Genomic DNA, 266,880 nt, shown 5'->3' on the forward strand with positions numbered 1-266,880 from the left:
TCTGCTGTCACATGCTGACAAGCATTCTTAGTGCTGGATTTACGAAGCACAAGGATAATATTATTAATCATGGCTTATTGTCAGTGTAGGGGAAAGATTCACACATATTACTTATGCTGAAACTGATTTCAAGATAAATAGTGGATCTCAGACCCAGGGAATTTCATCTTTGTGCTTATCTTTCACCCTAACACCAATTACATTAAAACCTGTATTCCTTTTGTTCACACAGATAAAGTGCACCTGTGCACGTGTTGCTTGGGAAGATACCATCTCTTCTTCACACAGGTTATAGTCAAGTTCCATAGCTGCTAGCTGCTCTCCTTGACTCTCACCTATTCAAGTTAGTTGTCCTTGAGGAAGAAGGAAGGGTGGAGAGCACTTTTGTCTTATAGTTACAATAACAAGGGTTGAGGGTGCAGCTGGAAACAGGCATCTCTTTGCAGTTTTCATAAGGAGGTCTAGCACTTATAAGATTTCTCGAGGCATGTCACCAAGTCTAAGTATTTGCGTATCAGTTCATGTCTTGGTGAGTATATATGCTAATGTTTTCATTAACAAAATAATGTTTTGTCATCATATCAGCATGAATTATAAATCAAGACCAGGAGAACAGGAAAAAATTAAGAAGTAAGCAAAGAATAAGAAGACAATAAAGAGCACTTCCCTCTCCAAGAAGGATATCTTTAACAAAGAATCCACCTCTTACATCATCTCACTAAGATAAACGTGAAAGACTAAGGAGCTACACTGAAATGCATCTCATCGATATACTGCAGAAGCACCATGGAAGGATGCAATCCCTGGATCTCAACATAGGGAAATCAGACTTTTCCTACTGCTAGAATGGACACCAGCAAAAGCAACAGAAATGCAGTTCTCATACAATACTTTGATGTGTCATTTTCTGTTGTGGGGCTGTATGCCTTTTCTGTCTCAGCCCCTAAGGGCAGAGACAGCTTTGCTTGCTAAGACCCAGAATACTTCCAGACAAAAAGGCACATTGTACCAACAGGTCTGGGCAAGGTGAGGCTAACTTGGCCAGCACACCAGCATGCATTATTTAGTACTGTGCTATTTTCAAATACAGAGTGCCACACAGGGTGGTGGCTCCTTAAATTTTCTGCCCTGTCTGGCCAGCTATGCTGCCCCCACGCTACCAAGAATGCTTATTGACACTTACATGTGGTTCACAGCAGAAAAGGATTACAGGTGGCTTTCAGAACAGGCAGACCTTTCACTAAGCATATCCTTCTCCAGCACTACAGCCACAAAATTAACATGATTTTGGTCACCACACAATTCTAGGTGGCAGACAAAACATGAAAACCTCTATAATTAGAAGTTAGAAGTATTCACAGTATAGCAGAAGTGTCAGTGCAGATTCCCAGAATTAATTTAATGAAAGCCATCAAGCATCAAGGAAATTATCTAAATCTTCCTAGATTCTTAATTTGGTGTCTATTCCTGTAGTGTCTGACACTTGATGAAAAGAGAGAATAGATGAATGGTAATTCCTACTTTTCCATTTAGTATTAATCACTGCTCCATTTGTTAAATTCCAGTGGAATATCAAGAGGAGAGTGTAACAAGCTGCTGTGTAGGTTAGACATGCCTAGCAATCAGAAACAGGGTATGATGGTCCTTCCTTTATTCTGCTGCAGTAAAATCATAAGTGATTCATACAGTGTGCTGTAAGATAATATACTTTCTGTAAAAACATCTCTAGAGAAGCCAGAGGACGAAGATAGATGATTTTCCAAACTGTTCAATGTTATAGGCAAGCAAGTTATTAAGGTTGCCCATTACTTAGGTTTTCAAGATCTGGTAATCTCCACCCCCCAACCCCCAGTTTGCTGACTTCTAGCCCTCAGCTGTTTGGCTAAATTGAAGTTTTCCGTCATGGAAACTTGCTTTGCAACTAGATTTTAAATAATTGTCATCCATAAAAGTATATGTTTTCAGACAGAAAAAAAGCAGAGGAAAAAAATGCTGTTCTTTATATTCATAGCAAAAAAATATTCCTGCTTTTTCTTTGGAAAGTTCAGGAACATTTACCTTTGAAGCAAGAACTGATTACAATTAAGGGTGCATTATTCAGCATTCCCAATAAAATCTAACAAAAATTAGCCAGTTCAAAGCTTATTGATAAATTATAGTCCACATGATTCTATGATGAAGAGCCACATTCCCTACAGCTTTCTTCTGCGCCATGTGTTCTCCACTTAGAGTCTTCACAAGGTCTTCCCAGTGGCTAACAAAGGCTATTCCTGTGTCCACCCTGCTGAAAAGGCAAATATTCAAGTGAGCTCCCCATTTGGCCCAACAACTTCTCTTATTACAGCTGGAAGAGGTCTGTACAGGGGATGTAACGGTTTCATTTGTGGGCTTAACCCATGGGATATCTAATGCCAAAACACCTATCTTTGCACATCACTTATTCAAAACCTAGAAACTGTACACGAGAAACAGAATTAGAATATTGTGGGCCTAAAGATTCCAGTATTGCGAGTATGCTCGGGCAAGCGGCTGATGCCTTGGTGTACCTGCAATATTAGCGGCAAGCACAGAACAAACGGCTGATGTTCCCATGCTTGCTAGCTTGTTGAGACCTTGGAGTCTTTATTAACACCCGTGGGTTAATAGGAAAGGAATGCACTAGGCGGAAAACATGAAGATAAGGGGCACATCTATGGAAAACAGGGTGTTGCACTCTGTCACTGTACTGCGGGATTCTCATGGGTGGAAATTCACTGGGATAGCTGTTACTGGATACAGAGGCACCCTCTCAATAAAGTTGATCTCGCTTGTTGCCTCATCAACGGGGTCCGTGCCTTAATCGCTACAGAACATTATCAGTATTGTGACAAGTCAGAATATACTATAGAATCATAGAATAGTTTGGGTTGGAAGGGACCTTAACGATCATCTGCTTCCTACCCACCCTGCCATGCACAGGAACACAACCCACTAGATCAGGATGCCCAAGGCTCAATCCAGCCTGGCCTTGAACACTTCCAGGGATGCGGCATCCACAACTTCCTTGGGCAACCTGTTCCAGTGCCTCATCACCCTCATAGTGAAGAAATTCTTCCTTATATCTAGCCTAAATCTGCCGTGCTCCAGTTTATATCCATTCCCCCTTGTCCTATCACTACAAGCCTTTGTGAACAGTCCCTCCCCAGCTTTCTCGTAGGCCTCTTTCAGGTACAGGAAGGCTGCTATAGGATCTGATCGGAGCCTTCTCTTCTCCAGGCTGAACAAGCCCAACTGTTTCAGCCTGTCCTCGTGTGGGAGGTGCTCCAGCCCTCTGATGATCTTTGTACTCCTCTCCTGGACCAATTCCAACAGTTCCATGTCCTTCTTACGTCAAGGATTCCAGAACTGGACACAGTACTATAGATGAGGTCTCACAAGAGAGGAATAGAGGGGCAGAATCACCTCTCTTGACCTGCTGGCCACGCTTCTTTTGATGCAGCCCAGGATACAGTTGGCCTTCTGGGCTGCAAGTGTACATTGCCAGCTCATGCCAAGATTCTCATTAACCAGCAACCCCAAGTCCTTGTCTGCAGCGTTGCTCTCAATCACATCATCCCCCATCCTGTATTGAAATCGAGGATTGCCCCAACCCAGGTGTAGGACCTTGCACATGGCTTTGTTAAACCTCATGAGGTTCGCACAGGCCCACTTCTCCAGGTTATCCAGGTCCCTCAGGATGACATCCCATCCTTCTGGTGTGGCAAGTGCATCACTCAGCTTGGTGTCATCTGCAAACCTGCTGAGAGTGCACTCAGTCTCGCTGTCTGTATCATTGATGAAGATATTAAACAGCACTGGTCCCAGTACAGACCCCTGAGGCACACCACTTGTCATAGATCTCCATCTGGACTTCAAGCCATTGACCACTACTCTCTGAATAGGACCATCCAAGGTACTTTAGACACAGACAAGATGGTACTCATTCAAACAGAATCTAGTCAATATTATGCATTCAGGGAGCTGGCTTTGCTATACACAAATCAAACTTGCTCTGAAAGCTTCTATTCATTTCCTCATGGCTTTTATTATAGTGTTCATCCTCATGGTATTTCAGGTATTATAGTAGCACATTGATTTATAATGAAAATAAGTGTTTAACATATGTACATTAATCTATTACTTTATATTAATGCATTAGCACTAATATTACATTATTAACACCAACACACTTATTTATTTTTATGCCTCTCTAGTGAGGTGAGAAGTTAATTTATTACCCCTATTTCAAAATGGAATCATAAAAAGATCAAGATTAAAGTGTTTAAAAATTCAAGTTTTCCATTCTGAGCTACTTAAGCACCTTGTGTTTAGCATTCTATAATTATGTAAAGCACAGAAAGCACATTTACTTCCATTTCAGATCTTAGCACTCAGCAGTTCTGTGAATCAGATTCCTCTTCTCCTATTAAAAAAAAAAATTTTTTTTTTTTAAAAAATATTAAGAAATGGTGACATTACTCTAGAAAATAGACTAAGCATTTTGTCTGGCTTTTTCCAGACATTCTGTTCTATGAAGGTTCAATTTCTAAAGCAACAGAGCTATGTATATTAATATTTCTTCAGCTTCTTCACATATATCTCAGTCATCCAACAGACCCTAACTTGCTGTAAATTGGAACTGATGAACTTGGAGTAATTGAGCAACAAAGACCCTTCGTTCTATATGCTCTCCTGATGAAAAAGACATGCCCTGCAAATTCAGCTGTTCCTCAAAGGGGTACAGGACATCATGGAGAACAAAGGGATAAAACTAAATCCCCTCAAATACCAGTGAAAGCCAGCTGCCACTTAGAAAATACCACCTAAGCACTACTTCTCTTGTTTCAGGGGAGGAGATCCTCCACTGCCATCTTGATTCCTTTGTCTCCCTTTTCCGTATATCACAGCTTAAGGAATAGACATTTTCTTTTAAATGCCACAGTGGTTTCTCTTATCATGACAGTCTAACTATAAAGAAAAGGCAAAATACTGCATGCATCTGCTAATTTAAGGACTTGCAGGAAAAAATATGCAAAAATCTTTGCAAGGATCACTGCAAAACTGTCCATGCTCTGAGGCAGATATTCACAGAAAAAAAACAGACACTTACACTGAGAAAAAGAATGGGCCTAGGGCAGAAATCAAATAATATTATAAATTGCAAGTTAAGTTTTCCATGGAAAAGATAAGGGTAACAAAAGGCTAGAATAAACCACCAGGGCAAACACAAATTGCTTACACAAACACTGAAAGAAAAATAAAATGCACATTCCAGAGAGAATATAGCCTTATTGTTAGTTACGTGTTTGGTTTGGCCTCCTCAGTGTGCAGGTCAAGCCAACTGTATGTAGTAGCACAGTGGCATCCAGCCACTCCTTTCTGCAAGAGCTTCCATTGTTGCTCAATCTGTTTGTTGGGAGTCAACTTGTATGAGAAATGGGGAGAGAGAGAGATAAATATTAAGAAATAATGTCTCTAACAACTAGAAATGCATGTAGCACTAAGGACATCATTAAATCCTGTGCAGAATCCATCAAATTTTGTTTCTCATTTGAAATAAAAATGTGAAAAAAATGTAAGGAGTCAACAAAACCTATTGATAAGAAGCTGTTTATAAGACTATTTTCTGTCCATATGAACTGATGCAGTTCCATGGATTTCTGTGAGGTTTTAGCAATGTATATCTAATAGAATTTTTTTAATGCTGTTGTTTACATTGCCTTTTCAGGAGTCAAAAAAATTATTATGAGGCTATATTGCATACACAATGATCTTTCAGAGAAAAACGTTTGTAATTAAGCAATAGTAGATGTCAAACAACAGGCAAGGCAAAATGACTTAAAGTATTTTCTCTGTCTGTTGCGGTTTGAATCTTTTAGCAGACACCTTGATGCATTCAGGACCAAAGGAAACCAAAACCTTTGATTTTTCAGAAAATGAAACTATCTTTCACTGAAAGCAAACACAAAGTAGTGCACAAAGATAAGCAACGGAGAACAAACATGACAAGATAAGCTTTTAGCAGGGCTCAAATACATTTCTTGTTGTATCAATAAACCAGGACATGAGAAAACCACAGGGGCTAGGAAAGGCACAACTGTTCCTGAGTGTTGCACCTCTCACTCTCAAAATGTGGTGAACAGAGAAGTATGTTTGTGCTAGGACTATTTGTAACTACAAACCATTGTGCAGTACCTCAGGTGCCATTGATTAAACAGAGGTAGGAACTGCAGCATAGCCACAGAGCTTAGAAGAGGTCTTGTGTCATATGGATACCTTGTTATTGAGCTGCAAACATATGAAAAATTGAGGATAAGCACTGTAGGTTGGGTGGATGAGCATTGAAGTTTATTCCAGCACTCAGGTCATCATCATTGACTCTGTATCTGTATTTCAGTATGGCATTTCATATAAAGTATATAGTGCCAAATTTTTAGGAAACCTACAAATGTGTAACTGTCTCCCAGCTGCAGAATGCTGATTCTAACAGTATTTCTTATCAAATTAAACTTTTCTGAGTTTAAGGGTTTTGGATTCTCTAGGAGACTACAGGAGTCTTTGTAAATCTAAATGGTTTGAATATTTCCAAACTTAAAAGCTGTTCAGGGGAGATGATTTGATTTGAGATAATTTCCAGCTGTTCAGAGTAGAAGATTTGATTTGACATAATTTCCATCAGAGACCTAAAACGAACATATACGGCTTTTTTTCATGTGATGAGAAAGCAGGAAATTAAAAAGTAAGGGCAACAGGATGCCAAAAGACCGGTTACATGACATAGGGACAGATCAAGGAGCCAATAAAACAGGAATGAATAGGGATGGCAGGGCTAGTTGAATGAAAATTGTTTATACTGCAATCAGCTACTTTTCAAGGCAGCCACCCTTATAATCTATGCAGTGAAGCAAAATGAAATAAAGATGAGGAGACAAGAGCATCCCTGGTCACAAATACCCGTGTCCAGATTTAGATCAAAAGCAGTTAAAGGACAGGACAGCACAACACAGGTTCTAATTGAAAATAAAGAGACATCCAGGCTGGGGTGTAGATTGTCTGATGGGGACATCAAGGTTTTGATTAGTTATAAGGAATCTATGGCACCAGCACTGCTCCCCTGGATTGCTCAAGTAGGAACACACCCAACAGAGATCCATGGCAGCATGAATAAGCGGGTAATTAATATCTTCAATGTGAGTTTCTCACTTTTCATAACACTGAAGAAAAATAAGATTCTGTATGAGTACATTTTCACACGTCTGTGTGCATGTGGGGTGAGCATTGTATGACTGAGGAGGGGATGAAGTAAGAAACTCATTATGCATATACCTGCCTTGGTGCGTAAGTATTAGCTGAGTGCATTCAAATGCATACATTCATGTATTTGGGAAAGGCTATTACAGAAGCCTCCAAGATTTCAGCATTTAGAGTCAGGGAGCAGATGCATCTGCCATAAGGCAAAGTTGGAATAGCTTCATAGAGATGAGTGAATAGGTCTAAGAACTGCATAGGTACAAAGGACAATAAAACTCCAATCCTTCATGGTTCAAGTTATCCTTAGGACTCATACCAGAACAGATCTTTTGGGGAGAGTTCAAAACTGAAAGATATCATGAGGCGTGACTAATTCATTGGCTAACTCTCAATCTTTGTGATTCTGACAGGATTTGCTTTGCCAGCATCTGAGTAGGAGTGCGAGGGTTAATCCTTGAACATAGCTATAGCAGGTAAACCTTTCCAAACCAATTTAACCCAACTCCAACATCCGCACAATGCTCACTGCCCATGAGAAGCAAATATCAGGTTTATGATTAACTGTATTAAAATTCCATGGAACTAGAAGTACTTTTATTTGTTTGTATAATGAATTTGAACCAATGTACCCTTTCCTTAACGTACTTTCACTTTGCTATCAGTTAAAAATAAATCTTTCAGTTAGATATATGTGACATATGCTTCTATGTCCCAAGATACTCCTTCACATCCCTTAGCTGCACATACCAGTACACTACCTGCCAGAGAACAGGCATGCTTAACGCATGCATGATCAGGGGAAATATTGTTCTGCTGTAGATGAAGGATAGACTAAGCAAATATTTCACATCAACCTCACTGAAACCCAGTGGGATCCCACTACAAAACTTGCACCAAGGAGAAGATGCTTTTGATAAGCAGGACACAGACAGGGCTTCAGAGGCCTGAGTTATTCTCTCTGATTTCTGGAGTCTACAGAGTTAAGTAGGGACCCAATAAGCAAAGGTGTTGCATATACCAAACTATTGTACAAGTGCCTATCATGGTAGTTAAACTTGAAGGGCAAAGAAGATCATTCTTTGTCCTCAGAGTTCTGCTTGTTATTCCTTGAGATGGGCTACCCATGCCTAACAGCTATAATATTATTCAGATGCCTTTTATTCTGCAAAGATTTCGTTTTTCAAATCCTCACATTCGGCATATCGTTCCCAAGTGAAAGTATGTGCATGTATATCCTTTTTTGCCAGGAGAAGGGGCCAATTTTATCCAGCTACGTGGACTGATCAGTCAGCTGTCCCTTCATTGCCTCTGTACAGGGTCACTACGCAGCATTGCATGACTCAGAATTAATTACTTGATTTATTTGGAAAGAAAAACCGTCTCCCAGGTTTCTCCCATGCCCTTTCTGAAACAGCTTTTAGCAGCTGGCATAGTATATCTGTGGGAGGAAAGAATGAGAAAAATTGTATTGACTTTACTAGGACTCAGTTCTGTGGCTTGCAAACTAGACTCTGACCCACAGCAACATAACCTGAATTTCAAAGAAGTGAGTCTGTCCTTGAGTTTCTCCCTATTCTTCTAGTAAGCCAGAAAAAGCCTTGGAGCCAGAGTTGTGATCTTTAGGAAATTCCATCACTGGTCTCATACTCTGCAAGCGATCCTTCTACTCACATGCAATTTGCACAGAACACTACAAGCTTATTTTGTGTGAAAGCAAGTGCCAGGACACATTAACAGGCAGCAACACCTGCTGCAATCACCCTAGTAGTGGGAGTCAATCCCCCCAAAAGAGTCAAGTGAGCTGCTAATTAACCAGACAGGTGGCTTTACCATGCACCTCCACACCTACACACACATTACAGAAATGCCTCTCGAGTATACCAGAAAGGAGCACCTATGGGGCAGCCACATCTGGAGGGAAGAATGGACACAGCCTTTAAGTAAACTTCTGTATTAGGAGATCGTACACTTGCAATTAAAATGAATTAGATACTCTGTCACTAGTGTCAGTTACATAATTTAATTACTGGTCTTGATGATCTAGTCTAATCTAAATGGTGACTGGCACAACATGGTTACATTTGAGCATTCTTGAATACAGACAGAAAGTGCACAAAAAGCATATTCTTAGTTCACAACACAGCCACATAGGAAAGCATGTTCCTGTGCCCAGGACTAATAAAAGAAGAAAAGTGGAGGAGAAGAAAAGGAAAGAATTTTAAAAAAGGGGGGGAATGGAGAGTTTCAACTTATGGACTGTACAGGAAATGGTAGAGTTGTTTTCTGAATTTCGTTTCTTCACCGTACACTTAGATGTACCTATTTCATAGGATAATTCAAGTTGGAAGGGACCTCAAGAGGTCTCTAGTTTTACCTCCTCTCAAACCACAATCAAATAGGTGATCAGACCAGTTGCTATAGGCTTTGGGTCTTTATTTGTCCTTCTAAATCAGTTCCTTGTTTCATGTATTCCATGAATTGAAAATCCTATTATAACTACCATTGTAAATAGTCTATCATCTAGACTCATTTTAAGTGTTCCTAAGGATGATACTTGCATCTCTTCCTTTATAAAATTACCTAATAATTTATAACATTCTGGCAAGTATTTGTTTCAAATTTTTTCCTGCTCAATGTTCAGTGGTATGCTCCAATTATAATCCACTGTCATATTTCTCTTGCCAAATCACTTAATCTTCTAAACAGTACATCCTTTTTCACATCTCATTAATGGTATAGGTAAAGGCACTGAGGCACTATGAAATCCAGAGTCCATAAGTGTATAAGATAAAAGAAATTAGCCACCTATTCATGTGTAACTATGTATAGTAAGAAAATACCATTGAAAATGATGGTTAATCATACACGAGTCTGACCACTGTAAAATATTATCTTCAATATTTTTCTGCATATAGTGCAGTTGCATAGAATAAGCTCCATTCCCAGAACCAGCTTTTATCCCTGGAAAACAAGTGGCAGTCTAGACATGTAAGCCATGATATATTCCTACATGGATTCATCTCTCATTGAAAGATACAATGAAAAAAAAATTATAGTAGGACTTGCAGGCATATCAGCAATATTACCATTCCAAGCATTCATCAACTTAATAGAGTAACATATGTTTTAATATGAGTTTCTAATGACAATTCAAGAAATCTGTTTTCATTACAGTAACAAGAAACACAGGATGGATGTCCTGGCATCCTAGCTAATATTTGGTGTGCAAGTTCCAAGTCAGAAACTTAATCTTCCTAGTTACTGACATTGAATTATTATTACTATTGTTATTAAAGTAACTTAAAAGATGGGTGGGTAGAGAGACTGGCAATCATCTCTTCAATACCATTTGGTAGCTATTCTTTGAGATGTAAGGTGAAAATGACAATCCGTGTGCAAAACAAAGACTACACTTTCAAATCTTCATCCAGATCAGATATCATTCATTTAGAATTGAGAATGAATATTATATATATAAAATTTTGACTGAAATTGATCTGAATGAAAGTGGCCATTTGCAGTGTTCGGAAGCAAATAAAAGATTTGAACCATACATTTTTCTTATGTGTAGATCCTAAAGCTAATAGGAAGTTTTAAACTGATACAAAGATTTCCAAGAGAAAATTATTTGCTGATAACTTATGACAGAGTGAACTCTAATATTTAGGGTAGCAGACCCAAGAATCCAACTTCATTGGTTTTTTAAATACCTTCTTAACATAAAATCTTATTCATAGTCATAAGCTTCATGTCCTGATCAGGAGCAGAAGTTCAAAGAGCATGGCAGTGCTCTGATGAGTTCAACCCTGCATTTGGTTGAACTCAAATACTGCATTTACCTTTTTAAAATCAGTTCCTCCTATCTACTATCCAATGGTGGCACTGAATATGGCTACATCACATGATATTTTTCAAATTGTTTCAATTTTAGACTTTAGACAGATGAGTACCTTTGATAGAGTTGTGAAAATAACAAATCTTTTATACAAAAGGGAAATAAATCATAACTGTGGTGACTCACTCAAGTGTAGAGGACGGAAAATGAAAGGGTATGTCCTTGAATAAGAACTAACTGAGACCAGCCACTGAGATAATTAGCCAATGAATGCAAGATGAAAGCTAAAGTATTTTCATTTATACATTAATGCACCAGAAGATCAAAGACCTTGGCTAGGCCTATAACCACGACTGCAAAATTGGCTTGCTATGCAATAATGAACTCATTATTAGTTGCTTTCATAAACTACCTGTGGTAAACTATTTTATTTTTAATACTCTACATAAAGCACAAAACTAGTATTTTTTTTCCAGAATATTTTAATTGCTAAGCATGTACTTCTGTGTAATAACCACATTCATCCTTTTAGCCGATTGCTGCTACCAACTCTGTTCTTCCTTTGGAGATTTCCTGACAGGTAGCAAACCTCTGTATATTTTGTGGAAGAAAGGGAAGATATGGACATAAAGACCAACGTGAACTTGAAATGCAATGCTCCATTTAAAAAAAACTCACCTCAGAAGGAGGAAAACCAGATCAACATACAAGGATTTTGTAAAACTGTGGAAAGAAAATATTCTAACACTCAACCTTAGCCCAACATTTTGTTCTGGTATATTTCTGCCATTTATCATATTAGAGATATATATGCCTGAACTCATGATCGCAAAGTTGATGTTTAGCTTGGGTGATTGTGTATTTAAAGCTCTGGGGTTTAGCTCAGGAAATCTGGAGTTTATTTTTCTTTCTACCACAGACTTTCCACAAGACTATAGGCAAGTCATATGATACATTTCTTTTAGGTTCAGACCTGTAAACTATTATATCATTTTGTGCAGATGCTGAGAGAATAAATGTATAGATGTTCACAATCTATACTTGAGAAAAGCTTATAAACACACATCTGATTAAACCTTCCAGATAAAATCCCAGCAGTTCATGAAGGAAGTTGTGAATCAACTCCAAGACTTTATATGGAGAAAAGCTTGTCACAAATGGACAAGCCATTTGTGTAGGCATGTTTGTATATGATCTCATTCAAAGGGCATAGGAAAGAGAGGTACTTTATCTGATGGCAAAATTACAGATGCAAAGAATATATATTCACATTTATTTATGACCCACTCAGAAGATCTGATGCTGCTAGTGAGAAGTATAGGGGATTAAGCCATCAGTTGCTACAGCAACACAAAGCAATTATTCACTGCTCTGGAACATAGGGTAAACCTGCCACATAGATTTCACCCTGCTAATTTTTTTACTTAATGATTTACTTTCAAGACTGTGACCGGATGATTCACAGCTCAGATGAAAATAAGAGTGAGTGAAATCCCCATATCAACCAGTTTATTAAGAAACTCAGTTATCCATAAGCTAACATTTTTCCATGTTCTTCATTATTTTGAACTGCTCTGCAAACTTTTGTCAGCCTCCACAGTTCTCACTGAGTATCCACCGAAGCTTTTGTTTCCAGTATGAGTATTCATAATGTCTTATTCATTCTGTGATGTCAGTAATGTTATGTTTCTTTTTCTCCCTAACTGGATGACTCCAGAACCCACAAAGATTTAAGATGGCTGCCGGAATACTTCTACTGAAAATACCTGTGCATGTCAAAGCATGTCATTGCAGAGGTGCAGCTAGATGGATATTTATGGCTTGTCCCTATTTCACAAACATTATAGTAAACAACATATCAAGCCAAATGCAAAGACCAGCAAGTATAGTCCAGGGTTGTTATTAAAATCTACATTACTAAAGCTCTTTGAATCACTCTTCCAGGTTCCCTTGAGAAAGACAGAGAGAGAGAGAGAGAACTCATAGGTAGGACCTATGCAGTACAGTTTTGTTGGCTTTTCTGCCCTAGAGAGAAAAAGGGTTGTGGTTGAGAGGCCTTCAACTAGATGCATTTCTTCAGGAAATGTTCATAGCTTCTGAAAAGGGTGCATCAGCCACAGAAACTATGTGGTGCCAAGGAGCACTATTGCCAGTGCCACAAACTGCTGCCATATACTCCTCCTCTCCCCAATACTGAAAACCATTCCTGAGGACTTTAGGGATGGTTGAGATCTTGGCCTAGACATTAAGTTCATTTTGGTAATTAGACAGAGTATTTACAATAGAGTATGTGGAAAAAATGGGAAAAAAAAAGAGAGCCCTCTAACATCCAGCAACTACATCTAAATGCAGAGGGCAAAGTCATAACACATGGGCCATCAGCTTCCAGGACACCTGATATAGTGCTAGCCTGGCAACCAATACCATGACTCCATGCCAAGATTAGTGCCCGTCTGAGTTGTATAGCTGGAAGCTTTCTGGAAAGTGCCTTCTTGTTTTGTCATCAGCTCTGATAAGCTCTGAATCACAACAGTTCCTTGGTAACCTTTGGGAGGAAGAGTTTGCTCCTTCCTCAGGGTCCTGTTAATTTTGGAGTTGAGATAAAACTAAGGCTTTAGATCAACCTACCACTCCCTTTGTCAGTGCAAGACTATCTGTCTTCTTAATTATATTATGTGAGTCTATGATTTGACAAAAGCAGTTTCTCTCTAGCTTTTGGCCTACTGACTGTCACTAGTGCAATGGCTAAACATCAGAAGTCCAAATAGACTGCACTAGGCCTAGCAATGACTCTATCCTACCACTGCCCCCAGTTGGCTGATGTAGGGAGGAAGCAGGATCTCTAGACCCTCTTCAAATTTTAACTTTACCTTTTCTGTTGCCTGTCCATGCCTGAGATTGGTAATGAGAAAGCTATTCATTTCTTTGGTCTCAATGCAAAGTATTATATCAGCTTGCTATCATTTTATGTAACAGTGGGTCTATCCATGAAGGTTATAGCATCTAGCCATTTGAACAAGTAGGGTGGACAGACCTCACGATGGATAACATGATCTAATGTGTCACTAAAACATCAAAGATGATGTCCAATTTAAAAATTTTTGAAGGAAGATAAAGCTCAGAACAGTTCCCAAGGTCAATTCAACTGGTCCCCCATTCCTGCATATGGACAGCCTGAGAAGTAGTCATTTGTAGGACTCAGCTGCTTGACAGTAAGGAAAACAGAATGCTTTCTGCTGTTTAACTAGAGTAAATATTCACAACAGCATATAAATAAGGCAAACAGCGCATGAAAACCATTTAAACTGACTCAGACTTGTTTACAGTGATACAGATCTAGTCTGGAGGAATGGATACATGATTTCCAAAGATCTAACACATTCTATTGCAAGTCATAATCTCAGACTTGATTAATATGTTGTAACCTCTAACAATCATGGTGGTGCTTCAAATTGCAGAGAGGATAGCCTATTTCTTGGTTTTCTTGTCTCGGACAGCGCCATAAAGGCGAACATGTATGGTGGTAATAAAGCATTGAGATGTATTGACAAAATGTCACTGGACTCAGTTGCAATATCACAGTTTCACAATGAAGCATAAGGTTTTGAAGAACTAGACTCCAAACATCCTGTAAAGCAGGTATGCACAACGACAGGTCAGGCCTAAGAAAGCAGGGTTGGTCAAACGCGGTCACCCAGTGCAACGCATGCAGGTGCACAGAGTGGGCGAAGACAGAGAGATGCGGAAGTGCTAATATGGCTGGGGACGGGTTGGGATTGACCAACCTCTCTGGCTAAGAGAACGAGCACCACCTAGTGGATAACAAGACAAAATTAAAAGCAGTGATTCTGATCTTTATCATAATCACCTTGCAAAGAACGAAAGAGTTACTGTTGCCTCTAACTCACTTCGCACAGCGCTGGGAATCCTTGACTTACTTGTCACAGAAGGTCAGATCTGTCTCACGTGATTTATGCAATCTGTGCAGCTCACCATGTAACACAAAAATGGGTCCATGAGTCTGAGGAACTTGGAATTCAAGGCTGGTTTTGATTTAAATTCCCTAGCAGAATCAGATTCAGGTATGCCTTAAAAAAAACCTGATTATGTTTTTTTTTTTTTAAGGCATACCTGAATCTGATTCTGCTAGGGAATTTAAATCAAAACCACCTTGAATTCAAGTTCCTCAGACTCATAGACCCAGTTTTGTGTTACATGTGAACTGCATCTACATTGCATAAATCACGTGAGACAGATCTGACCTTCTGTGACAAGTAGTCAAGGGAGTCCCTCATCTCTGTGCTAAGTGAGGTTAGAAGGCAACAGTAAGTCTTTCGTTCTTGCAAGAGTGAGACAAAGACAAATCACTGCTTTTCTGTGATTTGGTCTTTTGAAGTTATCAACCTGTGTGGGGCAATGCCCGAGAGATTCCCACAGCAGTATTGTTAGCTATAGATGCAGCTCATCTGGATTCGCCTGTCTAGTAGACACTGCAGCACTTCCTAGTAGTTGTCTTTTACTGAGTTCCCCTCTTTTTCCTCATCTGACCACTACCATTGAATCTGTAGTGTCCTTGGAATTGCTACTTATGTGTGAAACTTGCCAATAGCTTCAAAAGGTACAAAGAGCAGACAATAAAGATGCAAATGAAGCACAAGCTTTCTTAGGAAACAAGACTGCAAAAATAGAGGCCAAATGTGAGCCATTAGTTCATTTGATTTTTTTGCAATGATTGGATCTCAGTCTAATAATTGCAGTGTATTTCTGCAACAACAACATAGCAACAAAAATATGCCAATCATAGAATAATAGAATCACCAGGTTGGAAAAGACCCACTGGATCATCGAGTCCAACCATTCCTATCAAATACTAAACCATACCCCTCAGCACCTCATCCACCCGTCCCTTAAATACCTCCAGGGAAGGTCACTCAACCACTTCCCTGGGCAGCCTGTTCCAGTGGCCAATGACCCTTTCCATAAAAATTCTTTTCCTAATGTCCAGCCTAAACCTCCCCTAATGGAGCTTGAGGCCATTCCCTCTTGTCCTGTCCCCTGTCACTCTGGAGAAGAGGCCAGAACTACCTAAAAGGAAGTTGTGGAGAGGAATGAGGTTTCCCCTCAGCCTCCTCTTCTCCAGGCTAAACAACCCCAGCTCCCTCAGCTACTCCTCATAAGACTTGTTCTCCAGCCCCTTCACCAGCTTCATCTCTCTTCTCTGGACTCGCTCCAGAGCCTCAACATCCTTCTTGTGGTGAGGGGCCCAGAACTGAACACAGGATTCAAGCTGCACTCTCACCAGTGCCAAATACAGAGGGAGAATAACCTCCCTGGACTGGCTGGCCACCCGTTTCTGATACAAGCCAAGATGACATTGGCCTTCTTGGCCACCTGGGCACACTGCTGGCTCATGTTCAGATGGCTGTCAAACAACACCCCCAGGTCCTTCTCTTCTAGGCAGCTTTCTAGCCGCTCTTCCCCTCGTCTGTAGCACTGCATAGGGTTGTTAGCATACATGCAGGACAGCAGTTCCCCATTGAGCCCTTCTTCTGCCCACCCAGGGCACCTCTTTTACAGCTTCCTTCACATAGATGTACAAAGCCATATTACCAGCAAATGTTCTCAAATCCATCAACTGATTATTATCTGACTTGGCCTTGGTACAGCCTGAGCATGTTAAGACCTGATAGTACTTCAATGTTGTAAAAGGAACTGGATACGCAGGAAGGACCTGCCTTCTTAAACATCTTCACTAAAAGCTGACTTGGGAGAGATTTGTAAGACAGCATAATAAAAAAATAATAAACGTGGTAATAGGAGGTGTACAATATGTTGTAATCTTAGCTCACCCCAAAAAAACCAAAAAAACAACAAAACATAGCAGTGCTTGCAGGGACTAACATTATATTAGTTAGCTCTTAGCTCCTCACTGACCTTTGACTGTCATTTATCTCTAGGAAAATGGACATGAGTTAAAGTGAGTGAAATTGATATGCATATGCTAAATCATGGTAATACTCCAACTCAGTGCTTTCATGTAGCCTTAAATCACTATAGCTTAATCTTTGAGGGTAAGATGATAAAACTAAACTTTCCTTTTAGGAAGGATAATTTATTCTTGCAAAACTTTCAATCTATCTTCCATCAAACTTTTGCATAGCTATAGTCATATACTCTTCCATTCTAAGCCTTTCAGAGCTCTTACTGGCCAGGTCACATATGATGACATGAGATAGCAAAAGAGCGCTTGCTGTTGGCACACTTTGATCAAGCAAGTGGAACAGCGGTGTCCCAGAGCACAATGGATGATGCACTGTTCTCCTGTTTCATGTGAATGAAAAACTTGTATTGTTTGCAGAAGTTAAAGTCTGAACAGCACTTTTAACAGGAGTGAAGGTGCTCCTGGTCTTCTGGCCACCATCTTCCTGGAATCACCTAGGGAAGCCGAGGGACCTTCTCCACTGGTGTTTTAAGAAGAGGTTGGATGAAAAATTCTCAGGTGTTACCTAGATGCTGGTTCTGCCTCAGAACAGAAGAATGGACTGAGTCAGTGATTCCCAGGATTTCTAGGTAAGTCTTGCTCGGTGTGCTATCACTTTTTTCTCCATCTCCTCATAGGCTTCTATATCTATACTCCACAGACCTTGCATCTTTGCTTGTCCTCTTCCTCTCCTTTTCATCCAGAGACATAGTTCCCAGGCTTCACTTACAATGCTGATATGCCTTTTTAATGAGACATTTTCTTTTCTTTCTGGAAGCCATCTAGTTAAGGATTAGTTTCATTTGTCTGCTGCACCAACAGCTTACAAGCTCATTTGCAGGAGAAATTCAACTTAATAGAAGACTAAAATAGACTAAGTGAGTTTTCCAGATAGTGATCATCTCTCACTGCTCTTCTGTACAGCACAAATTACTGCTAACCTTATTTTCAGGATTAAACTGAAGCAAAAGCACTAATGTGTACATTACTCCACAGAAATGCATAGCAAGGCAAGAAGTCAAGCATAGGTGTCCCTGTTGCTAGCTGCTTTCCATGATCTGCAGACTGTACTTTGAGCTGCTCTTAATTGTGTCTCACAAGGTTGACATAGGCCACTGAGCTTCCATAGTTTGAAAGAACTTTCGAAGTAATATTTTCTGCCAAGAATTAGTGTACAATTTTAATGGCATACTGGTTTAGAAAGAAGTCTTCCAATTGAAAGAGGCTTTCCTATTTGACCCATCATCTAAAAAGCATTTGTGCAGAAAAAGAAACATTGCTCTTTTCCTATCTCTATCCTCCAGCTGAATTTCAATCAGGATTAGTGAACATTTTGTCCTTCTATGTTGCAGCACTGAAGGCTGCAACAGTTTTCTAGCAATCCAACTAGTTAGTCCCATTTATTTCAGTTTCCAGGAAAACAAGTGGTCTTACAGGATTTAATGACTCTCATAATTAGATTTTCCATCTAAGACTGTCATGGATATTTTTGCTTTCTGATTCTTGTGCTTCAAGTCACAAACATTGCCTTAAGAAGCTATATAGAGTATCAAGGCAAAAGCATAAAAGAGACTTTGTGCTTGCATGTTTCTCATACATGGACACAGAGTTCCCAGTTTATTTAACTGAAAGTGTGCACAGCTTCTGTTCATGAAGACAGCCTTTGAGCAACCTTTGCACTCAGTGGTGAAGGCATGCACAGGTATGTAACAATTAAGAGGTTACTTTTCTCTGACTTTGAATTTCAAAGTTTAAGAAACAGGTTCAAACACTTTTTGAAGTTTCATCTTTCATTGAGTCTCTTAATCTCTCGAAGCTTGGCACTCATCTCTCAGTCATTTGTTTATATTTTTATCTAAAATTTCTCACTTGAAAACTACATTGACCTTTTCTTTCACCCAAGGCTATGAGTGATGGTGCAACTGGGAGTTTTCTTACAGCTCTTCCAGCTGCTTCTCAGAATTATTTTTTTTTCACGGGGAGGATGCACACGAACACTATGTGAGGTTTATCACATCCAGAGTAGCTGATTTTAGCTTTGCAGCCTTTGTCACTGGGCCCGAATGTCAATGACCTAACAGACAGTCATAGAAAGCAAAGGAACTAATGATGAAGGATCAATGCTTGAACAAATGTTATTAGTTCCTATGTGTTAGATGAACTTTACATTTTGAATACATATAAATTATACATATAAATTAGAATTGTTAACATAGGTCAGAATTTATACAGTGCTAGCAAAGGGCCAGATCTCATGTTTCACCCATTTTCAGAAAGCTTGGCTTCTTGGTTCATTACAGAATCGCAAGGAAGACAACTGTCTTGAATGAACAGAAAGTATGTGGAGGAAAGAGAGCTCAAAACATGTCAGTGAGCAATACGCAAAAAATGCTCCCACACCAGCATAACCTGTTAGGTACTGGGGCCTTGCTCTAATCATCTTCTACAGGAGCAGCAAGGCTGCCCTCTCTTAGATTCCTTGCCTTGAGTAGCACCGTGAATTTGCTGGCTGCTTATGTGTCCCCCTTTGTTTTTGCTGGGTATGACAGAAAGATCCATGCCAATTCTTCTCAGAGCTCCAATACCCCAGATGCAGTACTGCACCCAGAGGCTATGTGCAGAGCACAATGTCCTCTGGCTGGAATGGGAACTCACTGCCATGCTGCACCTTTAGCTTTGTTGAGTCAGTCTGCGCTCAGGCTTCACTCTGGACCGGTTATCAGGAAGCAGTAAGAGATGAGAGGTCAGGTCCCTCCATGCCCCACATGCTGCAACATGCTGTGGAAAATCTGCTAAGCATGGGCTCCAGTTGCTTTGTCCACTTTCAAAATACATCAGCAGAAATGTTTTTTCCACATCTTTTTTCCTTGCCTTCACCAGTCTTCAGTTAAATTCTCTAACTTCCTTTTGTCTTACTCTTTTCTCCTTCGTGCTTCCTCTCATTCCTTTGCTTTTTTTTTTTTTTTTTTAGCTCTGACAGGAGGGTCTTCTTCAAAATCAAGGAGACGAAGGAGTGCAGCTCTGGTTTGAATGGCAGTACTTGGAGGCAATAGTGGTAGGTCAGGGCTTGAGCCGCATGAGCTCTTTTAGACATGACTTCAACAGTTTTTCACAATACTAGGCTGAAAATGTACAGAAGGGAGAAAGTGTCTATTTCCTTGCTGCTGTGAATTCTTGAATGTGTGTCTTCAGAATGAGAATGATCAACAGTGATCAATATTTTCTACAACAGAAGCTGCCTCTAGAATTTGCTGTTGCAGGTAGTTATGAAAGCAAAGAGGGTAGCTGGGCAGTATGATTATTCATACTGCATACAACTCTAGCAGTATGATTATTCACTGCAGTTATGCAAACAAAGATGGCAATAAATTGTTTTGAACCTCATGGCATGAGTTAAAGACTTGAGAGTGAAGAGGGGATCCCCCACCCCACACCAGCTTTCAGAATTGGCTGCATGCATTCTACAGGGTTTCTTTGCCCTAGGATATATTTACTGCCCTTCTCTGTGCTTTGTTCTGGATTGGTAGGTATGGGATAAAAGATACCACCTGCATCAGGCTCAGATTTGTGCCAAGGTAGATAGTACACAACATGTATCTCTGTACTTCTCTATAAAAACTAATAATTATTTGTTCACATAGCACCTTCCACTCAGAAATTTCACAGGCTGACTACAATAAAATCACATGGTTGTCATGATGCCCAAAAGAGAAGAATCGGACCCACAGATTGTGCACAATAAATATTCAAAATCTTTGTTTCTGCTGGTTGTATTTTTCAGTCACAAAAATGTCAAGTTCCAAGCACACAGGCTAGCCTCATTAGGACACACAGAGTCAACTCTCCTCACTTACCATGCTGGAGGCCTCCAAATCTACTAATGTCTCCAAAACTTTCCTAGAAGAGAGAGTGCATGAACAAGCACCTACTTCAGCCAAACGTGCCACAGAGCAAACTGCCTTTAAGTCCAGGATGCTGAATGCAGGATTTGACATTCAAATTCTCCCTCTGCCTAAAGATCTCATGTCCTTTATTGCATACTAGACAGCCACGCTGTTCTTTTAATTAGTCTTATTGAGGCGATTTCACACTGCAGGAACTCAATTATTAAGCTGCAACAATTCTCTGGGCTGAAATACGAGGAGGATTGCTTTTACAGCCCAAGAGTTATGGCACTGACCTAAAATAAAGGGGACTCAAGCTTACAAACCTACAGAACCTACAAGGTGTGAAGAAAGGTGTAGCTTTATTTAGACTTAGATAAAGCACCATTCTCATGAATGAGGTATTTCTAGGTCCCAAGTAGGATAGAAAAATTGTCCTCAACTTAGAAAATGATTAAATGTATTGTCCCAAGACACAGAGAAATTTGTTAAGACAAGAACTCTTCTGTACATATTCATGTCTTTAAATAAACATTCCTTATTGTTCCACAGTTTTGAAACACAAAGTTGAAAACATTTTCAGTGGTCACCAAATAATAAGTAGTACCAAATGCTTTCAGATGATAGTTCCCAGGTCTAAAGAAATTTAAGATTTTTTACCTTCAGATCCTTGCTTTTACTTGATTTTACCTGAGATCCTTATTTTCAGGTAAGTCTAAACATCTCCTGTGTAGACCTCTACATGAGTATAAGACATCTAGACTTTTGAGACAAATAGGCACTTTTGGTTTGCCTGTTATTTTACAGGCTTTGTTAATTAACAGAAGAAAGTTATTTTTAAAGTGTGATATTTTTTATCTATGCTGTCTTAGATTGACTAACATTATTGTTTTCTAACCTCTCTGAGCTTAGTCTGTAGAGGAATATCCATTGCACATCAAAGGTGAAAGAAGCACTTTTGAATTTTCTTCCCTTTAAAAAAAAGTAACAGAAAGGTTTGTAAAGAATTTTGACCGTCATTTCTGTGGACATGAGAAAAAATTGGCTTTCACTCCAACTGGCATTCCTTAACAGGGATACATCCACATACTATTTTTGTAGGAACAGCTACCCATTCATAATGTCAAAAAATGGGAGGTGGCTAACATAGTTAGAAGACCAAGGGATAAAAGTAGAACTCTTTCACCATCCTGGTGGTATGGATTGCAGTGTAAGATGCCAATGCCTGTGTTAAGTCTATAGTCCTGCTTCCTTTCTGTCAAGCAGAAGGCAAGAGAGAAAGCAACAAGTTCTCCTGTAACAAAGTAAATCCCATTGCTGGAATTAAAAAGTTCACACAGTCTTTTCTGTGTCAGAGTGAACCCACCAAAGCAGCCTTCCCTATAGAGAAGTCAAAGACCTGCTGCTAGTCTGGCTGGAAAGCCAATGTTTCCATTCCACCCCATCTCCAGCTACAAATGCAAGCACATGTTGTCAAATAAACTCAAAAAATGCTCAAAAGCACCATGAAGGCTCTAGTAAGGTTTTAGTTTCTCCGTTGGTCAGGTCCATGAGGTTTAGCTCCTTCTGGAATTATGCGAAGATTCTGTGCAAGTTCCCCTCTCTTATGCAAGACAATTTCATCGATGGCCCCAGGGTTGCCATCCTGGACCAATCTCCCACTTGCTGAAAAAGAGCTGGGAGAAAGCCCTGTTTCTTGCTAGGAATTGCCCTCCCCACTGGCTGCTACGGAACAAGTTCACAGAGTCATGTAGTCATTTCTGTGAGCATATGTGCCAGCCCAAGTGCCTGAGAAATCCAAAAGAAAATCGCATCACAGTAATGTCAGACTAATGTTTCAGTCTACTTAATGACCTGGAATTTTGGAGTATTATTACTTTCTCTCACTGCAAATATCTGGGTGAGGTTCCTGATGGTGACCCATGGGTGATGTACAGACAACAAGGGAGCAATGGAATATTTAGCGTATTTCACGCATTTTGCTAGACCATATTGTTTCTCATTGTCATAATTTAGCCCTACCCGGATAAACTCGGCACCTAAATCCATGCAAAAAATCCCACCCCCATCCCCACCCTTACATGATACGAACAGAGGGCAATGAGAGGAAAAAAACACAATTTACTGGCTGGTAACAAGAACTACACCTTTAATGAAATGCCAATCATATTTATAACAATGAAAATAATTAGAAAGCAATAAAATACATACAAATACATGAGATCATGCCCCCAGCCCACCCCTTAATGACTATGCAGCTACTTTTCCACCTGCTTGAGGATGGCCTTTGTAAAAGTACTCACCTTTTTGCATACCAATGCCCTGTGTTACCACTTTAAAGAAGAACACTGTCTCAAATACATGCAGTTAGTTTTCAGAGAAATGAAGTTACAGACAGCAACTCAGTCACAAAACTGGCTCTAATTTACCTCAAACTACAGCATTCCACCTGTTATTCCATACCATTTATGTCTTGCTCAGCTAATTACTACTTACATCTTCAAATATACATATATACGTATAGCCAGTTCATAATTTATCCACACAAAAGTTCACTGAGTTCTTGATTATGGATGTCCATTATAGCAGTCTCAGTGTAAGAAGAATAATATAAAGTTTCTTCATGGTATGTGCCCGCAGGCTGCAGGTTAGAGATATCAACCTTGAGAAGGTCGGTAGATGCCACATGATGAAGCTAGCTCATTATCTTGAAGAAACACTCATTAAAGACTCTTAATAATACAGCTTAAGATCAAACATTCTCACCCAGGAATTTTCTGGGTATTTCCTTTTGGTACACATTGAACTTCACCATCTAGTAACATTATTCACCAAGTATGTCCAGGCCCTTGAGTGAAAGCAACTCCACAAATGGGGAGAAGGAGAAACCCAGTTTTTCATGCACCACAGGAACTTTATCCCCTATTATGTAGAAGGTCCAATTGAGCAAGACCAGCTTAATTGATAGATCCTCTGATATTAACTAACCAGGTGGCTTCTGCCAAATGCTTATCCCAATTTTTAATTATACCACTCCCCACTCTTTTCAGGGTAATCTTTAATAATCCATTATATCACTTCATTTTTCCTGAAGGAATGACAGGGAATTTTTCCATGACAGGGAATATGATATATCCATTCAATACCATATTCTTTGGCCCAGGTATCTGTAAGATTGTTTTTGAAATGACTACCATTGTCTGACTCAGTTCTTTCTGGAGTATCATGCTTCCATAAAACTTGCTTTTCAAGGCCCAGGATAGCGTTACCAGCAGTAGCATGGGGTACCGGGTATCATTCCACCCATCCAGTGGCTGTTTCCACCATTGTAAGCATGTAATGCATATCCTGGTGTGTTTGAGTTAGTGCAATACAGTCAGTTTGCCAGGCCTCCCCATACTTATACTTCAAACATCACCCACCATGCCATAAAGGCTTTAACCTTTTATCTTGCTTTATTGCGGTGCATGCTTCACAGTCAGAGATAACCTGCAGAACAGCATCTATGGTTAAATCCACCCTTCGTTTGCATGCCCATTTGTATGTTGCATCCCTTCCCTGGTGGTCATGGGCCCACAAACACAGAAATAATTCATCTTTCTCAAAAACTTCCTCTGTTTTATTACCCCGTATGATGATGTCATCAATGCATTGCAGATGCTATGGAGCTCCAGCCTTCTCCAGTGCTGTCTGTATTAGTCCATGGCAAATGATAGGGGTATTTCTACCCCTGCAGCAGTCAATTCTGGACAGGCGCACACTCTCCTCAGTGGAAAACTGGTTGGATGGCCAGGCCCAAAGATTTGTGGTAAATGGAGTTAATTCCAGTTGGAGGCTGGTCACAAGTGGTGTCCCCCAGGGCTCATTGCTGCGTCTAGTCCTGTTCAATATCTTTATCAATGATGTAGATGAAGGCATTGAATGTACCCTTGGCAAGATCACAGACAACACTAAGGAAGTGTCGATCTGGTTGAGGCTCTGCAAAGGCATCTGAACAGGCTGAGCTGCTGGGCTGAGACCAATGGCATGAGGTTTAACAAGGCCAAATGCTGGGTCCTGCACTTGGGGCACAACAATCCTATGCAGTACTACAGACTAGAAGTCTGGCTAGAAAGCTGCCCAGAGGAGAAGGACCTGGGGGTGTTGGTTGACAGCCATCTGAACCAGCAGTGGGTCCAGGTAGCGAAGAAGGCCAATGGCATCTTGGCTTGTACCAGAAATGGTGTGGTCAGCAGGTCCAGGGAGGTTATTCTCCCTCTGTATTTGGCACTGGTGCGACCACACCTCGAATCCTGTGTTCATTTCTGGGCCCCTCACCACAAGAAGGATGTTGAGGCCCTGGAGCGCATCCAGAGAAGGGTGACAAAGCTGGTGAAGGCGCTGGAGAACAAGTCTTATGAGGAGTAGCTGAGGGAGCTGGGGTTGTTTAGTCTTGAGAAGAAGAGGCTGAGGGGAGAACTTATTGCTCTCTATAACTGCCTGAAAGGAGGTTGTAGAGAGGTGGGTGCTGGCCTCTACTCTCAAATGACAAGGGGGAATGGCTTCAAGCTGCACCAGGGGAGGTTCAAGCTGGACATCAGGAAAAAAATTTTCACAGAAAGGGTCCTTAGGCCCTGGCACAGGCTGCCCAGGGAGGTGGTTGAGTCACCATACCTGGAGGTATTTAAAAGACAGGTAGATGAGTTACTCAAGGAGATGGTTTAGTGGCAGATAGGAATCGTTGCACTCGATAGTCTAAGAGGTCTTTTCCAACTTATTGATTCTATGATTCTATAATTCTATAAAGCAGTAGAGAAAACTGCATTAACAATATCAGTTGTGCCTTTAATTCCAGTTCATTTTTCAATTCTAATGTATCTGGTATGGCAGCACTAAATGGTGGCATAACCTCATTTAGACCACGATAGTCCACTGTTAATTTCTCTTCATTATTAGCCTTTCACACAGGCTATACAGGACTGTTAAAGCACAAACAGATTTTGCTGATCCCTCCTTGACTTCCCCGTTATTGGATCAAATTATATGTAGGAATCACAGAGCCTCAGGATGATATTTGTAATGGATGAAACATGGTGTTAGTACTTAGCAACTGCTTGTCGTCAGCCTTCAGCAATCCCACAACAGGAGCACCTCTATTTTGGAACATGGTATCCATGAAGGAAGGAGTTTGTTTGGATCACAGGAGATTGAGACAAATCCTGTGTACTTATATGTTCTAAATGGTATTTATGTTCCCCTCCACTGGAAACTGAAGCAATGTTTGAGATATGGGCCAGTGTTCCCATGAGACAATTTATCAAGCAGTTTTTTGAATCCTTCAGACATTTTTTCAGATAACTTCTTGGACAATTTCTCTAAAGCTGAGACATAGGTCTGTGAAGACTGAAAGAGACTGTCTTCATATTGTTGGAGTTTGTCAATTACTTAACCAGCAATTTCTCTCCAAATCACTGTTGACAATATGCAAGAATACGCTGGTGGGGCAGTTTGCACAAACTTCCATAACAAATATAGTGACATAGCATTTTGTTAGGATCTATATTTGAATGCCATGTGCCATAGAACAACTGGCAAAGCCAGTTCTCTCTGGTGTTTAATACCTCTGCCAGTGATGTTCCATTCGATATTATCTCTATGGGGTAACCATCTCCTATATCTGTCAAGAGTTATCTCCACAGGCTAAGGATCTCTGTCTTTTACCAAAGTCCTTTGTTAATTCCTTCATCCGCAGCTAGGGGTCCAATCCGCTTGGCTTCTTTATCATCCCTCTATGGTATCTGCTCCCAGCACCAGAGCAACCAGGGAACAATTGGCTCACCTTGACAACAGCTGAAGTCTTTTCTTAGAATTAGCAGTTCCTTCACAGATAAGGATGATTGCATCTGGTTTTGATTGTCCTGAATTATTCTTCTGCTGATGCTATGATGGCACTGATTTCAAAGGATCTCTTTGTGGTGGAGGATTTAACGGTAGTACAGAACTCGGTAATGGTAAAATACTTGGCAATTGTGAAGTACTTGGAAATGGCAAAGGACTTGACGGTTGTGATGGACCTTGCAATGGTGTAGCACTCAATGGCTGTGATGAAGTTGGCAATGGTGGAGCACTCGATGGTCATGGTGAAGTTCCTGATCGCTGTGAAGGACCCTCTCCTGGGTATCCCTCTTGCTCCAGAATAGAGTCTGTTTCTTCTTCACCCTCATCACCATTCTCATCCTTGCTAACTTCCTGTTCAAGTTGTTTCTCCTCCTCTCCTGAGGTTTGTTCGTACTTCTTCACAGGAACAACTAACACCAGTGTGGAGTCAGTAGGTATCCATAGTAGATATCCAAGCACTTGGCTCAAATAGATCAGGTTCATACTGAGTGGCTAATTCTCTTATACCCTTCAGCACAGCTATGCTGTTTATGGCCGCTGACACAGGTTTAAGTCTAGTACTGCATGGCTGCTGTACTTGAGAAGGCTGGTGTTGTCTGCATAGTTGTGGCATTTATTGAGACTGGTGCTCTGCTTAGTTGCGGCACTCGTACAAAATCGTGGTGTCTGCGTGGCTACTGTGCTTGAGGATGCCAGTGCTATCTGTGCTGTTACAGCACTCCTTAAGGCTGGTGCTCTTTGCATAGCTATGGTTCTCACTTTCTGAGACAGGGTAGCATCTCTCTTAGATTTGAGTTTTTTAGGGCCTTTTATCGAAGCATTACACTTGTTGGAAGTGTAAATGGTGATCATGTAAATATTCAGTAATAAACTCAGAAGCATTATTAATGACATAAATCTATTTATCTTAAAATCTATTGGAATCAGCTCAGTACAGTATGAGAACGTATAATGTCTGCAATTTACCTCCTCAGGTTGGTAGCTGAACTGAATGCCTTTTTGCATACCAATGCCTTGTGTTAACACTTCAGAGTCTCAAAAACATGCAGTTAGTTTACAGATAAATGAAGTTACAGACAGCAACTCAGTCACAAAACTGACTCTAATTTACCTCGAACTACCACACTCATAGTTCTTCAGGTGTATATTGGCATTTGTAGGGGACAGTTTTCTGACAAAGAGTTAATTATTTCATCTGTCCATCATTTGCTTAAGTATGATGTCTGTTCCTAGTATTTTTCCCAAGAGATCTCAAAAAACCCTGCTATTCTGAAGAAAGTGGCATGATTCTTGTCTAGAGCATGTATGTGCAGAGATAAAAATGTGACACGCTGTTCAACACACTGTCTGCTATGACAGGAGAGATGACCTTAAGCTCTTTTGCATTGTTCACTGCTGAACGGAGGAAAAACTTTCATCGAGTTTTCTGCCACTGTTACTAAAAGGAAAATCTAGATTAGCATATATGACAAGTATTGCCCTTTGAATACAGGCCTACAACTTCTTCCAAGAAATCTTATCCATTATGTGTATTAGTTATAAATATGAACTTAATGACTACCTTTCATTTTAGGGACTGGTGTAGTCTATTCCATTGTCATGTAATATTAATGCTGCCTGCCTTTGAAAAGGCAATTATAAATGTCCTTTGATAATCATTCAGATTAGTTTTATTTAAGGATGGAAAAAAATCAGGTCATTATGATCTCAGATATGCTGAGGAAAGTTCACTGATAAGAGCTTTTTTCACTGACATTTGGTAGTTCATTGGTACTTGATGTTTTTACTAGCATTTTTACTGGGGCTTTGAAAGGAAACCACTGGCTATTTGCTACAGGCAATTCAGAGTTCACTGGGCTGACACATGTATTGCCCAACATGCATACACTTTGGTCATGCTGTACAGAAACATGTTAATTGCACACTCCATTACGACTGGGCAGCTGATCCTGTGGTTTTTGATGTGGGTCAGTTCAGAGTGATTGGAGGAAAAAAAGAGTTAATCAAGTCTCTGGTGCTACAGCTGAAAAAAAAAAACTAGATTAGTGTTTATAGTATTATTACTACCACAATTTCTATACTATTGTTACTACCACAATTTCTCTACCATATAATGTAACCCCAAGCCTCTTTAGAATCACTCCTGTCTTTCTGAGAGATAAAAAATAAGTCAGCCAGAAACTGAGGAAATATCATATAAACCCAGTTTAATACACTATGAACAAATTTCATTTTAGTCAGTTGAAACATGAGCTGCATTTAAATCAGAAACTGGAAATAGTCTTTCTCCATTTGCACTCATCAACAATACTTCCCTAATCAGTCTGCAAAACTCTATGATTGGCACTTTTATTAAAAAAATATGAAAGATGATGTCATGGGCTAATCCAATAATAAATTCTTCCTGCTGCTACTGAGAATTCAGTAAATATTATTTAAACCTGCAAGTTCATGATCTGAGCACCAAGGCTCAGGCATTTCTGTGCAAGGCAAAAGTACACAGCAGAAACTGATGTTGTCTTGTGAATTCACAAATGTAGAAGCATGTCTACAAGACTGCATCAAAACTGAATTCTTTTTCCATGTCCTTGAGAACTGAGAAGTTTTTAAAGTGTCTTCACAGCATGAGAAAGAAAGGAGAGGATTTTTTTGTGTGCATAATTTCTTGGGGCTATACCTATCATTATGTTCACATAGCCTTTGGCATGCCTTCTGTACAGAACATCAACTGTTACTTCTTACGTCGATGGTCTCACATTCTCTATGCTGCTTTATCAGTGCAAATTAGCTGGGGTTGTTTAGCCTGGAGAAGAGGAGGCTGAGGGGAGACCTCATTGCTCTCTACAACTACCCGAAAGAAGGTTGTAGAGAGGAGGGTGCCGGCCCCTTCTCCCAAGTGACAGGGGACAGGACAAGAGGGAATGGCCTCAACCTCCGCCAGGGGAGGTTTAGGCTGGACATTAGGAAAAAATTTTTCACAGAAAGGGTCATTGGGCACTGGAACAGGCTGCCCAGGGAGGTGGTTGAGTCACCTTCCCTGGAGGTGTTTAAGGCATGGGTAGACGAGGTGCTAAGGGGCATGGTTTAGTGTTTGATAGGAATGGTTGGACTCGATGATCCAGTGGGTCTCTTCCAACCTGGTTATTCTGTGATTCTATGATTCTAAGTCACATTGTGGTAAATCAGACTGCTGCTTTGGACAAAGTGATAAGCTATTGCACAAACTCATTTGTTTAGCCTCACACAGGGTAGACTAGCTTTCTGACAAGAACTCTGTGCAATGGAGCTGCCACAACAGATATGCATTTTTCCTCTTGGCAAAGGCAAACTCCATGATTTTGCCATTTTGAAACAAATGTGGAGAGAGAAAGATACAAGCAAGGTAGGCAGAGAAGGAAACAAAAAAAAAAAAGAAAACAAACAAGGGCAAGAGAGAGAACTTAATTAGTTAAAGGAGAGTGAGGAGAGTGTAGTGTGGAGAAGGAAGGAAGGTCATCTATGAGTAGTAAGGCCTTGCCACGTGGGAGTCCACAGACAAAGCCTCAGTTGCGTGTCAGATATCATCTTGTGTAACTGAAGGTAAGTTTCCTGGTACAATGTGCAGCTCTGAAACGGCTAGCCAGGACACTACACCTGGATGGCTCCCTACTAGCTTCGTTAGCAGTGTGTCTTGCCCATATTGCACTGGGGAGATAAAATGTGGCTCTCCCTCTGAGTCACTTCTTTTATTCATGCCTTCTCCTCTACTTACACTATACAGGAACATTGCCCTTGCATCAGAGTCGCTTCTCCCTACAAAGTCCAGCACCACTCGAGTGCGATTCACACAAGAGCAGCATGGTGAAGCTCATGCATGAGGCACTCTGACACCACAGTGACAGAGCAAATAAATGCCTTCACTTGAAGTGAGAGCATAAAAAAAAAAGCAGAAGACTAAATGAAAGGGATCCTGCAAGCTTCTGCCTCTGTCACTTGTCTCTTAATCACTCCTCCCTTCCCTCCACCCCTCATCTTGAATGACAATTCTGTTTGAGAAATTTTTGTAGGCATGAAAATTTTGTTACAAAACCCACCTAGCTAACTAAAGACTAGATATTTTCAGCCTTAGCAATCTAGTGTAGAAAATACTGACACCTCAGGAGAATTGAGGTGTCATATTTGTCTGAATTTTTAACTCCTGCTTTTTATGCAGGTATTCTCAATAGACCATTAATTAACATAGACCTCTGGGACAGAAAAATATTTTTATCTAGGCTGATCAAGCTCTTTCTAATTTATGCTAATAAGAAGTATAATTTTGTGTTAGATGTACTAGTTTCTTTCTCCAGTTCACCACAGGCGTCTCTGATCTGTTGCTTCAAAAAATGCCAAATGTCCTGTCCATGAACATTCAAATCACTTTACAGTCATTTCAGACCTAAAGGCAGCTGCATCTGGGCTAGAACCCAGCAGATTTTTGTGGATCTTGGAGGCATTGTGTGAAGCGAAGTTGTTACCTGACATCAGGTGAGTGCTGTCCTTTCTTCCAACACTCACAATGGCTTGTTATAGGGATTTAAGCCAGTCACTCTCCTGCACCCTGGTCTTTGCCAGACGCAAATGGTGAAAATGCCACTTCCTGGGCTTTGAGAGCTCTGAACAAAATGTGATAGCCCTTCTTATATGGTAAGATCATGAAAGAAGGAGTGAGAGTTCCCTTAGTTCAAGTGCTTAAATATACCAGATTTACTTAAGGTGGTCCAAGAGTTATTCTTATGTAAATCAATATTTTTTTAAGAGAAAAAAATCACAACACAAGATAAGAGTAGACTTTTGCCACCTGAAAATGTTTCTCCACCAGTTCCTGGGCTGTGTTATACTACATATTATCACTATCATGAGTAGGTGTGTGTATAGGAACTAGAAAAACAAAACAAATATGTCTGTAAGTTGTTCCATATATCACAGTCCTGCAGGGGGCTGTATCCAAAGTGTCAGCCTGTGCTGCTGTAAAAATCTTCAGCCCCCTTTCTCCTAAGACCTACCTGTGAGCTTAACTGCTACATCTGCCTACAGGTAAACCATTTCTTTATTGAACTGATTGTTTTTAAAAGAGCTGTAAGCCATCAAAATGGTTTTGCTGGGATGATTTTATCAGGCAAATAACTGTAATGTTGACTGTCATTCTCATTTATGCATAACCAGTTTTCTTAATGATAAACAATTGACTTTGGTTTAGTGAATTAATGATGGAGACAAACATGAATCTCAACAAATATTTTGCAATAAATTAATATTCTAGGCCTGTCTCACTATATCAAAAGAGATCATTTGTAACATGACAGCTAATTAATAGTTTCTTTGAACCCTGCACCAGCTGAGCTAAAAACAAGAGCTGTAAAGCTCTCCTGTGTATTAAAAATCCTGTCTGCCTCTTACTCCTTCTATGTTTCTGAAGTATATTCAAGTAGTTATGTGTATGTATATATAAGCAGCACCAGCTACTCATGAAATAGTTTAACGTGACCCAAGGCAATATCCTGTTAGCACAAAATATTCAAAATCAGATTGTCTCTGCTAATGACATCAATAATTAGCATTATTTTTCTGGAACATTCATAGGCCTACATGGGAGCAGTAATATAAACTGCCTATGGCTAACCAGCATTTCTTCTTCCCAAATAGCCTTTACTTCCTGTCATAGCATGTGATCAAGCCTACTGGTAGGATTTGATGGCGGCATCTTTGCCCCCACAGCTGTGAGTCTAGTATTCAGCAGGGGCTGAGGCTGCTATTCTACTTCACAAAATTAGTTTCCCAGCTTGTAGAAATAAGTTTTCCTCACAATTAACTACAAAATCAAGCATGTGCCTAGTTATGAATCTTTCAAAATCCAGTGGCTTTGGCTTCATATAACACCCCTCTTTGCCTTGTAACACTTCATCAGTCTTCAAATCTCCTTTCCATGTTCAAGAAATCATCCTGAAATTCACAAGGAAGACACTAAATCTACTACTCAGTCATTACCATTTGGATAGCAATAATGCAAATACTAATGACTTCTTACATTTCTAGCTAAATTTTACCCTGATGGAGGAAGGATTATAATCTTGCAAGGGTAACATATTCTTATCTCTAGGCTGTAAGTAATTCCATATAATTTTCATGCACTTAAAGTACATGCTAAAAAAACTCAAAAGAAGATATCTCTTTACTGTAAAGAGAATGTGAATTCACATTTGTCTCACTTTTTCATTTGCATTTCTAGTGAGAAGTAACTCTTAAATTTGACAAACTGTCAGATAAAAATTATATTCTGCTGACAGCTAGTAGAAACAAACTGTGAAATTCTGTCCTCGATTTCTGTGATGGGAAAAATTTGTCTGTCTTGAGTACAACCAGGATTTCATCCCAGGCACTTGTTTGTGTGAAATCTTACATATAGGGAGACAGATGTAGAAAGTGGGGGAGGTACTTTGAACAGGTTATCTTCACAATAATTATCAATATGTCTCTCCAGTGGTCTGCATGTATATTCTAATCTCTCCCAAACAGCAGTTGGCTTTCAGCAGCTCATTTCTGCTCACTGAACTGGTATTAAGGTATACTCACAGTTTGCTGCTCATTCTGCAGAACAGGGGAGGATTCTTACGGGAACAGGAATAGACACACTGCACGTCACAGCCCACTTTAAAAAAGGTGGGCTCTTTATCCCAGCATGATGCCAGTGATCCAAAATCACTCAGGAGGAAGGTGTAAATGATAATAAAGAAGGTGCATGCCCTGAAAACATTGGATTCAAACAAATAAGCAACCCCTACATGATGACCAATACAGAAAAACCACAGTAGTGGAAGTTCAGGAACAGCAGCGATTGGCAGCTTTTTAAAAATATGCTTAACCGGGAAAGGAGAGCCCTAATGCTATAGGAGTTAAAACCAAAATCAACACAAAACCACCAACTACAGACTGCAGCAGACACACGTGTGTCAAAGAGACACACTTTCAGTGCAAAGCACGACTTATAGAACATTCAGTATAGGCTTGTGAACTAAAACTTCACCATGGCTATTAAGGTGTCACTTCAAAATTTTAGAGCGTTCAACCCAAGTACCACAGGGAAGATTCAAGGATCAAATTGTGGCTCTTGTTAGAGTCTTCTCTGGCAGAGCAATCACTGCAAGCTGCATAGCATGACTAACAGGACGTTTTAGTACAGGCTAGTGAATTCTGACTTAACTGTGCCTTTTAAAGCGCTTTAGGAAAACTGAATAAATCCCACAGGGAAGACGCTAGCATGGAATGCTGCTGCTTTTGAATGTCTTCTCTTATAGCATTTTCACTGCAAAGCATGACTTTTAGAAATTTCAGTCTAGGTTTGTGTACTGTAACATCACCTTGGCTATTAAGACGTCACTTCAAAATTTTAGAGTGTTCAGCAAAAGTACCGAAGGGAACTGTTGGTATGATCAAATGCTGGCTCTTGTTAGAGTCTTCTCTGGCAGCGCTGTCACTGCAAGCTGCAAAGCACGACTGACAGAATGGTTTAGTATAGGCTTATGAAATCTGACGTAACTGTGCATTTTAAGGCGCTTTAGGAAAATTGAATAACTCATGCAGGGAAGAGGCTAGCATGGAATGCTGCTGCTTCTGAATATCTTCTCTTACACCGCTTTCACTGCAAAGCATTATTGTAGAACTTTGAGTCTAGGCTTGTGAACGGTAACATCACCATGTCTATTAAGGCGTCACTTCAAAACTTTAGAGCATTAAGCACAAGTACCGAAGGGAACCTGCTGCTGCGATCAGATGCTGCCTCTTGTAAGAGTCTTCTCTGGCAGCGCTGTCACTGCAAGATGCAAATCACAACTAACAGAACGTTTTAGTACATGCTAGTGAATTCTGACTTAACTGTATCTACTAAGGGTCTTTAGGAAAATTTAATAACTCTTGCAGGGAAGATGCTAGCATGGAATGCTGCTGCTTCTGAATATGTTCTCTTAATGCAATATCATGGCAAGGCATGTCTAATAGAACTTTCTGTATAAGTCTGAGAACTGTAACATCAAAATGCCTCTTAAGGTGTCACTTCAACATTTTAGAGCGTTAAGCATAAGTACTGAAGGGAAGCTGCTACGATCAAATGCTGCCTCTTGGTAGAGTCTTCACCTGAGGAGCTTTCACTGCAAGCTGCAAAGCACGACTAACAGAACGGTTTAGTATAGGCTAGTGAATTCTTACTTAATTGTGCCTTTTAAGGTGCTTTAGTAAAACTGAATAACTCCCGCAGGGAAGATGCTCACATGGAATTCTGCTGCTTCTGAATATCTTCTCTTATACCGCTTTCACTGCAAAGCATCATTGTAGAACTTTGAGTCTAGGCTTGTGAACTGTAACATCACCATGGCTATTAAGGCGTCACTTCCAAATTTCACCGCGTTCAGCACAAGTACCGAAGGGAACCTGCTGCTACAATCAAATGCTGGCTTTTTTTAGCATCTTCTTTTGAAGAGCTTTTACTGTAAGCTGCAAAGCACGAGTGACAGAACATTTTAATATAGGCTAGTGAATTTTTACTTAACTGTGCCTATTAAGGTGATTTAGGAAAATTGAATAGCTGCCGCAGGATAGATGCTAGCATGGAATGCTGCTGTTTCAGAATGTCTTCTATTATACCGTTTTCACTGCAAAACACGACTTGTAGAACTTTCAGTATAGGCTTGTGAACTGTAACATCACCATGGCTATTATGGCATCACTTCCAAATTTCACCACATTCAGCACAAGTACCTCAGGGAAGCTCCTATGATCAAATGCTGCCTCTTGGTAGACTCTTCTCCTGAAGAGCTTCTACTGCAAGCTGCAAAGCACAACTGACAGAACGGTTTAGTATAGGCTTATGAAATCTGACGTAACTGTGCATTTTAAGGCGCTTTAGGAAAATTGAATAACTCATGCAGGGAAGAGGCTAGCATGGAATGCTGCTGCTTCTGAATTTCTTCTCTTATACTGCTTTCACTGTGAAGTATGAATTATAAAACTTTTAGTCTAGGCTCATGAACTGTAACATCACAATGGCTGCTAAGGCGTCACTTCAAAATTTTAGAGCATTAAACATAAGTACCGAATGGAAGTTGCTATGATCAAATGCTGCCTCTTGTAAGAGTCTTCTCTGGCAGCGCTGTTACTGCAAGCTGCAAAGCACGACTGACAGAACGGTTTAGTATAGGCTAGTGAATTCTGACTTAACAGTGCCTTTTAATGCACTTTAGGAAAATAGAATAACTCCCGCAGGTAAGATGCTAGCATGGAATGCTGCCACTTCTGAAAGTCTTCACTTATAACACTTTCACTGCTAAACACAACTTGTAGAACTTTCAGTATAAACTTGTGAACTCAAACATCACCATGGCTCTTAAGGTTTCACTTCAAAATTTTAGAGCATTAAGCACAAGCACTGAAGGTAACCTGCTGCTACGATCAAATGCTGCCTCTTGTAGAGTCTTCACCTGAGGAGTTTTCACTGCAAGCTGCAAAGGACAACTAACAGAACGGTTTAGTATAGGCTAGGGAATTCTGACTTAACTGTGCGTATTAAGGCGCTTTAGGAAAACAGAATACCTCTTGCAGGGAAGATGGTAACAGGGAATGCTGCTGGTTTTGAATGTCTTCTCTTTTACCGCTTTCACTGCAAAACACGACTTGTAGAATTTTCAGTATAGGCTTGTGAACTGTAACATCACCATGGCTATTAAGGCGTCACTTCAAAAATTTAGAGTGTTAAGCACAAGTACCGCAGGGAGGCTGCTACGATCAAATGCTGCCTCTTGTAGAGTCTTCACCCAAAGAGCTTTCACTGCAAGCTGCAAAGCACGACTAACAGAATGGTTTAGTATAGGCTAGTGAATTCTTACTTAACTGTGCCTATTAAGGCGCCTTAGGAAAATTTAATAACTCCAGCAGGGAAGATGCTAGCATGGAATGCTGCTGTTTCAGAATGTCTTCTATTATACCGTTTTCACTGCAAAACACGACTTGTAGAATGTTCAGCATAGGCTTGTGAACTGTAACATCACCATGGCTATTATGGCGTAACTTCCAAAATTCACCGCATTCAGCACATGTACCAAAGGGAACGTGTTGCTACGATCAAGTGCTGGCTCTTGTTAGAGTCTTCTCTGGCAGCACTGTCACTGCAAGCTGCTAAGTATGACTGATAGAACATTTTAGTATAGGCTAATGAATTCTGACTTAACTGTGCCTTTTAAGGCGCTTTAGGAAAATTGAATAACTCCCACAGGGAGGACACTAGCATGGAATGCTGCTGCTTCAGAATGCCTTCTCTTATAGCGCTTTCACTGCAAAAAATGACTTATAAAACTTTTAGTCTAGGCTTGCTAACTGTAACATCACTATGGCTATTAGGGCATCACTTCTAAATTTATAAGCGTTAAGCACAAGAACCGCAGGGAACCTCCTACTATCAAATGCTGGGTGTTTTAGCATGTTCTCTGGCAGCACTGTCACTGCAAGTTGCAAAGCACAACTAACAGAAATTTCTAGTAGTGAATTATGACTTAACTGTGCCTATTAAGGCGCTTTAGGAAAACTGAATATCTCCCGCAGGGAAGATGCTAGCATGGAATGCAACTGCTTCTGAATGTCTTCTCATATAACACTTTCACTGCAAAGCACGACTTGTAGAACTTTAAGTATAGGCTTGTGAACTGTAACATCACCATGGCTATTAAGGTGTCACTTCAAAATTTATAAGTGTTAAGCACAAGAACCTCCAGGAGGTTGCTACGATCAAATACTGACTCTTATTCGAGTCTTCTCTGGCAGCATCATCAGTGCAAGCCACAAACCTCAACTGACAGAACGGTTTAGTATAGCATAATGAATTCTGACTTAACTGTGCCTTTTAAGGTGCTTTAGCAAAATTGAATAACTCTTGCAGGGAAGATGCTAGCATGGAATGCTGCTGTTTCTGAATTTCTTCTCATATACCCTTTTCACTGCAAAACATCATTGTAGAACTTTCAGTCTAGGCTTGTGAACCGTAACATCACCATTGTTATTAAGGCGTCACTTCAAAATTTCTGAGCGTTCAGCACAAGTACTGCAGGAAAGCTGCTACCATCAAATGCTGGCTCTTGTTAGAGTCTTCTCTGGAAGTGCTTTCACTGCAAGCTGCAAAGCACGACTAACACTACATTTTAGTATAAGGTACTGAATTGTCAATTAACTGCGCCTATTAAGGCGCTTTAGGAAAATTGAATAACTACACCAGTGTCCCTTCCCAAGCTGTGTTCCTTCTCAGGTGTAGATAATGTCTTCCCTGTTCAGGCCATTGATGGGATCCTGTATGATAGAATCATAGAATAGATGATTCTAGATGAGCCTGCCCAAGGCTCCGTCCAACCTGGCCTTGAACGCCTCCAGGGATGGGGCAGCCACAGCTTCCCTGAGCAGCCTGTGCCAGTGCCTCACCGCGGAATCACTAGGTGTGGGCATAAAGATTCCAGTATGGCGTGTATGCTGGGGCAAACGGCTGATGCCTTGGTATATCTGCAATATTAGCAGCAAGCAGGGAGCAAATCACCGATGTTCTCATGCTTGATAGCTTGTTGCAACCTTGGAATCTTTATTAAGACACATGGGTTAATAGGAAAGGAATGCACTAGGTGGAAAACATGAAGATAAGGGGTACATCTGCGGGAAACAGGGGGGGTTGCACTCTGTCGCTGTACTGCGGGATTCTCATGGGTGGAAATTCACTGGGAAAACTGTTACTGGATACAGAGGCACTATATAAGGTTTGCAATCGAGGAGGTCCGTGCCTTAATTGCTACAAATAGGTTGGAAAAGACCTCCAGGATCATCGAGTCCAAGCATTCCTATAAAACACTGAAGCATGTCCCTCAGCACCTCATCCACCTGTCTTTTAAATACCTCCAGGGATGGGGACTCAACCACCTCCTTTGGCAGCCCAATGACCCTTTCTGTGAAAATTTTTTTCCTGATGTCCAGCGTGAATCTCCCCTGGTGGAGCTTGGGGCCATTCCCTCTTGTCCTGTCCCCCGTCACTTGGGAGAAGGGGCCAGCTCCCTTCTCTCTACAACCTCCTTTCAGGCACTTGTAGAGAGCAATTAAGGTCTCCCCTCAGCCTCCTCTTCTCCAGGCTAAACCCAATTCCCTCAACGACTCTCATAGTGAAGAAATTCCTCCTTATGTCTAGTCTAAATCTGCCCCTCTCTAGTTTATACCCACTGCCCCTAGTCCTGTCACTACAACCCTTTGTAAACAGTCCCTCCCCAGCTTTCTTAGAGCCCTGCGCCCCCTCCCCCCGGACTACATTTCCCGTCAGGCTCCGGGGGACGGGAGAGGGGAAGGAGGAGGCGGAGCTGTCGCACCTCCCGGCGTGCAGCGCGGCCGCTTTCCCGCACGCTGATTGGCTGTGGTGGGCGGTGGCCCCGCCTCGCCGTGCGCCGCGGGCCCTTGCGGCGGCCGCCCCCGCGCTGCTGCTGGTGCTTTGAGGGCGGCGGGCCCCGCGGCGGGCGGGCCGGCTCGGTCCCGGCGGGGGGATGGGTTCCCGGGCCGCTGCCCTGGCGAGGGGTGCGATGGGGGAGCGATGGGGGAGCGATGGGGGAGCGGAGGGCCGGGGGGGAGCTCTCTGGTGGTGGGCGGCTGCTTTGGCTGAGGGGGCGGCCTAGAGGGGCTGTAGAGGGGGGGGTCTTGCCGGTGATTTGCTTCGCGTCCTTTATTGCTGTAGCGAGCCCCGAACTTTGTTATCCGCTTAAATACGAGATTTAATAGGGAAGCTTACAGACGCGTGGCTACAGTGCACTCTATGCATGCCTGCCAGAAGCGTTTCCAATGTGGAAGCGTGGCTTTGGCTACAGAGTTGCTCACGTTATCTTTTGATAACGCTAAAACACGTGTCCTGGTGAAACCGCGTATGAGTGTTTGGTAACCTAAAAAGAGTGGGTCTGGTAGTGTGAAACAAATCTTAATAGTACAGTGAAACATGAGGTGTTTAAGCATTCACCATTGCAAGCATGGTAGTTCACAGGCAAACTTAAATCAAGTTTAGAACTCTTCAGGAGTGCTTATGCACATGGACTTCAAGAACTTTAGGAACATTGGACAGAAGGAGCATTGATGATGAACGTTTATACTTCAGTATACTTTATTGATAGTGATTTGGTAACAGTGGTCTCATGCAAATAAGAAATTTTCCTTTTCACCTACCATTCTACCTCTTCTGAAGTGCAGCTTTAAAGAGATTTGTAGAACAGAAGAATTCTGAGGAGTGACCTGAGAAAGAAGAGGATTGAGGTTTGATGGACGTTGTTTTCAGTGTGAGTTCCTGGGGATGCATTTCCTACGTCTCTGATGGTTATTTGTGTTCTTTTATTGTTTGCCACTTCTTTACTCAAGCTTCAATTGCTCTACTAAACTAATTGACTGTTTTGCTGAACTGATAGATCTTAGTCTAAAAAACAACTAAATATTCAAAGAAATCTGTTAACAGTTTTGCAGAACTTAGTCACCATTAGGACTGCAGTATTTGAGATGAATATAACAGATTCTATGGGCCAATGCAATGTGGTTTTGCAACTTCTTACCTTGAAATATATTCTTCTAGTCTGAAGTCTTGTCTCTTCAAGGTAACTGTATTATCTTTTTTTTGTAGTCCTTACTTGACTTTCGTTTAAGTAGCAGTGACAGGCAACTGCATTTGCATCGCTGCATATGTTCACCTATTGGCTGATGCTATTTTTTTTGGTACGTAGAGTTTGTTAATTAGGTGCTGTGTTCTAGTGTTTTCAGTTTGGAACAAATAACTGCTTTTAGCCAAACTACATTAGTCTGTTATCTGAGTCACTGTGACCAAACTTCTGCTAACTTCTAGCCCGTATGTCCAATAATGTTACCTGTTTGAAGAGATGTCAGCTAAATGCCTCCTAATTTATGCAAGGCTCTTAATATCCATTACAAGGAATAACAGCCACTATCCTATAAATACGTATCCAAATTGTGTACAGGAGTGCTAAGACTTGTGAATGTCATCTAGGAGAAATTAAGGTATTTTTCCACTTTTATATTGTAAAGGCAAAATGCATAACATGCCTGGAATAAAATTTAAATCGATAACATTCCTTTTAACTTCTCTTAATCGTCTTTTGTGATCTCTGCCACCAGATGGTGTAATAAGATTGGAGATGTTATCTGACTGAAGTATATTATAGGAAAATAAGAGGATACTATGCATTACAAATAATGTTTTTGTTTTTATAAAGAACTTTTTTGTGTGTTTGTAGTATAAAGGATTTTTCTTATCTACTCCTAGACTATTTTACATTTTAATCCCAAGTTGATGGGAGCCCCTAATATTCAGCCCGGGGACAAACTGCCTGTCTTACTGAGGTGTAAGAAGTCACACTCACTCCTGTATTTCTGTTGTCTGGTCGTTTTATGACTGGTGCCTTAATGTCTGGCATTCTTAACTTGAATTTACTTGGCACCAAAGTTCCATACACTGATGTGTGACCTGACTGCCTTGCTTTGAGTGCATTAAATCACGCTCCAAGTGTTCTTAATACTCGTGTAGTGACTGTATAAGTAGAAGAAGCCTGATGACTAACTGAATGCTCTCCTACATTCTGTCTCTCTTGGATCTATGTATGTCCCTCTTAAGGGACCTGTGTTGTTTTGCCAAGGCCAAGTATCTGCTTCTGTGGAACTACAGTAGATGGGTTGTATGCAGTAGTCTATTTTCATTTGGTTACGGAGTCCTTGTTTTTAACTTGCAATTGGTAAAAGAGACATAGTGTGCAAACCTGTGAAGGGTATTATGAGCTTAAATACCCTAGGAAGGGAAAAAATAGATAGCCTAATAATAAATAAGCATAAAATTAAGTGGTGGGTGTTTCTATCATTCTTCTGTCTATTTGTTGAAAACCTTTTATACGGTCACAAAGTTATTAGAATAAGCTGACAGGAATTCTTTTGAAAGTCAGAACTGTCTAAATCGGGTAGGTTATTTGTCCCACGTATTGTGGAACACTGCTACTTCTTAGTAAGTCTCGTCTCAGGTGTTAGCAGTTGTGCTCGAGACTGTATTCTCCAGAGTGTGCAGATAGGGGGTCTTAGTTGTAGCACTATGTCCTGTTTTGGATGCTTCCTTAAGAGTGTTAAGGGCAATTTGGAAAGAGGAACAGGATTTTGAATAGTCTCTGGAAATGTGGTGTTTGAGGAAAACATCTGAACAAAAAGACTTTGTATATGTCTAAAAATGAACTGGGAGTAGAGGGAAAATCAGAAGGTTTCCAGATGTGTGGATTTTAGATGTCTTAAATGACAGCATCTAGCAACGATGCTGTGCAGCTCTCCATTCCAATTAGGACAGTGTATATCCCCGAGTCTTCTGGTGAGTAAAAAGCTATCACAAGAAAGACAATTATAAGGTATTTACTTTTACTAGGGAGGAATTATCATCTCAGTTTACAGCAAGGAAAACTTAGCTTGAATATTAGGAAGTTATTAGCATTGCTTGTATATAGGGAATTAGAAGATGCAGTTCAGTTGTGACTTAAGGAGTATATATTCTTCTGGTCTGTACCCCATTCTTACATTTCAAGTAGAAGTAGATATCGGGGAAAACTCTTGTGTGCATGCCAGGTGTTCCTGTGCCTACAGTGGCCTGTTTGTTTAAGGTATTTCTCCAAAGTCCCCTTAGCTCCAGTATACATACCTTCATTGTAAAAAGCCAACTGTAGTCACGGGATAGCATGCAAACAGTTTCTGCTAGATGTCTTCTAGGCTACTTTGTGGAGTCAACTTTACTGCTTTTAACAGGGACTTGGATCTGTCAAATACCTCTTCCCCTGGCTCAGTGTCAAGATAGTTGAGCTCTTGGCAGCCCAGTTATAACGTTTGCTGTACAGTGTTGCTCTGTCAGTGGGGAGGGGTCTAGAATACCCTCAGTCTGTCATGAGGATGAAGTACATCTTGGAAAGCAGGGAGGCATTTACCTTAAAAATCTTGCTTCTGGTACAAGTATTTTAGATACTAGGCTGTGATACAGTTATCTCCTTTGCCACATGAAAGAAACCCCCTGTGACGGAAGTTTTTTACAGTGTGTGAAAGCAATCATTATTGCTTTGTAGCATTTGTTTATCACAGCTGTGAGTTGGATACAGCTTTCCAAAAGCTTATGCAGAGTTCTCTGGGTTTTCCTGCGGAAAAAACCAGGTTCCTTGGCAGATTAGCAAAATAAGTTATGCTGGTAATCAAACTGCATAAGGTCTAGCCTAGCAGTGGTTGTTTAAGTGCTTTCCATGGCCTACATACACTTCCATTCCTAGTTCTTCTGAGCAAGAGTCTTACCCAGCGTCGCAATGAACTTGTGTCCACCACTTCCTCCCATCAACCGACTAAAGAATTAATGAATGCTCTTTGTGGTGATTTGCTGCTTTCCTCTCTGCTGTCCTTTCCTTTCGCTTGTCTGTGGCAACTGTATTTCTGTTTTACAGCTTAATTAGGATGTATGCAGTCAGTTGCTGCAGGAGAGAAGTCACTAAAGGAAAGGGAATGACATCCCTATGAGGAGCTGGGGACTGTGATGCTGTAGAGCATTCTGCAGTGGGGAACTTCTAGACTCCCGTTATTGTCAAGTGTGGAGTTTCCACTGCTGACTGTAGGCGCATGTAGTGTTTAGGCAGGCCTTTAGACAGGCCAGCACTGCTGATCTCTTTGAGCTCTCCTGAGGATTTCTAGGCAGCTGCAATGCTGGTCTGCCTGCCCGCCCCAATTCATGGCACTTGTGGCTTTATATAGTCAGTGTTCAGCCACTGATCTGCAACAGTTCAACTTTGATGTGCATTTTTAATGTATGTTATGCGGTATGGTTGAGTAACTGTGGACAAATGGATGTTCCATCAGGAAGTAGTCTAATGACTTATTTTCTTTGTGGGCTGTTTTTACTAGTGAGAAGTGTTCTCCAACATCTCTGTAGCAGACTTGCTGAAGTTAATTAAAACTGTTTCTGAGCTCTAGGCAGGTGCAGGCGATGGGCAAGTTACATTTACATCATAGTTGTAAAATGCATCTCTTCACTTTAAATGAACATTAAAAAAATCACCCACTGAACAGTAACATTTCCTCAAAATAGAAGGTTGTCGTGACATCTCATTTGTTTTGAAGACTTTACGTTTTGCTGTTGACATGTCTTTCTCTTTAATACGGTGGTGGGGTCTTTTTGGCAAAACCTTGTCTTTGCTTGCAGTTTGCTCATTTTTTTGGTGTAGCTCATTTTCCCATTAATGTCCTGTAAGAACTAATTTCCTATGCTTTGCAGCAAGTTGTGTTTTCAAAAGCACAAACAGTTAAATCTGATAGAAACTTGAAGGGTTTTCCGTGTTTAAAGTGTGAGATTATTTTATGTTAAGAATTCAAATATGCCTGCATTTATGTAGAGAAAGCTCTGTTTCTGAAGTTTCTCAGCATGGAAGTTTTGTAATTAAGCAGTCTGGTGTATGATGAGAGGAAATGCCATTACTGACTACATGGCTCAGAAGCTGTCTGGTTCTTGCTGCTATTACATAGTGAATAAGGGAATGCCTTGAATTTATGTTTTTCAGAGTACTTCATGAAAGTTCTCTTACAGTGAAATTGAAGTACTTCATTAAAGTGAGCCTTGGGTTTCATAGCAGGACTTTGAGAAAGTTAAGGATCAAGGGAGGTGGTTTATCTCTATGTTGATAGTAACTCAAAAGGCGATCTGGAAATAGAATGAGTGTCTGTCTTCTCCTGGCCCCTGCAGCATCTACTCAATCTCTGTGCTTCTGAGCCCTTGATTCTAAGGGCTTCTCTCTGTGGAGGTGAAAGTTTCACTTTTCATAGTGACATCCAATAGCATTTGAATTCCATCAGTATTTTTAGTACTCTGTCATAAGGAATGCCTAGTTGATTGGACAGTTAGCCTAAAACTCTTCCTGTAATTGTGTATAGCTGCTATATGTTTTAATTAGCCAAATCAGGTGTAATATTAGCTTTACTTATGAAAGCTCTTTAATGTACTGCTGGTGTCAGACAGTCAGCATGCTTTACTGGCCTGCTTTTCCTCATTTAAGTCCCACGCTGCCATTTCACCCATGTGCAGAATGAATTCTGTAAATACTTGAGTAATCTTGAACAAGATCCTGAACACATGTAGGGAATTATTCTGCTAAACTACAAAGTAGCGTTAGTGAAGAATGCAGGGGGAGTAGAGAATATTTTAATGCAAAAGGAAATATCTGAAATTGGTGCAAGGATGAGCACCCTTGCTTTTCAGGAGTAACTTGACAGTAATCATACTAAAACAGCTCTCCTGTACTGGGGAGGCAGCTAAGCTTTTGTCACTTCTGTATAATCATAAATAGTTCTCTTACATCTGTTGTGTGGCAGCTACACAGACCTGTGAATAAACAGTATGTTGGTCATGTGCTTCTGTTTTCACCTAATAACCTACTGGTAAACTGTGAGGATGAAATATTTAATTTTCTATCTCTATTCGTATTAGCTTAAATTTTCCTGAGCTGTTGTTTCAGTTTAAACACGTTATACTTTTTATATGTGGTTTCAAATTATTGCAAAATACTCAGTTCTCTAACTTCTCTGTTCTAACCTTCCATGAAGACAGATGCTTGACAGGCAGGTTGCTGATACATGGATTTATATGCATGTGCTATATGACCTAGGCCAGCGTGAAATTCTGAATGATCTTGTAACTTTTGGGGGTGATTTGTTCAAAATAAATAGCTGTACATGAGGTGCCCATATGATAAAGCTAGAGAATGCATGTTTAAATACTATCAGGTATTTTGGTGAGATTCAGAATGGCACCCTAGGTGTGCTGGATGGGGAACATAAAAAGATGATTGGATCTCCTATTGTGTTTTAAATGTGTTTGTTTTGGTATGGTGTGGATTTTTTTTCTTGTTAGGGAAGAAACTGCTTTCTCTGTTGTCTAAAAGGGCTGTTGCAACTCTCATGTACTGGTGCATACATTAATTGTAGATAGATATGCAAATCTGGAGGAAAAGAGTTATTTGTCTAAGAACCGCATTTAGGAAATAGAGTAGGTGTGGTTTTACTTGCTTTTTTTTTTTCCATTTATTTACAGTTGGACGGTACCACTGAATGTCAGAGCTGCTTAATGCCAGGTGGCTAAATCTGGATCTGATAAGAATCCAGTTCTTGCCCTTTGCTCACAGCTTCTAATCGGTATCAGATTCAGAGAATCTGGTGCCCCGATGCATGAGTGGGATGGTAAATAATTAGAATTAACTTTCTAGGGTAAACTGAAGAGATGAGCTGTTGAAGAAGGCCCTTGTAGATTAAGTTTGATGGTATTAGCTGAGCTATTGTTGAAGTTGACTAATGTAGGATAGCAAAGCTTGGAAGGATTTGCCTTTTTGCGTGGATGTATGCAGATGCCTAGTAGCAAAAAGATTTATATCTTTCCACTTTAGGGTGAGGAACTGCCTCTACCAAGTCAATAAAATATTACTATAATGCGTGATCATTCTGCCTTTTGATGTCTTTTAGGGGAAAGAAAAAGGCAGAGACTATACCCTGCTGCTTATGCAGATGTCTGTCTTTGTATTATGACCTAGACTGTTATGTTCCTCTAATGTAATTGTTCTCCTTATGAATTAAACAATATGGTAAAATACAAACAGCGTTTAATTTGATCTGTTGCCTTCATTTGCATAGGCAAGTTTTAAGTAGATCAGTGTTGGAATATTTAATGTTCTGGTGCAAAGTATTGAATAGTCATCTACCTTTCAGAATAATTAATCAAAATCAGTAGCTTTTATTAATGATTCAAATAGATAAGGTGCCCAGGTATTGTATTAGAGAATGTATCTTAAAATGCTGTCTAAATTGAGTATTTCAGTACATGCATATGTTTGGTTCTTAGGGAGGTTAATGAGGAAAATACTGAATTTTAATTAATTTAGACTTTATTTTATGGTGAATAAATGGACTAATAAACCTCAAAGACTGACAGTCTTTGTCATGAAAGACATAACGAAGACATTTCCCTCGCCTGCTGCGCGAGGGAAAGGCTGTGGATGTGGTCTTCTTTGACTTCAGTAAAGCCTTTGAAACTGTTTCTCACAGCATACTGCTTAGGAAACTGTCGGCTTCTGGCCTGGACAGGCGCGCACTCTCCTGGGTGGAAAACCGGTTGGATGGCCGAGCCCAGAGAGTGGTAGTAAATGTAGTTAACTCCAGCTGGAGGCCAGTTACAAGAGGGCTTCCCCAGGGCTCAGTGCTGGGTCCAGCCCTGTTCAACATCTTTATCAACGACCTGGATGAAGGCATTGAATGTACCCTTAGCAAGTTTGCAGATGACACTAAGCTAAGAGAAAATGTCGATCTGCTGGAGGGTAGGGAGGCTCTGCAAAGGGATCTGAACAGGCTGGACTGCTGGGCAGAGTCAAATGGCATGAGGTTTAACAAGGACAAATGCCGGGACCTGCGCTTGGGGCACAAGAAACCCTATGCAGTGCAACAGACTAGGGGAAGAGTGGCTGGAAAGCTGCCTGGAGGAGAAGGACCTGGGGGTGTTGGTTGACAGCGACTGAACATGAACCAGCAGTGTGCCCAGGTGGCCAAGAAGGCCAATGGCATCTTGGCTTGTGTGACCAGCCAGTCCAGGGAGGTTATCCTCCCTCTGTACTTGGCACTGGTGAGACCGCTCCTTGAATGCTGTGTTCAGTTCTGGGCCCCTCACCACAAGAAGGATGTTGAGGCTCTGGAGCGAGTCCAGAGAAAAGCAACAAAGCTGGTGAAGGGGCTGGAGAACAAGTCTTATGAGGAGTGGCTGAGGGAACTGGGGTTGTTTAGCCTGGAGAAGAGGAGGCTGAGGGGAGACCTCATTGCTCTCTACAACTACCTGAAAGGAGGTTGTAGAGAGGAGAGAGCTGGCCTCTTCTCCCAAGTGACATGGGACGGGACAAGAGGGAATGGCCTCAAGCTCTGCCAGGGGAGGTTCAGGCTGGACATCAGAAAAAAAATTATTATGGAAAGGGTCATTGGGCACTGGCAGAGGCTGCCCAGGGAGGTGGTTGAGTCACCTTCCCTGGAGGTATTTAAAAGATGGGTGGATGAGGTGCTGAGGGGCATAGTTTAGTGATTGACAGGAATGGTTGGACTGATGATCCTGGAGGTCTTTTCCCACCTAGTGATTCTGTGAATGGACTTTATTTTATTTTCCTAGGGCCTTATTAATCTCTTACTTGAGCTGGCTTGTGTACCAGAACAAAGATCTGAGTTTACCCTGCTTGGTTTCCCCAAATACTTATCTCCATTTCAGCATCCTAGTTGAAGAATGTTTCATTAATCTGTTTTGAGTAGCTGAGAACATTCTATCTGTTTGCAAGTAGAATGAGTGCCATGTCTTGGAGGACAAGGAACAAAATGAAAGAAAGGCAAGGCTACTTTTTATAACTGCTTTAGGTGACTACTGAAAAATACTTCTGTTTTGAGGAATATTGATTATGACAAGAGCTAAGTATTCTCTTAAAGAAGCTGAGCGCGGTTGTTTGCCTTAATAGTAACTTATATTTTAGCAAGGAAAGTAAAGACATTAATGGAAAAAAATAATCCTGAATACTGCTTCTTAATAAAATATTTTTATTTGCAGGTATGGGATAAGATCTATCTAGAGTAATAAGCATGGTTCAAGAACGAAAATGCATATTATGTCACATTGTGTACAACTCAAAGAAGGTAAATAATTAAGGCTTTACCTCTATTGGTAGATATTAGTACAAAGATACTAATATTAAATGTGTGTAAGAAATGCTTTCCTTTCTAAAATTGTGTGAAGTACGAGGACTTTTCCCTCTAACAGGGATATTATTGATCTACGTCAGTCAATATATATACATGTGCTTTAGCTTGTCTTTCTTGAAGTGAGCTATGTGGTATGCTTGATCCTGAGGGTTAAAAATATTGAGGGTTTTGAGGTTTTTATGTTGTATAGAGATAATAAAGTGAGAAGTGCTCATAATCGTTTGGCTATGAATTGTGATATTTGGAGTACTGTAATACACAAAATTTTTTATTCCTTTTGGGAGTTCTGTGTTTCTGTGTGTAAGGAGAGTGTGGAATCTGGTAGCACAGGATGCTTTTTCAGTAACGTGTCAGTTTGGTATCTATCTCCTGTGTACTGCATGTCATGCAAAGCCTGCACTGAAACTGCATTTCTTACTGGACTTCTGTATATTGCTTAGCCACATGGCATGTGGATATCTTGCAAGTACCTATTTATTAATTCACACAACTCTTAAAGGTTGAAGGTATTGCTTTCCCTTTTCAGATGGGATTTCAAGGGCTGGAGAGGATACTGATTAGTAGCTGTTCTTTGGAGATTTATAAACACTTTGGCTCGAACACCAAGAGAAACTTAGATCTTCTGAATTGCTTCCTTTTGCTGAATTATGAACAATCTTTCTTTTCCAGCAGTTCAATTTCATTAGCAATCAATTATGCTACTGCTAGGTAGCTTGGATCAGGGACCAAGACTGCTGTAAACAACAAACTGACATGTATGTACAAACTGACTGTTATTTACAGGTCGGTTTCTGAAGTGCATCTAGCAGAGTAAAATGTGATGATGGAATTACAGCTGTGTCATAGTACAGAAACAGAGACTGCTCAGATTGCATAGGAAACAAGTGTTAAAGTATTATGATTCTGAGGATGATATCATTTAGAGTTAAAAACTATGATCAACAGTAACTTGTCAAAAATCAGTCCAATAAGCCTTGTTACTTGCACCCCGTTTGTTTTTTTTTTTCCTCCCTTCTGTTGAATTCTAATGACTCCTGTGTGTCCTTCCTCAGGAAATGTAACGTTATATGACTTCCTGAGAGTGTGATTGTCTGTGCTTTCATGGTCATAGAAATGGGAATGGTAACTGCTACAGCCCTGCAGGAATAGAATGCATCTTCCTGCAAGGCAGGAGAGTTCTCAAAAGTGAGCTTTTCAAATATGATACATCATTTTGTTTTGTTTTGACCAATTTTACCTTTTTCCCCACGTTGAAGGAGATGGAAGAACACATGAGAAGCATGCTTCACCACAGAGAACTTGAAAACCTGAAGGGAAGGTATGAGAACAATCTTGCGTCCTTCTCTGTGCGGTTTGTATGTCACTCTTCGGAAGAACTCATGTCCTGTTTCCCATAAAAGCTGAATTGGAAAACTTTATTTTTATGCATCACTTAGTTGCATGCCTTGTGATAAAACTGGCAATTAATGTGTTCTCTTAATGTTGAAAACTCAAGAAGCAAGCAGTTATATGGAAAAAAGCTCTCCATTATTTCTTGACTAGAGTGAAATAAAATTAAAAACCATGGTTTTTTAGGTCTTAGCAGTTTTATCTTGGAAGGAATTATGAACACTGTTATTTTCCTTTTTAAAATGTTTTATTAAGACTTTCAGTGTTGTAGAAACAATTGTTGATCTTTTAAACCACTGTGAGAAGACTGGTATCTTGGATGTAAGGTCTGCATCTGCTTGAGTGACTGCCTTGTCCTCTTCTACCGTGGTCCAGGGTCCAGTTGTTTGATTAAGGAGCCTAACCATGGTGGATGGTGTGTTCCTTCTGTTTTCCTTGGCTTTATTTACAGTTTTTGGAAGGAGGAAATAATATGAAAATATGAAATTAGGGTGTGATCAGTGCATTTAGAAGTGCTTTCAGGTGTATGGGTTTTGAGGTAGTCAAAGCGATCAGATAGTCTGTATTTAAGTAGTGCAGACTAATTTTTAATCCTCTTGAAGCACAAACTCTATTTGGAAATGGCACGTCTCTTTTAAACTCCTTTGAGAGGACTAATAAGTGATCCTTTCAACTCTTAGACGTAGTGGAGTACTAATGGCAATGTAGGTATGTTGGGCCAGGTTGAAGTCTAGTAAAAATCTGGTTTTGTTTTATAATGTTTCAAAACTAGAGGGGCTTTGCAATTTATTTCTCTTCAGTAACTTTTTGTATGCAAAGCATGCTTACAGCTGCAGGAAAGTGTCCATGTTTGGAGTACAAGATTGTATTACGTGTGTGCCACAGCTGAAGGCATTTGTTTGAGCCCATTATATAGTATTTTATACTACTATTGTGTATAATTGCTTAGTATAGCTGTAGTTCATCTAAATCAGCAACCTAATATGTTTTTAGCTTAAGGCTTCCAGAAAATCTGTAGCATATGTCTATGCCTGTTTATGTTTGCTGGCATTTCAAATTATCTCTATAAAATATAAAATAACCCTTCTGGCTGGACAATAAGTAAAAACATACTGCTTACTTCAAAGTGCATGTTAACTGTCAGTAAATAACCTCTGTCTGATTTATTTCCATTTTAATAGCAGTATTGGTGTAAATGAAATTAATATTTATTTGTCTGGGTTGGTAAACTGGGAAAAGAACTAATGTCTTCAGAATATCTGTCATCAGCCTGTCTTTAGGCAGGGGAGATGTGGATTATTGAAGTGTTAAAATATATTGGAAAGAGATTTAAATAATCTTTCCCTCTTGAAATTGTTTGCTTTAGTGGGAGTCAGAAAATCTTAAACTTGTCCAGATTAAGAAAGCTGTCATCATGTCACACAGAAAACATACAAAAGCAGCTTCTTGGAAGCTATTTCATTTTCTCAAATAAAAATTGCTTTGTAATAAAGATGGAGGGCATAAAAATGACTAATTCCTCACATTCCCCATCCTCTTTTTTTCCCCTTGCCATCACTCCTATTATGAAAATGTGCCTGGGATCAAGCCCATCATAGAGTATCTACACTGTATGGTGTGAAAAAGTTTTGATCTATTAGTGAACTGCTGAGAAGGTGTTCCTCAGAAACTAGGCCATCCTCAGCACTAGATGCCTATTTGGGGCTTCTGGTCAGCTAGCTTGTTCTGTGTTCTGGATTTTCTTCTGACAGTGGTTTTGAGATCCTCGCCTGATAAGATGATGACATCTTAAAATGTCATATATTTTGGCATCTTATTTCTGGCCTTCTAAGTTAATATTTAAATTTTTTTTTTAGTTTGACTGCTTAAGGTAACAGTAAGTTCTAGAAGTTGTATATTGTGTCCACAGCGGCTTACAAGTGATCTGACAATTCTTGGTTTTCCATTTTGATAAGCCTGAAATTAAGGTAAATTTGTTTAATCAGCATTGCATTTTCTATTAAAGTAACTTCTTTCGTAAGGATGAAGGAAGATGATTTTTTTTTTTCACTGTGAATCAGTACCCTTGTTCTCTTCCCCTGTGTCTGTGTCTGTCTTCCTCCCATTTAAGTTCAGTAGAAGTCTTTTAGGAGTTTTACAGCCTTGTAAAGCAAGGAACACCTTTGCATTCCGAGTAGAAAAAGTGATGCCCAAGCAGAAGCCTCTATTTAACAGAGGAGAATACTGATGAATTGTGTAGTATCTGCATCTCATTACTTTCAAGTTTGACATCCAACTGGAAGTTGCTTTTTAAGCTTCCTGTAGAGAAGAGGTAAAAGACACGTTGATTCACACTTTTCTACTTTTAAAGTACTCTTAAGGGCTAGAATAATTTTTGGAAACATTTTAAGGCTCTGCTCTTGAAGTCTTACTCCATGTGATAAGAGTCAAGTACAAAGCTTTAGTGTTTAGGTATTTTTTAAATTCAAAGTGAAATATTGGTCTTGTACAAAGGACATGGAGTTTGCTATCTGAAGTACACATCCAGTAAATAAAGTTCTTGGATGTTTTCATACTGAGAATACTTCTGTCCTGCTTATTTCAAACTGCTTTTGGCCTTCTTGTTGAGCAACTGAGATTGTGTGGTGGAGAAATGTATAGTTGTGATCAGTGTGTGTCCTGGAGTGTGCCCAGTTCTGGCTGATATTAGTGGGGCAAGGGGAGGAAAGAAGTGGACGAAATAAAACTTCCCTTAACTGTAACTAATCTGAGCTCCTAGTCAATTAATCATTGATTAAAGCAATTATTTATATAGGAGAGTGCTGTTTTTTTTCTTTTTAGGTTCATGTAGATTACAAGCAGGACAGAGAATTCTAGTTGCTGTCCCCTTGAATCTTTTTCTTTCCAGACTGTCAGTTGGTACAAGAACCACAGTTTAGTAACTAGTAGCTCACAAGTTATAAGTGATAGAAACAAGTTCTTTGTCCTTTTGCCAGTTACTAATTTACCAGCTTTGTCCAAAGTAAGGCTTTGTATTTATTTCGTTAGTCTATAAGTGAGGATGATGAAAGTTTTATGAAAGAATTGAGACATGGGTCTTATGAAGCATTTGATTGTTCTCTAAAACCTAATTAGTACCACAGAGGTATGCTTCTTGAGTTGTAAGGACGCTTCAAGTGGCAAATTTATGTGTAAAGAGCACCTTTTCCAGTGAGAAGCTAGCTTTGTATTTGCCATTTGCCTTGTGTGATGACCTAAGTTAAAAATAAGTCTCACTGGCAGCGCGTAGCTGTGCCACTTATGAGTGTGGAGAGGAATCTCCTGATAGCATTAGGAAGATTTGCTGATTGTATTTGGTTATGTTTATTGGGTTAATGGGACAGCCAATATATGTAGTATCTGAGCTTAGAATTATTAATTTCCCTCTCTGGAAAACACAGGCTAAATTTGTAAGCTACTGACTTTGTAAATGAAATTTATTAAAATGTTTAATCTGAAATTAATTTTTATGAATTACTCTGTTTCAAATAAAACTCTCTAGCTATGCCTGAATGACTGTTGGTTAAATGTCTCAACTGTGTTTGTAGGAAAACCACAGATTTCTACAATAAATAAAGCGTAGCTACTGACGCTCTGTTAAGCAGTCCAATAAGGACGTTGATGCGATATTTTGAGTGAAGGTGCATCTTTTGATCTTTTCTCATTTTATTTTTTAACTTTTTTTAAAGAGAAGGGATTCATGTTTGCCTTTTTCCTTTATGAATCTAATTTTTTTGACCTCAATCATGAACTGTGTATAACTGTAGGGTTACAAGACTTAAGTCTCAAGTGCACAATGGGGAAATGCTGATCTGCTTTTATGAATTAAATGGTAAAATTGAAGAAAGCATTGTGAAAGCAGGCAGTGAGTCCTGGCTTGGTCCTGCTGGGTTATTTGTGTTTTTCTCACTTTTTTTAAACTAGTGAACATATTTTCCTGGTTTAGGTTTGTCATTAACAATGTATTCCTTTAACAGTGGAGTATTGAAAGGATTTGCAGAACAAATAAGGTATTTTTAGAAATCTGAACTTCTTTTAAGAAAAAAAAAAGTGGTGAAAAAAATGTAATCTTAATCCAGCATTCACTGAAACATGAGTAAAGCCATTTGCCTGACACAGCTGTCAACTTTCTCCAGCTGAAATAATTTCTGTATTTTTTAAGATAAGTCCTCTAAAGTAGAAAGCAGACCTCATGCACACTTGAACCAAATAAAGTGCAGTGAACTGAAGACACACTCCTGTCACTTGCTGTGCTGTGGAGTCTTTAGATTCCAGGTGGCAGTCTCAGCTGTCCCAGTTTAGGTTATGTTGTGTCAGGATTGGCTGTATCCATGTACTGCCTCCTCCCTTTTCTAAATTTTGCTGGGGGAAGGCCTAAGGCAAGGATTAAATGTAGAAGCTGTCACCAGGCTTCCTCAGTGCAGCTGGCAGGATGGATGGGCTGTAAGCCTTCCATCTGCCTCCTCGCTCACTATGTTTCCTCTGAAAAGATTTTGAGTACAACAATTCAAGAAGAATTCCTCGCCTCAGTTAACGCAGCTTTATTACCAAGTCTTTTACCTCTTGATTGTTGGAAAAAAATCTTTTAAAAACTGACCATCAGAAAACTAGACCTTAAAAGAAAGAGCCAGAGAATCCAAGTAACTTAAATATATACTGAGCAAAACCTAGTTGCCTTGAACACAAGCTCATTCAGAGGAAACAAAAGTAAGACCAGAGATACCTGCCATGCCTGTTGGCAGAGTTGAAAGTCCACCCTCTGCCTCTCTTCCTAGGGACAGCAACCATGAATGCCGGGTGTGCAGGGTGACCCTGGTGGGTTTGTCAGCATATGCCAAGCACATCTCCAGCCAGCTGCACAAAGACAATGTTGATGCCCATGATAGGAAAGAGGAAGAGAAGGAAGAGGCAGAAGAAGAATACCTTGACAAAGAACTCATTCAACTAATCAAGCAAAGGAAGGAACAGAACCGGTAAGTTTCCCTTTCTCCTCTTAGATCACAGAGTTGCTTTTAACACACTTGGATATGCTAGGGCTTAGGTGCTTAAGAAATGTAACCTGCCTCTAGCCGGTGTACTTGTTATGAGAGCAATACAAGATACATTTGTGGGTATTGTAATTACAAAATGTGAATATGGTTCTGCTGAATGTTCTTGTTCTGTTGATCTGCTACTAGTAAGGAAGTAAAACTAGTTGCTGTTGTGGATAAAAGTAGTCCCCAGTGTGTAATCTTGTGTTTTCAGAACCCTAATGTTTTTGGTTTGGTATCTGATACGCATTTAACTAAAAGGCTTAATAAATGCAATGATAGTGCTAATATTGTTTGGGGCAGGGGGTGTCTATAGGAACCTGGCCCTTTAGAAACTGTTGCTGAACTTGCTTTGTTATAAAACGTTAATCTATCTGCTTTTTAGAATTAATTGTATTGTTCCGTGAATGTCACACTGAAATCCTCTAATCCCGAAAGAAATTTCTTGCCTGTTTTATTTTATTGCTTACCGTTGGCTAAATATAATTTGAGTGGGTCACCATGAAATAGAAGGCTGCAGAGAGTAATAAGTATTGCTTTTTATCTTCCATGTGATTCTGCAAATGTGTATTGCTAATATCATATTTTAGTTTGTAATACATTGTTTGAATAGATTCATGGCATAGCAATGGTTTTAGAGGCATATGATTTTTTGAAGGAAACTTTTGCCTACTGTGGCTACAAATTTCAATTAGCATCTTCAGGTGCACAAATCTGTGGAAATTAGTTGGTTTTGACATCATTTTGTCATACCAGGGTGTTCCTGTACTGCATGATGGTCATACTGCCATAAGACCACTTTTTCTGGTTTTGTGGTAAAGTAGTAATGCTGTCAGTACAGTGATGTTCTGAGGCAACTTTAGTTGCCTTAGAAAATCTTAGTCTTAGGAAACCTCTCTGCTGGGTGCCATTGGGGGCGGGCGGGGTTGGGGGGGGAAATGAAAGTGGATGGATTAAGTTACTAATACAGCAAAATCGTTTCCATTAGATCATAATCTAGTTGAGTTGGTTCTAGAATTTACGGTATCATTTAGACATGATTTCTTTGAATTTTTGTCTTAGAGCTCACATTATCTTATGCAGTAGGCAATTTCCCATTGGAAAGTAATTGTTTGTGCTTCTTTTAGCAAAACTGAAATGTTAAAAACTTAGAGTGGTGCAATATAAATTTTCTGTTTACTCAAATCAATTGCTTTTGAGCAGTACTGTGAAAGTGTCCTGTCTTGCTTGTCCAGGAGCCTAGAATGAAAATAGTCCTGTAATGTCAGAAAGAAACTTTTCTTTGGAAGAACTTTTAGGAAAAACTCGTTTGGTAGAATAAATACTTAAAGCATTTCAGCTGTTGACCCTGAGAGTAGCTGTCAGTATTAAGGTAGCATTTATCTTTAAATATAAACATGATAATTTACCACATGTTTGCGATAAGTTGCCAAGCATGAGTAGTATCCAAAGGGCAGCAGAAAGTGCTGCTGGGAAGCTCAGACAGACTTAGCGTTGCATGCTAACTGCTGAAGGCAGTTGGTTAAAACGTGACAAAACATTCTTGTATCTAAGGAACAACTTCTGTGAATGTTTTACATCTGTGTTTTAATTCAAGCTTTATGAGCTGAGACATAATCTCAGTTGTTTTCTGCAATGAGTAGAATAACTGCTTCTCCCAGCCTAAAATTCCTCCTATTTTGTATCAATTCAATGTAGCTATGCCATCTATCACTAACACAATAGTCTTTGGAAAAAATAGTGAATTTTTTGTCAATCAGAAGTGCTCAAATTACAAAGATTATACTACAGAAAGAAGCTTTCTTGTTTGCTTGTTAGTAATCTAGTGACTAATAGATAGAAAGGAATATTGTTTTCTGAATTAAACTGAAGTATTTAAGAATGAGTCTATTGAACTATGCCTGCGCCAAATCAATTGTTAGAACAATTTTGAAATGTCATAATTAAGTAAAGGTGTAACATTAATTTTGAAAGACATGTACTACAGAAGCCTGAACAGTAGCTGCATAAGTTATCTGTTTCTTTTTATATACAAAAAAAAGTTTTCTAACGAGTGCCAATAAAATATATTTGGCTTATGTGCTGTAAGATTTCAATGAATTTTGGGTTTTTTTCAGAATTTTGTTTTTTTCTCAATTGTTTCATAGGCAAGCTGAACCAAACTCTGCAAACCAAGAATTAGAATGTGATGATAGGAGATCACAGAGAAGGCGAGAAGAAAGAGGTACTTACAAAGAAAGAGAAGCTTATGATCAGTCATCATGGCATCATCATAATGCATCACAAAGGGACTGGAAGTGGGAAAAGGATGACTATGTTAGTCCTAGACAAGGCAAATTTTCACACTCTCAGAGGAATTCAAATATAAACAGACATTCAGGTGTCCCAAGGGGACGCTCTGGGTGGCACCAAAATGTTTCAGGAGGCTCTTCAAATCGACATAACTATGGGAATTCTGGAAATGTTTGGCATCCAAGTGGGCGAGGAGGAGGAGCATCAAATTGGCATCACAGTGCCAGGGAGAGAAATTCTGCTTGGCATTCAGAAGGAACAGGTCATTTTTCTAGCTGGAATTCCAGGAGTTATGGAGGAAGCTGGAAATCTGGTCCTCATGGTGGAAATGGCTGGAGTTTTGGAAGCTCAGGGGATACGTATTCATTAGAGCCAAATAAATATAAGGAAAGATATGGGTGGCAGCGGCAGAAGAAAGACATTGATGTTCTGCCATACCAAGATCAAAAGAATAGAAGTGACTTGCTTGATTTTACTAGTGATAAACTTCCTTCTGAGGGGGCATTGGATTTTGGTATGTCGAAGCAACCAGAAAGCAAAACTTCAAGAGCCAGTGGAAAAAGTGGCAGTCCTTCCAGAGACAAAATGTATCGCTGGGCTCCCTACCCATTGCAGAAAGCTGCAGAGCAGCAACCATGGTCTGAAGGTAATGTTTGTAAAACTCCAGATAAAAAGGATTCTGTATTTATACCTCTTGCCGATTTATCAATGAAAGGAAAAACTTGTGAAGCCAACGACAGCTTTTCAAAATTTAAAAAAGGGGAAGTATTCTCCCCTTCTAATGTAACCTCAGATCCCCTTGATTCATGCAAGGTGATGAAAGACTGTTCCAGTAGTGAAAAGTGTGACAAAGATGGTGGCAAAAGTAATAGGATGCCGTCACTGAAATCCCCTCTTCTTAGTATCACAGATATCAAGTTATCTTCCCCAAAGCAAGACACAAACAATCTCTTAAAAAATGTCAAGCTTCTGTTATCCTCGACTAGTGGTGAAGAGCAGAATCATTTGAATGCACTGAACTTGGAAACAAACAGTTCCTCTTCTTTTTCACCAAAGCTGCATGGTGAATGTGCTGGTAGCTTACAAGACCACAAAAATGTGCTTGGTAGCAGTCTTAGAGAGCCTGCTAAAAACTTAGGTGAAGTGGAGCAAAACCCCAAAAATGATCAGTCCAACTGTTCCTTGCAAAACGCTCCCTTAAGATCTTGCAAGGATAGGAGTGACCAGAGTAAGGAAGAAACTAGGAAAGCATCGCCAAAGGACAAGTTCAGATTACATTCATTAGAATATGGGAGTGACAATGATTTGATGGGAAGTGAGAAGTCAGAAGAAAGAGTTGAAAAGTTGGATTCTTCTGGTAGCTCTTGTTTACGCTGTGACACTCCAGAAGGTAAACCTGCCACCTCTGAAAAGGAAGATGATGAAAAGCTGGCTGCTTCAACTGTTGCTTCTGCTGATCTAAAAGATTCTACATTTCAGATGGAATCCAGAGTTTCTCCATCAAGCGGTCAGGAACATTTGCATGGGGATTTGAAAACCTCCCCACAGGATGACGAAGGGGCTGATGAGAATGTCAAGTCACACGATCATTTTGAAATGGAAAGTTTTGAAAATCCTTCAGATCATGAACTGCAAAAAGGAGGAAGCCAGTCACTAGGCCTCCTTCTTCCTGATTTGAGCAAACTTGGCCTTCCTGCCTCTCTGCAAAGAGACCTGACACGACATATTAGTCTGAAGAGCAAAGTTGGGACACATCTTCCAGAGCCCAATCTCAATAATGCACGGCGCATTCGGAATGTGAGCGGCCATCGGAAAAGTGAGACTGAGAAAGAGTCAGGGCTTAAACCCACTCTTAGGCAGATTCTTAGTGCTTCACAGAGAAATGTAAACTGGGATCAAGTCATCCAGCAAGTAACCAAGAAGAAACAGGAACTCAGCAAAGGTTTGCCAAGGTTGGTAGCTTTCTGATCTAACTGTGCCTCTGTGTGTGTGTCTTGAGGGGGAAGGGATTGTTTTTCTCCAAATCTGAAATGAATTCTAGAATCCTAAAACTAGGACTTCAAGTGAAGCTTGCTGTGCCATGATATTTTGTATATACAAGTAATTTTGAGTTTTTATGATTGCTTGCTGCTGTGGATATCTATCCTTAGATACATAATCGTAGTCTACTGCTTAGAAAAGTTACTGATCAGTTCATAGTGGTTGCTTAATGTCTTAAGTGGTTGCTTAATACCACCAATAATGTAACTTTTCAAGTTCTATTAAGTGGAAGAATGTAAAAATGCAATCAGGGTGTGAACAGTGCTGTGACAGTTGCTTATTTCTTCATTTATTGAAGACATAACCAATGCTTGCATTGCTGCATGCAGAATAAACGCTCCCTCTTTATTTGTTAATCTTTTGATCTAATACACAATTTTGTTTTGTGTTTAGAGGAAGAAATTGTAAAATACTTCACTTTTGAAACTTTCTTTAAATCTGAGGTTTTTTAAGCATCTTGAAAAGATGTCATATTTGCTTATTCCAAACCTGGTTTGGAATATTTATAGTAATATGATTTCTGACTTGGAAGTTGTGCTGTCAGTTCTTAGACACTAAATCTAGTTTTGTGATACACAGAAGCTATGGTCCATTGCCAGACGAGAAAAAAAGTATAGAATACCAGTGTAATGAGTTGACAGATCTCTTAAAGCAGTAATGTGCATTTGGGGAGGGGTGAGGTTTTTTCTTGACTTAGCTGACCTGCTACATATGTACTTATTTTTCTTTTTTTATCTTGTTAAAGGTTTGGCATAGAAATGGTACCTCTTGTTCAAAATGAACAAGAGGGTCTAGAACTCGGTGAAGAATCTGATCTGTCTGCTCTGGAAGGATTCCAGTGGGAAGGGATTTCCTTAGCAGTGCCTGGCTCCGCCAGAAAACGTAGCTTTTCTGAAAGCAGTGTCATTACAGACAGAAATCCTTCTGCTTACAGCTTATTCAGTGAACAAGCCAAAACAAAAGAAAGTGGGCAAAGGCAAATAATTGCCGCTAGCCACTCACATCACATAACATCTGGGTATGAGGCAAGTGCTGACATTGAGGTTGACTTGAAACGGGAGACGTCTTCTCTTCCTTTGTCACCTTTTATGCCTGAAAAAACTGAGACTAGTGGAAGGAGACACAGTCTACAGACCACTTCTGAGTTCACAAGCCTTGCAAAACAAAACCTGGAGAGCCCAGAGAAGAGAACACCTCTTCTTGAAAAACAGAATGTGCTAGAAATCTCAGAAGCAAATCGTCCAGCTTCAGATCATGCTTCAGTTCTTGCAGTGTCCAATAGCATAGATGCAGCTACGGATAGTAGCTGCACATCTGGTACTGAGCAGAATGACAGCCAAGGAATTGGAAAGAAACGGAGAGCAACTGGAGTAAGTGTGCATTTTGTCCTTGTCAATTATCATTCAACCTTGGAATGAACTTTGCAAAGAGGGCTTTCTCAGTTTGGTTGTCTTGTACCTATAGCTTCAAACTAATTTGCTTGTTTGACTTAATTTTCTTTAAGAATCGTTTCCATTTTAGCTTGCCTAGTGCAGGATTTCTATTTAATCTTTTTAAGTTAGTAGGAATGGCAAATGCTTTTTAATTTGGATTTGGTAACTGGCATTCTATGTTTGTAGATGAGAGCTATTAAAAATTTTCCATGAAAGTACTTTGTGCTGTAGCAAGGATCTTTGTGTTTCAAAACCTAAATGGAAGCTAGGCTGTAGCAAAAATTTGTTTTGCTTTGATGTTCCTGTTTTTATGGTCAAGCAAGGAAAGACAACCCTTTTTACAAAATTATATGCTTAAAATTATATACTTAAATCTGATTTTTTTTCACTGTCTTGTCTTGGACTTTCCAAAGGGAAAAAAATTGTTTCTGATCAAAAACTTCAAAATGGTGTTATTACACGCAGAAAGTGATGATTTTAATTCCTCACTGATTTAATCCTCTAGACCTTCAACTAAAACTGTAGAGCAGAAAATATGGCCCAGGAGTGGTCTTAAAGATTTGAGGAAGTAGAAGGCTGTAGGCTTATTTAACATTTCTTCCTAGTTGGAATGAAAACATGGCACTTAGTTGCCCTCCCTCTTTTAAGGAAATGTATATTCTGCCCTGAGGGTACAAGTAGTGCTTGAAAAGACAGTGTATGTTTCACTCCTTGATTTAGGCAAAATTGCTCTTGTAACTTTTGTTAATAAATTATTTCACTTGCAGGAGGGATCTTCTCCTGAGATCCCTAGTCTAGAAAGAAAGAATAAGAGAAGAAAACTCAAAGGTAAAAAAGGTGAGTGAATATTATACATAAGTATACCTGGTATAGAGGTTATAAATATGTGGTAGTGTTTTGTTTTGGCTAAAAGTGTACTTAACATTACTTCCGTGCTTCTTGGGCTCTTACTGAAGGTCATGGAGTGAACTGCTCTCAGACCTATAACACATTCTCTGAAGAGCGCCACTTTAATTTTTCAGAGGTTATTTGTAAGAGAAGACTTAGTGCTTCCTTTCTGCTTGCAGTTCATATTCCCAGTTGCAGAGATGAGGCTTTTGCTTTCCCCTGCTCGAGGAAGAGAGGTTTGTTGCCACTTTGTGTGGAAGTGCTAAAGGGAGATGCACTTGTTGTGCCCTTTAATTCAGCCATGTGTCATTCTCTTTCTGCTTCTGAGTGATCTTACCACAGAACTTGTACTCTGCATAGCTTGGGCTGTGTTCTGGATTTGACATCTCTGGCAAGACTTTTTTTTGGTTTTTGGCTCTTCCCTGTCCTGAATGGAAATGAATTTGAAATGCCTCACTTCTTCCTGCTCCTGACCAAAGAAAATTCTTATTTTGGCATTACACAGGTCTTTCTGAAACATGCCTAACACATCCACATCACCACATATCAAAATGAACCATCTGTGTTTTAGATACGATGTTTTCTTTGGTAGCAATGATGGCATCACCATCTGGGAGCTCTAGGGTCAAGAAGATGGCTCTTACATGTTCGCTTTCTCTTTTTTTTGTTTATTTATATAAAGAGTTGTTTGAAATGCAGGGCAATTAATATGGATCTTCTCGTGGGAACTAATATTGCACTACTTGTGAGGGTGGGTTTTTATCAGCCTTTGTCTTCAATGACTAGTGTCTATTATGGAGACTAATAATACGTTTGACTTAGTAAAATCTGTTTACCATTGCCTTACTTCAGCATCGTCATTATTGTAGTAAATCTACTAAGCACTGCTCAAATTGAAACTTAATTTGCTTCGACGGTCTCTGTAATGCTGGAAGATTTTAGAAAGGAGTGTAGGAGGAACTTTTTATGAGTACGGTGCTCAAGACACTTTCTCAGGAGGCTGCAAATGTGAGTCTTGCAGCCCAAAAACTATCCCGGATAGGAAATTAATTTTTATCATTGGGTTCTTTTTCTCTTAAGCTGCCTTTGCTTTAACTGAAAAATTTAATTCTTAAAGCTTAAATTTGCCTCTGCCTTTTACTTTAGTGGAAAGTGTGTGTCTGTACTTCATGTACACACGTGCTTCAATGAAAGATCTTTGTGGGAGAGAACAACTTTGTTAAATCAGTGCTGGCAAAGCTATAATGGAAATGAAGTTATCGAAGTCAAGGTTGAGATCCTGTGAAGTGGAATACTTTGCTCTTCTTTCATGCAGATGTTCCTGTGCATAGATACTCCTTTTCAGCTTCTTGTATGACTATTGGTGATTCACCTAATGTATTTTTACGTTCTGAGGTGGTAGCGTTTATTGAGATATTATGTGTGATGTATTTTTATGTATTGGCAAGTATAACTATATTCTACATTTTCTTTCTTTTTTCAGAACGTTCTCAGGTAGACCAGTTGTTGGCTATTTCGCTGAGAGAAGAAGAGTTAAGCAAGTCCCTGCATAGTGTGGACAGCAGTCTCTTGCAGGCTAGGGCTGCCCTGCAGGCTGCATATGTTGAGGTTCAGCAGTTCCTTGTATTAAAGCAACAGGTAACAGTGGGCTTTTGAGACTGTCTGAAATATAAGTTAGAAGCCTGAAAAACTACCTTAAGTAGGGTTAACTTACACCACAACTCTTTTGCAGATAACCATGGAAATGAGTACACTGAGAAGTCAGAGAATCCAGATCTTGCAGGGCCTACAAGGTACATAAAAACTACAAGAGTAGAATGCTGACTCGTAGTCTTTAAATGCAGTGTCTTGTAAAATTTGCATTTAATGAATTCACTCATTTAAAATGTGCAACTGTAGGCTTTCAGTATTGAAATCTTCATTGTTCAAGTGTGATCTGTGGTCTTTGCTAGTGCCATCTAGTGGCTTTTTTTTTTACACATTTTTCTCCCTTGATTCTGTGTGCACAAAAAATGAGCTCCTGGTGCCACTAAATTTTATTGCAAAATATGAACATTTTTTACTTATTTTTTTTTCTCTCCTTTTGCCATTAGAAACATATGAACCTTCTGAACTGTCAGAGCAACTTTCCTGCAGTGTCTTAAATGAGAGAAGAAATAGTAAATCTCAGATTGCAGCTGACTTAATGCCTGCAGGCTCCTTCCTGCCTCTTTTGGACGCTGTATCTTCTTCTCTACCTGCCCTGGGAGCTTCTGCTCATGTAAACATGTCGTCACCATTCCAGTCTTCTGGCATCACACCTACCACTCCTCCTGACTCCTCAGTACAAGTTAAACAAGAACCTGTCTCTCCAAAAGGCTTAGAAGGAAATGAGAATTCTGTGCTCCAGAGTGCTCTGTGTGCTTCACGAGCAGAAGAGGTGAAGCAGAAGGATGGTATGTGGGGCTTCTCTTTGTTTAAAGAGAACTAACTTAAAGAAAATAAAGATTATTTTTTTCTCCCCCAGAAGAATGTAAGCAGTCTCAAACCTGCAGCCTGTTGTGCAGGGCTGAGCTCCCATTAACTTGTGTAGGACTTTGTCACCTTAATAGTCTTGGAAAGTAGGACTTCTTTTATGTTATACACCAGTGTATTCCACATTTTTTAAATTAATCACATGCAAATCGTAGTCATATGTACCTACAGGTTTATAGTTTTCTTTAAAAATGGAACAAACAAGATATGTGTGTGCACATAACTTGCAACATGTAGGAATATATAGCTGATATGCACAACTAAGTTTAAACAGAAAAATGCAGGAAAGCAATTTTGCATAAATATTTATTGTTGTACAGTTTTAATATAACACTAGTCTGTTTTCTTCAGAAGAGACCAAGCAGAAAACTTCAGTGTATCCAGTTATCTCTGCAACTATATCCCTACCAGAGCTGACCACTTGTTTACAACACACTAATCAAGATGTTCTCAAGCCTGCTGGGGATGGAAGAAAGGCTGAACTTCCTGAGAATCCATGTGCTCATTCACTGTCTGTTTTCAGCAAGAGAGAAGCAAGTGATACGGTGACTGAAAACTTTTTATTGGATCAGTGCAGCACGTGTCTTCCAAAGCATTCAGTCCTTCTAGAAATGCCAATGGATAAAACCCCCAAATTGTCAGCAGAACCATCCAAGCAACAAGCAGTAACCACTGTAGTCCCAGCAGAGAAAGGGAACAGGAGGAGAAGAAAATTAAGGAAGAAGAAAACTCTGAGGGCAGCCCATGTGCCAGAGAACAGTGATACAGAACAGGATATAATCAACTCTAAACCTGTCCGGAAAGTCAAGGGTGGAAAGGTCCCTAAAGGAGAAAAAGTTACTACATCCATTCCTCCAAGACAGGAGGATGGAGCTACTGCTCAAACAGCACGAAACAAAGATGAGAATGACAGTGATGCTTCTCTGCAACTCCTGGAAGTTCCGGCGTCCCAGTGTGAGGTGGTTGATGTTGGCTCATCAGAGTCAGGAGATGAGAAACCATGCAGTCCATCAAAGAAGGATTCACGCAACTCTGTGGATCAGGCAGTCCTGTTGGCATCTTGCTCTGGTTATGATGAAGTGAGCTCTACTAGCGAGATTGGCACAAATTATATGGATGATGGAAAAAGAAGGTGAGATTATTGTAGGTCTCTCAAAAGTAAAAGCATTATAAAGTATTCAGTATTTTTTTTTCCAATTCATAAAATTCTATAAAACAGCTTTTAATTTCATTCAGGAATGAAAATGAAAATAGAGTTTGCTTTTTTGGTCTAACAAATAAATTTGTCTTGTTCCATATCAATTTCTCTAATACAAGAACAAGACTGGTCTGTGTGGAAAGTTTGCTTTTGAGCCTATCTATCACAGCCTGTTTTCTACTAAATGCAGAGTGTTGTATTGTATTGTCCTGTATTACTTACACTAATATTTCATCAGAGAATGAACGTGCAAAGTCCAATCTCACTACTCCTTATTTCTGTGTTACAGTGTGGCTGGGACACAGACTTCCATATCATCCCTAAGAGGGTCAAAGAACTCATCAGGTATATCTTTTAAGCTTCTCTTCTGATACTTTGTGTATAGTATGTTGCAGGACTTCCAGCTAAGGTTTGATGGCTGCTTCTGGAGGAGAATTTTGCCCTGAAGATTAGAACTTGTGCTAAAAACTGAAGTGGGAAGTGCTGTGTACTCACTTATGTCATCTCACACTGAATACTTTGTGTTGACCCCTCCACATCACCTCTGTTCCCTCCCACACGAACACGTCTGCTTTACAGTCTCTGTAGAGCTGTAAGACAAACTAATACAATCATTTTGCTATTTTAAAGATCATTTTGGACTTTATTATAAAAGTCTTTCTGGCATTTTATATTAACTTTTGCCAGTTATAGGCTCCAGCTGGGACCCACAATGAAATTTTACTTTAATAGTTTCTCTATTCGGTAATACAAACAACAGTAGCATTTTCCTGAGTGTGTTCCCACAATCTGAGTGCATGTGTCTCTGTCCTACAGAAGTGTCTTCAGAGCCAGGTGAGGATGAAGAACCTACAGAGGGAAGCTTTGAAGGCCACCAGGCAGCAGTGAACGCTATTCAGATTTTTGGGAATTTGTTGTATACCTGTTCAGCCGACAAAACTGTTTGTGCTTACAATCTGGTTGTAAGTAAGGTTGTGGGAATAGTGTTACATTAATTGCAGGCAGGAGGTTGCAATTTTGCTTTTGTGAAGTCTTACTGAGTAGTTAAGGAAAAAGTTGCTTTTTCAAGCACTTTTTTTTTTCTTCTATTATTTTCTTCAAACCTATCTTCTTCCTCTCCCCCGCCCCACCTCCCTGTGAGAGGGGTAAGAAGAGATTGCTTACTGCATGTATTCTGCTTTTGCTAGCTGCCCTACCCTACAGTTGGACACAAATCCCAAGAGGCATTATGGGCCTGTATGTTGATAGGCTGTATGCTTTCCTTTTTAGAGCAGGAAGTGCGTGGCCATCTTCGGAGGACATACTTCAAAAGTCAACTGCCTCCTGGTCACTCAGACAAATGGGAAGAATGCTGCACTCTACACTGGTTCAAGTGACCACACTATCAACTGTTACAATATCAAGGTACTCAAACTATGTGGCGTTAACGTGAACTACATTTTTTATGTGAATGGTTCTTTGCAAAAACAAGTGGGAAAAAAAAAGCCTTTTAAAATCCCTATGAACTGGACATGAACCCCACTTTGTATTTCATTAGAGTGGAACCTGTGGGGCGACACCAACCAAAATCAACAAACTGTTGAGTGATTTACCACTCTAATCTTTTGGCTAGCTCATCAGCAGAGTTTTTGCCGGAACAGCATGATGGGATTTGAAATACTGGGAACAATGAAGTACGTGGTGGTTGTCTGGCCATGAATATTTAGTTGTCTTGCTGTATTGCTCACTGAAGGCACCTCTTTCTTTGTGGAGCAGCTATAGAGAAAACAGGTGTCTATTATTCTTAGGGCAAGTGGTAGAGCAGACTAAGGATAGTTGATAGGAAGGCAGATCTGACCTTACTGGACTACAAAGTGATCTGCTTCAAGGGGCAAAATGCTGGAAGCTTTTGACTATTAAGCTGATGATACATGGCACTTCCCTTTGAGGAATCCCCATGATGTTCCCCAGTCTCAAGCATGTTATATATATGTAGTCCATAGTCTATATATATTAGAGGGTGTGACTTTAATAAAGCTTTTAGGATTATAACTAGTTGCTGAAGTACAGTCAATTCTCAAAGATGGGATTGAGTTGATTAAAGTCAGTGTCAAACTGCCACGTAACACCAGACTTGCAGATGTTTTTCTCTAGCTCTGTTGATTCAAAAAAAAATGCAGCTTGTAGGTGAAAATCATTCACTTCAGGCTATTTTCCTTGAACTGTTTTTCAGTTAATGAAAAACTTCAAATACTATTTTCTGTTGCCAGACCAGAGTGTGCATGGAGCAGTTTAAATTGGAAGATCGAGTGCTCTGTTTACACAGTAGATGGCGGATCCTTTATGCAGGCCTTGCAAATGGCAGTGTGGTTACTTTCAGTATAAAGGTTAGTTTGTTTAAATATTGAGACCTAACAGCCTGTTGTGATGCTGTTTCTTTCCTTTATGTGTTTCTTTCCATTCATTCTCTTGAGTAGTGAGTGTATTTGTAATTAAAGTGTTTTGGTATAAATCGTCACTGTTGGCTCCCTTTGCTTTGTTATTTTGTCAGTGCCCAAAGCTATCCCATCTCCCCTTCTCTCCAGTTGCTTGTCTCTTAACTGCTGTATTGTTGCATATTTCCACCTGGTCTACTAGTTATGTGTCAAGAATGATTTCTAACACAGTTCCTTATTTGTGAATCCTCCTTTCTTGCCTATAGAAGCAGTGAGAAACACCTTAATGTGTTGCTGGTTTTGCCTTCTCCATGTGCAGTTATAGAAGAGACTCATTCACATGGTTTCCTGGCAAAGTGGTTTAATCAGTGGTTCCCATGATATATAAAAGTGAATAAAAATAATTATTGAAATAAATTATTTTTCTGATTATTCTAGACTAATTTCTCAAATTTATCCTTAATGTATTGATTTGCGTTTTTGTCATAACGCTATTTCCTTTCATTATTCTAACTCAAAAAGAGGACTTACTGGACCTTTGCCAAATAATGAAATGGGTTTTTTTTAAAGACAGACAATCAAAACCCAGCACAAGGAGTTATTTCCCTGATTTTGAAACTTAGTTAAGATGAAGATGCTGTAACAAGTGCTTCACAAAAAAGGACTCAGTAGTGCAGTTAAGTGTCATAGCAAAGTTCTTTTTCTAAAATACCAGTTTTTCTTCCCCCAACAGAACAACAAGCAGCTAGATACCTTTGAATGCCATGGCCCTAGAGCAGTGAGCTGTCTGGCCACAGCTCAGGAAGGAGCACGGAAGTTATTAGTAGTGGGCTCCTACGATTGCACTATCAGCGTGCGAGATGCACGGAATGGGCTGCTTCTCAGAACCCTGGAAGGTCACAGCAAGACTATACTTTGCATGAAGGCAAGTGTCTCTGAAAATACGTTTTTTACAAAGACTGCTTAAAATGGTGTGTTTTTTCTTTTTCTTCCTTATCTGCTAGTGAGTGGGTTGTGGTAGGAAAGAAAGGATTTCTCTATTTTAAATGATAAAAACTTGAGTAATTTGGTAGGAAAGTTGTCTCTGGCTGCCGTCTCATGTTCCCAACAAAACTATTGTAAATCTCTATGTAGGAAGCATATTTATTTCCTGTTAGGGGATCCAGGAAATCTCGAAATTAGAGTTTGCCAACAGAGGGAAAGCTGGGGGAAAAAAGACGAAGCTAATTTTCACGTAACTTGATTGTACAAACCTCAGAGGAAACTGGAAATGTAACTCTAGCAAAGCATTCTTCTTTTTTAATAAAAGAATCACTGTCACTTATTTATAGTTTTCTTGGCTCCTGAGATTACAAGCTGAAATATGTGCTTGTCTGACTGCTTTACTGTGACCACTATGTTGTAACAGATTAGGGGATGGCTTCCGTGCATTGTGTTTGTTACTTTAGATAATATGGTGCCGTGGCACAGCCTTTCTTTCCTGTGTGGACTATCCTAGTTCTGCTTGTGTGGCAGCATACTCTTGTCCCTTCTTCATCCGTGATGAATCTATTAAGCTTCCTTTCCAGATTAGTACTTGTGAAGAGCACTGTCTTTTTTACCTGACCAGAAAATAAGTGCAGAGCACATCCAGTGTTTCCATTCTGCATCCAGTTTGCTTGGTCCTTGATCTGCTGCTGAGCTGTCCCTGAGAATAGACTGTAGGTAGGATGAGTTAGCCTGGAAGTTAACAGCTACTAGTGTCAATTGTGAAGTGTCAAAAGTCATTAGACTAGCATAGTACATTTTCTACCTCTCATATAAACAACTCGGTGCATGGGTTTTTTTCATATTGTCTGTTGATTTTAGACTGTCAACTTTTGGAAACACTGCAGTGCAACTTTAAATTGATTGATGTCTTAATGTTTTGCTTGCCCATTTCTGTATTTGATAGAAAAATAAAACTACTCCTTTTTTTTTTCTTTTTGTAAGGTTGTGAATGATCTGGTATTCAGTGGCTCCAGTGATCAGTCTGTCCATGCCCATAACATTCACGTAAGTCTCATACATAAAATTGGGATGACTTTTGCTATTAAGGTGATGAATTAATGTGTCATGAAGCATTTCCAGAATTTTCAACTAACTGATGGGGCAGCTTCCAGAAAAGGAAGTCGCATGATTTTGTCAACGTGACTATGCACTATAGCTAACTAAGGAGGGTTGTAGAGGACAAAATAGCTTGGGAAACGTAAACATCCCGATTCTTGTATTAGAATATGCAATTCGCTTTTATCTGGGGATCTTGCACAAATGTGCTGATAATATGGGAGGGATTCAGAGCAAAGCCGTGTGAGATAGTTTGGTGTGGGAAGAGTTTCTTTACTGCAGGAAACACTTGAGGGAACACAAATAACATTCCAAAGTAACTGGTTCAAAAGCTGCTATCCTGTCATGAATGCTGTGTCTGTAGCCTTCTGCTCTCTTTTTACATCTTCTTTCCCTTGTGCTAGCAGAAGCATGTGTAGTTATGCAGTAAGTTAGATTAAGAGACTTAGCAGAGGTAAATTTTAATTGACAAAAGAAATGATATATTTGTGTCCTCAGCTAGATTTGCTCACTGATCCTTGTGGCTACATAAATACTGCTAGTACTAATAGCGTGGTAGTAGTTGCAGGATAGGTGGGAACATGCAGCTAACCACATGTAGCTAAACATGATGGAAAGAGAAATAGACATGTGTTTCTATTGTTCTGGAATGGTTCTTCGTTGACTTGGGCAAAGAAAAGTAGAAATAGTATTTGATCAAAGTGCCTTTACAGGAAATGGAAGTCTGATAAAGGATGTTTCAATTTTTTTAATAGTGAACATTGAAGCTAGGTACTCTATAGGTTAGGTGCAACTATTTTGTTTTTTTAAAAGAAACTCTTAACACCTATTTGCCTTTGCTTTTTCTTGATGCAGACTGGAGAGCTGGTACGGATCTATAAAGGTCATAACCATGCAGTAACCGTTGTGAACATTCTTGGGAAAGTGATGGTGACGGCATGTCTGGATAAATTTGTTCGTGTTTATGAGCTACAGGTAAGAAAATAGATTGTTACTAATGATATTTACCTAATGTGTTTTAATTAACAATTTTGAAATCAGGTAGAAGTCGTCTTAATGCTTACTGTTCTCTGGTCCATTCCTCTTCTTCCTGTCACTCAGAATGCATAGTTGTCTCACCAGCCAAATTACACATGATTTAAAGAAATTATAACCTAAAGAATTATTCTTATTTTCTTTTAGAACCTGGGTTATCCTGAGACAATAACAACTCAGAAAAGCAAGGAAATGTTAGTTTTGTCTGCTTGAAAGAGCAAGTGCTTAGTTCGATAAAAAGACTCACCAATGTAAGCAAAAGCGACCTTTCATGGTGGCTATGAAGTTTGGAATCCAGTAGGGAAGTTTAGTTGCTGCCCAGGATACTGCTTTTGGGAGCATAGTTATTTGCATGTCTGTGAAAAATGGCTGTTAGTTGTCATGCTATTAAACATCTGCTTCTATTTCTTTCAAGTCACACGACCGCTTGCAAGTCTATGGAGGCCACACAGATATGATCATGTGTATGACCATCCATAAGAGCATGGTAACTTTCTTCTTTTCACTTTCTTTTTCTCACTCAGAAGATTGTGATTCCACAAGCATATACAAGACAGTTTAATTTTTTCAGCTAATAAAATCAGCCCTTTTGTCTAAGAAGAACTTGGAAATGACAGCTGAAAAATCAAATTACTGTAACAGCTTTGTATTTATGTAATATTGTTGTCTGGGAAAAAAATACTTTCTAGCTTACTGTAGTCTTAACGCAGTAGTTCTGTTTACAGTTATGATTGCAATGAAGAATCTAGAAATAGTAAAATATTCCCTCTTTTCAAGCATTGATTCTATTTGACTTTTACTCAGGAAAGGCACCCAAGTGCCAGAGAAAAGCTTCACCTACAATCAGACCTCTTTGATAGAGCCTACATGAAGATATGCAGTTGAAAAAAATAATTTTCAGAAGCAGTTAAGGATAAATAACTTGCTTAAAATAGTCATTAAATGCACTTGTTTGTGTCCCTGTATTTGCTTGCAAAATTTCTTTCAGATTGTAAAATAAGAGGTATAGTAATGATCTGTAGTAACGGAAGAATCAGGTCTAACAGAATTGAACTCCTGCTAGTTGGAATACAGGCTGCACAAACTTCAGTTCTTGTGCTAGTGCGATGGAGAGCTAAGTGCGCTCGGTCTTTATGCTTACAGTTAGAAGCTTTAACTGTCTCTCAGTTGTAGTCTATTCTGGGCATTCTCAAGTCAAAGCAGTGTTCAAGTGACAAATTTAGTGACGAATGAAAGATTACAATTTTCTGTATTGGTCCTTAGTAAAGTGTAGTCAATTACACACAGCAGGTTGGCTATTATATCCTAGTGGTGAATTTCCAAGAGACAAAAAAACTTGAACAAAAATAGCTAATTAAATATTTGGCTTGTGGAGTTTTCTGTATGTGAGAACTTTTATTGATGATGAATGTTCTTTATGGGATTATGAGCATCTGACACTATTTTATTTCCAAAGGACAATTTTATGTAGAGCATCTGCCTAACAAAAATGTTTTTTAAGATGTCATTTTGCCTACCTTTTCAGGATCTGATTGTTCTGAAATTATGATGTTCTTCATCTTTCCCCTCCATTCCCTTTTCATATACATATAACCGGTTAAGTCCCAGAAATAGATTCAACATTTACACTTGATTTTTTTTCACTTCAGTGGAGAGTAACATTATGTTTTAAAGTTTTTTGAACTTTTACACACGTGGCAACTATCAATGACAAATTATGGAGACATTTCTTCTTCATTAGTAGGGTTTTGTAAATTCTGAATTCAAATTGTGGAAGTATTAGGTTAGACTAATTTTTTAAATTTGAAAGCCTTGCCGTTGATATCTTATCTTATTGTTATTCACCTGATATACTCTACACTGAAGCCTCCTTCAAAATTTGACTTCCTTTTTTTTCTGTTAGTCCCAGCTTGCTTATCCATAAATGTTTGTTTTACAGATCTACACTGGATGCTATGATGGCAGCGTGAGAGCTGTGAGGCTTAATCTGATGCAGAATTATCGTTGCTGGGTAATGAGCAAAATGTTTTTAGCCTACCTTTATTCTAGCTTTTAGACTAATTTTCTGGAGGTAGTTACTACTCAGTCTTGGATTGTAGTAAGTCAATAGTATTTTTAAAATACGTACTTGTTAAATGAAAGTATAAATCACTGGTTCCATTTTACACGGTCTTTGATATGTGTATGCTTTGGGACAAGTTGGTAATAGCATCTTAAATTAATTTTCCTTCTGGCAGATATTAGATAGTGGCATGTAACTGTGTAAAACCAAAAACTTCCCCTGAGTTCTGTAGAAAAACTGACTGACTTTACTACATAATTCTAAGTTCCCAATGACTGCGTCTCAGGTTGACTTAAGTCTTGTAAAGGCCAAATTCCTCTCTTCCTCCTGCCATTCTTGCTGATGGTTTAGTCTTGGCTAGCGACAGGAGGAACCTCTGTAAAGTTGTAATTAAACAGAACTGAATAGAAATGGAATAAGAAGATTAAAAAGTTGCAGGAGGTGGCATGCATAAGAACAGTCTTGGCAGAATATTGTGAAGCTGTAGGAAGAAAAGCATTAGCTAAAATTCTTTTTCCCTGGCTTCTTCTGGTATGCTTTTTCTACCAGTGGCATGGATGTTCACTGATCTTTGGAGTTGTGGGCCATCTGAAACAACACTTGCTAACTGACCACACAAACCCAAACTTTCAGACCCTAAAATGTCGTTGGAAGAACTGTGATGCTTTCTTTACTTCCAGAAAAGGTTCCAAGCAGGTATGTGGTTGAGCTATTGAGGTTGCATTTGGTAGTATAGAGTAATTTATGTCACCACAACAGTGGGGCTTGATCCTGTTTTCTTAAAAAGGGTTAAAATTTTATAGTCTTGACAGGCTTAACTGCATAGTTTGTCATACAAGGCTAATAGGGTTCAAGTCAACCTATGACAGATGAAGACTGCAGCTAAGTATCGTAACTTGAGATATTGTCAACTTGAAACAGTTTTATCCTAAAATATGACATGGAAGTGATAAAATTCTTGAAATATTAGAAGAACTTTGGAAACTATACTCAAGATGTTACTAAATTTTTGTAGGAAAAATTTCTTTTTAAGATTGATCTTCATGCAAATTTTGTGCGCTTAATTCTTATCTGTGAATAACCCCCTTCATTGTTTTGAATGCTGATGCTGTTTAGATTTCACACAGTATTGGTTTTGGTAACAATGTTTAAATAAGGATAGCGCATAAATTACTGGGTAAATGTTAGCACAGATAGGAAAAAATTAAGGAGACAGAAGAGTTGGAGGCCAGTGGGATGAAGTGATGTGGGAAGGCTTGGAGGGTGGGTGGAAAGAAGATTGTCACCTATTGACTGATTGGTAAAGTCCAATTTTTACTCTTTGGTAATATAATCTACCTTTCTGTGGAATGCTTTTCAAAATGTGCAATGGAAGGCAGTTTCTTTGAGAACTAAGAAGCAAAAGTAGAATCCTTAATTTCTCATTAAGCACTGACTTTGGATATGCTGTGTTTATTTGATACAACCTTTTAGTCAGAAAGGAATCTGCTTTTTATTTGCCTGGAATAATGTGATGTGTGAGATGCTTTGCATAGATGATTTAATAGCTTGGCATTGATTTTTGAAAATATTTTCTTAAAAAAAATTTTAAGGACCTTTAGGCCAAAACGTGTGTATTATCTAAAATGTCACTTCACTGAGGCCTCAAGAATCTTTTGCAAAGGTTTTTGTGGTGGTGATGTTTGTTTAACAGCTGACTTCCCTTCTTTTCTAGGATGCTGTAGGACACATTGAAAGACATGCTGAGGATGACAGCAGGATTGACTCATGAAGCTTTTCACCTCCCACATTGGGAAGTAATTTTATATATCAGAATTATTCCAAATAATTTCTTACTCTAGTCTTTCCTCTTCCCACTTGGAATGCAAAAATAGTGGGGCTGAAATGCCTTGCTACAAAGACTGCAGGTTGTGTTGCACTCTGTAGAAGTAAGGAGGCTGGTCGATTAAGACTTGATTGAAATGGAAGATTCTTGCAAGTTTTCAATGCATTGACAGATAAGAATATTCCCTCCTTGTCTGCCTTGTTTTTGTTTGTTTTTTTTAGAAGCATGGTCTGAGAGATTTTAGGAAGTCCAGAGGGGTGTTGAGAACTTACATTACAACAGGTGCTGGTGTTTGCAATCTCAACTTGAAGCCTGTTAAGCATCTGATGTTTCTGTTCTTATGTTGTATCTAGTTCTTTTTAGCTGATTTCAATAAAATTCTGCAAACCAGAGTATTACACATTCTAACAGTGTAACCTGAATATCTGGTGTACATTTTTAGTTTCTTCATGAAAAGAAAAGATGTTTTATGGAGAACCAGATTAAATTAATTTTTTTAGTGTTAACTGTAAATTATTTTTTATTCCTTGTGTAAAAATTGCTATGACTGGCACAATATATACAGTGACAGACTGCCCTATATATATACCTCCTGAGATATTTTGTTTATTTGAAGGAAAGCAGTTATTTCTTGAGAGGTATGCCAGTAGCAGCAAGATGCCCAGAGTGGAGCATCCACTCACATCCTTTGCAGTCTTGATCTTCTTAAATAAAGGTCCCTGTGTACATGAAGGAAGTAAGTGGTGTCGGCTTTTGTTGTGGTGAAATACCGGCATAACCACGATTATCTTGATGTGTAAGACTGTAGATGGATTCCTGATTTTACTTGGAATCTTAGTGACTGAGCTTTGCCGTCCCAGATCTTCACGGCATAGCAAGTGAAGAGGTTATGCAAAGGCACCGCTTGTCTGTGTGCATCCGCTTAGATAGTGTTTTGTTTCTGTTGTAAACTGGCTTGATTGGCTTGCACTGTATGAAATACACAAAAACTCAGCTGGAAAGAGTGGAGCAGGATTTTAAACGATTTTAAAGTCTAGAGTTATCAAGCAGAAGCTGAGGATACAAATTGCGTATCACATGTAGAAGCCTTGTTTCTACTAATGCACAGAAGGTACCACAGAAGAGCCACTGCAGAGTGAAAGACTTTGTTTGTCAGGGTTCCTCTGCAGGTGCCGCTTGGAGTGGAAAACTTCACCTGTTGAGTTCACTGAATTGTACTTCTTCCATTTGCAACCCTCTCTCCCATAATGACACTAATTCAGCAAAGAGCTCTCTCTCTCAAACAGTGACTGATCTAGCAAGAGGTTTTGTGTTCACTTTTACCTAACAGTTTGTCAGGATAAAAAAAGTAGAAGTTTCCTCAAACTAACAGAAGGTAAAGATAACCTGGTGTCAAAACTGAGCTGCTTATAAATGAGTGCAGTGCTGTTCAAACAAATTGAATGTACTGTTTTTACTGGGCATATCTTTCACCACTACTTCGAGGCTTGGTGTGCCAACCATAGACCAAATAAGTGTTCTAGACTCATTGTTTGACTACAGAAAAGACTTTTTAGGGCAAGAAAGTGATTGAGGGAAGCCCATAGATGTTCCACTTTGCCATCAAATCAAGACAGTTCAGGGCCTTCTCTGAAGCACACGCTATTTTTGTCTTATCTTGACAGCCAAGCGTCATTTCTCTGTCGTTGTTCATCATTAATTTTTTTGTGAAACAGGAGTTAAACAGGAATGAGGTGCAGTAGCATCCTGCTTCAGAGACATGGGAATCTCTGAGGTTCCAATGCTTTTGTGGCAATTTGGGTTTTTTATTAAGCTGTTTGCGGACAGGAAAAAAACCCAATATGTGGCTCAGTTCAAAAGCTCTTTTGAAGGTGATTTTATTTTGGTTTTTTGGGGTGTTTGCTTGTGGTTTTGGTTTGGTTTTGTTTTCTTTATGGGTGAAGCAGTTCAAGAGACTCAAAATCAGGGAGATCTCTTGGCAGTCTAAATGTTTTGTGGTGCAGGCTTTATTGCTCTAGAGCCGCTAAGTATATTTTTTTTTTCCATGACCTAAAAAGAGACAACTGCATAACACTTAAACCATTTCCAAACTTAGTAGTTTTCAGGAGTTTTTCTGGGTTTTGTTTTTAACCACAAAGAGGGAGTATGTAAAACTGTTGCATAAGCAGTGTGAACATTTCAAGCTGTCCTTCATGGACTGTACTTGAAGTGAAGCTGTGGAGGTGTGTGTCCTGAGGACAAGCATGTGGAGTGATTGTAGCATTCTGAAAAATGGCATTAGTAGATTTTGTTACTTCTCCCTTGGGATTCTTCACATTCTTTCAGCCATTTAAAGATCTTTCTCATTAGATATTGCAACAGTCATTATACTTTATTTGCATTCCTTATTGTCTGTTGGGTTTATCTTTTCTAGTTGATGGAAGTAGACTTCCTTTTCTTGTAGACCATGACATTTCCTTATCTGTCCTTGAAATTACTGATCCTGAGTCTGGGCTTCTGAAATTTCACAGTGGTGACTTTCGTTACTTTGTAGGTAATTTCATATATATTGTAAGAATCGTGAAGTGGATAAGAGGCAGGAAAAAAGGAGAGCTGTATGAGTGTTTAAAATTTTGCTTCATAAATTAGAAATTATTTTAAGTATTGTTCAGGGGTTCAGAGAAAAATGCGGGCTGCTTTGTCCTGAGAATATCTTAAAAGGATTTGCTCTGAGGTTGTGATGCAGCTGTGGAAATTCCCAGGCTTCTCTGGAGTTCTTTGGGGAGTTTCCTCTTTGTTCAGCTGGAATTCATTGTAGCTTTTGCTAATGGCTGTTCATTTCTCCCAGAGGTAATTGCAGAAGAGAGTTCTAAAGCTAATGTGTTGGCTTGGTAGCCATTAATGAGATCCTTTCCTTGTCTTGCCACTTTTAGGGTTTTGACTCTTGATATGCCTGTGGTCTAAGAGTGTAATAACTTCGGGAAGGTGGACTATTTGTGAAATTGAAGAGTAGTACTTTCAGGAAAAGCAGTACTGCATGCCTGAAGCCTGTTTCAGAACTATTTTTATTTTCAGTTTGTTTTTTATGCAAGTAAAAAGCTGTGAGTGGAAGAGTGAGTAGAGTGAGGGTTTATTTTGTGGTTAGCTGTGTTTATTTTATTAGTCAAAGGTTCAATAGTGAGCTCTGGACTTGCTATATGACTGACTAAATATGACAAGCCCTCTGAGGGGCAAACCACCCTTTTTTAGCAGGACTAACATTGGGCTATGAGACTTTTCAGCAAATGAAAAGTGCTCAGAGGTATTATTGTCTCTTATGATATAAAGAATAGGGCAGGTGCTACTGAAACCACTTATATCATGCTTTTCAAGGGCATGAAGAACTTGTTCTGCTATAGGCGTACCAAGCCCTGCCTGAGCTCCAAAAAGAGAGCATGAGTAGCATAAAACCATCACTTAAAGTCACAGGTGCCACAAAGCTTAACCTTCCCCAATCCCAGCTGCCTCACGTGTATTGAATGATAAGACTAGGACTATAGGACTGGTCTGTATTTATTGTTCCTTTTTCCTTCAAATTAAGGGGAAAAGTAAGTTAACTGAAAGTACAAAATACTTTGTGGTCTAATGCTGCTGCTTCTGTATGTGCAAGGGGCCAGGGTGAAAACTGCCGTCATCCATTGGTACAAAGATGCATTAAATATCCCAGCTTCTGCTTGCCTTCTGCCACTTAGATTTGGATTGCAGACTTTAAACATATTATCAGCACATGAGCTGAATTCTGAAAAATACCAGGAGTTTGGCTGTGCAGTGTTTGATGTAGTGTAGTTCTTAATGCACATTTTTAAGCTGTCCAGTAATGCCAGACCATGGTAAATGGTAACTGAAAACTCATGATAAGCTCTAGGTTCCGTGAAACAAAAATTTGCAGTTGAGAAAATATTTTCTCCTTCTTTTAAATTCAGACATGTACAGGTGAACCTTGATTTTCAGGCTTGTATGGTACTGTCATTCAAACAGTCTAAGTCGTCCTGAGTTGTAGAACGTGAGGAAGGATAAGGGAACGGTTTCAGCTACTATTTGTTAAATATTTAATAGTCAAAGTAAAGGGCAAACTGTGTAGGTGTATATTCTGTTATATGCACCTGTCAGCTTCTCAAACTTCATTTTACTCTTAAGTGTTAAACAGTCTGTTTGAATAATGGAGATGGAATAAAACAACACGATTGAGTATTTAATAATTTAATCTGTGTAGAACATGTGCACAGGTTGACCTTGGTTTTCTTCTTTCACTTTGGTACAAAGCTGTGAGCATAGTAACAAAACTTTACATGGAAAAAGATGAAAAAAAGAAAAATAAAAATTCTTTATATTGTTGTGGTTTGTCAGTCTGATTCTTCTTTGTTTTGAATACAGTGATTCTTTCACAGGATTTGGTAGACCTTGACTTTGTTCTAGATTTTTTTCCTTGTTTTAAGAGAGCTGGGTGAAATCAGGCCTCTTTGAAGCTCCAGCACTGACAGGAGTGCTGCAAGTTATTGCTCCCAATGTGCATGAATCTCAGACCTAGTCATGAGGCAGAGGTGGAAACTATCCACTCAGCTGGTGCCACCAAAACTGCCTTGCTTCATGGCCTATTGGAAAGGAAGGTTCTCTAGAGGTGTAGGTAGTTCACTCACTGGGACTTTAAGGACCAATTTTGAGTTGCCGCTCAAAAATCTTGATTTTGAGCTTTTGACTGATAGATTTTGTTTTTCACTGAACACCCTAACCAGGAAGTTCTCTGCCATATTTTTGTATGGAAAATAATAGCTTAGTGAAGAGAACACATGGCTGGAACCCAAGGCTTCTTCTGTTCCAGCTCTCTTAAAAACTGAATTTGGGTTAAAACAAAGGTTACATTTAAAGGAGAATCTGTTCTTTAGGTAAACTGTAGGATTTTCTTACTTACTCTGAAATCTAACTTACTCTGAAAGAGTGGAAGAGTGAAAAAATTAACCTTTATATTCAAAGGGTTTTCTCTTTCTTAGTAATCTTTCACTTAAATATGCAACTTACCCGAATAACTTGTGAGTTGGTGCTAAGATCTGGTTTTACAATTTTGTTTTACAATAGTGGATTGCTTTATTTTTCACCAGCAGAGAACTTAGTGGAAGGTTCTCCTGATGAAGTCTGGTCTCTTCACACCTTTTCTTGCACATTTTGTTTTTCCTTCCATTTTTATATTGATCAACACTTTACCAGTTCTGAAAGCCTGTCATCCTTAAAACTGGTAACAATGGAGTTCTCAACTCAAATGTTTTTTTATTTTTAATGTATTCAAGGAGCAAACTGGCAATTGTTTGAGCTATTAAGCTGGTTTCATGCTTGCCATAAAACTCCAAAAGCTGATGTATATTCAGAATGATGGAAGACTGCTTAATGTTTTATCTTCCTCTGTTTTTTTCAAAGGAAAACCAAAAAACAACCTTAAAGATAAGGCCAAAATCCAGTTGCTTTTATTTTTGATTCAATTAAACTAATTGTACTTACACATTTTAACAATCTTCCCAAAGTGTTCACGTTAACATAGTGTCTGATTCTGCTACAAATTCATGTTTTGCAATAAAGAACTACACAATAATGTCAGGAAATAGGACCCGAGGGGGAGTGTCTGCGTAGATGTATATATTTGTGTATGTAAGAGGTTTTCTGTCTCCAACAGCAACCAACTTTCTTGATGTTACTGAGGATGCATTTACAATGAAAGACATTTAAAAGGCCCAAGGCATAGTTAAGATACTATAGGGATACTAAAAATAAGAGCAAATTGCTCAGTTCTGATACTTTTGCTGAGGCACCAGACCAAGATGTGCCGAAGTACTGCAGTCTGTTGTGCCCCATTTCTAGCATAGCAGAGAACCCACCTGCACAGCCACGTCTAGAAAAAGGCACGTGATTGGGATGTGTAATATTAATGTAACTAGCACAATCTCATGATTATAAAGAGGCTGAAATGATAGTACTAATAGCAGGACAAAGTTCACGACTTAATTACAAAGTGATAGTAAACACCTGACTTTCACAGTTCAAACGCAGTCCAAGTTTTGCCTGACTTGAGGGAAGGAGACTTTTCCAGTTGTCAGCATAAGCAGCAAAACGATGCATGCTCAGTGTCTTTACCATGCAGAAAAAGCTTAATTGAGTCATCAATAAATTAATCCTTGTTGCCCAAAGGAAAATGTCAGGAAGTTATAAAAGTAATTACAGAATATGCACACTGGTCTGCCTTCTGGTTTATGATTGCCTTTTTTTTTTTTTTTTCCAAGGGCTTCTTCCCATGCACTGTTTATCTCTGCAAGTAAGGCATTTAATTAGGAAATGCTCGTTTGTACTTGGCGATGAATGGAGCTAGTTGCTCAAAACAGAAGCCTTGATTGTTTTCTTCATGAAGGTGGGCACTGGCTCTGGTGTTAGGCATACATGGTGAGCTGCAGCCACTGGAAGAAAAGTTACAATTAAAGGATGAAACAATTGTTGGCATCCTCTAACAAACTGCATTGAGGCACCACTATCCCTATAACTGGAAAACAGCTGCTTGATGATACTTGATATGAAGCATGCTGGCAGTGGGCGACTTTGTCTGAGACTTCTTCTTGCTCTTATTCCTCCTTCGTTTACAAAAAGTGACGGGGGTTTTTTTGTGGTCTCCCTAGCAGAAGACGTGCTTTTAAGTCCTCTTAAGCATTTAAAAGGGGTTTAACACAGTTCTTTACCTATTATCAGTTAACAGCTTTAAGTGAAAGGATGTTTGATACATAAATTGCCTCATAAAAAAAACCAAAACCCAACAACTTCAAAAGCTTTTTGAAGTGCTTTAAAGATGATATGGAGTGTCTGCAGCTGTGCCCCTCAGCACCAGCTGGAGTCTTACAGAGCAGCTGTTGCTGGCAGAGCATGGTTACAGTTTTTTTCTGTGTAAAATAGGTAGCAAATTATTAGGAGGTTTTGCAGACTCCTGCCACTCAGATGACAATCTCAAACCAACTCAGCAGCTCCTTTCAGAATGTGTGCAAGGAATAATACAAATAAAATTTACTAATGTTACTTTGTGTTAAAAATACTCCTAAGAACCAGTTTACCTCTAGTACATTGAGCTTGATGATGCCATCTCCATCTTTATCAAAGGCATGGAATGCCCCTAAATCAAGGAAAGAAAAGTATATAGATTAGATTAAATTCTGTGTGTGTAAAGATGATCCTGATAGCAAACCAAATTGTGCCGCTCCTGCTGAGCGGTGCAGACTTGTGCAGATACTTACATGGTCACAAGTATTTCTGCTATATTTCTCTTTAGCTAAAACGAAGAGAAATGCAATGACTTATTTTCTTACGTGTTTGTATGGGATGGCTGCCATATTTTGGATTTCCTAAGCATGTGAGTTACTAAAGCTTGTGTGGGCAGTAGTATCTTGGGTACAACAATGCATTTTGGGGGTGAGGATGGGAGGCAGTGCAGTAAAACCAGGGCAGCCACTCACTGAACATGGCATCCAGGCGCACGAAGCAGCAGATGAAGCTGTCAAAATCAATATTCATGTTCTTGTCAGCGTAGCGCATGGTGATGATGTCGTAGAGCTGGTTGTTCAGCCGAAAGCCTGCAAAGGACCAGAAACAGAGCTGCTGGACTGCAGCTGGGGGGAAGCGCCAGCCCTGGCGCCCAGGAAAAGTTTGGCCATAGGCACTTCCTGGAACCAGCTGAGGCTCAGGCTGGAAGTTACAGCTCCAACTGCTAAATAAAATCACAGAATCGGTAGGCTGGAAAAGACCCACAGGATCATTGAGTCCAACCATTCCTATCAATCACTAAACCATGCCCCTCAGCACCTCGTCCACCCATGCCTTAAACACCTCCAGGGAAAGTGAATCAACCACCTACCTGGGCAGCCTCTGCCAGTGCCCAATGACCCTTTCCATAATATTTTTTTTTCTGATGTCCAGCCTGAACCTCCCCTGGCAGAGCTTGAGGCCATTCGCTCTTGTCCTGTCCCATGTCACTTGGGAGAAGAGGCCAGCTCTCTCCTCTCTACAACCTCCTTTCAGGTAGTTGTAGAGAGCAATGAGGTCTCCCCTCAGCCTCCTCTTCTCCAGGCTAAACAACCCCAGCTCTCTCAGCCGCTCCTCATAAGACTTGTTCTCCAGCCCCTTCACCAGCTTTGTTGCTTTTCTCTGGACTCGCTCCAGAGCCTCAACATCCTTCTTGTGGTGAGGGGCCCAGAGCTGAACACAGTATTCGAGGAGCGGTCTCACCAGTGCCGAGTACAGAGGGAGGATAACCTCCCTGGACCTGCTGGTCACGCTGTTTCTGATACAAGCCAAGATGCCATCTTGTGTGCCAATAGCAGGCGAGTTACCTCATACTGTAAATACGAAGAGTTTGCAGCTTATCTGAGCCTGATAAGAGCAAAGCAACAAAAACTGGGCTGCAGAAACACAGCACGAAGTCACTAGAGAAACACCATTTCACAAAAGGACCAAAAGGTCACTCCTTGTTGTGGTGCTGGCGGCTGCCCCCTGTGACCATGCTTCACGCGGGGTCTGTTGTGTTTTGTGTACTGCCACTTGTTGGCTAAACGCAAGGTCATGCACAGCCATGTGCTATAAGATGGAGACATTTTTATTGCAAAATGTGTTCTTGGTTCTAAAGTCAGGGCAGGAGGGGTTTTATTTCTTTTTTGGTTTTGTTTTCTTTACATTGGCAACTTTCCTGGTGAGAATGGAAACCTGAAAAATAAAAATTACCCATATTTCTGCTGCAGCAGGAGTCCAAATCCAGGTGTAGCTTTGTCCTTAGCAAAGGTTTGGATCAGTGGTGTTTTGTAAAGTAGAAGATAACCATTTGTTTCTGGTCCGTGATGGACTAGTAACTGATGTGCTGCACTGCCACTGAAGATAAAGCGTCACTGAAATCTTCACATTTAGGCTCATAGTGCTTCTACAGATTTTCTGATTAAAGAAGCCAGTTTGCTGCCTTAGAGAAACAGTAGCTGGTAAAGACATTTGTGTGGGGAGGACTGCTGTCCACGGAAAGCAGCACACCAGAGTGCTGGAGACAAGAAGCAAAAAAAGTCTAAAGCCTCTCTTTGCACATAGAATTTCATACAGTGCAAATTTTGCTGAATACTTTCTTCTCACTGCACAGGTAGAAGAGGAGCCTGAGTCTGTAGTGGCTTAGTGCCACTAAGAAACATGAGCAGGACTCAAGAAATGTCCATCCAGTTGTCCTGATGCAAACTTTGGACATTGATCTGCTCTGCTTTGGTTTCAGTGTCTGTACTCTTGGGTTGAAGGTTTTCCACTGTCTTTTGTTACTTACTCAAACAAAGAGAATCCATAGCTTAAGTGAAATCAAATGCCTTCAGGGCTTGCTGGTCTCCTTGAACAGTAGGACCCCAAGTGGGAGATCCTTAAGACAGCAGAGCACCATTCATTAGAAAGTTTAAGGAGCTGAAGAGATCTATTTGGTTGGCAAGATATACAAGGCTTGCCTTTTGCATATTTGAGAAGCTCTGTTGGGGAAAACTAATATTGTTTTAATTTATGTAGGGTCTCTTTTTAAAAGGCTGCACTGTATTCCCAATTTTAATCTGTGATATATCAACCAAAATTATGTTTCTTTGGCTGTTGGGAATTGAACACTAGAAGATGTACCTGCATCATTGACCGCATTGCGCATCTCGTAGCTGTTAATGGTTCCTGAATGATCCGTGTCATAACGCTTGAAAATTTTCTGGAAAAAAAAAGAAAAAAAAATAATACACACAAATAAAAGCTTATGCTTGTGTTGCACGTACCTAATGAGGGAGTATGGGATGTGTGCCTCCGGCACTTCGAAGCTTGGCCATTTGCCTTATGTTGTTGCTTCTAGGGCAGTCTGAGTTGTTAGCACAGAGCTCCTCTCAGTCACAAAGTAAAATAATTTAGATCCACACTATGAGAAGCAAAAAGCTCCCCCACTAGGACTCTTCTTAGTTGAGTATATGCTGTTAATTCTCTCTCTTAATTGTCCTAATTAAGCTGTTTACAAGGCCTGAGTCTAGTTCCTATCACCCTCCTCCTCCAGTTTATATGCCTCTGGTATTTTCATGGGGAAAGCTCTTATATGAGTGTTGGAACTTCAGAGATTCAGGCAATTTGTTTAGGCAGGGATTAGGATGAGGAGAGGCATTGCTTTTCTTTTTAGAAGCAAATTCTTTTAGCTTTTCTTTTTAGAAGCAATTTTTTTAGCTTTTCTTTTTGTTGTAGTGTATGTAGAGAGTTCCGTTTCTTCTAAACAAGCTTTGGCGCTGCAGAAGCTGTGGAGAACAACACTGTAGAATCCAGCAATACCTGCCAGCTTTTAATCTTGTCCCAGAGATGTCGAAACTCATCGAAGTTTATCTTCCCTGAGCCGTCTGTCTGTGATCCAAGCATTCAGGTAAAAAACCACAAAATTTTTAGGAGAAAACTAAGTCTGCAGCTGCTGGTGAAGGGACGAATGTGAAACTGAGTTCAGGATCTCCTTAGACCTGGTGAGCTGAAGCAGTAAAATATTTGTGACTATTTGGGTTATTGTGCATAATATTTTGTTTCTGGAGTGTGAAATATGAGTTGTACTTTGTGTAGAGGCAAACATCTGGTACAAGACAGAAGCTTGCTCCTGGAGCTGTTATGAAGTACATGAGCAGGATGTTTCCAAATGCCTTCAAATGTGAAGCTTATCCAATGCTTTTAAGACAACTGAACTTTATCCTGGAGTGACACTCTTTCTGCCTTGCTTAAAATTAATTGAGAACTAAGCAAAATGTTGACTAAAAGATTTACAAAAAGCTGTTTTGCCTCCAACCTTGTGGCTCTGGGTTGTAGCTACAGTTTTGTTTGGGTTACATTTGAGTGTGCTTATGTTCTCTCGGAATCATACCTTATATCAAATGGGAAAACTGAGTGATATTGTATCTGAGTTAACCCTGTAGGTATCTCATAGTGTGTTTTATTGCTCTGAGACAATTTCTCGATGGGTTGCATGCTATGCACGCAGTGGAATGTCTAATACATTACAAACTTAATTAAGTTTGTTGACAAGAACTGTAGTTATGTTGAGTTGGTTTAAAAAGATTATAAGATTGTGCTTTTAGTATGTGAGCTGCCCAGGAAGGGTATCAGATTGACTTATTCTGCAGTTTTCTCTTTCACAGTATTTTAATCTCCCAACCACACTTATGTTGAGATGACTGGAGTTAAGATGTGCTAAGCCAGAAATGCTGTGTTATCTGACTACAAGCTGCACTGTACTGTTCTGTTTCTCTGGCTTACTGGGGTATGTGTTTGCAGTGGTGGGAAGTACAACCCAAGTGGACTAGTGTGGTATCAAGCACTCCTCTTTCACCAGAAAAGGATACATCCATTAAAGCAATCATGCTGCGGCAGGATTCCAGTTCAAATCCTTCTGTCTTTAGGTCCTTATCTGAAATAAATGAACTCGGGTGAAAACAGATCGTGCAAATCAGCATGGGTTTCTTCCTCTTAGGTGTAACTCTGTTCAAAGTAAAATCTTTTGAGATATCTCTACAGCTCATTTCTTACTGGATGAAGGAAGTAGGTTTGGGTCTAAGTAATGTTATTGCTTGTGTATTAGAAATTACTTTTATTAACCTGTTCTATACAATAAAAACCTCTGAAAAATTCTGACTTCCAGGTGACTAAGCAAGCCCAGTTTGCCAGGCAAGGAGAAGGTTTGCCTCTCCATTAGAATTTTTTATTTTTAAAGGTAATTTGCAGACTGCTAGAAATGCTATACTGTCCTAAGTGGTACCTCCAGTGGATGTTTGCTCATTTTGGCATTATCAATACTTGATTACTCATAGAAAGCATTTCTATGAGAAGTTCAGCTCGCTGAAGTCTCAGATGCAAAATCCATGGAAGCGTAACTAGGAAATCTGTGAGTTAGAAACTAAATAATATTTAGAGCACAACTCAGAGGTGGAGGGTTATGTTATATTACAGATTTCTGTGTCCAGGGTTACTGAAAAACATGTTCAAACTCACGTTTTTTTACGACGTTATTGAGAACGTTCCTGAGTTCTTCAGCATTGATCTCCATGTCCTGGTGAGAAATGTGGTGAGGATATCATTAATTACAACATTCCTAATTAAACAGATGATTTAATAGATGGATATGCTAAAAGTATGAAGCTTTTAGTCACGTTTCAGTGTGACCTAAACATGCTTCAAACTACAGAGCATTCTAGATCATATAAACATTAGTCTAAATCTTCATTGGGCTGCAGCACAAGGTAGGTCTAAAGTTACCATATGGTGCTTATTAAACTAGAACTAGAAAAACAATCAGTAATTTCAAGACACTGTGTAAGCCAAAAATCCCCGTAACACATTCAGTCTCTTGATTTATGCAATTCTTTGATCTATTTTTACTTTTAACTTCCCTCATTAAGCATATACCGCAGGGCATTGTGGTTCTAACTTGTTTATACATGCTAGGCAAAATATCATCTTGTAGCAGTGATAAAAGTGAAAGGCTGAATTTAAATAAGGCTCCCTTGTACACAATGGGAATAGCCTTGTATGTACATATGAGAATAGCTGTATGCTTAATTGGATTTTGATTTGATTTTGCTTAGCTTCCGATCTCAAAGGAAATTTGATGGGAGGAAATTTTAAAATTCAGGGTTTTGAATCCTTGAATCGGTTGATTTTGGTGTTATTGTGGCTAGGCTGCTTTGATGACAGAAACAGTAGTCAGTTCCATACTCACATCCCCTGCAATCTGTCGGAAAATATTCCTGAACTGTTTTTCCTCTTCACTCTTTTCATGAGCTTTTGCTGAAGGGCGCTGAAAAAAGACAAGCAAAGGAGAGAAGTAACCTTACCTGGGAAGGGAAGTGGCCTGGGGTCTCTCTCTCGCTCTTGTGCGAAGGAGCCTTTTAATAAATCTGGCCCTCTTTGGAGTAATGGGTGGTGCTCCTGTTCCTTTCCCACTTTTTTTGTTAAATGTGTTCCTTGGATAAACTGTAATTAATTCCATCCTATTGCTTTCCTTTCTCTTGGAAGGAGCCTAAATGATTATTTTCACTGACAGATTTTATCTTCTAATTTTTTGATTAAAAAAATTGCTAAGAGGTTTGGAGCAGAAGAGACTTATCTGCCCCATAGCTTCCCTGTAGCCCACGAATTGACCAGAGGAACCTGGGCTTCAGAGCTCTTTGTAGTGTGGAGGGCCTCTTGCTGGAATCAAGTAGCGCAAGAAGCAGAGGAAAAAGATGAAAGTGAAGTTCTCTCAGACACACGCAAAGAGCAAGCCTGAACTGAGGTTGAAAGTGAAAAAGCAAGCTATATTTTATCTGTCTGCTTCGTCCTCCCCCCAGTATTAAATTACCAGAATTATGTGTAACAAAGTAAATTTGATTTCTTGGCTTAGTTCTTATTTTTGTTTGTCTAAATACAGAGAAAAGTTAAGATTGGTCCCCACTTTGACACCTGTGTGCACTGGAAGTTGTGCAGCAGAACATCACGCTCCCTGTAAGCAGACCTGTGCCTCCAAATGCCATAAGCCTGAGTGCAGAATCTGGCTGTTGTACCTCACGTCCCTCACCCATCTGCAGGCAGAAACTCCAAATTTGCCAACTTGCTTTCCTCTCTCCAGTAATGAGACAAAAAAGGAGGGTGCAGGAGCTCCTAGGGTTATTTGGGTGTATTTTAATTTTGCCAGCAGGGACTGAAAAAGGGCTGTGTAATTTGTAGTAGGGAGAGGCTGTGATCATTTTCAGGAGCTCCTGAAGCCCCTCAGGTGCAATTTGCACGTGTGCCCTATGTGAATTGGGTACTGCTTGAAGGGGCTCAGCAAGAATGAGTTGAACTGCAGAGTCTCCTTGTATGAGAAAGAAGCCAGGAGGTTTTTTCAAGCAACTACATCTTCCAGCAGAGGTGTTAAGTAACTGAAAGGGTAGATTGTTCACTCATGCTCATTAGATCCATGTAAACCAGACAGAAGTTATGCTAAGATTTGACAAAAAACTGCTAGGTGTCTAAAGATTTTGCCCCATTCCTGTGTTCTTCTCAGTCACTCTTTCATGCTGGCCAGTCCAAGACATATTTCCCCCTCTGCCATTGCTGCAGAAACCTTTTTCTCATCTACGTGTTTTTTTTCACCATCTTTGCCAGTGTCTTCATCTGTTGTCAGCTCCTTATTACTGTTCGCTCTGTCAGAAACAAAGATGATAGGCTAGAAGAAGGAAGAGAACAAAAGAGAAGTAGAAATTACACAAAAAAAATAGTATAAAGGATAGTATTTGGGGACACACATTCAGTAGAAAAGCACATGCTGCACCAGCTCCTGCCCTGAGAGGGTGCCTGGAGGAGCCAGAGCTGGGAAGGAAGGACAAGAAAGGTAGGAATTTCTGAAGTTGCTGCTCTCCTCATGCTAAAAAAAAACAAGCTGCAAAATTTGTTTTGTCAAATAGTGCAATTTCTAGCTTGTGTCTTTCCTTTCAGAAATTAATTTTTGGAGCACTCAGCTGTAAGCAGTCGCATGCAAGTGTTTTGGTTTAGCACATTTAAAACAAAGAATGCCGCTACAACATGCAAATATGTTACCCAAAAGTATCAATTGCAATCAGCTCTGTCGTGAGATTGAAAAGCCTGGTTACATTTTCATGGTCCTAAATGTGTTGTGTAGAATCAAAAGGAGAATTGTGGACTCTGGTGAGCAGAAAGTTTGGGAAAGAGGAGTAGCTGCATTGGTCAATGGAAAGCAAATGTGAGGGCATGTGTCTGGAGGAGGGGTGATTTGCACTAGAAAGGAGTGTTGGGATGCCCAACGAGGGACAGGCAGGAAAGGCAGTTGAGCAACCCAGAGAATCACCTTGTGAAGCTTAAAAGTTTTTTGCCCTTTTGTCCCTCCGTGAGTGAGAGAGGTGTGTGATTCTATAGCTATTTCATTAGATTTTAATGTAAGAAGACAAAATCTTTGCTGCCTGCAAATGGCCTCTTATCCTGTGCCCTTCATTAATTAGACCAATTTCCAGGTGCAGAGAAACCACTAATGATACCAAGGAACTCAGCTCCTGTTGCATGCATTGCACATGCTCTTCATCTTGCAGTAACTCAGTACGTTGCACAAGTACCCACCTTGCCTTTTTTCTTCTTCTGTATTAAAAGAGACAGTTTAAAAAAAAAAGTATTTTTAAACAGAATTATAGATTTTATGCAGAGCTGATGCTAAAATTTCTTTTTTTCTTTCTTACATTTATTTTTCCCATTCTTATATTCATACAGTTTTCAAATCTCAAAAAATGAGGGGAAAATGTACCCACCAAGATACTGCATAGTGAAGGACAGAAATTGCTGAAACCATAGCAGAAGTGTCCCATCTCATTCGGGGCTTTGTCTGTTTGAAGAATATCTCTCTTGTACCCTTAGCTTAGACCATGCCCTTTCTTTTTCCCAGCCAAACAGTGCAGTGCAAATTGGACTTCTGTGCTCACAGATCTGTGTTACCTGAAGTGGCAGTTAAATGCCACCAGATCCGGATGGCTATTTTTTTATCATGACAGCAGAGGAAAGGGTAACATCCCTGAATAAAGTTTGATGACGGTCTGTTCTGTTTAAGAGCATTTCCTCTGATTTTTTTTCAAGACTAATTGTATTGTTAGCTCCAGTATATTCACATAAATGTGTAAAAAACCCTAGGCTGAAGCATTAGAGCTTGTCCTGGATGCTAGTTTGAAACAGTATATCAGTAGGACCTCTTTTCAGAAAGCATGCACTTCAAAATAAGGTATTTATTTTCTTTATTAGATGAGATGCCAATTTTACAGACAAATCTCAGGGCTGAGGTGTAGGCATCCCCAGTAAATGAATACTCTCAACTGATGAGGGCAAAGCCAGTGCTTAGTATCCAGCTTCTTTATATGAGGAAAACATCTTCAAATCTGGCACAAGATTTTGGTCTGATTGAGCTGGAAAGTTTATTAAAGCAAGTGTTAATAAAAGTACCTTGATAAGAAAATGTGGGAATTTATGCTAAAGGAGCTGTTGTGTGGCCACAAACTGTTGTGATGTTCCTCCCCTCCCTACTTCTATTTACATAAAACAGAGGCGCAGGACAGTGCTTACCGATGGACGCTCTGCCTCAATCATGTTTTCAGCCTCCCTAAAAGAAAGCAGAAAGTAAATAAATCGGGGAAGTGGCTTTTCCTAATGTTGCATTTTTTCTTTAGCTAGTTTGTGAGCAGCCACTTGAACTTTACAAACAGGCAGTGGTGTGGGCCATCTTCCAAGTGTTACAACCGCAGGCTCTAGATGTAGCTTCTCCCAGTTTTGCACCCCAAATACCCCCTCCAGGAGCATTGCTGCCTAGTTTGCTCCCCTGAAGAGCCTTGATAACTCTGAACTTTGACACCTGGGTGTAAACCAGAAGCTGTTTGGCCTAAGCAAAACGAAACTGGCTGCAGTTTGCTGAGCTCAAGGAAACTAGTTGAAGAGCATGATGGAAATAATAACTACCTACTTCTGTGTTTCATAAAAAGCTGAAATTAGATCTATCTGAGTATGATATATCTGGCCAAAACTGCAGCTAGTCGCATATAGCAATAAACCACAAACAGATTCATTTTCATTATTAAAAATGGCTAATGGTATGTTTAGAAAGGATTTTCTGCAAGTAGCAAGCTTCTCCAAAGACAATTCAAAGTAGGGTTTTGTTGGACTATGAGAGAAGCTTGGGAAAATGAGTTCGCAGCTTTGAGTTTGTAAAGAGGTTAAGACAATTAAAAGCCGGGTGTAGAAAACTGGGAACATGACTGTAAGTGACTAGCAAGAAAACCTCCACCTTAATGGCCAATAAATGGATTTTCAACTTACTCTGAAAGACTTCTTTTCTCTGAGAAGACCCTCAGGATGAATTCTCCTTCCTGGTGAGGTTCGTATGTCGATGGGATGATGACATACTCGCTGGGAGGTAGCCGGAAACGCTCCGAGATTTCTCGCATGTTAATATAGGTCTTGCTTCTAGCTTTGGAGGCATTGTAGAGGAAAAAATCCTTTTGCAAGTGGTGCTTAGTACCATGCATCTGCAGGAAAAATAAGTCATATTGTCTTCAATGAAGTCTTATCCATTCCCTAGGTCATGCAGGCAGTATGTAATTGGGACAGAAAACACGAATAAAGCAGCAGCTTAGCAAGCAGGGAGCTGACAAGGGATGCTAGCTGGGAACAGATACAGAGTGTGTGTGACCTTGAAGTTGGTACTGGCTGGGTCTAATTGGCTTCTGAGAGCCACTCCAGGACTCACTAGCAGAGCATTGACTGACTTCTGCTGTGTAGGCATTTCTATCTGACTGTTTTGTTTGATGGTAAATTGCATGTAACCAAAGTTCAGCTAATTTCTTTGGAGGATGGCACAACAAGGAATGGTATATGCGAACTCCTACATGCTGTGTGGTAAGGTAAAGGTGCTTTCAGTGGAAAAGTGTTGTGCCTGGACAAAACGCGAGTTCTGTATCTGCTAAAGAAACATGACAATCAAAAATTGCATTAGTTCAAATATGAAAATTAAGTCAAGAATTGTGGGCTAGGAACACTCTTAAGTTGTTTGCTGCAGAAATAATCACCTGTAAAATAGTCAGCAAAGAAGGTTCAGATTGTCATCTTCATGTTTTTCAGAAAACAGCTTTTGTCAAGCTTGCTTACAAAATTTGTGATGCCAAAGATTCAAGTACTGACAGCCTCAGTAAAACTTTATCTATGTATTTTTAATATGTTTTATTCAATGGCTGAAAATACCATTTGTTTTCCAGACAAATTCTGACACTATTAAAGAAAACTCACTGGCTGCAAGATACAGGCTGTTGCCATTATTCACAGGAGGAAATGAAAGTGGTTTAGGGCACTTCCGCATGGGGTGGAATGGCAAAATGCCCACTGATCCCTCTTCCTGTGGCCCAGGCTCGCTGACCAGCTGTGCAAACCGTGGCCTGATCTCACACAGAATAGAAAAAAGAACAGAGGAGAAGGTGCAAATGAAAATGGGGTGCAAGTAGGAAGGAATTAAAAATTGATTGCAAAATGTACTAATAAAAACGCAAAGCAGAAAGGTTAGCAGTTTCACTCTTTTTACATCCCTGAAAACAAACTTGGCTGGACACTTCCCTGCTGACTTACAGACAGGTGCAACAGTAACACTAGCTTTGAGCATACACCAAGATGTCAATCTGCCTCCACTCTGTTCGTACCTCTTCAGGCACCTTAGGGAGAAACAAAGAGAAGAAACAGTCAGAGCTGCTAGGCGAGTCTACCTATAGATATACCTATAGATCATGCAGAAGGGAGTTCACATGGGTTTCTGGGGAGGCAGGCAGTAAATAAAATGCCCCAAGTTATATAATTATTCCAAGCAATTTCTATCTTCCTTTCCAGATCTCTTGGGATCTTGAGGTTCACTAAGATCTGAACTAAATGCAGTAGTGCACGGGACTGAGGAAATTGAATTCTTCATGGGGTTGGTAGCAAGGGCAGAGATCAGCCATAAATGAAATGTTTACTTTCAGCAAGGATGAAAGGGAAATTTACAAATACATGGAAAGAATTAACATCTGGAGTGAAGTCATGAGAAAAACCTAAATATTGTGTTACTTATAGACGGGGCAAGCCCTGAGGTTACTATGGTTTGAATTGTTACAAAGCCTTGAATTTCCTTCCTCTCTTCCAGGTTTCCCCCAAGTTCCTTGCAAAGTGAAAATTGTAATTCATGTATACAGGCTGAATGATTCAGTGACTGTCTTGATAAACACATGCTGTCAGGGTTTGCTGCCACTGTGCAAGCAAAGTCTAGACCTGCTACCTCATAGATGGCAAAGCCAATGGTGTACAGGTTGGCTCCCAGCTTGCGTTCTTTCCTCCTATTTTTCTGCATCAGTGCGACGAGGAAGCTGCAGATAACCTCTTCATCCTCAGGATCATCATCCTCCTCCAGGAGCTTCAAGCGATACTGGGGATTGGTCCAAAAGGTATCTGTGAAATCCCACCAACAATACAAAGCAAATATGTAAAGCTTCAGTTTTCTAATAATACTCATGATCAAAGAGAACTTTTAGATTCCCTGCCTGTGGCTCCTGAGGGAAAGGTTAGAATTGGGCTAGTAGATGCCTTTTTTTTTTATGTGTTATTGGTTTTACATAGTTCTAATACAACTGCACAGCAAAGGAGGATATAAAATGAAGAATTCGCATCTGACAAACTTCTAGAGAACCTAAAGCTCTCAGAAAGTGGATTTCCCAGCTGAAATTTAACTGTTGGGAGTGAAGCTGATCTGTCTTACCTTCCTTGGGGCAATGTGAAGTATTTGAACAATGATTTATCCTTGCCAAGCCTGCCTTTTGGCCTCACAATATGCCGTCACAAACTTAGTGACGGATATCCAGCTACAAAATTGCGTTGCCTTATCCACTGAGGAAGCAAGTCTTTTCCTATGAGCAGGCACTGACAAGGCTGTGGTATGACAGCCTGTGAGATCTAATGCAGTTGCCATCAAAGAGGCCTTATTTCTCTTAAGAACCATTGCTCACCTGGATAATTGCGGCAACCTCCAGCTGAGCAGCCTCTCACCCAGCGCCCTTCATTGACTGACACTGTCCAGGTCTGGAGTTTATCGGCTTCCAGAGTATCGGGTGTGAGGTTACAGATCTCAAGTTTTGTGAAGTGCCTCATGAAATCTTCAAATGATATCCTGGAGGAATTGAGGGGAAACTGAGCTCAAATGGATTTACACTGTGGGCAGTTGCCTGAAATGCTGGTGAGGTAGAGAAAGTTGATTCCTCTTACTGCAACTGGTAGGGCAAGTTTGCAGTGGGAGTGCCATGATTTCATAATGCATTTGGCCTGCTGGTTGGTCCATTAACATGGGTGCAGCTCCAAACTGGGGGATGCTGGGCTGCGAGTGCTTAGGAAAAGTGATGGAGGGCTTCTGGAAATGTGACATAATTAGAAGAGCTGTGTTGGTGGCACTCTATAAACCCTGGTGGGGATAATGAGAGGATTGCAGAACAGGGCTTATTGGGAATGTGAAGGGGAAAATGATTACTGCAATAGTTTTCAGATTTAGGTAGTGCAATATGATTAATTTATTTTTTAATTGTGTATCTCCCAGAGAAACACAGGTTTTCACCCGATATTCTCACCAGAACTCGCCATCCTCCACGATCTTGTGCTGCAGGCGTGTTTTCTCTTCTTCATTAATGAAGTTCCACTCTCCTGACCTTCAAAGCAGCAAACAAGTTAGATTACAATTTGCAATACACTTTTCATTAAAATTTCTGCTCTTTACTGTAAGGCTCCTAGAGTGGAAAGTCATCTTGTTACAGTCATATAAATTTTCCTTTGTGAGCCTTGCAACCATTTGTTCTTAATGCTACCCTCCCCTCTGCATGCCCAAATTAAAAGGCAATTGTGCTACTCCTCTCTGCCTTCCCTTGAGACTTCCTCTTAGGAGCTCTCAAAAATCTGCTGAATTGTGGTGATTGTATTTCACTTAAAGGTAAAAGTTTTTGCAGACTCTGAATGCTGGAGTAACTATTGAAATTCCTTTTAGTAAAACCCAATGAGAAACTTTATCCAAACTCACTCGTGTACTGATATCTTTCTTCATCCAGTTCTTCCATAACTTAAAAGATTTTTCTACTGTCCCATCTTGATTTAAAAATGAGTATTGCTGAATTTGGGAGGCAGTAAAATCTGATTGACTGTGCCATTATGCTGGTCTCTCTCTTTATTTCCTTTGATTAAAGCCTCTCAGCATCTTTTCTAGGTACTCTTCTTTTTACAGCTTCAGCCAAACACTCAACTTCAAAATGAATGCATCAAAATAACAGCAAAGATAATTCAGATACACATGCACAAGCTGCATAAGGGCAAATAAAGCTGCAATATTTTTTCAGATCATGTGAGGTTCCCTTTTACTCACTTGTCACTCCAAGGTCCGTTCCATTCCACCTGCCCCCAGGGGTTTCTCAGCCTTACCAGACGTATTTTTTGCCCTTTAAAAGTTGTCTAATTGAAAAAGAAGGTAACAGGAATAGACTTGAGAGTAGGTTCAAAAGGAAATGTTCTGCCTCGTGGATCACTAATACCAGCTTCTCCAGTAATGCTGCTTTTTTGGACCATCACCCAGCCTGACCTGCCTAGGGGTGAGTGCAGGAGGGCTGTAGGAACAGGAGGTGGCCTGCTCTGGCCACCTTTGCCCAGGAAGACCACAACTAAATGCCTGCTTTCCCCAGAAAGCCAAAACTTGGACAGGCTTATTTTTCCCCAAGGTTTTCATTTATTTAAATGTAAATTTTGTTTCCTTAGCTCATAATTTATTTTTCTTTCTCACTCCGCCCCAAGCTTTGCTGACTGGTTCTAGGACAGTGAAGACCACAGCTCCCAAAAGCTGGAGGAGAGGGGCTGTACATACCTCTTCTACAGCCGTGACAGAGTAAGCATGACCTTTGACAAGCCCGCAGGACATCCGGGTTTCATACTGCATTGGCACTATGGTCTGTCAGATATAAGATAAAAACTTGTAAGAGTTATGAAGAGCTCAGCAGGTACTGTCACCCAGGTCATTTGGAGGGAGGATGACACCATTCAGGTGACAGGGTTTTTTTTGTTCTCCTCTTTGTGTTTGCCAAGGTGGCCAAGCTTAGTGACCACAGAATTCATGTTGTTGGTTAGAAAGGGGTAAAGTGTGAACTAAAAAAACAAAGAAAGTTAATAATCAGAAAAAGTTAGTATCGGTTAGATAGGAGATTCTGTGATCTACTTTTTCCTGTGTAGGTTACTGCTTTTTTTGCACTTTAAGCATGCTACATACTAGCACGTTCCATCAAAATAATTAGGTTTTCTGTTAATAGGACTATTTAGCCCTTTCTGGGATAATGTGTTCTTACATGGCTGAGTAAGGTTATTACAAATTAACTGGAAACACCAGAGCACATCAACATCTAGAAGAATACTTTCATCTTTACACATAGCTGCAATCTTATCACAATAATATTAAAACACCCTATTTAATAAGTTCTTACTAACTTAGAGTATTATTTTTTTAAAAATTAATTTCCTGTGGACATGTAAATTTTTTGCATAATCAGTAAAATCCTCATGATTGAAATTTATTCTAACTGACAGTCAGGAAACCTTCTTTAGCAAGGTGTTCCTCACGTGTAAATACACTTGCTGCCTGGGTATTCGATTACTGTGTCTGGTACAATGCTGTTTATTTGGAAGATAAATGATGGAGAGGGAGATTGCAGGTGCACACAGTCCGCTGTGCTTGTAGGAGAAATCACTGAGAACAGGCGGAAGGAAAGGCTCCACTATGCACACATGGATCATGCGCAAAGCCTGCAAGGCCCTGCCAGTAATTCTGCCACTCCTTCTTGTCAAATCTGAAGACATGAGAAAGGCAGGGCTGGAAGCAGAGAATTAGTAACGTCACACAGGTATATGCTCAGCTTGCACAGGGAAGACCTTATCTAAATATTTCCTGGCTGTCATGAGTATTTTCCATTATTTCCATTCTCCTCCTATTTTCGTAATTTTATGCCTATAACCTCACGTATATTTCCTTTTTTTAAATTCATTTCTACTCATGTTGTTGCCACCATTACTTATCAGAATGCCTTTCTCTCTTCTCTGTTTAAGAATATTAACCTCTGCGGGTGCCCAAGGCTGCTGCTTTGAAGTACTTCTGAAATCTGTACTACCTGCCTCTTTCCATCAAGAGTCATAAATTTTTTTTTCCAGTCATGTCTCAAGAGTGTGTAACAACTAGCAGTAAATTGGCTGACAGGGCAGCAGCTATAGAGAGTTTTCCAGCCTTATATGAGTAGACAGGAAATGCCTCCCCATACATGGGTGACTTAGGCAGCTCTGGTTGCAAAACAAGATGGTTATATTGGGCTTTCTTGAAGAATTACATCATTTCAGTCTTTTAGGAAGACTAAATATGGGTAACAAAAGAGGAAATATCAGCTGCAAATTTCTGCTGCAAATGCAGAAGACAGTTTGTGCAACCAAATGTTTTAGATGATGTAATTGGGGTGGGTGTTAGTATTTTTTTTCTCCCTGTAAAGTGAGAGATGTAGTTTTATTGTAGTGGAAATGCAATTCTCTAAAGGGCAAGGCGTCAAGGACTGTTGGACATAAAACCAAGTATGGTAGCTGCCTGACAGAGAGAAAGAGAAAGCAACACACCCCACTATAAATTTGGAAGCTTTTAATTTTCCCAATATGGAAAGTTTTAATGTCCTTCTCTCTGTTTTGATAGATACTTATATATGCTGGAGTCACTTTGTATTTTACCACATGTGAAACTCAACATGTTTTTTCATTTTCCTTGTTACACACTTTAAATGAGGATCTTAAAGTCAGTAATCTAAAAGGAGTTTCCTGAGAGCAGACTCCCCTCCATTGGAGGGCAGAGCTCTGTCTTAAAATTATTTCACCAAGAACTTTTGTGCATGGAGCGAGAGCTGTGCAGAACTTGCTTTTTCTTTCTTTCTTTCACACCACCTCCACAATCGAGGATGTTGTTCCGTTATAGTATTTTCATTTTCTTGCTCCTTTGAACCTTTGCAAGAGAGGGACTTTATAAAATCATGCTCAAATTCCAAATACAGTAACAAATGTGCCACCTTGATGTATTTGATGTGATTTTCCTCTCCATTTCTACTACACAGGTAAGGCCTGGAAACTATAAGCCTTTGTCACAAGTCAACAGCCCTTTGCCTCAGTATCAGCAAAGCTCTGTACTATAAGTCACTGTGTTTGAAAGGACTGAAATCCTTTAATAGATATGCCAAATAGCACCTATAAGAACAGTTCTACAGGTGTTGGGATAACTCAATGAAGTCAAAAAGGGATTTAAAACCACAGATACATTTCTCTACTGTTCAGCCTGTAAATAAAAGCACGGTGAAGTCAACCGCTTCTGGAAACATACGCACCCAGGCTGGCCTTTCATCTGTCCCCAGGTAGTCTACAGTGGAATGAGTCATCTGTGCGTTTTCTAGATTCTTCACCATTCGAGCAATCAGTTCCCCAATGTCACTCCGAGGAGCTGATCCATAGGAAAAACCTAGGTTATCCTAGTACAGAGAATGGGAGAAAAGTATCATGCAGAAGGATTAAGCAGGGAAAGAGAAGAGAAACTATATAAGAAAGAAGTGTGTATAAGGTAGTCTAGGTAGCCCCTCTCTCATTATATGCTTGATGATCCATACGTATCTGCGTTGGTTGATAGCACTGGTTGTTCTTTTGCCCTCACTGCAACTTCATACTCCATAGTGGTTATTTAAGCTAGTGTTTTTACTTTCACTTTTAAAGTAACCACAGTAAATGAAGACAATTTAAGACTCTGTTGGCAATTGAAAGGTTGATTTCCCAATCATTTTTACTCTCGGCATCTTTAACAGGAAGATTTGTGTCTTAATAGCAGTTCAGCAACACCCTGACTAACCTTGTTTTATTGGGGGGGGCACTGAGGGTGGGGGTGTGCTGCTTTTGCTTATCACACTCCTTCTCCCCACCTCTTTGTTCAGCTTCTGTTCTTTTCCCTTTTGTACTTGCTGTTTGCTAATGGATGGTGTCTAGCGGAGACTATTTCATCTCCTAGAAATGGATATTTGCTATGTGGACTGAAAAACAAAGCAGTTCTAAAATGTGCCATGTGTTTGATTATAGATGAAGAGGTCCCTCTCCTCTGCCATTTATTATAGCTCATCTGCCAAGTTCACGTGGACTCACATCAATGGAGCTGGCCATGAGGGATCCTCTGTCAATGGCATGTTTCATGATTTTATAGATATCTTTAGGGGCATCCTTTATCTCATAGAACTCCGTGACGCCTCCAGTGAAGTCTTCCATGGCTTCGGTGGTGTTGCCTCCTTTCAGAGCTTCATATGACCCATGGAGTCTTGGAAATAGAAAAGTAAGAGTCACTTTTACACTGATAAAGACACCAACCTGTATTTTTTTATACTTAATATATATTTATCTTGTTGGTGTGTGTGTATAAGTAAAGATACGTAAACACATATACTAAAAAAACCACCAAACCCTGTGTTTGGTAACCTCCAAGTTAAAAGTTTTAAAACATGCCACCCATGAAAGAGATGTTGAGAATCAAATGTAAACTTATGAACTAGTAACAAAATCCCCTAGAAAATATTTCTCCCCACCCCCAAATCTGAGGCACAAGAGTCTATGAGAAAAAGCACTGGTATGTTGAGTTTCTCTGCCTGCTCATTTCGTGTCCTGTATGCAGTGGATTTTTCTACCCCTCCCCAGCCAAAGCCTTGGTGGGGAACCCAGCACAGTCCGCTGGGTCATTTTACTTGGCGTAGGCCTTTTCCAGGAGGGCGCTCCAGAACTCATTGCGTTGTGAGGACTTGGTAAAGACCAGCTGGTTGTTGTATGTAGGTAAGCAATCATCAATGATGACGTCCACCCAGTTTCCATAGCGCCAGAACTGAATAAAGGCAAGCAGAAAGAAATGTGGGTTGACTGGAGAAGAGGAGGCTGAGGGGAGACCTTATTGCTGTCTACAACTACCTGAAAGGAGGTTGTGGAGAGGAGGGAGCTGGCCTCTTCTCCCAAGTGACAGGGGACGGGACAAGAGGGAATGGCCTCAAGCTCCGCCAGGGGAGGTTCAGGCTCGACATAAGCAAAAAATTCTTCACTGAAAGGGTCATTAGGCAATGGAACAGTCTGCCCAGGGTGGTGGTTGACTTGCCTTCCCTGGAGGTGTTTAAGGTGTGGGTGGATGAGGTACTGAGGGGCGTGGTTTAGAGATTGGTGGGAATGGTTGGACTTGATGATCCGGTGGGTCTCTTCCAACCTGGTGATTCTATGATTCTATGATTCTATGACTTGACTTGGGGCTGGGGCAGGGGGCCTGGCTGAAAAAACAGACTGAGGGAAATAGGGAAATTAACTGCTTAGTAGTGTGGCACAAAGCAATGGCAGGGAGGCAGCTAGACTGAATTTCCCCAGGGAACACGTGTGGGACAGTGAAAGGTCCCTTAGGAGACCCAAGGAAAATATGGAAAGCAGTCAATCTTTTCTGAATAAGTGGTTCTACAACAACTTGTTTTTTTCAGACCAGCTGCTTGTGGGCCTAAAAATAGACGCTGCTGGCAGCAAGCAGCATGTCTGTTTTGGCTGTAGCACTGCATCTGGGCAGCGAGGAAGGACTGGGCACCTGTCGCTCTCCCTTACGTGCAGGATCCAGCAATCTGCAAATGCTTCCTGAATGGGTTAATGTTCCTGAATTGCCAGCACGGGCTGACCCCTCTGTGACTGCCCCATTGGAAGAGTTTAGGGTGAGGCAATTCAATCCCTCTTCTCTCCCAGCTGTTACTCACTCTTTCCAAGGGTGGAGAAGTGAGAGGGATGAGTGCACCCAACAGCTGAGCACTCTCTTGGATAAATACCGTTACATCTGCTTTCTGCTAGATGAAGGGACTCACCTGGAAGTGAAAGATGCCAGCATAGTTTTGTATAAAGGACTGGTCATGAGGTATGACTCTACAGAGTAGTTTTTTATTCAGCGTCAGGCAAGCAATGGCAGCCAGGAACCAGCAGTCACCTGTAAATGGGCAGAAACAGCAGACGATGAAGAGACAGAGCAACTATAATCAAAGGGGAAATCTGAGATACTGTGAAGTGACACATTTACTCTCATTAGAGCATGCCACCGCCTTTCAGGGGAGGGCCCTTCTCTGTGTGTTCTGCAATACATTTGCACTTCATTTATTCATACTCTGGAAATGCTCATTGACATATTTCATGGCTAGGTACATATCTGCTAAATACATGTCGTTCCTTGTGATTTAGAAAAAGCCTGAAATCTAATGATCACTGTTACTTGTGTTAAGGTTTCTCTGTGTCAAGTGAATCCTTTTCTGACTTGCAATGTTAGTTCTCCTTCTTAGCTTAGGACAGAGACCAGCTGACAGATAACTGTCTCCCAGGTGCTCCTCCGTACAGCTGAGGTTCAGTCTCTCGTTTTTATTTTCTGCTCTCAATATAACCTACTGTCCCTGTCATCATTCTGGGAGGGTCCCTTTCCTGCTGCATTGCTCTGACATGTTTTCCTCTCTTTGAACCTGTTTCTGCACTGTTGTAAAAACTGCCTCTTTTAGCACTTTTCAGTTCCTCCTTCAGACTCTTGTGCAAGTTTGCTGCCTCTGTTAAAGCTCTGGGAAAGTGACTTCCTCTCATAGTATTTCTGTGTTCAGCAAAGATGCCTCAACTCTTAATTATGATCTCCTAGCTGCTACCATTGGAGAGGTTATGCAATAAGCTTGCCTGAACAATGGGAATTAGTGGGGTGAAAATTATATGAGGTGGTGAAAACTCAACCTGATTGCATGGATTTGTTAAAGAAATATAATGGAGTGATAAAACACATAGAAATACATATATGTATATATCTTGGAAATGTACTACTATCTATAGTAGTACATTCTAAGTTACCCATTTCCCCTTATGAAGCATGTGGAGTCCACTGTGAGCAGGAGTTTTCTAAACTATCCAGTGTTCAGCAGAGGTAAAAAAGATAAACAATTCTATATGTAGTAGGAATGGAAGGCAAAAGAGAGAACATATTTATGCATGTAAATTCATTTGCATCCACACCTTGACAACTGTGAAGTTTTAGTCACCTCAAAAAGAAAGGCAGTTTTAAAGAAAACTTAAAAAGACAAAGTGCTGGGAAGGTGATGAGGACAGTCACAAGCAGAGAACCCCACTTAAACAAAACGATTAACATATTAGCTTAGGAGAAAGATCACAGGAGATGTTATAAAACCGTGAAAGACATGGGAGAGCTGAGTGGGGAGTGACTTTACAAAGCAGTGCAGGCAAATGCTATGTGGATGGCTGTTGCAGAGGCATCACTTGTACCTAAGTCGTGGCTCTATACATCAAAGTATATTTGAACATCAGAGCTTAAGGTCTTCAATACAGAGGTTGTCCTTGAGTACAAGGCACACTTAGCTTGAGGCCTTCAGAAGCTCCTGTATGGAAATAACAGGACTAATTACCTGAAAAAATACAACAGTAGGTGATGAGATTTTTCTCCCAATCAAATTTCCTCAAATGGAAATTTCTTTCTTAGTCCTTCTCTTGATCTCTTATTCTTGCCTTAACTAATTTTGTCTCTCCTCAAAACCCGAAAGACCAAATGGTGCTTTGTAACACATTCATTATACTAGTTGATGAAAAGCAACACACCCTGCAGAACATCTTTATTTGAAGTTTTCCCCTAGATTGCTACTAGGCAGTTATCATGATTTGCTATATAAAGAATCATATGTGTAGTGGTATAGTGAGACAGAAGATCCCAAATATCACCTGGAAGCAAAATGAAATTAAATTATGCAGACTTTAAAAACTGCAGAGTTGAAGTAAGAATTTCATACCTAATTCTCCTTGGCAGATGTCTGTTCTGTTGGCTCCACCAATAATAAACCGTGGATTCTCACAGATTTCCTGCAAAATGTGAACAGATGGATGAGCAGGAAAAGCACATATTGTGATGCCTGTTTGCCAGAGACGTGACAGCTGTTGTAGGAGAATGTTTTCCTGTAGGATAGTTTCTGGATATCGAAATCTCTTGCAGAGTTTTTAGCTGCAGAGTTTCACTATGAAAATGTTTTGGAATCTGAATGTTCCAGACTCCAGTCAGTTTTCTCCATGTATCTAGAGGGCCCTAGAGCTAGTCTGAGGGCCTCCTCTGTAGGGGTTGCCAGCACATTAAAATAAGAATAGGGAAAAACATTTTTTTCTACACAATAATAAGAATAATAGTAGTAGTATTAATAATAATAGTAGTAATAATAAAGAAACCTTGGAGGAGACAGGAGAGCAGGTAGGTGGAAATGGCATCAGGGGACCAGATTAAATTCTTTAAAAATGAAAACAGGTTTAACATGTCTGATTGCTAGTAACTAATACGCTGAGGCATTAATAAAGTTGAAGAATGCACTTCACCAGTAATGAACCCCAGTAATATTCCTCTTTAAAATTTGCCCAGTATCAGATGCTTAATTCTCAGGAATAATCAGTTAGATTTTATTCTTTTCCTCATGTTGCAGTATTTAATTGCCAATGCTGCAGTATTTAATTGCCAATGCTGCATTCAGAAACATATACAGATTTTATTTGTCTCTGAGAACAGGAAGCTCTTTGTTTGCCCTGTACTTAAGACAATGTATTGGGTCTGTCATTATTTATACTAGCATGGAACGGGCTCAAGATGCTGTACAGGCACAAATAATAAGGGAGTTGCTCTGAGGAGGGAAGGACTATGTAGCAATTGAGGTGGGACTGTCACAGGGTTACACAACATTTTCCACATGGGACAAAGCACAGCAGGGTATAGAAAAGCCAAGAGAAGAAGTAGATACAACCTGTCCTACAAAGAAAAAAAAGCCCCTGCCTTACCCTGTCTCTCCTACTCAAATACTTGGTACGGGGGAGAAAAATAAGACACTTAACTTTTGAACTTATCTTTTGTGGGGGTAAGGAAAGAAAGATGTTTCAACCTGACAAACATTCCCCTGAGTAGCTACAAATGGGAAAGAAGACAAGGAGCACTACAAGAGCCCAGTCTGCTGGATGATGGTAGTGCTGGGGTGGGAAGGAGAAAGAAGAAACAACTGACGATTTCTTGTGTGACAGCACAGGCAGCTGACAAGACCTCTTCTATTTGAAGCTTTTTTCCCATGTCATCAGGGTAGCCCTGGATGACTCATGGTAGCTGTGGCAGACTCATGTTTCAGGTCTGGTAGTTCCACTTGGCTTGAGCCCACTTTTTTGCTCCTTCACAGTAATCAGCAGAGTTGCTTTGGTACAAATATTTGGATCAGTCATATAGCCAGACAGAAACCCCAGCTTCCGGCTCGCCCCAGCAGTCACTGTATTCTCCTCAAGGGAGGGAATGGAGGGATTGTACTGTTATTCTGGGCCTCGGTCAGCTGTCCTGGGGTTTAGTTTTGTCAAGGCAGCTGTTTGAGATGCTTTCATGCTTTTCTCCACCCACCTGCTTTGTTGAAAATATTCTTTTGCATGTTGCTGTGCTGCTCTCCTGTAAACTAGCTGTAAGATGCCAGGGGTTCATAAAATATTTTTTCAACATCTGTTACTGTCTTTTAGCTTGATCATGCTCCTACTGAAGTAACAAGTTCTGAAATACAGTTTATAGTGTTTTAGATGTAAGTAGTTAAATGGTGCCTTTGAACTTCCAAATATTAAATGTACAGTGATTATTGTTCCTCAGTGAAATTTACTGTGTTTTGGGCTTGTTTCCTTTCGAGGATTGTTGGTAAAGGAATGCAAAGGAGCAAATCATACAACTGTCATATGGACTGATTTAGCTACAGCATAAGTGGTTTTCTTGTACTTCTTCATGGTGGCTGGGTGCATTTAGTTCACTGTGGAGATGCTTTCAATATTATATTGGTCTAGTTCATCTCCCACTGTGCTTGTTGTGCTGAGTACAGCCAAAATTACAGGGAAAGTTTTCAAGGTCTTCCAAGGCTGATGAAAAGTACTCATTTGACAGAACAAGATGAGCTGATGCTCAAGATGCAAGTGGCAGGTCTGTCCTTCCAGTATTCCTGACTGAGCAAGGGATTGCTCTTCATCTCATAGGTGAAGTTATCACAGAGAATCCCAGTAGGCTGCATTTCACTGATGCAACGATTCATCTAGGAAGAGTCTCCTCTGATCTGAATGCCTCAGACGGCCTTGGTACTATCCAAAGGACCTTTGTGTGTACTGAGTTGATTCAGTTCAGACTGTAATCTCATTACAAAGAATCAAAGTTACACCAAGGGAGAAAGACTCCTAGGAGAAAAACATCAGTACTGCATGCTGCTTTCTGGACAGAGGGTACTTACGTGTCAGTTGGAAGGGAGCACTGGAAAGTGCAAAGGCAGCATGCAACTAAAAATGGCATTTGACCTTTGTTGTGTTTTCATTAGCTTTCCTTCTATGTCAGGAAAAATCCTTCAGACAGCTCATATTGTTGCAGCAAAAGGCATTCATTCCTTTAAAAACTGCCATTAATAACCTACGGCATCCTAAGTGAATTCCCTAAACTGATCCTGTCAAGTAAAAGAAGCACCTTCTTTGGCCTACCTAAGACAATTTGTAGCCTCGTGTTTCTCCCTTGACCTCTCATTTTCTAGACCGTTCTACTAAATGGCTGTGCTGCAGACTTCAAGGTGGAGTTCCACATTGTCAGACACTATGCTGGTTTTAGAGTTCCAGAGTTGGATTACCCTTATCTGAAAATCCTGCCCTTGGTGACAGTAAATGCCATCTTTACTTTGTGGTACTGCCTGCAGAGGCGCACGTTTTGTGATTACTACATTCAAACTGCTTCACACCTGTGCAGCAGATGATCTGACTTATTCATTTTCATTCTAAGCAAAATCCACTACTCTGCTGACTTGATTTTAGTTGTATTCACTATGAAAAGAAAGTTCCTCTTGCTGATTTTGTTGGCTATGAAGAGGATCCCCATAGGGAAGTCATTGAATATGGCAGTTAATGTGACCTCCTGGCTGTGAGCAAGCAGAATGGCAGTAGTGCATTTGAAAGCAGAGTGTCTTCCTATCAATGTGTTAGTGTCATTAGATCCAAACAGGACTGCAGCAGGACCTCTTGATGCTCTGCATTATGTTATAATGCAGACTTTTTCTCAACTCTCAGATATTGGGGATCTTGACCCTGCTGTCAGCTGAGAGAAGCTCTTGCAGGTAACAAAGCTCTGGGAGGCTGAGACCATTAAGAAAGCTGAACACAGCCCGTCACTGAGCCTGGTGCAGGTAAGAAGAGCTCTTTCGGCCTCTCTAACATCCCATTGGCGAGTGAATATTTAACTTTATGCATTAACTGGGGGGAGATTTTATTTCCCCTCTACATACTTTAACCATGCTCATGCATACTCTGAACAGAAACACGGGATAGATCCTGCAGTCTTCACTCTCACTTGGCTTTTGCCTGATTTGAGTATTAGGAGATATGCTATGCACATTCATGGCATGGCATGGCAGTCACCAGCTGGGTAGAATTACAGGGGCCTTCTCGCTGCCCCCATGCCAAGGCTCACAGCTGCCCTGCATTTCAGCCATTCTTCTGATGGTAAAGCACAAGATCAGTCCTCATGCCCTTGCTGTCCTCACAGCAGCAGAGGTCAATCATTCTGGGAGGTGGCAGAGCAGGACCTAACCTCCAGGTAGCACCAACTGCAAAGAGAAGAGCCTGAAGGGCCAGAAGCGCAAAAGCAAGAGGTAGCTCTGTAGCTGCAACACAGAACACCTCACACCACCTCAATAATAGATCACAGGAGCCCCAAGGGAAAGGCTAAGTCACAGCATGGTCATTGCCAGGGGAAGTGGACAGACCCTCTGGTCCCGACCGCCCGCATGTGGGAAAGGGGGAGTTGCCCACACTGGGCTCAGCAAGTGCCCCAGGTCAGAGCTGGGAATTGGTGGGGGGGTATTACCCATGTGGCTTGACTTGCTGTGAGGTCTTTGTAAATCTGAGGTGAAAAGGCAGGCTTGTAGCCTTTCCATGTGTCAGCACAGCTTGCTGAGAGCTACAGCAAAGAAGCACTTTTCAGTGGAGGAATTGCACCATCATCAGTGCTTGGTTACAGCGTTGGTAATTGGCAAACATATGCCCTTTAAATTAACTTTATGATTCATCAGATACTACTTGGAGCTTCCAGAAGGACTTGTACTCAACAATCCCACATGCATTAATCTTTCATGTATATTATATTCTCATAAATTGATCTCAGGTGACTCAGAAAGGAAGAGGCAATCAGGAACTTGTTGTGTATTTCCCAGCTCTCTGTTTTAAATGAGATCTTAGAGCACACTGATCCCTTGTTTATTGCTGTTTCTGGGGATATGTGGCACATATAATACGCTATAGAAATCAGGGAAAGGATCAAGAGAGAACTGGTTAAGATATTCTCTCAGGACTTCTGAACTGTCTGGTATTTTGCTTTCTTTTAGAATACATTATCTAGTCTGATTCAATTCAAGTTTGACATGAATTTCAAAGTGATTAAAAATTGTTGCTTTATAAGGCTGTGGTTTATAAGCTATTTGCTTTCTCTGCCAAAAAAAGTGCCGTCACAATTTAATAAGAACAGAAGTTGTCCATATCTTTACAGATTATTACAGAACATGGCCTGTACCGTCAAATCTTTCAATTTGGTGCTTCAATGATTACTTAAATCTCTCAGCAAAATACTCTTTAATCCAATATTAATACTTCATATTTGATTTTATGATGATCTGTTAACATGTCTGTTGTGGGTATTCATGTATATAATTTCATCAGACAAGCCCTCCTACCACTGCTACGTAACCTACAGTTTCTAAGTCCAGTGAAGCAACATTCTGGGTCAATCTGAGATCAGCACCAATAGATAAAGGTTTTTTGAACCAGAGCCCAGGAGAAGTCTCACTTTGCAGTTGCGGTATGGATGACGAGGGAGGGGACACGTGAAAGGAGAATGCGCTCTATGTGTCTCTCCTCTTTGGGGATGTACTGGGTACAGCAATGACCTGAATTACAGGGTTTGTTTTATAACAAACACATTTGCAACAGAAGTCATAGGCATCTCTACCAATTAGAACTGGTGTGTTCCCAGCAGGACAGCCATCTCTGTTTGGGTCAGGACCAGCTGCATCCATGATCATGTCAGTACTTGGAAGGCACAGACTGCAGCTCTCTGGATCTCCTGCTCTCCCTGCATCTGGCACCACAGATACACCAGGTGCCTGGACGCTGGTGTCAAAGAATGCGGTTAGCATTGGGTTTGATGTTTAGGTTGTATTTTGAGTCTACATGGTCCCCAGCTACAGCTTGTTCTTGCTACATGAATAATAACTATAGAGCTTCCAAACTTAATTAATGAGTAGCTTAAAAATAAATATCTTCAGCACAGAGACCCTGAAGTCTGAACCTTCCCCAAAAGAAAACTTGATCTGTACATGCTTGGTTTTATCAGGCAAGTCTGAGGTTACATTGTGAGCTTTTTAATGTTTTGATGTTTTTGATACGCATACTTGCAGTCTGTCTGCCCCAGGATATAGGCACTCATCCAAAGTACTGCTACATCACTTTCCTCTCTGTAGAAATAGGGGAAATTCCATCCTTTTAAGATGGTTGACTTGCAGATGCATTTAACTCATTCACACACATCTCCAGGAGCTGATGCAGCCATAGTAATGATGAAGGAAGGAGAGCACATACGCACAGGGCATGGAAGATGAAGGAGTCATGTTGTTCTCCCCGCATTGCTCACGTTGTTGTGACAGCAGCATGTGGCTTTCATCTGAGCCTGTAACAGCTACCAACAAGAGCTCCTGGTCTTCTGCTGTTTAGTTACGTTCTTGTGGTTAGTTTTATCTGCACTTTGCCACTGAAGCACAGATTTGGATGTTAGGGAAGTATGACAAATCTAGAAGAGGCAGCCAATAACTGCCAGGGACAGCAAGCTGGGGAAGCTCCTTGGAGCCACATCCTCAGAGCCAGACAGGGGACAGCAGGGGACAGGGCAGTGTCCCTGGGGGCTGATTGCATGAGAGGAGCAGCTGCCCAGCAGGAATGACAGGGAAAGAAGAGAACTCCTGCAGTAGGATGGGGAATCAACTGGGAGTTGAGGAATTAGTCTTCTGCCTGTGTGAGAGGCTCAGGGTGGGAAAGAAGAGGGAGGCTGGCTGGGGTCTGCCCACAAGATAGGAAAAATAAATGGGATTAGTAGGTAGGCTTGAGTCCTCAGAGAGATTACAACACCTACACTCATGGTAACTGGATAATATCCTAAACAACCTTTACCAGTTGGCTTAGTAATGTTGGGAACAACCAACCAAATAAAAGCATGGTTCAGACCATAACCTGTCCTTTTATTTTCACAAATTAAGAATTAGCAGAATACAAAAGTAAAGTCTTAAGTGAAATAAAGTAGTGTTTAAAAATTGAGCCTTGGCAAACCCAGTAACTTGCTGCAGAATTAGGAGAATTTTTCTTTGGTAGTTTCAGTCAAGAAAATGCCCAGCAAATCATTCAAGAAGAAAATTAAACTCCTTATTTTTTTTTCTCCTACATATTTCAGTCTATCTTGGGTTTTGCTTCATTTTGGCTTCTTGTGTTTTAGTCCTTATATACACATTCTCTGAGCTTCCACAGCCCTAGCGAGTTATCTTCCAGGAGAGCTCTAAGGAAATACACTTCCACCCTATTCCCCCTACCTTCCCTAACACACACTTTCTGCAAAAATGTAAGATCAGGGTGAATACTTCAATTTACAGAAAATAAAAGGCATTCAGCAAACATGATACTTACATGTGGTCGTTTCCATTCAAACTTGATGGGGATTTTCTGGCTATAGAAGAGAGAGGATTCATTTGGTGGGAAATCGGGGTCTTCATAGAGAATGTTTTCCTCCAGGCACTTCTTGTGAAGCTCTTCATAGGTCTTCTCCTTTACTCTGATAATAGGCTGGTTGCGACTTATAATGGCAGAATAAATTCCTCCTGTGCCCCCACCCGCACCTTCAGTTGTGGTGCTAATGGTAGTGCTGGGACCTGACCCAGCACCTGTCTGCTGAGCCACTGCTGCATTTATGGCGGACGGCATGGGAATCAGGCTTAAAGCAAATGTTGAAAGAATACAAGATCTTGCAAGCTAGAAGGAAACTCGAGAAAAGAGGAAGTTGCTGTGTAAACCGCTTTTTCTATCCGTTGAAAGTCTCCCAGTCAAATGTGCAAGGAACAAAACTCCATGTGGTCAAGCACGTTGTGCATCCTCTCAAAGGGTGGTGTTTTGTCATAAGAAATTCGAGTTTGTTCCGTGATGTAGAACAAAATAATCTTTTGGCTAACTCCTGCCTGAGTTGTAGCTACAGCATGTGTGTGTGTGTGCCTGCCCTGTATGTGTAAGTGTCCAGAAAGGACAAGCTTTACCCTGTGAAATCTAAAAATAACTACTAGCAAAGAGTGAGAGAGAGGGAAAGTGAGAGGGAGGGGGTAAGTGAGATGCTGTCGGTCTTCTGTGCAGCTCGTGCCAAGTCCATGCATGTTCCTGGGACAGGCTCTGTGTGCAGGCTGACTCCTTGTGCAAGAAGCTCGTCTTTTCCTTAAGTATGGAGAACAATGAAACTAGGACACAAACTCCTGCTACTTTGGGAAGCACTGCCAGCCAATAAACTAGTCCTGACACTCCTGAAGGAACTGTTGTACTCAGCTAGTTGTTTCTACCCTTTGCTGCAGAAATGATACATAGAAACTTTTACTAGTAGAAGGATTGTCTGAAGACATGCTCCCAGTGGTGATAAAGGTAATTATTTGATGCCTTTGAGGTCTGGTCAATACCCGCCAGCTGGCTTTGGCTCCTCTAGAGAGCAGCTTGCCAGCACTAAGATTCACCTGGTGATAGCTACCTCCAATGTAAAAGGTACCTCTTCATAAAGGGGCAGAAAAAGTTACAAGAGGAGATATTTGACTTCGCACATTTTTGTCACACAACAGTTAGACAAGAGACAAATTCATGGTCTCTGTGAATGAAAATCTAAACACCTGTTGCTCTTTTCTATAACTTAGTTCTTTAAAAGGTGACACAGTGTCACGTGCCATGAAAACCTCTGTTAACACCTTAATCTATTTTTTTTTTGATTGGGAAATCTTAAATCACACAATGATATCAGTGTTATTTTTGCCTAATGACATTTGTCTCTGGCCTCTGGCTCATGTACGCATTGCTGACCTTCTGCCTTAGTACTACAATGTTTTCCAAAGCGTTGATTCTTTTTTCTTTCTCAGCCATTTGCTTGTTTTTTCACATTTCAAACAGTACAATGGTCAATCTCTACAGCTCATAAAAGAAACTCCAGTAGGGGAACATTTAAAGAAGAGAATACAGTTGGCAAGTTTGACTGACCTCTGGGAGTATTAAACGTCAGTCTTCTAATGGTAGCCTAAATAGTTTTTTTTTTTATCACGAATGCAAGCCTTTTTGCACCAACAGGGCAATCAGAAAGAACAGATTCAAGTGTTCATGGAAATAGGAATGCAACTACTTCAGGGTGGGTTGTCTGGATACAGAATTGATGACTTCCTCATTACATTTAGGTGCAAGGATTTCAGGTCTCATATTTGCCATTACTTTGCAGGACAGCTTGGCAGAGCCATGTGTCACTCTTTACAGGATATTTCAAAAGCAATGCAAGGGCCTCTCACTGCACAGCTTCAGCAAAAATGCTCATTTTGGAGACTGTGCAAATGTTCTTTCATAGTCTTCCTTCTTGCCCAATACAAAAACCCTCTACACAGAGCTCTGTTTCAGGGAGAATGTCAGTAGCACAGGTGTCATATTTGACAATCTCCTTGTGGGCTGTGGATTAGCAGTATTTTTATAAATTTCTTTTTCTTGGTATGGTCAGCAAGTGTCAAGAGTATGACCTACTGCTACAGTGAAGAATTCAATCAGTGTCTGCACAGGCAATGGCAGGTGCACGTGCACTTCTCACTTCTAACCCAAAGCTGCTCTTCATGGACGTTCAGGAGCATTTTGTGGTTATACTTGTTCAAAAAAACAGCTTCTCCTTTTCTTACTTTTTACTGGGCAGATGGTTTTGTTACACATTTTTGGGTTTTTTTTGTGAAAAACAGAAGTTCCTAGTAGAAGACAAATGGTGTCTTCAAAGAAACACAGTTTACCATAGAGAAGAACAGACGTGCTGTCTGCAACAAACAGCAAAATAAACCCTTTGTCCATTAGGAAGTAAACCACATTTTACAATTTAATTTCATGCAAACAGAAGTACCCAACAGCTGTTCAGACAGAGCAAAAGTGAATTACATGGATGATAATATTTCTACCTAATTTTTATCAAGTTTTATCTCCAGCTGTTTTCACTAATTGAATTAAATTACTTTTTTGGTAAACGTATGCTATGAACTTATTTCTTCATGGCATATGTGGAGAAGTATGTAAGTTGCTACAAATATCAATGTAAATTATATTCTTTGAAATGTATTTCCTCATATCTAAAGACACAACTGCCAAGATTTTCAGCAACTAATTCCTATTGAAATCCATAGAAGTTAGGCTTTTCATACCACTGCAAATTGGAGCCATAAGTACTTACTACTGTGCAGATATACTGAGGGCCAAAGCACAAAAGCTAGCCACTCACTTTAACCACATACTCTTGGAAGAATACTTAGGAGTGATTCTCAGCAGTAGAAAGAAGGTTGGAAGGAATAAGGCATGTAACTCACTTCATTGTTACTTTATTTCACTTACTTTCCAACTTCAGAAACACCAGTTAAAACATTTCATTAAAATGCTACAGTCAATAATTATATGCTGTCAGAAGCTCTGCTGTGCTTAAACATAAGAAGTAATTACCAATCAAAGCTTAGAAGCTGATACAAAAGTAGAGTCTATCTCAAAACCAGGGTCTGTCTCTCTTATAGATGTAAAATATCTATTTGCTGCTGTTCTACCTGGATTAACTTGTCTGCATTAAGCACAGCGGTATTTAGGCTGCCAGTTCCTGGAGTGAGGCTCACACTGTCTGCTAGAAAGGGCTGACAAACAGTCTGCAGAGCGAAAAAAGGAACCTATAGATTTGGTGGGGAGCAAACTGTACTTGGTAGTCAAGAGAGTAGTCACAGTTTGCCCTCACACCACTTGCTATTCCCAGAAATCTGCCCTGTGGAGGACAAACAGCAGCAGGTGGGAATAACTGACCAAGCACTGCGAGGGCTCAGTAAGAAGAGTAGGGAACAACATATGAAGGGACTGTTACGTTACCTTTAGCTGGCAAAAGCAGTGACCATCCTTCTCTGTTTCCTAAGAGTTAATTTACTGATGTTTTCAGAAAATACTTCCTTATCTTTCTATCCTCTTCCTATCTTAGAAGAAATTAAGTACATTTTGACCTTTTATATCCACAAAACCAAACTGATGGCATGTTCAGGTTTGATTCAAAGCAGAATTGGTTTTAAAATAATAGAGTTGACAAGCGTAGCAAATGGGAAAGGGCAAACAACTTCAGCTGTGGAACAATCGTAGCCCATGGAAAGAGATGCCCGACATGGAAAAGGCTGTGGGAACAGGCAGGATGTAAGGGATGTGGGACTCAGGATGTCTTCTAGGTTTGAGAGGGAAGAAAACATCAGGACGCACCCAATACTGTTTGCGGAGACAGTGGGAAAAGGAAGGCAAGGGAAGGTGAGGGTGAGTTGTAAGAGAGTGGGTGAATAAGCTTGAAGTGGGATGATTAAATGCAAAGCTAACCCATTAAAGTCAAAAATTTGCTTTACAAATATCAAGCTCAAATCTCAGCCAGACACTAAAAACTGACCAAGAAATTACTAAAATATGTGTAAAGGAAGCCAAACCTTGGCAAGCATTGAAAGAAGCAGAGTTCTCCTTAAGCAAAGCTGCTTCACTGGGCTGGCTTTAAGCAATGACATCCAATCATCCAAAAATAACAATTCTTTCCTAACAAAAACCTTTTTTTAAGTAATGCTAACAAAGAGAGGCTAGCAATAACATGGAAAATGTTTCCATGCGAGTAGCTGCTTCCCTAAGCCAGTACTCCACTTACATAGACCTGTGCCTTTTCAAAATCCAAACATCGGTTTCAAAGCCAGCTAATGGAGAGATGAACTCCCACGTTACTATCTTTAGTCTTTTACTATTGCGCAACTGACTGGCACAACCTACTCAAACCTCACCTTCAGAGAGTGAACTATTTGGCTAGTCTGCTGTTTACTTTCCTGTACAGACTGCCTAATTTTGCATTGTAAGAAAGAGTGGAAAGGGGAAGTGTCCGTAATCACACCGGGTGGCTTCTGTGTTCATTTTCATGAGGCAGTTAATGAATGATAACCTCTGTGTTTGGCATATCTACTGATGCCTAGATCTGCTCTTCTCAACTACTCTAGTTTCTGAATAGCAGAACTTCCAAATACTTACATTAAACCCCATGCCAATGAGGAACAATTTCACCCCAGCAATTTACGATTTTTTTTGTGTCACTGAAGGCAGAACTCAACCTTCATGCCTAACTGAAGCTAGCCTGGAGTAGATAGTATTTAGCTTTTCTCCCCAAAGACAAAATCCTAGTGCTATGACTTTTGCTGAACAGAAGAGCTATCCAAGTTTAAATTACTGCTTTGAAAGAAAACCTGTAGGACATGTTAGTTTGAGGGTGTGGTTGGCAAATATGTTCCTTGATTGGATTGGATTGAAGTGAACATTTTAAGTCCTCCCAACTTATTTTCCCCCAATGTCTCAATGAATTCTCTGAAGAACTTGTGCCTCTTTTCAGTTGATGCAAATCTTCCAGTCAGCATCAACACGCAGGGCTAAATTTTCCAATGTCAGCGTAGAGGTCTTTGTAGCATATGTGAAAACCACTTCTTTCTCTTTCCCACCTGAACAAAACAAGAGAGTTTAATATATGATTTAAGAAAAACCCTTATGAAACACATTTAAACATGACTCCTTCCAGTTTCTAGTTCAGACTGTTCCTGCCACTGGTGGAAAGAAAGCTATAGTAGTGAAATCTTCCCAGTATATAAGAACGCAGCAGAACTATTGGAACTATTCAAGGATTTTTTTCTGAAAAGAATAACCCTTGTTTCAGCATAGGTTTTCCTCCAAGAATCTTAAGGTCCTTGATATTGACAGGTGTAGGCAGAAAGTCTGTGTCCATAAAATTCCCAAGTGAAGGGATGTGCTTGGAAAGCAGCTAGAAATGGTAAGACACCTCCATAGATGCCACCTGCCTATACATATGGGATCCCTCAAATCCCAGAGAACCACAAATAGTCTCGAATTCTGGGCACTTTTAAATGAGCAAGAGAATAACAAAATAATCCTGGTTTTGTCTGCACGTTTCTTCTTCTAGACTAGGCAGGCTTACAGATCCGAGCAAATGGTACTTCACGTGAAATTCTGTCACTGGTCCTATTCTGTGCAGGACAGAGTTATCTGAACTTGTTAATTTTGAACCACTTTTACTAAGGCATCTGTTGTCTTATAAAGCAAGTGTTCTTCAGTTCTGCATGTAATATTAGTGCTGAGTAGCTGTTGGCTCCTTCCACTAAATTCTGTCCTTCATATGAAAAAATAGCAAATAAAACTAAACAAAGATGGCCCCTATGTTGTAACACTTCCTTTAAAGGGCTATGAGTTTGCTACCTGTAGTGAATGGCAGCAAAGCAACAGTATTTAAAAAAATCAGAGTAAAATAGAAGTCAGTTCATTACCCTTGGAACAGGCTGTCACAAAAGTGGGTTGTTGTCCAAATCCCAGAACTATCACCCGTTCAACCACACATACAGTGTGGTATTGTCCACTTTCATCTGTGCAGCTGAAAAAAGAAAATGATTTCTTGTACATTAGTTTCTGTCCATCAGCAAAAGTTCAGCATCATAGAGAGAAAGTACTACTTCAGTCTCACGCTGAGAGTTCCCTATTCTGCCTTCCTTTCCTTTATTTACCTTTCTCCTGGAACAAGTAAAACTTCCTCCCATTATCAGCTAATCTTTCACTGCCTGGCACATTTCACAAAGTTAAAAGAAAAAAGTTTGAGAAGATACTTTGTGGCAAAAAAGCATGGCTTTGTCAACCAGAAAAGTTCCAGATTTTTGCAAAATGGTAGTTAAAACTCTGAAGTATAAATTTAAAGCTAATTTTAACATATTTTAACATTTTTCAAGTAAGATGTTTCAATCTGAGGCACAATTATCTCTCATTTTTGTAACAAATTTTATTTTTATTAATAAGCTCTTAAAAAACCTCAATCAAAATGAAACTTTCTGAAGAGAATGTTACTTCATTCATCTCAAAACTACTTTTTTCCAACTTCTAGATTGCTAGCAATTTACCAATATTTTTCTTTTCCATGCCAAATTCTTAAGCTTTTCATAGTTCATATCTCATAAAGAGATTTGTAGCATATTTTTAAGTACTTTATCCAAGCTAGCCTACAGTTTTGCTCTGTGTTAAATTTTTCTAGTTTTAGGGTCACCTCCTGCATATTTTTGAACCCTGAAGCAATAAAGAAATGCCTGTAAAATCACTGTTTATGCACTGGACAGCCCCATGGGTGACATTCTTTAACAGTAAAAGTGACATAGTGACATACTTAGCATCTCTTTCTTTAAAAGCATCTATGGATATTTTTGGCTTTTAGGTTGTTTCACTTGAACGTCGCAGGCTGTGTCTCCTTGTGCTTCCTTTCAAGGATTTTTCTTGTATATTTTACCAAGCTAATGTATATGGTGCATTTTTTGATGACTTCTGGAGACTATATGTAATGGTGTCTGTGGTTTCCTCATAGAGTATCTCAAGCTGGAAGGGATTCCTAAGAACCATTGAGTCCAATAACCCACTCCTTGCAGGACTACCTAAACTAAATCACACAGCCAAGAGCATTGTCCTGATGTTCCTTGAACTCTGACAGGCTTGGTGCCTTGACCAGTTCCCTGGGGACCCTGCTCCAGTGACTGACCACTATCTCAGTGAAGAAGACCTCAGAGAAATACATCTTAGAAAATACGAACACTTCATGCACTGCATATTTACGACTCTCCCAGTTTCTCTCTTTTGTCTTGCTGACAAGCTTTACTCTTGCTCATGACTCTTTGTATTGGAATAAATCTGCAGAATCTGTAGGTTTAACTAAACTGAAACAGTATGAGACAACTACGTGTGTTCATCTGTTGCCCTTAGACTTATGCAAAACATTATTTACCTTTGCAGTTTTATGGCAGATTCTGCATGCTCTAGAACTTCATTAAGCAACAGATGAGACTAATAATTCTACATTTGTAAGAAGGCCTCATGAACTAGAAAAGGCATTTCTAATGACAGTGTGCTGGTGGCATTTGTCCATAACTGCTGTTACCTTGAAGAGAGAATGTTCTTGTGGAAGATGAATTTCCGATACAGGAACTGCTTCTTGTGGAGATATTGAAATGAATGTCCATCATCTAGGTAGAGCTCACCTATTGCACGGGCCTGTGAAACACACCAGAGGGAGTACAAATTAACAGCAGCTTCTAGCACTGAAAAACAAAACCAAAAATATCTCATTATATGTTATGCTTCATAGTGAAGGATGTGTTTTTATTTTTCTTTAGCAACTTGTATCCCTGGAAGGGTCAGGGAGTCCAGCTCTGAGAGTGTTTTAAGACGTGAACAGCCTGGTTTTGTGAATTGATGTGGGTGCCAAATGTCACCTCATTTACTAGAAGAGACAGTTATGGGCAGTTCTCTCCGTGTCCAAGAGGAAATTTGTAGTCTGCTTATTCTCTACTCCTTCCTCAAAGGGACTAGAGAAGGGCTCAGAAAGGTCAGAAAGATGTTCTGTCTCACTTTGAGGGAACAGTGGGAGGCAGGTGGGGGCCCTCCCAAACAGAAGAACTGGAGGAGAGCCAGTAGGCCTACAGATGCATATACCATTGTGCTGACTGAACAGGCAGCAAGGACCTAAGAATATAAGATGGAGTAGGAAACAACTTTGTAAAGGGAATGTCATCTTGGGGTACCTCTATGTCCAGGGCCACGTGGAGCTCATAAGAAACATCTGTCATCCATTCAGTGGATTTTCCAGCTGTGGTCTTCAGAGGTATCACAGTGCCCCCCCGCTGGAACACAGGAATCTGCCAAAAACAAAGCCAGGGTAGAAAGCTCATACGCTCTGATCATCTAATTTTAAATCAGAACAGGGAGAACTGAAGCTTGCTCTTATCAAAGCTCAGAAATTAACTCTTACATAAATACATAAAGAAAACTATTCAACTGAAAATGAGAATAGTAATAATCTTCCTGTCTGTGTATAAGCGAAATATCTGTGCTTGGAAATGTAACCCTTACATTATCTCACTTTTCCCTACCACCAACACACATTAGTGTAACAACAAAGAGATGGGACTTTTCTTCTCTACAGAAGCTATTTTAAACTACATTCCTAGAAAGAAATTTAAGAGTCACTTTTCTGATTCTGAATGTTGCGAATGTAAAAGACTGTTTGTGGGTTTTTTTCTGCTCAATGGAAGCAGTATTTTAAAACAAAACCTACATTCTCCAGTGTTACTGGGATCTTCAGAGCGAATTGATCTTCCATGCGTTTAAATTTTCTGAAATCATACCAAATCTAGGAAAAATGAAAAAAGAATGAGCATGATACATATGGTGAGAGCTATTTCCCCTGCAGATGCAGTCACTCTTGTACTTAACCTTACTGTCACTGTTCCTACTTGACATGCAAGAAATAGCATTTACTTTTTAACCTAATGACCTTCTGGATGGAAAGAACGAATTCTCATTCCATTCCTGAAGCACAAAAATAAGCTGATCTTTTTTACAGTTTGCATAACATCTTGCACATCTTAGAGCATCTGGAAGTGCAAAATAGTGAAATACTTTTCCTTATTTTCATCTGTAAATGCTGAGTACCAGAATAAGCAAATTTATAGTGAAGTGAAAATTAACAACAAAGTTGCTAATAACAGGTGACAAAAAAGAGCTACGTCTGAAACTTTCCATGCAACACACTTGCCAGCAGTTTTAACTGCTTTAAGTGTGCCAGGCAGTCACTTCCCACAGAGATCTTGATAAAAACCTTCTTCTTGTTTTGAGAGCCTCATCTGTTTTTCTCCTTGTATTGAGAATAATTCTAAGCGTCCTCAGGTCCATTAATGGGGTCACCAGGCTCTGCACAACTTCACACACAGACCCCTCTGCTGCTGTCTTTCCTCTCATTCCTTGCTAGTGTCAGGCTTTCCCATAGGAACTGTTTTCCCCAGACTCTTTCCCTTTCTTGCCCTCTCAGCTGCTGCAGCCAAACACTCTGTGTAGGAGTGGATCATAGTGCCATCCTGTGGATAAACAACTTTACTTCAGAGAGGACCTGTTCTCCGTATATGTGAAAGTGTTTGCAACACACATCCCAGGCTACTGAGGCTTGTATTTCCTTGTTACAATCTTCCCTCTCCACAGCTTCCCTCTCATTTCCTTAAGACCTTTCTTTAAAAACCCCTTTTCTATCACATAAAAGAGAAGTTTAACCCAAAGAGAAATACATGAAAAAAAGGAACTGACGGTTTCTTGAAGGTGTTTTTCTGGTGTTCCATAAGAAGCAGCAAGCCTTGCGGGGAGATTAAAATTACAAGAGACCCGAGACTTGTGTAGCAGCTCTTGGAAAAGCAAGAAAGTAGATTTACTGTGAGCCAGCCCTGTGAGGTATTAAGATGGAAGGAAGTTTCAGAAAGACATAATGCCTGGCCAGCTCTTGGCACATCAGCAATGAACAGCAACTACAAGATGGGGAGCTGGAAAGTTGCTGTATAGATACTTCTTTGGAGTGAACAGCTGAACAGCTACATATTCATCCTCACCTCCTCTGATCCTGGAAGCAGAACAGTCACTGCCTTGGCCGCTTGCTCCGTGACTGGATGCACCAACAAAGCATTTCCTGGAGAAAAACATAAATATGGCTGTGATCCTTAAGGCTGCATCTCATCAGAGTAGCAGCTGTGAGCCTTGTCAGCCTTCCACACCCATTTTGGAGAGTTTCTTAGGTACACTTTCTACTGGAAAAAAAGGCAAGTGTAGAGAGCTCATGGCTGATTGGGTCTTGTTCTGTTATGGCACTGGGATGCAGCTGGGCTTCACTTTGGAGGCACTTCTGAGTCCCTCATAGTCTAAGAGGCGTCTGCCTGTTGTTCTTGGAATGAACAAAAAATTACTCTTTTCTAACCACATGACTGAAGATGAGAACGTCCTTGCAAAAAAAAATCTGCTTAAGCTTATTGCACTGCAGATAGTTCTTCTTTACTGCTAAAAAAAACCATTAATGTATATAGACTGTAGAGTTTGATAAACTTCTTCCCTTCTTGCCCCCTGGTGATGCAAGCTTAACTGCCAGAGCCCTCTGGAATGCTCCTCTTCACCACACTTAGCTTTGTTGCCATGTCCTACCTACCTTGGTCAGATTTCTGCATGAGAAGTGAATGTCCCTTCATTTGAAAGCCATTAGCAGGCACTCTTGAGCCCAGAGGTTACAAAACATTTAAGAAATTCAACATTCCACTCACATTCTCTCTTCCTATATAGACTGAACGCGATTTATACCCACACTAATCTCTTAATTTCTGAGAAAATAGACTTTAGCAGCCAGCCGTATCAGAGAAAAAAAAATTAGCTCTGGATGGTACCTGTTTGCTACTGTCATTTCTGAAGCATACTGTGGTCTTAGCTGCTACAGTGAACTTCCACGTTTCAGGTCAAAACCAATCATGTTTTTTCCAAGTGTCTAGTGAGACTGAGCTCAGTTTTTGCACCTCATATGACCCTCATTTTCAGATGTCTCAACTTCAATATTCAGTTACAATATAATTTTTAAAAGTCTCAGAGTATTCATGTTTTCTTTTTGTCATGTGACACTCAAAAATATTTAACTCCAATTCCAGATAATGTGAAGACATCTGCTTACCCAGCATGTACTCATTTTCCACACCAAAAGTTTCTATTTTCCCTGGAAACTCTACCCAGAGAGGCCTGTAGAAAGACAGATAGCAGGATTCAGTTAGTTTCTCCTCTCCCACCAGTCTGTCCAAGGCCTTCTGCCATTTTCAGACTCCATTTTCTCCCTCTTTTTACAAGGTACAGCTATCAAGAACTGAAGACAGGGCAAGGTCCTCTTCTATGCCTTAAAGTACCCCTTCTGAGTCACTGATGAGAGTTCCCAGTACAACATGGGTGAAGAAACTCCAGTGTATCTCTGGTTTGGCCTCCTGTGCTTCACATTCTTCCCTCTTGCCTTTTTCCTTACAGACTTGCACTACACACATACACTTTCCTTCTAGCCAAGGAGAGATGGATAAACCTTTCTGTCATGGTCTACCAGTGATGCTGACACGTGATGAGCAGAATCCTTCCTGTTCTCAGTAGCTCATTACTGCTTATACAGCATATCTCCTCCTGGTCAAGACTGAAAAACCTGCACCAAGGTTCATTTTCAGTCTTTCTCAAGAAAGGGTAGTGCAATAACCATCTGGTTACATACCAGGAATTCTACATATAAGTTTGAGCAATTATGACAATAACAGCTGATTTAGAGACAGGGTCCAAGTCTCCTTACATAGAAAGTCTGTCTCACCTGCTCACTCATAGGCATCCACTTATTCACTGCAGCCCTGCTGTTCATGTACTTGTTAATGAATGAGACACATTTTCCACTCTGCTTGTCTCAGCAAGAAAAATACCATGCCTCCTCTCTAATTCTGTACCCACTGCAGCAATTTAATGTAAATGAAGTTTTATTTAATACTGCAGGCAGTGCACGTGTCAACATGAACTTCATTTCAAGAATGACAGCCAGCCACTGTCTATTTCAGTGTATATAATGGGCGCATCTACACCTACACATGTACAGACAGATGCTCGCACTATGTCTGTAATGCAAATCATCTTCAAAACTCAATCCTTTTCAAAAAGATCTTTATATTTTTAAAACTTAGGAGGTGTTTTGTATTTGCATAAGAACAAAAGTAAAGGTACATGTGGTGCAAAAGATAGATCTAGGGCAATTTCAAAGATACAGCAGTACCAGGGAGAGTAGTGATATTCATCCCTCACTGAAAAGATTGCTGCATTCAGTTCCATTGAGACACTTTATTAGAGGTTACAGAGCAGCAGAACAAAAGTTTGTTTTCTAATTTAATTTCTGTTCTAGAAACTAGATACTCTAGTATAAGAAAATATATAACATATACTGCAGAGATAAATGATCAAATTATCAATAAGAAATAAGCTTTTATAACAGAAATAATGCATCAGTAACAAATATTTTCATGAGGGGCAAAATGACCCTTATGTTGTCAGGTAAGGAAGTTCAGAGTCCATTAAGCATTGTTGTAAGTGTGGATTGGAGAAGTTTGGAGTCCACAGTACGTTGAAATATGTGCAGTGTTTATTGAATTTGTGTGTTACATGTATCATTAGAAAAAAACTCTTCCTCTGCGGACCCTAGCAAAGCTTGCAGAATATGTGAAAGTAGAATTTAGTAATTTTTGTGTTGTTTTTCTTTTTAATATTTAAATAAGTAATCACAAAAGTTAAGAGATGGTAATTTAACTTCCCTCTTCCATGTAACTTCCTGAAAATAATGACTAAACCTCCTGACCTACGCTCTTACCTCATGACCGGTTCAGCCGCTGTGTGTGTCCGATAGAACAGCGTATATAAGTATGGCAGGAGGACGTAGCGCTCTCTAATGGCTTCCCTGATGATCTGGGTGTTCTTCTCCCCAAAGAGCCACGGTTCTCTCCGTTTGCTCTCCATGTTAGAATGACCTCTGAAGAAGGGCTGGTAGGCTCCAGCCTGATACCAGCGAACAAGTAATTCTGGTTCTGGATCTCCAATAAACCCCCCCACATCAGCTAGATATTGCGCAGACAAATAAAAATACACATTTTTGGAAATTATTCTGAAAAATGTGAAGTTCTCCTCTAATAAACATTCCAAGAGTATAAATTCATGCATTTCAGAGTGCGCTTGCAGTTCTGCTCTTGGGCAGCTGCTTGTCCAAACAAGAATGGAAAACTCATGTACAAGTTATTCTTTAACAAAAATCTCAAGAGAGCTTTTGGAGGCTAAGTGAGTACCTTCCCCAGTGAGACAGGACTGTCACAGTGATGCTATGAAACACAACCTGCTCCAGACGGGACTCAAACATTATGTAAGAGCTAGTGGAAAAATTATGGTGAGAGCCAGGTTATTGGCTTCTAAAAACAGACTAATCTGTGAAACTCTCTGGAAATGCACTGGACTGTTGAGCTTTCCACCATTTGTCGTGAAGTTTATCTCGGGATATAAGCTTGGTGGCACCGGTGAGCAACTGGAGCTAAACACCTTACCTCCACAGAATGAAATCCCTGCCATGCTGAGGGTAAGAAGCATTGGTATGGATATTTTCAAATAACCCCAATCTGCAGTGTTGTCTCCAGTCCACACTGCCCCTGGAAAGACCCATTTTCAGCATTACACAGTGAAGTTGAGCATATGCTTCAGCTTATGCTTGCAGTTAAGGAAAGATCACAAGAATGGTTATGAACTACTAGTGAATTCTGTTCATTGCAAAGTTTTTTCCTTTATATATGCATGCTCCTGAAATACACAATAAAAGCAGGCAGTCATTTGTGACAGGACACAAGTTGTTATTCTGCCTTTAGCTTGTACATACTTTGCCAGCCTCTCCTGATTTTCTTAATCACTCACTCTTATAAGCTCACCGAGTCATTATTTCTAAGATAGTTTCTGTCCTCTCTAGACTCTATTACACACCAAACTTAATAGAACAAAGCAGCATGGAAGGTATCCAGTTTGTCTGTCCTTACCATACTTCTGTGATCCAGCAAAGAAAGATCGTGTGAGGACGAAAGGTCTTTCTTTTCCTGAAGAACGTCTGATGAGTCCTTCTGCAGTTGCCATTTGCTGAAAATCATGAATAGAAAAGTCAGGAAGACAAACTCTATGTTTAGGATATTTGCTACACTGCATGTTTAGCCCTTCCAAGGCAGGAAAATTAAGAAATCTGTTCCCACAAATAATACCTGCTATTAAAGTGAGATCTTCTTACTACAATATACTTGAATTAAAAAAAACCAGTGCACTTACAGCCAATGCAATTTACACTGTTATTGTTGAGCAGCACAGATGTTGTCACATTTTCATGTGACCAATCACAGACTTGATTTCAAATACAGCAATATCCAGCATAGCAGAGTTTCAGTCCTTGGAGGAGGTTACAGAATACTTCTACTGCGTAAATTATCACATTAGACATACTTCATGAGAATAACTGCTAGTTTGTGTCTCCAGATACTCTTACCTGGTAGAATCCATAGAGGTTGTGTATTTCCCGATGCTCCCAGCTGTTGTAGTGCAGAGCATCTTTCTGCATTGTTAGTTCTGCCCCTTTGAAGACTGAGGGCTCATTCATGTCATTCCATACAAAGAGGATATTAGTGGATCCCTATGACACAGGTTTGCAATTAGGACACAACAGAGCCATTGCTGTGACTTAGTATGTTTATCTCTAGTGGCTGTCAGACCAGTCTGGGGTATGAGCAGAAACAGGAGTCGCAAAGCAAGATGTGGTAATTATAGTCCTGTGGTCACATGAAAGCTGCCAGTTGTTCATCTCATCTCTCTTGGTGGCCCTTCTGGTCAGGATGGCAGCCTGCAAGCCCCCTTGATTTCTGCTGTTCTAACAAAATTCAGTAGGTACTTACTATTCCTGCCTTCTGGTGAAGGAAAAGAGGCATGGAAAAGAGAAGTATTAAATGAGGGAAAAATCAGAGCAGGCCAGAAGAGAAAAACTGAAGAGGAAAAGCAGCATGGGAAATATCTACTAAGCACGTCTACTGGCGAATGGTTTCAACAAACCTACTGAGAAGCAGAACTTCAGGGTTGGGGGTGGGAACTGGAGGTGTTCAGCAGTGTTCACCCAGACACTTTCAGCACCAGGCAGGAGTGCTGGAAGGAAGGTCAGGGTGAAGTGACCATGAGCTATCAGAAAGCACTCCCACATCACTCCTCATGTGCAATCATGGTAGTAAAAACTGGAATTGGAGCAGCTGTATTAGGTAATGGGTTGCTAAAATACCTACAGTTTGTCTAACTTACTGCTGCAACTACATGAGCAGGTTCACTGGTGGCACATGGATTCCTATTTTCATAGTGCAGACAAGTTCATGAAGAAAATTTTTATGTGATACAACAGCTTATCAACATATTTGTCTCCACATTATGATAATACAACTACAAGAGCCACCAGCTTGCTTAGACAGTAGTTTATCTTCTCTCTTTTCCCCATTTTCAGACTTTCTGGGATAAGTAGATCAGAGCAAGTAAATACACACCTTGTATGTTTTGAAGGAGAATTGATCCGCATACCATTTTCGCACTTCAGGACTGGTAAAATCCAGGTAGCAAGAGGAACCTGTGAATGTGGGAGATTTCAATTATTTACCTGATTTTTAGAGTATGCATGCATTTTTTTTGCACCTGAATGCAGTGGCCTAAAGCTAGGATGTTTTCCACAATGGGCAGCAATAATGTGGTCGCTGTTGTTTCTAATACAAAAGCTCAAGAGCAAATTCCAGCTTGACTTGGAACTCAGTACACCTCTTGCTATGTTCTGCAGACCAACACAGATTCTGGAGGTCTGAAGCTCAGCACCAGTTAAGGATGACTGGCTACTAGCAGACTGAAATACATTCAGGTGTGCACAGGAAGCCAGGGAAAGACAGAATCCCTGGTAATTTGAGCCCAAACAGGAAAGCGTCTCTGAGAAGCTGAATAACTACATCCTGGAACCCTACTAGAAGCTGTAATATGTCCTTAATTTTTCCATGTTTATTCCTTTGCCAGGACTGCAGGCTTTCTGTCTGGAAAGAAGGGGGACAAACTTCTTTGCCTCCCTACAATGAGATCTCCTCATGAAAAATAACATGCTAAATCACTGTATTATGATTGAATCAAAGACTTCAGTATTGGGGTTTGCTTAATTTCATCCAGCCTACATAAGTTGTGCTCACTGCAACAGAATAGACTGCATTTCTGTTACCCAAGACAAATTGGGAAGAGGGACGGCTGTTCAACAAATGCAACTCCTTTAGCTCTAGGCACTAGGACTACCTGCAGAGCCAACAGAGGAAGTTGTACAACTGAGGCAATTACAACATGACTGTACCAAAGAAATCACAAAGTATTCGAAATAATGAAGATTTCAAAAAAATGCAAGGACTGTAAGAGTTTAATTTCACTTCCATGGGTCTCTATTCTGCAATTTTTTAATATTAACAGCTTGAAATGTAGATACAGATGGTTTTTTTACCTGGCCAACAGATGCCTTCAAAATCTTTCCCATTTCTGTCTTTCACAAAATATCCCTTGTCTTTTGCCTGTGAATACAGGGTGTACATGGGATCAACCTTAATGTGGGGATCTATAATGACAACAAGCTGCAGAATAAGAAAATAAAATGCATCATTAGAATCAACTGTACTGAATAAAACAGTAACAATTCACTTTTGATAAAAGACATGATTATTTCACTTCAAGTAAAGAAGGTTGCAGTGTCACCAAATTTAGAAAGCAACTACCAGTTCTTGTAGATACTGCACGAGACTTACATATAATAGTTGAATTAACAATGAGGACATGCATTCATGCTTACCCTTCTGAAACAAGAAACACCTGTCACATCTGGAGAGACACTGGAGCTGAGTAAGGCAGCCCATCTGCTGTCTGGATAACAACCAGTGCAACGAAGAAAAGATTATAGTAGTGGGAGACACACTTCTAAGAGGTACAAAGGCACTCATTTGCTAACCAGGCCCAGTCTCCAGTGGTGAGCTGCCTACCACAGGCACGTTTCAGGGATGCCAGCAAGAGTCTACCAAGGCTTTGACAGCCCACTGACTGTTGTATCATGTCAGTCCACGGCTGTTGTTTCATGGGGCACCAGTGATACAGCCAGGGGCTGTCTGAGGGGTATCAAGAGGGATTACAGAGCCCTGGGAGCAGAGATAAGGGATTCTGAAGTGCAGGTAGTTTTTTCATGAGTCCTCACTGTCAAAGGGATGGGGTTTGAAAAAGCCAGTCAAGTCTGGCAAATCAACAAATGGCTCCAGGACTGGTGCCACAGCCAGAGGTTCAGCTACTTAGACTGTGGGACTTGCTTTGAGAAACATGGAGACATGGTAGGATGGATCCTATGATTGGAGTATCGAGATGGAGGGATACAGGCTTTTTAGGAAGGACTGGCAAGGGAGATGGGGGCGGGGTGTTGCCTTTTATGTTTATGACCATCTGGAGCGCATGGAGCTCCACCTGGGGATGGTTGAGGACCTGACTGAGAGCCTATGGGTCAGGATTAAAGGGAAGGCAGGGACAGGTGACATTATAGTGGGGAGTCTGCAACAGGCCAGGAAAAGCAAGTAGATGAGGCCCCACTGTAGACAGATGGACACAGCCTCATGTACACAAGCCCTAGTCCTCATAGGGGACCTCAACCACTCCAATATCTGTTGGAGGGACAACACAACAGGGCACAAGCAATCCAGGAGGTTCCTGGAATGCATCGATGATAATTTCCTTCTCCAAGTGATAGAAGAGCCAACAAGGAGAGGTGCTATGCTGGGCCTTTTTCTCACCAACAAGGAAGGGCTGGTGGGGAATGTGGTGCTCAAGGGAAGGCTTGGCTCCAGTGACCATGCAAGATCCTTACAAGCAATGAGGAGGATGTGCAGCAAGCTCACTACTCTGAGCTTCAAGAGAGCAGACTTTGGCCTCTTCAGGGATGTTCTTGGTAGGGTACCATGGGAAAAAGCCCTAGAGGGGAGAGAGGCCCAAAAAAGCTGATTAATATTCAAGGATCACCTCCTCCAAGCTCAGGAGTGATGCATCCTAGCAAAGAGGAAGTTGGGCAAAAATGGCAGGAGGTCTGTATGGATGAACAAGGAACTCCTAGACAAACTTATACACAAAAAGGAAGCCCACAGAGCGTGGAAGCAGGGGCAGGTAGCCTGGGAGGAATACAGAGAAATTGTCTGAGCAGCCAGGAATCAGGTTAGGAAAGTTAAAGCCCTTCTAGAATTAAATCTCGGCAAGGATGTTAAGGACAACAAGAAAAAGAAAGATAAAAGGAAGACTAGGGAGAATGTGGGCCCTCTGCAGAAGGTAACAGGAGGGAATGGGAAATTGAAGATCCACCCATTATAGGAGAGGGTCAGGTGCAAGGCCATCTAAGGAACCCAAAGGTGCACAAGTCCATGGGATCTGATGAGATTCGTCCATGCGTCCTGATGAGATGCATCCATGCGTCCTGATGAGATGCATCCATGAATCCTGAGGGTGGATGAAGTTGCTAAGCCACTACCCATCATGTCTGAGAAGTCATGGCAGTCTGGTGAAGTTCCCACTGACTGGAAAAGGGGAAAAAATTCCCATTTTTAAAAAAGGAAAAACGAAGACCTAGGGAAGTACAGGCCAGTCAGTCTCACCTCTGTGCCTGGCAAGATCATGGAGCAGATCCTCCTGGAAAATGTTGAGACACTGGAAAATAAGGAGGTGATCAGTGACGGTCAATATGGCTCCACTAAGGGTAGACCATACCTGAAAAATAAGATGGCCTTCTACGATGGGGCTACAGCATTGGCACACCCTTAGCAAGTTTGCCTATGAGACCAAGCTGTGTGGCACAGTTGGCACACTGGAGGGAAAGGATGCCATCCAGAGGGACCTTGACAGTCTTGACAGCTGGGCCTGTGCTAACCTCATGAAATTCAACAAGGCTAAGTGCAAAGTCCTGCACCTGGGTTGGGGCAATCCCAAGCCAAATTACAGGCTGGGCAGAGAATGGATTGAAAATAAAGCTGAAGAAAAGGACGTGGGTGTGCTGGTGGATAAGAAACTCAACATGAGCCCATAATGTGTGCTTGCAGCCCAGAAAGCCAACTGTATCCCGGGCTGGTCACGGGGTAATGGTTTCAGTTTAGAAGAAGGTAGATTTAGATTAGATATTAGGAAGAAACTTTTTACTGTGAGGGCGGTGAGGCACTGGAACAGGTTGTCCAGAGAAGCTGTGGATGCTGCATCCTTGGAGATGTTAAAGACCAGGTTGGATGAGGCTTTGGGCAACTTGACCCAGTGGAAGCTGTCCCTACCAATGGCACAGGGTTGGAACTACGTGATCTTTAAGGTCCCTTCCAACCCAAAGCATTCTGTTATTCTACGAAATAAGGGCCAAAACTCATTGTTTCAGATAAAAGCGAGTACCCCAACTGCTATTAAATCTGTTAAATTCACTGCTGTATTCTGTGAATGGGAAAGCATCTGACTCTGTGTTCAGGTCTCTGCTTAAAATCATTTGCCTTAAGACATTTGAATATGCATTAATTTGTATAGCATACAACAGCAACAGAAGTTTCTAACTTTTTTAAACATCCACATATTGTATTTTGCAGTTACTTTCTGCTGCTGTTAACTGCCTTGCTATAAAGCTGAGAAAGTACTATGGCTCCAACTAACTAATTATAAAACTTGAATGCTATTTCAACAGTCCCCCATTCACCGACTTTTGGCAAAGATCAAACATTAAGCAATTCTATAAGTCTGAAATATTAACTGTGTACATTTCAATGCCTCTATAATTACCAGGAAGAGATTTTAGCTATAAAAAAGCAGAAATAAAGACTAACTACACTTACAGACTGCACAGCATACCAGGGCTTCACCAGAAGGAAAAAAGTTTAGTTTATCGTAAGTAATTATATCAACATAAAGGACAAATCTCTGTTAGTATAAGCTAAAAATAAAAAGTATTGTGAATACTAAGAAAAACTGAAAAGCAAGGATAGCAACTACCAATTGCGAAAGCTCATGTGACGTAGAAAAATTTTCTACCATGCTAATCAAGGATAGTACTGGGCTGCTTCTGTAAGATGGAGCTTCAGTTGGGTCAAACTTAGCCTGATTATCAAGATACAGAACAAACTACGAAATAATAAAATGTTACAAGGGAACAAAATAAATGAGATAGCTGGTACACTGGAAGCATCACTAGAGTGGAACACAGTTTAATTTACTCTTCTGTGGTAAAACTATTTCAAGTGTCTGAAGTACCTTGGTTAAAGCTAGATTAGGCAGCTTCACACTACAAAGAAGTATTTTATTTCTTCTTGCTATATTATTTACCTTGCGTTTTTTCTTCCTGAGATGTTCTTGCATCTTTCTGGGGTTCTGGAATTTCTTTTTGTCCCAAGTAAAATACCTCTTGCCATCTGTGTGCTCTATGTCCAGCCATATCACATCATACGGAATGTCATGTTCATCAAAGCCAGCATCTACTGCTTTGACATCTTGCTCATCTTCATAATTCCAGCGGCACTGATGGTAGCCCAGAGAAAAAAGAGGGGGCAGGGCTTGAGTGCCTAGGAACAGTATACAAATGAACATAACAATGTTAAAGTCCTTCAGGATTTTATCTAGAGACTATAGAAAAGTCAACATGATTAATATGTACCTGTCTGGAGCTAGGGAAAGCTAGCCTAAGTTGAGTCTAGAGCACGTTCTTCATACTAAAGTAACTAAACTCAAAATAACGAACAGTACAATGGGCTCAAAAACCAGAAAAAGCAGAGGGCTATCATGGAACTTGCTGTTCCATGATACTGAAATGTTATTCCAGTAACTAACAAAAATTTATTTTTTTTTCTAATGTAAAAATATTTTAATTAGCTTATCTGTCATTAATGCAAACAATTAAACAGATTTTAATCAGTAGAATGCAATTCCACTGACTGCTTGAACCTAAGTAGTGTAAAGAAGCCCACAGGTGCTGCAGTACAAGAACCATGGAATTACAATTGTTAGGAATTTTTAAAATTAGAAAACATATATGTATGTACGTATACAGCAAACGAGAGCTGGGAGACTTCCCCAAGTGCACACTTCAGCTTGGAGAGATCCTCTTGCAATCTGGCGACTTTCCTGTTCCTGTTCAGCTGAACAACATTCTCTCCATTACATCTTTGGGCAGAAACCAATCACTGCTAACACACTAAAAAACTACCACAGATGTTTCTCTGCTTTTAATTTTCCTTAGCACATAAAGAATTCTGCTTTCATAAAATGTTAGCCCTCTTGCCTACATATTTTCAGTCTCTTCCTGAGCCTCTTCCTGCTTTCCTTTCCCATGTCTGCCTGTCATCTCTGCTCTCCTCCTTAATGGACACACTTGCACTTCTTGCAAGTGTGTCTTGCACTTGTATCCTTCCCCTACTATCCAGGACACATTATTCCATAACTTCTGTCTTTTCTCATTATAAGGCAGCTTGTCTTGATGGTGCTGGCAGTTCCAGCCCTGTGTATCCTCTCTTCACCTAAGGGAGTAATTTCAGATAGCAGTGACTATGCTAGCTTCTCAGTTAGGGCTAAGTTTGACGAGCTGCAGATGCTAGGGAAAGCCAGGATATAGGCCTGTCTTCAAAAAGTACCAGTTTTTGTTCTACAAACTGCAGTCTGGGAACAATTGCCTTCCCGGACACAATGGGCTAGGTAAATATTAACCCACTTTTGGATAGAGCATGTTCCTCAGAGAATCTCCCAGGTGAATATGCCATATTAACTCCAATTTTGTAAGTTAGTACCTGTCAGTTGTGCAAACTGCTTGAAGATATCAAATGCAGTGGGTCCCATCAGCAGGAAAACATCAATGATCCCACTTTCTGACATCCAGCGCACATCAGTGAGAGGCATTGCTCTCTGCTTAGCAGTCTCTGCAGCAGATCTGGATGGTGTGTGCTTTGAAGGAAACCAAAGTAAAACTGAAAATCTCTCTCTATCAAACTTCTATTCAATGAAGGAGTAAAGACAAAAACCCACAAAATTCATTAACACATACTTGGCAGGTATTAGGAACACACATTGAATAGTTCTTATATATCCCTCCCAAATCCTTAACTTTCCATGCTGCTTATACAAAATACAGAGTAATAATAGTTAACAAACAAAAATGGGTAATGAGGAGCAAAGTAATTAAAGACTATGCATTTTCTGCGGGATCTTTGAGTTATATCTCTAACTATAGTATGAATAATAAACAAAATTAATAATTTTAACCATGTAATGAAGAGCTGGAATAAAGCAAGATTTGTTTCACTGCTTCAATTCTAACAGCATTTATATATTTGTGTTTCAAGAGTTGAGTTGATTTCCTGAACATTTTATTTTTCTTGAGGATCAGTTACATTCCACAGAAGAACGGGCCTGCTAAGCAGGCAATTCCAAGAACTTAAAAACTCAGAAAAATTTCCTTAAATTCAAGAGATTGTCAAGATTTTTGTCTTCCCTTTTTCCTGTGTGCTACATCCACCCATGTAGACTTTTTCTGCCACAACATTACATATTTCTTCTCTGTCTTCTCCTGTGGATCTGTTAAGATACAAATTCTATAACTTGGCTCTTGAACAGAGTAATCTCCTTGTTCTTTTCAGTAGTTTAATACAACAAATTTAGCAGTATAGAGGACAGGAGAAAGAGGCTGACATTAGGAGGCAAAAGATAAATCGCCAATAATGTCATGTTCCTGTTCACCTTGACCTGGAGTGTCTCCTTTCCTAATTAAACTCTAAGGAAAGTGAGCAACTCTCACCCGAGCTACTGCCTTCGTATTAATATCCACCAGAGTTTCTGAAGAGTTCAGCCAGAAGATCCCTGAAGTTCTGTTAGGCTTGTGTGCTAAGAGAAGGGGCACTGAACCGTAAATGCCTATCTTGTCATGTAGCTTGTGGCCGAAGATATCCAAATTATAAAGCCGGTAGGCATCACCATCACTAGGACAAACAAACAAATGTTTTTATTTGTAATCATCCTGCGCTAAGCCAATTTTAGCTTTATTTCCATTCCACTAAACTCACTGATCACTCAGTGAACAATCTGTATTATGGTCTTTTGTTTAGCATCCAGAGTTGAAATGTGGACAGCCTAACTTACTGCTTCTTTGCTTTGGCCCTAGCTATCTGAATCAAACAGCATTTTTGTTGTCAGCAAGACTACTCCTCATTTGCTTTAAGTCCTAAAATATGAAATCTGAACTCTCCCATTCTCCCATGAAGTTGCTCTTTTAGGAGCTGTGCTTAAACACGAGCAATTTTGCAACTGAATAAAAAAAACTGCAAGGAAAATTGAGCAAGAACAGAAGGGGTCATCTATGAGATTGCAGAGTAGAAAGGGAAAGCAGGACAACTTAATCCATGTAGACAGGGGTTGTGATTCAGTTTACTGTATCATTAAACTAAAATATACACTATATAATACACAAATCTCAAACTGCTGTCTGCATGAAATTCTTAAGACAGTGTTATAACTCTCCTCTACAAAAATGATCCTGCTTTCACAAGCAATCTGCCACCGCTACCTGGTGTTTTTAAGAAGTAGTCCTTCTGTGTGTTGTGGTATGCCATAAACATGGTCAAATCCATGTAGAGAGAAGTCCATGCCTACAGAACTAGGACCTGTTGGAATAACATTAAAAGACAGAGTTCCATTTTCAGGCTTAGCTGAAAGCAACAGAGCAGAGCAACCTAACTGAAAAAAAATAGTAAAAAAGCAGGTTTTAATAATTAGCTCTTTCATACTTGCTTTCAATTTCACTTTCATTATTACTTATGTACTATAAAGGCAATGTTTCAAATAGATTTTATTGTATTCTGAGTTTGATCTGGTTAAGAAGATAAAATGAATCATTTTAATAGAAAAACCACCATGTAATAGTGGGTCACTTTTTTATTCTGTAGTGGAACTGCTTAAAGTCTTCTCCTGTTTCTATCCCAGTACCTACAAGCCAAGCTTTGCAGCACAGTGGTACAGCAGAGTTGCCTGTTTTCTACTGCTCTTCTCTTCAGCCTCAGCCAGGGGGGTAGGACGTGCCAGAGCCTCTGCCAGTGATATCATCTTGTCACATTACTGAATCCAGGGCAACTTTTGGCAGGTGACCAGAGATCCTGTAGACTGACAAGCAGTGGCTTCAGGATCAGAACCTGATGATATGGAGCTTATTCCTCCAGCATAGAGAAACAGAAAAATATATGATGCTGACCTAATACATCAGATACAGCATGAACAACAAGGGCAACAGCTTCCTGACCCTCTGTGTCTTGACTGGGAACTGAAAGAGCTCCTGTCATCAAAATGTAGCTCTTTCAGACTTATGTACCCTACTGCAGCTGCTGGGTAATGCTGGTTGTTATAAAAGCCTGCATGATACTGCTAATGAACAAAGCTAACCAACTCAAACAATGTACAATACAACTGGAAAGACAACAGATGGTCATAAATTGTGGTAATGAATAATTTAAGTTATGTTTGAGCTACTGCACTACAGGTTTCTATAACCTTCACCTAATCCCTTAAGATGTTCAGTATTTCATTTTGTGGTCCCCCACTTAAAAAGTTTCTCTATGACAATTATTAATTCTTAGATATCATGAATTCTGATACATTGTGAGAATAAGCTATCAATGAAATCAATGTTACGTGCTGATACTAAAAAAAAGGAAAATCAATAAGAAATTATGCATTAGATACCAGTCAGACAGGACAGACAGGGTGATGCTGTGTCACAAATCGCACAGTGAGCTAACAGAATAGTCATACTTAATGTGTTCCCTCCTGAGCAGAAATCTAATGAAAATTTCCAGTACTTCTGTCAGATTTGTTACTCGCCACTGATGTCTGATAGTCAAGCTAAAAGAAGCGAACAAGACACTGATAAACATTAAGCAGCTAAATGAAAAGCAGACAGAAACATGAATGAACATAGCTATATGCAAAGCAGTAAAGCTGTTTTCAGAATTAGACTCAGACTTACCATGAGCTTTGATGTCTAAGAAACTACCAAATTTCTCTTGCCAGAGACCTAGATCCTCTTGTTTCTCCTGCGTTAACAGAAATAGCTAAGCCTAGTAAATGCAACTGCTCATACCATGTATTTCTAAGCAACAATATGTTTATTCATATAGAGTTTCTCATAGCATTCTGCATAGGAAACTGTCACCTTCTGGACTGGGCAGGTGAACACTCTCCTGGGTGGAAAACTGTCTGGATGGTCGGGCCCAGAGAGTGGTGCTAAATGGAATTAACTCCAGCTGGAGGCCAGTTACAAGTGGTGTCCCCAGGGCTCAGTGCTCGGTCCAGCCCTGTTCAACGTCTTTATCAATGACCTGGATGAAGGCATTGAGTGCACCCTTAGCAAGTTTGCAGATGACATTAAGCTGGGTGGAAGTGTGGATCTGCTGGAGGGTAGGGAGGCTCTGCAAAGGGATCTGAACAGGCTGGACTGCTGGGCTGAGACCAATGGCATAAGGTTTAACAAGGCCAAATGCCGGGTCCTGCACTTGGGGCACAATAACCCTATGCAGTGCGACAGACTAGGAGAAGAGTGGCTGGAAAGCTGCCCAGAGGAGAAGGACCTGGGGGTGTTGGTTGACAGCGACTGAACATGAGCCAGCAGCGTGCCCAGGTGGCCAAGAAGGCCAATGGCATCTTGGCTTGTATCAGAAACTGCGTGATCAGCAGGTCCAGGGAGGTGATTTTCCCTCTGTCCTCAGCACTGGTGTCCTCGGCACCTCGAATACTGTGTTCAAATTTTCAAATTTTGAGCCTTGTGTCCTGCCATTCATTGCCCTGAAAATTTCCAGGTTTTGCAGTATCTTTATTGGTTTTCTTTTCTATTTTCATCTCAGAATAAGCAGACATAGCCTCTTGCAGCTGTGACTCCTCCAAAGGAAGCAGACTCCCTGTCAGAACTCAAGCGATCAGATAAAAGTATGCTGAAGGCAGCATGGCTCCTGCCATTTTTAACAGGCTGTTGGGGTAGAGCCATCTACTCCACAGAAGGCTGAAATTATATCATGGTCATAACTCAGCCTCCTGAGAAAAGTATATGTGCCTTTATGCACTGTCAGGACCCGGTCTTTTTTCGTACTTCTTAATCTTACTTCTGTATTAAGTATGAATGCATACAGAGGCATATTTCAACTGTTATATATTTTAACATATTTTGTTAACATATATGTTAACATATTTTGACTTATAAACCAGGTCTGGTTCTTTTGAAATCCTCTATGCAATGAACAGGGAATTTGAAAATGACCAAATATCACCATAAAACTCCCTTTCATATATCTATTTGAAATTAAATGAGAGAACAAAATAGAAAGAAATTAAACATAGAAAGGACACAGAAAAAAAACATTTTTGAGCTACGTTTACCTGACTGATGACTTCCACAGCCTTGGCAAAACACAAAAGCCTTTATTCAACTATGAATTTGTGAAATATCTCAATATGAAATACCAGGTCATTTTTTAATTTCACTGGAATGTGGTTAAACTGTTTGTAAAGTTAGCATCGAAGAAATGAACATGTGATTCTAATTTATCAGTTCTCTTTTCTCCAAAATATTCATGCTGGAACTGCAGTAAGTATGGCTTACCTTAGAGGAATCACTTGCTGCCTCCTCCTTGTATTCTGCCGTAGGCTTTCTAGTGTAAACAAATACATAGAAATAACCAGTTTATTGTTAACATTAGGAAGGATTTCAAACAGAAAATCCATACGGAATTATGCATTGCTTAATATGTTATATAAGAGTTTCGGTGCTTGGCTATTCTGAAAATTGATGTCATAGTTGAGAACTCTAATTAGCAAATCATTTTAGTATTCAACATCTTAAAATAACCTTCACTCCATATTTGAGTTAGGTTGACTTCTTAGCCTTTCACATTTATTTCTATTTGCATCAGCATTTTACCCACCCAGAAGATCCTCACTTCTTTATTATTGAAAGGCTCTCTGTTAAGTAAAATTTTTGAAATAATACTCTCGACTAGAGATGCTTGCTATGCTCTTGCTTTTCCTTCTTGTGACATGTTCTGTACTGTGGTTTCTCACCCTCCCAGCACTTTGCAGTGGGATTGAGCTGTAAAATCTTGCAGCTTTCTGGCACGTTTTAAATTAAACAAAACTTCCTTCAAGAGTTTATATGGTGAATAAAAGTCATAAAAGGAGACAAAGTTAATAACCTCATCATACCACCATCACTCATTGTCGGGAAGGACAGGATAATGCAGTATTTTACACAATTGGCCATTAAATGAGGTTAGCATTTTGCACATGGCTGTTGCAAGGGGTTAAACCAGTCTGCTGTTAATTGAACTAGAATTTCTTTGTTAAAACTTCATTGTTGTACTTAGTGGTATGAAGTAAAAGAGATTTCAATGCATAAAAGCTTCTATCACAGAAACTGTAATTCCATAGAACTGTTTATCTTCAACTGTAGTACAACTGGTACTTTCTACAATGCGATAAATAGATACTGTACCTATCACCAGGAGGTGGTTGTAGGTGCTCAAAATATAACAACCCATTGGAATTCATGCTCAGAACAGTCTCACCCTTGGACTGTAGCTCAGCCTGGAAGGGGTTTGCTGTGACTTGAAGTTTGTAGTCCTCATTAACACTTGACAGCACCAAAATACCTGCCTCCTTCTGGGATATATAGAGTCTGGCAAATGAAAAGCAACAGCAGCTTTATATCAATCAGCAGCACATGGAATTTGCTTTAATTAAATTATAATCTGAAACAAAAGTTGGGCTGAGAATATCTGCATCCATTATAAAATCTCAAGGCTAATGTTGAGGCAAAGAACCCCAAAAATACATACTGTGTTCAGGTTTCCACTGCACAGCAAAAGAGGTGGCTACAGAACTGCCATGAAAATTATCCAGAGTTTGCATTCCTTTCACAATAACAGGCAATGCCTTAAGTAAAAATGATGCATCATAACAAACAGGCTATTTTCTGGGTCAAACAGCCTCAATTTTCATACGTGTATGACAAAACTTTCTCCTATGTATTTGACAGGAATTTTTTCAAGTAAATAAACCACATGAATTTTTATTTTCTCTTCCCGTTGCAACTTTGTATTGTAGAGAAACAACTGTAGTGTAGTACAAATGAGGTAGAATGGAAAACACTCTTGCAAATGAAGCTGTATAAGTTACTAAGGTGCTAAATCACATTCCCATCACTTACCTCTGGGTGGTAGGTTCCTTTATAAGAACATCAGGAACTTTATACCTTGCTCTAAGAGGAGATGCCTCATCAATTTTAAGCCTGAAAATATTGCCTTCTATTTCACAAATTTCTACTTGCAGAAGAACCTGTGAGTAAACAAACAGATAAACTGGTACTGATAACAAATACTAACTTACATTTCAACTCAGTATCACCAAACATATACTGTCTGGAAAAAAGACACCCTGCTTTCTGATCTAATGTTCTTCAGCACTGCTGAGCAACAATCATCATCTGTCTGAATTTACACCAGCTAACTCTAGTTCCGTGCTTTGAAGAAGCAACTATTTTAAGTAGACTCTATCTTCAAGTCTCTCATGTCTAGCATTTTGCATGTTGGCTTTTTGCAAGAATTACAGCACTCTGTGTTCACTAATATTCACAGTGTTGCTGCTGACATTGACAAATCGTATCAGAAAGACACCTAAAGAAAATACATAATACTGCCCTACCCACCGTAACTCACTATTTTACAGTTCAGGGAACTAGGAAGTCACTCTGTTCTAGATCATAAAACTGATTCTTCTGTGGAAGAAAGATACGGCGTTTTGTATGAGCTAGAACACAGTGATCGCCACAATTCAGATTTTTTTCTATTTTTTCTTTTCTTCACCTCTCCTCCCATGAATCACAAAACTGGCTGAAGAATTTTGTCCTGATATCTTTCTCCTCTACCTGGAAGCCAATCAGCCCTACCCTCTTCAAAGGCATGAAAAAATGAGAGAGCCATAAGACCAGAGGAAGAGCAGGCAAGAAAGAAAATATTTATTTGGAGTTCCAGATCCTGCTCCCTAGAAAATATTTCACATTATGCCATCCTTGCATAAATCCCTGAAAAGTTTAGGAAGCCACAGAGCTTTCATCTACCTTAAAATCTAGACCAAAACTGTGCTCCTTTTTCTGTGCTGACTGCAAAGAAGGTCAGGATTAACAAGAGAGTCAGAAAATACATTTATGCAGGTAGCCACATAGTGTGATGCTTAGAGAAATAAATACACTCTTCCTGACTGTTGTCTTAAATGTAAAGGCTTTTTTTCCCTAAAAACCTGCCTTTGAGCAAACACAGGAATATAAAGGCGTGGTCAGGATGTGCTGGAACACAGGCCTTCTTATTCCATTCTGGAAAAAAAAATTTATTATCTTGGAACAGTGGAGATAACTCTGAATTAAATAGACTTCTTTCAGCTAAAAAGAGTTCTGGTTAGATTTTTCATTAAGTTGTTAAAGATTTTATTAAAATTCCTTAAAATGTGTTCTCCTTGCACAGTCTCAATAAGTAGTGACCAGTAAGGACATCTTCAGGCTGATACTTTGCATTGTTTCTTAAATACCTATCACTAAAGAATCTCAAAGCCCGCAATATAATCAGACTTGTTGATAATACTAATTGCTCTTTCTGTAAGCATCCTCTTATGCTAGGTGGCATCTCACCTTATTCTTCTCATGAATTATCTGGAATTTGATATTCTCATCACTTAATGTGACTGAATCCAACAATGCTCGATACAAAGATTTTCCAGGATGTAGGAGTTTCTGACGCCTGTCAAGACAGAAAATTATTTTTGGTCTCTGTAATTTTTGTGGCTTATACTACACAGAGGGAGATAATATTGTTAGAAATGTTTACCTAATAGTTTAGTCCTGGATTTTTTCAAATACAGTTATCCGTGCTTCAAGATGAGGGGAAAAAGAAGGAATGGATTTCTGAGCACACATACATGTTTATGAATGAGATGTTAGAGGGGTTTGGTCACTCACTACCACCCTATAAGGTTTTTTTAAACAATAATAATCTTACTTCAAGTACACAACTAAATTCTCAGATGTTATTTTTTATCCCTTCCCATGACCCTGGAAATTCCAGCTGCATAATCTGTTCTTCATTAATGTTTTAATATCACTAGCTGTAGCACCCCCCTCAATTTTAGTCTTTACCTGTAAAAAGCAATCTGGTTGCACGCCTTAAAGGTGCTTTTATCCACAGCCTCATCTTGGACACTAGAAAGAGCAGATAACGAACATGTTTAAATCCATCCACCAAACACTAGCTGAATGATCATATGATGGAAGTCCTCCTCAAGAGGGGTAAAGATTAAAGAGAGTGCAGACAACTGTGGTAACATAAAATGCATTGGACTTCGAACTGCTGTGTTTGGATATGGGAAGAATTTCTTACACATTTAGTTCCATGTTAAACTGTTTCTTTTTAAACTTCAATTTTGGCAAACTGAATTTCATCATGACTGAATTCTTGGCGCTTTGCATTTTGAAACCAGATGCGTCTCTGCAGTCCTTATAGTCAACTACCATGTTCCAGTAGCAACCATGGAGGAAGAGGCAGGACTGGCAGAAAAGGAGAAATCCCGCACCCTTTTCTTTCTGCAGCGGGACCAATGTGGGAGAGAGTTCCGATGGTCCTGCTGACAGCTCTACGTTTTCTCTAGGTTTGGGGCAACTTTTAGATCTACTAGATAACAGCAAAGTTTTGGCTTGCCTGAAAAATAGACTGCCAATAGTGCCTATCATTAAAATACTTCCCAAAATGCTGAGCTAAGACACACATGGAAGAGAATGAGGTATTAATATTGGCACACAAAGAGCTGATACTTACAAAATACTTAATTATATGCACACAACATATATAATGCAGATGGCAGATGTGAAGACACATCCACAATTGAGGATTGGAACTGGATGATCTTTAAGGTCCCTTCCAATGCTAAACATTCTATGATTCTATGATTATAGGGAACTAGATATTAATAGACTTGGATTATTATTAGAGTGATCACGTATTCATAGAAACACAGAATCACAGAATAGTCTGGCTTGGAAAGGACCTTTAAGATCATCTAGTTCCAACCCCCCTGCCATGGGCAGGGACACCTCCCACTGGATCAGGCTGCCCAAGGCCCCATCCAACCTGGCCTTGAACATCTCCAGGGATGGGACTTCAACAACTTCCCTGGGCAACCTGTGCCAGTGCCTCACCATTCTCACGGTGAAGAAATTGTTCTTTATGTCTAGTCTAAATCTGCCCCTCTCCAGTTTATACCCATTGCCCCTAGTCCTATCACTACAAGCCTTTGCGAACAGTCCCTCTCCAGTTTTCTTGTAGCCCCTTCAGGTTCTGGAAGGTCGGTGTAAATTCTCCTCGGAGCCTTCTCTTCTCCAGGCTGAACAAGCCCAACTCTCTCAGCCTGTCCTCGTACAGGAGGTGCTCCAGCTCTCTGGTCATCTGTGTAGTCTTCTTCTGGACACCTTCCAACAGCTCCATATCCTTCTTATGTTGAGGATTCTGTAACTGGACACGGTACTCCAAACGAGGTCTCACAAGAGAGGAACAGAGGGGCAGAACCCCCTCCCTCGCCCTGCTGGCCGCGCTTATTTCGCAGCAGCCCAGGACACTGCTGCCCCTCTGCGCTGACCTTGCCGGCTGCTGTCGAGCTTTTCCCCGAGCGGCTCCCCCGAGCTCAGGCAGTTTAACCCTTCTCACTTCCCCCCGCAGACACCCACACCCCCCACTAAGGCTCTCGCCGCGGCTCCGCGGGCCGCGGGGCGGTGCGGGTACCTGGGCTCCATGCCGGTGCCGAGGGGTGGCGGTGGCGGCCCCGCCTCCCCGCGCGGGCGGAAGGGGCGCGGCGCGCGCGTGGCGGTGGGGATGGCGGCGCGCGGCGCGGGAGGCCGGCGCGGGGCTGCGCTGTTGCTGCGGCTGCTGGCGGCGCTGCTGCTGGCGGGGGCCGCGGGCGCCGGGCAGCGGGCGAGGTGGCGGATCCCGGCGCCCCTGGTGAGTGCGGGCTCGGCGGCCCGGCCGGAGGGGGAGGGACGCGGCCTGGCCCGGGCCGCCCCGCCCTGGGAAGGGAAGGCGAGGCGAGGCTGGGCGGCGGGGGGAGCGCGGGGCCCGGCGGGACCAGGCCCGGGAAGGCGGAGGGGTTTCTGGCTGGGACGCTGGCGTCCCGGCCCCGGGAAGGTGGACAGGCTTCCAGCCGGGACCTGGACATCCCAGCCCCGTGGCTGTGGGGGTCCGGGAAGGTGGAGGGGTTTCTAGCTGGATCCTGGGGTTTCTCTCTGGGTCCCTGGCGTTCGAGCTCCGAGAAGATGGAGAGGCTTCCAGCTTGGCCCCTGGGATTCTGGCTCTGGGAAGGTGTAGGGGGCTCCAGCTAGGACCCTGGCATCACTGGGAGGTGGAAGGCTTTCCCGCTGCGTCCCTGGCATCCCGGCCCCTAGAAGGTGGAGGATTTTCCAGCTGGACCTTGGCACTCCAGCCCTGGGAAGGTGGAGGGATTTCCAGCTGGGATCCTGGCATCCAGGCCTCAAGGGTATGGAGCTGCGGGAGGGTGAAGGAGTTTCCAGATGGGTCCCTGACATCCGGGGCTGTGGGTGTCTGGGATGGTGGAGAGGTTTCCAGCTGGGACCCTGGCATTAGTGGAAGATGGGGGTCCCTGGCGCCCTAGCCCTGGGAAGGTGGAGGGGTTTCCATCTGGGTCCCTGTCATCCCAGCTCTGGGAAGGTGGAGGGGTTACTAGCTGGGTTCCTGGTATCCTGGCTCTGTGAAGGTGGAGGGGTTTCCAGCTGGGACCTGAGCATCCCAGCCCCGCGGTTGTGGAGCTCTAGTAAGGTGGAGGCATTTCCATCTGGGTCACTGGCATCCTGGCCCTGGGGGTGTGGGTCTCTGGGAAGGTGGAGGGACTTCCAGCACTTCCTGTTAGCCGCTGCATGTTTGAAGTTGTGTGGAGAAAAGCTGGTTTGCCTCTTATTAAACCTGCCTTCATCAGGCTGTGGAATATGTTTCCTGTGAGGCTCTTGGGTTTCAGGAGCACAATTAGAGCATCGCAGTAAATGCTCCCGTTGATTCTTAAAACAGTTTTGGTTTTGTTTTTTTTTGTTTTGTTTTGTTTTTTTTGTTGGGTAGTCCAGACCTCCTTATTAGCAAGAGAATGCTAATAATTTCAACAGATGGTTAAGCCATGTTTAAGAGTAGGTTGAAGGGGTGGTGAAGCATGACTGGAAAATCCAGTAAGGCTGGCTTCTGATTTGGAATTCACTTTCACTTCTGTATTGACTTAAAACCGGATGAAGATGACGTTTACTTAAGCTTGGTGGTATTAAGTCCACTAATATCTTTTTCTTTGTTGTGCCTTTGCAGGGGAAGAAGTTTAATTTTGGGAAGATTCTCTTCAGCAACACCACCATTTTCCTGAGATGTAAGTGGTTACGAAGGATTAACCTGCTGTTTGACACTCCCACTACTTTAATATTTGAGACTCACAACGTGTTTAACTACAGCGGTTGCAGTGACAACTCATCTCCAAATTGGATGAAAGCCATACTTCTGATATGGTTGGGTGTGTTAACAGCCTTGCAGCCTCCCAGTTGTGATCTGTTTAGGCTGTAGCAGAACTAAATAGTTTTGTTCAGACCCTCTGTTGAGAGGGCAAGATGGGCAGTGGGAGCACCACTTCATTTCACATAGCAGGTAATGGGGCGTGGAATGTGCTGGGGGATATGCGCACTGTGAGGTGTGCTTTCTTGTTTAAGGTTAAATTTCATCAGTTGGTAGATCTGGTGCCAGCTGGGACAGGGTCTAGTTGTATCGTAGAGTGACTGATGCCAGCATGCAGGATGCATTGATGTTTTAGGCAGTGTTCCTTTTTAGCTGGGTGCTTCTAGGTGTAGTGATGGACCATTGTTGCATGCTGTGGCAGAGCTCTCAAGAGCTAATTTGTCATCCTGATCACAGTGTGTGAGTGCGCTTCAGAGCAAGAATATTTGCAGTCTTCCTGTTTGTTCTTTCTGTTTATTGCTCTTCGCTGATCTGTCTAGGATTATGGGTTATGTAGGTTACTGTGCAAAGGAGAGTTTCTGTAAAATACCCTTTTATACTTACTGATTTTCATGTTTAATTTTAGATACCTGTCCTTTTGGGGATAGTGTTTCGACGGGAGTTTGTTAAAGTGCCTCCAGCAATTCCACATTAATCTGAAATAGGAGGCTACTGTTAAAGCAGTTGGTAGAGAAGGTCCATCATGTCAGGGTTATGTTTTTCCCATTTGTCAAGTGTAGCTCAAATGCTGAGCTTCTCTTGCAGCAAGACAATTGCCAATTACAAGTGCGCAGCTGCAGGATCAAAATGTAGAAATCTGATGCTTGTGGAAAAGGACAGGGTGGGGTTTGGAAGGGCATTTGTAGCTTTGGTAGGTGTTAGGCTTGTTGAAAGTTCAGTAGAAATAGTATAGTGCACTTCTGGTGGCATCTAAGGTGTGAGTCTCTGCAGTGAAGTGTGTGGTAAGTCTAATCAAGACATGTACAGCTGAAATAACCAAGAGAAGGAAGGAACTAAGGCACGGAGAAAATTAAATTTGTTTGTTACAAGACAGGTTTGGCAGTAAAAATAAAGTCTCCGGTCTGTTGACGTGGAGTTCAATTACATTGTGATGACAGTCTTTAAACAGGCATTAAGCCTTAAAATTCTTCAGTCAAAACACCTGTTTTACATACCAGTGTGATTAAAAATTTTAGATGAATTTGGATAATGAAGCACTGAAGGAGGAAGGAACAAAGGCTGGGAACTTAGTTTCAGTGTAATACTGGGAAGCTTCAACTTTACGTATTGTTTCATTTCTGCCTGTGTCTGTGTGGAAACTGGTCTGTCTTCTTCTGTTTGCTGTCTGTTCCTCTTCCTTTGGCTCTGTGGTGTTTCTTGCCACGTATGATTGCTCTTGGGTTGTTCGTGTTTTTAGTGAACACCTGAATCTCCTCCATCTCCTCCTTTTTCTTCCCCTCTCTTGATATTTTTTTTTTGTGTGGTGTATTGGTGTCTGATGCTTTCTACTTCTGGCCGTGAAGACTGCCACTGGTGTTTAGTGTTGTCAATAATTATTTTTATCTACTACTTCTCTTCTGTGCTGTTCTAGAAGGTATCTGGTTTCCTGTGTAGGATCATGGTAGAAATCCTGCTCTCTGTAAATGAGTACAAAGACTGCATTAGAGTTGAGTGTTGCTGTTTTTCTTTGAAGGCTAAGGAACTTAGATTTCCATGTTGCTCAATTCAGTGAATGCCATGGATGCCTTTTCTGTCTTTTAGGGTACTTACTTTTCAAGGTTTCTATAATTTTGATGTTTGTGGATATTGGTGGATTGTTCTATTCATGGCCTGTTTTACCTTTAGTTGGTGTTGCTGCTGAATGTAGTTTCAATTTTTTTTTTTTATTTTTAATAGGTAAAATGCTATTTAGATAGTTTTGAATCCCTCTTATTTTCTTGTAGCACATTTTTGAGAGGTTCATAATTTGATGAATTTTATCAGAAGAGTCTTTGTCTTTGAAGAATTTGCCATCTACCCATGTCATTGCACTGCTTGTGCTGCCTCTTAGTTTCTTTGTTGTGTCTTTTGCAACATTTAGGGCTACGTGGAGAATGTATGCCTTGTTCTCATGCCTACCAGAAGGCGTCAGAAGGAAAGTCTTATTTTTCACGGACTGCATTCCAATATTTTTTTTTTTTAATCTTTGGTATTAGAGACTCAGTTGTTGAGTTTTTAGCACTATGTATAGTTACTTCAGTAGTTAGTCATGTGGTTTAAAGTGGCATTAGCGAATTAAGACTACTGGCAGGCTCTTTTTTCTAATTACTTTCTTTTTTCACCCGCAGTGGTCAATATGGAAACATTAATTAAAAGCTCTGTATGTGTAAGAAGTTTGTGAGTGTCTAGTCCAAGATGAATGTTGCCTGTGAAGGTGTGGGGACTTCTTAAGCCAATAGAAACATGCTGTCAACTCAAGACTTCTGCCATCTGTTGACTGGCAAACCCCAAACATAAAAATCTAAATAGCTCTCCTAAGACTCTGTACAATCACTGCTCATTTCATTTACTGGTGAAGAGTACCTTCTAAATGTCATGTTCTCTTCATCAGGCTTTAGTTTCAGAATGAGATGTGAAACACAAAATTCACATGACCTTTTCTGGGAGGGAGGAGTGGCAAGTCTTGTGTTCTACTCTTCATGTGTGTTCTCTAATAAATCAAAGTGGAAAGCTGTCTTACTGCTGTTGTAGGTAGCAGTGGAGTTTTGACAGAGTGAACTAATGTATAGTTGGCTGGTTTGACTTTGGGAGTGGCGAGGTGGCTGTTGACTTGCAGAAATCTTACCTTTTATTTATTTTCTTGGTGGTCTTGGTGTATTTAAATTATCTGTGTGAATCACCATTTATTAACCTGCTCCTAGCTCTCTTTCCCTGCTATGTGTCACACACATTTTGGAAAGGGAAATGCTTTTGTGTATTGCAATCATTTTTGGTATTTGCAGTTGCTGAAATGTCCTTAATTGTCTTGAACAAAAAGGTTTTAAGTGATCTTCGGTTCTAACAGAATTGTGCAATGTTATAACAGAATACTGTTTCCCCCATGCTTCTTTCTTTCATTAAACAGTTATGGATTAGTTGAAAAAAATTTCTATTGTTGTGCTTTCAGTTTTGTGTTTAAAATACATATTATCATGATAGCTTGACACAGAATGGGAGGAAAAGCATAGCGGTAGAGGGTGTCTTACATGTTCTTATCTCTATCTTTCATCTGTTTGTTGTTGTTTTTCTTTTTAGTTGAAGGGGATGAAAAAGATTGTGATCCCTCCCAAATATACAATGTTACTTGGTACTTAAGATATTCTGACTGCTATAATGAAGTCTTCAACTTTGGGGTAAGAATGGTGTGGAAAAACATGGGTTAGGATTTCTAGGGGTAAGCAGATCTGGGGGTGAGGGAACTGGCAATTTCACTTGCATCCTAGTTGCTCTTTGGGCCTAAAAGACACACTCCTTCATTGGAAGATAACAAATTTCTGGGTCACTGGGAGCAAAATGGAAAGGAATTGATCGACAGCTTGCTGGAGTGACTGACTTTTCTGGGTTTTGGGTAAGGTAGAAATGCTTGTCAGAATTTTTCTAAACTTAGAAGCTTAAACTAAACTGAAGCATCAACTAAACTGAAGTGTGTGAGGTTATGGTTGATGAAAATATTATTTGCAACAATACTTAATGATAGCCAATAGAAAAAAGTGGAATATTTGCAAGTTTAGTAAAATTTTGTTCTATGTGAATGCACATTGCAAGTATTGGAAACACTATTCATTTTGTATAAGTTGCCATCAAATGTCGTAGAATGTAATTGTAGTTTATATTGTGTAACGTGTTTTCCATGTTGACTTAAAATATTTTTGGCAGTTGTAACTACTAATCTAGCAGAGTACTGAGGTCTTTAATATAGCAATTGTTTGTAGACTGAGGTTCATGCTGGCTGTTGCACCTCCACTGCAGGAATACTGGGATTTCTTTTTTTTTTTTTTTTTATTATGTATTAATTCATACTCAAAGAATATTTTCCCTTTTTCCCACCCCCCCCCTTTTCTTTCCCCCTTTTCCCCTTGGAAGAATGGTTTTGTGGGGTCTTGCAGCTGCCTGCTGAGATATACCGTTTGACATATTTGATGCTAACCTAAGCCCTGTTCTATGTTTGGCAGGATGAACAAGCAGAGTACTATTTTGGGGCTACATCTGAAGAGCATCTGGGTTGGTCAGGATACTATGCCATGTCCCCTCTCCAGTTTCCAAATTGCTCTGAACTCTTCCGGCCACAGGTATGGGTTGAAACCACTTTGCTCGGTTCTCTCATACAATATACAAAGCAGGTGGTAGTTTGTTAGCTGTGTTAGCATCCTCTGTAAGTGTCACTGTAGACTGGGAGATACTTGGGTTTATCTGTTTGACAACTGCAGTGCGATGATGATTTCTTAATTTTGCTTCAGTTCTGGCTTCCTGTTCAACATCTGGCCCACCATGGTGGGAGGAAACCACTGTAAAGATCAGTGCTTCTTTTTCTTTTCTGTGTTCTGAATTTGTTTGATTTTCAGAAGGCTACTGCTAATTGAGTAGAAGTGTGAAATTCTGGCATGAGAGTAAAGCTTCCAATAAATTTGGCTCAATTAAGGCCTGGCATTTTTTTTTCTCAGATAATGTGTATTTACAATAATGGAAATGCAAGTGTGTTGAGAAATGGGTTTTTTAAGCACTGACAGGTTAAAATGAAAAATAAGTAGAGCTAAGACATGTTTGAAACAAATAAATCGGAAAGAGGAGACAATGCAGAACAAGATAGGGAAGTAATGTGCAAACGTAACCTCTACACCACTTGTATATCACCAGGCGAAGCTGTGCAATCATACTAATGATAATATCAGTATCAAGCTGTCTTTCTTTAATGGGGTACTTGCTTAAGAACGGAAGGCAAATTGTGCAGTGTTGCATCTGTATTCAGCCATTTCCAGTTTTGGCAAAGGGTTGTGGATAGAAAATACTAGGAAATATCTCATAATGGTTGAGTCTAGTGTTGTGGGGTTTTGTTTTCTTTTTAAGAAAGAGACATGCCTGTAGGTGGCTTGAAAAGAGTTTTTAATAATCTGTTTGGATGTCTCTAATTCCTTTGGTGCGTGAAGATGTAATATTAATATAAAGTGCCTATAAATGCTGTAACTCTTCGATATCTTGCAGATTCTCTATAAAGAATTTGTTCATCCGGAGCCTCTCTCACCTGAGAAACATGAGGTAATTTCCCCCGCCCCGCCTTCTAATGATTTGGTGTAGGCACGGAAGAGATAGCTTTGGCATATTGATTTATCCGTTTTTCTGTCTAAGGGCTTAAAAGAGAAGAAGGAGAGTGGAGGAAATCACACCGTAGTGGCAGAGAAAACTGTATGTATATTGAATTTTAAACATAACTTGAATCCAGCAGTCCTAATTTGTTTAAGCTTTGTAAAAATTTTTTGTGTTCCTTTTTATAAGAAATTACTGGTAGCATTTACAGGGATGGTGTAATTCGAGTTTTTTTGACACCTGGGTTCTCTTTTATCTTGATACTAGATAGTATTGTACCGAAAAACAGACAACAGAGTGACTGACGGAAACAGTGTAACTGCTGCTTTCTTATGTTAACCAGGAGTAGATGTCAAAGTAACTTCAAATGGAATGTCCTGGATGCAGAACAAAGAAAATGTTTTTAACTCCCTGTGCACTTAGAGGGCCATCCATCTTAAAGCCAAAACATAAGTAGCTGTGTGTGCAACTTCTACCGTTGTGTAATTAATGGTTTTGTATGCTGGAACTCAAATCTCTGATTATTTAATGATGCAAATATTTATCTGGGAAAGGTTCCCCTCTTAGTTCATTGGCAAGGTTTAAGTCTTGTGGGTATGAGAGCTGTCACAGGGGCAGTAGTAATGTCCACAGGAAATGACTGCTATGGAAATATTTTACTTTTCAGCTACCTTTTCGATCTTGCCTTAAAAAACTCAGCCTTCAGTAGGACACTGAGTTATATATAGCTGTTCTGTTGCCAACAGTTGGTTTTGGGATCAAAGGAGTGTCTCTGTGATGGTCCTAATGTTTTTAGGCTGAAAACAAGGAATAGATGCCTTGTTGAATTCTTTGTAGCTTTTGCAGTACTTTTTAAGTGTCTCTTGCAGTACACCAGTATTAAATTTGCAAATAAGCCTTGTTAACCACCCAGGACTTTGAGGGTTCTTCTGGATTCAAGAAACTAAATTTTAAGTATTATGCCTAATAAATAAATTCAGAAATTATGTATCGAATGCTTATTAACAAGTTTTAGGCCTGGAAGGAGATGAACTTTGTATGTGGAAGGTATCACCTTCGTCGTCTTGACTATGCTTTGGCTGAATGTAGACACTTCATTTTCAGGCAATGAATGCTGTTATCAAAACTTGGCGAGATGGGCCATATATATTTATTGTGCAAATTGGAGTTACAACTGCAAAGGATTCTGCTACCAAAGTTAAAAGAATGGAGAAAACGCCACCTTCCTCAAATCAAAATAAGCCCTTTACAAGTAAGATAGCTTTTTATACTGTAAGCTAAAAATGTAGTGCTATTTTTTTATGCATACCAGTGTGAGTGTATTCCAAGGTACCTCTAATATATACTATATGGTTCCTTTTCATAAGACATTATCTTTCACTTTGTGTAGATATATGACCTACTAAAACTCTTTGTTATCATAAGAAAGTGAGTGATCATTAGTGTTTTATGATCTTCAAGTGTGGTGCTTTGTCAGTTTGATGGAAGTAAAGAAGAATCCCAGGCAGTTCAATTTTGAGGCTTAGTGTTGTTTCAGCAATGTCCAGACCAAGAAGTGATATATATTAATAAGCTCAAATTATGTAGAATGCAAAGTTTATAATTGTCACCTTGAAATTATATTATAGTATTGATAATCATGCATCAGTAAGCTGTCCAAACTTTACAGAAGTTTGAAAAGCCCCATGAAAAATTAACTTGTGTGTGTTTCTGTGCTTTCCTGTTACATGTGAATCTCCAGCACAAATTAATTTTACTTTTAAGTACTGCCCTGAGTTACTTGGTAATGGAGCATGTAATTTTAATTGCATACTTTAGTTGAGTGTGTTATGAACCTTAACTTTCTTTGATTAAAGTGCGAGTTAAATTTAAAAGCTACGTGAAGATTTGGAATTTCTTTACACTTGAGTAAAAGTCAGTTAAGTACTTTATCCTGACTTTTTCATTTTGTTTTTTGTTAAAATTGGTTATTGAATTGTCTTTTGACAGTGATAGTAGAACTGAAGGGGCCATATGAGTATCTCTCACTAGCAGACTATCCTTTGATGATTGTAAGTAAAAAAACAAATATATACTTTGACCTATAAAATTGTCAGTTGATTTGAGTCTCAATTCAATGTTGTTTTTCCCCTTAGCTCTTACCTTAGAAAATCTTTTATTCCGTGCTCTTTTTTACAGTTGCCCTTTCATTTGTGACTCCTTTCTTTGCTCTTTGATAGCTTAATCTTCCTTCCTCCACCAGCGGTCTTACACCACGTGAGGATATCTTTAATACTGCCTAACAGTGAAAGCATAACTGAACTACAAAGAGCTAACCCCCTTCTTATTCTAAGGAGTTGTTGACGTGGTTGCTAGTTGCCTCTGTCCAGGAGACTAAAAGATAAAAAAACCTTAAAAATTTAGGTAGCATAGATGAACTTCAGCTGGGAATCAATAACAAGTAAGATCTCTAGCTTGATGATATTTACAAGAGTGGCCTGTAAATAGGAGAGCCTGACAGAAGTAAAAAGCCTCTAGCAACTGTTGACAAGTAATTCACCAGTGTGAGTATTCCCACATGGCAGGTCCAGAACACCGTCTAAATGCTTCTGTAATGGAGCATCTGAAAGTGAACTATAATGCCTAGGTCCTTACTATTTGAGCTGTATAGATTAGTCAGATGTGAAAATCTGTTGTAAGGATCAACAAGCTGTTCTCCTAAGCAAGGTATTTTCTGTTTGTGAAACCTTCAGTGAATTGCACAGCTAACTTCAATGTTTACTGGATTAAAAAAAAACCCAAACCTGCTGCAAGATGAGATTGCTTGATTATTACTGTCCTATACTTTGGCTAAATACTTCCTACTATTCATTTAATGTTTTACTTCAGAATTCTTATCCTTCTTACCTTAGTATCCTCATTGAAAACTTGGCTCTGTTACGGTGCTGTCATTTAGAAAACTTGATACTGATTAGCATTGACAAGCTAATTGTTTGCCGTAGGAGACATACCCTGAAAGTCCTTCTGAGACAAGTAACACTGGACTAAAAATTACAATATTTAAATGAATATCTGGGTTTCTGTTTCAATTCCAGATTAACTTTTGGAAAAGTTAACTTGAGAAAAGTTGTCAAACCATTTGAAAGAGATTGCAGCCATCAGTTGCTTAGCTCTGTTCTGTGGAATGGTGTGTAAAGGTTGCTTGTGAGTTTACATGCAAACTACTGTAAATATATGATGAAGTTATTAATAGAATAATGTGTGAGAAGGGGCAGAGTTTCTAGTACGTGATAATTTGCCTGAGCTCTTATCTTGATATCTTCCTTAGAAAAATTGCCTGTGAATAAATAGGCAGGCTGCTGTTCAAGCAAGGAATTGCTCAGAAATTCAATTACTCTGATTCTCATTGTTGGCAGTGAGAAATCGCTGTTACAGTAAAAGAATCCATAGAGGAGAAATGAAGCATTGAAGCAATGAAGTAATTTTTGCATAAAAAAAAGAAAAAAAATCTTCAAAAGTTACTATACTCAGGGAGAAAGCAGAGGAGTCTTACAGCTTTGGAATGGAAACAAGGAAATTATTTTTCTGGATCTAAGGTTCCTATTTCTTGCTTCTTCTTGTGTAACAGTTTTTCATGGTGATGTGTATTGTGTACGTGTTCTTTGGGGTTCTGTGGCTTGCATGGTCAGCCTGTTACTGGCGGGATCTCCTGAGGATCCAGTTCTGGATTGGTGCTGTTATCTTCCTCGGAATGCTCGAGAAAGCAGTTTTCTATGCAGAGTTCCAGAATATCCGCTACACAGGGGAATCTGGTAGGTACCAATTGCAGTTTGCAGTTTAATTGATGGGGCAAAGCACTAATGACTTATGCTGAATTGAGGTGACAAATGCGTATTAAGTATATGATTGTTGAAGGATTGTTTCAAAACAAAGAACAGGGAACGAGAGTTTCTGCAATTTTTAGTATAAAGTGTGATGATCTGCGCTTTTCTAAAGGTAGAATGCTGTTGCTTTCTCTGACAGCATTGCAGATGACTTTTGGTATTCAGCCTGTAACCTGATAATCCATCTTAAGCGATTTTCTCCACATAAAAGCTAGGGACTCTGGTTTTGAGTTTTTAGGATGGATGCATGCAAATCAAATTCTGCAAAGAGAACTTCATTATGACGTTGTTAATTGGCTCCACCTTTTGTACAGAAGGACTTGTTGATTGACTTCTTTGAAAGATCATCCAAGCTGATAGCATGGATAAACATTTTATGGATCATTTCCTCTCCAGTTTCTAAGGATGTAACATTTTTCAGTAGCTTTTCTTATGCTAAGTGACCTATCTTTTCTGAAGGCTTAATCCAGATGTGGGCAATAAAAATTATACACTTGAATAGCCTACTTCCTGAAAATATTTGTCTGCTCTCATGCTACAATTACATGTAGTAGTTAATAAAACAAATTATTTTAGTAACCTAGCTTCCCCTTTTTTGCTTTTGATAGTTCAGGGAGCAGTAATACTGGCAGAATTGCTCTCCGCTCTGAAGCGCTCATTGGCCCGAACTCTGGTCATCATAGTCAGCCTGGGATATGGGATAGTCAAGTGAGTAATTCTGTTACAGGTTTGTTGTGTTCCGTTAAAAGGCTTTCGCTGTTAGTTTTTGATAACTTAGGGCAATATTCATCTCCCTGTACTTTGCTACTCATAAGGTAGGCGCTTTAGTGAAGTGCTGTTAAATGTCTAGGCTTCCTCACTAATAAACAGAGACATACAATTCCATATGGTGATTACTTCTCTTCCCACACCCTTCTCTATACCTCTGTTGGGTAGGTTTCTGAGTCACTGATGAGGTACTCCACTGACGGTATGGGAGCTTTATATGCCTGCCTTCTGGACAAGAGGGAGGTTCTAGAAATGGGAGAAGTCAAGAACCACAGACAGGGTGGCTCCCAAGAATGCTACTTATCTGTCTTTCCTCAGCTATATTCAATGGTAAAAAGACATGCTGTGTGGTAGTGGAAGCTTCTAGCAAGTGTGAGTGCTGCAGGAACTGGTGAAGAAGGGGTGAAACTTCTTGAAACACTTGTGAATAGCTAAACAGGTTATCTAGGAAACAGGACTGTTACCAGTCTGTTCTTTAGTCACTCCAGAGCATAAGACAACAAATAGTAAGCTTTCAGCATCATAATAAAATTATTTCTAGATCTATAAGTGGCTTGTCCAGAGGACCTTTTATTCATGTTCTTCATGCCTTATGTTATAATTTGACATGACTTCACTTTTTCCCCACTTAATCTAAATTTCACGTTGTTTTCCTACAGGCCTCGCCTTGGAGTTACTCTTCACAAAGTGGTTATGGCTGGAGCCCTTTACCTGTTATTTTCTGGCATGGAAGGTGTTCTTAGAGTCACAGGGGTCAGTAATAACAGCTTGAATTTTCTCATGTGCCACAGAAGCTACTGGCTTTATTTACTTACGTGCTAAGGGAGAATCCCAGGACTAGGCTGAAAGAAGGGAACAATGGTTAAACTCTGAGACTGTGGATATGGATTATTGATAATTATTTTACACTTGGTGTCTTATCTATTTATCGGGATGTAATACTGTGTATTTTGGAATAATTCTCATAGTTTACTGACTAGTTGGATATCAGACACTATATTCTGCTTGGCCCCTTTGATCTAACACTTTGGATTAGGTAGGGTTTGTTGCAGACACAAATGTGCAGTTTGGGTCACTCGGACATGAGTCTAAAAACCCAAACCACTAGCACTTCCCATCTGGAGGCTGTACCTGGGGAAGTGCACGAGTGCTGCTGCCACCTCCTTCATTAAGATATGCATCTCTGGGTGTAGATTTCTGTTGTTCTGGTTTAGGTATTTTGGGATAAGGGTTGGGATTTAACGTGTCATATATTTGGTACTTTTTCAGTTTTTCTATGACACTGTGGCTCTCGTAGCAAACTTGGCCCTGTCCATGATTGATGCCTCTATTATTTTGTGGATATCCTTTCATAAACTGCAGATTGTTACACAAACTTATTCACAGCTTATTATTTTTGTCTTACACTTAAAAGGAATAAAAGGGGTTTTGGTTTTTTCAGCTGAGACGTTGATAGTTTTTGATGTACACACAAAGGCATTTTTTGCCATTTTCAGTCAAACCTACCATTGCCAGTGGAGCATTCAGTTGGATAGTGTAAAAGGTTTAATTACTGTTTCTAACAAGCTGATTGCTAGTTTTCTGTAATGGAAGTGGCCAGAGCATATTGTCATGGCAATCGCCTCAGCAAAGGCTCCTTCTAATGGTGCTAGATTGACTTAATCTGGAAAACTACTTGCTGGTGGAGAACTGAGAACTGACAATGTGGTGTTGTCAGTTCCGCTCTGTGCATTGGGCTAAATTCTTGGTTCAAACCCTCTACCTCTGTAGTGAAACTCAGAAATTTTGTGCTGGAGTATTTGTGGTTTCTTATGATATAGCCTGGCCCTCCTCACTTCCTCTGTACCTCGTTTCCTTTTCAGTTTGTTCTTATTGGCTTTCTCTTTGTCTCCAGGCCCAGAATGATCTTGCCTCCTTGGCTTTTATTCCCCTGGCTTTCCTAGATACTGCCCTGTGCTGGTGGATATCCTTCACTATTTTGCTTGGTGGGGTGTTTTTTCTTTCAAATTTGTTTTTTAGGAGTCTCTTGGACTGAACTTTTTTTTAAAATCAGCTTCAAGTATATGTTCTTTCTCCTTCTGGTGAAGTAATTGAGTGTTCAGGTAAGCTTCTGCCACAGCCAGTACAAGGAAAACTAGGTAACCAGTAGATGTCTGTGCTAAAGCAGCTCCTGAATGTGGACTAGTTAAGTCTGTCTGTTACCAGTCTGTTGACTGCTGAAGCATGAAATTTATTTATTCTAGTGTGGCACTGTAACAATACCATGGTAGTAGACTTTGAAGAACAGATTCTGTTTGTTTTGTGGAGAAGGTTTCTTAGCAACATCAAATGTGAAATTCTTTCTGTAAAATTTAAACTTATATTGAAGTAGTTAGGTGACAAAAGGAAGCAGTGTTAACTTTTTTGTATCTTGACATATTACATCCAAACAACTGTAATCTTGTGTGACTTTAGCAGCTGCTGTCAAACTCAAAGCCATGTATAATAAAATGCCTATGATGTGTTTTTAGTGAAAGTCACTCACAAAACTATTTAAAATATGAGTAGCTTGCTGCCCAGCAATGACAACTCCAGTTCTCTCCTACTGTGGTGTCTCTCCTAAGCATTTTTGTTACTCAAGAAATAAAATTGCAGGCAGAAGGGTGAAGATCTGTATGCACTGTCTAATTGGATTTTTAACTCGTAGTTCAGACTTAAATTTCTGATTTATCAGAAATACATTTGACACTTTTCTGCAGCAATGGGCCATATTCCAAAATAGGTGCTTGGGTACCATCCTTGTTTGAGAAGAGTTCTAGGCTGGAATGAGTAAATGACATGAAACAGATGGATCCTGCTCCTTGGCACCTTTGCCATGTGATGAACTTTTATTCTATTGAGTCTGGCCCTCATTTTTAGAGGGCTAAGTGTGTGGGTGGGAGAGCTCTTGGTTGTAAGATCTGTTTCTTAAGTCTGTGACCAGCTTGTCCAGAGGCTTTCCTTGACTTTCAATACATATTCATCAGCTTAACTCAAACAATGAAACTGCTAAAACTTCGAAGGAATGTTGTGAAACTCTCTTTGTATCGGCACTTCACCAACACGCTCATCTTGGCAGTAGCAGGTAAGCAGAAAATCACGTGCCATTTCTATATGTTGCTTAATTTGATCACTAAAGCAGATTTTTGAGTTTGACCTTTCAGTAAATGCAATCAAAGCACCTTGTATTTCTAACACGTTACCCATTTCTAATAGTGGATCTACACCAAGTGTTATGTTAATACTTCAGAGGATTATTAGTCCTGATGGTGATAAGATCAGTAGTTCTATGCAGCTTCTCTAACAGAGTACTTTTGTCCCCCTTAAAACTGCCAAGGGCAAAAAAATATTATCCTATGCTGTTACCTTCACAGAGGTAGTTTTTGCCAAAATCATAGTATCACTATGTCCTGCAGAATTTTTAAGATGCCTGAAGATGAGAGCAATTCTTGGAAAAACAGTATTCTTAGTGTTGTAAGAGGGCAGGTTCAGATTAGACATCAAGAAAAACATCTTCACTGAATGAGTTCTCAAGCACTGATAGAGACTGCCCAGGGTCGGGGTGGAGTCCCCATCCCTGGAGGGGTTAAAAAAGATGGGCAGATGAGGTTCTCAGGGATGTGGTTTAGTAGTGGACAGGTACAGTTGGACTCAATCATCTCAAAGGTCTTTGCCAACCAAACAATTCTATGATTCTATAATATACTCTGTATTCTGGAAGAATTCAAATTCTCTTTCTGTTTGTAGCAGTGATGAACTGAACTTCAAGAATAAATCTTTTGGTGCTTCCAGGTGCTTAGCTACTCATCTATTTGGAAATGATGTCCGTAAAATGAGCAGAAAACTTCTAAGCACTGTGGTTTTTTTTTTTCAACAAACGAAAAGGTGCATTTCTCCTGATCAACAGCTCTGATTAAATACTCTGCAGCAGCTGACTCTTAGCCATTATGAAACACCTTAGTGGAGGGAAGTCTTGTCTTCTAAAACTGTGGTGAGAGCATTGTTTGAGCATTAGAACTCTTATGGGTCAAGAGCCAAATGCTTAGGCATTCAGACAGATCAGGTGGTTCATTTACTTCAAGGTAGGCTTTATTTGTCAACTGATGATGAAACTATGATGAGGATGAGGAGTTTGGCTAGATACTTCATGCTTGATTTGTGTCTCTGAAGAACCAAGAACAAAAATACAGTGTTTTGTGCTTAAGCTGCCATATAAGGTCAGTGCAATAAATCAATATCGTCTTTTCCAAAACTAATAAGTTACATTCCAAGCATTCACCATTTAGATCTTTGCCTTTTTACTGGGAAACAGGCCTGTTAATAGTATATTTGGATTTGCATATTTTGTAGTAACAAGCAGCTTGTTTGTTTTAATCTTGCAGCATCTATTGTATTTATCATCTGGACCACTATGAAGTTCAGGCTGGTGGACTGTCAGTCAGTAAGTTATGCTATTGAATGCTTTCTGTGATTGCTGCCTCTTGGTAAGTTTACATTTGGCAGTGTAAGACTGGGCATTCTGGAACAGATTTTTCTGTGCATTATGTCTAGAGTAATATATGATGTGATATAATTCTTACCGTTGTGGGAAGTGAGCTGCTTTGTTAGATGGCTGTAGCTCACCCTAGGAAAGAGCTGAGGACATGGAGTCTCTTTGCAACTATTTGTGCTGTTGTTTTCCTTTACAGGACTGGCAGGAGCTATGGGTGGATGATGCCATCTGGCGTTTATTGTTTTCAATGATCCTTTTTGTCATCATGATTCTGTGGCGACCATCTGCTAACAACCAAAGGTTCAGCTTTTATTACATCTTTCTAAAAAATACTGGTGGGTGGTTTTTAGCTGCTGTATGTTGATCCATAAGGATACTAAGCTGTATGTGTAGGGTCTTGAGGAAAAACGAGTATAGGAAGTCACACAGATCAAATTAAATCAGTTTGTTGGTAAACTTGTTTAAAAAGTGACTTGATTATGTTGTTCAGTAGCATTCTTAAACTATGAACTACACAGAATAATCAAGTCATGTGAATGTCAGGGTCATGTATCTCTTGAGCAGCAAGAGATATTCTAAGATAGCTTTCATTCTTCCCCTCCTAAAGGTTTGCTTTCTCACCACTGTCTGAAGAGGAGGATGATGATGAGCAGAAAGAACCAATGTTAAAGGAAAGCTTTGGTAAGAGAAGAATATTTTTCCCCACCTAATTTCAGTGTTGAAGAGACACTTCTGCGGGGGGAGGTCTCTTGTTCTCTAGCAAAAAGCTCATTACTGTTATAAAAGCAGAGTCAATACCTCCCTGTTGCCGTTAATTTATGCAGTTGTTGAAGAAACATTTGGTTTGTGTTTAGTGTTTACACTGCCTGTTTAATTCTGAGGTTTTCAGATGACACTGAGCATGTTAAGGTTGCTTTACCATTGCCTCCAGAGTTTGTTGTATTAAATATGTTATGTCACAGGTTTGGATCCAGTTGTGATGATGTACATCCAAGGATCTTTCAGACATTGTTGCTAGGCAGTGGTTTAGTTTGCAGTTCTCTTTTAAAATACAGTATAAGGATTTTTGTTTATTATCTGTTCTGTAAACTCTGCATTTTTTTGTATCAGGGCCTGGTACAGGACTGTCCAGTGTAAACGTATGGATGAATATGTTCACATATTCATGAAATTACATACGGATGAGAGAGTATTACCCTTATAATGCTAGGTTGCATCTTTCTCTCTAATTATTTCTGTCTTACTATAAAACCCTCTCTCTTCCCTGCCTCTTGTTTCCCTACTATGTCTATTGTCCTTGTAGCACTGTTCATAAGTTGTGTAAAAGGTAGGTGACATACCAAGTACTACTGTCTCTCCACACATCAATTCTACTGGGATATATCAGTGCTGTTTCACTTGTTCAGGAGCTGAGGAGAAGCATGTAATCCCTTATTTTTATTTACCAAATCAGCTGTATCTGTCTGTCTGCCAGGCCAGGAGATGCATGTATTACTTCTCAGCTCTTAAGCCAACCGAGTAACTGGTCAGCAGTCAATAGGTAAAATAAATTTTGGGACTAGCCTATATCTCATCGTGGTGGAGGTTAGAAGGGACTTCTGGTGGTCATCCCGTCCAAACACCTTTCTCAGGTCAGGTTACCCAGAACGGGTTGCCCATGGCCATGTCCAGGTGGCGTTTGAGTACAAGGATGGAGTTTCCACAGCCTCTCTGGTCTTTGAGTCCTGTGCTACTTATGTCTAGCTTAAAGAAAAAGGCTAGATATTTCCTAGGTAAAATTGCAAAATTCAGGAAAAAACTAGGTACTCTACCTGTCAAGAAAAATCATAAACCTTTCAAAGGGAAAGCGTAATTTTAACTTGTCTGTCTTACACTGTCTCTGGAAATATTTTGAATGAACACTCAACACTTTCAACTTACAGACTATAAACAATTGTAGCTCAGTTATCCTAATCTTATTTCCTTCTCTTGTCTTCAGAGGGAATGAAAATGAGAAGTACAAAGCAAGAACCAAATGGGAATGCAAAAGCAAACAAAGCTGTAAGTACACCCTCTCTACCCTGAAGGATGTAGATCCATCTCTCGTTTGGTTGCCCCCCAGTAGTAGCTCACAAGTATGCAGTGTTCAGCATGTAAATGTGAGTTTCCTGGTTTGCTTCAGAGTGCGAGTGAGTACAAGTTTCCTAAGTTCACAGTACTCCTGAAAGGAAAGTAAATACAAGCTTTTCATCTAATTTTGTAAGTGCAATGGAAGTTTAAAATTCAGTCTGTTCTTCAGGAATGTTTACAAAATCTAGTATAGATAAAACTGCGTAATACTATATTCCGATAATGAATAATACATTATATTAATGAGTTTGTCAGGCTGAGAGGGAGGCTGAGCCATATTTTAAATAAATTGATTGCCCTTCTGATTTTGAGATTCGAGATTCTTTATTTGGATGGAGTGATGTGTATATTATTACATAGCTACTGGCTGGAACATTTGTAATATATCTGCATTTTTTCCATGTGGCTTATAAACAGAGATGGCTTCATATTCAGCTTAGAGTTAGAAAAGACATCTCAATGCCTTTTCATGGAATTCATGCATAAATTTAAAAGTGGGAAGAACCTGTAGGAATAAATTATATATGCAGTAATATTTTTGCTGTTAACGTTGTTTTCCTCAAAGGTTGGTTGTAGTTGTATACAGCTACAGATCAGAAAGGGTCAGTTCTGCAGCTTCAAAACAAGTTTGCTTGCATTATGAATTAGCGTTCTTCAGACAGAAATGAGAAATCCTGACAATGCAGTTTAACTTACCCATGCAAAATCTAGCTTGTGCTTTTTATAGTAGTTTATCATCTATAGCATCTTCTAAAGATAACATTCTTTTGTGGGAGACTAAACTAGATTATGCAGATAACCAAAGTGTCCTGAGAACCTGCTTTCTCTAGTCACAATTAAGACCATTACAGAGTCAGCAGTAAGTTATAGGTGGGTTTCTGTTTGGTTTTTTTCTTGGAATGTTTTTATGTAATCCAGAAATGAAGCTGAAGGTGGTTTTTTTTGTGGTGGTGTCATTTGTTTTTTTTAACTGACATTATAAATACATAATTTTTAGTCAGGTAGGCTGAGAAGAAAAAAGCATGCAAGTGACAGTATTTTGGGGAAACTGACTTGTTTTCTTTTTAATTTCTGTACTTGTAGCAGGAGGATGACCTGAAGTGGGTAGAAGAGAATGTCCCTTCATCAGTTACAGATGTGTGAGTATTTTTATAGCAAAAATAAAAGCAGGTTCCTTGAACACAGTAATGCCTTATAAGTTGATACTGAGTTCAGCCTGGAATTGACCTCTGATTGCTTAGCATGCTTCCACTTGGATTTATGCAGTCTGTCAGACACAGTTCATGCCACTTGAACACATGCTGACTTAAGGAGCACTATCTTGAACTGTGAGATCACAGACTGATTTGTTTGAACTTCACTGATGTTAAAACTAACTAAATAAATCCAGAAAACAAAGAATGTACAAACCCTGTCTTTCTGTTTAGTGTCTGGAAAGCCCTTTGAGTGTCTTGCCAAATGTAAACCACTCAGTGTTACCTTATTTGAAAAATTACTTTATTTGAAATGTCTTGAGTCATTTTTATGCTTCTGGTAATAGTCAGCTATGTAGGCAGTCCGTATCTATTCTGCTTTTAATAAATTTTACATCCTAAAAACATCAGTGCCTGTCTAAATTTTTCATAGCAAAACCAAAGTTCATAGATAAATTATGTTTACAAATCTGAACAGGTAATTTTGACAGAGGCTCTGTATTTCAGTAATGAACTCTGCTTGAAGTTAGTTGAACCATAACCAAATTTCTTATCTTTAAGAGGATGAAAAACTGTATTTTCTCAATTGAATTTGTTTTTCCACAGTTCTAGTAACTTTTTTTTAAGAACAACAACAGTAGGGTTCCTTAAGAAAAAAAGGACTAGACAAGTGTAAGCTAGGAAAGGGCACTCTAGTCTGCAGGGTTTTCTGTTCTTGAAAGTATGTTGATCAATGTTGTGAAGAGATGTAGATCCCAGTATATAGATGGCAGGTCTGTTGTAGCTGAAGAGGCTATGGTACCAGTGTAACTTGTTTCATTTCTTGGATGTGCTTTTACAATATGGTCTCATATTGTAAATGTCTTCAGTGGAGTTCAGCAGTTTTCCCCTATGAAGGATGCAACTTATTTCCTGGAAACTTAGAAATTGTTCACTTGGTAATGAGAAACTTTAAAAAAAAAAAAAAAATTAGAGCTGTGAAGGTCATTGAGGATACTCCTTGGATTCCTCTTCTTTGTGTCTTTCTCGAATTTCTATCTGTTTAATTGAAATTCATTATTGCTCTCCTGTGCCTTAAAGCTTAAGGTGAAACATAAGGCTGAAAATGGTTGTCAGTAATACACTCTTAGTAGGTGCTCTAATTCTCTTAACTATTTGTTTTTTCTCTCCCCTGCAGCGCTCTTCCAGCTCTTCTGGATTCAGATGAGGTCAGTAAACAAATCTTCAGTTCTAATTTGACTTTTGACATGCCAAAGGAGTCGTGAGTCAGCTGTTAAGGACTTTGCTTATTATAACTGGACTCTCTGATCTTGCTGGTGCAGCAGTAAAATACTGCAAGAGGGGGAAGGGTAGTGGGGGCAACCATGATACAACATCTTAGAATACAGGTGTATATTCTAAATGTGTATGCTAAAAGTGGTGTTATATCTATTGTCTAAGATGGACTCTTGACTTAAAACACATACTAGTGTGCATGTTGTGGATGTGTAAAGTTTAACACGTTATTTCTGAATAATGTAAACCTATGGGGGGAAATAACACTGGGTATTTTATTTTACAGGAAAGAATGATTACACACTTTGAAAGATCCAAAATGGAATGAAGGAGTAGCTTTTTGCTATTGGAAATGGAGACACCTTTTTAAAAGTTGCTTGGTGGAGCAAGTGCATCCTGCTGATTTGTTTCTTGGTCTCAGCCGTGGAAGTTTGATGCTTTGTCAGGAGGGCGTCTTGCTGTGGAAGAAGTTCACAAGGACGTTATATAACCTTTTGGAAATTTGAATTTACAAAGTTGCTGCAAGTTTGGATTTTTAAGCAATTTAAATGTGTACTATTCCAGCACCTTCTGTAACTTTTCAAATATTTAATCTGTGAAACTAAAATTCCTAATGTTTGCTTGAGGAGTTTATATTTCAATGTTACAGTTGCCATTTAGAGGTGAATTGCCTGTACCTTTTTTGGGGCGAGGGTGGGGACAAAAAGAAATAAGCACTGAAGAAACAACAGACCCATTTTCTGGTAGGTAATGGCTCATTGCTGTTCTATGTCATGTGTCCAACCAATGAGAGGTTTTTGGAGAAGCTCCTGTTAATGAAGAAAATTAAGAAGCCAGAAAGGAAATGTTTGGAAAAGTTACAGTGATATGAGTTTTTAACAAAATCAAGTGCAATTTTATTCATAACACTGTGTAAGAAAGATTTTCTATTTTAAATGCCATTGACCTGTAGGTAACAGCTGCATAGAGCTAACACTTGCTGTTATGGCACATCTCATTGCCGGCAATGTGGTGGATGCCCAGAAAAATTATTTGCCCCTAATTTCCACGTGTTGCATGATTTAATTTAGAAAAACAAAACCAAATATCACCAAACCTGCTCCTGTAGTGTTCCACAAGTGCTTGACCACTCATGTTCAGCAGGTAATAAGTAGACATTTCAGCAGAACTCCTCTCACTGCACTTGTACTGTCTCCCACAGAGAAGTCAGCACTCTTTTACGAGAAGATGTCTGGAGCGTGCAGGCACTGCTTACCTTGCTTGAAAGAGGCTTTGATGGGAGTATGCAGTGCTGGGATAGATTTGTTCCCAATATCTGTTTAGAATTTTCTCCCACCTAAGTGATTTGATGATGGTATTTCCTGTCTCAGTTGATCCTTGTGGCCAAGAGGTACTCTAAGATCACTCTGTTTCAGTCAAAGTTGCAGTTTTCTATTCTATATAATTGCTTTTTGTTTCTCCTTTTCAAATGAAAAAGAGCTTTTGGGCAGTGTTCTGTTTTTATTCTATGCTTGGCTGTAGAAGCTTCACTTGCAATAACTTACACATGGAAACCCATTGTGGACTGTATGACAAAAAGCTCTAATTTGGATTCATAACCTGCACAACTGATGATTAGATAATTACCACACAAGCAGCAGCACAGCTAGGCTTCTAGGGACCCGGCGTGCCTGCTGCTGGAATGGCATAGTAAGTCAGCTTTTCAGTTTCTCTACTCATAGTAATGTTTGCAGAAGTGAACATGTGCCTGTACTTCACTCATTCCACTTTAAAGTCTGGTAGCTTAGCTGTAGCTCATATTTATCAGTAGTTTTTGCTGAAACATGACACTTCACAGCAGAGTAGCTGAGACACAGGCACATAATATCTTCTGCTCACTGTGTCATGGGGACAGCAAACCCTCAGAGAAGGGGCAGAGAAAAAAGCTGTGGCTATAACATTTCCATGTGCATCTGCCAGAGTTGCTGGACCTCTTCTGCCATCCCCTTTAGGCCACAGGTAGAATCTTTAATTAGAAAACACTTCTAATTTGTTATGTTTAATTGATAGAAATGAAACAAATGTTACCTCCGTGTCCTTTTAGGGAGAAGAAATTTTGTGAAATAAAGCTACGCAAAACTTGCTGTTTAATGATTTTTTGTTGTTGTTTTTGGAGGGTTTTTTTATTTTTTTTTTCAAGTTCTGTTGTTTTGGGTTGTTTGGGTTTTTTGAGACAAATAGGGAAAAATGTTCTCTACTGGAAGCACAAAAGAACTTTGTATGTACTATTTAATAAAAGCTAGGCAAAGAGTAGACAGGCTTACATTGTGTCCTACTTTTTTTCTTTTTTTTTTCTTTCTTAAGCTTGACAATAGAGTGCTGGAAGTATGTCATTTGAAAACTGCATATAGATAGGGTAAACCATACATTTTGGAACAAAAGGGAAAGATCTGAACAGTTTCCCTAATTGCATTCATAGCTCAATAATCTGAAGACTGAATGTAGCGGTGTAATGCTTTCAGTCTAAAATGACAGTGGTCTTGGCCAGTCCTCTCTCCCCTATATTCCTGCAGTATCATCCATCAGTATTTGAAATTGTCCTGAATTTCACAGGGGCTTTAAGGCTCCCTACGTTCGCTGTTCTTGTTTTGCCACTTATTAAATGGCATAGTTTCTGTATCCTTGGAAGGTAGCGTATGCTTCCTAGCATGCAGCATGCACGCCCTGCAACTTCCTGGTTTGCAGTATCATAAAGAGCTTTTATCAGAGCCCAGTTCCCACAGCATAATGCAGACTGGCACACACACAACTACTGCTGCAGTTATGATTGGGGAAGAGGTGGCTAAAAGGCAGCAGATGAGATTTGGGTGACGAGTGAAAGGTATGTGTGCAAGGGAGTTGCAGCAGAGTGGCTTCTCTCCTGAGCATACTCAGTCCGCTGGGTTGGTTCTACAAAGGACATCTTTACCTCTCCTTTTCTCCTAGAGATGTGTTGGCAAGCTAGCTTGCTACAATGCTTGAAACCAGAAATATTGCATGGTTGTTACCTTTAGATGCGTAGACAGGGAAGACTGCATTCAAATTTATAGCCATTCTTTCAAATGGGTGTTGTAATTTTAAAACAAACTGTACAGACGACTCTGAAGACTCGGTGACCAAGACAGAGAACACATGTCTACTTGCAGATCTCAGACCCAAGAAAAGTTTATAGTGACTAGAATGGTATGTAGAAGCTGAATTTTCTTCACTAATTAGCTGCTGACTTCAAATATCTTCAACAAGTTGTTCCTAATTGAGAAAATGCTCTACTTGCAGAAAAATAAAATTTTGCTAGGGATTCAAATACAGAGGGAGATTTTTTAAGAGTTCTTGTGCCTGATCAGTTCTCTGTGTGTGGATTTGTTGGAAGTAGCTGTCATATTACTCATGAAACTATTATAGCGCGGGCATGCCATGCAGAAAACTGAAAACAAAGTAATAGTGAAGAAGATTATGACGTTGATTAGCTTTTCATTAGGGTGACATGTTCCTGCTAGGACCTCCGAAGCAGGGACTAAGTAGTAGGAGATCACATGGCACGGCAAAGAAATGCAACAGACTTAAAGAGCACTGAGTGAGTCAGGATCATAAGACCTAGGATAGAGAAGGGCGTGTTTGTCTTACTCCACAGATGTAGGGCAGGCAGGTCCACGTGGGCGGGGACGGACCCTTCTGGGCTGCGGGTGGGCACGAGCTGGGCTGCGGGGCCGCACCAGTGGGCGGGGCCAGAGGAGGGGGCTACCCGGAGAGGGGCGGGGGCTACCCGGAGAGGGGCGGGGCCACCGGAGGGGGCGGGCGGGGCCACCGGAGGGGGCGGGCCGGGCCGGGCGCCTGCTGGGCTGTGGGCGGGGCCACCGCGCCGGGGGCGGGGCCACGCCAGGGGGTGGACCGGGGCCCGGCGCGGGGGCTGCCGGGAAGGGCCGGGAGGGTGGGGGCGTTCCGCCTCAGCGCCGGGGTGGTTTCCGCTCGCCTCGCTGAACCCGCGGGAGCCGCCGCCATGCACGACGCCTTCGAGCACGTTCCGATCCTGGAGAAGCTGCCGCTGCAGATCGACTGCCTGGCGGCTTGGGGTGAGGCGAGGGGGGGCCGCGGCGCCGCAGCCCGGCCGCTCCCCTGGATCGGTGCGTGCGGTCGGGGGCGCCGCCGGGGCCGCGGTCGGTGTGCGGGGCCGCAGCCGCGGGCCGGCCCGGCTCTCGCTAGAAAGCCCTAGGTGTTGGCTAAGGTTTGTCTTATAAAGCCAGCGGTATGTTCGAGTCTTAGGTTCCCGGTCTGTTTGGCTGTGTTAATGGCCGAGCGATGTAGGTCGTGTTTTTGGGGGCACTTGACAGGGTTTTGGTTAGGTGGTTGCACCGGCTGTCAAAATCATAGATAGAATCGCTGGCTTGGAGAAGATCTCTGGGGCGGGACTGTTTACAGAGGTTTGTAGTGGTAGGGCTAGGGGCGATGGGTATAAACTAGGGAGGGGCAGGTTTAGACTAGACATAAGGAGGAATTTCTTCACTATGAGAGTGGTGAGGCACTGGCACAGGTTGCCCAGGGAAGCTGTGGCTGCCCCATCCCTGGAGGTGTTCAGGGCCAGGTTGGATGGGGCCTTGGGCAGCCTGGTCTGGTGGGAGGTGTCCCTGCCCCTGGCAGTGGGTTTGGAACTGAATGATCTTTAGGATCTCTTCTAACCCAAACTATTCTATGATCATTGAGTCCCGTCATACCTATCTGCCACTAAACCATATCCTGAAGTACCTCATCTAGCTGTCTTTCAAATACCTCTAGGAATGGTGACTCAACCACCTCCCTGGGCAGCCTGTTCCAGTGCCTGATGACCCTTTCAGTGAAAAATTTTTTCCTAATGTCTAATCTGAACCTCCACTGGCGCAGCTTGAAGCCATTACCCCTTGTCCTGTCACCTGTTGCTCTGGAGAAGAGACCAGCACCCACTTCTCTACAGCCTCCTTTCAGGTAGTTGTAGACAGTGATAAGGCTTGATAAGGCTTTTTAGATTGATCCAGCAGTTTCCATCAGATGCACTGCCATAGCACAGAATTGGTAATTAAAAAACCCCAGACCCTGTAGAACTGTGACACCTTTAATCTGTCTTGAGAACAAAATGATAACCTGAATAGCAGTGCCATGTTTGAACATGGGTTGTTTATTCTAGTTATGTAGTAGACAAAATGTGAAGATAGTTTATTCCTGCATTGAGGCTTTTGTCTTACCGCTTTGAAAGCATTTATTTTGCTGAAGTAGAAAAAACCCTAAACCTACAGACACGTGACAGTGGGGTTGTGTAAAAACAGGTGGCGTGCTCTCTACAATATTTCTACAGAACAGTGGAAAAGAGGAAAGGTCTGGTAGGAAACAAGATTTTATTACGATACAAGTGTCTTTGCTAGTGAGGGAGTATTAGATGTAGAAAGAAATGTTTGTGTATCCTGCTTGCCTGTATGATCTTCAGCAAAGGGGAAGTATTTCAGTCATATTTCATGACCTAATAAAAATTCCATGCATTTTGTATGCTATAAATGCTGTAAGTAGGAAGAGTCTTTGATGCAGAGCTTGTGTATAAAAAGGTTCTCTTTTAGATCTTAGATGACTAAGATCTGACATCTATTTCTTGGATGGCTTGTTCATCCAAGAAATTCAAATGCTATTTAAGCAAAGCTGCTACTGTGTTTCTGGGCATAGCTAGGAATTCTTATAAAAACGTGAAAATTTAAACAAACCCTAACAACCCCAAAACAACAAACCCACATAGAGCTCCTTGTTGTCCTTCCTGACAGTTCTTCCTGTTACGTAGCACTGTTCCTCTCTGCAAGATAGTAATGTCTGAAGAACAGTTAGTGCCTCTTTTTACTGCACAAATGATGCAATGGTTTGTTTCTTTACCTTTGTATAAACAAGTAGGATGTGATGTCCAGGCTTTACTCGCTGGTTTACTGCTTGATCTTTGGCCGCCCTGTCTGGCAAATGAAATCTACTTCTGAGCACTTCGACCAGAGAGGTGATAGACATGCATGTAGTTGCCAGAGAAAGTCCTCTTTGGCGTTTGGAACAAGTTTTCAAGTGTTCTGATATATGTAACTTGGCTGGGAAGGGCAATCTTTATTCAAGCTAATTAATCTCTTTCTCTACAATCTTTGTAGAGGAATGGCTCCTTGTTGGTACCAAACAAGGGCATCTTCTTCTTTACAGGATCAAGAAAGACATAGGTAAGCTGATTTTAGCACAAAAAGTTGATTGTGTTATTTGTATTTCCTGCAGTTTGAGAGGTTGTAGTGATGTTAACACAAGTATGCTTAATTGCTTATTTTTTCCTAAATATAGTTAATAAGTATTTGTGTGGGATCTTTGGTGAAATTGTATGTACCGTTTATCAAATATGCAAGAAAGATAGCAAATAGTATCAGCCTTTTTTCTGTTTTAAAGTATGTTTTGTGTCGGGTCTCCATATGTTTGAATTCAGTGCTATTTTTGAGAATACAGTGTACACAGCAGTGCAGTATGCTGTTTGCCAGAGGTTTCATGTTTGCCTTCTGTTAATGGAGGACTGGGTGGAAGAGCAACTTTATCCAGTGTGTCCGTGAGTGTCAAGAGGTGGGGAAGTGGCATCCCTCCTAACTAGTTCTGTTATGTACTTACTCTTCCCCCTGCCTCTTTCACAGACATAAGTGTTCATAGTATGTTCTGCACATGACACAGAACTATTTTTGGCTAAGTTAAGATAGATTTTCACTGAACAGATTTGCGTTTCACATTATCTGCTATTATGTAGAAATTGATGTTATTGAACGTAATAATGTAGTACAGTGTGGGACAGGAAAGTAAACAAACATCTGTTTCCAGGTTTGTTATGTCTTGAAAAGATGTTCATTTGTAGCTAATTGGATTCTAGAGACTGAATTCAACTTACTTTTTCTGAAACTTGTAGGCTGTCTATGCCAGGCAGAACATGCTAGTCTTGAGTTGCTAGTGTCTTATCTCACGTGGTAAATTTCTCCCCCTTTTTTGCATCAATGCCAGGAGAGGTTATGTCATCAGAAAGTGTCTGTAAGTCTTTATCACTAAAACTCCTTTTAAACCTTTGTGGTGTAGTGTTTATTTTTTGTCTACCTTGCAGTGATATGCTCCCTAGCAATTTAAACTGCTGAGATTTGATTGATGTGGATAAACTCTTCATGAGTATCTTTGTCTCTGGGTTTCAATACACTTAAACATAATTCTTGTAATCTAAAATTCCAGCAAGGCAAAAATATTGATGAAGTCTTTGGATGGGTGCAAGAAGTGTAATTTAAATTTTAAGGTTATTTACTGTTAATTAAATGATAGCATGATATGTTAGAAGAGTCATTCTTCTGGTGTTAAGTGGCCAAGTTTGCTTTCATAGTTCTTTGTAAGCTATTTAGTGTAAGATATAGTCATTCGTAAATTTAAGGGCGACTTCAGTTTACATACCTTTTTGAATCTTTTTTCTAGGTTGCAATAGGTTTGAAGTGACACTAGAGAAATCCAACAAGAACTTCTCAAAAAAGATTCAGCAGGTAGGAAATACCATCTTCTTGATGTAAGGACAGTTTTCCATAGTGTTTTCAGCCAAGAAATGACGTAATCAAATGTACTTCTGCAATCTCTGCTAAGCTTAGCAAAAAAATTTCCCCCAAAGTATATATCATTTTAGAGGTGGCATAGCCTGGTATTTTTGCCCACTCTTCCCATAACAGGAAAAAGCTTGGTTTGGTTGCTAAAGTGGAAAGCAAAGAACTGGAATTTACAGGTTTGGGTTTGGCTTTTATGGAAATGCTGCTGTATGCAGTAGATCTTTAGCTGCTCTGACTGAGAATATTTGTAACAATAATGGTAATACACCAACAGACTGCAATATATAATTTGACTCTTGGATATAATGTTATGGGAATGTGAATGTAATCCTTCTTATTTGGAATTTAGAACTAAGATAACTGATTATCTACTGCCAATCTTACTATTGTTTCTTTCCTTTGTGGCTTTTTTGTTGGAGAACTTTGGCTAATTGCTTTCCTTAGTATCAATATAAGCACTTATATCAAAATTATGCATACTCTTACAGCAGCATTCTACATATCCTTTAGAAGTGCTTCTGTATTAGTAACATACCACTTAAAACATTTTTTACCAGCTTAGGTTGCAAGCTGTGTGTGCTAGCTTGTAAAAAGTGGATGTAAGCGAAAAGGGTTCTAGCAGCTGGAGGAAGGTTGTGCATAGATCGCTGCCTTGCTGTTTTCATTAGTTTGAGAGTATATTAAGATGGATTTTCTTAAACTATCTATAATCAAGCCTTGTTCAAAGGTTTAGTTTATGAATGGAGTCACTAATAGAATTCTTTTTTTCAGATTCATGTTGTTTCTCAGTTTAAAATTCTGGTCAGTCTATTAGGTAAGTGAAAAAAAATGTTTTAATTTTTAATAAGCCCTTCTCAATGCAGTTACTTGACTGAATGTGGCGCCCTTTCCAAACACCTACATGTTAGTCTGGTTGTTGAAAAGTCACTGTGTAGGATTTAGGCTTTTTCTGTGTGCAGAGGAAGCATTGTGCAGCATAGATTGAGAAGCAGCTTTGTGTCTTATAAGCTTTCTTGGAAGACAAAGTATTAATGCTGGGTTTTGTAATTAAAAATGAAAAAATGCATATGTGTGCTGAAGCGTGTGTATATATAAATATATTATTTGTATTGGCACGTGTATATGTACATATATACATACGTGCATGCATGTATGTGTGTACATTGTATGATAAAGGCTAAAATTTCTGTCCAAACTTAACTTGATGTATGAAACTCACTGTCGATGTGTTATACCAAATTCAGTTCATATGCAGATGGCAATCTTTTACCATCTCGTAGAAGATCTAAGTTTGATTGTCTCTGTTTAATCTTACAATCTTCCTATGGCTTTTTTTGCTTATGTTGCTACTTTCTTCTTTATAATTTCTAAGTTCCAGCTCTTCCAGTTCCAGCTTGTGTAGATTTCTGCTGCCTGCGTCCTCGTGCGTACAAAAACTTGACCACAATACCCTCCATTTGCAACTGTTCACTTTCCACGTATTTCAGGGGGCAGTTCAAAATGGTCTTTGTTCCTACAGTCCTCAATCATGAACTTGTTCTGCTCTGGTCAGCTTCCTGTCCCTTCCACTCCTTCTGCTTGGTTGGCACATGTTCTCAGCTCCTTCATGTAATTTTAAGAACACTGATGTTAGTATTCTTTTCTGCATTTATCGTCTTGTATTTGTATATGCCTTAACATTTTCTTTTCAGCTTTTGGGAAAGCTTTCCTTTTCCTTTCTTGCAGCTCTGAGTTTCACAAGTGCTTCTTTTTATGTAAGCGTAAAACATGATAGCCTATTTGAATTAGCAATGAGCTCTACATGTATTAAATATTGAATAAGAACTGGAATTTTGTTTAAAACAGAAAATAACATTTACGTCCATGACCTGTTGACATTTCAACAAATTACCACGGTTTCCAAGGCAAAAGGTGCATCTCTCTTCACTTGTGATCTTCAGGTAAGAGGAGGGACACAATGGCACTGATGTCCTTACCGTTTGTAATAAGGTTAACTTTTTAATGTTGCTGTGTAGATTATCTTTTAAAAATCACTGTTAGGTGGAAGTTGCCTGGGTACTAGTGCTTTTTGGAATTAGTACCTACTGGATGTTGAAGCTTTGCTGAAGGCAACAATTTTTCATATAGTCACCTTACTATTCTTCCTGTGCTTCATAAGATATCTTCTTGTGGCAGTGGTGACTGTAGCCTTTAACCTTCTTATACAAAACTTCAAGGCATTTTCATCCTGTAGTAATTTTTACCACCTTCTTTTTTGAAAGATTCATGTCAATATAAAAGCCATTCCCTTCTCTTAAGTTGTCAGTGTTCTAGCTCACAGTGGTTCCCTTCACCAAGCATCTCCATCAGTTTTTGTTACATTTTTGTTTTTGTTAAACTGTATTTGGCCAAGGACTCCAATGGCAATTGTGGTAGATTTAAGCCATAAAATGGTTCCATAAGGTATAGCAATGCTCTGTTCATATACTGTGGTTCTTTAGGTGATTAATTTCTATCCTGCTGAGTTTCTTAGCCTACCCAGATCATTCAGGAATCTTATTCATAACCAGAAGAGATGACTTAGTGCTCTTCATCACTTTTTATCTCTTATAAGTACTTAGGATTTTCTAGGTGTTAAAACTAGTGGTGTCTTTCAAAGCGCCTTTAAATCTGATCATTCCAAAGTGCCTTATTGTTTATGTCTACAGGCATTTAGCTTTGCTAGTATTCTTGTCAGGAAACTTTTCCAAGAGGCTAGAATATTAAGCAACTATTAATGTTTTTATCTGTCAGTATAAAACATTCTTTACATTGTTCCATTCCCTTCCCTTTCCTATACTGCATAGAGTTAAAGCTTCTTGTCCTAGTCTTCAGGGCTGGGTTGATAGCTCTCCATTTCTGTTTGCTTTGTGTGTATCTTTGGTGCTCTTTTTATTTTTTTTTTTTTTTGTACTTTCTTGGTGTCACAATCCCTGCCAAGATCTGTTTTTAAGTATCCTGCCCCCCTTCTCTCTGTGCTTCCTTATTTAGGGAATGCTCTCCTGACATGAATGAACAAAGCTGCTCTTCAGCTGACAGCTTTGCTTCAGACTGAGGATTCTTTTGGCCTTGTATTTTCCTACTTGCCTCTTAGTTTATGAGTGCCCATGAGTTAGGCCTGTCTATTTTCACAGCAATCAGATACAGGAGAAGAGGTGCTGAGGATGTGCGTGGCAGTGCGGAAGAAGCTACAGCTTTATTTTTGGAAAGACAGAGAGTTCCATGAACTACAGGTGAGTCGTGTTGTTTCTGTAGTCTAGCATGCCTTAACAGGGAGTGTAGTTGTTCATTACTACATGCTATGCAGTCCCTATTACTCAGAGGCACTGCTGACTTTCAGAGCTTCGACTCCTCTTGTTCTACACTGATTTAACAATGAAGCAGCAGATAAAAGTTGAAAATACATGGTTGAAATTACAATTAATAATGTTAATACAGTTTCATAAGTTAAATCAAAGACTATGTTCCATATTTTAACATTCTGGTTGTCATACATTTGTAAGTCAGTGAAGTGTATTAGTGTGCAGCCTCTATAAATGTGTACCTAACAGTAACACTATGGAATTGTGTGCACTTATACCCAATTTTTTTTTCAGGAATTTTTCAGCTAGGCTGCTGTTCTAGGAAGTTACTAGTTAACTCAGAGCACATGTCTCTACTGGGCATGAATCTAGCCTTTTAGTTGAGTACTGCCATTCCTTGACCAGCACAAGTTGGGCTTGTGTGGTAGGGAATATAGTGTCAACAGTAGTGGTGCCTGTTACACCCTGTGTTGCCAGATTTGATTTTTGCTTTTCTCTTGTCATGACTTTTTTTAACCTGTTTTCCTTAGGGGGACTTCAGCGTACCTGATGTACCCAAGTCTATGGCCTGGTGTGAAAACTCCATCTGTGTAGGCTTCAAGAGGGACTATTACCTTATACGGGTAAGACTAGGGCTTGGAATTGTGTTCAGGAAGGTTTGGATAGTAGTTGACACTACAGGAGCTGCAGCTGTGCTCGTGGATTTGGATAACAGATGTGTATGTTATTTAGATAACATATGTGACAGTCTATGTCTGTCCTTTTAAACGAATGTTTTTTTCAGGAAGGAGTCTTCTCTTTGTTGCTGTTGAAAGAGGTGTTTGAAGCTCTTGCATAAAAAAGGCATTGGAAAAGGTTTATTTTGGTTTGGCAGCAGCCTATGTAAGCTCAGTTTGCATTTTATTTAAGGTATTAAGAAAGGAGATAGCTCTGCAAGGGAAAAAGCAAGAATGTCTTATCTGGCAGACAGTGGAGCTTAACTGTTTCTTCTTTTTTTTGTTTCTTTTGCTGAGCTGTAGTTGTTTAAATTCAAAAGTCTCTAAACTTCCTGTCATCAGTTTAGTATTACAGGTTCCACATATGTTTCGTTTGACAGCTATAACTGATTCTTTTTTCTTCCTTTATGAATTGGTTTCTGCTGATATTATTAGAAAATGAGATGAAGATGACTTGCACCACAAATACATATGAGTACATACATGCGTGGCAACAGTGATCTGTAGTTGACAGGAAAACTGCAGTGTAAATTTTACAGTCACAGCAAACTGACACTGCTCACAAAAGTGATGCCTTTTCACAGCCATCTCCTAGATGTTGATTCCTGCCCTTCGAGTGATACAAATAGTTGTGCAGCTGCTCATGCAGCCAGAGTGGGGACTTGCTGTCCCAAGTGTTTACTTCGGGAGGTTGACTCTGGTGCTTGACCAACTCATCCTTGAATGGCTTCATTTCACTAAACAGGCAGAAGAAATACTCATGTTTTTGTGGGATTGTATTTTGTTGGCCAGCTATGGATATATAAGAATGCTTGAGACGTAATGCAAGGGAAGCACCAGGTACATGTACGTGGAGTTGAAGGAGAAGGATTCTCCATTTTTGTGGCACTGAGTTGTTAGAACAACTCGTGAAACAGCTCTTTGGTGGATTTTTTTGGTTTTGGGTGGATTCAGTTCCCTGTACAGCAGGGCAGGGAAAAAGACTAGGCAGGTTGCTTGACTTTTTTAGTTTGTTTTTTATGTAGCAGTGCTCACTCATGCCAGAATAAAACCATGTTAAAATTTTGGCCTAAGTGAAATCCTCTGTTTACACCAGGTGTTTAGACATTTTAAGTGATGTTGTTTCTGTGCTATGTGTTTTCCAAGTCTGTGTTGAACTATGTTCCCAGCTGCTTTTGTAGTAACAGGAATACATGGTCTCAGACACAAATGTATTAATTCTTTATTTCCAAATGATGTATAAGCAAGACAAGCTATGATCTGCAGAAAATTTTACTTCTTTCTAAAATTGTCCTTGTCCTGTTAGTGGTAAGTCTGTGTTGTAAATACCCTTTTAGGGTTTTTGGCTTTGGTCTTATCAGCTTTGAATTTAAGGTTATTCTGAAAAACAGGGCTTTTTTTTTCTTTATTATCCTAGGTGGATGGGAAAGGATCCATCAAAGAACTGTTTCCCACAGGGAAGCAGCTAGAACCTTTGGTAGCTCCTGTAGCAGATGGAAAAGTTGCAGTTGGCCAAGATGATCTAACAGTTGTGCTCAATGAAGAAGGAATCTGTACGCAGAAATGTGCCTTGAATTGGACAGATATTCCTATAGCCATGGGTGAGAATTACCTGTAATTTAAAAGAATTTACTTCCTTACTGCTTTGTATATGACAAAATTGTGATGTTCCTTGTTAGAAACAAGCTGGATTTTGGAGTGTGATACTTTCTAGAGTTTTTCAATTCTTATTCTTGAGTGTGGAAGATTTCACGTGTTTTTTTGTTTCTTCCTCTTCATTTCTAGTCTGTGTGCCTGTCTCCTCCTCAGAAAATAGCATATTGCGTATCTTTTGTAAACGGATGGGATTTGAAATGGAACGTGGTGTATTAAAGCACTACTTGAGCACCACAGAAATTCCTTATGTTGAAAGGTGGACACAAAGCCCAATAGTAGTCTATTAGCAAATTGCTGTCAGTGTTGGGCATTGAATTTTGCTTTGAATAAGCAAAAAAGGGACATGTTTCAAGGGGAAAAAAAATTGAAGACAAATCACACTTTAACTTGTGGCTTGTTTCAAGGCGTATTTGACAACAATCAACATTTTTGACTTGTTTCATTAATAGAACACCAGCCTCCGTATATCATTGCTGTTCTGCCACGGTATGTGGAGATCCGCACTTTTGAACCCCGGCTGCTGGTGCAGAGTATTGAGCTGCAAAGACCACGCTTCATCACCTCTGGAGGGTATTGAGTATAACTGATTATTACTTTTGTTGGGTTGTCTGCGTGTAAGGTAGCATTATGAAAAACTGGGAGAGGAAAAGCTTGTCATGCTTCCTTGGCTTAAGAAGTAGCCTTAAAGCAGTCTACTGTTTTTCGTGAACAGATGGGTGGAGGCCATTGGGCAGTAAATTATATAGTTGTGTGTCTTTGGGAATTTCTGATCACGGGAGAGAGATTCTCCTTTCTGCTTTGCAATACTGCTCAAGTTGCCCTTGTCTCTGATTGATCCATGTGTGTATTAACCAGAACTGGGTTTTTTTCAGATAGGATGTTGCTCCTTGCTCAGTGCTGGAACCTAGTAACTTGATGTTTTTCTCTTGTGTACAGCACAAATATTATATATGTGGCAAGTAATCACTTCGTTTGGCGGCTCATTCCGGTGTCCATAGCCACACAGATCCAGCAGCTTCTGCAGGACAAGCAGTTTGAGTTGGCTTTGCAGTTGGCAGTAAGTACTCAAAAAACTTGGGGTTTGCAATGGATGCACTTCTGTAGAAGTACACAAGAGGGTGTTTGTCTCCTGCTGGACTGTAGCTAGTCTAGAGAGTTTAACCTTCCTACTACTGTCCAATTTGCACGAACTGGTATACTGTAGCCTTTTTTGAGTTAAGTTTTAGTATTGTGCTGCTGCCTCACCTTGTTGATCTGTTGTGGTTTAGATGTTGAACTATCATCTTGTATGTGAAAGATGATCTCTCTTAGCTGTTTAATTGATTGTCTTCTTCAGACTGCTTGTAAACAGTTTTGCTTGGAGTTGTGTATTTTGTTTTGTTAAATGACCAGGACTTTTTGTAATGGCCCACAGTATTACCCTTGAAATGTAATAATTTCTTAGAAATGTTGAAGCAGTATGTTTGATTATGTTGTTGCTACTGTTTTAACTTTTTCTGGTGTCTGGAAAAGTCACTTGAACTACATTTAAAAAAAAAAATATTTAAAAAGGCAAATAAATGGAGAGGCAGTTGATGTGGTAGAGCAAGTATTTAGATAACCAGAGGTAGCTTTCAAACCCTCCAGGTTATATCAGTGACACAATAAGCATAGCATCTGAGAGTCGCAATCAGAGGTGTTCACTTTGGAAGATTATCCTTTTTCTTCTTCTTACTCTCTCTGATGGATACTCCTGTTATTTCTGTAGTGTTTCATTCTCACTTATGAGGCCCAAAAGTTTTTAATGATTGTTAATTTTGTATGTGTGTAGGAAATGAAAGATGATTCAGATAGTGAGAAGCGACAACAAATTCACCACATAAAAAACCTCTTTGCCTTCAACCTCTTCTGCCAGAAGCGCTTTGATGAATCCATGCAAGTTTTTGCCAAGCTTGGTACAGGTAAATGTTTGGGTTGACATTGAGATACCTGGGTTTGGATGAATGAAATGGAGCTCATAGACTGCTGGGAGGGAGAGAGTTTTTTTGTTTTCTGTTTTGTTTTTTTTTTAAAATGGGTGTTCTGTGGAGTCCAGTCCCGTGTGAATAACAAGTAGACTAGGCAGCTATTTAGCTTATTTTAATGAAACTGGTATAGTACTTAATTAACTTCAGACAGTGAGTTAAATAATGAGTTTGCCTTTTGTGCAAAATATATTTGATTGTAGGCGGTTTTATAGCATGCATGGCAAATATACAGGCCCTTGAAGTTGAGGGTTTCAGCAAAAGTCTGCTTGTAACTTCAAGGGAAAAAAAGGAATATCTGTGGATTTGCTAAATCCTTAACCCTGTTTACTGTTAATGGACCAAGCTACTGAAGCCAGGAAACTCTTCCGTGGTTTTGGAAGTCGAAGTGGTTTCTGATGCTGTTCCTCTGGTTCTTACTAGCTTTATTGGAAGAACACCTGAAGATTGTACTGTACTCTAGAATAGTAGAGTAATACTGTAGAATGAGGCTGAGATCCTTTTATTGGTGACAGCCCATCCTTTGTACATTTAAACTTAGAACTTTTATTTGTTTTGGTGACATGTAACATCATATTTACTTGAGAAAACTACAATGAAAGAAAAGGACTGAGAGCTCAGAATACTTTAAACTGAACTTAGAGGCAGTGATTTTGAATTTGCTTAAACTCTGAAAACATGTGCTCATTAGTTACAGCTGGTGCTATTCAATTGTTGTTTCAAAAGCACAGTAAATCTTTTCTTAAAATATTGCTTGTTCCTAGAAATCCTGTGCTGCTGCCAGGGTTGTTAATACTGAGATAGTGAAAAAAGTGCAATAAGAGGCAAACAAAGGAAAAGGCAAACAATTGAAGAGGCAGTTGATGTGATAGAGCAAGTATTTAGACAACCAGAGGTAGCTTTCAAACCCTCCAGGTTATCCTGGCTTGTCCTCCAGATGTGCCAAGGGCCCAGATTGGAACTTGTTCCTGGACTTTGAAACAGTCTTTTTCTTGCTTCTTTTCTGTAACAAGCGAATTCTGTTATCTGGAATCTTGTGGACATATAAGTTGACTACAAACAGCTCTGTTGGAAAGCTAAACTTGCTCATAGGTTATGTACATTAAAGAGTCTGCAGAAATAATGTGATGAATGGTTACTAATATTAGTTATTTTTTGCTTAGATCCCACTCATGTGATGGGTCTGTATCCTGACCTCCTGCCCACAGATTACAGGAAACAGCTACAGTATCCCAACCCCCTGCCAGGGCTGTCTGGTGCAGAGCTGGAGAAGGCACACTTAGCTCTGATAGACTACCTAACTCAAGTGAGTGCTTCTATATCTGTTTTTAGAGCAGGGTTATTCAGTTTTAGCATACTTTATTGGTTAAACTTTGTGCCGGAAGCAGTACGCCGACTCCAGCTCTGTTGTGCTAGCTTTAATGTGCTGTCTTCATGGTTGGAAACTATGAGAAAGCAGGGGAACTGGAAGATATGAGGTACCCCACAGATATGTGGGAAATATCTCATGTGAATTTTGTGAGGACTGGACAAAACTTACTCATGGACCAGATTTCAGTGCGAGTCCAATATTTTGTTTCTAGTAGCCTTCTGAAGAGGGCTTGAGCTGTTGATATGTGTGGAGGGCATTCTATACAGGAGACAGCAAAGGTGTGAATTAAAAGGAGGAACAGAAGGTAGTGGGTACTATAAATTCCTGTGCACTTTGTTTTGTTGTAACTAGGATCTGAATTTTTCTGTTGCCATTCTTACTGGGCTAAAAGGAAGCTTGCATCTGAAGTGGTATAATTTTTATGCCAAGTAGTTCAAAACCTAAATTGTTTTTCAGATGTTTTAAATGTCTCCTGACTTCTCTCAAGTGGCTTTGTTCAGGTTAACAAGTTTCCTTCTGACTATTTTCTCAAGTCTCTGGACATATTGCAAAGCTATAAATGTGCAAAACAAATGGATACACCTGAATGTGATTGGAAAGGTGATGTTTTGAATCATTAATAATATTTCTTTAGGAAATAATAATTTAATTATTTAAATCAATTTATATTTAGTCTTTTTTACTTGGTGGGTTATATTTGCTGAGCTGGGATGGAGAAATCCATGGCCTTTTCCTGTTTAAAATTCATTTGATGTGCTGCAGAAAAGAAGTCAGCTAGTGAAGAAGCTAAATGATTCTGACCATCAGTCCAGTACTTCACCACTCATGGAAGGAACACCCACTATCAAATCCAAAAAGAAGCTGCTACAAATCATTGATACCACTTTGTTAAAGTGTTACCTCCATGTGAGTTTTTGCCTGGCCTAAAGGCTTTTTCTTTACCATGCAAAAGTTTTTGGAATTTCAGGCTGAAATGTTTGAGGAGGAAGATGTGAGCTAATACAGAAATTCTCACACAACTGACTTAACTGTTGTATGGAACTTTAGTGTTAGCTAGTTTTCTCATTCGTCAGCAAGTTGTTTCATGGAATAAAGCAGATGTGCCAATCATTGTCTGTGTCAAAAGAATGTGGCCTTGACTACAGTTTGAAGTTCCAGTGAATGCTTTTTTTCATTGCTTTTTACTGTTAAATGCAGGAGAGTATGATCTTTGCTGTCAGGGATGTTTTTCAAAGCTGAAGGTGGGAATAGCTCTGATGTATTGTTTTCTTTCTGTCCCAACAAATTGAGGAAATTAAGATGGGCCTTGATCTAAGGTGTTAAACTGTCACTTCTTATGCTTTAAGACTTTTAAATTTTCCTCTATTCCAACTCATGTTTTGTTCTATCATCTTCGGAGGTGCACGTGCTTAAGTGTTCCCTTTTTGCTTGCAGACAAATGTAGCACTGGTGGCACCGTTACTACGTCTGGAGAACAATCACTGCCATATTGAAGAGAGTGAGCACGTACTAAAGAAGGCACACAAATATAGTGAGCTGATAATACTGTATGAAAAGAAAGGTCTGCATGAGAAAGGTAAGTATGAGTTTGGGGTGAGGACAGGAGAAGGCATAGGGGCATGTATTCCTAATATTGAGTTTTAATTTGCCTTCAGTGAGCAGTGTTCTGAAGAGACTTAGTTTCTGGATTAGTCTTGTGATTGAAGTGGTCTTTCTGTTGCCCATTTGGCTTGTGTGTTTAAAACAAAACTTTGTTTTATCTGTGGTAGCAGAACAGGAAACATGTGGAATGATACTTGTCATTACAAAGGCATCAGCTTTTTTGTTTTTCTGGAAGCATTACAGGTACTTGTGGATCAGTCAAAGAAAGCCAACTCACCTTTGAAGGGTCATGAGAGGACAGTGCAATATCTGCAGCATTTGGGTGAGTGTGAAGGAAAATGTTTTTGTGAAGATGTTACTCTTGTTTGGCTTAGTGGCTATTCTACTGTTTAGCAACTTGCTAGAGACTTGTGAAGCTGAAGGGTATCCTTGTCATCTTGTCTGGATAATGCATTTTTCACAGACTAGTTCACGAGTGTCTTATTGAAACTTGTCTGTCTATTGGAAAGAAAAAATGCCATAGTATTTTGGATTTTCCTCCAGTGATCACTTACTATCACTCACTAAAGGATAGCTTAACTTCTGGGTTAGGCTTTCTAGCTGCAAGTCTAACTTTCAGTTGTTGGGTCTTGTAGTATCTTTCCTGAGATGAAGAATCTTATATGAAGTTGTTGTTTTCTTTGTATACGTAGATCTAGGTTATGACCAAATGGTAATAGTTGCTGATCACAGCATCATGGTAATTTGCTTAGTTGCCTATTCATTTGGAACTCCCATGTCCTTTTTTGGTTTTGTTACTTCTAAGAATAGTCCCCTCGCATCCAATAATATTATTTATTTCTGAATGCACAACTCTTTAATTGTTATCACATTACTGGTTAGGTAGCGAGTAGTTCCTGTTGGCTTTTGTTAGGAACATGTTTATTCAATGATAATGTATTACTTAAAATAATATTGAGACCTTTCCTGTTTGTGCCTTGTGTGTCTCTTACATTACTTATTCATTGGTGTCATCTGGTAACGTGACTCATCTTATAGAAGTGTTGGTATGTTATGTTCAGCTTACAGCTTTACAAAACAAACTTCTAATCTTATTTTAAAAATGGTACTGTCATCTTGATAATTTCATGTTGATTGACCTACATCAGTTATTCATTTATTTTACCTGAGAGTGATGATTTAAGGCTTACAATTACCCAAGTTTACTGTTAGAATAGTGGAATACTTTTCTGAAATCTTGGTGGCTTGCTAAATTTGTTTTAGTCTTCTGGAGCTTTGCTGGCGTTTCAGGACCGCAAGAAAAATCAGTTTTCCTGTGTGCTTCTTGCTCAGCTCTTTGAAACTGATAAAGAATATTTGGTCTGTTGTTTCCACTGTATTTCCTTACTCCAATGTAGAATGTTTACTATTTGTAATACATGGAATGTTCTGTGCTAAAGTCACTTGTAGCTTCGCCCCCTGAGTAAATATCAGAAATATAATACTCTGTGGGTGTGTATTTAACTACACTACCCTACTAGCCTTGATAATCGAAGTATGTTATTTCTGGGAGTCCCTTAAGTAAGGTGATAAAAGCATTTCAGGCTACAGGGTTTCTACATTTTTCCCCCCTACTTCCCCCTCTTCTCTTTTGTAGTTATGAGTTTGTAATCTAAATAATAATTGATTTTTTTTCTAATTTTAATTATGCAGGATGTATTTTTAGATATTTTCACTTACATTCCAATTGAAGTAGAAAGTCTTCTTTAGTAGTCTTTTGTCTATAGGTTTTTAGGCATTTGATGAAATGTTCTTAAATGATCCTCACATAATCACAAAATTTTATCCAGGCTTGTAGCCTTGGTCTTTTAAGTCATCAATTATGTATTGCTGATTTGAGTTTGATACTTGCCATGGATCAACAGAGTAAGCACTTATTGTTTATTGCATCGAAGCAAATATTGTTTAATCTGTGATTGACCCTGCTCACCAAAAATATACTTTATCTGTGCAGGGTTAGGCACAGGAGAGTGATGTATTTGATTGAGTGGTAGGTAGTGTTCTGTATTACATTATTCCTTATCTGCTAGGAAGAAGTTCTGCATAACACTATTTTATTATAGGTCATAGTTAAATTAGGAATTTGTTGCTGAGAAAGTTTAGAAATTCAGTTTCTGCTTTAGTTCTAGCAACAAAAAAAAAAACGCTTGCCTGTGTTCTTCAGTGTAAATAGCTGAGTGTTATGTGCTGAGGGAAGCAGTTGTTTTGTGGTGTGATGTTGGCCTTTTGATATTCTGATCTAGAGTTACTTGATGAGTTCCTCTTTCGTCAGCTTGAGTGTTTTGAGTCAGTTATAACTTTGTGTTTGATGTGTTTGTGATTTCAGCAAAGGCAACTGAATCAGTGCCTTTGGAAAGGTATCTCATACTTGTTTGTAAGGAGTTAGACTTCCTCTTCCGTGCCTCTTGTGGGTACATGAGAACTTACTCCCGTGATTTGTTCTATTGTTTATTTAAATTTTCTCAGTGAGGCTAGCAAATCCATTACCATATGATGCCCTGATAATTCAGAAAGGTAATTGCAAGTAGGCAAAACTCAGACCCATGGATTTAGTGCCATTTGCCAAGTCACTGTTTTGTTTTTGAAACTTTGGGATTGGCTGTTCTGGGGGCTATTTTAATTGTTTTACTTCATAGTCTCATCTTCTGCTTTTTAAAATACTACTATTGTGAAGATCTGCTTGTATTAAATACTTGAAAAGCAACACTACTTCTGATGATGTAGTGAAATGAAGATGAGCAAACAATGACTGCCTCTTTTTTTTTTTTTTTTTAAGGGAAGTATTCTTTTAAAGAGGCAGGTCCTAAATCTTCTTAAACACTGAGAAGTTTATTACCTGGCATATAGTTTGTATGCTAGTTACTTTAGTACTATGATGCTTTACTACTTGTTCTGAAGTATTTGACCCCTTGCTATAGAAGTCATTAGACTGACAGACTGGTAATGGACTGAAGGAAATTACACAAGTGAAAATACAGCTTTTTTCTACCCTAATAAAAAAAAATGTGAGGGAAGACTTTTGGAATCTCATAAAGGCAACTGAGCTTGGTTTTGGTCTGAATTGCTTATGTTTGGTTGCTCTTAGTATTTGAGTTGATTCTAAAAAGGAACAAGAATTATGTTTGCAAAGTAATGAAATTGTGACTTTTGCCTGGAGTGTGTCACTTGCTTGAAATGAGTGGGGAAAAAATCTGAACCTGATTCTTCCTGTGAATTAAGCTTTGCTGGCTTTGAAACTGTCTGCTTGTGTTGTGAGTAAATAGATCTGTAGGATTTTATCACTGAGCAGTGCTGCTTTTTGTATTCCAGGCACAGAGAACTTGCACTTGGTATTTTCGTACTCTGTCTGGGTGCTAAGAGATTTTCCTGAAGATGGACTGAAGGTTAGTGTGGTTGAAATAGGCACCTTGCTATTGAGATTCTTGGTGTATGGAGTTAGGAGAACTCACTGTAAGAAGCCATATATTAATATTAAATCCAATTAAATGTGTAATTTATATTTCCTATGTTTAATACCGTGGTTAGATCAGCAGGAGAAAGAACAGGGCAGCCTTTCAGTTTTTCTTATGCTTTTCCGTTCTTGGAATACTTTATCTTGTAATAAGTAGCTAGGAACCTTTGATACAACATTTAATGTTATTGATGTCGTGCTTCTTGCAAAGGAGCCTGGTTGAATATTTAAATGTAAAATTTAATTTGCCTTTCTTATTTTCCTCTTCCTCTTTGATGTAGAACTATCTATACTTGGGAAGTGTTGGGCATTGTAAAAGAAGAGTGTTAACTAAGGCAGAAGTGGGGATGTTTCTTAATCCTTTCAGATGTGAGAGGTAGCTTCTGAGTGCCTAAATAAGCTGCTTAGATTTTTTTTTCTTTCTTCTGCTTATCTTTGGACATATGTGATGGTATGACAGGCTTCAGAGCCTCAGAGGAAAATACACTTTGATACTTAAATTTAAAAAGAAATAATTTACCATTTTGTGAATAAAATTTTGTTTAACAGATATTTACAGAAGACCTCCCTGAAGTAGAAGCTTTGCCACGAGACAAAGTGCTCAGTTTCTTGATAGAAAATTTTAAGAGCTTGACTATTCCTTATCTGGTAAGAACTCAGTCTGTACTAGTGCATTAAATTCAGTACAAATTACTTCCCAGAGGAAGTTCTGTAACTGAACTTGAACCCATATTTACAGGAGCACATCATTCATGTCTGGGAAGAAACCGGTGCAGACTTTCACAACTGTCTGATCCAGCTGTACTGTGAAAAAGTGCAGGGCTTAATGAAAGAATATCTCCGTTCTTTCCCTGCAGGTATGTTTAGCCTTTTCTGGCGGGAAGACCAGGGGAATGGGACAGCACAGGGGAGCCTTCACAGTGTATTGCTCTAAGCCTTCCCTGTTCATATCCAGAAGAAGATATCCCAAATGATAAGGAACAGGCACATACCCACAAGGAACATACCCATAAGGAACCCACAACCCAGAAGTTGTGGGTTTGTAGGGAGGTCTCGTTTATTGCCTCCCTAGAGATCTTAAGGGACCAAGTGACAGTTTGTTTATGATTAAGTGTAATGACTGTTACTACTGCCTGAATTCTGCATATTAAGGGTGGGGAAGGGTCTTCAATAATTGAGTCTATTTTTTAATAAGCTACTTGATGTGTTTTTGGGAGCTGAAGAAATTTATCAGGTATACCAGAATCCCAGCCCATATAACATTTTCATCAGCGTTTGGTTCCTCCTCATAATGATTAGTTTATCTTGTGTAGTAGCGAAATAGATGTCTTACCATACCTTGTGTTGTTTTCTTCTGTATAGATAAAACTCCAGTGCCTGCTGGGGAGGAAGGAGGAGACTTGGGGGATTACCGGAAAAAGCTTCTGCTTTTTCTGGAGAAGTCTAGCTGGTATGAACCTAGTCGACTAATTAGTGACTTCCCCTTTGATGGTGAGTTCAGTTTCTATAGATTAACTAAACCCTAGCTTATGACATTATACAGCAGACCCCCTTCACTTATAGTAGAATTGTAGTAACTACAAACAGAAAAGATGGCTGTATCTGTAGTTGCAAGCCACGCACCTGTATACTCTTTTTGCTGGCACAGTTAGGTTTACCAGTTTCTGCAGGATTCGTGTAACTGTTAGCCCAAGACATTGTGGTGCTTCCCATCACTTAAAATTTAGCTCAACTTTTTGATGAGCCTAAATTGCTCAACAGATCTGAAGTTTGTTGTGTCTTAAGGTTACTTAAGAATTCATAGAATATTACTGAGACTAGCATGAAGTAGACTTAAGAATCTCAGTGTAACTTTAATCTGTGCTCAGACTACAGTGCCTTCTGTTGGTCTTGTCACTGATGGGGCTTATGTTGTCATTTGTCTGTGTACCTATTGATTAATCCTTTATGTTGCCATTAGGTCTCCTAGAAGAACGTGCTCTGCTCTTGGGTCGTATGGGGAAGCATGAGCAAGCTCTGTTTATATATGTTCATATTTTGAAGGACACCACCATGGCTGAAAAGTAAGAATGATTTTTTTTTTTTTTCTTCCTACTCACTGCCCTTTGGATAGGATGTGTAGTGAAACGTTGCTCTATGTGGAACATCAGGATCTTCTGGCTTTCCATGTTTTTTTGACTTTTAGGCTCTCCCAGGTATCTGTGAGTGTTCATTACAGATGATGGTGCTGAATCCTTGAGGCTTACCTTTTCATGCTCTGCTGTCATTGGTCTTTAGATCAATATGAGTGTCATCAATGAGTTCTTTGTTTCCACCTGTCCTTAGCTTGTGGACTTCTGTATGTTCTGCTTCCTTTCTCTTCCAAGACACATTCACTAGCCTAGTTGGAAAGTTAAGCTTCAGTTAGCAGAATTCTCTCTGGTAAAGATATGGCATTTTGCTAGATATATCATGTCAGAGAACCTTCTGAGTGACTCTGAAGTGCTTAGGTGAAAATAGAATTAACTGATGCTGGCAATTGTGTCTGAATATTGGGGCCTATTCAATGTAGCTTCTTTTAAATCTAGTTTCAGCAAATGCATGTTAGAGGACATTCAACCCTGGTATGTGGCATGCACTCATAAACACCTTTTCTTTGTGATTCAGATACAATAATTAGACTTATTATTACATATTTTTATGCTATAATGTGTTGATTGAAGACATCTTTTTCTCCTTGTTTTTACACAGATCAGTTTTATTTAGTTTCTGCATGAAAGCTTTTTAGTTGATTGGGACTGAGAGACTTGTGCAAAACCTCAGTTTTTCTCAACATTGTAATACAAAGTAAATGGTGTAATTTTGTTGTGCAATTTGGTCAGTTAATCAAAATTGGATGTTCTACTCCTTAACTTGGACAATGTCAGTAATCAAAGCTTTTAAATGTTAATTCCTGCAGACTGATTCTCTGGTCCCCAAAACTGTACCTGAATTTCATTTAATTCTTCTCTGTTCTAGCTACTGTGATAAACATTATGACAGAAACAAAGATGGCAACAAAGATGTAAGTAGCTTCATCTTTGCAGCCCCCGTTTTCAGTAAGGATGTGTTTGACTATTCATGCCATGTCAGAGCTTTTACAGTTTTTGCTCTGTATAGACTTTTTCAGGGTTTGTGTAGGTGGACAGGAACCTATGCATAAGCTCTTGGAATTTAGGAATTACTAGATGATTGGTTTTGTAAAAATTTTGTTTCTTTTTTTAAATCTGTTTTTTGTTGAAGTTGTTGCTACATCACTGGAGTTTAGCATATATTCTGTAGCTAAAGTTGTGATGGAATTCAGAAGACAAACCACTGTGTTCACATACTTCTGCAGAAAAGTTAATGTTAAAAATCAATGAAGTGTTGGTTTCTGAAGATCAGTAGTGAGTTAAGTAAAATAAGGATGGTATGATTAAAACTACTTTTACAGAAAAGCCTTAGCGTAGAATGCAAGTCTTAAAAAGCCTTGAACATCATGGGTACTTTTGAGTTTTTGTTGTTTTATAAAAACTGTTGAAATGAGCACTTGAGAATTTTGAATGGTATGGGTATGACTTACCAGTACCATTGCTGGGTTCTACTAGTACTGTCAATGGTGCAAACACGCAGAATTTTCCTTTTGTGTGCAACAGGTCTATCTGTCACTGCTCCGGATGTATCTTTCCCCACCTAGTGTTCATTGCCTGGGACCAATCAAGATGGAAGTGCTGGAGCCTCAAGCCAATCTACAGGCAGCTCTGCAGGTTTTGGAACTGCATCACAGCAAATTGGATACCACCAAGGTAAGAAAGACTTGTAAGTACTGAGTTTGTTCTGTTGGCAGAAGGTACTGGGGTGGGCAAGTGAACAGATTTTAACAGGGTCAAGCTAAATGTGTCAATTCCTATTCTATTTTGTTCTCTATTCTTTTTAAATTTTTCCTAACTAAGTGCATTTTGCTCCAGGCGATAAACCTACTTCCAGCAAATACTCAGATTAGTGAGATTCGGATCTTCTTAGAGAAAGTACTTGAAGAGAATGCCCAGAAAAAGAGATTTAATCAAGTCCTCAAGAATCTTCTCCATGCTGAATTTCTGAGGGTAACTGCCCACCACTTGTCATTTATGGGAATGGTGTTTTAAAACCAATGTTCAATATTTAAATTAACTGTTCCTTATATGGAACATGTGTCCTCTAGATGGTACTGTAGTGCAATTAGATGTGCATCAAGTAGATTGAATGTTCTCTTACCTGGAGATGGAGCAAAAGTACACACCTCATCCAAAGTAAAAAAATGCACTTTCGAAGTCTCTGAACTCTCTGTGCTCTTGTGTGCATTGCAAAATGATCTTGGAGAACATAGAATGGATTTCTTTCAAATAAACTAAACCAGATAGATGATGCACTTCAATACTTCACCTGAATACCCCTTAGTGGTTAAAATGCCCTGGTCTATGGACTAGACTTGTTGAAAGTGTTGGGTGTTATACCACCTGCTGTGCTCTATAGACGTGATTCTTTTGTGCTATACAACTTGCTAATATAGATAGAGCCACTGTAAATGAAATGTTGTAATAGATTTCAGTTTCATTGTCTAGAAGGGAGATGTGGTATGGCATTGCTTTTTTTTTTTTTCCTTTAATTCTTCTGCAGGTCCAGGAAGAGCGGATCTTGCATCAGCAAGTGAAGTGCATTATTACAGAAGAGAAGGTGTGCACTGTCTGTAAAAAAAAGATAGGTAACAGGTGAGAGAGCATATGCCTTAAAGCTTGGGAAACAGAATCAAATATGAATCGTGTACACATAAGCTAAGAATTTACAAAACACTGAGTGTGTATATGTATACAGGGTGAACAGCAGTATGAGGGTGGAATTTGAAGAGTGTTTCAGTTGGGCTTTATATGGCTCAACTGAGTGGCTGGGAAAACATCAGAGCTTTAGTGAGCGAAGTTTATTGCTAGAGTTTAATCCTGCTTTGAACAAGGAAGAATAAAATCCCTTCAGAAACTCGTAAGAATTCTTACTTCACAACTCTATCAGGCAGAAAATAACTTTTCATACTGAATGGGGAAAATTTTCTAAGAACACCGCCTACTCGCTGCTTCTTAATTAGAAATAAGGAGGTCAATAAAAAGAATCTCAAATAAGATAGATGTATGTTTTTTGATATCTGATGGCTTTGTGGTTCCCTGGCTGATCTACATTTTGTAGCCTAATTGTCTTAGGACATCTAAAAGTAGAACTAATTCATTTGATATTTGGATGTCAATTACTTTTCTTCCCATTCCTAGTAGGTAATTATGGGTTGGTATAGAATACAAATTTTATTTGTACTTTTTCCTCTTTGAATTCTAGTAAAATGCCACATGACTGGCTTATTTATTGTTTCTCATGTTGATGTGAACCCTTCTGAGATATCAGTAGCATTCAGAATAACAGGAAAAGGTTTTTTTTCCAAAACATTTTAATGTACCTAAGTCTGAGTATACTTACTGCTGTGCATATTCAGTTTTTTGCTGTTATTGTGTAGGACGTAGCATCAGAATTTAAATCTGTGTATGCAGTATTGTTTTAGTTGTCTAGGATTTTTCCAATTCTTTTAAATTTATCAAGGCTTCAAAGGTCAATCATGTCAGTATTTCACCCAGTATTTGTTACCATTGACTTCAGAGCAGTGTTATATTAATGAAAATAGATTTCTTTTTTTTTCATGATACTTTAACAAAATCCATAGAATGGTTTTGTCTCTTTTTCTTAGGAATACATTCAGGCTGTTAATTAAACAAAAAAAGTGTCACTTTCATGTAAGCATAATTTTGTGATTCTAATGTAACTTGGATGTTATTGTTTCAATAGGGAATACTATTAGTTTGTATTGACAATTAATTTTTGTGTTCTGTCTCTTCACAGTGCATTTGCTCGATACCCCAATGCAATAGTTGTGCATTATTTCTGCTCCAAAGAAGTCAACACATTAGACACCTGACCTTGTCATGTTCCATAATCCCAACATTCATATGAAATTCTGAATGGACGACTTAAGAAGTTGACGCCTCTGAGATTTTTGAGGCTTGTTGCTATGTTCTCTTATACTAGGTAGAAGTCAGCTGTAACTGTGGACTGACTGTACCTCTCTGGCAATATAGACTTAATAGAAAGTTACTTTAACCATGTAATTATAGTGCTGACAACTACACTGAACCTCTCGGTACTTAGATGAAGAATAGAAACTGATTTTTGTAGTGAGTTTTGTACTGCAGTCCAGCCTTGTGAATGAGTTGTTAGACAACAGTTGGGCCTTTACCACAAGTCAAATTTTACTGTAAAACTTAACCTCCGTAGGGCAACAATGTTGTGATTTGGCCTTGCATGTCAATAGTTCTTTCCAATAAGAAAATTCCTTTATAGTCTTTGCAGCTGTATCAGTGTTGCATGGAGATCACCAGGTGTTTGGTGTAGAGAAGGCTTCTGTGCCTATTTCTAGACCAAAAAAATATAATTTTACTTTCATCTCAGTAATGGGAATGTTTAAATGCTGGCCAAAGGAATCCTTTTAGTGATCTTCAGTGTTATTACCTGACCTTCTTATAAGCAGAATTTCCACAGGAGGTGGTCAAACGGTAGATACCATTATTAAGCTATTTTTTTTCCTCTTTGCTTTAGTTTAAGAGCTGTAAATTGAATTAACTTCTGTGTTGTTTGCACTGAATGTGTTCACTCTTAGCATGAGTGGAAGCTCAGAGACTGTTATAAGAAATTCACATCTGCACTCATACCAAGAAGTGAAGAACACTCTGTAAAGCAAATTCTGAAGGGACTGAGATATAGATATTGTTTGAGCTTCTAGACTACACATGAGATTTGTATATGTAAAGTTTTTCGGTCTCTGGTTCACTTCCAGTATTGAAGTGAAATCTGGACTATTTCAACATCTCTGTTTTATATACTCTGGAACTGTGTTCTGCTCAGGCTGATACTATTTGTAAGTTACTTTTGGGCCAGAAATCTTAACTACAAAAACTATATTGTTCCGTACTCTTTGTAGGCACTAATATTTTTGTCTAACTTATTTTTCCACTAACTTAAATCTATAGCAGATTGGTATGAGGGATATTAACATATTTGATTGGTGCAGAAAGAATCTGTGCAGTGGTAATGAAAAGGCAGCAGTAGCAAATAACCCAGTGACTCCTATTATCCTGGTTTAGCAATATTTATAAATATGTAATTAGTAAATAGTATGGAGCATGGCATGTAACTACCAGATATTGCCTCTTAATGAACAAATAGATGATTAAAGCTTGTCTGCCTAAGGTGTAATTGGATCTCAGTTAATATAATAGGTTTAATTAAGCCATTGTTATGTGAGTGTTTTAGGAACAGATCTGCTATAGGCTGACAAGTCCTAATTCACTTTCACGTGCCAATATTAGTAGTCCTTTGATATCTCCTTGTTTTTTCCTTTTCCACATGTGTTTGTATTTATTGCTTGTATGCCATTAATTCTTATGGATTTCTTGGTCCAGTTTTTTGCTACTTCTGTACTTTGATGTCTTGGGCTGTATTGCTACAGATGTCTTTCTGCAGAGGCTGGGTAGAGGGAATCTGTGGTGTTAATGTTTTTAACCTTGTATTTCTTCTATTTGAAGAAGAGAGCCTAAAAGTACTTATATTGGATTTGCACATTCTGTATAGATCTTTATATACGAGTTCAGGTACAGAGGGAAGATTATTTGGGAGAGTTGTGTTTACAGGTCAATGAGAATGAAAGTAGGGTATTTAAAAAGGCCCATATTCTTTGTATGCAGATATAACAATATTGCTCTGATTTTTACCTATCTTATGTTCAGTACTGCTAGTCTGATTTTTATTTATCTTCATTATCTGCTATCTGGACAGCTGTATTCACATGTGAGGATCTTCATTGTACTTTTACTTTCACAGTTAAGGTTGTGCCTCTGTTTACCTCCATTGCGTACCATTTACAGACATGTGGTTTGTGATACAATTTTTTTTTCCCCCTTGCTTCTGATAATGTGGTTTTTGTTTACTAACCATACAGCAAGTTTATCTAAAGCAATACATTGTAATAAATATTGTGAACCAGTGTGTGTTTCTGTCATTGTGCAGTTAAACTTCTCTGGGCTGCTGTGGATGTTTTTATATATTAATCGTCACTTTCTACTGGAGGTCAGACCCAATGTGAGGGCACCCAGTATCACTCCTGCTTTAATATGTGTAACTCAAATGAAGCTATGTCATATGAGAGCTGTCAGCACTTTTCAACTTTGTTTTTTAAATCTACGAGTTTATAGTATAGTTATGAATGTTCTCAAAATCCTACTAGAACCACTTTTGTATTCTCTTTGAAAAAATGTTTTTGGAGGTCTTATACCACTAAATGTGTACTTAGTAGAGAACACTAAAATTATTGACAATTACTTTTTGAGTGGTGATGTGCTGTTTCCATGTGAGGACAGATGCTGAGCTCTTTGTGACCAAATCAGGAAATGTTTAAGTCATAGGCTCATCAAATGTTGGAATTAGAATATAGATTTTCAGTGTTCTCATTCTATAGAACTGGGAGATACCAGCACTGAAGATAAGTCTTTGTGTCCATGTCAGACAATTGAGTATAATAGTATTTCTGGAGAAAACTAACCCATCAAAAAACCTTGAAACTGAAACCTTGATAGCATCCTTTGGAACCTTTGTATCTTCTAATTATGCAGCTGCAAGTCACTGCCTCTCAGCTCTCCTCTTAGTGCTGCTCATGGGAGCAAGAGGAAGTCCCCTTGCTGTACACGTTTTAAGCACTATATCGTATGGTTGGTGATGGTGTCATTTATTCATGCTGGCCGGCAACAAAATAACTGCTAAACCTCTACCACTACAATGATGCTAATCCAAGCAGAAGTAAAGCTGCCAGGTGTGAGGCCATCTTTGTCATCTTTTGATGCCATTTTGCTTGTTTATTTTCTTAATTTGCTAGGAAATGGCAAAAGCAAGTAGTGTCTCTGGATATTAAGCTGGCTGTGAGTGGTGTCTGTAGATGGCTATAACAGCACACATGCACTGCTAATGGATGATGTGTTGACTGTGAGACATTTTTTAAGCATATGTTCTGAAGAGCTTTCAGTTTTTCTTGAGAGTAAATTTCAAGAGAAATTCTATAAACATGAGGTCCTAGATGCATTCAGAAGAGGACAGAACTTCAGAAGACAGGTAAGCCTAATTTTAAATGCAGTTGGGCAATTGAAGTAAAATACAGGTTTTATATACTGCCTGTAATAAACTGTTGAGAATAATTGTGATTTCTCCATGTTATCTTAGTGTGCGAGATCACCTCGTTTTTCCTGTAATTTATAGTCGTGAGTTATATTGGATTAAATATAAATAAATAGCTTACTGGTCTGTAATTTTTTCCAAGATAAATAAAAATATGACAATTCTTTACTCTCGGGGATATGTAGAAATGCGAAAAAACTGCTTTTTCAGCACAGTGTCTGTCTTTGCATTTATCATGTAGTACCATATGAGAGCTTTACAGCAGTTACTGTCTGTTTTGCAATGTTATTATGACAGGAAATGGTTAATGAATGGGAGCTTGCTGAGAATGTGTCGTATTCTCATATCTGTATGGAGCTGGTGACATGCTGCATTACTGGCTTTCACACATTCTTTGCCACTCTAATTGTTGAACCACTTAAGGGGTTTTTTTTGTCTGTTGCTTCAGTTCAAGCTCTTTAATAGAAAGCTCCAGACATGCCAAGTGTCAATACTATTAGCAAACCAGTCAGTAATAGTTCCAGTAAACAAATCCAGTAAATAGCTTCCTTTACTACTTTAAAATCCGGTGGGTCTCTTCCAACCTGGTTATTCTGTGATTCTGTGATTCTGTGAAAATATTTTTAAAGCACAATAGACTCAAAAAAATCTACGGTATCTGTTATACAATTTTTCTCAAGAACCTTTGGTGGAAGAATCAAAACTGTGCTACATGGAAATGACAATAAAGGGGGACTTGCGCAGGTTGCTCACATAGCGAGATACTAGATCTGGTGATAAATTAATGTTCTCTGAGACATCCAAGTGCAGATAAAATTATGGTGTCTCCAGTCTGACCTCCCCAAAACTTCTCTGAACAGCCACAGTCAATCACAAGTTTGACTTTGCTTCAGGCTTGTAAGATGGGAATTTCATTCTATTTAAAAATATTCTTTTAGGTTATGGTGAAACTCTTAAGGGTTTGAAATGCCCAAAGTCCTAGTCCAGGTTGCTGGAACTCTGAAAGAAAATCCATATGGGGGGGCTCTGAGGTTGTGGCTTAGTCATGGAATGGTGCTACTCAGGGCTTCCTTGTTTGGAGCTGCTTTGCTGCCTTTATCTTTTACCAGTATCTGAAAAAACTGCTAGCAAGGTGTTGGACTGGGTTGTTTGGCAATTACAGGCCACACCTCCGCTTCTTGTAGCTGGAGTGCAGCCCAGTCCTGCGCAAAACTTCAGGCTGCGCCTATAGCAAGCAGCCCTTCACAGCCAGGCTTCTGGAGGCTCTTATTTTTTGCGTTTCCGTGTCAGAGACGACGGGACGTTTTTCCCATGTTCCATGAGGTGCTGCGGGGCCCATTTCCACCCAAAGTGCTGCCTTTCCTGGCAGCGATGCTTTTCCAAAGGAAGGAAAGGAAAGAGACTGGGTTTTACCACCGGCAGGTAAGACTAATTTTAGTGCTGTCTTTGAGGTGGCATTCCCTAGCCAATGTAGTTTGGTAATGACTTCTTGTTACTGCACATGTGGAAAACTAGTCCTGCACTTCTGCAGGAATTAATCAAAAAGTTTGTCATTAGAGGAAAGTGTTGGGTAACAATAATGCTAATGGAGACTCCAGTTTAGTAAATTCAGGGTCTGTAAGACAACACAAAGCAGGTCTCTCTGTCCTTAGGGGAACAGAATTAAGCTGATGCCAAGTACTTTTTTGGGGTGAGAGAATGGGGGGGACCTCTAGCATACTGGGCTTCACATCAGTAGAGACAGAGTGCTTATGTGTTTTCTTTCAGAGTGTACTTGATTACCATTCTGTCCCTTTCTGCTCTCTACCTTATCTCATAGGGTTTAATAATCTAAAGTAGACAAATGGCAATGGTGACTTCACCCCCTGTTCATAATGCAGTGCAACCACATTAGATAAAGTGATTTCAATGTGCTTGTCCATTAAATGGTTTATAATCATTTCATCATATAAGACTGTGGCCAACAATCTCAATTTTGAATAACACTGAATTGTGTGAAAGGAGCCTTGATAGATCAGACCTCCTGTGCAATCTGATTACCTGCCCCCCTCCCTCCCAAATCTACAACTTAAAGCTGAGGTGACTATTCAATGTCATAAGATGGCTTGCTGCCTATATGTCTTGCTGTGCACCCCTGTGTGATAAAAATTGCCTTGTTATCTTCTTTTACATTGTTGTTTAGTACTTGAGTAGAAGGGTAGAAAAGACTGCTGTTAGCCTGCCATGATTTCCGTTAACCTGTAAACAACTGGATGTGATGTTTCCCCTCAAGTGCTCACTATATAAATAAATAAAAAAATTAGTCACGACTTCGTGAAGTTGTGCTGGCTGGCAGGGAGAGATCCTGTATTAACTAGTTAATAGTGAATGAGCAAAGGGAGGGGCAGCAGATCATGGTTCCAGCTTTGTAGGTTAATTCATTATGATTAGATCTCCTCAAATTTCTGAAGTTTAGCTGGAGTTTCACACATCTGAAGACAAACAACAAACTGAGAGGGAGCCTAGCATTTACCACTGCTGTTGTGATACTGAGCTGTTTGCACTGCTCATACCACCCAACTGGTTATAAAACTTGTGCTCCAGGAGATCAGGACTCATAGGGCTTGGCCTAAAGTCCCCTTTTCTGACTGTGGGTGCACACTTCTGGGGAGGAGAGAAAGTGCACGGGGTGCCTAGGAAAGCCAGAAGTGAACTTATGGCACTGTGGCTAAAATAAGGAGGAAGGGAATTGTGGGCAACAGTGTTTACTTGGGAGCAGGAACAGGACAGGAGGAAATTATTCCCTTGGTAAACTGGGCACTGCTTTGACTGAACTACCTCCTTTGCCTGCTAGCTGTGAACACAAAAGAAAATGTGGCTTCGAAGTTACCTTTTTATTTGCTGTTGACAACAGTGCTGTAATAAAACTAGCATGCTTATTATGGTGAGTCCTCTGCATCTGTTGAGAGATGTGGAGAGGACCCCAGCACTTATATCCCCCTGTATGAAGGCAGGTGTTCCGGGCTATATGAGAATAAAGACTACTGGGTCCTGTAACTGGGATAATCTGTTGTACGGTCACTTGTTGCTGCATCATAGATGAAAGATACTGATGGTTGTTAGTAGGACTGAGCGTGTGAGAGCTCTGTGTTGGACCTTCATTTTAAGGATTTCAATTATTTTTTGCTTCAAATGCGCTGTCCTGAGCTCTGGGAAGAGGGTGATTCTGAAAAATCATCAAATTGCAGAGGAGAAATTGGTTGCTTGCATCTGTCACATGTTGTCATGTACGCTCGTATGGGCAGAGCTGTTGTTACTCACTCATTTCCCATACAGATTTCTTGCCTGCCTTTTCCCTGATATGTTTAAGTAAAGCATATCAGATACTGTCATGCTTCATTACTCTGCAAGCTCACCTTGTAACATGTTATGACCTTGCTTTGCCTTGGATAAAAGATAAGTAGAAAAGGCACATGGGGAAGGTTCTAGCATAATTCATAGCACAGGACTGGGAGCAGAGCGAAATGTGTGTTGCATTATACACCCTTACATTTTCCACACCCAGATCATAATTTATCCTCAGCTATGTAATGACTGACAACAAATCAAAGGTTGTTTGAGACCTTTGGAAAGGACTTTCTTTTGAATGTGTAAGTACTATATGCTGGCATATGGTATGCAGTAAAAGAAGGATATGCCATCTTCAAGGGTGTCCTGCACTGCTTCTGCGGATAGTATCTGAATTACAGGTGACAGTCAGGCTGCACTGAGTGATGATTGCTTTGACAGCAGTGGGGGTGTGATCTGGTTGCTTCATTTCTCAACAACCTGAAGAGTTGCAGCACCTTTAAGAAGTTGATGAGAATAACATATGCAATGCTGAATTTCTTTCTGTAGTCTGTTCCCCAACTTGATGAGGCAGAAAGGAGGCTAGGCTCTGCCTTAAAAGCTGTCAGTGACTGAACAAAACAGAGGTGCTTAGGAAACCTTTTAAAAGAAAGAAAAACTAGCATCTGAAGGGTAGAGCTCATGGTGAAATTAGATCACAGAATCACAGATGTGTATGCATGTCTTGTTCCCTTCTGTTTCTACAAATGAGAGGTGTATCTTCAACATATCAGTGCTGCAAATAAGAGCCCTTTAAGAGTAATAATAGTATAATTGGATTTTATTTGCATACATTGAATTTGTTACCTGTGTGTGAGATCTTAGACTGTGCATGTAACTTTTACCCCTCACTTGTTGGTCAAGGTGAACTCGGTACAAAATTGTTCAGTATACTATGTATGTCTTGCTTTTATTGTGTTATTAAAACCTTGGTTTGCAACTGCACAGGATTTTGTCATAACTGATGGAAGTGAGGTAGAATACCATTCTGTTCATGAGCCTTGCACAATTACTTCTGTCCTATCTCTGCACTAAATCAATTGGAGCTGTTTTCTCTTGTCTTCCCCTGCCCTCCTTCCACTTTTCTTCATGCGCTTCTAGTGTTCAGTCAGACTTTATTTTTGCTCTACATATCCAGGCATTTGGATACTAATATTACTTTCCAAAAATAGCTTACAAGAAGCTTTCAAGAGCAGAGATTACATTTCGATCTATCTTGGTGAAGTGATATCAGTAACAGTCCAGAATGAAAAGGTATTCAAGGTTTATCTTTTCTTGCTCAAACTACTGTGAAGTATGTGCTCCTACATGAAAATGTGGGGTTTTTTTCTCATTATAATGTGGGGTTTTTTTCTCATTATAAACAGCATATACTGTTTGTATCTTCAGACCATGCTGCTAAGATTCTTGTCATGTCTGGTATTACTCAAGCATGCATGTGCCCTTGAAAAGTACCCTTGAACTTGCCAAGTCATGACTGAAATTAAGTTTGAGCAGCTTCTGTATCTGCTTATCCTTCAACAAGAATGAACTAGTTAAACAGTTCGAAATTGATCTATAATTAGAGGAAACCCCAAACAAGGAACTTACTCTCTGCAAGCCCACTGGGAGTTACCCCAAGAAATCACTCACTGCTGTGCTGAAAGGGATTCGTGTTTCCTTCTAGACTACTTTAGTCTTACTCCAGGACACTGAAAATGCTGTAAATATTCCAAAACTCACTCATCAGTAGTTTATTTTAGGCTGCCTGGTCTGATCAATTTCTCTGGACTGATAGTAGTATGTTTATATAGCAGGCATTGCAGTTGAGTTAGTTACATGCTAAACTAGGGACCTGGGGGTGTTGGTTGACAGCCGACTGAACATGAGCCAGCAGTGTGCCCAGGTCGCCAAGAAGGCCAATGGCATCTTGGCTTGTATCAGAAACGGTGTGACCAGCAGGTCCAGGGAGGTTATTCTCCCTCTGTACTCGGCACTGGTGAGACCACTCCTTGAATCCTGTGTTCAGTTCTGGGCCCCTCACCACAAGAAGGATGTTGAGGCTCTGGAGTGAGTCCAGAGAAGAGCAACAAAGCTGGTGAGTGGGCTGGAGTACAGGCCTTATGAGGAACGGCTGAGAGAGCTGGGGTTGTTTAGCCTGGAGAGAGGAGGCAGAGGGGAGACCTCATTGCTCTCTACAACTACCTGAAAGGAGGCCTCTTCTCCCAAGTGACAGGGGACAGGACGAGAGGGAATGGCCTCAAGCTCCGCCAGGGGAGGTTTAGGCTGGACATTAGGAAAAATTTTTTCAGGGAGAGGGTCATTGGGCACTGGAACAGGCTGCCCAGGGAGGTGGTTGAGTCACCTTCCCTGGAGGTGTTTAAGGCACGGGTGGACGAGGTGCTAAGGGGCATGGTTTAGTGTTTGATAGGAATGGTTGGACTTGATGATCCGGTGGGTTTCTTCCAACCTGGTTATTCTATAATTCTATGATTCTATGGAACTTGTTCCTCTCTTTTCAGTGGGAGAAGCATCCTTACTACAACCTAACAGTAAAAGTCCTTCGAGCCAGAAACATCAAGGGTACAGATCTGTGTAAGTATTTAGTCAAGTTATTATGAAAACAGATGTTTTTTTTCAGTGCATGCCTGTATCGCAGGTAGCATTGTTATAGGAACTTCTCGCCTTACGCAGTGTATTGCTTTTAAGTCTGAACAAAGGCTTCTCTTGTAAAGCTTTATACGTATTTTAAAAGCTTAATTTGAGGCCAATTTGCAGGTTAACCCTGCTGCTTTGCAAAACAAGATCAGGTAAGTTCTGGTAATGTTCTGCTTCTGTGCTCCTTTAGATGTCATGCTGAGGCCTGTTCTGTGTTCCTTTGTCTGGATTCAGTCCTCTGGTCATGGCAAGTTTCACCCTTGCTCCTGCTGAACAGTCGTCTTGCATCTGGAAGTACCAGTCTTCATTTCTAACTTCCAAATGTTTGTTTTCTCAGTTCTAGTAGTGCTTTCTTTCATATGTCTGCCATTTTCTTTGTTATTGAATCTTTTTACAGAGGTAGGTGGTTGACTGATTCAGAGACAAACTGCTATTTACCTATTCTGGGTTTTGTTAGCATGATATTTTGATATTCCTTTCCTCTTACGTTTCCGTGTTAAGTAAAGCTCTCGGGGCTTTAAAACTCATTTGAGATTTAATCCCTTTATATTTAGTACAATAAAGTACTCTGCGTGCCTTAAATTTATGCTGAACTGCTGTAATGCTAAATGACTGTCTAGGGAGTGAAAAACCCTTCTTGAAAGTCTGAGGGCTAGAATCATGCTGTGAAGACATGTTTTTTATTGCCCTTCTGTTCAACTTGAGTGAAGAATGGTTCCCATAACTGCACTGTTAAATGGGCCTTAACATGGAGACATGTTGGAATGGATCCTATGATTGGAGTGTTGGGATAAAGGGATACAGGCTCTTCAGGAAGGACAGGCAAGGGAGATGAGGAAGGGGTGCTGCCCTCTATGTCAATGACCATCTGGAGTGAATGGTGCTCCACCTGGGGGTGGGTGAGGAGCTGAGCAAGAGCCTTTGGGTCAGGACTGAAGGGAAGGCAGGGACAGGTGACATTATGGTGAGGGTCTGCAACAGGCCACTGGACCAGGAAGAGTGAGCAGATGAGGCCCTTTATAGGCAGATGGACACAGCCTCACATTCACAAGCTGTGGTCCTCCTGTGGGACTTCAACAACTCTGATATCTGTTGGAGGGACAACACAACAGGACACAAGCAATCCAGGAGGTTCCTGGAATGCATTGATAATAATTTCCTTCTCCAAGTGATAGAAGGAGAGGCATTGTTCTCACCAACAAGAAAGGGCTGGTGGGGGATGTGGAGCTCAAGGGAAGCCTTGGCTCCAGTGACCATGCAAGATCCTTACAAGCAATGAGGAGGGTGTGCAGCAAGCTCACTACTCTGGGCTTTGAGAGGACAGACTTTGGCCTCTTCATGAGTCTGCGTGGTAAAGCCCTGGAGGGGAGAGAGACTCAAGAAAGTAGGTTAATATTCAAGGATCATCTCCTCCGAGCTCAGGAGTGATGCATCCCAGTAAATAAGAAGTTAGGCAAAAGTAACAGGAGGCCTGTGTGGATGAACAAGGAACTCCTAGACAAACATAAACACAAAAAGTGAGTTTACAGAAAGTGGGAACGAGGGTGGGTAACCTGGGAGGAATACAGGGAAAGTGTCTGGACAGTCAAGGATCAACATAGGAAAGCTAAAGCCCTTATTGAATTAAATCTGGCTAAGGGTATCAAGAACAAGAAAAGTTTATCACTGACATACCTACAGGAAAATAAGACTAGGGAGAATGTGGACCTCTCTGGCAGGAAATGGGGGATCTGCTTACCTGAGGTATGGAGAAGGGTGAGGTACTCAATGAGTTCTTTGCCTCAGTCTTCACTGGCAAGAGCTCAAGCCATACCAGGGACTGGAGGATTGAAGATCCACTCACTGTGGGAGAAGATCAGGTCTGACACCATCTACAGAACCTGAAGATGCACAAGTCCATGGGACCTGATGAAATGCATCTGTGGGTCCCTATGAAAATGAAGTTGCTGAGCCACTATCCATTATATTTGAGAAGTGGCAGTCTGATGAAGTTCCCACTGACTGGAAAAGGGGAAACATGACTCCCATTTTTAAAAACGAAAAAAGGAAAACCTTGGGGTTCTGTGCCTGGCAAGATCATGGAGCAGATCCTTCTGGAAACTCAGCTGAGGCACATGGAAAACAAGGAAGTGATTTGTGACAGTCAGCACAGCTTCACTAAGAACAACTTGTACATGACAAATCTGGTGGCCTATGATGGGGCTACAGCATTGGTGGATAAGGGAAGAGCAACTGAAATTATCTATGCAGACTTGTGCAAAGCATTTGAAGCTGTCTCACATGACATACTTTTCTCTCAATTGGAGAGACATGAATTTGACCACTTGGTGGAAAAGGAATTGACTGGATGTTTGCACTCAAAGAGTTGGGGTCAATGGGTCAAGTGGAGATCAGTGACAAGTGGTGTTCCTTGGAGGTTGGTTTTGGGACCGGTGTTGTTTAATATCTTTGTCACAGGCATGGACAGTGGGATTGAGGCACCCTCAGCAAATCTGCCAATGACACCAAGCTGTGTGGCACAGTTGACATGTTGGAGGGAAAGGGATGCCATCCAGAGGGACCTTGACAGGCTTGAGAGGTGGACCTGTGCGAACCTCATGAAGTTCAACAACACCAAGTGCAAGGTCTTGCACCTGTGTCAGGGCAATCCAAGCACAAATGCAGGCTGGACAGGGAATGGATTGAGAGTAACCCTGAAAAGGACTTTGGGGTACTGGTGGATGAGAAGCTCAACATGAGCCTGGAATGTGTTCTCATCTGGAGTACTGTGTTCTGTTCTGGAGTCCTCAACACAGGAAGGGTGTGGATCTGTTAAGAGTCCAGAGGAGGGACATGAAGGTGATCAGAGGGCTGGAGAACCTCCTGTACAAGTTCAGGCTGAGAGAGTTGGTCTTGTTTAGCCTAGAAAAAGGGAGGCTCCAAGGAGACCTTATAGCAGCTTCCAGTACTTAAAGGGGGCCTACAGGAAAGCTGAGGAGAGGCACTTTATCAGGGAGTGCAGGGACAGGATGAGGGATAACAGTTTAAGATGAAAGAGGGGAGATTTAGATTAGATATTAGGAAGACATTTTTAACTGTAAGGGTGGAGAAACACTGCAACAGGTGGTTGCCCAGAGAAGTTGTGGCTGCCCCATCCCTCGAGGTGTTCAAGGCCAGGCTGAATGAGGGTTTGAGGAACCTGATCTATTGGAAAGTGTCCCTGCTCACAGAAGTAGATCATATTTAATGTCTGTTCCATCCCAAACCTTTCTATGTTTCAATGATTAACTGGAAGAAGGAAGGACTCTGAGACAATCAGTTATTTTCAGGGAATACAAAACTGAGCTCTTGGACAGACGAGACGAGGGTATAAAAGTGGTGAATATTGCCTACTTGGACTTTAGGAAGGCTTTTGGCACTATCTCCCATAAGATTCTCATAAGGAAGCTGATGAAGTATGGACTGGATGAGCAGACAGGAACTTGGATGGAAAAATGACTGAATGTCAGAGCTCAGAGGGCGGGGATCAGTCATTCAAAGCCTAGCTGGGAGGCAGTATGTAGCGATGTAACCTTTGTTGATGGTTTGGAGGATGGGGCAGAAGTCTGCTCCTGTTAGAAAACTGAGAGGAGTGACTGGTACAACGAAGGATCACACTGCTATTCAGAGGGACCTGGGCAGGCTACTAAAGTCGGCTGACAGTAACATCCTGCAGCTCAACTAGAAGTGCAAGTCCTGCATCTGGGGCGGAGCTACCATGTGCATCAGTATGTGCTGGGGGCCAATAGGCTGGAAAACAGCTTTGCAAGAGAAGGACCTGGGGCTCCTGGTGGACAGCAAGACCGACCATAGACCAGCAAGGTGACCTTGCTGCAAGGAAGGCTAACAGTATCCTGGACTGTGTTAGGTGGAACATTGCAAGGATGATCAAGGTCAGCACTGGTGAAACTGCATCCGGAGTACTGTATCCAGTTCTGGGTGCTCCACTATGAGACATACTTGAGCTACTGAAGAGAGTCTAGTGAAAGGGCACCTTCCCTGGAGGTGTTTAAGGCACGGGTGGACAAGGTGCTGAGGGGCATTGTTTAGTGTTTGATAGGAATGGTTGGACTCGATGATCCGGTGGGTCTCTTCCAACCTGGTGATTCTATGATTCTATGACTGTAAACAGACTGAAGCATCTCTCATATGAAGAAAGGCTGAGGAACTTGGGACTGCTTAGCCTACAGAGAAGGCTCAGGGGAATCTTATCAACATGCACAATTTTCTCAAAGGAGGGCATGAAGAAGACAGACCCTTTCAGTGGTGCCCAGTGACAGGACAAGAGGCAATGGGCCCAATGTCAACAGTAATCTTTTTCAGAAAGTTGTTCATTTTGAATAGTAGTCTCACTTATGATGGGCTTTATGGTTTCAATGAACCAGAAAATAATATATAGGTACCTAATGTTCAATTTGCTGCTGTTTAAAGATGTGTATTTCATTAAACATTTTTGCTTTACAAGCTCAGCCTTGAATTTGCACATTTCTGTGATGCAATGAGATCTAGAAAATGAGGAGCTCATGGGAAATAGTATTTTTGATTAAAGATGTTATATTTCTGTCTCTATTCTCTGCTCTAGTGTCCAAGGCAGACTGCTACGTGGAACTAAAGCTGCCCACTGCATCTCCCATAGTCTCCCAAACTCGGGTTGTAGACAACTCTGATAACCCGGAATGGAATGAAACTTTCCAGTATCGAATCCATAGTGCTGTCAAGGTAAGGAGTTAACTTTATGGAGCTTGTTGGCCTGCCTGCATTTGTGTACTGATTTACTCTTGATACTTCATTGAAAACCAAGGGATTGTTGTTACTCTCACAACCAGTGTTGCTTGTAAGGTGTCAATCATCTTCAGTAGTAGAGAAAGCTGTACTATTCGTGTCTAGTGATAACTACATCAGTTTGTAACTGAACTCTCATGTAAATTGCAGCTAGAATTTTCAATAAACCTCCTTATAATGTCACTCAGGGAAGGGAAGTTATGGTACTGCATGGTAGAGTTCAAGGAAATTCCTTGATAAAGCAAGTTTCTGGTCCAGGATTGCTTCTACTTTCACAGTGTGACTGTTGCCTTCTTGTATCTCTACTTGCCTTACAGAGCCCAGTGGCTGGTTGAGGATGATGGAAGCTAAATTTCTAATCACTTTGATACTTAGTTCATTCAGTAATTTTTTTTTCATAAGTTCCTGTGATGGAGGAATCAAAATTCATGCTATTGAACACAGTATATCTGTCTGCTGTCTGAGCAGGAACTATTGGAGTACCAAACAAAGTCGTCAGATTGTCAGCATTCATTCTCAGAGTAGACACTAATGGTAGATGGAAGGTAACTGTACTTTAAAAGATAAGTTTTAGTATGGCACTTTTGCTTTGAATAACATCCTAGGCTTTGGAATAATGTGCTTAGTAACAAGAAACTATGCCCCTCACTGAAGTACCTTTCTATAATTGTTGGTGACAAAGCTGGAATGATAATTGACTTAAATGGTAAGAAAACAGCAAACGAAGCTTTAGAGCATGTGAGCTTGTTCTTCCCCTGCAGGATTATGAGGCCTCAGTCTGGTTACTGCTGCAAGGCTATGCCAGCACAATTCTAAGTTCAGTCTTGCCTTCTTAAAGACTAGTTGCTGCAGGGCCATTTTTTTGGGTGCTGTATCTGCTTATTTAGTCTATTTCAGTTAGTTTCTGCTAGGTTGCCTGCTCTGAGCTGGTGCTGAGCAGGAAGCGATAGGTCCCTATAACATCCTGGACTGAATCGTGCTGAAAGAATGGAAATTGTTATCGCTTCCTCAGGCAAATCTATGACTCAAGCTTGTGGAGAGTGCTGCCACATGCATTCAGCTGGGGTGTCTCTCTACTTAGGAAGCCCAGAAAACCTTTCAGCTAAACACTGTGAACTAGAGCTTTTTGCTTAACTGTGCTGTTATTCTTGCTGGAAATATTGAATCCCCTTCAGGAATGTGAAAGGGGAAGGGTATCGATTAAAGTGTAAAGTGTCTACTTTATACAGGTATTTAGGTGTGTGGAAGTGTTTCTGTCTCTTCATCTGAGGCTGTTTGTTTCTGTTTGGTTTTAGAACATTCTGGAATTGACACTCTATGATAAGGATGTGCTCATCAGCGATGAACTCACATCTATCGTCTTTGATGTAGGGGGCATGAAGCTGGGTCAGCCCCTGTTGCGCACTTTCAGACTGAACCCTGAGGTTAGTTTCTGGCTTCTTCCCAGGTCAATGGTGAATAGCTGCAGCTCTTCATTACAGGAATCTGTCCGTACATGCTGGTTCATCTGTCTGTGTTGCGAAAGCCAGAAGGAGAAAAAGAGTCAGCAGATGACGACAGCATTTTACTGACATCTGAGAAGTTTCTAAAATCCCTAGGCTGTTTTTTATTTTGTGTGTGTGCACCACAGTCTTTGGGATGCTCACTAAATGAAACTTGGCATGACTGCTATCTTTCAGAAGGTGTTAAAACACTTTTAAAGGGAATTGATTTTTCAGGAGACTAGAGGGGCATAAACTGGGCTTAAAATAAAACATATTTGCAGTCAGCAGTCAGTTAGGACACTGCAGACTGTTTTACTTAATTGACCATCATCAGTTTGCAGTGAAGAAGTTGATTGTTGAAAAGTTTACCTTTATATTTAACAAATCAAAAGCCTAAGGTCTTGCTTTCCCTGACTTGGATTCAGTTACACTTAAACTCTGCTTCATGTGGGTGACATAGGTGCCTATAAGCTGCTCTCAGTCCCTGTGCACCTGTTTATGGACTTGCCACAAGACAGCTTGTTTTACATAGCTCAAACCATGTCACCAGTCTCATCTTTTTTTGTAAGTGCCTCAAACACGCTGCTACAATAGGTCTGGATAAAAGGTGAGCTAATGTGTTTTCTTGAGAAACTGGACTTCAGTGCTAATGATGTGGTCAGAAGCAGGCTGACTAGTATGCAGTTAGCAGGGAGGTGTTGGTTAGTATCATAGGTACTCAATGATTTGTGATCATGTAAAGAGACTTAGTTACTCTCTCGTTCCCACTATCTCTGTTCTGTTTGCTGAATGTTTAAGTCATCTTGATCAGTAATTATAGAACTGGAAAATTCAGTTTCAGTAGACAGAATTACCCAGATTGGCTTCTACTTGGTTATTTTAAAAGCTGCATTAGGTCTGGTACCAAGCACTTATTGTGTGCTGTGGCAGGGAAGAAAATGGCTGGATCAAAGTCTGTACAAGACAAAGGCAGCAATGAGCTAAGAGTGCAATCTAGTGAAAAAATAAATTGCAGGAAGCCCAAAGCCTCATGTAGAAGCTGTTTAAAGAGATGGCGCTGCAGTGGTACTTGAGCCAGAAGAAGGTGGTTTTGTTTATTAGTAGATCTGAGAGCCAATTCTCACTTGCATGTGCTTGTCTGTTCAAACATAGATGTGTCCAGTCATATAGGATGTGCCCGGGGAGGGAAGAGAGTTTAAATGACAACAGCAAAATGCATAAATTTAAACTTTCAAAAATTTAATTGGGACAAAAATAGTTACTATAATAATTACTATACAGGAAGAAAGCTCTCTGAAAAACTTCTCATAACCATACTTAAGATCAAGGGTCACCTGTGTTCAACTTTCCTTTTCAAAGGCTAATGAAGAGCTGGATGTAGAGTTCTACTTGGAGAAATGGTGAGTATTACTTGAAGAGCTGAATGAACTTGTTCTCTGCTGATACATGTCTTAGTTGCTTTCCCTATCTTGCCCATAATAATGCTAATGTGTTCTCTGTGGTGTTCAAGTTGGTTTGCCAATGGTTGATCACAAATATCCTTAAAGCTACAGTCACAAAAATTTTTGGTGAACCAAAGAAGAAATACAACTTTGCTAGACTTAATGGGAATCCCAGTGCTGCAAAGGAAACAAACATTTTGTGGATGAGTCACTTATAAGTGGAATACTTAGAATTAACATTGCAATATAAATGACTGAATACTTTGTCTATCTGATAGTCTGTCTAAGCTCAGCTTTTGTCTAGGTTATGAAAATAACTGAGTTGGGGAGACCTCACAGCACATGCTTATAGTTGCAGTGGAATTTTTTCTTTAGTATTTTTTCCCCTCATTGTTCTGTGAAGGGAAATCTATTTGATGTCAGTCTAGTTTGCATAGATCTCTTGCTCTGAGGACCCTTCTCCCCCACCTCTTATCTAGGCAGTTAGTTTGCAAAGTAGGATGAAGCGAAATAAACCCCAAATTTATTTGCATTAATTCTCTTCCTTTCACAGTTCAGATGCTCCTATAGAGGTATTGACCAATGGAGTCCTTGTGGTAAGTACATGGAAGTCAATTACATATGTGTTGGGGTTTACTGCTAAGGGTAGGTTTTTAGTAGCGAGAGGATAAGAATTGGTGAGAATTCAACTCCTGCATCAAAATAGCTTCTATTATCTTCAGCATCTACCTCTCTTTTTTTAATTTTCTGGTTTAAAAAGTTTCCTTAATTTTTAAAACTTGACACGAGCTCACAGCAAGGGTTGTGTTTTTATTCTTCTCCCAGGCAGGGATGTTTTAAAAGATATAAATGGAAAATGTCTTTAGGAGGCTAGTGTGTCTTGCAGATTATACTGAAGATTCTAGCCTAGATGCTGGCCAGGCATAGTCCCCCTTCTTGTCTTAATAGCTATTATTTCTATCCTTTTTTTCAGTGCCATTTATCTTTTGGTTTTATCCTGTGGGATTTGTCTGTTCTCTTGGGGCAGTCAGTCCAAGAAAATTGGTGTTCTATACATTAAAGATCTAGGCGTAGCACATATTTTCTCCCCTCAAAGGAATGGGAAAGAGTTCATTGTTCTTGAAATGTAGAGTTTATACATTTTTTCAGGAAAAAAATGGTGGCATTTAATAGCATAGTTCTGCAAACTATTTTACAGGAGAGTGTGTTCCTATTTGCCTTGGCAAATCAGTCTTACATTCAAGCAGTGGAGTAGTTGCTTATCTTTTAGATCAATCATGACCATTTAAGTATCTCATCTGCTGTCCTAGAAGGGAAGCTGATGATTGAATGGTGTGAGAGACTAAATTTCATGAGGACATGGACAATCCAGGACAGAGTCATGGCAGAATTTATGAAGTGCTTGCTTGGATCTGAACAGGTTCTGAACAGGTACTCACGCATGCATTTAATAAAGAGTAAAACAACAGAAACCCCCCAGCTGTTGTGAACTTGTAACTCTGAAGTACTGTTTGGAAAAAAAAAAGTAACTCGAATAGGAAGGGTGGTTTTGATTTTGAAACAAGAGCAAATAATCCCATCTTATTGAAACAAAACTTGCTCTTTATTTGAAAGAGAAAATAATCTTTAGTGGTGTTTTGGGTTTTTTTTGACAGCTTGTAGCTGTAAACCTACAACTACTAGAACTACTAGAGTAAGTGAATTAAGCTTTAGCAAAGAAGTGAACTAAAGAACTAAAGTCTCATAACCAGAACTGGTTTCTTCTTTTCATAGGTTCATCCTTGCTTGTCTCTACAAGGCTCTGTCAACAAAGAGGAAAAAACAAATGAGAAACAGCAAGGTAGGACTATCTGCAGAGTTTGTCAGACCTCCTCTTCAGCATGTTTATTCCTTGGGAGAGAGGGTAGACTTGATTCTGTCTGTACAGACAGTGTGGTTTTATTTACTGACTACAACATTGACTTTTTAAGTTAATATTGATTTTAGTTTTAATAGTGAAAAATATTGGGCCATTTATGCTGGCTACCACACAGGAGTTTTTGCTTGTGTTTACATAGTCTCAGCTACACTTAAAGTATCTGATTTTCAACATTTTTTAAATGGTTTCTGTGATCTAAACTTCTTATTCTAATGCACAGGGAGCTGTGAGGTCAAGCTGTCTGTTCCAGGTGCATATGAGAAGCAGTTGTGTATTCCTTGGAGACCAGACAATGAAAAGGATTATGGGACCTCATTTGTCTTTCATGTGGATAAAGAAATGTGTCCAGAACTGCAAGTGCAGCTGGAGCAAACCATATCTGTCCTACAGGTTAGCATCAGTACTGGCTGCTAGAAAGTTTACAGCCCACATCTGACTAAATTCACATCATTTAAATGTAAGCTGAACTGCCTTAATTTGACCACAAGAAGGGCAGGGACTTCTTCACATGTTCAGGGATGTTAGTTTTGAGTATATTGTTCGGGTATGTGTGGATGTCAAAAGCTTATGTTGAAAGCAAGTTTCTTGTGGAGTACTCCATGTATGTGGTGCTAAAGACCATCTGTTTGAAGGTTACTCATTACTTCCAGATTTACCTCTTTGAACAAACTTAACTCCGTAATGTTATAACTGCTCAGATCAAAACAGGAAACCTGTCTTCAATGGATGTATTATTTTTCTGGTTATGTATTAGGAATCTATGGGCAGAAAGATAAGTTTTTCTCTATCATTTCTTTTTGCACGCTACTGTTTTTTATTTAAAAAATTGAATAAAAATGTTGGGGTTTTCATTAGATCTTTGAGTGAGTAAGGAGGTGAACTTGTCTTAAAATTGTACACTTCCCAACAATAAAATCTATTCAGGCTTGAGGGTTGAAAAAAACCCCTGGATCTGCACATACTAGCTACATGATGAAATCTTTACTTTCAGCTATTGAGTTACTCTATAGGAGGTCTTTTCTATTAGAAGCTTGTAGAGCATGTGCCATTTGAAAAGGTTTGTTTATCTTTGTCTATCACTTCACAGTTTCTACAGCTTCCCATGCAATGTATGTCCCATAGGAGTGACTTAATATTCATTGTGATGACTGTTCCCAGTATAGCCAGGCACCAAAAATGAGAGCAAGGGAACTATTCATTCTTAATCTCCACAAGCAGCTGGGTAGCATGAACGCAGATGGTGATCTTGACTGGTCTAAAGGCAGCTGTGGAGAAGAAAATACAAAAAGAAATATAGAAGAGTAGCATTGCAATGGGGTATGTTGGGCAGTAAACATAAGCAGAAGAGAGAGACTTGGACTTAAGCAGTCAAAAAATGCACCCTCAGTAGCTAGCAGAACATACTTCTTTAAGAGCTGGCATACAGCGCAAAGCCATCCAGCATCTCTTATCAGAGATAGGAGAGTGCCAGAAACAGAGAAATGTTGTTTGCGGTGTGCCTAAATGCATGCTACTTGACCCTGTTTGGAGGACAGTGGGCTTAGAGGGACACTGGACGCAAGACAACTATTTCTGGTCAGAAAACATCTGTGAAATGTGAAGGTGGTTCCTTATCTGTCTTATCTGACTTATTACATCTTTAAGGTCCTGTCTTCTTCCAAGGATTGAAGTCTGTGGTGGGTGTAAAGGCTCCAGCCCACCTGAGAGGCTGTGTAGGTTTAAGTGTGGCCCTGTGATGTGAGGTTTTTTTAAATATGCCTCTAATAAATTTAGGCATCAGCACATGGCTTTGTATGAAGAGAGCTAGCTACTTGCTAATACAACATGGGAGGAAATGCAAAGATTTCATTTAATTTGCTCTGCTTATAAAGATGATTTTTTTTAATTATATGCTCCCATTTACCTCTAAAGCTATCATTTCCTATTTTGTGGCACTTCTTCTGTATGTCTAACACTGTTGCCTTGTTGGTATCTTTTCCAAATCCTGCTTCGGAGACAATAAAACTTTCATGAGATTTTTGACACTTGTGAGAACACATCTATTTTTGGAGGGCAATTTTATGTTTTGAGTTGCAGATTTTTTGCTTGTGGCGCAGCTAAATTTAAAAAAAAACCCAAAACCAGAAAACAACAAACCAGCAACAGAAAAAGAAAGCGACAGGAATAATCCCAGCAAAGATCTGTTAAGCAGAGAGCAGGATGAACTTGAAAAACCCTAGACTTTTGTGAAAGATTTAGTTATAATGATCTGAAGGATTATTTGTTGTTTTGACATAGGAAAGTCATATCTTTAACCTTTTTCTAGAGAGCGTAAGTGACATTTTTTGTTTTTATTAGGATGGTGTGAACCCTGATATTGAAGAGCATACTACGGTTCTGGGACTGGGAACTGTACCAGTTAATTCCCTTCCTATTGGACAAGAAGTTGATAGAATCGTTTCTCTGGGAGAGGTAATTTTAACATTTTTTACCTGTTTTAACATGATTAGGGTAACGTTTTCCCCCCTCTCCTCTAGGCAATTTGAATGCTAAGCTGCCCATGATTCTTAGCCAGGAAACTGGCACTCCTATCTAGAATAAAATACTAAGATTACTCAGTGCAGTTCTTCTACAAATACTTTCATGGTTGGGTCTTGCAAAATAAGTATGAAATTCATCACTTTTCAAGCAAAAGTCTGTTAGGAAAATATCAGAGGAGGAGAAAAGCAAGAAGCTTGCAGCAGAATATTTTTTCCACCCTGCTCTCTGAGTACATTTTTACTTTTTGTGGAGGCTATTAAAAATGTCTGAAATTGGTGCAAGTGAAAGGTATCCCGAAGGTGTAGTTCTGTGAATGAGAGTACTGTTCTCGTTATTATCAAGTGACCCCATTCACATCATAATTCCCTCTGTGTAGCTGCTATCAGTTGCAAGATATGTTTTCCCTTTTCACAGGGGCAAAGTTTGGATATGAGTTTGAAAACTGAAGAGAGGTGAGTGGGAACCTCAAAAACCTCTAAAAATCAGAAAAGACCTCTATTCTTGCAGTGAAAGAGCTCTGCTGTTCTGGGGAGGTCTGTTGTCTCCATTGATCTCTTGGGATAGATTAAAGAAAAATCTCTTTGGTTATTTTAATCCCGAAGGCTGTGTCTCTTCACTTTACAGATACTACCTATAGAATTGGTGTTAGTCTTTCTGAAATCTGAACAAATCTTATGTTCCTGATGTTTAAATGTAAAGTAGCTGGTGCAAATATTAAGTGGTTTTTTTTTAGTTACAGATAGTTCCCAGAATATGTGCAGTGCTGTACTGACAAATAGGAAAGGATTTCTCAGCGTGTGAAGATCTTGAACTATAAAATAGAAGGATGCAAGAAAGGAGTGTTAATGAAAGAATAGCATGTAAAACCAAGCAGGTGGCTATTAAATTGATAGGGTCATTTGGTACAGAGTCATTAACTGAAGATTCTACTTCCCTTTCACAATCTCATAGCAAGTTTATTGGTATTCAATTGTTCCCTTCTGCCTCTCAGGTTCAGAAACTTCTGTTTTAAAATTTCTCTTCCCCTCATTTCTCCATCCATGTCAGTATGGTGAATTTGGTTGCTCATTGTACAATCTTCTTCACCTGCTGAGAATCTTTGCTTTATGAAATTCCTGAAGCTTAGTCTGAATGCTGCTTGACATGAACTTTCTGTTTAGATGTTAAGGGACAAATACAATAGGGAGAAGTTCTTAATTTTGATTCAAAAACTGTTGTTACAAAATAGCTGGTGTATAGATATACACTAAAACTTCAGAGTTTGACCCAATGATTCAGATCAACACCTATACTGTGTGTTCACAGAAGTTGCTTTTTCCTGGTAATTATAAATCTTCCAAAATTTTGGGCTTTTTTTTGTCTTAATTTCTATTGCAGCTCGTGGGATCTTGATATACGTCTGGGTTTTGACCTCTGTAAAGAGGAGAGAGAATTTTTGGACAAAAGGAAGAAAATAGTTTCTAAAGCACTAAGGAAGACCCTTCACTTAAAAGAATCCCCTCCAAGTGATGAGGTATTGAGCAAGTGCTGTAGTGAGATTCATAAAACTCTTTATGCTTTGTTGATAATTAGGTATTGTCTGTAACCAACAGAAAAAAATGGCTTGTGTTCACTGTGGCATGAGATAGATCCCTATGACATTTCAGTTCTGAAGTCTCAAATGTTGTTACATTTCTAAAATTTTGAGGGGGATTGTGTGTGTTTTGGAACAAAAAAAAAGAATATATGTACCTTCTTTAATTAAATCTTCTGTCTAGGTTTTGAGCTCTGAATTGTGATGGAAATGTCTGTTTCAGAATGTTAAATTGGAGCTCAGACCACACAAACAGCTTCCTAATTGATGATTTGAGAAAACTGTTATATCTAGACAGCCTAATACCTTACTCTGTGACCTTTAGGTCCTGTTAGAAGAATTATTTCCTTTGCTTTTTTACTCTAATGTATGTATTGTATGGCATGTAAAGAAATATGTGACAGTAAATATAACAATTTTGGTGACTGCCCCTAACACGACACTGCAACGTTTACTAGTAGACAATATATTTCAGTTACAAAGTAGAGATAGTTGCAGTTGAAATCAAAGCTGAAATTACTTGAAATATAAATAGAGATCTTATTTCTTCTTTTTTTAAGAATGAGATTTAAATGGGATTAGTTCTGTAATTTATTGGCAATTCAAATGTCTGTGATTGTGACTTCAGAGTTTTGCTGCCTGCAGGTTCCAGTTGTAGCAGTACTGGGGTCTGGAGGTGGGATGAGAGCACTGACATCATTCTATGGCAGTCTTGCTGGGCTTCAGCAGCTGGGCCTTTTGGATGCTGCAATATATCTGTGTGGGATTTCTGGCTCTACTTGGTAAGTTACATGCAGAATTGATTCCAGAAGCTTAGAGGTGAATATGTTAGCATTGATGCAAAAAAGGCCAGAACTGCATTTGTACCGTCTGTAAACAGACAACAAAGTGAAATATTTTCACAGTTCTCACCTGTGAATTCTCATGGGGATCCTGAAGATTCCAAGAGATCCATTATCACTTCTAAGCCATACAGCTACTGTCTAAATTTATGAATCTACTGTTTTTGCAAGCCTGGCAGTTAAATATTAGACTGTATTACATGAATAAAACAGCTGTGTGTTCCCTTAGAGCCCTAGCTTCAAGGCTTTACCCATTTACTTGCTCTTAACAAGGAGATAACTGGGGTGATGGAAGTCACTGGAAACGTGTCCACGTGGACCGCTATGTTACCACCTTCCAAAATATCGTATGCAGCTGAACCTTAGGAGAAGCACTGGCTTGCTCTTTGATGAACTGGAGCAATGTGCTGAAATGTTAAACAGGGCTAGAAAGTTTCAGTAGCTCAGTTCTTGGAATTTGTGGTGAAATCGTTCCTCATCAGTATGCATTGTTTTTGTGAAATGATTTCACGGAGGAGTTATGCAACCTGACGGTATAATCCCTCCTTCCAGAGTTTTGTGTGTTAAATTAATTCCTATGTACCTAGTAGTCTTCCACTAGCTTTGTGATCTAGCCCTGCCTCTTCTGATTCATGGATAGACTTCCAAAATGTTCATGTGGATAGTCAATAGTGTGCAAACTAGTTTCTCATTTAATCAGACCCGTATTCTGATGAAAGCTGTGGCCTCTGTTGCAATATGCAGTAGCACCCTTGCTGTTAGCCAGCCTCTTAGGATTGTTATGGCCTGGAGTTAACTCATTTTAGTTGTAGAAAGTTATAGTTGTAGAGAGGTGGGTGCTGGCCTCTTCTCCCAAGTGGCAGGGGACAGGACAAGGGGGAATGGCCTCAAGCTCTTCCAGGGGAGGTTCAGACTGGATATCAGAAAAATTTTTTTCACAGAAAGGTTCATCAGGCACTGTAACAAGCTGCTCAGGGAGGTGGTTGAGTCACCATCCCTGAAGATATTTAAAAGACGGGTGGATGAGGTGCTCAGAGACATGGTTTAGTGGCAGATAGGAATGGTTGGACTTGATAATTGAAAAGATCTTTTCCAAGCTAGTGATACGATGATTCTATTTATGAACTAGCTTAAGTGTGCTAGCATATGCTGCTTGGAACATCCTTGAAAGGTATGTTAGCAATCAGGATGAAGTTGTCCTGTGGGTGTCAGGATTTTCAGCAGATTTTAGAGTTCAGAGATCTGTTATTATGGTCTCTTTTCTCTTCACGATATTTTATCTTTTAGCGAGATTTCTCAAGCTTTTTGTTAAGTGCAACAACATTAATAATAACTAGCTAAAATGATTGTTTATATGAGGGTCATGATTACTGCTGACACTAATATAAGCATTTTCAGGTGTTTATCAACACTGTATCAAGACCCTGAATGGTCACAGAAAGACCTTCAAGATGCAATCAGAAATGCTCAGAGTACCATGTCCAGCAGCAAGGCAGGGGCATTTTCCCCAGAACGGCTGAAATACTATTTCCAGGAGCTGAATGCAATGGAGATTAGTGGACGGAAAGTTTCCTTTACAGATTTGTGGGGCCTTATTGTGGAATATTTCCTACAACAGAAGGTAAAAGCGTTCACGTTTGGATGTGTACTGATGTTTGCCCTCCAGGTGGGCGCTCTACTCTCCTACTTGTTGGGTGTCGAAAAAACCCAACTACCCTCCAGCTTTGTGAGCTGTTTTGGAATAGTGTTGTTGGATAAACAACGGGGGTTTTTGTCTCTTTTTGCCCCAGGTTTCCTCGCAGCCTTCTTTGGTAAAGAGCTTTGAATTAGATCAGTGCTATAGAAAAACATAGTGTTTACTTGGAATGACTGTTGTTAAATTAAGGGCTTTTGTATTGGTTAGCTTAAGCCTAAGAAAGAATGATATTGGTTCGCAAAACAGTGTTACTGTGCAGTATTTACTATAACAACTGAAATAAGAAATCAGAGGGATAACTAGCTTATTAAGAACTAGCTTATTAAGAACTAGCTTATTAAGAACTAGCTTATTAATAACACCCAACATTCTAAACATGCAACTGCAGAAATACTCTGGCAAAAATCTAACCAGATGTGTGGACAGAGGGAGGAAAAAAAGAGTTTGTATTAGTAGTGTTGTTAGTCAGAAATGCTATGCAACGTCTTAATATTATCAAAGTATGGGTACAGAACTTATCTGACTTAAGTGTGCTTCTCTTTCTTTACTTGTGACCAGGAAGATCCATCAAAGCTGTCTGATCAGCAAGAAGCTGTGAAATGGGGCCAAAACCCCTATCCTATCTATGCAGCTGTCAATGTGAGACCCAATATTAGCAGTGGTGACTTTGCAGGTATGAACATGGCAAATTTATTTTTGTTTGCTAAAATCCATAAATTCCTTTGACCTATCCAGTTCCATGGGTAGTGAGTAGCTGACAACAGGGAACGTGGCTCAAGCTAGGAGTGCAAGAGGCAATAGGATACTGATTGGCAGTGTATTATCACAAATGTCTTCATCATGGCTGTAACAGAGGAACAAGATTCAGTTCTGCTGTTCATTCCACATACTTTGCTAGAAATTGCCTGAAGTTTTCAGGAGCTAAGAGGGAAGATTCTTACAATACATGAGTCTCTGTCTGAATGGGAGAACTGAAGTTCTTGGTGATTAGGTGACCTTCTTTCTTTTGTGTTCTCTGAGAACTTTTATGTAGGATTCATGTAAAATGATGATTGGCAACCTTGTAGCATGCATCATCGAAATTGTGATATTTAGCAGCCTGGATTCTTGCTGGTTATACAATTACAGTGAAAAATGAAGGTCAATCCTATTCCAGGTCACACAAATCTTTAAATACTGTGCAACAGGTGTGAATAGATACAATGAGACATGAACACGAATGCTTGCGACCAACTGTGTACCATTATGTGACTTTTTGGTTTGTGTTGTTCTGGAGGATTGTGTGTGTATGACAGTGAATTTGATTTGCAAATATCTGTGGATAACTCAAGCATGAGAGGGCATTTCAATAAACAGGCAATGAAGTCTGACGCAGTGGGTCAATTGAGGTTTCAAGTCAATACTTTAATAGTTGCTGAGAGATTGTAAGTAGTGTGAAGAAAGGCAAAGAAATGTGAACTAGCTTCCATTTGTTGTAGAAGAGAGAGCTATCAGGGTTTGAAGTGGAAGGAAAATAGGCAGGTTATTACTGCAGTAACAAAGTCACGATGGGATTTTTTTTTCCCCCAAAAGTTCGGAAGAAGGGAGGTTCTGTGAACAGAAATCAAATAAGTATTTTCACCCATGTTTACTCCGAAATGAGTAAATATCCTGTTGACTTGTTCTTAGAATGGTGTGAGTTTACTCCTTATGAAGTTGGATTTCGCAAATATGGAGCTTTTGTCCGAACAGAGAACTTTGACAGTGAGTTCTTCATGGGACGACTCATCCAGAAACGTCCAGAGCCTAGGATTTGTTTTCTACAGGGTATGATCTTATAGTAATGAATAAAATGGGTGGGATGGAAAGGAGCTACTCTACTTTAAAGACTCATCAACTTAAACCAGTGCCTTTTTGTCTCTCCTGAAGAATTTGAAGAGAAAGATATCAAAATTTTCTCCGAAGGTTTAGGTGTAGGTTCACAGTATTACAATCTGATATCTTCAGTCTGTAAGAAGACAGTTAGGAGCTATCCATCAACAACTTCTGCTTTAGGCCTTCCCATTCTCTTGCCATCTTTCCCTTGCTGATAGAAGACCTTTCCTCTTGGAGAATTTTTTACATTATATTACTGTTAGAATTTGTCACATGATTAACTCAAAGGTTTAAACTCAAACATCAACTGTTACAGTAGTAGAGATCAAGTGACAGCCCACCCCCATGACAAATGGCTTTTGATAACACTGGGAAAAGCCTTTTGAGTACTACATTTTTCAATATTTCTCTTACAGGAATGTGGGGCAGTGCCTTTGCTGCAAGCTTGGATGATATCTGTCTCAAGGTGGTTGGTATAGGACTAGGCTTTCTAGATTCTTTCAAAGATGTTATCAAAGTTGTGGGTAAGAACGTACATTAAAACAGTAAGATTTTTCAAAAGATTCCTGGTATTGGGATGATCATACAAATAATATGACTCAAATATGCTGTGTGTAATTTTCAAGATTAGCATAAAGGATGGATTTTGACAGATCTCTCTACTGTATATTATTCCCATCCTTCACACATATGGCGAAGAGAGTAATTATAATTTTTCAGTATTCCTTCTCTTCCTCCTTTTTAAAAAAAATCTATATCTGAATCACTATAAATTTGGGCTTGTTCTGGGAGCTGTCTTAAATGCATATTGCAGTGCAGGGGGTCTTAATCATGAGAAGAGGAAGAATAGAAGCTGGAATCTTAAGCAGGATGTGGAAAATAAGTTTTCAGTTCCCTCAGCCTGATTTTTGCAAGCTGGGATAAACTGGTTGCATGTTTGTGTTGTTCTCCATTTTTACGATGCCTCTCTAGCAGTGGAAAGGAAGTATATTAAAGGCTGAGAGGTGCTCAGGTGGATAGGTATAACTCTACAAGTAGTAAGTAAGTGGTAGTAAGTACTGGAGGGAGATGTTTATTGTGTGGATGACTTGTTCTATGTGATGACAGTGGTCATCGCTAGGTTATGAGAATTTCTTTGTGTGTCTTTAAAATGAATATGGGCAATGATTTATGAATAATGCTGTTCCTTTAAACAGGGCAGGTAAATTATCCAACTATAGAATATGCAGTTCATTTAAATTTCATTACAGTACTCTTTATTAGAGGACAGAATTTTAAAAATTTTTTATTAGAGGACAAATTCAGCCTTAAGACAACTGGTTAAATAATAAAAAATACTGGAGCTGGACAAGCATTGTCTATGTATTCTGCATCCTTTTGTGGCTTCTGCAGATGACTGCCGAAGATTCCATTTCCGAGATCCTACACGACTGAAGACTCGTTTGGTTATACCTGGGGGCCCTTTGTTACAAATTTTTCAGGATTTCTTCAAGTCCCGGGTCACATGTGGAGAAACCTTCAACTTCATGAAGGGATTGTATCTTCATAAAGATTATGTTAACATCAAGAAATTTGTTGCTTGGAGAGGTAAATGAGTCTATGTGTATCTGGGATATAGAAGTGTGTTAATTTTCTATAACAGTTGAACTTGTTCACTTAAGTGAGCTTGACTTCGTACCACTGAAGACCGCTAAAGTCAGGGGACTTAATTCTTCTTACAAAAAAGTTGATCTACTGTGTATGTTCTGTCATATAAGGCATGTTCCTCACCGGTCTTTACAGATCAGTCTTAGGTGAATGTTTATATTGAAATGTCTTTTTATTTCTTATAGCCCAAACATAAGCTTTGTTTGTTGCTTGTACCACAAGGTGTATAATGAATCATTATAGTTACTTGTGCTACTTGGAGTGTCTTCCAGGCACTCATCTGGATGCGTTTCCCAACCAGCTGACCCCTATGGAAGAGAGCTTATACTTAGTGGATGGTGGCTTTTCTATCAACTCTCCCTTTCCTTTGGTGCTTCAGCCGGAGAGGGATGTGGATGTCATCTTGTCATTCAATTTTTCCTGGGAAGCTCCATTTGAGGTGAGAGATGCAGCTGAGTATTATTACATAAGGATAAAGCACAGAATCATATTCACATGACAGTACATTAGCTGATGTTGAATACAAACACTAATGAAAGAGGACATTAAAATAAATCCTTACCTCTTTCAACTATTATTGTACTATGCATTTTACTGTGAGTGTCATGAAGAAATGGAAAGTGACAACTATAATAAGATTAAAAACTTTTCAGAAGCCTAAATAGATTGCTACCCAATATAAGAGTATTTGCTTAGCTCATACGATCCTTGTTAATTAGATGCAGGCTTCTAATGGAAGAGTGGCTCTTGGTGATTCTCTTCATGCAGCCAAGTTATTTCCTGTATACATAAGTGCTTATTTTTAAGTGCGGAAAAGTCAAGGTGAATATATTTAGAGTAACAAAAGCTAAAAAGCTTCAGCTGCAAACTGTTCATGTTATGTAGCAGTTCTTGTTTCTGCTCTTCATTATTCTGTATCACCAACCATAAAAATTGTTTCTTCCATTTAGAAGGTGGATTTCTATCATTCTTTATTTTTTGGGAAAGTTGCTCTCTCTTTGAGAACTGGAGTTGGATCATCTTAGAGGTGTGGCTGATATTCTCTTGAAATTGTTTTTGGTCTTTGACAACAGGTTTTAGAGCTGACTCAAAAATACTGTGAGGAGCGGGAAATTCCTTTTCCAAAAATCAAATTAAGTGAGGAAGATGAAAAGAAGCCGAAAGAGTGTTACTTGTTTGTAGATTATAATAATCCAAAGGCTCCAATTGTGCTCCATTTCCCACTGGTGAATGACACTTTCCAGAAATACAAAGCTCCAGGTAAGGGAGCTGTGTCTCAAATAGCTATTTTTACAATCCTTTGGATGAGTTGACAGGGAAAATTCAGTGGGCACTGTGTGTCCCTCCTTTCTTTCTTCATAGTATTACTCTGTAATTACTAAATTGCTCTTTTCATTTAAGGTGGAATCAGCTTCCACTGTTTTTTTGGAAGGGAGAATAAGAAGAGATGCTAAAAAGCAAAAAAAAAAAAAAAACCAAGAAAAAAAAAGTTGAAAGGCTGAAAGAATCAACATTAAGCAAGATATTTTTTTCTTTCTGAACCTTTCTGCCATAATATCTGATTTTGTTACTTCCAGTTATTCTGAATATATAGGAAAGCACTATAATTCAGATTAAGTACTAAGTTAAATTTTTTATTGGATATGAATAAACCACTAAATTGCAAAGTGTTGGTGACCAACATAGATGTCAGATCACGTAACTCAGTGCTAAGTGGTGTGTGCTTTTGGTTAAGTGAAAAATGATATTTGCTTCATTTAATGGGATTAATAGAGACTGTAAGGCCCACCTTAGTCTGTCAAACAAGTGCACTGGGACGAGAGAGTCCTTTAGGAAGAGACAGACAAAATTCCATGTCCTATTTCACCCATGGTGGGAGAACACAACATCCTGAGGAAAACCTTTGGAATACATAGGAAAGAATGTGCAGGACTGCTGCAGGCAAGGGAAATGTAAGGCACTCTATTAATGCTATCCATTTTAATACTAAAATGACTACCAGGCTCTGGCTGCATTTCCTCATAAATGATATAGGCTTTCAAGGTGTTTAATTTGAATATGGCTCATGGATACCTTAAACAATATATTGCAATGAAATTGTATTTTAGTCTTGTATCTTGGAGTCTAGTGGAAGTAGAAAGAGGGATAATACTTTACCTTCAGCTTCTAAGCATTTTGGATCCTGAGTTTTTGGGGAAAAAGTTAAAGTTCAATGGAATTATCTGTGATTATCCTACTTGCAGAATCCAGCTAAAATGAGTCTACTGCAACTGTTTTTTATGTGTGTGTGTGTTTGTTTTTTTTCTTTTCTCCTTGCTGCAGGAGTTAAACGTGAGTCAGAAGAAGAGAAATCCTTTGGTGACTTCGTCATTGAGTCAAAAGATTCTCCTTACCGTACATTAAATTTCACCTTTGAGCCATATGATTTCAACAGGCTAGTGGAAGTGAATCGCTACAATGTTCTGAACAACAAGGACACTCTCTTCAAAACCCTGAATTTGGCTCTGCAAAGGAGAAAGATGAGCAAAGTCTTTAATATGTCCAATACGTGAGCAGCTTCCATAGCTGAGGATACAGACAGGCTGCAGTGCATAAAAGCCACGTGATTCCAGACAGAATACTGAAAACTAATAGCTGGAAACTGTCATCTTGGGAAGGGAGTAGCACATGTGGCACTGAAAATTTGTTCCAGATAACATATGGTCTTACAAAAACCCAGTGGGTGTACAGTATAATATGGATGTTGCTTTGTTGTGTGACGAAGAGTAGGGAATTACCTACCCACTATCCCGTCTTACAGTGGCTGTTGCCAGATGGCTAAGAAGGTCCATTCAAACAGTTCAAGCATTTGGAGAATATGTTCCAAACTCTGCCCAGTGAAGCACCTCTTTTTGTGAAAGTTGCGGCAGTGCTCAAGGGAAAACTAACTTCTTATATACCTTTATCTCTCTTGCTTTTTGAACCTCCCGCATGAACTTTTACAGTTTACATCAGTTGGCAATGAACTCCACAGATTGTAACTATGCACTGAGAGAGGAAATGTGTCCTTTAGCTTTCAACTTGCTCCTGGCTGATGGCCATGTTCTTTCAAGACTGAACAGTCCTTAACTGCTTTACATTTTTGCCATCCATCGTTTCAAAGATCTCTGTGGTATTCCTTCCTGCCCCTCTCAAGAATTATAATGGCTTTTAGTCTTCCAGAAATTCTATATAGAATAGTACCTTACTTCGGTAACCATTTGTTTTCAAGGAAATAATAGTTCTCTTTTTTATATTTAACAAAGACACATCATGGGCTTGTGTTGCTTCTTCCTGCAGTTTGTTCACAACAAGCTGATGAACCTTTAAAAGTGCTATAAATCTCTTTCTCTTTCTGTGTAATAGGAAGGAAGGCTCCTTTGAAGAGTCTGAATTAGATATTTTTTTAACTTACACTTGGGCTTACAATTCAGTTCAAGGAATATCTGTGTGTGTCTGAGTGTTTTTCAAGCATCAGTTTTCAGCATACACACACCTTATATGAATGTGAATGAATAAAATAATGTCAGTTGCTGCCATACTGTGTGATGGAATTCACTTCACTGTGCAGAAAGCTCAGAGAAAAGTACTGAATTATGCAGCTGGAAAATATCTGATACAAAAGGGTGGCAAGCAAACACTGTTTACTTTTGTGACTTTTACACTGAGCTGAACGTATTTCTGTATTTGAAAATTAGAGACAGAAACTTTGTCTTTTCTGAAATTATGTGAAAGTTTATAAATGGGTATGGTGCTTGTATTTTTAATGTGATTCTCTCTTAATAAATATTAATCTCGCTGATATGCTTTTACAAATTTTCTTATAAATGCTTGTTTTGATATCTTTTCCCTTATGCTGATAAAAAAAAAGCAAAGGAGTCAAAGTAATACTATTTTTTATATTTTCTTTTATTATATCAGGATTGCAACAGTGGAAAAGTGATTTACCAAGTCCCTCTTGGAGTGGTGCTTGGACAATATAAAGTAATCTCTTCGTTGTGAGACTTGTCTTTGAGGAACTGTGGCTCAAAACTGAATTATTTAGATGCATTTCAAACAGTGACTTCATCTGGGTGATTAAATTTCCTTGATATCTGGAAGAGGGGGTATCCTTTATGTCCTTAGCACTTACTAACTGAAGCTGAAACAAGAGAAACGGCAACATCAGGACAAACAGGAAAGCCGAGGAGGAGTTCCTTATCAGGGAGTGCAGTGCAGAGGGAGAGTGGTATTAAGCTGAAAGAGGGTAGGATTTAGATTAGATATTGGGAAGAAATTTTTTACTGTGTGGCACTGGAACAGATTGTCTAGAGAAGTTGTGGATGCCCATCCCTGGAGGTGGTCAATGGCAGGCTGAATGAGGCTTTGAGCAACCTGATCTAGATGAAGGTGTCCCTGCCTGTGGCACAGGGGTTGGAGCTAGACAATGTTTAAGGTCCCTTCCAACTTAAACCACCCCATGATTCTACTATTAATGTTACCATTTTTCTTTGTAATTGGTGCCACAGATCTACCTGTGTTGTAGGGCTTGGGTATCCCTCGTATTTGCTAAGTGACTTTTGTACATTTTTCCATATAAGTTTCATGTATTCTTGTCTCAGCTGCCTTTCAGCTTGCAACCGTGCCTTTCTTTTGAATGTTTATTTATAGCAGGATAACAGTTTCCTTTGTTTCTCCTGAGCTGTTCTTTTTCTTTTCTGATGTGAATCTAACTTGAACAGCGTGGTTTGATTTTTTTTTTTTTTCTTTTTTTGAGGTCTTTCCTAATTGGAGATGCTTGAACACCACGGGGATATGGGTATTTAGATACAGCATATAGATGGGAAGGTAGAATGCTTTTCTCCCAAAAGAGTATCTACTCAAGTCTGCTAGACACATACAATGGAGTCTTTTAAGGTACGGCTTCTCTGCAAGTCCTTCCACAGTTGTAAGGTTACTTTGTTGCAAGAAGATATGGGGCCCTAACTGTTAATTTTACTTTTCTAGACTAGTGCGTATGTAGCCACTTCATTTGAAACTCCATGTTGTGGCAGGAGAGTTGTCCACAGGTCTGTGTGCTCTCTGTGTGACATATGTTTTTCAGTCTAGTTAAGATGCTGCTTTACCTGTAGGAGGAATGTGGTTTTTGTCCTGGCATTGAAATTCAGTCCTAGTTAATATGGAGAAATCAGCCTGGCGCCCCAAGTCACAGGAACATTCAGGAAAACTGGGCAGCCGGTAAGTTTGGTGTTGGTTGTAGTTGCATTGGTTTGTTGTGGTCTTTTTCTCGTTCCCCAAGTCTCAGGATTAGAGGTTCCAATGGGTTCCAGAGGAGTTCCAATGGGGGTAGGAGCCCTGAAAATGGGAGGAATGCACGAGCTTTTTATATCCTAGGAAGAACTCGCTTGGGTGCCCATATCTTACTCTTGCCACATGTTTTCAAGAGTAGGTATGCATGCAGGCTGCTTATTAGTTCAGAAACAAGATGTGTACAAAAATAGCCTACAGGCTAACCTGTCTTTCTAATATCTTGCTTATATTCCAAGGAAGGCCTGATTGCTAAAAACTGATTGTACTGAGCCAGAGTGCATTCAACTAATCATATATTTCTCATGATTCACGCCCTTTCCTGACACAAACTAGCTACACAGTGGTCTTTTCTGGTATCAAATGCTTGCTTATTTGCCAAGAGTGCTTAATAGCTCATCATATTAGTATTCAAAGGGGAATATCTCAAAACGTGAAATTTTTTGGTCTCTATTCCATGGTGTCCTGTATGACATGAACTACTTTGGAGCATTGTGGGATTTATTTCCCAAATATTCTTCTCTTGCTGGGATGTAGAACTTGAAGTGGTGTAGTCTTTACTACGTTGTAATTGTGCCTTTTGATTTGAGGCAGACAAAATTTATCCAGAGGTTCTGGGAAATGTTTTGTGGCCCTGCTTTGTGGTAATTTAGAGAAAGTGAAGTTCATGTGAGCTTTCTTGATTCTTCTGTTGCTGCCTGTACCTGGTGGATTTAATAAATCATACATGCCTTTCAGTCTTTTCTTATATATAATGCAGGCTTTATTGAAACACTTAGTCTTTCATAAAAAGCTTATCATATAAGAGTTTATATTCCACAATTAAATGTGTTTATATATGTACACAGACATATATATTGGAAGATTGCTGGATAATGGAGGAAAAATACACAAAAAGTATGTATTTTAAGAACGTAAGAATTCACTATTATTAGTGAATTAATAAGTGGTCTTGGTGAAAAGAACTTGGATCATTTAAGAAATATTTCATATTCTGCTCTAGAGAGAAAGTGTGAAGAGGCTTGGAACTGCTGTTTCCAATTATTGTCCCAAGAGTGCTACCAGAGCTATCATTTCTGTTTCTTTTATTCCTCCCCTTTTCTTTTCAGATTCCCCAAAAGAACAAATCTTGTGTGTAGCACTTGAGGATGATATGTGGCTGATGTTGGGCTGAAGCAATGCAAATACTGGGTAGTATTCAAAATTTCATTGATTTATTTTAATTCATGTGATAATACTGTTGCAGAAATGGGCACAGGATCCTGATCCTGACTGTTCCATGAGCTGCCTTTTCTGTCTTTCTTTCCTTTCTTTCAAATGTGCTACTCAAAATCTATTTAAACAACACTGGAGGGAATATCCAAGTCCTATAACTTGCAATGAGCCTGGATGATTGCACCTAGCTCCTAGTACACCTTGAAGGCAGGTGCAAGGTAGTTGTCCTTGCTCTGAGCCATTGTATGTAGTCTTGGCTCTTACTGATTTTTCTGATTGTTAGCTTTGAGTTCCCAGAAGCTACTGGGGCAGCTCCAAAGCATCAAGGAACTCCTAATATAAAACCCAACAAATTCAGTGTTCTAAAACTTGGCTGTATTACTACACTTGCTGTTATTCATGCTAAGACCTCAAGGTCCAGCTGAGTAAGGCTCTAGTGCAGACAGCGTCTGAGTCATGCACATCTTGGTTTGCAGACAAAAAGTATCTGTGAGTAGGACAGAGTCAGTTGTCAGAGCAGTAAGTAAAGACAAGAGATTTGCACCATCATATAGTTGTCAAAGAAATATTGATAGTACTCTGAGAATCTATTGAAAACATCAAAGCAAATGGAGAAACTGGGTACTAAGCAGTAACATTTTTTTTTTTCCCAGCACAGTTGTGTTTGCCCTGTGGCAGGATAACTTGAGTTATTCTTGTTTTTCATAAATGTTTGGAGTGAATGATCTCTAAGTGATAAGCTTTTAAATGCACCTAGATTTGTGCACGTAAGTAGTTTAACTTATATATAAGAAGTAACAGCTCTTCAGGATTCCTCTTTTCTCTCTCTTCCAGGTAAAAGACATTTGTGTAGACTTCTGTAAAATAATTTATTTCAAAAGTATGGCAAAAAAAAGAAAATAAAGTTTATATATATATATATAAAAATATACCTGTACATATATATAAATATATATAAATCCATCATAAACCTAGCAGAATACAGAAGGAAGTTAGTATCTTCAGATGTTTGGAGTACTGAAGTACTGCTTATTCTGTAGGAAATCACGTGTGCTGATTTGTAGTAAAATAAGGCTTGGCAGCCATTCCTAGGGTAATGAGTTTCTGAAGGGTAAGGGAGGTACAAAGAGATGATCCAATTAGAAATATTATGGGTTAGTCTATTTAGTTTATGGAATTTCTTCATACAGTCTTTACACAGGTGAAAAAACCAAAAATTTTGAAGGTGAAAAACTCTGGTTGTTATTGTTAGGAAGATTTGGAAGTCGTGCTAGTGAATTAAATTGACTCACATTTAAGTTGCAATCACCTCGCTTTTCAATCCCTACAGCAGAATCACTTTAAAAACAGTTACAAAAAAAACTTTTGGTTTTGATTTGAACTAAGCAAATTAAAGCTGGTGCTTCAGACTTTTAACAACCTGATCTTTCAACTACGATCACCCTTAAAAAAAGAGCGTACTGCCTGCACCTGCAAGAGCACCTACTCATATAAATTGGTATTAGAGATAAGATAGCCTTCCTTTTGTGAGGTTGCTAGACTGCCATGAACAAAGTCCTGTTTACATTCACAAAAATACGGGTTTCTTTTCCTCCACAGATGATAAACAAGTTATGATCTAAGTAGCTGATAAGCTTCTCTAGCTGTAGCTTCTTTTCAACTCTACTGCTTAGCAAACAATATTTTGTAGCTCATTGTGCTCTGTGTTGGTGCTGCTTTGTAATAGTGAATTCTTATGTTTTTAAAATACAAGACTTATATTTTTATATTAAAAATTCTGTTGTGGATTTTTGACAGCTGAAATAGCAGAGAACCAGTGTAAAATGGCTAATGGGATATCATATGCTATTAAGAAAACAGTGACTTCATATGAAAATAACTGCTTGTTTGTCTTCCTTTTCAGTGTCAAAGGCAAACTGCTTTGTGGCAGGTTTTACTGTAACTGCAGTAACTCAAAGTGGAATTAAACATAAAATGCAAGCACAACAATGCCGTGAAAGTAAAATTTATGCTGATATGTTAGGTTGCTCAGGGCAGCACTGGATAAGCAGCAGAGCAGGGAGAAAAGGGAGCAGAATCTTGTTATAAGGGCTAGCAGAGAGGGTAGATCTCTGGTGGGCTGCTTTTGTGCGTGTTTAAGTCAGCTCTGTGGAGCACAAGTGTTAGAAAAGGGCTCAGAGTTCTAGGAGAATCATTGCCTGGGAAAATATTGGAGCAGGTAAGGGAAGGTATTGTTCCCTTAAGGCTGCTGTATTTTGGAGCAAGGTGTTTGAAGAAATTTTTATAGCTCTCTGAGGAATACGTTTACAAGCCAAACAATGTTAATTTTGTTGAACTTTACCTCTTTCTAGTTCTGTGCAGTATCTTTACGGTATTATTAAGTCTAATAGGTAAGAGAGATGTCTGGAATCACTCACACAAATCTTAAACCAAGGCAGAAGTGATAATATCTTTGTTGCTTTTGATGTGGTAAATATTACACCAGGGCAGACTTTCAATCACATATTTGTGCTCAGTTGCCAGGTGAGACAATTTACTGAACACCTCAAAAGGGAAAAAGAGGTACAAGAAGCAATGTCTAATCAGAACGTGATATTAACATATCATGGCTTTGGAAAAGGCAATGAGATCCAGAGGTGTTGGAGATTCAAACATTTCCAGTGGAAAGAGAGAAATTCTAATACCATTGAACAAAATTCCTGCTAAGGTCTCTTGTAGAACAATGCGGATTGACTGGTCACCTGTGTTTGAGGAAAATGAACTTGTAACAGATGCATGGATAAGGAAGTATGGGAAAGGGAAAACCTGTCAGATGACTGTAGGTGAATTTGCTTGTCACAGCAACAACTGAGAATGGATCTGTCTGTTCTTTATGAAAGCAACCTAGAGAAGGCAGGTAAAGCTAGAAGGCCAATGTCAGTGTGAGAACCAATATGTTAAGGAATAAAATTGGGCTGAAGACAAAAGAGTTTTGTGGGCATCTATGAAAGACTCAAAAATGATTAGGCTAACTTACTGGTAGACATCTAAAATAGAGGCTGATGAACTCATGTAACAAATGATTTATACAAAAGTATGTCAACGTTATTAAGCTGTAGTCCATTGTTGCCTGTCTTCTGGGTTTGTGATCAGAGTGCAACAACTGTTAGGAGGAGAAATGCTGATGTCCCTACACTCTATATTAACAAAGGTAACCTGTAATTGTTTTCTCCTTAAAATAAAAACTACTGCAGGAACTGAAGCCCAATTGCCCAACATGGGTTTTCAGGGGAAAGAAAAATCCATGCTCAGTGGTTATATATGCCTAGAGACCTGGAGGATGAGATTTTACTCACACTAGTCTTAAGCCTTCCTGTATAATATTGTGCTTTTAGGAAGTGAGATATTTAATCTCACCAGTTTCTTTGTAACCTTCCCTCTAGCGGTATACATACCAGGGTTTTTAGCTTACATTGGCCGAGGCTGGCTGTGAAGTGAAGTTGATGGAAGCCTGAACATTGGCTCAGGCTTCTGCAGCTGTAATGGCTTTTAGACATAAATCCCTCACACTGGCAGAGATAATGATGTTTTACTTCAGGACAAGTTTCTACTTGCTACAGGGTTTGTTCAGGAATAAAAAAGAATGTTTATGTTTCTACATCAGCTGTGCTGTAACACAGAATTTCAGTCAGAGCTTGTTGCTCCTGCTACATTTAGCTGCATGCCAGTATGGCAAATAGGACACTACAGGCTTTCAGGCAGCTCGAGGACAGTACTTGCTCTCTTTCCAGTCGCCAACTTACTCCTAAATAAGAACCCCAGCTGTGATAATTTGGTGTATAAACTCCTCCTGCAGCACAGTGAGTCCTGAGAGAATTCATGCTGCATGTGAAGCACTAGCTGAGGGTAACCTCAGGAATGCTGTCTTTACAGATTGTCTGAGTGTGTATTTTTGGTGAAAGTATTGTGTTTTGAATTAAGGTGAGGAAACTGACTACTACCTTCTCACCTACTAGTACTCCAGGGCTGTTTCATTTTCCTTCCCACTTCCTCATTTGGAGGTAAGATACATTTGAGGGTAACATAGTGGGAACTAAGACATGGATGTAAATCAAATGACGTTTATGTCAGAAGTGGGTCTTCACCAACAGATGGGCAGGCCCAATATAAAGACATGTTTGAGCAGTTAATGTCTGGAAAATCCAATGGTCACTGAGGTTATGAACTATGTATTAAAGTGAACCATATATGTCTCTGAAGGGAAAGGAATAGAAATATAGGAGTTGGATGTGGAATTTTTCTTGGGAGAAAGGTGAGAAGCCTGCCAAGTATTGTTGAATTTCAATTTATTTATGACCTAATTTTTGGCAATTAATGATGGTACTTCTAAGGTTGCTTGCTATCCAAAGGAATGTGATCATGCATGTCCCTCTGCCGCTCCCTCATAAGTGTACAGATATAATTAAAGCACTGCTAAGAGGCATTGTGGGTCTTGTAGTCTAAGGAGCAGAGTATTGCACTTGAAAATGTCTCTTTACCTATCGCAGAATTTATATAAAATATATCTAATATTTCTTCCTCCGCTGCTGACTCTCCTGGTGAAACCGTAGCACGCCTCAGTGAAGTTGCACAAAAGCATGAGATTTCTCCTCTAAGCCATGAAAGCAGTCTTTGCTACACAAAGGAATATTGATAACTCTTTTCTCTGTGAACTCTATCTTCTGTCTGTGGAGTTCCCAAAGATCAAACTGGCAGCTGGGGGCAGATTGCAGCAACAGTCTTGAACCTCACTTCTGTTGACCCATCATTTTCACAGCACAAATGCCCCCAGCTATGGCCATCACTACCGGTGTTTTCATGATGATGAACAAAACTCTCTTGAAAGGCACCGAATTGTACGGTCTGTACTTCAACAGCTGCATACCTGCATGGTCTTTCATACACATCACAATTTTCAAATGCATTAAAGTGAGATAGTGCCCTCTCACATGACACTGCAGTGACTTTCCACCAGATCCTCAACAAGGCAACAGTTTCTGTATTTATAATCCTAAAGTATCATCAGACAAGGCCTTGAGCTACAGGAACATTAAATTCATTAGCCTGTTGCAAGAGTAGGCTGTGGTATTTAGTTGACATGCCATAAAATAGTATTTACTACTATCCTATTTCCTGCAAATGTCTGAGAAAACCTCTCTGAAATGAACTGTATCTGACAGAAGTACCTTTCAGTTTCAGGACAAAATATATCAGAATTGGGGTTAGAAATACAGGACAGACCTGAGAAACATTCTGTTAGTAACTATAAGCTTTGTGAATTATTAACTACAAGCTTTGCCATATACGTTATTTTCCTTGCTGTAGTTTTGCGGGTGTGTAATCATTCCTGTGATTTTAACTTTTGCACTTTTATCTACAATTGCAATTAACATCTGCAGTGCTGTTGGTATGTGTGGTTTTGTGGTGGTTTTTGTTGTTGTTGGGTTTGTCTGTTTTGTTTTTTTTCTTTGAACTGGTTATAGAGTGGCTGACCATCACAATTGAGTCAGTTCAGGTCTGCTAAGAGTTGTATAATGTCCTACAGACCAGAAATTGTGAAGAGAATTCCATAGAGACTATGATTCATGCCTCATGTAGTTTCAACTAAGGGTGTCAATGTAAATATCAGGCTGAGTTTACCTTAAGGGTAAACATGTAGATCTGCAAAGCTCAATTAACTAGGTGTGATAACTCAGAAGAGAATAAAAGCTGCTCAGAAAACTATGGATGAAAATTCAAATCTTTTTCTCCTAAAAAACCCCAAGTCCTGTGATGTCATGGGTGACTAAATTTTACATGCAACCTTCAGCTTTAAAACAAACAAAAAAATACCATTACATAACCCTAGTGGGGTAATTAAAATACCCTTATAAAAGGCTAATTACAGTTACTGGTCCTGCCAAACCTGACCAGCAGAAACATTTCCTTTTGTTTTGTAACAAGCAGAAATTAAAGTAGGTTTCTGCAACATTGCTGTGAGGTTATCAGTCTCCATACTTTTGCAATACATTCTTTTCCATCTCACATGGCAAGGGTCTCCATTGTGAGGTGGCTATACCCATCTAAACATAAACTGTAATGGAACTATCATGATCATAGCATTGTTATGCCCTTGTCAGAGTTAGTAGACTCACTGCGGGCATACTAATGTTTTAAATATAGGGTATGGGGATATTTTTCCTTTAGCATTCCACCACGCTGTCAGTCATTAAACAGCAGAGCAATGGAGCTCCCCTGCTGCTGAGATTATTTCCCAGTCACTAGGGATGTTGCGGTTTATTTTTTTATTTTTTTTCTCTGCTGGCAAATCAGGGAAGTTGAAAAGCAGAGCTGGAATTGAGAGGCTTGGCAGGGGAGTAGCTTCAGAGTGGATGAGACTGGATTTTACCAGTGCTTCATTAATGCTCTGTCTGCAGAAGTTAGCGTTTGTGTTTTGTAATAAGGTGTTCTAGAATATGACAGTTGGACAGCTGCATCCATTACTCCATTGTGAAATGCAGCAAGTTTAAGCGTGTTCTATCTGCAGATTTCACCTTGGCCTTTCCTGTGGACTCGTTACTGCAATATGCATAATGATACATATGTTGCTTTAAGGAAAACATTACACCATATATTCATTTAAAATGCATCAATAGTGTTAAAGCAGTGTGTTGGGAAGAAATGAAGGGAAAAAAATCAGAGAAACATGTATTCTGCAGAGGTCCCTGTCCTGTAGAGTTCACATTACACACCAGGAAATGGAAGTCAGCTCCATTCAATCAGTAGTTTACAGTTTGCTGCGCATTTTCTATCCTACTGCCATGGGATATGTATTCTTTGGTCAGGTGTTGAAGGCAAAATCAACTACCTTTCTACTTAAATGTCAGAGAATCAGATATCGGCTGCTGATTGAAATGTAATTAATTTGCAGGTATAATTGTATTTTTATTTCATTGATGTGTTGAATTTGAAGGGTATGTGTTTTCAATAACAGGACTGCTTTGGTATTTTTAGTTTTGTATCTGTGTGAGTCAGTACTTGTATTTAGAAGAAGCACTGGGAAGTGCAGTTGTCATTTAAAACAAATTCTTCAGCATTTGACCTTCACTCAACATCATCCTTGAAACACTGCTTTCTGTTTGGAGATCTGACACTTCTGCTTGTCCAGAGTATGTAAACACTGCATTCTCCTTCAGTTTTGTAAAGTATTTGGGAATCAAAAAGTGGAAGTTTCCTTTGTCCAAAAATTCTTTAAAAAAAAAAAAAGTAGAAAATTAATGAGAGGTGTTTAAGGCACGGGTGGACGAGGTGCTAAGGGGCATGGTTTAGTGTTTGATAGGAATGGTTGGACTCGATGATCCGGTGGGTCTCTTCCAACCTGGTTATTCTATGATTCTATGTCACAGTGTGACTTCATTAAGGAAATTGTTTGAGCTGCAGCTGAGATGTGATAATGCTTTAACAAATGAAGAAAACTAGCAATTTTGAAACTGGATGAACTCATTAGTCTAATCTACCACTCTCTAAATTACACAGAAAGTGCAAATTGTCATTATCTGTTATGATCACATAGGAATTTATGAATATACTAAATAATAATTATTGCTCAGTGTAATCATGGGGAAAAACACTGTCATTTTTTAAAAATTCTCCATGGCTTTTGCTTTGTTTGCAAGAGAGAACTGCAGGACCACCTGAGTGTTTATCTTAATATCTGAATTTTTCTTCTGTCCTCCTTTTATGGCATCTGTTCCACTGTGGTAAAATTTAAAGTGCTCTAATAACTCAAAACCTCTCTTTTACTCTAAGGAATCATTCTAGGATGGGGTACAAGGACAGTGATGGAGACAAGATGTCCATGGCTTCTCATATCTGGAGGGCTGAAATATCTCTCGCTCTGTTGAGGTAGGTACAGACTAGTCTGAATACCGTGCTAGCAAATGTCTGCTTTCCTGACTGGCTGCTGGACTTGCTCTGTGACATCCCTAGAAAACAAACTCTGCCTTGTTGATGCTGTTTTTCATCAACACATGTTACCCACTGCTCCTGAAGAAGGAGAGAAGCATGAGCATCTTCTTGACCTTTTGATGACTAGTTGAGCACAGCTTTTGAGGTTATTCTTTGAAAAATATCTTTCCACTAAGCAGCCATTTTATAAAACATTGTCTGTAACACTCACAAGCAGAGGTGCTGTCAAGACTACACAACCATTTTGAAGCCTGAAACTTTGCTAATAGCACTGTTTTCTCCCTTTTGAAGGAGCAGAGCACAGTTCTGCAGGTGTGGGCAGAAGGAACTGTACCTCTCACTGGCTGCTGCTCTCTTGTTTAAGTAGATGAATATGATGCACTGTAAGGATGATTTTCATAAACTGCTTCTTATAAGTAACTAAACTACCATATCCAGAATAACAGCCCAGATTGTGCATGATTTATTAATGGCCTTTAAATGGAATAAATCTAGCAATAATTGAAATCAGTACTTGAATATTCCTGACTGGTATATTTTCTTCATTCTGTCTCTAAAACAGCAGGGTTTGGGGGATATGATGTCATTTCGCTCCAGATGTGAATAAAAAAACTTCCTCAATTTAAAATCATATTTTTCTCTATTTCACTTTTGGATATCTAAATTGGACTTTAAGCCAAAACATTATTGACGCTTACCATGTCAGGGCAGTTGTATTTTCTTTAGATATGTCATATAGATATTATCTGGATTACTCTAACTGCTGTCATCTGGAGAAATCTTCAGTCTTAGGGAGCACCTCAAGTCAAATAGATATCCTGACTCTTCAAGTGTATCAAGTTAAGACACGCTTCAGTCTTGAGGTCTGTCTCTGCTTGAGTGTGAAGTATTCCATGGTAGCTGTTGCTCTAAGACTGGCTGGGCATAACTCTGCTTGTGAGAGATGGTGAGTGATTGACTTTGCACCAGTTGTTTCTTTTCCTCTTTCCTTCACTTATTAAGCTGGTTTCATTTCAACCCAAGACTTTACTTCATGTTGCTTTTTGTACCTTCTCACCTGTACTGCTGCTGGGGGGAGAGGGAATAAGCGGTCGTGACTCCGTTGGCTGGAGTCAACCCACCCATATAGCTACGTTGATGCATCCCTCTTGTTTCCTTCATTTATTTGTAAGTCAGAGAAGAGCAACAAACACAGAGAGACCAGGTTAGGCTTTGCCTTACGCTTTATTTTCTTGGGGATTTATCTACAGCAGTCTAAATATTCCAAGCCCTAATTCCCTCTGCTTGAGGCACTGTGACACTCCCTTAAAAACCACGGTGGTGCTTAAGAATCAGGCCTGCCTGCTTACTGCTGCTAGATTCATAGATTTGCTTGCAAGGTCAGCTGACTAAAGATCCCAACCGGTCTAACATCTATAGAATCATTTTGGTTGGAAAAGACCTTCAAGATCATCAGGTTCAACCATAAACCTTACACTGCCAAGTCTACCACTAATGCTTGTCCCTAAGTGTTTTTAAATACCTTCAGGGATGGTCGTTCAACCACTTCCCTTGACAGCCTTTTCCAATGCTTGATAATACATTTGGTGAATGAATTTTTCATAACCTCCAATCTAAACCTCCCTGACACAACTTGAGGCCATTTTCTATCATCCTATCGCTTCTTACTTCAGAGAAAAGACCAACACTCACCTTTCTACAACCTCCTTTCACGTAGTTGTAGAGACCAATAAGGTCTCCCCTCAGCCTCCTTTTATCCAGACTAAACCACCCCAGTTCCCTCAGCTGCTCCTCAGAAGACTTGCTCTCCAGATCCTTCACCAACTTTGTTGCCTTTGTCTGGACACACCCCAGCAGCTCAATGTCTTTCCTGTACTGAACATGGCATTCAAGGTGCGGCCTTACTAGTGCAGAGTACAGGGGGACAATCACTTCCCTACTTCTGTGGGCCACACCATTTCTGATAGAAGCCGAAATGCTACTGGCCTTCTTGGCTACCTGGACACACAGCTGGCCATGCATAAATAAGTGTCCAGATAAAGTATATGAATAGCTATGTCATTGTTAGCTTTTAAAAATATTTAATTGATGCTGTTGCTGCACATCTACTAGTCCCCCTCCTTTGCTCTGCTGTGTACAAATGCTTTTCAAAATTAAAATGGGGGAGGGAAGCAAGGTTCTACCTGTAGGTGAAGAACTAAAATGGCAGAGTGCTATAGGATGATGATCATAGTCACTGGTGAGAGTCAGGCACTTCCAAAAAGTGGTTCAGCCCTTAGGGGCTACCAGAGAACATTTTAGCCCATTTCTTTTAATTAGCTAGTGATAATCTCAGATGCAATTACAAAATCATACTCAGCACTTACTTCTGTCCTCTTATATCTTAGTAGGTAAAAACCCACTGCTGTAATCAAATAATTAACAAAAGTGAATGTCAATAAAGAACACACACTGAAGATGTCTTGGGGTCTTTTCTTCATTTGCTTTAGGAGCCTGATAAATTCCATCACCCAGAGCCTGTTACTCCACAAGCACAATAGCATGCTTAACTGGTGGTGTAGATTCCATTTAAGAGCCTGTAGTGTGGGACTGCCCTGTCTCCTATGCATTAGTTATAAATAGGTGCTGTCTTCTGATCTCAGCTTTGTGTCTGAGCTGGAGATACAGGTAGATGCTGGGTGCTGTGACTTAGCGTTCCCTTAGCAGTGAATGGGATGACTCCAGTAGCGCTTTTTGAGAGGAAGGTGCTCCTGAGTAATTCAGTCCTTTGGAGTTGTCCCCTCAGCAATAACACAAAGCAGCTCATGCATTTGTTGTCATTGTCTCTTGTGTCAACCTACCTCAGAAATACTTCATACGTATGAAGTAACTTGAGAAAAATGGAGCAATTAATTTGTAAATAAGATCAAAATCAACATTGTGAGTGTGAATATTTTTTACTGGCCATACTGAATCATATATAAAGACAAAATTAAAATGCTACAGGATATAAACAGATTGTGCACGTTTGTTATGTACAACAAATGATACTAAGTCAAACACATTATTTGTTAGATTGTCCTACAAGGAGGATATTTCCTTTGGTCTTCTCTATTATGAAAGCAAGAAATGCAGATTTATGTCTATTGATCTTCATCTTTCCCGAAGACTTCAAACAGATGCTGTGCAAGTTGCTAGATTTAATTTCTTATTGATTTTAATCATTCTGACTTCATTTTATGTCATAATCTAGGTAATAAATGGATTGTGAGTGATGCAGTTTTGGAAGGTTTTATTTGAGTCATGTAAATGAAGTCTGATATTTAGAGGTGGTGCCCAACAGCTTTTGTTTAGACGGTTGTGAAGAACAGTCTCATTAGTATTTTTAGAGATAAAGTTTGATATTGTGGCTACACTAGTTTGTCAGAGCTCAGTTAAAGAGGTTCCTCTGGCTCTTTATCACAGCACCTTTCTATCAGAATTCTTGTAAGGCTTGTAAGCCAAACTTTTCCTTCTTCGCCTCATATTAGATATTAAATGGCTACAGAAACCTTGTGAGAATTCAGGGATATCAGTGTTTATTAATATCAAGTTTCTGGTGAGGAAAGTGAACCTGAGTCTTTGTCAAAACAGAACTGCGATCTTGGTGGCAACTGGGGGTCTCAGCTGCCCCTCAAGAAGCTGCAGAACCTGCACTGGGGCTGCTGCAAGCTGTTTGCTTCTCTGCCACCCCAGACACCTGTGCTGTAGAGGATGTGGCTAGTTTGTGTCTGTGTGACTCCAGTCCTCATATTGCCACACAGCTAGTACTGCTGAAGGCTGCTGTTTTTACAATGGTATTGGTGAATTACTATCTTGTCTTCTGACCTGTGGCTTCCTGGCTTCTGACTCGATCATGATGCACTCTATCATGTTATCAACTAACTTCTTACTATTGCTGGACTACTTCTGCTTTTGCGTGGGATATCTGTTTAGCTGGATTTCTTCTTTCTCATGATGTGCAGATCAAGGATGTGTTGTATAGCAATGTAGCTGCTTGGGCAGTAAACGTTGCTTAATTGAATTTATGAAATCCACAAAGCACCCAAATGTGGAGATAGTGCAAAGGGTGGGAGTTGAGTGAGGAGCACAGTATGCTATTTAACTGGGCAGATAACTTTTATTCTTGAAGAGCTGGAGTGAATCCACTGTCATAAAACTGAGCCATAAAATGACTTCAGAGCCCAAGCTAAGTGGTGTGACGTTTATAGTGTTCAGCATCTTGTAACAGCATGAGACAGATCTCTTGTTTCAAATCAGGGAGTGCTCCTTCAAAAGCACTGCCATGTAATCAAAGTGAAATAGAGCTCTTGTAATAAGCCTGCTTCACAAAATAAAAAAACAAGCTAACAAAAAAACTGTAGCTGGGAGCTCATCACATTTTTTTGCATGAATGATAGTATAAGCTAAGGCAGGAACTTTTATGTATTCAATGCCCGAGTCTATCAAGGCCAGACTAATTGCAATGATCATTTGAAACATTATCTAAGACAGCTCTCCTCTATGTGACAGCTGGAATAAGTCAGATACTTTCATTAGAAATATTTGAAAGTTATATTTTTTTTTTATTTCATATGAAGTCCTGCTGCTTCAAAAAGAAATTTTCTGTCTGACCTAAAAACAAACTTGGGAATCCTAAAGTATAAATAGGTTTTTTTTTAAAAAAACCCTTTATTTCAACTGTAATTTCTCACTATTGAATAAGAGCTAATTTTAGTAATTTAAAAGAGTTTAATGCAATAGTTGGCTCCTGTCATATTTTAGTATTTTAGTAATGGTATGGTTTTATTATTACGTATTGAGTACTATTATAGAAAAATAATGTGAAATTTTTCTATAATAAAAAGGAAATTGGCCTTGACCATTTAAGCATGAACATATTTTACATATTTACATATTTTGAAAAAAAACATACGTAGTTATTTGCTAAAGCTTATATGAATTTCTAACGTAATTTGGTTGAAGGCAGCATTTTGACTAAAAACATTTCAATAACCAAAGCTCCTGTTGACTGTGCTTACCCCGTAACATCGCTTATGTAACAGAACCAAGAGAGAGGAAAAGCTACAAGTTTTCTTTAACTATTTGCCACTGCCCATGAGAGGCAGCCTCTACGTTGTGGCTGTAATTTGGAGTGAACATGGTGAAAACCCTTGCAGTTGTGTGTCTGGCCATGGGAGCTGGTATGAGCTGGAATGCTGCTGTGCAGATGTTCAGACCAAGTCACTTGGTGCTGCCGAAGCATAGATTTGGATTTTTGGGGCTCGAGAAAGAAACAGTAGATACCAATAGTTGGAACGTTCTGTTAGATCTTCTCCAGTGTATATGAGGGTTGCAACTGCAATCTCTTTATATGTGATTATTCAGATTTTATGTTGGTACATAACTACCTTTTTTGGGGGATTAGCCTACAATAAAATATTTGGCCTAGCTCCTCATTTCCCCTAAATTACTGTAGTGGTAAAAAAAATTACAAAATTCTTCATGTGGCACAGAACAAGGTCATAATTTGAGCTTTTGACATCAGTGGTAGGTGGAGCTATGAGTCAATCTATACAAGTAGTCTTCTCTGCCTCAGTTGAAAAATAGCGTGTTATAAGAGCACCTGCCGCTGTGAGACATAAAGACTCGAACCTTATCTCTTAATGTGTTGTCTTTTCTGAAACAGAGGTGGGATCATCAGCCTATTCACCTTTGGTAAGAGAAAATCAATGGTGGGGTAGAAGGATCTGCTTGGATATCTTGGTTGAGGTTCAGCAAAAGCAAATATTTGGGAATTTGCATCTTAAATGTCAAATAAATCTACAGTGGGCAGATTTATTAATAAGAGCAGCAGATAGGTGGTCTTGGTGAGATGGAGATATATCTCATCACAGAGAAGAAGAATGGTAGGGTCTCTCATTATTGGCAAAGCTGAGTAGAAACTAGGAATTGTTGACTGCTAGGTTTCATTGCTGGTCTCTCTCTTGACTCCTTGTCCTCAGGATTGGTTCATTCGAGTGAACCCACACAGGAAGATGGGAATCAGGAGGAGGAATCATGGAAGACCTCACAGTGCTGAAGATGAGGTACTGTATAGAGGGCAGTACCTCGGTTGCAGTGAGAGGGCTGTGAGGTGTGAACAATAGCTGTGGTACTTGTAGTCTTCTATCAGCATTTCCCATCTCTTCCTAAGCTTAACTATTTTATGAGAGGTGATATTTTTTAACTGTTAAGTAAGGAAATGTTTGTTTCTTGTGTAAGCGTGTTCTCTAGAGTGGAAAACATTCACTATAACTTCGGGGTTGGGAAGGTGAAGAAGGTGATGAACCTGTGGTTTAGATGCTAGGCAAGGAACTGGGAGAGCTGGATTTAGTCTTGGTTTTACTGTGACATCGCTATCTGATGGTGGTCATACCTCATAACACCCAAGGCTTAGTCTTCAAACTGTTTTGCCTTTGCTTCATGGAGGCAGGTCAGCAGACAGAATGGATTTTTTGGTGTCTGCCACTTAAATAATTCTGAATGCTAATTTTTATGACACTGAACTGGTAAAAGGTGTCAGAAGTTACTGGATATGTAACAAATTATTCCCTTTTTTGAGTAATGGTTGGTTGAAACGATATTAAATAATTGCTTAAAAAAAATTAAAAATTGTTTGATGTGGTTTTTCCCCTCCTAAATTTCCTGAATCTTCTCCCTGACTGTATTCAGTACAGTAGTATGAGGTTAACTCTTTGCTAGATCTGGGAGAACATTGAACTTTATACCTGCTAGAACTATGGAATAATTGTTTCTGTATCTCTGCATTTTCTTAGCCCCTCAGTCATATAATGAATAAGTTTTCTCCAGACTCCTGGATGTGGATGGCACTAAAGCTAAGGACAAAAAAAGTAATCCTCTGTATTTTGGATGAAAAGTTGAGGTTTCAGCAATTCATATCATCTACTTCTGTCATTCTGTCTCCACAAACATTGCTGCAAAAAGCTGTACTCATTCTGGTGGTATGGAAGAAACCCTTCCATACCTGCTGGTTTTGTTCAAATGGCACTTTCTGAGAGAAAACTTCTGGGTTGAGAATTTTTCCAGTAGGCTGTAAATAGCATCCATCCTCACAACTTACTGCTTTTTAGATGGTTAATCTACTGCTGTTAGGTCACTGGTGTATCAAAAAATGAGGTACACAAGGAGGTCCTGAGGAGATGATTTTTTAGAAATCATGATGTTTTGAAGATTTAATTGCTCCTTTCAATGTAATTAATGCTACTGCTTCTGTATGCAGTATTTTACTTCCAGTGTTCTTTAAGATTATCTTGTTTTTCCTGTAGCCAAGTATAGGGTTGTGTACAGCTGTGATTGGGAGTAGAGGGAAATAACAAAAAAAGGAGAGGGTTCTGCAGCCTTCAAGCAATTCCTTTGTAGAGCCTTATGCTATAGGATGTCAGTACATTGCTATACCTCCCTTCTTCTCCTTGGTAAATCAATCAGATCATCCTGGTATTTTTCCATGTGAACAGATTTTTAAAATAATTTATTATGCAAAAGTCCTGAATAAGTCAGGGCATTCTGAATTACCCGTTTGTGCTTTTGGGGGGTGTGTGTGTGTATGTATGTGAATTCACGTGCAATGATGACTTTTATTCTTGTTTCTTTATGTTTAATTGCATAATCTAACACACAAGCCATTTCTCCCTCATCCTATCAAGTCTGTAATTCAGTTCATGTTTACCACTTTCCATTTTATTACATTATTTAGAGGTTTTATGGTTCATGCTTTTTTTAGTTCTAATTTTTCTTCAGTTCCTGATTTATGTGCATTTATCTGTTGTGCATGTTGTGGTAACATGGTTTCATTTCGATTCGTTGAAACCCTGTCTATGGATGACAGGTTGTCTTTACTCAGTGTCACAAAGAACCAAAAACAAAACCAACCCCTCTGGCTTCTTTTGCTTTATGTCATATCAAACTTGCATTGAAATGCTACAGCTGCCTTATAGGGAGCTGGACCTATCTGCGAAATGGAAGAATGCTTACCCAAAGCCTCTTACCCAAAGCTGCTGGTGTAACTGGAAGACATATGGAGTCCCACACTGGGCTGTTCACTTCTAGAATCGTTCTCTCCCACCTTCAGTGATTTGTTTTCTTTTATGAGTCATATATTTTTGTTTGGTGAAGAGTTTATGGTGTACGCATCCAACAGCCAGATTGACCAGCAGCAGAACCTTAACGCATGCATTATAAAATGGAAGGTCTCTGTCCTGTTCTGCAGTAACGTTTCATGGCAGATGGACAACAGTCCCTGTTAGAGGAAGGAGGGTATCCTGTGGTCCCCAAGCCAACACACTAGGAAGTGCTGTGCTGTAATCTATTGCACTTGGACTGAAATTTGAGGAACAAACCCTGTAGTGTGAAGGTAGCTGGAATTACAGGGACAATTATGAAATAATGTTTTTTGGCCAAAACTATCTTCTGATATTTCTCACTACTCCCTGCCTCCAAAACCTGTATCTTTAGAAGACATAACCTAAACCACAGCTGGTTAGTAAAGATAGCCAGAATCTGAGGTTATATGATGTCAAATTACAAGAAAGAATACTTTCTTAGAAATTATCTCAAATAATTAAAATGAAAACATATTCATTGTATTAATAAGAGAGTAGCCTACAGTTACTTATTTTCCATGTGTCTTCTCCTTTACTGTGCTATAGGATAGGTCATGCTAGTTAGATCTGAGTTATTTGCTAATTAATTGAGGTGTATTTTCTCGTTTTTCTGCAGTTGGAAGTGCCTCAGTTGAGCTGGCTTACTGTAAAAATTATAGGCATGAGAAATCTCCGCAAAGCAGATCTGTGTAAGTATCACAAATAGGTTAGTGAGAAAATCACTGTCACCTGAATTTAACGCTCTTACGCACCTGCTGCTTGGATTACAGTAGTGTCGCAGTTTTTTTGGTTGAAGAAGTTGTATCTGTTTTCATTTTCATTTGGAGTCAATTAAAATAATTTAGAAAACAATTAACAATATAAATGAAATAGATGTTAATTCTGTGTTGGGAAAGAAGTTACCCTTCCCTTCATCAGCTGCTTTGTGATATTTTCCTTTCCCTGAACTCTTCAGTGCCCCTTTATCTATAGGTTTCTCATTTCCCTTTTGAAGGGGGCACCTTTTTGAAAGATAAAGGAAAAAATCTGTCATTGCATTGGGTGCTGCTGTGTTTGTCTCTATTGTTATTTCACTGTGGATCACTTGTACATTACACTTAGAACAAGGTAAAAAAAAATATCCCATGACTAAATTCTTCACTTTTTGGAAAAAGTGATGTTTCAGGAAGTGAAATTGTATATGAATTTGCTTGCAGCCTGGCAAATTTTTAAAAATAGAAGTAAAAAATCAGAAGAATCAGAATACCTCAGTACTGCTGAAACTGAATATTTTGGCTCACTTACCAAATAGAATCAGTGGTTTAAAATTTACTTTTGTTTGGAATTGATGTAAATGTAGATAGAATAATTAAATAAATCTAAATTCAGATTGTTCTCCTTTGGGTCTAATAAAATACACCAGACTCCTCAGAGATTAATCTTTTTCCCCCTGACTGGACAAAAGAAATTGTAAAAATGTACTGCTGTACTAATATGCAATTTTTTTGTTAATACAGTGAGCCAAGCTGATTGCTATGTGAAGCTGTGGCTGCCAACAGCTTCATGTCAAGAAGCCCGGACAAGAACTGTAAGCAACTGCAGAAACCCTGTCTGGAATGAAACCTTCCATTTCATGATACAAAGTGAAGTAAAGGTAAGATCCACACCTGTGATGGTGAGCAGATACTTTATTAAATGGGACATCTTCACCTGCTTCATGTAGACTTTTAGTGAGAACCTTGAGGCTTGAAGTGTGCTGAGGAATAAGATGGTAGCAGAAAGATACAGGAAGTGTCAGAGACAGCGTGAGAGATGCTATTTCCTATCAGCAAGTAAATATACAAGCCGTGGCATGGATTCTGTTGTGCCCTGACTGGTCCCTGTCATCTTCTAAGCACTAGAACAGTATAAACTGGCTGGGAGGTTTTGGAAACTCTCTAGAGGATTAGTTATATTTTCTTATATGCAACAGTAAATGTGGGTTTATTGTATGTTGTTCTGTGCTTGTGATACCTCCTTAACACAGTAACTGATGCCATTTGTAAATTATAAGAGGTACCATAACTTAATGCTGATTTTAAAAAATGTAAGAAATGTCTTTTAATACCAACCATTCCATCACGTGCCAACAGGCATATTTTCAAAAGCTTTACAGGCTATAAGGAAGAACACCTTACATACGACATACAGACTTGTAACAGAGCCATGCCCATGCCATGATTGAAAGAGTGTAACCTTAGAGCATTACGGATCAATGGGAACAAAGTTGAGTGCTTCTTTCTGCCCCAGAGTAGTTGTAAAAAAATCCTGTTAAAATGTTTATAGAGTTAGCAGGAATAAATTACCAGTCAGAGTGTGAGTGATACAAGGTCTGGACACAGAGGCATCTTTCTACGGCTTAATAGAGCTGCATTTTCTCAGCCTGCTGTGGGTAATCTGAGCCCCGAGGAATTGCAAGGGGAAACATTACAAATTAGATCTTGTTAAAAGACTTTGTTAATGTGCTTTACCTTCCATTTATAAAGGTCTGAGATTTTGCCCTCTATTATTACTTTCTGCTGATATGCCAAAACTTCTCAAGATAGTATTTTTGAATCCACAAAGAATCTGATGAACGGCATGTGTAACCTCTGCTCTGTCCTGTTACACATCCCATTCCCATGGGGTATGTAATCTATGCTGCTTGTCTTTTGAACTTTGGTTCATCGCCAAATCTGATGATTTACCTCTTCTAGGAGGTAAATCTTTACAGTCAGAGCCACAAGGGCTGTGAACCAAACTGCTATCCTACTGTCCTACTCCTACTGTTGCTGGAGTCTGTCTGCACTGAATAATGCCACAGCTGTCCCAGAATATGGGATTTTACATCCTTCTCTGCCTGTCTCCTCAGAACATCCTGGAGCTGATAGTCTGCGATGAGGATACTTTTACACCAGATGACCAGCTTTTGACTGTTCGCTTTGATGTAGCTAAAATCCAACCTGGAGAAAAAGTTCACCTGAATTTTGAGTTGAATCCAGAGGTGAGAAATGTAAAGAGGAGTGAAATTAATATAAAATAATACTCTTGATTAGAATTTTATCCCAAGTTACTACCTACATTAAATATTAGGGTTGTTCTCTCACGTAAAGACTTTGTTAAAAGGACCTTATTAACAAAGTTAAATACTCAAGATTTAGGAGGGGTCAGAAACAGTCACTTCTCTGTTGAGATTGCAACATTCACATGCAAAATGGCTTTCATATTCTGACTTTTGTTTGAGATGTCAAAAATGTCTTCTGAAAAAAAACAGGGCAAGAGTCGAAGAAGCTCGTGGTTAGAGAACTTGACATTGTTGTAGGAGACAGAGCAGGGATAGAAGCAAACCTGGCTCCCTTTCCAGTCAGCTGCCCTGACCCTTTGGACAATAGCTCACTAGGTTCCTTCTCTCAACTTCACCAGGGGTTTTGTCCTGTTCTTTCAGGCAATATGCTTGGTAAGTGATTATATATTCTCATTAAAATATCTCAAGGATTTTTTTTTTCCTTCTTCTGATAAGCAGCAACTTTAAAAAAAAAAAAAATTCTCAGCAAGTTTGTTAGAGTTACAAATTTCTTTTAGAGGGGCTGAGCCAGCCCAGAATGGATAGGGCTTGACAAATGAGAATCTCCTCAGTATTTTATTATTTTCTTCTAGGTGTGTGTGACTAAGGAGTTTTATTTGCTGCATATGTCTCAAAGAATATTGTGTCTGATAGTATTATAAAGAGGTATAACGAGTTTCTTATGCTATATTTAGTGGCTGAAGTTGCTAAGAGGACAGATGGAAAAATCACACTCATCTTTAAGCAACCTGATGTAATGGAAAGTGTCCCTGCCCATAGCATGGGTTTGGATCTAGGTGATCTTTAAGATCTCTTTGTACGTAAACCACTGTGTGATTTTTAAAGACAGTTAAATACGTACTCGGTTTACTTTCTGCAAAATATAACATCTTCTCTGCTTGGAGGCTATGTAGTAACACTTTCACCTGTTTATGTTATTGCTTTGGAGAGTATTTATTAACTGTTCCTTGAGAAAGCCAATCCTTACTAAGGATTTCAATATACCTGCTCCAGATGGCTATGGCCTTCCTTAAGGAAAACCTCACGTGACTGGAGATCGTTTGAGGTGTGATACAAGCTGTGAGTTTACCTTGAGGCATGTGCAGAGTTGGCTTAACCAATTGACTTAGCAAAGTGGAAGCTGGGAGGATAAGACAAAGTGAGCTGTGTCTCAGGAATGTCTTGATTAAGCCATCCTTATTCAGATAATTCATCCTTATTCAGGCACTCCTACTCAAGCCCCTATGGAGCATCACAGATTATGGTCTGTACATGGATTTTTAGAACACTTAGGGTTAGGGTTTTTTTAAAAAAAGTGACTTAGTAATGGAACATGCTGGGCAACCTTAATAACAGGCAAGACTACATCTCTGCCAGTAATCATTTCTTTCATCTACTGAGGTACCTCAAAGGAGGGCTAAGAAGGCTGGGTGTCTAATGTCAGGTCATCACGGTTGCTTCCTGCTGTGCTTCTGGCTCACTGTGTGGTCTAACAAGTCTTTCAATTAGTTTGCTCCAGGTTTACCACCCACAAAAATGTGAATGGGACTTAATAGAAATATAATTTTGTGAGTGTGTGTGCAGCAGCAGCAGAAGGATAGGAACATAAGGCAGGCACAGTTAGGCAGGTGTTATGAACTGACATCTCCTGGACCTAGTTTCTACTGTTCTTTGGACAAAGTTGCTGTCAGTGAGTTTGTCATTTGTCACTCATTGTCAGTGAGTTTGGATAGTACAGACTGGTCACAGTCTGATGTTTGATAAAGTTTGTCTGCATCTCTGTAAGGTGACTGCTTTTTAAAAATCCATCCCTCAACCTTCTGTTACAAACTGTTGCAACTACCCTAATTCTCATGAAAAGAAGACTTTGGGAAAAATTAAGCAAACAGAACCATTGGCTGTTGGATTACATGCCACAGATCCAGCTCTTGGAGAATCCATATGAGATGTCTTATTAACTGACATGAACTATTACATGCAAAAAGGCTTGTTTTTCACCCTTACTGTATGATGGTTTTACCTTGGCAGCTACATTATCAGACTTGGCAGTGTTTTCAAAGTCTTTTCACAAGGTTAAACTGTGCTGTGCAGCCAGACACAGAATCACAGAATCACCAGGTTGGAAAAGACCCACTGGATCATCGTGTCCAACCTTTCCTGAAGGGATATTTGGCACTAAAGTTAATTCTTCCAAACATAAATAAAAAATCTTCCCATCACATTTATTTGTCAGAAGGATTTATATCTTCCAATGGTTGGTAAAAACTTCCTGTGGGTGATATAGAAATTCTCTCTGATGCATGTTTTTGTGTAATGTTTCCTGGATTGGCTGTCCCTCATACAGTCACGCAGCAATGGTTGTAGTACGGTAATGCAGTTATTCAGTCTCTCTTACGTTGTTGATATGTTACTCTTTTCTGGTTTTGTTTCCTACTCTTACAATCTTCCTCCTTTTTCATCTTGATTTGGCCCTTGTGACCTCTTTCCTTCAGTCCCCTTCACAGCTTCTGTCTTTCCTCTTTTCTCTCCTTCCCTTTACCCTGGCAATTTTCATTTTCCAAGCTGATCTCTGGTCTCTTCTTTTTTTTTTTTTTTTTTTCTGTTTTGTTTGTTTTTTTAATGTTTAGACACTTTACTCTGCATATTATTTTGTTTTAATCTGGACATACCCACCACCTAGCTCCTTTTTCTCCAAATCATTCACCTATTATACCTCGCTTGCATGGCATGGATTGACCTATGTCTTGTCCTACTAATAAATGAGTAATGAGTGTTTTGCCCTCTATTTCATGATATTTACTTATCCTTCTCTTCCCCTTGGGGAGGCAGTTTGTTTGTAAACAGTAGAACAGTGGTGAGACATGACATGAGAGTGGTCAAAGAAGGCTCCATCCATTTTTATTATGATGCAGAGGGCATGCGAACAGCAAAACCTTGCAATGGAAGGTTACACAAAATCCTCAGAGCTCTATCAAATGAAACATTTATTTGCCCATTTTCCTTAAATGAAAAATAAATCTTATTTTCAGAATCAGGAAGAACTAGAAGTGGAATTTCTACTGGAAAACATGTGAGTAAAGCCTAAATGTTACAGAATTTGTCATCAGAAAACTTTACAGTAGAGAGTGGTAATGCAGCAATGGATAAGTGGCTCCACGTTCCTGTGCTCAGGTATCCCGTCTCAGTATCATCCCCATGGCTGCTTTTCTCTCCTGACTCTAGTGATATCCCTTACCAAGTGACAGTCTCACTTACTATCTGTAGCTGAGAAAGGGTGTTTATTTTATAATTCAGCCTAAGGGGAGATCACGCTGATCAGGGGAGGTAGGATAAAGAGGAGTGTCCATAGGAGCTATGGGACTGTGACCCTGCAGTAGGCACAAGATGGAGTGAAAGAGAAGTGCTGATGGCACTTCACAGTTAGAAAAATGGAGCTTAGAGATCTGTTTGCATTTAAAAGATTATTTATCATATATGCACTCTTAAATAAACCTTTTCCTTTTTGCTTTTCAGTCCAGGTGTATCTGAGAACATCATTACTAATGGTGTACTAGTGGTAATGGTTTTATTTTTTATACTTGTGTTCTTATGGTGGGGCAGAGCTGAAGGTTGTAGTTGGAAGACTGACGCCTTTAGGCACAGCTTTTACTCTTTTTCAGATGAGACACAGGTGTGCTTATACAGTTTTGAATTTGCTCATGCTTGTAGTGTGTTCTGTTTTGGGAGAGGCTTGGACCACCACTCTGCCACGGTGCCAGTGAGATGCTCCCTGATGAAATGGCAGTAAACAAGGAAGCTTGGGAAGGGAGTAAATCTCGTGTCACTACAGAGTTTATTCCTGAATGTCTATCTTGGAGCTGAAAGTTCTTTTCACACCACATCCAAATTACTGTGTGATGCTCAGATGCTGCCACTTCCTCCTATGGAGCACACTCTTGGGAAGTTTCAGCTTCATCCCAAAGGTATTAGAGTTTAGGCCCATCTTTCCTGTTGTTCTGCAGAGCTCAAAGTATCCTTCAGCTCACTCTTCTGGGGACAAAACTTAGTGTGACCTAGGTGGGGAGAAAAATTTCTTGTGTTAACTGTTAGAGATTGAAAGGTATTTAAATATAATGGGACAAATGCCCATCTATCTTAGCTCCCTTGACCATAGTAATGCTTGCATGATGTATTCGAAAGGATCAGCCTCTGCAATTCCATCATGTTCACGGAACATCATGGCCAAGCTTGGTGTTTCTACAGGACCCCTAGATATTCAGTGAGGATCCTGAATTGCTTCTGTGACCAGTGATTTTATTGCATATCTCTTCCAGTCTCGTGAAGTTTCTTGTTTGGAAGTACGTGTGGATAAAAAAAAAATGAAGAACCCTTACACAAGTGAGGTTATTGATTTAAATTGTTTGTCACCACATTTTTGTGCTATGGGAGATGTAGCTCAGTCTCTATAAATATTTCATCTGACTTAATCTCTACTCATATCAGGGCTGCTCAGGGCTGCTTGGGGATTGGCCTGTTTCCCAAATTAGTTACTTGCTAATAGTGAGAATACTCTGGAGATGGTGTGACTGTAGTTAAGGGAAACAGCGGAGGTGGCTGGGAGACTCAGAAACAACACTGCAGTGTGATAGAGCTCAAATACCTGTGGTGAGAACAGAAAGTAAGAGAGGGGAGATAGAACTATCAAGAGTGGAAAGACTACAGTGGAAACTCAGGGGATGTGAACACTGCTAGTGGCATCCACTGGTCTAACACACGCTCCCCACTGCTTTGCAGGGGGAAAGTTGCAGTTCTGCACCAACCTTTTTCTGCATATTCTGTCTCTATCTGGCCCCTGTTCACACTGGTTAGGGAGGAGGAAAAATCTTGTGGGCCAAATAAACGTTGACTGCACTAAGGCTGAAAAGGCATTTTTGTTTGTTATTTTTCAGGGCAAGATGCAGTTAACATTTCTCTGTGGTTTGTTTCTTTGTTCTTAGGGAGAGATTTCACATTCACAGTGAAAGGATCTTATGAAGAAACCCAGGATGTTTCCCTCAGTCCCTGCTGTAAACAAGGAAGCAGTGAAACTACCATCTTCCACTATGTCAAGCACAGTCAGCCAAAGCTACACATGACACTGCCAAAGGACTGTTTTTCCTGTGGTGTATGTCTTGCTTGTGAATGGTGATAACACCTAAAGTAACTTCTGGGAGAAGCAGGATGAATTAGCCCTTCTTTGGTAGATTTGTACCTATTGGTTGTAAATAATTTTCTCCTTATATCATTTTTTTTCCACTTTAATTCAGCATGGCTCAGCTAGGAGGGAAATGGATGTAAGTAGTCCCCTGTCTGTGCCTCTCCATTCTCCGGACTTGAGAAAGGAAGTGACAGTGATGAGAGTGAGTAAACTTTGACAGAATTTGGTATTATTTCAAAAAGTTTAAGCTATATCTATGTGATATGTGTTCTGTTATTAATTTTGTTATTAAGAATATACTAGCTGAGTTATATGTGTGCTAGCTCTGCATACACTTAAAAGTATAACTACTTTTCAGGGAAAAAGTACTTTATTCAGAACTACTGCTTGCTTTCAAATTTTTGTAAAAGCAGGATCCTGGTGATGATTGTGTGCAGAAGGAATGAGAAGAGACCAAAGTTTTATCGTTAGACTATATATCTGAATAAATGCTAATGCTGTAAAACTTGCTTTTGCAAACTTGCAATTCCATTTAAAATTTATAGTGTTTTCATTCTTGATTCTCAGGGTGAATCTTATGAGGTGTCTGTGAAGGAAGGAGATGGGTAAATCTCTTATTTCTTTTGATTGATTAGTTAGGCCAAGTAAATCTTCTCCTGTCCTTTCTTAGTATCATCTTTAGATGAAAGGAAGCTATAGCTTAAACTAACTAATTTCAAAACCAGGAATAAAGATTGTAATTGGTTAAAGAAGATTAAAATATGAGACAAAGTATTAATAAAATTATAAATGCTTTTAAACTGGTTGGCATGAGTTATTTTCCTAATTTTGATGCTTCCTAATTTTGGTATTTAAGAATTCCTTTGCTTTGTAACATTTATCTACACACGTTTATGTATAACACATTCCTAAAATGTTTCTAACACCCTTATGTATTTACCAGTCCTCTGCTGGTTGTTTATCAATGGAACAAGTGGATAGTAATTAATTTAATGACCGGGTTGGAGTGATTTTTTGAAGGGCAATTTCACCCCCTACTGATTAATTAGCTACATTGCAAGCGCTACTTGCAGAAGGGTGCTAAATGAGGTTTTTACATAACTATGAGTTGCAGAAGGGACAAAACAACCTTTCAGCTGAAAAAAAACCCTGAAACAGTAAACCTATGAAAACAGAAGTTGTAGAATTTATGATGCACATGATATTCATAATAATGCACAGATATGAAGGAATACTCTTAAGAGACATCTTCTGACTCAAGTATTTACAGCACAAGTTCTTAATAAGGATAGGCCTAACACAGTATTAGGGTCATTTTGCCTAAAGTGTGCTAAGTTTAAATAACTGCCCAGGCTCCCTGTGCTCTTCAGGAGACGCATACATAGCAAGAGGACAGGAAGATGTGTCCAGATTTCAGAGCTCAGTGTGAAACAACCTGAATTCAGTAATGTTCCTTGTTTTTCATCAGCAGAGCTTTTGACTCATTTAACTTCCTCATGATTGTATATAATAGTTCAGGACAGGATTGTTGTCTAAAATCTCCAGAGAAAGGCAGAAATAAAGCGCCCAAAATATCCATATATCTGCTTTCATTTGCATGGGGGAACCAAAGTAACCTTTCTTTAAACTGGTTTGTTATCATTGCTGCTTTTCCTTGGTGTCTCAAACAGTAACTCTAGAAATGGCTTACAGGTAACATATCTTTTTCTGTTCTTATGTCCTAGCTGCAAGAATTTAGATTTGCGGTTGGGGTTTGATCTATGCACAGAGGAGCAGAATTTCATCTGTAAAAGGAAGAAGGTGGTTGCTGCTGCTCTGAAAAAAGTTCTTCAGCTGGATGGCAACCTGCAGGAGGATGAGGTATGTGGGACAGCATCTTGGGAACTTAAGGTATTATGTCCCACTCTGAACAAAGTGCATGTGACGTACTTTCCTGACTACCCATATAAATCTTCCACATCTTCTACACTGAAATATACAGGCTACATTGTCAGTTGGACCTAAGACCATATCCAAGAATTTTTAGTACAGATGATGAAAGAGGAATTGTCAGGTCAGTAATATCTCCTTCATCGTTGCTAACGTCCATCCTCACTCAAGGCCACCCAAATGATGTATTTGTTGAGATGAATGTTTGTATAGCAAAGCATGATGAGATTTGGTTGTTTGGACTGAGACCGTTTCTCTTCAGTTTGGCACATCTCCCTTTCTCCTCCGCTACACAAGGCTCAGAGAGGAAGGCTGCATCTCTCCCTTAGCATGCTGGTACAGCAGTGTCTCTCTTGTGTGTTTTTCAGGGTGTTGCCTCTTGCTTTCTCCTCTCCTGGGGACCCCTGAACTCAGAGACAGCTGCTCTGTTACTGCAGGACTGTTATAGGGTTGTGATTCTTGGAGCAAGAACCAGGAAGACACTCTTCTGGAACTATTTGGCTCCAAGCACACTCATTCCTTGTGTGCAAGACAGTATTTGTCAACTAACTCAAACTGTTCATGAGTGTAAAAAACCAGGTAGAATAGGACTTGTTATTATTAAATGAGAACAGAGGATTATTGAGTCTCATTAACTAAAAAAACAAACTTCAAAGCCCTCAAAGTAGAGAGTAAAATACAATGAAGACAGCATTAAAGGTAATGGCAAATTATGTCCCTAACACTGAATAGATATGCTGTTTCAGCTTTTGTTAAGGGCTACCTATGGGGCAAAGGGAGGATAGGTAACAGAATTGCTGAATCCCTGAGGATGCTCATAGTTTCTGGCTTACCAAAGCATCACCAATCAGGATGATGCTTTTAGCATATGCTAAGTCCTACCAAAGTTTTCACAACTTGAACACATGCCTAAGCTCTGCCATGAAGAAGGTAAATTGAATCCAAACCTACCTGAATCAGGGTGTTGCCAATGCTTTTTCTGCATGCTTATCACTTCCTCTATTTCATCTAGTGATGAATGACTGTGGCTTTTTGTGTTGAGCAGGTGCCAGTGGTGGCAGTTGTGACAACAGCAGGGGGAGTAAGGTCTATGACGGCTATGTTTGGCAGTCTTCTGGCTCTCCAGGAGTTAGGTGTTTTGGACTGTGTCTCATACATCAGTGGTTTATCTGCCACAACATGGTAAGGAAAATTGGCCTTGTGCTTGCTATTTATGTTAGAACGATTACCTGGTGAAGCATATTGCCTTATTGATGAATTTTACTCAGTGCAGTGCTGGGACTTGGCTTCCTTTTGACGCTCACCCATTTTCTGGGGCCACTCAGTGCTGTGGACTTTATTCTAGCTTCAAGAAACAAATTGAGTGAGAACCACTGTACTTCTATAATTGTACTGAAGTGTTTACAGAAACTAAAAAAAAGTGCACAAGCCAGGATAGTTTACTTGTATTTCCCTGCAGTTCCGTGTAGTTGACAAACCTGATTGCAGTTGTTCTGTGGCTCGGATACATGCATTTCTACCACGTCATACACAGTGAACTATCCTGGAGTGACCGGTGCAGGGAATGGGTGGAAAAGTGGTCAATTTTTTAATGAAAATTCTGTAGGATTCAACTCCATTTCTCAGTTACCCGGCAGAAAAGATTGCCATGTTAAAGATGGGGAACAGAAGTGTCTTGGTATTTCACCTTGAATGAAAAGTGGTTATTTATGGCTATCAGCAAAGGACTTAATAGGACCTGGTAGGCCAAAAATCTAGAATATTCTTGGGAATGTAAGAAATGGGGATTTCTCCTTGGGGGAGAAGTAAGCCTTTTGATTGCTAGTGCAGAGAAACCAAATCTTAATCATGAGCTATAGAAGATTCTTCAGATGTGCAAGAGAAGCAATGCGACTAGAGTCTTGGGGTCTTGAATCCTTGAAAGCATGCAGAACTGATCCCCGAGCATATTTGAGAACAAAGAGCAAGTAAAAGTAGGGAAATCACTTTTTACCTTTCTTTGTTTGCCTCTTATCATCTAGCTGCATGTAACTCTTAGGAAATCCTCTTGTAGTACTTGTCTGTCTCATTCTTACGCCTCCCTGAAAGGCAGAATTTAGAAGAAAAGCCCATAGAAACACAGTGTCATGCACGCAATTTTGACCTCCTCGTGAGTGCCTAGACTAGCAGGGGTCTAGGGCTTTAAAACATTTTACCTCTGGAGGGCTGGTAAATTCCTGCTTAACATTTAACGCAGTATCTGAAACTGGCTTCAGACAGAAGCTGAGGCTTGAACCTGGACATTCAAAGGGTAATTCTAGTAAAAGCTTGTGTTAGGTTATGGATGTTGCTTTATTACTCTCTTGCTTCTGAGAAGAAACAAACTAGGATGATTTTGAATTTATCACTGCAGCAAAAATGTCATTGTGTAGTCTAAATTCTGCCTGAGCTTTGAACTACTCTTCCAAGGTAAAAGTTGGAGGGAGAGTCTTTCATATCCTGAAACACAATACTTGTGGTATATAAGCCTGTGAATTGCCAGGTACCCATTGACAAACCACAGTATGCTTCTTTTCACCAGGACCATGGCCAAGTTATATGAAGATGCAAACTGGTCACAGAAGGATCTCAGAGGGACAGTTGATGATATCAGGAAACATGTGATCAAGAGCAAGCTGCATTGTTTCTCGTTGGATCATATGAAATACTATGAACGGGAACTTTGTGATAGAAAGCAAGAAGGGCACAAGCTGTCCTTTACAGATTTATGGGGACTGTTCATTGATTGCATGCTACATCATCAGGTATCCATCCCTTAATCTAGAAGATTTGGGACTTTTCATGTCTTAAGTTCAAGGAAAGGCTTTCAAAACTTTTGAGGGTCTTTGGCTTTTTAGAAGAAGAATAACATGGTAAGCCTAAATATAAGCATCTAGGGGATATGCCTGTGCGTATAAAAAAATAAAAGGTGTTGATGGAACCAATTTTCCTTTTGTAATTTCATATCAAATGCGCAGATCAGTTAGCATATAGAGGAAAGGTGGCTTTGACAGAGTTAGGTTCAGGTATAGAAATATATAGCCATACCAACACACAAATTTATATTGAGTCAGATGAGCTGTGGTTGACTTTGATCTGTAGCTTATCCAAGGTAGTTGAGTATCTTTATCTTTCTGTAAAGCAAACCATATCTTAGTGACTGTGTAGACAACTTTTTCACATTGTTGCTCTATCTCCCATTCCAAAATTCTGGGAAGAATCAGTGATAACACTCTGGTGAACGTTGATGGCAGATAAAACATGAACACATTTGTGTGGTCACACAACTAAGTACACAGAACAAAATCTGCTGAGATTTGGGAGATGTTTCATTGATAGTCCTTACTTAGATGCCATATTAAGTCCATGCATCATGTTCATCTTCTAGAATGTCTTCTGTTCTTTATAAACAGGAATGTGCTCACAAACTCTCTGATCAGCAACTGGCAGTAAATCAGGGGCAGAATCCACTGCCCATATACCTGTCCCTCAATGTCAAGGATGATTTTAGCACTCTGGATTTTAAAGGTAATGGTTATTATACACACTTCCATAAATCAAAGGAGTTTACTTTTAATGCTGGGTGAATGCAAAAAGCTTTTACTGTAAGTTCCAAGTTAAGTAATCTTTTAAATGACTTGAATGAAAAGCATGGTAGGGGCATCCATGCACAAAGATGCTGCCCTGCTAGGGTCAGAGGTGCCCTTTGATGGCAGGCTTGAAAATCACCACTCCTGCTGTTTCTCATCCCCACCTACTCCTCACAGCCTCTTTCAGCTGCTGGGGTTCCTGCCCAAGCAGCAGTAGTCCAAGAGAACTGTGAAGAGCTGGGGGAGAAGGGCAATGAAGAGAGGAGAAGGGAAGGTATGGAGTGCAGTGAGAGTGGAAGGCAGCTCCCAGCAGACAGAGATGGATCTGAGGAAGTGCAATACTCTGTGCCCTGATTGTTGATACTGATTACTATTTCAATGGCGTTTTCTGGCCCAGCTGAAGCAGTAGATCCTGCGACTGAACCTGATCATCTGTTTCTAAGCAAATATGTTGTTTCATGGTGTTCAGCCAATGTTTGTGTGGGGTTTGGCCACTTCACGAGGCAGTGATTATCCGAGTCTAATAATGCAAGGTAGTTGGTGTCACTGATGAATCAAAAGAACAAAATCACCACATCTTGCACAGGCATGCTAAAGCTAGAGACATTGTTCTTCCAGCTTTTAATTTTCTAAGCTGTTATTTTTACATGTGGTGGCTGCAATAAGTCCTTCTTGATGCCTTATTTGCAGAGTGGGTGGAGTTCACACCTTTCGAGGTTGGTTTCCTGAAATATGGGGCCTTTGTTCATTCAGAGGATTTTGGTAGTGAGTTCTTCATGGGTCACCTGATGAAGAAGATCCCAGAGTCCCACATCTGCTTCTTGGAAGGTGATTTACTGTCTCAGAAAATCATCACCTTTATAACCACATAGCGGCTACACAGGGTTGGCATCTAACTACCACACAATGTATTTGATGCAATTTATATCTAGCCAATTTATATGAACTAGCCAAAAGGAACAAATTATTAAGACAAATGCAATTAATTTGATGAACTTCTCAGCTTAGACCAAAACAGAACACACATGTTAGAACAGATCTTTTGAAATATTTAAAAATCATGGCCTGACTTTTATAAACATCCAAGTTTCTAAAATGCCCTAGTCATAACCCAGACATTACGTGGCATGGGGTGGCATTTGATAGTCATGCTAAAATTAATAATATTTCATAAGAGAATTATAAGAGAAATAAGAGAGTGCCAGATTAAACAATCACAAAGACAGAATCCAAGTAGGTTGCCATAACTATGCTCTGAAAATTCAAAGCAGTATTCAGTATTACTCATTTGGTTTTTTTTCTTTAAAAATTTCAAGGCACATGGAGTAACATATTTTCCCAGAGTTTTATGGATGCACTCTACCTCTCGGGTCATTCAGAGGACTTCTGGCACAGGTGGACCCGAGGCACCGAGCATGACACTGGTTAGTTATTTGGATTACTTTCCATTTGTGTCTGCATTGTCTTCACACCTCTATGAAATATGAAACCTGTCAGTTAGTAAAGGTTTTGGTTTTGTGTCCTGTTTCTGGGTTAGGGGACATTCCTTTGGGAATGAAGGAAGAACAGGAGAGAAAGAATTGTGCTGGAAAACAGGAAAAAACATCGTGCTGCTCACTGTGCAACACCCCAAGGTGTTTTGTGAGTCACAAGAGGGTTACTTTGAGTCCTCTGGGGAGGGAGAGGATGGGGAACAACAAGCTGTTGCTGTGATATTGAAATCCACTTATGCCCGTAACAGTCCACATGTTGATTTGTGCATCACGGATGCTGCCCAGCTTCTTTTTATTTGCTACTATTACTGCCAGAGAAACACTCTAAACAAATGCAGATACATACCCTATTCTTGTTCTTCCTGCAGAAGAACACCCTGCTCTGCCCAAGAAGCCTCATGAACAGACAACTAGTTTATCCATTCCCAAAAGCTGTCTTTCCAATACTCTTCGAGAAATGATGACCGGACGGCCAGTTGTTTCAACTTATCATAATTTTCTCAAGGGCTTGCAGCTACATAACAAGTATTTAGAGAATGAAAGATTTTGCATGTGGAAAGGTAAGAGTAAATTGGTTTAGATTCATCTTTGAAGGTGTTTGGGTGCTGATAGTTGCTGAGGACAGATAATAAGTTTTAGCAAATTTTGATTAATATTATTTGATTAATATGTCTGCGGAATTGATTTTGATGATTTACTGCTCATCTTTTTTTTGGTCTTGAAGAAGCCACACTAAGCTTGCTTGAATTATGTTCTTCCTAGGAAAAGCTGCAAAAGAATGAGTTAGATCTTCCACTGAAGCTAAAAAGACACAAATTTAAACAAGCTGCAAAGCAGCTTAATATATCACTCTGGATGAAGCTCAGTCTCAACTGCTCCTTACTGATTTCAGAGCTGACTTATAGATGCTGATATTGTGTAATATGTCAAACAGTAAGCTTTGTGTCAAAAGCCAATATAAATATAGGCTGTCTTTTCTTTCTTTCCTTGCTATGTTGATTTGGAAAATAAATTAAAAAAAAAGGACTTGTTCCTGTAGTAATTAATTAATTAATATTTATAAGTTTTTCACTTTCAGACACAGTGCTTGATTCTTCTCCCAACCAGCTGAGTGAAATGGGTGACTACCTCAAGCTTGTAGATACAGCTTTCTTCATCAACACCAGCTGTCCTCCCATTCTGAGACCAGAGAGGAAAGTGGATGTCATTTTGCATTTAAATTACAGCGGAGGATCACAGACTCTGGTGATGTTTTGAAGTAGTGATTCTTTATCTGTTTGACCTCAGCAGCTGAATTACCACATTTCCCTCTTCTTTTTTTTTTCTTTTTTTTTTCTTTTTTTTTCTTTTTTTTTTCCAGAAAATGGTCTGGTTTTTTATTAAGTTAAATTATAATATCTGTGATACTATTCAACACTGTGACCATGATACCACTGTCTTTATCAGGAGTATTTTCAGTAGCTTTCTGGGACACACACATGGATGCAGTTTCATAGAAGATAACCTGTTTTGTGTATCTGTGCAGGCTTGTCATTGTGGTGCCAAGTTTCTCAATAGTTAGTTATATAACTTTTACAAAATAGTTAATACATAATTTTGCTATTTTTTTTGAATAAAAATTGAAGTTTTTCTTTTATGTCTGACTCTTGGTGTTGGCATAAGATTCAGTCAGGTTTTTGTTTTGTTATGTTTGAAGAAACATTGAGAAGCTTACATGATTGAAATTGATCACAGATTGCCTAGTACAGCAAAATACCAATTATGGAGCTTGGTAGCCTTATTTCAACCTCTTTCTGTGTTTCAACGCTCCTCTCTGTTGCATCAGCCACTGGACCTCTTCTCAGAGTACTGTTTGGAGCATGGGATCCCCTATCCTGGCATAGAACTGAGCCAGGAAGACCGGGAACACCTGAAGGAGTGCTACCTGTTTGAGGACAGTTTAGAAGCACCGGTCCTGGTCTATTTCCCACTAGTGTGTGATACCTTCCAAAAATACAAGGCACCAAGTAAGTTAACAGCTTTAATTAATCTTTTTTTTTTAAGGATATCACTTCTAATTTATCTATTGAATTTTTTCCTCTTCTAAAACAAGACTGCTAAGCTTCTCAGTTGGGTAAGTTATGCCTAGTCCTGTTCTGATGGTCGTGTTGTTGGCCAGCTAATCAGGGATCGAACTGAAGAGTTTCAAAATTAAAAGCATGGATAGCTGTAGCTTGAGGCAAACCACTTTATATGGCATCTAGCATAGCTTGCTTTCCTTAGATGATAAAGGACTGGAGACAGCTAATATCCACTGGCAGTTATATCCATTGGTACCTAACACTGTCGCTTAACAGTCTTGTAATGAGACACATTTGCTAAATGATAAAATCTTCTTGTTACTTTGTTTACATGAAAAAAATTGAGGGCAGAAAATGCTGAAAACATAATTAAGCTAAGCTGCTTTTGGTATCAGTCTTTTTTGAAAAGTTACCAATTTATTTTCTTTAGTTCAGTAGTAGAATAAACAGTGGTTTGTTTATTTCAGCAGCAAAAGTATTAGGCAAATTGAGTTTCAGTTTACAAGTATTATTGTGTGTATCAACTCCAATTTTCTTGTTGCTAATGTATTATGATCCAGGAAACTTTCCTCAAAAATGGAACAAAAATACATATACCAGCTTATTGGAAAGGACCTTCATCATCTTATTTGTCCTGCTGCATGTCCAGCCACATGAGAGGGAAAATTCCTAATCTAGGTTCTTCCTGCCAGCTGGTAGATAAGGATCTGTCATCTCACTAGCCAATGGAAAAGTTAAAAATATAGAATTCCAAATCCATAGAATTCCAAATCCACCGAATTGAAGTATTCTCATGGAAAACTTTAATTTAGTGAGGAAAGCATTTTGCATGGAAAGTTGTTCTGCCCAGTCAATATTGGATTGCTAGTGACTGTACGCAAGCAGTAAAGTAGTGGATTTTATTAGCGCAGCAGCTGTAGTATCTATACAGTAATTAAATCTTGAACTATTTTCCTAATTTTCCAAATGCAGTTTCTTGTGGCTGTAACTGTGTGTGAACCTTGTTCAGCTGTCTTGAACCTTGTTCAGCTATGAGTTATGTTCTTACTTCAGATGTGGAGCGCAGTCCTACAGAGATGGAGCAAGGAAGAGTAGACGTGTCCAACTGTATTTTCCCCTATGGCACTGGCCTGCTTACATATACTGAAGAGAATTTCAACAAGTTACTGAACCTGTGCAGCTACAACATCCTGAATAACAAACATTTAATTCTTCAGGCTTTGCGAACTGCAGTGGAACGAAAGAAGCAATTGAAAAACTGTTCATCACCTGAGTCGTCTAAACTCTCTAAAAGTACATTTTAACAAATCTTACCAGAAGGAGATATACAAATGTTTTTGTAGGGATTAATAAATATTCAGGGAGTGTGAATCCATACAGAATAAACATCCGTGTTAGCTTGTTATAAAACAAAATTATGTGTTTTATTTAGTATTATGCGTGAACACTAATGCCAGTTCTGGTATTAAAGTTATTGGCAAATCATGATTACCTTAAAAAGATCTCTTGACTTAAGGAGTGAAAAAGCAGCTGAAGAGCTATAGAGTGCTTTTTGGATATGCAGCTATATAAAAATGAGTTTTCAACCTCACAAAGGTCTGCTAGATTTGGATGCAAATCTTGGTAGCATGTATCTTTGAACCAGAGACCAAAGCAAAGATCAGCCAAAGTTTTGCCGTGTTCATGGATCTCTGCTTGTGACTTTGAAGAGTAAACATGATACCAAAAATATTTGCACCAGGAAAAAGAAGGCTGATAATTAAAGAATGAAAATGCACATGATGTCTTCTGTTTTCAGTGTCCATCTGTTAGGCAGAAGTCCAGCTTTCAGTGAATTTACCAGTCTGGCTGCTGCTGCACTGAGCCTGTCTTTTTGATGGACTAACCCAGATTGATCAACAATTAACAACCTGATTTTTCTGCCAACTGTCTGATAAAAATCATCTGACTGCATCCGTTTTTGCTGAAGTACTTTCTCTGACCTATTGCCTACCAAGTGGATTTTGAAGCTGAGGATAACAGTTAAGGTTTCAAATCCCATGCTTAGTCAGTTTGGACAAACAGTTTTACTAATAGCAGCCTAGCCTTTGGCCATAAGTACGTCTTCATTTATTAATCTGCTGCGAGCTCACAGATGTTCGTGATATCAACAAAATTTGCAACACTGACTCCTTTGAGTTCTGCAGTGTGTAGATGCTGCTAGTTTTATTTCCACTGTGATCCAAAACAGAGATAGGGGAGTGTTCATGAGATTTTCATACTCATTTTAGATAAATGCTTGTTTAAGAAAATATATTTAACTGGTAATTCTTAGATCTTATTTTCTCAGTATACATACAGTGTAGTAGCTACCATTCAAACACTAAGTATACATGCATATTCTTATTGAAAATAAAAGTCTTACAGGTGCAATTATTGAAGTATGTTTTTTTTTTATTAAATCCTACAAACGCAGCTTAGAGTTGATCTGGGGAAAAGGGTTCTGGCTTCTGATACTGGGAAATCAAATACTGAGGGAACAAAGGCATCCATGAACTTTGAAAAATGATTTTTGATGAAGAAGGAAAAAAAACTTCCACTTCAACAGTGGAAGATGAAAAATGGAAGGAAAGTCTGCTTTTAAGATGGGGGTGATTTGGATGATAATGAGAGGTTTTGAAGTCCAAATACTGGTATTGCAAACATCAAAGTGTTTATTCATTAACATAGATGGCAGCACTTCTAGCACAATGTATGTGCCTGTCTTATCAGTCTTTTCCCCTTTGCAGTCATCTCATTAATTATAGTGATGTGAGTTAAAATGAAAAGTAAGTGCATCTGTTTGCACGCTGGCAGTATGCCCACATCACTCTGTAAGTGTGGCATCTTGTGTATCCCTCTCACGTGCCATGTTTGGAAGGTAGCAGTCTTTGTTTATTAAGCTGGAGATAGCATCATACTTTGTTGCCTCTAAGACAGTCCTTTTTCTGTGTATAAATTTGATTAACAGGAGATAACACTAGCAGGTATATCTTGTTAAGCTTTGCTGCAATATGAATCTAACCAATGAAGTCTCCTTTCATAAGAAGAAACTGTTGGCAGTAACCATTGCATCTCCTTTTCCAGGTTTTAAGGTGGTTAAGTCAAACAACTTCTCTTTTCTTCGGTTACTGATAAATGGGGTTTAAGAAAAATTAATTAAACTTTGTTCCTGAGTATCATTTAAGTAGTTTAAAGATTTTTTTGAAGATTCATTTTTACAGCTCCAGGGAGATGTAATAGAGGCAGCGCAGTTTGTGCCTGGTGTATTCCATGGACTGGTTTTTGATTGTTGCAACACCTGGCACCGGGCCTTCAACTTTACGCACCCAAGGTGTGGTGATGTGTGTTTTTGGCAGCAGATCCAGAAAATTAGGATGGCTTAGAATGAGTTGAGGAAAGGGAATCAATTTTAAGAAATCTGAAGCTGTTGAGCAAACCACTGAAAAATCTTGGGCTGTTCAAATTGTCCAGCTCAGCAGCTCGATATTTTGACTTGAAGTCAGACAAGTGCTTTGACCTGGCTCCAAGAATTGAACACTGCATGAGGCTGACACTTCCGCTGGGCTCACTAAACAAAATGGTCATATCTTGGTGGCTTGTGAGTTTTCTCTATGATGGACCCGCTTGGTCTCTTGTCTGGGGAAAGAAAGGTTTCTTTTCCTGTCCTGTTAAAATCTGTTTATGTTGTTTGCATTGCAGCAATACCTCAGAATCGTGCTGGTGATAGTGAAAGGTAGTGTAAAAGGGCAGGTGAAGAGAAGTTTTGCTCAAGTGGCTTGCCAGCTATTAATAAATAACGAAAGAGAGATGTTTAGTATTGCTGCTGCTATTTTTTAAGGAAGAAGCTGAGGCGAACTGACGTATCAGCTGGAATTTTCAAAGTGATTCAGCATTGGCATAATTGTTCTATTTTAAGATCCAGGTAGGTCAACAACAATTTCTTTATTTTTGAAAACACCTGCTTGTGTGCTGTCATACAAGCTTTGCTAAATGTAATGGCACAATCCTGTAAGGAATTAGCAGTGAATCTCACCTTCTTAAACATCTCTCAGGCTGACTGTAGATGAAATTACCCACTTAATTAGCTGGTGACATGAGATGACTTCCTGATTTTCTGAGGATTGGTTCAGGTTCAGATTGGCTCTAGATTCCCTGTAAAGGTCCTGGGCTGTGTGTCTTGCCATATTTATAACAAACAAATTAGCTAATTAGCTGAAACAGACTGGTACTGGTATTCCTCATGCCTGTGTTCTGATGGGGTTAGGGAAGAGAAAAACTGCTTGAACAGACTGAGAAGTGTTGAATGAACCTGGGAAGGTCAGGCAATCTCAGATTATTCCTGTGAAGGTAAAGAGAAATGCTGCTTGGAAGCTCAGGTCTGCAGAGCACAGAGAGAGGCAGAGGTAAGGGTTTTGAGCTATTGCTTTTGAGACAAGGTTTGGATTTGAAATCCTGATGCAACAAAACTTAAGAAAGGATTGCATGTATTGGAAAGAGATGAGCCTACAATTTACTGATGATATTTGGACAGCAAAACTACCTAAGTGTTTCAGGTGTGTGAGTAGGAAGAGTGAGATTTTTATCTCTCCAAAACATATGAAAGGCATGTGGAATCATTTTAATCGAGTTTCTCAATAGTCTTTTGAACGCAGAAGTCCTCCTTCATATATGTCATAATCAGAATAGTGCCTTAAGTAAAAATATAATCCCCCCAGATCAGCTAGCCAGCAACTAGTTTTGCACCTTTAGTTCTCAGGAATTTAAATTCAGATTCAGATTGAAGTTCTCTCTCACTTACAAATATATGATACGGAAACATTCAGACTTTTTCTTTAAACGGTGTCTCTTGTTTCCTTCTCCAAGAATGCTTTCTCAGGAAGTCCTTTTTTACATCTCATGATCTTTTTTTTTTTTTGATCTTATGTGATGCAAAACATCAAGTATATTTTTGAGTATTGAAGGACAGGTGTATTAAAGGTGTTGTATGTATGAACATGAAAATAAAATGCAACATCTTAATATGAAAGCTATATATAAATACCTATATTTATATACAAGACTGTTGCTTTAAATTAGTGGCAGGCCAAAATGTATATAGCCAAAGCTGAATTTTTAAGAAACTGAAATCTGATACCACAGCAAAGGAAGTGACACTTTCCATCCATGGTAAATCTTGTACACAGAGATAAATGAGTTTAAGTCCATTGTGTAACTGGAATTTAGCTTGGACTGCTTGAGGTCTTCATATGTTTTGTGGGTTAAGGAATCTATCTTTAAAAAAAAAAATAGAAAAAGAAAAGATAAAACAAATGGAATGACTAGATCTAGGGAAAATCCCTAAATGTAGATCTGACATTATGTTTGAGTGTTTGTTTTCTAATCTGATGTCTGGCTATCATTTTGTAACACCTCTAGCATGTTTTTGGATATTTACTCTCTTGTTATATTAAAGGAGTTTAAATGATGACCAGCTCCCATTGTCATTCTGAATGTGATACAAGGATACTTTTCTCCTGCAATAATATGAAATTTGTCGGTAAAAAGTTTCTGTAGTCCTGGACTATCAGAATGTGACAAAGTGGTATACAAGGTATTTGTAGGATATTGGATGCAGTTGTTATTGCTTCCTGCAACCTATTGCACTTAGATATACAATTATCTGAATACCACATTGAGGAAACTAGTGCTTGCAATAGGGTAGTTTAACTGCATGTTTAAAGATGTTTAAATTTGCTCCACATTGTCTTACTTAAGACATAGTTACAAAATCATGTACATATAAATGAACACCAGAAATAAGATGGGTACCAGAGGATAATTGTATCTTCCGTTTTACTTTCCTTGTTATTGCTGAGAGCTCTAAAGAGACTGCAGTGTGTTCCCTCATCAGTAACACAGTCTTTAATCTCTAAAAAGCAAAATAAGAGCTTAAGTGGCATATATATGAAGTTCATTACTAGTTTTAAATTATTTACAATGGAAATGTGATTGCTAAGAAGAGTCAATATATGGCTCTTTTTAGACACTGAGCCAGCTTCACCCATGAATTTACTTACTGCATGTTTTCTGATTGTCTCCTTGAATTGTGGAAGTCCTAAGGAAAAATGCAAAAAACCCCAATATGATACTTTAAATTTTAAATAGTGTTCTTTTTGAAATATAATGTCATAGGGACATATTTCTACCTCTAAAACACCATTAGGACAAACTACAAAATCACGATTTATTTTGAGGCAGATTGTGTAGTCCTTATAAAGACCAATGAATAAGCCATCAACAGTTAAAATTTCTTCTGTGATGACAAGGACTTACTGTTATCAGTGGTATAAGCAATCAGCACTTAGTACTTTTACGAACTTACTGCATGAATGAAAACCACTGAGATTGTAATCCTTGACTTGAACTAAGATTTTAAGATACTGTATTCCAAAGTCCTCTTCTGTGACTTGGACAAGCAGTGGTTAAGGGAAGTCAGCTACAAAATTTGAATGCAATCATGAGCAAGAGAGGAAGAGGTATTTAGGAACATGTTTTGGGTACAGCAATGATGACCTTAATTTGAAAAAGCACAAATATAATCTGAACATTCAGCAGGCGAGATGCACTGACTCTGGAGTAACGTTCTTAAATTGTCAAGTGGTATCTCATTTACAGATCTTAAAAGTGATGTGGGTCCCATTTTAAATGTACCACTGTAGTTTTTCCAGGGAAACATCACTCTTTCAAAAGATGGAAGCATTAGTTTTGTGAGAGCACAAGTAAATTTTTTTTAGCTGTGACTACTTCACCTAGATTTGTCAATACAGATATAAAGACAGAAGTTAAGGGAGGTATTTTATCTTTTGGATAGAGATACTCATGTCCATTAGAAACATCTTTTGGTCATTCTTTCAAGGAGCATTTCAGATGCTTTAGGTTCATATTTATGAGCCATTTTCCTTTAATTCCATATCTACTGAACAGGCTGTGCA

At 39.7% G+C, this 266,880-nt stretch overlaps 7 protein-coding genes across 13 annotated transcripts; 5 read left to right on the forward strand and 2 right to left on the reverse strand.

The window, feature by feature from the left end:
* Positions 1 to 39,366: 39,366 nt before the first annotated feature.
* ZNF106 (zinc finger protein 106) lies at positions 39,367 to 79,258 on the forward strand. 2 transcript variants are annotated; one of them, XM_069857989.1, is made up of 22 exons: positions 39,367 to 39,442; positions 48,531 to 48,616; positions 49,939 to 50,000; positions 54,865 to 55,062; positions 57,267 to 59,363; positions 60,197 to 60,821; positions 61,652 to 61,721; positions 63,256 to 63,410; positions 63,505 to 63,565; positions 63,866 to 64,207; positions 64,638 to 65,418; positions 65,774 to 65,829; positions 66,301 to 66,446; positions 66,754 to 66,888; positions 67,734 to 67,850; positions 68,632 to 68,823; positions 69,870 to 69,932; positions 70,839 to 70,958; positions 71,434 to 71,505; positions 72,958 to 73,029; positions 73,630 to 73,776; positions 74,795 to 79,258. In XM_069857989.1, the coding sequence occupies exons 2-22, from the start codon at positions 48,563 to 48,565 to the stop codon at positions 74,849 to 74,851; spliced, it is 5,622 nt and encodes a 1,873-aa protein (XP_069714090.1). In that variant the 5' UTR covers positions 39,367 to 39,442; positions 48,531 to 48,562; the 3' UTR covers positions 74,852 to 79,258. The 2 variants fall into 2 exon arrangements, with proteins under 2 accessions (XP_069714090.1, XP_069714091.1); XM_069857990.1 differs by having other exon boundaries at positions 64,641 to 65,418.
* Positions 79,259 to 80,357: 1,099 nt separating this feature from the next.
* Positions 80,358 to 110,956, reverse strand: CAPN3 (calpain 3). The gene is made up of 24 exons (XM_069858047.1): positions 110,330 to 110,956; positions 103,378 to 103,447; positions 101,422 to 101,540; positions 100,288 to 100,421; positions 99,698 to 99,866; positions 98,899 to 99,039; positions 96,366 to 96,449; positions 95,874 to 95,959; positions 95,092 to 95,169; positions 94,480 to 94,640; positions 93,756 to 93,925; positions 93,148 to 93,159; positions 91,778 to 91,986; positions 91,031 to 91,067; positions 90,044 to 90,061; positions 89,037 to 89,138; positions 87,672 to 87,749; positions 86,945 to 87,002; positions 86,299 to 86,363; positions 85,250 to 85,318; positions 84,572 to 84,650; positions 82,402 to 82,518; positions 82,003 to 82,061; positions 80,358 to 81,360 (listed from the first exon to the last, which is right to left on the reverse strand). Exons 1-24 carry the CDS (start codon positions 110,621 to 110,623, stop codon positions 81,334 to 81,336), a joined length of 2,436 nt encoding a protein of 811 aa, XP_069714148.1. The 5' UTR covers positions 110,624 to 110,956; the 3' UTR covers positions 80,358 to 81,333.
* A 2,305-nt stretch (positions 110,957 to 113,261) lies between these two features.
* GANC (glucosidase alpha, neutral C) lies at positions 113,262 to 142,333 on the reverse strand. Its single transcript, XM_069858035.1, has 24 exons — positions 142,294 to 142,333; positions 140,658 to 140,720; positions 140,154 to 140,262; positions 138,681 to 138,808; positions 137,967 to 138,149; positions 137,079 to 137,127; positions 135,453 to 135,519; positions 134,001 to 134,097; positions 133,236 to 133,416; positions 132,232 to 132,385; positions 130,778 to 131,013; positions 126,915 to 127,041; positions 125,938 to 126,017; positions 124,905 to 125,048; positions 124,411 to 124,507; positions 123,931 to 124,032; positions 123,210 to 123,453; positions 121,506 to 121,570; positions 120,409 to 120,485; positions 119,091 to 119,165; positions 118,558 to 118,671; positions 117,915 to 118,027; positions 116,272 to 116,375; positions 113,262 to 115,434 (listed from the first exon to the last, which is right to left on the reverse strand). The coding sequence occupies exons 1-24, from the start codon at positions 142,302 to 142,304 to the stop codon at positions 115,325 to 115,327; spliced, it is 2,730 nt and encodes a 909-aa protein (XP_069714136.1). The 5' UTR covers positions 142,305 to 142,333; the 3' UTR covers positions 113,262 to 115,324.
* Positions 142,334 to 142,344: 11 nt separating this feature from the next.
* On the forward strand, positions 142,345 to 165,374 carry TMEM87A (transmembrane protein 87A). Of its 2 annotated transcripts, none has more exons than XM_069858075.1 (20): positions 142,345 to 142,509; positions 143,869 to 143,926; positions 147,319 to 147,416; positions 148,236 to 148,352; positions 149,263 to 149,316; positions 149,407 to 149,463; positions 150,469 to 150,616; positions 151,354 to 151,415; positions 152,972 to 153,155; positions 153,836 to 153,935; positions 154,655 to 154,748; positions 155,265 to 155,336; positions 156,990 to 157,098; positions 158,396 to 158,454; positions 158,702 to 158,805; positions 159,113 to 159,186; positions 160,484 to 160,545; positions 161,698 to 161,753; positions 162,985 to 163,015; positions 163,369 to 165,374. In XM_069858075.1, the coding sequence occupies exons 1-20, from the start codon at positions 142,384 to 142,386 to the stop codon at positions 163,408 to 163,410; spliced, it is 1,707 nt and encodes a 568-aa protein (XP_069714176.1). In that variant the 5' UTR covers positions 142,345 to 142,383; the 3' UTR covers positions 163,411 to 165,374. The 2 variants fall into 2 exon arrangements, with proteins under 2 accessions (XP_069714176.1, XP_069714175.1); XM_069858074.1 differs by lacking the exon at positions 155,265 to 155,336 and adding an exon at positions 155,890 to 155,958 and having other exon boundaries at positions 142,347 to 142,509.
* A 1,678-nt stretch (positions 165,375 to 167,052) lies between these two features.
* On the forward strand, positions 167,053 to 192,958 carry VPS39 (VPS39 subunit of HOPS complex). 3 transcript variants are annotated; one of them, XM_069858040.1, is made up of 26 exons: positions 167,053 to 167,170; positions 169,241 to 169,306; positions 170,118 to 170,144; positions 170,571 to 170,635; positions 171,464 to 171,506; positions 172,538 to 172,632; positions 173,848 to 173,943; positions 174,543 to 174,635; positions 176,146 to 176,329; positions 176,834 to 176,954; positions 177,321 to 177,441; positions 178,195 to 178,324; positions 179,551 to 179,693; positions 180,522 to 180,665; positions 181,194 to 181,335; positions 181,597 to 181,683; positions 184,710 to 184,783; positions 185,401 to 185,499; positions 185,591 to 185,708; positions 186,214 to 186,342; positions 186,812 to 186,914; positions 187,849 to 187,894; positions 188,505 to 188,654; positions 188,817 to 188,951; positions 189,505 to 189,596; positions 190,762 to 192,958. In XM_069858040.1, the coding sequence occupies exons 1-26, from the start codon at positions 167,098 to 167,100 to the stop codon at positions 190,835 to 190,837; spliced, it is 2,652 nt and encodes an 883-aa protein (XP_069714141.1). In that variant the 5' UTR covers positions 167,053 to 167,097; the 3' UTR covers positions 190,838 to 192,958. The 3 variants fall into 3 exon arrangements, with proteins under 3 accessions (XP_069714141.1, XP_069714140.1, XP_069714142.1); XM_069858039.1 differs by having other exon boundaries at positions 167,054 to 167,170; positions 173,845 to 173,943; XM_069858041.1 differs by lacking the exon at positions 170,118 to 170,144 and having other exon boundaries at positions 167,054 to 167,170; positions 173,845 to 173,943.
* A 147-nt stretch (positions 192,959 to 193,105) lies between these two features.
* On the forward strand, positions 193,106 to 223,835 carry PLA2G4F (phospholipase A2 group IVF). 3 transcript variants are annotated; one of them, XM_069858036.1, is made up of 21 exons: positions 193,106 to 194,076; positions 195,324 to 195,561; positions 200,007 to 200,079; positions 204,743 to 204,879; positions 206,238 to 206,366; positions 207,786 to 207,826; positions 208,422 to 208,464; positions 209,642 to 209,708; positions 210,007 to 210,176; positions 212,124 to 212,237; positions 212,721 to 212,758; positions 213,684 to 213,819; positions 214,525 to 214,661; positions 216,120 to 216,342; positions 216,976 to 217,090; positions 218,086 to 218,223; positions 218,688 to 218,795; positions 219,664 to 219,858; positions 220,191 to 220,357; positions 220,992 to 221,178; positions 222,241 to 223,835. In XM_069858036.1, exons 1-21 carry the CDS (start codon positions 194,042 to 194,044, stop codon positions 222,468 to 222,470), a joined length of 2,721 nt encoding a protein of 906 aa, XP_069714137.1. In that variant the 5' UTR covers positions 193,106 to 194,041; the 3' UTR covers positions 222,471 to 223,835. The 3 variants fall into 3 exon arrangements, with proteins under 3 accessions (XP_069714137.1, XP_069714138.1, XP_069714139.1); XM_069858037.1 differs by lacking the exon at positions 222,241 to 223,835 and having other exon boundaries at positions 220,181 to 220,357; positions 220,992 to 221,129; XM_069858038.1 differs by lacking the exon at positions 222,241 to 223,835 and having other exon boundaries at positions 220,220 to 220,357; positions 220,992 to 221,129.
* Positions 223,836 to 240,008: 16,173 nt separating this feature from the next.
* LOC138721199 (cytosolic phospholipase A2 epsilon-like) lies at positions 240,009 to 262,760 on the forward strand. Its single transcript, XM_069858046.1, has 21 exons — positions 240,009 to 240,117; positions 240,405 to 240,488; positions 243,178 to 243,250; positions 244,058 to 244,194; positions 245,431 to 245,562; positions 248,652 to 248,692; positions 249,136 to 249,178; positions 249,936 to 249,999; positions 250,599 to 250,765; positions 250,908 to 251,000; positions 251,366 to 251,403; positions 252,523 to 252,658; positions 253,773 to 253,909; positions 255,288 to 255,510; positions 256,159 to 256,273; positions 257,026 to 257,163; positions 257,652 to 257,759; positions 258,197 to 258,388; positions 258,907 to 259,073; positions 259,654 to 259,834; positions 260,942 to 262,760. The coding sequence occupies exons 2-21, from the start codon at positions 240,438 to 240,440 to the stop codon at positions 261,190 to 261,192; spliced, it is 2,487 nt and encodes an 828-aa protein (XP_069714147.1). The 5' UTR covers positions 240,009 to 240,117; positions 240,405 to 240,437; the 3' UTR covers positions 261,193 to 262,760.
* Positions 262,761 to 266,880: the final 4,120 nt, after the last annotated feature.

This window comes from Phaenicophaeus curvirostris, chromosome 5 (assembly GCF_032191515.1).
Source record: "Phaenicophaeus curvirostris isolate KB17595 chromosome 5, BPBGC_Pcur_1.0, whole genome shotgun sequence".
Lineage (NCBI taxonomy): Eukaryota > Metazoa > Chordata > Aves > Cuculiformes > Cuculidae > Phaenicophaeus > Phaenicophaeus curvirostris.

Coding starts and splice junctions, on each gene's coding strand:
- ZNF106 (XM_069857989.1), top strand. CDS start 48,563: ATGGTTCAAGAACGAAAATGCATATTATGTCACATTGTGTACAACTCA. Junction 66,447..66,753: donor TTTGTGCTTACAATCTGGTT/GTAAGTAAGGTT, acceptor TTTCCTTTTTAG/AGCAGGAAGTGCGTGGCCAT. Junction 73,030..73,629: donor TGCAGAATTATCGTTGCTGG/GTAATGAGCAAA, acceptor TTTTTCTACCAG/TGGCATGGATGTTCACTGAT.
- CAPN3 (XM_069858047.1), bottom strand. CDS start 110,623: ATGCCGTCCGCCATAAATGCAGCAGTGGCTCAGCAGACAGGTGCTGGG. Junction 87,750..89,036: donor AACACGTAGATGAGAAAAAG/GTTTCTGCAGCA, acceptor GTCTTTTTTCAG/CGCCCTTCAGCAAAAGCTCA. Junction 85,319..86,298: donor GCATGATTGCTTTAATGGAT/GTATCCTTTTCT, acceptor CTTGGATCACAG/ACAGACGGCTCAGGGAAGAT.
- GANC (XM_069858035.1), bottom strand. Junction 121,571..123,209: donor GCGGCTGAACCGGTCATGAG/GTAAGAGCGTAG, acceptor GTCTTTCTACAG/GCCTCTCTGGGTAGAGTTTC. Junction 119,166..120,408: donor TGCTTCCAGGATCAGAGGAG/GTGAGGATGAAT, acceptor CATTTTTCCTAG/ATTTGGTATGATTTCAGAAA.
- TMEM87A (XM_069858075.1), top strand. CDS start 142,384: ATGGCGGCGCGCGGCGCGGGAGGCCGGCGCGGGGCTGCGCTGTTGCTG. Junction 151,416..152,971: donor CAGACTATCCTTTGATGATT/GTAAGTAAAAAA, acceptor CTTGTGTAACAG/TTTTTCATGGTGATGTGTAT. Junction 158,806..159,112: donor CCATCTGCTAACAACCAAAG/GTTCAGCTTTTA, acceptor CCCCTCCTAAAG/GTTTGCTTTCTCACCACTGT.
- VPS39 (XM_069858039.1), top strand. CDS start 167,098: ATGCACGACGCCTTCGAGCACGTTCCGATCCTGGAGAAGCTGCCGCTG. Junction 180,666..181,193: donor TGTTAAAGTGTTACCTCCAT/GTGAGTTTTTGC, acceptor TTTTGCTTGCAG/ACAAATGTAGCACTGGTGGC. Junction 186,915..187,848: donor GACACCACCATGGCTGAAAA/GTAAGAATGATT, acceptor TCTCTGTTCTAG/CTACTGTGATAAACATTATG.
- PLA2G4F (XM_069858036.1), top strand. CDS start 194,042: ATGCATTCAGAAGAGGACAGAACTTCAGAAGACAG. Junction 195,562..200,006: donor CTGGGTTTTACCACCGGCAG/GTAAGACTAATT, acceptor CTCTCTTTTCAG/TGGGAGAAGCATCCTTACTA. Junction 217,091..218,085: donor TAGCAGTGGTGACTTTGCAG/GTATGAACATGG, acceptor ACTTGTTCTTAG/AATGGTGTGAGTTTACTCCT.
- LOC138721199 (XM_069858046.1), top strand. CDS start 240,438: ATGGGAATCAGGAGGAGGAATCATGGAAGACCTCACAGTGCTGAAGAT. Junction 248,693..249,135: donor GAATTTCTACTGGAAAACAT/GTGAGTAAAGCC, acceptor TTTGCTTTTCAG/TCCAGGTGTATCTGAGAACA. Junction 251,404..252,522: donor TCTGTGAAGGAAGGAGATGG/GTAAATCTCTTA, acceptor CTTATGTCCTAG/CTGCAAGAATTTAGATTTGC.